The sequence below is a fragment of the Streptopelia decaocto genome (assembly GCF_964273445.1).
Source record: "Streptopelia decaocto genome assembly, chromosome: 3".
In the NCBI taxonomy this organism is placed as follows: Eukaryota; Metazoa; Chordata; class Aves; order Columbiformes; family Columbidae; genus Streptopelia; species Streptopelia decaocto.
The window spans coordinates 35,730,291-35,986,412 of record NC_138656.1 but is presented as its reverse complement, the minus strand read 5'-3'; the positions used below and the strand labels follow the sequence as shown (position 1 = coordinate 35,986,412).

Here is a 256,122-nt window from a genome sequence, read left to right as displayed (position 1 = left end):
AAAATGTCTCTGGATCAACTGTGGAAATTGTGGGTTCGTGTAGTGCCATTTGCAAACTAAACAAGGAAGAAAAGAAAAACCCAACAACATTAATGGCTAACTTCACTGCTATTTATGACTTTCTGGAATCTCACTGTCTGGGTGTGCTAAATTGTAGCTGTTTTGCAAAAGTATGCTTTTCCAGATGTGTTTCTTGGGACAGTTGCAAAGAGAGCCGCCTTCATTTCCCCTATTGCTTTATTTGTTTTGAGAACATCACCTGTGTTTGAAGTTAAAAACAAATAAACATTATAAGCGACATTGGGGAACCATGTTTTCTTTCATGGCCACAGATCTGAACTACAAGAGTATTCATTTTTGTGGAAAATTTTAAGATACTGGTGCTATTTCATTACCATAAATAATTAAAAACAAACAAGCAAACAGTTTGCTTCCAGATAGAAGTGCATACCATAACTGCAGAAATAGATTAAATCATTTAGGGCAAACTCCTGTCGCAGCTGGATGAAGCCTGGCTGGGTTTGCCAAAGCTGGCACGCAGTTTTGAAAGCTCCTACGTGTAGCCTGAAATCTGCCTTGGTATCCACACTGGACTGAGCCTTCTTGCTGCTGACAGTGCTCAGGTTTTCCTCCAAAGAGGATGACAGCCACACAGCTCCATCGGCTGCGGTTCTCAGAGGTACCTGCAGCCACATGTGTGCCAGACAGGTGTGCCAGACCTGCCCATAGATGCTCCAAGGCCATAGATGCCAGGCTAGGTTTCAGTCTCTATTTCCACTAATTTATGGATGACTGGGAAAATTCTTGCCCTGCTGCACTGTAGTTGATCTGCAAGATTCAGACTCAAGACAGAGAAAAATGTAAAAAAGGCAAAGGGGAAGATGGAGCAACAAGGCCATTTCCAAGAGCACCCACAAATTCCTGTACCGAGCGTGCCAGCTGAAATCTCTGCTAGTTCATATGCCATTGAGTCCATATGGTCAAGTTAGATTGGGGGAAGAGGAGGGAGTAGAAAAATGAATCAGAATAGGAGCAGAGGAAAAATATAAGAGGAGGAGAACGAGATAAGCAGGAAAGCAAGAGGCCAGGAGCCAAAGGATGCATACCTGCTGACAGACAACTGGAAACAGCCAATACAGCACAAGCCTTGGCTGGGCTGCGGCAGACCTCCTTCCTGCAGGGCCTACGGCTACTCTTCTTTGTGGAGATATAATAATATCATGGGACTGCATAACTGTAGACCAGAATATCTGGTTTTGCAGGTCACACAAGGGAAAAGAGGATGGATACCATTGCAGGCAGCAGCTTGTGCTCCAGGTATAGTAACAGCAAGAGCACATTTGTCACTGAAGCTATTCAAGCTAAAAAGCTTCTACCCCAAAAGCACCAGTGCCCTGTAGCTGCACCCGTGACAGCAGCAAGTGGCTGAAGGCAGAAGAAAAGGTCCAGAATCCATTACCACTCAAGTACAGGTAAGGAAATGTTCTTCAGAGTTTCAAGCATCTGAATCAACACAAATCAATTTGTAAAAAAGTTTGCCTACGTCCTGTGTTTCTTCCCTTGTCTCTGGTCCCACATGTGTCCAGACAAGACTGGTCACTGCTGCTGCCTCCACAGATGGGTTCCTCTGCCTGTCCAGCTCATGCTGCTGGTCAGGGAGGCACAAAGACCCCAGGGGCTTGAGACAGTCAGCAAGGCTAGACACAGTTTAAATATGCTGAAGGGACATGATGGGGTTTTACACTTTTTACTCAGCAAGAATGAAGTACAGTGCAACCAGCATAGGGAGTCCTGGAGTCAAATGACTCCTCCCCATAACCTCGCTGCTCCCCACAACATGGATTTTCTTTTACAATGGACCATCCCATCTGGGATGGTCTTACAAGGGAGCTCCCACTCACCTTGTTGAAGCAAAGGACTACCTGCTTCCAGTGCTTTCTCTTTAGAAACACTATAGTTTTACATTAATGCAAAAAGTCCATGGGTGTGCCAAAGGCAAGGCCAGATGTCACATCTCAACAAGAGAGGACATCCCATCCTAGTGCTGCTGCTTCACTTTGTGTGAAGGCACACGGTAACAGGCAGCGTGGGCTGGCATATAGGACCTGCTTCTTCTGCTACCTCTGCCAGAGGCCTTTTTCAGTGTGTTTTGTATTGGAGGGATTGGTGCCAGCCTGCACAAATGAGCTCTTCTGACTATTACTAGTATCCAAATGGTCTCCTGTCATGTGGGTGGAGCACAATATTCAGATCTTCCTTCCTTTGGTGTAGAAACTTCACCAGATAGGCTCCTTCTGTCTCTTCAGCTCAGCCCTGGACATGATTGTGAGATTTTTTAAGTGTTGGGGTTGGTTTCATGTATGGCACACTAAAACTAAGTAGCATCGTTTGGCAGAAGGCAGTAGGCCAAGCAATCCTACCATTTCCAAAGGATGCTCTCAGCATTTGCTGGCTTGTTACACCAGAATCTGAGACAGATTAGCTATGTTTCACTGCTAGATGCAAGAAACTTGGCCAAAAAATCCCTGCTAGCTGTTCATCATCCATTTTTGTACTTACAGCCCTGTTGACATCATTAAAGCACTCCAGCAAAAATAACATGCCTGAATATAATAAAATTCATTCAGCAAAATGGTTGAAGCCCTTAAGCCATGCTTTAAAATCTGCCTTTAACTACTCTACATATTAATTTCCAAATGTTAGCTAATTGTTTTGTTTAGCTATTGATTAGTACACTCAGCAGGTGAGTTCTTAATGGTTATGTAATTAGTGTACTTACATGTGTTTCAGAATCTCATCAGCTCTTACTTGATTTCTTCTTATTACAAATATTACTCATAATCATCAACAGGTCAGTATTATACCATAATCACTGCAGTTATTAATCATGAAGGGCACTCATTAATATTCATCTGTACAACTTGGCATTGCAGGTGGATTACCAACATCCCTGTCACTGACCAACCCTTTCACTTGGGCTACTTACTTGTGTTCAATTTCCACATTCCTCGTTTAGGGGAGAAAAAAAAAAAAAAAGTTACACTTATCATTTGTTCATTTATGCCAAGAAAAACTTTTGGGCCCACATTTCCTCTGCTGGATTTTTTGCCAAGCTGAAAATCCTTTAGGGTGTCAGCACATTGAAATGCACAGCAAAATTTCTTAATAGCTTTGACATTTCTAATGGTAACATGAATAACTGGAGTGTGTAGTTGGAGGGAGTGGGATAGCATACTGCAGTCCACTCCCTGTTCTCAGTGCTATTATGCCTTTTTATCTAATGACTCATGTAAAAGCATTTCTTGAAGCAGAGACCAGAAAACAGGAAATCCCCCTCTACCTCCCTTTAGACAGTGACTTTGTTACAATGTGAACTACTCAGACTTGCACCCCATTGCTGGTTGTCTCTCCACTCCTACAAATCCTTCATTCTTTGCTGCTCAGACTGAAAAGAGAGATCCATCCAAGCATGTTCTGCTGTTTGGCACTTTCCTTAGGAGCACAAGATGGAGACAAAGTTCTGTCAAGAGGGTATGGCTGGACAAGAACATCATTTTTCTTCAACCCTGGTGAATGTTCTCACCCCAGCCAATAATAAAAAAGGTGGGTAATACTGCCAGGTGTGTATCTTCAACTATCCTGGAGACAAGCCAGCCTGGCAAACCACGTTCTCTTGCAAGGCTATATGTGTCCCTCTGCCTACCTCTCAAATCACAAAAGGGTTGGAGTCTGAACCTTCTCAGTACATCAACTAATGCGAAGGATCTTTGCAGCACTCCAGGAACTCTACAGACCAAGGTGAGGATGCCTGCAGGGTCAAATGTGGTTGTGTCTAGTATGTAGTGTGAAGTGACTAATTCCTATCTGCAGCCAAGACTCCACAGTAGCTGGCCTAAATCCATTCCTGCATTGATGATTTAGGTATATGGAAAGCTCCAATACTGTGCAATTGTAAAAAAAAAAAAAAAATAACCTCAGAGGTCTTCATGGTCAGCATATGTTTCTACAATGGCAGTTATGTGATTTGAGATGAAGCAGGCTAAAAGCTGAAAATGAGATCTTCTTCAGAAGAATAAAGGTACTATTTGATATACATCTACACAGATCCTTCAAGATGCTTTGTGCCTGGAAGACTCTTATAAAACGTCATATATCCACATTCAGATTAAGAGAGGTAGCTAAGTGAACTGCAGTGACTGCAGGAGAGAACAGGAGCCTGTCACCTGGGCCTGTGTTTTCCTCTACAGTTTTGAGTGCACAAATACGTATTTAATACATAGTCCTGAGAGTTGGGGTTTGGATTTTTTTGGAGGATGTAATCTCTGTATAAAACAATAGCTCTTCATAAAAAGGAAGAAAGAATGCATCTTTTTTGATACACAGGAGAAGGACAAAAATACATTTAAGATTTAAGTAATAAATAGTAATACAATAAGAACGCAGAACAATAAGAAAATTACTTAATGGAAAGCAATAATCCCCTTATTAATACAAAAATCAGGGCCACACTAATGATAAAAACTAAAAAAATCCAAAAATAAATGTCTACCAGCTGTCTGTGCCAATAGTCATCATCTTCAATGCTCATTGAATGAGACAGAAGCCTTTTGGGAATAAGAAACACACAACATTTATTTACGTAATAGGATGTAACCACGTAAAAGGGGACTGGAAGGACTTACAGAAGTCACTTCAATAAACACCCTCCCTTGCTGATATCTGACACCCTCCAGTAGCTTTTGACACTGTATGCCAGCCAGCCTGGTGGCTGCAAGGAACCACCACGAGAACAAAGCTGGGCTGGTCCTGGAGGGTGCAGATGTGGCCAGAGGCACATCAGACAGGTCCAGCACAAGGTCAGTGCAAGCTGCTCGAGCAGGAGCTGCCTGTGTGTGTCACATCCACTGCAGTATTTGCAAAAGGAAATATGAAGTCAAGAATAACGTTTGGTAGCACAAATGGGAGCGTGAGTGTGTCTTAGTGATGTGACCTGGCAAAGCCTTACCATGCGCCCAAGATAAGTTTCAAATGGATTCATATCATATAACCTTCACACAGAGAAGTGGGAGAAGCTTAGCGAACTCAGAGCATGTTTTTCACCACTGGTAAACTGCTCTATGAAAAGAACAAAACTAATTTATCTGAGAACAAGCTAGCCAGTCCCTGGGATAACATGTGGCCTATATGTGGATTTAAAGGGAATGGAAAACAGGCTTTAGCTCATCCTTGATTGATACTGTGTGACCTGACAATCCAGTCCTCAGCTTCCTTTGCTGGAAGTTGGTCAAGTATAGCAGCGTTCTCATGTGTACCATACGAAAAAAAATCAGCCCAGGCAAATGACCAGTTCAAGAATTTGAGAGTTTAAGTCCCAGCTCCAGAGATGAGACCCACATCTCCCCACAATTTGAGGGAGCTATTACCAGACCATTCCCCATCCTTGGAGTCATGGCAAGGGAAAACATTCACTTTTGGAAAACTGATACACCTTATTCTTTGAAAGACACTATACATTCTTAAAAACACACATGCCTGGAAAGATAATGTACCTTAATTTGATAGCATGGACAGGGCATCCAAAGGAGGGAAGGTAGGACTCAGTGAAAGTCACTGATCACTGCCTGACTACCCAAGCTCAACAATACCTTGGCAAGTCAGGAAGACTCAGGTCAGCCATGCAACATATAAAAGGACAAAGAAAATGGGCTACCAGGACAGTAAAATTGCTATGCTTATCTCAAATTTCACTTTTCCCTGGGATGACATAATCCAGCTGAACCAGGCAAACACCTGCATGGACTGGAGGTGTAGCACAGTATATTTGCCCAGAAAATTGCTTTCATGGGCTGGGAGTGCAGATTAGACCCATGTCTGAGGAGCTGTTGCCTTTTTGGTGAGCTACAGTACTGCTTCAACCAGCTATCTTTTCTTTGAGAGACAAATATCACTGCTAGACCTTGGCTAAATTCACAAGAAGGTCTTGAACATTTCAGCTTCTGAAAGAAGTCAGAGCTTTTACAAGAGGTGGAGCATCTGGGATCAGAAAGTGTGGGAAAAGGTGACTCTCTCTTAGAGGAATGTGAGGAAAGACCAGGAGAGCTCTAGGATAACCAGTCAGATAAAGGAGCCTACAGATAAAGGAGCTGAAAACCTTGACAATCACAACTCACGCCTAAGAAGAGTAAGTCTCTGTCAACTTCTGGGCTGCAATGGTATTTAGCGAACTTGAGTCTTCCTCAAAATAGTTTAGACCCCCTCTTTGCTCATGCCCCACTCACTGGCTTTGTGTAATGGTTGCTGGTGCCCACCCACATCTCTGTTGATTTGCTATGACTCTGAGGAGAAACGGCACCCTAGTTTCACATTTTCAGTCTAACAGAAATCCCATGTTCCAAGCCCCATGTTTGCAGCTCATTTTATTGCCACATACCATATTATATCCAATATGCACTATTGGTAGGTACTTTGGCAACAGATAAGGAAGAGCACAGCCAACAACCAGGAAGTTAGCACAGGTGAATACAACACCAAAACACTTTCTACTAAGATTTCTTGCTGTGAAGCAGGCACAACTTTTTGCAATTGCTTTTCATCATTCAGCCTCCTATGAAAACAGAACATCACCATGGAATAGTGAAACATGAGGAGTTCCCACAATGTTAGCCCTTACCAGTTCTGTCCATAAGGAGCCCTTTAAACATTTACCATGCTAGCAGCAAAGAATAGGCCTAACATATTTATCAGAAAAACTCTATCAACAGTAACCTCCCTGAAGTCCTCTTGCAGAGACTACATGAATTTGAGGCCATTTCCCCTTTACAACCATATGCAACAGAAATGAAGTTAATAGTGTTAGTTATATTGCCACAATCTGCACCCAGAACAATACTTCTGGCTTCATTAAGTTATATTCTCCAAATAAGACCCACTCAGTGAATCTGCTCAATAACCTAAAGACTTTTCCCTAATGCCTCCATCTGCAAAATCTGGAGTTGTACTTCACCCAGCAAGTTCAGTTGCAGTTCAGTGGGCACAGTCAGGTCTAGAGAAGCTCAACATATGGTCTCTCAGCTGTAGATCCCAAAGGTTTTTAATGATGACATGCCTCAGCTGCCTCTAGTCCTGAAGAATCTGATTGCTTTCTGAATAGCAGAATGCACCCAAAGCACTTCTGCCATGAAAAAGTCAGGTTTATCTTATTTTTTAAATATTGGATCTTGCACGGTAAAGCAAACTAAAAACTAGCTGTAGTCTAGGCAGTCACACTCATTAACAGTGTTGAAATTATTTTCTCTACTTAATCGCAACAGCAGGTTTACCACTGTTGTTGGTCTCGTGGACTTACTGACTTACTTTCACTGACCTATCTAATCTTCAAAGACCAAAACTGTCCTGCCACCCTAACCTACAGCTGACCATAAGAATCCCCCATTTTGAACTGGGCATTTTCACTCCTTAGGATAAGGACAACACAGCAAAGCAAGCTTCTCCAGACCATGTAAGAAAACTAGCTTATCACCGTTGGTCTGTAAATCCCTGTATAAGCCCAGACTATAAGGCAGCAAGGGCTGCCATTCAAGCCCTTCCTTGACACCTGGATAAACCCAGCAAGGAGTAAGTTTGATCAGTAGGGCCAGAAAACTAGCCTGGTCTGTGTGGCTGATCTTCCCCTTCAGCACTGCTTTGACTTAGTCACAATTATTTCAGGCTTTGTTAACCAGATGTGGGTCGATTTGACTTGCTCAGCAACAAGCTTAAAAAACAAATAACCAAATTAATGAAAGAAGCAGAGTGTAAAAGTGTTTGGAAAGGGTTGGGAAAGCCAGGAGGAGTGGCTGACACATCCCTGGTGGGACATCTCCCCCCAAACACAGGCACACAGAGGCACCTCGTTAAGTTGGTGGGGACAACAACGTGGCTGCTCTTTGAACCCCACAGCCCTCGGGACTGTGACATTTCACTGGGACTCAGAAAACCAAGGAGGAAAGGGATAAAGCCCCATATACCGTGCAGACACCCAGGCTTGCAGTTAAATAAACTCCAGAGACAAACGCCAACATTTGCAACTGCTGCCCACTTCCAGTCCTACAACATCTCAGCAAGGACTTACATAAAACTTCCCTTTAGCCCATCAACCCAGCCTTCGTTAGGCAACAACAAAGAAATGTCAGAACTGATTTAAGAGTATATCTTTAGCCCTGAAATGAGTGTTTGTGCTTAGGCTGAGGGAGGAGAGTGGAGTGGGAAGGGGAAAATTGAGGAGCGTTCACAATTATTCACATTGCAGTCACAGAATATATGTGTAGGGCTATTCATTTGAAATGTTGTCATTGATTATGGCATTTAGCTGCAGAAATCCCTAAATATATTTAGAGAGAGACAACTCCTCTGCCTGCCTGGAGTGATGAAAATTCAGGGCTTTGGCTCAAATTCCTTGTGCCACTGCTACAGTCCTACCCCTCACTGTATAAAACACTGTGATTAAGAAGCAGTTTAACAGCACCAAACCCCACCATCAATGGTCTCCTTCACAAAGAGTCATGACACCTGCATCCTCCCTGCAGCTTCTCCCCACAGTGCTGAGGGGAGACAGAGGGCAGCAGAGGGAAAACATCTCTTCCTTCTCAGTCATGCCCACGCAATGTGTTTATCTGCTTCTTGGAGCAGGGGCAGAAAAGGTCATTCCTTTTTATGCTAGAGATAGGGGACAGAAATCCTATTCCCTTGAAACCAACAGCAAACCGATTAATTGTAACTCGCAAAGATTTCATCCACAGCATGTTAACATGAGGCCAAGTCACAGAACAAGTGAAATGTTTAGAGACAGGAGGACACCAAGACCAACTCCTTGTGCACTGCAAGATAGATTTAGTCCCTCTTGTCAAAATTATTGTGCCTAAAACTGTTGTCAGACTTTTTGAAGGTTTGTAGATTAGGAAAAATAGCCACGACAACAACAGTAAATTAAATACTAGCCAACAACCATTTATGGTGTGAAAACTCATGAAACCTGCACACATCACTTCTGCCATCCATTCATGGGGTCTCTAGGTCTGCTCTTTTCCAACCTGTTGATTTCCACTCTATATACTAGAGGACGTCAGAAGTGACGATGTTGCAAATCTCTTCTGCAATACCAGCCCAAGCACCAACGTCTAGTTCCTAGGAACTAGTTTTCATAGCAACTGACTCCATGGAGATTTGCTTGCACTATCACAGATTGCTACAGATGAAACAAAGACATCACAGAATGTCTTCAAAAGCTCTTCCCAGAAAAAGAAATATAAAGATAGAGGTAAATGAAATCTAACATTTGTACCAGTTTCCTCAGTTACAGGTGCTGCTAAGTTCTTAATCACCCATTTTCTGCACTCAGCCTGTTGATGCGTCATGGTGTGCATGCACAGCTCTTGTAGAAAAGCAGACGTGATGACAGAAAAAGCTGGTGTGCAGAGGGCCATACTCAGTTTTCTTTTGAGGTCCATTTATCCATTGTCTTTCATTTCTTTGATCTCTTATCAGACAGCAGCCTTATTTTATGCCCTGACTGTGACCTTCAGAAAGTCCAACCTTGGAAATGCAAACCAAACCAAATAGGGAGTTTATTCAAAACTTCCCATAACTAGGTAGAGTCGTTTGGCAAACTGCATCTCTCACAGTAACACCAAATTCTTTCCCCCCTGCATGTGAAAATAAATAAACAGAACAACAGACTAAAAGCAAACAATTACCCATCACAAATTAACCCAATTTATTACATGAAATCAGTACTTGTTTCAATTTTCTTACTCATTCCTGTAAACTGGTTTTCTACTAGATGATGAAAGGTATTCACTTATTGAAAGAAATTGCGAAAAAAAGCAAGCTGTAAAGCATTAATTTTGTGAAGACCAAAGAAATCCACTTCAGAGCCACAGAAGCTTTAAAATGTAATTAAAAAAAAAAAAAAAATCACTGTCTGCTTAGTTCGGCAAAAATAGCCGAAAGGAAACAGTTGTTGTTAGCAGGTTTCTTTACAGGCTTTCCCGTGCAGTGCCACAAAGGAGACAAAGTGAGCTCTTGACAGCATCCCATCAAGCACCCAAGCTCCTTTAAGTGTGGATGCAGAGTACACATACAAGCTATCCAGGTTCATGGCAAAGAGGGCTCAATGGCAGAAAGCCTGTGTGAGGAGGACACAGCCAGGGGGGAGCTCAGCAAACACAATGGGGGCTGAATGCTGAACCACAGCGCGAAGCACCAGGGCTGTCAGCAGCAACTCCACCACACCAGAGCAAACAGCCAAAGCAATCAGTGAGCTGTAACGCAAGGCAGTGTGTCATGTTTAACATTGCAGCTGACGCAGCCTGGTTACGTACTTTATTAGCTCACTTAGGAGGGGAGAGCACCACTTTACGTGGCTCTGCAGGCCTCACACCTTCTCTTATGCTGAATCAGGATGATCTTCTCTGTTCTCCCTGAAAGGACATTATGGAAGTACAACGTGCCAGCTGCCAGTGGAGATGCAGAAACTGAACCAGGATCTGGACATACCAAGGTATGGCTGTAGCTGTAACTCACCAAACTTAACACAACAAATGCCTTGCTCAGCCTTCCTCTGGCCCTAGTTATTCCCTGGCCTTCCCAGCCTCTTACCAGGATGCAATAGAAACCATTAGGATTTTGCAAATCAAAGTTGGAGCACTGACCTCAGCACATGGTGTGGTGTTGCAGGGCTGTGAGTGCAGCAGCAGGAAACATTTTCCTTTTGCCTGGTCCTGAGCAGCTCCTTCCCCAGCAAGCACATCACAGCATGCATCCACAAAGCTCTGGATGTCTCCGGAAGCTGTGAGGACTGTGTGCATCCCTCACAGGGCTGGGAAAACCAGAACCTGCCTGCAACATCTTTTTTGTTGTTGCTGGATTAAATAAAAGGCAATATCCTCATACATCTCTACCTCTTCTGACAGAAGCCACCAGTTTCAAAGCTACTTGTTGAGCTATTTGCAGAAGCGCTGCCTTATTACCATCAATCCAGAGGAAGCAGGCCAGGTTAGAGGACAGAGCTCTCCTACAGCAGCTCAGGTGTGGGAAGGCAAGGGCTGGCCAGGACAGCTGCAGGGTGGTCATTGGCAACTGGAGATGGCAGCAAGCAGCTGTGGGGAATTGCCACTTCTAGGATGCCTTTTGTGGAGCAAGCCCTAGGAGATAGGCTCCTGGTCCTCCTACAGATACACGTCCTCCTCTCTGTCTTCAGTAACCCAAGGTCCTTTTCAAACTTGCTTCTGTAAGCTCTGTGATACTCAGCTTTCTTTTCTGCAAAAGCTGCTTGCCTTTCTTTTCTTCTGATACTTTATAAGAACATGCATATAATTTAATTTTCTCTCTCCTGAAACATTTTTTCACTTTCTTTCATTGTTTGCTTTCTTCTGGAAAGAGCTTTGAGAACTTAAGGTGAAAAACGTCAATTATTAAAGTAGTTCAAAAGCCTTTATAGTATTTTGCATAATATAAAACACTCTAAGAAGTTAGCAAGCATAAAATGTAGAGGCTTTCCTCTTACAATTCTTATGGAGATTTAATGCCAGCAATTATAAGAATGCAAATGGTATTTCCAGTTTAACTGTGCTTGTGACTAAGCAATTTATTGCAAGTAATTTACTTAATTTGGGGATCAAAATGCAGAGCTCACCTTATAATATGTGGTTGTGGCACTGAAGGCAAGGAACAGAGGATAAGAGGATAGGACTCATTCAGAGAGATTTATTTTTCCTAATAAGATTTGAAGAGTTTTGGGTGGGCTTTTTTTTTTTTTTTTTCCTAATGTAACAAAAGAACGGCATTTCTTCCAAAGGCTTGATTTCAGAGAAGCATTTAAAAATGCACTGTATCTTTTGGTGGCCCTTAAAAGCATTATAGAAGAAAGATGGCTCTCACTTGCTATTCTATTACTACATTACTGAGTTTATAGTTAACTGAACTACTACAGCACGGAGTGATATTCATGCATACTGTCTGCTTTCTGCTTTTTTAAGTGGAAATGAATTGTGAGAAATTACCGGCTTACAAAAAGCATAGATACATGCTACTGCACTGCAGAAACTTGTGTCTACATCTTTTGTCCCTTAGGGTACACCTCACAGCTCTGTGTGCCTGAAAATGCCCCAAACAACTTGATGCTTGGATAAAATGATGGAAATTAGCAGTAAAAAGGTTCATAGCAGTTCTTCACAGCCTGCACTCCCCAGCCCTGACGCCTTTGCACACACATTCAACAAGAGCTTAGTCACAAATACCCTGAGCAGAAGGAAGGTGTGTGAGTGTCCTGCTTGCAGCCCTGCCCCGCAGCCCCCAAAGTGGCAGAGCTACTGTCCAGCCCAGCTACCCTAGGCAGACAACAGCATTTCCATTGTTGGGCTGGTTCACACATAGCAGAGTAATTTTTAAAACTTGTTTTAGTGACTGATAGCACTTGGGAGCTTCAATACCTTCACTGGTGGTGAGCAGTTAAACAACAGAATCACCATTACTCCCATCCCACTGGAGGTGAGAGCAGCAGAGAGATGGGGCAGGGATGGCGGGGAGGGCAAATGATGACATTCCTGCCAGTCCACTGGGGTCTGCATGCCCAGAGAGGTCCTTGCCATTGCTCTACACTCTCCTTGTATCCATACCACAGAGCACCCAGGTGCACTCCCCAGCACCTTCCCCCTGCCTCATCCTTCAAGTAGGACCACAGTTTTCCCCTCCCATTTCTCCATTGCCTTTCCCAACTCTGCCAGCCCTCAGCGCCAGGGCTCTCTACAACCTCTCTCCTTTCCTTCCCAACTAAATTTAACCTTGCTGAAACATGGGACTGTCTGTTTCTGCTGTGTGTACCGTCCCCCAAGGAAGGTGTTGACAGCACCTGGATCCACACAAACAGAGGTTTATGTGGGTGCAGCACTACACAGGAGTTGGGGGAACCCAGTGTATTCCCACCACATGCTGACATCCCCCATTCCTATACAGGTACATGGGCATGATCCCTCCTGGAAATTTTCCATCCCTAGAGGCAAATGGGCCTCTACAAGCACAGTGGGCAAGGAGACCCTGGAGAGGAGCCAAGCCATCACCATTCAACTGGGAGAGAGCGATGTAAGCCCTTACATGGTGAGTCTGTGCACAGGGGTGCATGCAGAGGGGCTTTTCATGAACTCTGGCAAATAACTGCTTCAAAAAACGCATACCAGTAAAGAAAATACCCTAATCCACCCATTAAACAGACTGGCAGCTCTGGCTCCACTGCATGTTTGGACACTTCTGCTTGCCAGAGCAGCACTCTGATTTCTGCATTTTGCCTCCAGAAACACTGCATTTTGTACAGTCCTCAGTGCTGAGAGCCAAAGCTGGAGAAGACAAGGATAAGGGCACCACAGAGGGGATGCATTAAGTTGCTGGGATACAGCCATGAGCTCTCTACTGTGAAGTGGCTTTTACTGGCATCACCTACTTGCTCTGACACCTGATGCCCTACAGAGCATAAACAGAAAACACATCAGGAAAATAGTCAGGAAGAACAGACTGAAGACTGTTACTGGGTTTACATTTTCCAGGCCCAATTTGTAGCGAATAATCAAGCTTTACTACCAAGGTAAGGGGCAGTGGAATCCAGAGTGAGATCTGGTATTCTGGGTAAACTGAATTGACAGTGACAGTGATAGCACATGGCTCACGCTGGAAGTAAACAGATAGGGAAAGCATGCTGAAAAAGCCATTTGTATTTTCTGAGAGCTGTAGTCCTCAACTGCAAACTTCAGCACTGAATCCAGCACTGCTGAAACTTTTGATTAACAAAGTGCACTCTCCTAAACAGACAACTTGATTTCTTATACAAGAAGCTTTATGCTGATGAATCAGGTTTTATATGAGGTAGTACAGCAATGAAATATATTCCACTTACTCTGGAAAGACTCAATCCCCACCCACACTGGATTGAAGATGAACAAAATCCATATGTTGCACTTCCTACAGACCTAGTTCTGTTCAGTCATAACTGCAAGTTTTGCCAAAAAACCGGTTCCTAAAATGTATTTCCATTGTGGTGCCACTTGGTTTCTGATAGTGGACCGGTGAGATACAAGCATCACAGTCCACCTCCATAATGTCGTCCAGCTTTTAAAGCTGGTTACACCCTTTCAGATCCAAAGGCCTGTGGTCACAATCAGGGCAAACTCCTCCCAAGCAGCCACCCTTGGCATTTCCTCATCCCAAATGTGACAGGAGCTGTTCCAGCCCCAGTATTTATGGTTCACTTTATTTATGTTTCAATACAGCATTTGTGGCAGCCTCTGCTCTAAATCTGGCATGGGGAATCTGTGGCATAGGAGGTATGGGTAGATTCAGCTACATGGTAAAAATACTAATTTTGATGGTCATGATAGTTAAAGTGCATCCTCCATCTGCTTTCTTTTTTCCTACAGAGCTATATCTTGAAATAATTAAAGAAAAGCAATAGCTGAACATCACTTCTTTCTGGTATGGTCAAAGCTCTATAGGCAAACCCAGATGACTAATTGGTCCTTTTATTGTCTACATACCCACAGCTACTGCACTACGCATTAAATTGCTATCCGAGTATACAAACACTCTTTACAAATAACAGTAACTTCTGAGTTTGCTCAAATGCCACATTAGATTCTCTTTTCAAGCCTGAGTCCACTTTTCTTGTCTTTTAATTATTTTAGAATCAGATTAGGTCAAATTTTCCAAAAGTAACTGTCCAGAACTTTTTTAAAAAAAGCAATTCAAATTCATGACAGTTAAAATTGTCAGTGTTCAATAGAAAAGACTCAAGTTCTCCACATATCAGTCATAGAAAAGGGTCTCTTTCCCATTTCCCACAATGAACCCTGATTTTTTGAGCCTGCCCAGCCAGGCCAGCAAACTCCCAGCCAAGCCCCATTCCCATGCCATACGCTGCAAGAGATCCAGGGTAAGGGGCTTGCCACCTCTCACTTGAACATTGCCTCCTGGTAAACCTGAAAAGGCTGATTTTTGTTGCCTTTTCTCCCTGCCTTCCCTGTGGAGCAAACAAATGAACCTGGGGCCTACTGACAGAGACCAGCTTCTCTACAGTCTCAGGAAACATGGCCATTGCCATCTTCACTGAGAAACACTCAGTGGGTCAAATTTACACAGTGTAAGTTTGGTATTCATCCATTTAAGCCAAGCATGCCAACATTATGCATTCATTTGGCCCATGAGGTCTCCTCATTCATTAAAAGAAAAAAACAGATGCCTGGCTACCCAGTTGCTCTAATTATTTAAAGACGTTTCTGATGCTGGCAACATCTACAGCATACATAATTCAGCCTCCATAACTTTCTCAAACACAAGACAAACACATCAGTGTATTTCAAATAAGCCTTCTAGGGCATTTGTTATTTTATTTACCTAAGGTCAATTTAGATGCAAGTGCGTTAAGAAGTTAAAGCCAAACAATGTTAACCCCCTACCTGCCTTGCCATCTCAATTATACTTGTAACTTTCTATTGTGTTCTTCCCATGCCTTGTTTTCTTGTATAAATGGTTTTCAGTCACAGATTACCTTAAGTGAAATAATGCATAAGTTAATATTCTATTTCACATAGCCTGAGAAATGCGGAAAAACTGCAGAATTTGAACTCCACTGCCACTTGTTAGGAGTTCAGCTCTAAAAAGCGTGGCTGCACTGTCTTTGAACAGAGCCAGCACTGCCAGGCTGTGCATGACATCTTGGGGTGTTACAGCTTGGAGAATACTCTGCTCTCTGATTCCTGTGGTAGTATGTGGTGGAAAAGACTTGAAGGTACTTGCTTGAGAGCAGGAAATTTATTCCTTTCTGTTGAAGCACTTGGATGGGATTAGATGTGACATAGCTATGCATGATCTTGCAGAAATCATTTAGTTTGTCTGTGCTTTCTGTCCTTATATGCAGTCAAGACTTTATAGTACTGGCTTACTAAGTTTGCAGTGGTCAGCTGAGAAGATACATTTAACAGTGGCTGTGTAATGATCACAAGCCAGTTATCTCAGTCCTGGTCACTTTAATTCCTTGTACATTTCCTACTCACAATCTGGAAAGCAAAGGATATAATGGTTTTAAAAGCGTGGCCCACAGCCCCATGCCAGAAGAGCAGCATGCACCTTGGGTCCCACAAGTGGGACAAAGACCCACCATGTAGGAGACTCTGCACTTCCCACTAAAAATTTCCCAAGGAAATTTCCTATTTCTCTAAATCTTTTGCAGGCATAGCTTGTTCTGTAACATAGATTATTATTTTCTTTGTGTACATCTACAATAGTAGATCCAGGAGACTCGTTTGAGTGCTGGGGAGATGAGCACAATGGGTTGTGCTGCAGCATGCACCTGCTTCACAAGATGTGTGTACCCATCGTCACCTTGTACAGACTTCTTGGAAACAACTTATGGCCTTTGAAGCCACCATCCTCTGCATTCAGAGGTAGACCTACTATGTGAGCCTGCTATATGGTAAAACCTTTCTTCAGTTCCCCTTTCTACAAAAGTTTGACCTGTTCATGTAAATCACTACAGAAAGGCCAACTGTGATCAAAAGATTATGGGCCAGGTGAGTAAGAAACTTGGTCTGAATCTGGACACCTGTGTCCAAAACTACACCTGTCCCTGATGGTGCCATAACAGTTATATACAGTCATGTTGTTGCCTGTCCTCACCTCAGGGGACTGTCCTGGTTTTGTTAGAAACAAGTTTCTCTTTTAGTGAATTCTCCTGTCAGCTAAAGTCTTCTTACTAACTGCACTTTCCTGAAAGTTAGATACATGTTTTGGTAGACATAGCGATGGTATGCAAGGTCATTGATAAGACTGGATGTACATCCCGCGAGACCAGTGAACTGAAACAGGTGACCAAAAACTGACCAACTAAGTATTCCATCCCATTCACGTGATACTTCATATAAAAGTGGGAGATCACGAGGATCTGGTCTCTTTTCCTTATGGCCGACATTAGGAGAGGACCTTGGCAGTAGCCCTGCGAACTGAGGCCTAGTAACAGACTGAAGCCAGTTCTGGTTGGCTGCAGAGTCCAGTCCAGGACTTCGGGTGCCGGCCCCCCATCTGCCAGAGCAGTTGCCAGGACTTTCAAGATTGGCTTTGTATATTTTGTGTTATTTTCTCTATTTTTATTAGTAGCACTAGTAAAAGATTTTTAATTTTTCCAACTCTCTTCTCTCTGTCCTTCTTTTCCTTCCGATTGCCTGTCCTTAGTGGGAAGGGGGAAGAGGGAGGGGCTAAAGAGGGAGAGTGGGGGAGAGGGGGTTAACAATACACCTGCCATGGTTTATTGTCACCCTGAAATCAAACCTTGACAGGGACATACCACTTGGTGAGTGTCAGACCCTGAACAAGTGAATTTATTTGTCATTTCCAAATAGGAGAGGCTTCCCCTACTTAATTTACTTGTGAATCACTGCACAAAGAGGAAGGGAGACATGAGCGATCTTACATTTTTGTGCTGACTGAAACATGTATGTCCACTAGTTAAATTATTAAAAAAAAACCTTCATTAAAAAGTGTTGAAGTTAGATTTGTAATGAGGATGAGATGAAGTCTAGTGAGCTTCCCTTTACTGAATTCAAATTGTCAGCTGCTGCACAACATAGCCTTTACCCAGCTGTTACACAAAGCAATATCTTTTAAACAAAAACTGTATACCTTAAAAATTCTGCATGAGAAATGATCTCAAAACTAAGATTTATTTAAGGGTCTGTGACTAAGAACCATCAGCAAGTGCCTGATCTTCTAGGCCTGCTGCTAAACCTGTTTGAAAACACCAAACCCCCTTAGCAAGTTTTTGCCAGATTCTCTCTTCTGTCTGCACTGACATTGCTTGTATGCATCTTATCATATCTCTTGCTTTCTGCTGTTGTGTCTCTCGGAGCACAGGTAATCTCTGTGTAGATCACAATTCAATGCAGCCACTACATTTTGCTCAAAAATGAAGAATCTTCTCAAACTCTCTTTGAAACCAAAGTATTTTGACTTACTGGTCTTGTTTGTTAGCTGCTTCATTAAGACTTTCAGGGGACAGGTTAGAGGTCTGCATTCATTTGCTTTCAGTCTTCATATTATAGTGGAAACAAAGCTACTCTGCATGTCAGTGCTACCCACTTAGAAATGAGTACTGCAGTAATTTTGGTGAAATATTTTAATGAAGAGAGTTACTGAGCTGCTGTTGCTGTGGTAGAGTGAGGCTGTAATATGCATCAGCCTTACTAGGTGTGTATGTGTATTTGTGCATATCTGTGTCACGAAGTAGTAAAGACTCTGCCACTTGAAATTTGTCACCTACTCTAAGTGTGCATTCATATATTCAATATTTTCAATGGATCCTACTAAATCCTTTTTTACTAACTAGCAAATGAAAATACAGCATAGTAAAACTTAAGTACTACCAGTTAGCAGAAAACTCAAGCAGAGGCCTCTGACTAGAAGTGATGGTAGAAGACATGAACATATGTAGATACAGAGCATTTGTCCAGCCCCTAGACAATAGTGTTCAATATCTATTGTCTTGAAATGAGTGGCTTCCTGACTGCATGGTCAGCTCTGCAAACAGATCTTGCCCTGTGGCAAGTCCCAGCACGGAAGTTGAGCCACGCAATGTGGTTCACCTCTTCTCCTGCACTTTGTGTTGCCAGATCTTGGGTGGCTGGAAATTGCTTCTGTCAGGAAAGAGCACAGGCAGCAGCACTCAGAAATGTTGTGATAAAAAGAGACAGCCAGTGCCCTCCTCGGTGTTTTGTTTTGATACTCTTCAGCTCCCCATTACACATGATAATGAGAGGCTGAATACCCTGGATAATGACAAACCTAGATAGTTTTTCTTTTTCTGCCCACTCAGTGTTTCTGCTCCACGGTTCCTGGGGTGCTTATTTCCAGGATGCCGGGCTAGCTCACAGGCAGTGATGCAGAAATGTGCCAGCCCACTGGCAGCATCCTTAACCCCAAGCCCTGAGTGGAGCCAGCCAGGCCAGGAGAGCTCAGGTGGGTGCAGCGTGGGCAGGGCTGCACCACGGCTGGGTTTCTGGAAGCAATAGAGCTGTGTTCACACACCGCTGCATTTGAGCTACGTCCTGCCAGGTCCACACTGGATCTTTGGCCTTGATAACAATTTACCCGCAAATTAGATAATCTGTCCATGGAAAACGAGAAATGGATCTATCAGCTGTTTCTTTTGTAAAACTACCACCCTGCAGCAGCAACAAGGAAGCACAACCTCGGTGTAGGCACTGTTGCTTTGACACCTTGCCGACCACGTTCTGCACACCAACAGCTACACCCCTCAATGAGCTGATGCAAGTACCAGAAGCTGAACTTCAGGAGGACTTCTTGCCTGTGCCGGTTATCCCGACTGTCTGCTGTATTCAACATGTCAGCTCCATCACTCCGCACTAGTCCAGCTGCTTCTGTGCATTCCTGTCGTGTCCACTACGGGCACATCCTGAGCCTTTGCTGTCCGACCACGTCTCGGTTTGCTAGAAGCTCGCTCTTCAGCACTCTCACTTTTGGTTTGAGATCAAGAGGCTTCTTCAATAACCCACTGACTTGAGTCTTTAAAGCCATACAAGCAAGTCAGCTTGTACAGAGATACCCGTGGATTTCTGAAAATAATCTACTGGAGTGGAAAATAAGTGGCTAAATACCAGTGAAAGTCTAGTGCACAAAAATTTTAGAGTATTTCTATCAGCATCTGTAGGTAAGTTGTTGTCATGGGGACTTCAGCCTTCTACAAGCACTGAGAAGTAACACATAGCCACTTAGCTGCAAAACCCCACTATTTAGATGTTTGGCTTCCAGTACCTGCGGACCTCTAAATTTCCAGTCCCAAAGCCTCAGTCCTTTTGCCCATGGTTATCTGAATAAATACATTTCAGCAAGCCTTTTGAAAAGAGTGATGATATGTTAACTTGAATTAATAAGCCTTTGGGGTTTTTTTGTTTGTTGGTTTTGGTTTTGTTTTGGGTTTTTAGTAGATCTTCTAGGTAGATCTGCTAACAGATTTGCTGCCTGGAGAGGCTTTCTGCCAGTCCACTGCATTCTGCCTCATAAGGAATTACCATGGCAAGTTTGAACTTCTGTATTGAGAGAATCAAATGAATTATGAATCATTATATCTTAGTAACACAGTTGGGACTTCTTGATAAACCTTTGTTGCTGTACTGTTTATTGATATGCTGAGCTGTAATACGGTTTCCATAAGAATTGGAATAAAGATTCACAAATAACAGGTAATCACTTTCCCTTAAAACAAATGTATTTACAAGATTGTTAGATCAGAAGTAGCCAGGAACTACCTGTCTTTTCAATGTGCCTTCTGGACTTTTTCTCCTGTATTTATCATATATTTTGATATGTAAACTTTCACTAACAATGATCTTAGATAAAACAATGTATATTCACTCATATGTGTTACCTACACACTTCTGAATCCCTAGGTGGAATTGCAGATTATAGTTTGCACTCCAGCATCCTGGAATATTACACCAGCCCTTTTTGTGATAATCTTGTAACTATTGTGATCTTGATTCTCTCAATAACGTTTTCTTACCAAAGAATTTTAGGAGATCCGTATACAGATATTACTTTAAAAAATTCGTCCTTTTTTTGTACCTCATTTGGCCATGTCACACTTAATGAGTGCCAGTTTAGAAGTCTTTGAGAGCATTTTATTAACTTCCCTAAGCCAACTTTGTTAGAAAGGAGTCCTTGCTAACCCTTATGTCATACTTGTACCTCTCTGTGCCCAGGCTCACATACTTGCTCTGTCACTAATCCTCCAGCTTCAGGGAAGCTGTTGAAGGAACACGATGTTATTCACATGAGTAAAGGCATCAAAGCCTGTCTCTTCAAAAGCTATTTTTTCCTCTTTAAATTTGACTTGTGCCTAAGTAATCTGGTATTTATCATTTTTAGAGCTGTATGCTTTACTCCTGGCTACTACTAGTGGTAGTCCTTTTACTACAGTGTGGAACTGCACAGGGAGGCTGAAAAAAAAAAAAAAAGAAAGAGAAAAAAACCCAAAACATCAGTCAAGTAAAGCTTTGCTTCCCAAAAAAGAAAAACTTGACAAATCTGACAGACTAGTGCAAAAAGGAGCATAGAAATCCCTACCAAAAACATGTGGGAGGGAACATATATTTAAAATAGGACCGCCTAATTCGGCTGCTAAATCAGTGTAAGGAGCTCTGTATGTCTATGTGTGCGGGAGGGAGAGACAGAGGGAGGGAGAGAGACACAGGGAGAGAGGAGCAGAGGGAGGGAGGGAGGCAGGGAGGGAGAGCAATGTGCCTTTCACAGAGCTGGGAGCTTGATGGGAATGTTTGATTAGCTCCTCTCTGAAAGAGAAAAGGTGTCCAGGCCTCCCTCTGCTGCCTGTCTCTCTTTCTGTAGAATAATGTTGACTGGAGTTTGGGGTACAGAAAAGCTTGGAAATAATAGCACTTTCATACTGTGTGGAGAAAAGGAATAAAAAGTTGCACACCTCAAGCAAGGTAATTCTGATGTAATTTCTCTGCTCTATTTATTTATGGGGGAGAGGGTGAGTTGCTTTTTTGCCTGTTGATAAGTTAAATACTTTCACTGCTAAGAAACTATAGGGATGTAATTTTTTGTTTAGCATTCCAGCTGTGTGCATAGGATCAAAGATCTAAGGAGATAAGGACATAGACAAAGAATGAAACTGTACTTTAAATTATATATAGTTCATTAAGTATTTATAAAAGCATTAAAGCCCTACTGTTAAAGTGGACACATATACTCACTGCCTGAACAGCAAGGGCTTAACTATTTGATAAAGAAAGGTGTATATTAATCACATACAAATAGACATCTCTATGTGCCCACTGTTCAAATAGTGTGTAACAGGTAATGCAACTTGTTCCCTAGGTTTAAAATTATTTTGCTTTCAAGACTTTGTCTCTTTGATCAATAAGTAGGTGTGTGTTGTATCATTAATTAGCACTACCTGACACTGGGAAACACTCATCTCCAAGATACAGAATGGAAAATTGTATTATTCCAGTGATACGTATTTATACGGTGTGAACTCCCTTGCTAGATGGATAGATACAGATGTATGAGCAGTACAGTAGCCTAGACGCTATGTATCCTTTTGTGCCGAGTGCTTGTTTTGCTGGTGAGGCTCCAAAAATGAATAGCATTGTCAAGCCTGCCACAGCCGTTCAGCTCTCTGTGGGGAGATTAGAGTCTCGATAAGTCTCTTCAAAATGTGATTTCTCTCAGACTAGTACGAACACGAACAAAATGCCCCAAGCAAACTTTCAACCCTAGTTAAGATTTTGTTCCTAGAGTTTATGGGAACGATGCCACATCCAGAGCAAAAAAGGAATTACAGATTACAGAGACAGATCCTTCTTGGACCACACTGCTTTTCCTCTAACCTCTCCAAAATTTAAACAAAACACCAAAACCAAGCAAGCACACACAGAGAAAAAGTAGTTTAGATGGTTTTTGATTGAGAACAGCAATGAAGTCCTATATGTTTATAGCTTGTATTTTACCACATACATCCTAAAGTTGAAAACACCTTGCATTTGACCACGCTCAAAGAATATCTATGCTTTTCTGTATCAGTGTTACTATGTTCTTCAGACTTTATTCAGTCCATCACTTGAATGACAGACGTGGCTGTAAGACTGGTCTCTTTCAAGATGCAAAGAGAGTTCAAGCAAAAATAACTGCATTACACACGCACATTAGTTTTGGAACATCAGATTAGTATTTTACTTTAAAGAGACTTACCTTTTTTGCTTATTTTATCTCAACCTTCAAGTTGCTGGGGTTGCTCTCACTTGGATGACAGAAAATATGTCTTGTCTTTCTGTTATTAAAGACATAAAAAATACTTTTTTAAAAAAAGAAACCTTCACTGTCCTGCCAGTATAATTGAATATTGCTTTGTGTTTCCACCTGTAGTAGGTATGTTATGTTCGTAACTTGCTCACTACTTTAAGTAAGACAGTTCTTTCCCCGGTAGTATTCTTACACATGACTTACCACTGGCTAGTTGAACCAAGTAGTTTTACTGGCTAACCCAGGTTTCCTCACACTTGGGATGCAAGAAAGCTACCCCATATCTATTCTCTGGTGTCTAATAAGAATGAGATCCTACCAAAGACTTTCCTTTAGTGGAGACATTAACAAGGTGTTCCCCCCTTCACCCAGCTATTTACTTTCACAGAAATAGTGGGAAAATAGTTTTTACACTTTCTTTTGTCAAAATTGATTAATTGGAATATTTCTTAAAGGGGATTGCCTGAGACATAGTGAAAACACAGTATTTACCTCATGTGAAACAACAGAACTATTTCTTATTTCTGGCCATTGCTTTTTAGAAAACATTGATTAAACTACACCTGAAATTTACATAACAGTGGCATCAAAGACTTGATTGTGCCTGATATGCCTGGAGTTTTTTTAACTTTTTCCTTTCCACTCCTGAGCCGCAAAAAAGCTCTAGGAAGAAAATACTGCCCAGCAGCTTAACATGCTAATCTAAGGTTCAGGACATGCATGTTCAAGTCTTTGTTTTATCTAAAGTCTCCTAATTGACGATAGATAAGTCATTTAGGGCACCTGGCTGAAATGAGCAATAAAAGTGATAGTTCAGTTTACCATCTGCAGCTGTGTTCTTTCTCAGATGTCTTGAGGCTAAACCATAGGAAAGAACACCGTGGCATTTAGAGACATTAATTACCCCTACAGAGGGAACTGAACGTGCAGTGCCAGACCAGTAAGGTTTGTGTTGGCCCATTGTATTGAGGTGGGGAGGCATCATCTTTTCTGGATGGGTAGTGAGCAGCAATAGTCCAGGATTTCCTGAGAGCCCTGGGGGATGTTTGGGCCCCCTGGAGCTCTGAGTCCACCAGGACTTCTCCAGCATTGGCTGAGTTTTACACCTCCCATTCAGGGCTCAGAAAGTGGACACTGAACAGATATGTCCTTCTTTCTGAAAGCCCATCCATCATACAGGTCTCATTGGTCTGTGTTTGAAAAGAGAAACACAGAACAAAAATGAATGAAAAACTAAGTGTTGGTTGGTTGGGGGGTTTTTTGGTTTTGGTTTGGTTTGTTTTTTTGTGGGTTTTTTGTTTTGTTTTTTTTAAGGAGAGAAAACTAATAGCTATGGTATGTGTTGTGCATAAATCCAGGGAGGATGCAGCTACACCAGCTACAGATCTGCCCTCCCCACCTTTCTCCTGTGCGTTACTTTTTAAGGCCAGAGTCAGAGAGAGGCAGATAGGTGCTTAACACCTACTTAGAGCACTTCAATTCCTCTTTTGAACTTGCCGGGGCACAAGGAGCCCCCTTGTCCCAGTGCTGGCCTGGGGTGCCGTGCAAGAGCTCAGCTGGGACCTGGGACAAAGCAGCCCCTGTTCTGCACCCGGCTGTCACACAGAGACTATAATTATCTCTCTTCTAATGACCAGCCAGGCAAGATAACAGTTTTTACACTATGTTTAGAAAACAATGTCTTACTACAAATTGACGGTTCAGTCGCCTGTAAAAGAGCCTCTCTAACAGTCCTGGAGCAGCTGCCATTCTTTTGCATCCCAGGTCCTTTATTTGCTGCACATTTCACACTTGGAAAACTTTAGTGAATGCTGTGCAGGCAGCACAGCCTCCCCCTGCCACAGCAGAGGCTCGGAGAGGTGCAGAAGTGCCCAGAAAATTTGTAGCCTTTTCGATTGTATCTGTATTAGCAAATTAAACTCTGACTGCGTGTCTCACACGCACTTGTGAACTCTTTTAGCCCCTGCCTCGAAGGGGCGCAGACACTGCTGCCAGTACTACGGAGGGGAGCTGCGAGACTGCCTTTTACTGACTCCTGATAATGCCCTGCGGAAAGCAAGCTGCTGCAGAAAGTGGGATGTGAAGGGACTTGCTGCAGATAAAAAAGGAGCCTGTATTACCGATGAGCTTTTCTTCCAGTGCTCTGGCCCACAGACAAGTTGGGGGACTACTGAAATTATGTAGGCTCCTAAGGCATCTATGGGGTAGCTGTACTCACCAGCTGAAATTGCAGCTTGTGTGGATATATCTGACCCTTGCAAATACTGGGAGTAATCAGACACGGGCAGTTGTGAGAGCATGGCACTCATGGATTAGCTACTTGAGTATTTGCTCTGGGCTCTGCAAACATTTTGCACCAAACTTGGTGCTGGGGCAGCTGTATATTTAGTGGTGTCTGAGGGCTGCTCCCACATCCTCTGCTGGTGGCCATGCCAATGGAGGAGCAGAGCCTGCTCCACCTTTCTGCAGCAGGATCACCCCACCTCTCTTGCCACGTTCTCTGCTGAACTGGCATCTCTGCTCTCCTCTGCAGCAGGATGTGGCTGGGTCACCTTGGGCTGCCTTTCCTATTCAGGCTCATTTTTCAGCAAATGAGTCCTCGGGGAAAAAAAAAAAAAAAAAAAAATACAGGAAAAAAACAAAACAAAACAAAACCAGAAAATGTTGATCAGAAAGAAAATTTCCCAGTGAGTTGGAACCAGCAACATTTCTCATGAAAATGTATTTTAATTATAAAAAAATAGCACCATCTGCAGCTTTTGCCTTCCATTTTAAAGCACAGCACCCGAATCTATAGCTCATATCCCAAACTGGAAACACATTTGCATTCAGAAGAGTATTTATAACCACCTCTTCTTCATTCAAGTCATCTAGGTTTAAGCAGTTCTTAACCTGACAAGTCTTACTGTCATGACTGAACTGGCTTTCTAGCACCCATCAAGTCTAACCTACCTTTGCTTTATCTCCAGAGCTTCAAAGTGCATTAAGAGGTCAGTGACACATTAAGAACATGATCTGTGTTAGTTATCCTTAATGTGTCTTATTCTACAGGACATCCCATAGACACAGATATGAAAAATACTTTAAAGATCAACTTGTATTTGCAACCTGTTTTTTCAGCCTGTCACCTTATAAAATAGCTTTAGAAATGTAACACATGTAACACAGCAGCCAACGGTGTCTCAGCTGGCAGCTGGTTTCATACCAAAAAAAGCGCATAATTGCCAAGTGACAGTTTTACTTGTGCCAAAATTTCTGGAAAAATTCTGGAAGATTTTGTTTAGCTTTATGCGGTCCTTTAATGTCCCCACCAGGATGAGTTGGGGATTTCCAGCTCCTCCAGGCTTGTACATAAAACTAAGGAAATTTTTACCTTTCCAAAATCACATGTTTACAGGAAAGTTTAGACGTAGCCGCCTCTGTGCTTCTCGATTTCCCTGCCAGGTTCCTTTAGAGATTCAGAAGGCTCCATTCTTTCTATTTTCCCCAAATACATAGTTTACCTTTGATTCTGTAGAACAAGGGTGAGACATTGAGGAAAGCTGGCAGCAGCACTGTGTATCCTGGCCCTGGTCACCTTCAGTGAGTCAGAGTGAGGAACAGGTAATGGCTCCATCACTCCAGGGGCTACTTTCACAGCTGCCAGCCAGCTGAGGACAATGGGAGCCCATCCTGCTCACCTTGGTGGGAGCCCCTCTTTCTCACCTCTCTTGCAATGCGTCTGCAGCACTACAGCATTTTGTTCTCTTGGGCTTGGTGGAAGGAGGTTTTGGACACAAAGAAAGAGAAGCTGTTTGGAAAGAAGGCTAAATGGGAAGGAAAAGAGTGTCCAGATGAGGGAGAGGACAGGTTAGAGAGTTGTAGAATAGTTGGTACAAATGAGATTGCTTGCAAGGTCAAATTCAGGCATCACACACCAGACAAGTCTTCTCTCACCCTGCTTTGGGACTGCATCTCAAAATATGTGATAATTTGTGATGTAAATTCTCAGGCTTCCATGGTCTGCATCTTCTGTTCTCAATGATGAAATCTGTGTGTAGAAAAAAATATATGTTATGCAATAATTACATTTGAAGTAGAAGCTCGTATAGTAATCTCCTAAAGCCAAAGTTCAGAACGAACTTCCTGAGCATGGAAGTGGATTATGCAATATTGAGTCTACAGGTTTAGTTTTGTTTTAAAAACAAAAGATCTGAAATTATGAGTTCCTGCTTCCAGACCATATGATAAGCCCAGTTCACCTTTTTGATCTTGGGGTCTCAGAAACAGAATCCTGTGATTCATCTCTATGCCAAAACATCAGGTTTTAAAAGCTTCTAGTATGCAAAATTAGTGAATCAGTGTCAGCCTGGTCCTGTGGCACATTTTTCAACGATTCCTTGCTGCGCCCACACTGTCACAGTATCTGGGACTGGGCTCTGGCTGCTTTCTCTGCCACCAAGTTTTCTAGCTTTTCAAGTGCCCTCCAGGGCATTTGGATATTAAGTGATGTAGTTTTAGAAGCATAATCATCCCTCATGTTGCCTGCATAACCCATATGCTCTCTAAGCCCACTCCTGCCAGTTGCCAAGGGCTGCCAATACACATGCTATAAGGCTGCACAGCTTGGCCCACACTATGTCAGGTCTCTCACCAGTATCTCCACCAACAGCATGTCTTCAGAAACCCAGTGCTACTATAATAGCCTCATTTATAATGCTGGCACCCATGCAAATCCATAACTCACTTTCCTCCCAAAAGCAGCATGGAGTGCCAAGATATGTCTTCTCTGGAGACATTCAAAACCCGCCTGGACACGTTCCTGTGCGACCTCACCTAGGCATTCCTGCTCCAGCAGGGGGATTGGACTAGATGATCTTTTGAGGTCCCTTCCAATCCCAAACATACTGTGATACTGTGATATCTTCTGTAGTCATTAAAAATGGAAACTGCATTCACAGGTCCACAGCTTTCAAATGAGTCCCCACAACAGCCATGTCTGGTGAGAGACCTAAGCTTCAACGTGCCTGTTGGGTTACAGGTGGGCTGCAGACTAGCACCAGGTGGGAGGGATACAACTGAAACAGCCTATAGCAAAGCCAAAGCAGCAATGGCCACTAGCTGGGGATGTCAGCCTGCTGCTACTGCATAAGGCTCCATCCTGCCTGCAGATTTGCACCATGAGTCCTTGAGGAGCAGGACTCAACTCCAACCCAGGAGGAGAGGGGACAGACTTCCAAACCCTGAGATCACTCTGGAGAAGACAGTAGAAAAGCATCCAGCTTATCCACAGAAGTAGTGGTGGACTCTGCCTAAACACTAGACTAGAGACTAGCCATTGATATTCTCTGTGAGGAGTAGGAGAAAGCAAAGATCTAGTGAGTGGCTTTAGGAGCCCCTCATGGCCTAGACATGCAGGACACGAATGCCACCTCCAGCGGGAGATCCACAGGTGTGCCTTTTGTGCCTGCCTACCAAAACTACTCATGTGTATCCTCTGAGCATCCAGGTGGCACCTCTGTACCCCATGCCCAAGGAAGGCAGGAGCCTGGGCTCCACTTTTAAGTAGTGCAAGGAGCATGAGAGTATCATTTTTATAGAGAACTATAACACAAAACTGAAACTGCTTTCTCAAATTTGTTCCACTGGCTTCCACCACAGAAGCAGCTTTCAGCTGAGCTTTCTAAAATGCTTTCTACAGCTTCCCCAGTGCTTCCTGATTTGCTGAAGATAATTTGTGTAAGCTGTTTCCTTGATCAAATTGTTATTGCTAGATATCAATAAACTTCACCACTTACTGACTTATTTCAGAATGCAACCATCCTAAAGTTTCTCTTAATTTCTGCTTCTAAGTTTCTACCAAAAAAAGAAAAAGGTGTCAAGTTTTGTTTGAACACGCTACAGAAATTCCAAAAAACATTCCCAGGGTGATGTGCAGTTTCTTTAATGCCTTTAACACAAATTCTTCACTGATAGACCAAATATGTACCTTCAGGGGAATTCTGACACACTACAATAATTCTTAGTTTGCAGGCAGCACAACAGCATGGTTAGTCAGCACTCTTTTCATTGTGCATCCAACCTGAGAAACAATATATTGCACTTTAAAATGTCACTTTTACTTGTTAAAACCAGTTGTTGGAAACAGAAACCAGTGCATTTTCTAAAAAGTGAAAGAAATGTGGCCATGAATCTCATATCCCAAATCCAACACAGCCCTCAGGCACTGCTGAATTGCAGGTACTCCCCTTCGACCTCAGTTTCCTGGGGAAATGGCAGTGCCAGGGATTGATGGTACCTGACTGATGTGAAGCAGAAGTAGTTAAATTAGAAAAGGGAAAGAGGTTCTCTGCAACAGCGAGCAGGCTCCAGCGTGCAGAGGGAGCATGGGCTGGAGCCTGGGAGCTGGCGGGGCAGATACAGGAGCAGACAAGAGCCGTGGTGGGGAGGAGGACGGAGAGAGGGAGTTGTCTGGACAGGGATTCACAGGTTTGAGCTACCGGTGATTCCCAATGAACCATAAAACCCGCTCATCAAAGTGAAAAAAAATTAATGCATACTATATTAACAGAAACTAGGAAAGTACAATGCAATGACCTACACAGAAATGGTTATTGGGATAGTCCAAATTATATTTTCTCTGTGAGTGGGTGACATATTCTAAATGTATCTCTTCCTCTGCTGGAAGGGGCAGGTCAGACCAGCATAATTGATGGTTATCTTGCTGAGACAGATGAAAAAGTATAATCACTGCAGTTTTATTTAGGCTCTGAGAAAGGTCTGGCAAGTTAAATCACACTGCAGTTTTAAATAAATTACCTTCTTCTGAGAAAGCTCTGTGAAAAGTAGAGAAATCATTCGTCACTGTTACTTCAAACTTATGTTGGTTTAATTTCAAGGCATTTCATGAACACAAAATGAATAGCACAGGGCTGCTTGGGTGTTTTTATTTAGCTCTAAATTGCTAGGTAGAGCATCTCTTCATTATACCTACCTGAATTGAGCTATTTTGGACTAAATTCTTCTTGCAAACCTTCATATAAACATTTCTTAAAGCAGCTCTGAAAAAAAGGACTTCTGTGCCCAAAGTAGAACTCAGAACTCTGAGTCCACCCAGACTTGAAAGTGATGTGAGAGGCACCCTGCAAGAGGTACTGGCTACCAGCAGTCCCCTCAGCCCTCTTCTGAGTCAGGGACCTTATGGAGCAGAGCAGGCACCACTTAGAACATGATGTGACAGTCACAATAATCAAAGCTTTCGTAATAAGAAGCAGTGGTAAGAACCCTTAATCAGGGATAACTGCATCATCTTTCTTATAGAGAAGGTGATGAAGTCTGTGGTATTTTTGAATTCCTGGATGAATACGTTCTATTTCATACCACTCAAAAAGTAAAGTCCAGCATCCCATGGAAACAAGCTCACCCTTGCAAAATAGCACCCTGGATCTTATCTTTTGGTACCCAGAGGCCTGGCCTGGGATACCTACAGGTCAGTCTAAGCCTCTGAAATAAATATATTTAACAACTTGGCTTTTCTGGCTCAGCAGAACTCATTACTCGGCTTTTTAAAATAAACAAACACTTGGATTTTTTTTTCATATATAGACTTTTGGATCAACACAGTGCAGTGAGTGTACATCATTCCTTCTCTCTGACAAGAAAGAGGATGAAACTAAATTGCGTGTGTTAGCCATATGACCTGGTGTGAAGCAAAATGAACAGCTATTATACTACTGTGCAAGGTGCAATACCTTGGGGACAGAATATGAGCATGAGACAAAGAAAAGGTTAAACATTTTTTTTAAAAGAGACAAAAGAAAAAAAAATCTGAAACATTTTATTCTAGAAGATGACAATCAGCTCTTATTCATTCAAACAAGTTTACTCACACCTACACTAAGCCCACTTGATTTTCCCATAAAGGGCACATATTTGACTCAACCCACAGTGCTTAGAGATCCTGCTGTTAGCTCCATGCTACTTGCTCAGAGAGCTTTCAAACAAAGTCCCCTTCTGGTTTTTTATGGTGCCAGTGCTGCTGCAATATTACAGCCCCTTGAGAAGGCGAACAATAACACACGATTGCGGTACAAAGAGAGTACACAAATTAATTTATGCAGCACAGGAGATTACAGGAAATAAACTGCTTACTCCTGCAGAGACAAAGCACGTGGCACCAGCAAAGAATTTCCATTTGCACGTGGAACAGACAGCAGTGCCTGACACCAAATATCAAGGACTTAAAACATACACCTCCATCAGAAAATGTTGTAGTTTGCCATACAGTAACAATTAATATGGATTTGACCATCTGTTTTTTTGTAGCATATAGCAGCTCTCAGATCTTTATAAAAGTCAAGCTGCTAATAAAAGGTCTGTGTAAAAATCTTACTTTATATGCAGAAAGAACAGTTGGCTAACTCTGTCTCTTCCTTAACATTCAAGATTTTTCAAGTATTTCTGGTCGGAAAAAAGTAATCAACATTCTTCCGAATAGAAATTTGATTTTAAAAAATAAAATAGGACCTGCACTGGAAGATACTGAAGGAGATGCTTCTTACTACATTTGTACTTGACTTAGCTGGAATTTAAGCCCAGGTTACTGTAATGTATATACTTAACTACTTTGCAGGTGTAAGCATAACTTCTGTTATGCAGTCTGAAGGATACCAATGAGAAAATGTACTCTGATAAACAAAGATCCAGAATACGTTTTAGAAGGTTTACTGAACAGTCACTAGTTACCGGTACTGACTGGGACTGCAAATACCATATTAATGGAAATCAGGTAAAGAAAAATCTCAGCAAAGCTCATACTCCAGACTAACCCAAGGTAGAAACTTTCAGGTTTGTTTTAATGGGATCCATTCATTTGTTAAAGGAACAATAGCTTTGTGTTTAATAGCAAAGTATCATTCCCGATCTACAGATAAAACGTCCCAAAACCTCCCATTGGATCTAAACGAACTAAAAAGTCTGTTGTATGTGTCAGTCTGTTTGCAGGATCAGAGTCCTGCTTTCCCTTGCCTTCCCAGAGAAACAAACGAACAAAAAGCCACTGTTTTATTCCATTTACTCCATTTACCATTTTGAAGTAACAGATGCCGCGCCTGTACACGGTATAGGAGATCTCATAAGACTTAAATCAGGTGACTCCCATGGCCCCAAATACAATGAACACACACACAGACTTCCCACAAGGGAGAGCTTGGAGCCTCTGAACCAGACACTAATGGTGTAAATCCTCCTGTGCCTTGCCCCGTGTGACAGCTCAAGGCATGAGGGCCAGGACCTCCATTCCTCCATTGAGAGTGTGGCCACCAGAGCTGTGTCACAGGATGTCTGTGCACTTTTCTTGGCATACCAGTGCCTAATGCAGAAATTAATATAGTGGCAAAAAATAAGTTTCTTCGCTATTATAGTTCATTTCCATCAGGATCCTAGCACACCAGCACTGCACCAGCAAAAGTACAGAGTCCACAACTGGATGCTTTCAAATGTAGCTATGACAACAAATCTGTAAAGTAAAACTAACAGACTTCTCTGAATGCTTCTGTTAGCCCCTCTATTGATAAAATACCTGTTATTACAAGGTAAGGGGTCTGCTGAACTCATTTGCCCCTGATTTGCTTTATTTATTAACTCCTTTTAGACTTGTTTGCCTCCTTCTGCAGGAAACTGTTTTAAGAAAAAAAGAAAAGGGGGGGGGAGGGGTGGCAAAACAAAACAAAAAACCCCAAACAAACAAAACACCAAACACTTTCTGTTACCTTTAAAAGCAATACCAGCAGACTAGGTAGAGATTGCATTTGCAGCCAGGAAGGACTGGAATGGCTACTGGGTCACCTGGCCTTGGCTTGGGGACAGCAGGGCTTGGAGATGGCAGAGCCTCCAGAAATCAATGAGAAGTCTTGTGCTGCACTGGTGGTACAAGTGATTTATACAGGCTGTTTCAAAAAGATGGACCAAATATGTTACAATTACACAAAAATTTACAAATGGTTTAATGAGTTACTAAGCTTTAGTAACCTTTTTATAAATGCTCTATGTTCCCTCCACCTGCTGTACAGATGATAGTTGATAGTTTGTGGTTGCAGAGACATAGTGATTTCAAATTGGCTCCACCTTTTTGAAACACCCTGTATATTGTGTAAGACAAGAAAAGTTAGGTAGAGTTGGACTGTCACCCCAAAGCACACAGCAACTCACCCATGAAGCTGACTTTTATATGGATCCTTTACCATCTCAGACCTTTTCTACTTTAGTTAAACTGCAGATGAAAAAACCTCAGCACCAAGAAACCAGTGTCACCACAGTGTCACAATTGCAAGATACTTTATGCAGCACCCTGCAGGAGTGAATGGACTTACAGTCTTTGTATCTTTATGAGATTACATGGTTCAGTTTGATGTGCAGACAATACAATTCTGTGAATATGCCCTAGAAGAGTAGTGAATGAACTTGAATAGCTATCAGAGCATGTCCACACCCATCATGCCATCTGCTGCCACTGGCTTCAGAAATAAGTTTGTAGAATGAAATATTGGTTTCTTGAGGCAAAAGGCAAATCTTGGACAGAAGTAAAAAATCAGTCTGTGAAACAGCCACAGCCCAGACACTATCTCCTCTGGGGACATCATCTACTCTACAAAGCATGAGAAGAAGATGCAACATGTGAGGACTGTGTAAGACTGAAAAAAAGTGCACAGTCCCTCTTCCCCTGCTGTTCCACTATCACCTGTAGTATCTCTGAATGCAGCCTGATGTATTCTTCTTTTCCTTTTCAGTGCTCCTTAGTGACAGATCCAGATTTTGCTTTACTCACCATGAAGGTCACAGTCATTGCAACCTTCTTTGGTAAGTACAGTTGATGTGTTGCAATCGGTTTGTAGGTTTGTGCTCTCCTGTCCTGTCTGACCAGTGGCTCCTGGCTTCTCCTCTTCCCTTTGGAACCCATGGCTGATGAATCTCTCAGCAGTGGGTGGAGTAAGCCTTGGCACAGCTTTTCAGAAACGGGCTACCCAAACTTCTTGACTTTGGCATAGTGACACTTATTTGCAGAGATCTCTAAGTACATGACCAGCTGTATGCAGTCCACATCAGATAGCACAACTGGGCCTGAAAAATGTCTGTAACATAAAGATTGACTCCAAACTAAAATCAGCTGTTTCTTATGTGGGAGCATCCCTTCTGAATTTTTCTCTGTGGTCTTAGTCTCTCCATGAACAAGAAGGTGCCAAAGGAAAAAGTGTATAAATGTGTCTCAATTGCTTTCTTCTGGCAGTCAGATAGGTTATTGCTTTTTGGGAACATGTAGAGACTCCAGAATTTGCAGTTCATCTTACATGAACAATCTGGTTGACCAAGCATGATTTCTTAGTATACTTTACTTATATGTCTCCCTTTGATGAAGATCCAGCCACCACGTAGCCCAACAGCACTGTATGACTTAAAATGTGATATTCTGAGGCAATGTTCCCTCTAGCTGGGATGCTCAAGTCTGGCAGAACATCAATTCTTAGTTCAACTTCACGGCTATTTATGTTGTTCTTTTGTCTTTACTAAGAGACCAAACTACTTTCTCCACATTAAATTATGCCCTAACATTGCATGTAGTTAGAACTTTGCACTTTATTTTCCTCTTGTTCTCTCCTTCTATTTTCTATCTATGGTTTTGCCTTGGTTACACAACTGCACTAGTGACAAAAGGCCCCAATACTGCATCTATATGCTGTCATTTCAGATATTGTGAGATTGATTTTTCTTTTGAGCAAGTTCATCTGTAAACTCTCTGCAACCAGTCAAGGGGGAGAAGAGTGTAAAAGAAAGTAATAAGACTGCTATTGCATATTCTAGCAATATTAACTTAACAAATGGTGAGAGGATCAGCCAACATATCATAGAGAATTTCAAATTCCCTCTGAAAGTTCAGGGAAGGGAAAGGTGAATAGCAAGGTCAAGTTATTTGCAATGAAGTTATTAATTACCCATAGTATAGAGCTTATAAAATAACACAGACAATGTCATGCACTTACCAAGTACACCTGACAGGGTAAGCGACATGCATATATTGTGATGTATGTTTTAACACAATAGAGTTTGTATCTTCTACCATTACACTTTTCAAATAGTATTTCTACTTACTAAAGAAAATCAGTGCCCTTGCTGGGACAGGATACCGGGACATGCCATGCTAGAACCTCATCCAGTCCTTCATGTTGCCCAGTATCCCATACCTGCTACCACCCGAGAGTAAAATGCCACAACTCGCAGGATAACCTCTCCATGGGGTTATTAAGAAGGATCTTTCTCTCCTAACTTCCATGTCACTTTAGGCACACTGCATATTGTTTCACTGACATCTCTGTCACACAAAGAGCTTCCACCACTTGTGGAAATACTGCGGCCTTTCGTGGTTTTCTGGACCACGTGGAATCAATGGCATCTTTTGATCCCAATGACATCTTTCCACAGATGAACACGTGAGCTGAATTCATCTTTAATCCCCTTCAAAAAACTACCCCACAGTAGATGCCATCTTGACTGCAAAGCTAACCAAGTAGAAACCTAGTTGTGGCTGAGAACATTCCAATTTCATTTTTTTTCCAACCTATTGATTCCAGTTTGGGAAATCTTATGCACAGGAGCTTGTGGTGGCTGATGTTGATAGTCCCACTTTTTCCTGATACTATGTTTTCTTTGTTTTAGGTGTGTTTCTTTTATGTACATATGCAGCTAAGGAAGCCACAAGGAAGACAAAAAAGGCTAAGCTATGTAAGTGGACCCTTTAGTATTCTTGGCTGCTTTACAGCAGACATGTCTGATGCATTAAAAAAAAAATGCCAAGTGAGCTTATATTCTGGTAACTCTTCACAACTGTCTGCACAGTCAATGGGATCATATGGTAACTCACATTACTCTATTGAAATCAAGTCACTAAGTACAGTGTGTGCTACTGAACGTGCATAAAGGGGAAATTGTATACTTCACTACTAAAATGTCTTCACAGGTCATTAGTTACCACACAAGGATCTAAGCAAGCACTAAGATTTTCACAGCAAGACATAAGTGTGTGAAATGGACTTACTGTAACACAAAGCATATGTAGCTGATTAGCATGAGACAAGTGGTGCATGTCCTATGCATTAGGATGTATAACTTTCACTATACTCCTGTAAGATTATTTTTGTCCACAAATTATTTTGCTCATTTAGTTGAAAAACAAGCCTCTCGAGGGCAAGATAATGTGATGTGGCTGCAGCCTGGCGTTATACCTGGCACAGAACCACATAAGCACAGATGGAGGCTTGGGAGACATCCTCGTGTGTGCAGAGTCTTTCCCCTAATCCCTCCTTCCCACATGTTAACCACAGTCTGGGTGACTACATTTCTTTCTCTCTCCAGCAAAGTGTCATAATGGATATTTCCTTCAGAGAAGCAAACACTGAAGGTCAGAAATATCCTCAGGCTTGTTTAATCCATCTTTAGTTACAGCCACATCCCGTAGTAAAGGGGTTATTATGTGTTATATTGCAGATGCAGAACACATAGATGTGTCTTGTATTCCAAAACCACTGATACAAAGACATAAGAAGAGGGCAACCCCGTCACTCAGTTACTCATTGTTTCATGACAAGATCACTCAGCTATAAAAACATTCGGTCTGACTTTACCAAGATTTTGTACTCACAGATGTACCCCAGATCGATTGCGATGTCAAGGCGGGGAAGATAATCAATCCAGAATTCATCGCAAAATGCCCTCCTGGATGTCAAGATGTAAAATATCGTGTTTATGGCACAGACATTTATGCTTCCTTTTCCAGTGTGTGCAATGCTGCAATTCACAGGTGAGTGAGTCTAAATGAGCAAGGCACTCAGGCAAAACCATCATTTCAGGGAAGGGAGCTCTTGGCTTTTCAGACCCTTTAAAGTTCCCACTGCCTTGTAGGTTTGGCTGCAGGCTGCTCTTCTAGTAGAAAAAACCTGCAAGAAAGACCATGTCTGATGCTATGGATCCAATCTTATAAAGTACTGTCAATCTAGTATTCCTCTTGAAATCAGTCATGTTTGAAAATGTTTCTCAACTTTAGGAAAAGTGTCTTGAGATTTGCAGATCTCTCATTCACACATAGCAAATTACTACTGTATTATTATTATCCAAGTGGAAGATCGCAATGGAGCTGCTGTTACTTATAAAGCTTGTAAAAAAGTAGGCATACTACCAGTGATGAACACATATAACTCTCACACTTCTGGGACTGGTTTTGGTTCTCCAGATTTGAATTTAACTGTCCTTGACATCAAAGGCTGAGTAATGTGCTTTCCTGCCACAGAAAATGACACTGGATGAGAAAAATGTATAATACAAATTTTATAGCACAAATTTTGCAGAGTTCTATTAGCCATGCAAAAATGTGCATAAAATTTTAATGGAGAATAACTTCACAAGCAAAACACACCATCATTGCAGACAGGATGCAGAGGCAACTGAAAATGCAGTAAGAACTTACACAGCCTGACTGACAGCTTGACTTTGTTCAGAGGTATTTGAGCTATGGCAGTGCTTCCAGTTCTGTAAAATAGCTGGGATCCTGGGTGAAGTTAAATGAATAGTTCAGGCTTTGGGACTTTGCACCTTCTCCCTACACAGTGCAGCGCACAGGCTGACGTGCCGCTGCGCGTAGGGCTGCCACCTCCTGGCTGCAGCTCCTGCCACTCAGCCCCTCGCTGGGGAGGTGACTGGCTTCAGATGACAAATTCTTCCTTCAGATGCTGTGCACAATGGAAATTGTGTGTCTCTGCACGCAGAGCTTAACCCAAAGGGAAGTTACAAAATACTGATGGCGATTGTGACTTCCCCCATAGTCCCAGTGCTGGCTGCTTGTATTGTTGCTGTGAGGGTTTCAGTTTCCTCATTTCCAGATGGGTTTGGCTTTGTTAGCTTACATGTTGCATTTCTGCAGACAGTGACCTTCCTTTCCCTACAGTTGTTTTACCAGCAGCTTCTTGCAATCATCAGAGAAAGCTACAGCTCTAATATATTCTTCACTGTTTGCTGCCCGTGACTTGTTTTCCTGCACAGTGTCATTCCTGCCAGTCCTACCACCCCTCTAGTTTCACAGGCAACTCATGTTTGCTGCTTTCCTAATGATGCCACAGCAGGTTGCATGCACTGAAGGTTTTCCGTTTGTCTTGAGATACATGTTACATCATGTGTCAAATACCATTGAATGTGCACAGCACATGGAGCCTGCCAGGTTTTCTACAGCTTCCAGCGATACTGTTTACCCCATGCAGAGGTCAGAATCAGGCTTAGGTTTTTGCAGATAACACATACTGGAACTCAAAGAAAACATTGTCATTAGAAAAGAAAAAGTCAAGAAAGTGGGAGGTTTGCCTCATATTTGTATTTCTGTCACATAGTTGGCCTGAAAACTCCTCTGAGTACCTCTCCTGTATCTTCAGTCGTTCAATCAAGCTTACAGGAATTTTAACGAAGGCGGTAGCTTGTTCTTGCGTACAACTAGGTCAGCCTTAAACACAGGACCAGTAGATCAGTGGGAAGAGCAAACAGATCCTGACAGCACTATGTAACAAATGGCTCTTCTCTATGTGGAAGAAGCACAAGTATTTCTGAGCAGCAGACATAGCAGTAGTGTTGCAGCTCCAATACAGCCCCTGCTTTGAAGGTAAAAGTGAACATTTCATACCTCTTGCACTGTTGAACAGTTTCTAAGGTTGGGGGCGGAATTTCCACCTTCAGACACCATGTTTTCCCCTTACAGTGGCATAATTGACAACACAGGTGGAAAGATCCTTGTCCAGAAAGTTGCTGGCCACTCCGGTTACCGCGGGAGCTTCTCCAACGGGGTCCGGTCGCTGTCGCTGCCGCGCTGGAGGGAATCCTTCCTCGTGTCAGGTACCGTGGGGCCGCCTGCACCCCCTGCTCGACCCCCACACAGCAGCTGGTGGAGGAGGAAGCAGCCTTCTCATTTTAAAGACCTATTCAGTCAGCGCAGGCCCACCCCACCTAGCTTTAGCATGAATAATGCCCTTCACACAGTTTTTATTCTGGGCATCCTACATGGCCTGCAAGGAGACATACACCCCACCAGCCCTGTGCTCAGTTCAGCCCAGCATGGGTCTGAGCCCACTGCAGGAGGTGACAGGTGCTCTGGGTTTATTCCCTGAGGGCACCTTAACTCCTGATACTGGTGCATAAAATTCAAGCCTCAGTACTGAAGGGGATGTCTTCCCATTGTACTTGCTCTCCACCCTGGTAAGAAGTGCTGCTGAGGGAACTAACGAGCCTTTTGGCCATTTGAAGCATCCTCAGCCTGCACCTGAGTTCACATCTGAAGTGACTTCTGGCTTCTGTCAACCCACCTCAAGCTACATATAGCCACACTGTATTTATGCAAACTCTCTATTAAGCAATCCTGCTGGTGCATCCCAAGCATGTTATGAATTCTTCCCACCTCTATTAGTCATACCGTTTTGATACCTACTCAGTGCAGGGAAATCCATCAATTTAATGCTCATTCCTTTTTTTCTCCCCATAGTATATACAGCAGCTCACTTGCATTCATTGACAAAATTCACAGAGGTTTTTGTGGTGTTTTTTTTTTTTTTTTTTTTTTTTTGTAAATTACATCCCCTTTACACCAGCTTCAGATTAGCTTAAACCTATTTGCATTCATTTTACCTGTGTGAAAGGAGGATCTAATTTACATTGCTTCACATACAATTTCTAAATCTAACTTCTTGTTGCATCCATACAGCAGGTAAGTTCTTGCTGGTCTGTACTTTCAGAAGTTTAGGATAGGTATGACCAGTTGATGTTAGTTAACTACATCATTCCTGGAAAAATCAACAGCTCAAGCAACTGAACAGCCACTAAAAATAAACGTTTTCTTCCTGTCAAATTTTGTGCACAGCAAAGGAGGTATGAGAAACTGACCAAAACAAACTGTCATCTGGTGCTTGCATTAATATATTTGGATGCACTTTTTACAGCATTCTGCCATGGGTACACCACATTAAGAGAAGGATTTATTTTCGATGAGTAGGAATTTCCTGGAGAAGCTGAATTGCTACTTGTACTTGTTGCTGTTTTTTTCCCCAACAAACACCACATTGTAATTCTAATACATAAATTGGAAATACACTGCTGCTCAGTTGTTATCTCATAAAAGTGTAGGATTTTTTGATTTATAGTAACAAATCCTTATTCTTAATTAATGAGACACTAAAAAACATCCAAGAAGAGGTCGTTATATAAGCACATGTACCAGGGGATAACGAGAAATCTGGGTATGTGTAAGCATGATGAGATTTGTCTCTCATGCACTTGATTTTATGCAAGCTGAGTGCTCTCACTCATGTGAGTGGAACTACTTAGTTTCTAGACTAGCTCAAGCATAAATCTCACAGCATATCATATCATATTTCATATATAAATAGGAAGAAACTCTCACAATACATACTGAAAATGTGGGAATTTTAGACTTTTAGAGAGTAACTTAGAAAACTAAAACCCCAGGAAGGGAGTGCTATTCATCTCAGCAGCCTGAGGCTGAATGCAGTTAGATCTCACTCTCAAAAAGAGATGAGTTGTTTGGATTTTTTTTTTTTTTTACAGTTATGAGTCATAGAAAGGCAGAGTTGCATAAAGCATTCCCCAATAAAAATATGAAGTCACCTAAGGCATTAATTTCAGGACAGCTTTAGATCTTGAACTTAGTCCCCTATTCTCCAGCTGAATTCCCTCTCAGCAGACAAGACACATACACGCTACGGTACACTGGAAATGCACCAACAGTTTATTCCAAGTTAGGATATTGTCACCAGGAGTTTGTGATGTTTAAATTGTGAATGAGCATCCGCACAAAAGAGCACAGAAGGGGGATCCTCGGGGGACCCAGGCGATGAAGTGGCATGATTTAGGGGCAGAGGGGGACAAGGTCTCTCCTCTGGGATGAGAGCAGCCAGCACACCAGGAGGTATGCAAATGTGCTGGTATTCACTTTCAAGCACTGAAATGCCTTGGCACTCAGTTGAATGACTCCATTCAGTTTAGTGGGAGTTTTGCAGCTAGTGGGTTAAGAAAATAGAGTCGTAAACCTCTGGGTTTGCTCATCACAAATAAGCGTGAGAGAAGGAGCAGGCACCACCCCATGGCTTGTACTTCAACGGCCAGAAGTTGAGGTTTTCAGCCCACATGTAAACCCATTTTGAAGTCTGTTAAGCAAACTCCAACCTAGATGCAGCTTTTTCCAGACAGTGGAAAATACTTATAACCATTGCTCCAGAGAGCAAGGCCACATTCAGGTCAGACCTCAGACCTACCTCTTGATCACATATGGGACGCAAGTTGCTGTTGATCAAAAACTCCAGCATTCAGGAGCAGCCGGCCTCCTCACGCCAGCTAGTTTTTTTGCACAATAGTGGACTTCAGACTTGCATTAAAAATCAGATTAGCACAGAAAGATTCTAAATTAAGATCAGATTATTACACTCTTGCTATGTCTGTGTACCAACCACTCACACCTGGCAACTCTGCCTCTGTGTGGAATAAAGAAATGCATTTAGAAATCATCTGCAATCCTATAACTTTTCTGTCTTTCTATAAAATTGGCAGAAGAGTTCCCTAGTACTGCTTGGCTCCTTATCCTGGTTTTAATTTGGGGAGAAATGGAAGGGAAGACCTGTTTGGCTTCACCTAGGTCAGCCTCTGTGAGAGACCCAAGGACAAGGAGGAAGTTCTTTCCAGCTTGTCTTTGCATGCTAACTTGACAGATCTGGTCTTTGCCAGATCTGTGTTGACTTCAGTGGAGCTGCTCTCAGTTTATACCACTGTAAATGAGAAATGGAATAGCTCTTTACATTGTTGCCCTGTTAGCAAGTCAAACTAACTTCTTCATTGAGGGTTTTTAATGACATCTGAAATTTCAAAAAGCAGCAAAACAAAGGAACTAGAGACATGAAAAGGGAAAAAGGACAATGCCTCTCCAGCTCTATGGCCATCCCTGCACATAGAGGACAGGTGAAACAGCCCCCAGTTCCCAGGAGTGGCTCAGACTGTAGAAGCTAATTCTGTTCAATGCTCTGTTGGTCTCTGGATTAGTCACCCAGGATGATAACTGACATGCTCACAGTGCCATATACACCTTCTGAAAGAATCCACCAAGGCGATAAAGTAAAGCAAACCTAGCATCACCATCATGACTTAGGTTTTGCAAGAGGTGGAGGTAGGTCTCACCTGAGATGGTCTAGATGCATGACATAGCACAGCATCTTGTAGAGACAGCCAGCAGGTCTGGAAGTCCTACATCCACCAACTCCTAGAGACCTGTCTTCCCTACACTGGGCTTCTCTGCAACACTTTTCATTCAGTGATATAGACATACGTTGGGAATATAAAAATTGCTGCAAGAGATGGAATTGCATGGCCACATGTACCAGTAGAGATGGCATCTGCTGCAGTAGTAACAAGACTTGTGGTTTAAAGCTTAACTGGGAAATATACCTCATTGTTTTAAGTCAGGACCCTCATTTTAGATCTAAATGTAGGTACCATATGTTCCCACACACAAGCACAGCCTTCTCTCACTGTTATTACTGCAAAAGACTGTTGCCAGAAATGGCATGTTGCAAAAGTGAGGTCAGAAAAGAATGCTGTGTGTGACGAAATGAATCCCACATCAAACATGCTTTCTAACTCATCTGCATAGTTGGACACTGGAAAAGGCTGCCTAGGGAGGCTGTGGGTTTAAGTATAGGTTATACAGATGTCCATCAGAAAAGGTTCCCTTATGCTTGACACCATTTGAAAACAAAGGAATGAACTACCTGACCTCTTCAAATCCTTCCCATGACTATGTTTTCATGCTTTCTAATTTTGTTTATCTGTTTGTTTACGATGGTGTATTTAGGCATTGGTATTTTTAGTGGCATGGTTTTGAGATTCTACCATCAGATGAAAGAAATCTTCAAGAAAGTTAGTTGGGCAATAAAGAAGCAGGGCCTGATTCCGAATGCATAGATTAGATGGGAGTTTTGTTGCTAGAAAGCTTAGAATATTTTGTGATGGTGTCTAATGATTTTTTCTTTTTTTTTTTTTTTTGTAGAGGGCAAGCCAAGAAAAGGTGTGACATATCCATCAACTCTTGAATATTCTTCTTCAAAAAGCACAATTGTGAAATCAGGCAAGTAATTTTGACTGACTTTCACTTACTTCCATTCACAACTATCTGTTGCAGTTTCTCAGTTATAGTTTGTAACCTTTATAAGAAAGATATAATTATTCAAAGTGAGAAGTCCATGCATCCCTTAGTATCTAATTCAAATCTCTCGTGGCATTTTTTATGTTAAGCATATGGAAATCATTCCAGACAATTTCTATTTTCTGGTCATACCATGTTTCACAGAATTCTGTTTCCAAGTGGTTTCCCACTTGCTTCGTATCTGTTAGTGAATATGATGCTGTACTAATTATACGAAAGCATTTGAGGTTTGACATGTTAACTTTCTTCTAATGTTATTCACGTTATTTTGGGGATATTCAGTGTTGAGAATATAATAATAAATAATAATAGTAATTACAAAGATGGTAATGCACTGCAGCTTTAGCTAAGGATGATATGATAAAGACCTATTCTGTATAACCATTTCAGTTGGCACCCTACTCTGTTAGACTCAAACCAGTTTAAATTATTAACTGTTTTCAGAGTTCCTTAATCAAGTTTCACACAAGGTGGTAGTTGATATTTCAGTGAACATGAAGTACCTCCGTCACTGAAATGACACTTATTTGTGCTCCTTGTATCAACTGCGTAATGTTGAGACTCTTCCTTGGGGATGTGAATGAAAACAAAATTAATGTCTCATACTACTACATGCTTACCTAACATGGCCATTTTGCTGTTTGCTGAGCCTGAGCTTATCCACTGTGAGATGGAGTATAACAAAATATGCGGTATCCTCTCCATGAACTCACATGCCTGTCGGTGGATGCATCCATCCAAGGCTACACAGAGGTTGCTTGAAGTCCTGCTCTTCTCCTGTGCATTATTGTTTGGTCTGTGGAAGCAAAGTACAGAGCTCTTTCCTCATCTTTAGACTTTTACTTGCACAAAGGCAAATTTAAATCTCAAAGTTGTAGTTGTTCAGACTGAATATGCGTCACTCAAACCATGCCTCTAGTTTGTTATTCCTTTGCATTTACAATCAAATCTGTACAGATTCATACGTATCTTGACTGGGTATGCAGGAATTAGAATCATAGAATAGTTTGGGTTGGAAGGGACCTTCAAAGGTCATCTACTCCAACCGCCCTGCCATGAGCAGGGACAACTTCTACTAGATCAGGTTGCTCAGAGCCCCATCCAGCCTGGACTTGAATGTCTCCAGGGATGGGGCATCTACCACCTCTCTGGGCAACCTGGGACAGTGTTTTACCACCCTCTTTGTAAAAAAATTCTTCCTCACGTCTAGCCTGAACCTCCCTTCTTCTAGTTCGCAACAATTACCCCTTGTCCTATCACAACAGACCCTGCTAAAAAGTCTGTGCCTATCCTTCTTATAGGCCCTTTTTAATTATGGTAAAGCTGCAATAAGGTCTCCCTTCTCCAGGATGAATTACTGACTGAAATATTATGGACTACTGGAAGGGAGGGAATACCTTACAAATCTTCGCTTTTTCTAAGAAATATTTACTAAAACCACATCTCATCATTCCCAAATGTACCCACGCTTCAAGTATCAGCCCAAACATCTCACACCAGACCAGGGACAATCACAGCCAGGGTTGAGCTCAGCAGGTTGCAAAAAACTATTTCTTTCACAAGAGCTAAAATCCACATTATGTAAGGATCAGTACAGAAATGGGAAGTGTCATCAAGTCATGTTTCAGTCATGCAAACAAAATACGATGAGCCTGTTCCTGCAGCAAACCAAAGATGCAAGTGGCTTCCGTCACTTTGTTCTTGAATCGAACAGCGTGAATGAAAATGTTAGGATCCTAGCAACAAAGACAGTGCATGCACACAAAGAAAACCCACAATGATCAAAGGAGCCAATAATAACTGTTACATCAAACCCAGTGCTTGAGGACGCCACTACCTTGCTTTGCCCAGCCCTGTCCCACAGGTAGCACAGATCTGATAGTCACTGTCCACTGTCCCCAAGATCCCCTTGGCCCCTTCAACCCTCTTTAGCCCTGCCACCTCGGCCCAGACATCTCAGCTATAATGTACTAGAAACTACTTGTTCTTAAGGTGAAAAATCTCTGTAATATTGTGCTGGGCCATCTTGAGATAGAGGATTTCCTACCTCTTTCTGAATTTTAAAAAAGTTACCTTTTTTCATCTGATTTAAATTATGGAGACCTCATTGCACACTTGGATACTTCAACCCATTATCTGTAAGAGATCAAGGCAGTCCTTTGAGGATTACACTCACTTGCTGCCAGATTAGCCAAAAAAAATCCTGCTTCACACCTGATCATCTGTCAGAGATGCAATTTTGGTTCTCATCCCAGTGGCAGTGGAGATTCATGGTGCCTGTCATTTCACTAAATGTTGCTGGTGATTACAGTGCTTCCCAAATGCAGGCCATAAAAAAACCTTCTCAAAATTGTAACTACTCACAGCTGATAAAAGCAATTAAAAGATGTTGTTCTAAAAAATAATATCATTTTTTTGGAAACCATTAACCCTGAAGTAATTTCTCAAATAGGTCAATGCTACCAAAATAGCTAGAGAAAAAAAAAAATAAAATAGGAGATCAAAATCCTCAGACATAACAGCAGAGGTAGATTCTTTTTCAGGGTAGCAGCAAATAAACTGTAATAAATGTTCCAAGTACTTTGATGACTTTGTGTCTTAGAAGAAAAAAAAAAAAAAGGTCTAAAAAAAATCCCCCTTTTCCTTCTAAGCCAGTTCATGGCATCCAAGATGATCTGACAATGTCAGGCAAGAAAGAACTACATCTGAATGTGAATTAGTGACTGAAATAGCTAGTATTAGCTAGTATTCCCCAAACACCCTGCATACACTGTGACCCTAATTCTCAGGACATGCTGCTACTCAGAGGAAAAATCAACACCATGATGCATTAATCTTACGAATATTTATTGCTCACTTCAGAAACTCTATTGATGCTGGCAGGAGCTTTTGGGCAGTGAAAATGCCTAAATTGAGCACCAAAAATACGAAGTGACTACTCTCTAGAGGCACCCAGTCATCACATTTTCTCACTAGGTGAGAAAGCTCTTATTAGATTGATTGACCTTCCTAATGCCAGGTGATGGGATTTTTTCCTTTGGGGCCTGAGAATCTCTACATAGGAGAACTAAAATTATTTTCTTCCAGAGCTGCATTTCCTAATATGCTTAATTTTTCTTCAGAGCCTAAAAAGCCAGAGCAAGACCTAAAAGCTATGAAGAGTGCAGATACCGCTAACGCATCAGAAAAAACATCGGAACAAGGTATGGGTTGGGGATCTCGGTGCTCTTTTACAGCATTTATCCCAGTCTAAGCTGCCTGCAGATGTGTATAGGAAGCAGACACTGGCAACATATACAGCTTCAGCTCTCTCATCCAACCTCCTCTCTACAGCCTCGTTCCCACCAAACCAGCCCCATTACGTGACCATCTATAACAATGCCTGAAGGGCATGTGCCAATTCAGAGAAGAGAGGGCACCCTCTCGGTTTAATTTCTGCCTGTGCTTTGGGTGAGTTCAGGTGCCATGAACTTCAAAAGCCTGCGTCACAGCTCTTGGCAGTTTCTTATGCAAGGCATGTGCCCTGCAAACCCTTTGATGATGCTGTGAGGGAGATGGGCACTCTGCCCATGGGAGCATTGGGAACGGCTAGTCCTTGAGAGCCCTGCTGTTGTGTGAAAGGCTCCACCAGAAACCCAGCCAACACGCACCAAGGCAACATCTTTGCTCTTGCTATGCTGCTTCCTTGGGTTTTCTGCTAACACTGTTAGCTCTCAGCTCCCTTGCTCCTCACAGCCTGGGGTATAAAGCTGGCTGATGTGCCTGCTCCCCGCTCCTGCAGCACCAGATCGCAGGGGAAGAATCACTGTGCCCTCTGTCTTCTTTCTTTTAGTGCAGCGGCGTGGAGCAGGGCACCGTTCAGCCCAAAGAGAGCCATTCATACTGATTTTTTTCAGCTGAGTTGCTTTGTTTTTCTTTTGAACTCTCTTTCAGCATTATCCCATTAAAACTGTCTGAGATCTGAGTTTTTCACTGGCTAGCATTAGGTGGTAATTAATCCACCAGACAGTTTCATGGCGATGCTTTCCAAAAGGAGAACATCCAGCTATAAAATACAAGCTTGTGCTGTGCAGCATTGAATAGGCTGCACACCGTTGCCTTTCAGTGTACACAGCATGTCAGGCCATCCCTGGGGATATGGGCAGGGAGGAGAGGAACAAGACTGAGGTGAACATGGAATATGTTTTAGGGCAGTGTTTTTGTAGATAGGTGGAGAAAATAACCATGAAGGCTGTTTTTCAAGATGATGACTTGAAATAGCTGTAAGCATGTTAACAGTTTCATATAAGGATATTTAAGATGCAAATTTTGCAACTAGAATTGTCTCTGTTCTCACAACAGATGATACATTTTAAAAGTAGTAGGAACTGTGAGATGAGTCAAAGATGAAATCAGCACCTCCCAAGTGGTACTCTCCCCTGCTTCCCTCAGCTAAAGCCCTATCGTTCCCTGCTCTAGCTCTGACCTGCTCCCCGAATCACCTTTGGATAAAATTTGTCTTTCTGCCAAAAGCATTTCAGTGCTGTGGTGGGCAACGCGTATTTTATTCTGGTCTCAGACTCCGAATCATCACCTTTTATGTCAGTTGATTTCCATTTATGTAGACTTTATTCATTTATATTTATCCATTCATATGGACTTTCTATCTGCTTAATTACACTGAAAAAAGATGATGGCAAAATTGAAATGCAACTGCAACTGGCTGGTCAAATAATTTCATAGGTCTGAAACATCTGTCAGGTTGAAAGATGTTCCTGGCCAAAGAGAAAGTGTAGGGGCAAGACTAAGGCTATTACAGGCTGTGTCAGCACCCTCTGCAGAGCGATGTAATTCTGTGTCACACAGGCACCTGGGCCACACATCCTCACAGCAACAAAGGCTCTAATGGCTGCACAGGTGAGGATGCTAGTAGACATCCTGAGGAGAACACCAGTGCCTGAGTTGCCTTAAGTAGTGAGTGCTATTAATGATGCTTCCATGTGTGTCACACATCCAGCTGCAGTGATCGTAGAATCATTTTGGTTCAAAGAGATCCTTAAGATCATCAAGTCCAACCATAACATAAATCTAGCATTAAACCATGTCCCTAAGAGCCTCATCTATGTGTCTTTTAAACACCTCCAGGGATGGTGACTCTGCCACTTCCCTGAGCAGCCTGTTCCAGTGCTTCACAACCCTTTCTGTGAAGAAGTGTTTCCTAATATCCAATCTGAACTCTCCCTGGCGCAACTTGAGGCCATTTCCACTTGTCCTATCACTTGTTACTTGGGAGAAGAGCCCAACACCCTCCATGTTACAACCTCCTTTCAGGTAGTTGTAGACAGCGATAAGGTCTACCCTCAGCCTCCTTTTCTCCAGGCTAAAGAGCCCCAGTTCCCTCAGCTGCTGCTCATCAGACTTGTGCTCCAGGCCCCTCACCAGCCTTGTCGCCATCCTCTGCATTCTCTCATCCAGCTGCAGTGATCGTGTCAATGTTATTACAGGGGACACAATCCACAAAGAGCATCAGACACCTCCAGTGCCGACAACAGCTACACAAATGGCCACCACAACCCCAACACCAACAACCACAACAACGGACCCTTCCACCACAATGCCAAAGCCAACAACAACAGCTGCAACAACCAGAACCACAACACTTGCAGCTGCAGCCAAGACTCGACCTGGACTGCATAGGTTCAGAAATATAGGTCAGTGGCATGGATGTCTGCATTGCTTTCCTCCTGACTTACAGCTTTTCTAAAATTTAAGGAGCAGGACATGCTGCTGAATATACCATGATTTAGTGGCTCATGAATTCAGTAGTTCAATGCAGAAATATTCGGCATGGATAAAGAAATTAATTCCGGCAGATGGGCTATGGTTAGAGTTGTGCCTTAGACATAAATACAAAATTAGTGTGTCTTACATAAACACAAAGGCATATAGATTCTCTGAGATCAGAACTCATCTGCAGTAAAATTGTGCTTAGTCTCTATCTTTATATATAGTATACTGGCACATAAACTGATTCATATGAGAGTAAGCTCTCCATCCCCAAATGCTGTCATGATTTTCAGGTGTAGGAGTCAACAAATACTTATTTGATTCACTGAGAGTTCAAAAAATAGGTCAAGACTCATTTCAGAATTAATTTTGTGATAACTTTCAATAAATGAAAGTTGTAGTAGGCATTTTTTGTAACAGCTTTTGATTCTTAAAGATTTAAACACTGTGAGGGAATTCTCATATGATTTTTGCACACCAGTTTTTCCTTAATCTCTCCTCGATTTATTCCTGTTCATTAACACTGGTGGTTTTTGTTCAATAGGTGAAAATTAAAATCTCTTATTTTTAGGTTCTAGCAATGTCCACCCAGCATACTCATCTGTGGTAGCTGCAGCATCAAGTAAGTATGGTAAAGAAGTATGTGCCACGAGGCATGCAGTACAGTGTATTTTAAGGCAGCAATGATTCAATAACCTTTCAAGCCTCAGCAAACTCAATGACTGAATCCAAGTCTGGATTTAAACTGAAAAACAGACACTTGGCCTGAATGTCAGAGGTGCTGCTCACCCACAGCTCTGGGGAAGCCTTTCTAGTGAATATCTGCTCATTTCAGCCTTGACAAATGCTGGGTTTTAGAACACTTGAGACAAAGCTTGTGCTGTTTGAATTGTGTTTTCCTATTGCTTCTTTCTGTCTTACTCTCTCAAAGGGAGACTTGATTTAGTTGTAAGATACATGATGCAGAGGGCTGCATAGCTATCTAAACTTCAGGCTGAGAGCTCTGAAATGCCGACTTGTGTTCAACCAATGCTCTTTGGAAAACCTTGGGCTGTGGTTCTGAGCCTGGTATAAATGTGATGTTATTCCTGGCGTGCCACTTGTATTATTGGCAGCAGAGCGGCGGCTGCTCAGAGCTCTGCATCTCGATCCAGAAGCCTGCTCCCATTGCAGCCCACAGCCTCCAATACAAGTATTTAGAGGTGTTTTCCCATACAATGTGTAACTACTCAGCTGTGCAGTCAAGTAAAGAAGAATATTTTCAACTGTGTGCAAGTTGCTGAGCATGGGGATATGATTGCTTTTGAGTGAAAAGCAAGCTGGGCCATCATTAGGTTTTATGCTCTATTGCTGTTTCTGAGTGCCTTGAGCTCAGCTTTGCTCTCACCTATGTAACTGCAGCTATCCTTGCTGCTGAGTAATTCAGAGCCAAGCACATAGCAGGTATCTTCTGGGCAATTCAGGGCCTGAGGACAGGCATCATTAAGTCAAATTTAACTGTGAGCCCAGAATAAAAGCAGGGGCTGGAGGGGTTAATCTTACAGAGTCAAACATGGAGGTATGTGTATAGCAAAATTTACAGAAGTGCCAACACAATTCAAGAGGATTTAAAGTCACTGGGAATCTGCATAATTTGGTACTTAACGTTCCTGTAAACCTGGTTCTGCTCTCTTTTCTATTTCCTATTCCTGCAGGCTGAGCACTGAAGAGGCCATTATTGTCTTTACAAGCAATTAGAAACACTGTTTGAAGTTCCTCAGTCAGTGAGAGATGCATGTTGAGAGTGAAGTTCTGGCAACACTGAAATCAGTGGGAAGGTTGCATTTGTCTTTAAGAAGACCAAACTTTTGGTCAAAAAACAAACAAACAAACAAAAAGCAACACTCACCTTTTCAAGTCTTTCAATGGTCACTTCATTGCAATTTGGATATATCTCTCTACACAATTTTCTTTACTGAAGTTCTAAGCATAAATTAACTCCCAAAATATTAAATTGATCAGTCTTAGGGACAGGTTATTGTGGGCTGGAAGAGTGGTGAAGACATACTTCTGATTTCACAGACATATAATTTCCAGGACCATGTCTAGCATGTCTGTTCTCAGTATCGGGCTTCCTGAATTCTCCTGGTCTCTTATTGATTCTAAAAGAGAAGAACTGGCTAAAAAAAAAAAAAAAAAAAAAAACAGAAAGTACACATACAGTTTTGAAGCTATGACACAAAGCAGTTTATCAGTTTTCTCTGAGAAGCCTTCAGGACTCACTCCTGTTATTCAGGCTAGAGCTTCTGATGATGCCCTTGGCCTTAACCAGAGTTTGGCTTGACCAGACAAAATGAAATGTTCTGTCTATCTTGGCTCAGAGGGACTCACAGATTGACCTCTCACAGGGCTTTGGTAGTTTGCCTGCAAAAGACACCTCAAAAGTAAATAGCCTTGAAATAGACCACAGGCTGTGGCTGCTGTTGGCTCCAGCATTTCCAGTTCCAGCCACTGGTACTGGCAAAAGTTCACAGGGGCAAGAGAAAAGCAGGACTTTCCACTTAGAGCATTAGAGCAGGGACAGAGCTCTTCTGTTCTAGCTCTTGTTAGTCTTTCCCCTTTATCTTCTGCTTATCAAAGATATAGAAATGGGAAAAGTATCTGAGACTCTGCTTCATTGCAGGACCCTTGCTTTAAGGCTTGATATGGCAAAACTGCTAAATGAAAAACCACTGATGTGACTAGGATGACATCTGACAGCTCGTTCCTACCTGCCCTACCAATGAGTGCAGCACTTCACCAGTGCAGTAGGTAGTCAGGGATGATCCTGGGGGAAAGCAGAAATGGCAGTGAGCTTTGAAAGTAGATGCAAACTCTCTCCTGCTCAGGGCACAACTTTAATTTCAGCCACACTCTGGTACAATGACGACTTCTCCTTCTTTCCAACGGCAGTTAACCAAGCATGCTCCCAATGGCCACCAACCCACTTGCCCCCTCCTATCCCAGCTCTTCAAGCAATCCTTTCTTGCACAGCTGCTTGGACCCTAGATGAGGACTGGGAATAAATCCAGTGCTCGTGTGAACACTGCAATCATCAACCATGCCATGATCCTCAGTGCCACACAGAGGCCAGACTGAGTGGGCACGTGGGGCACAGCAGGAGTGAACAGTCCCAAGGCCAAGCGCAGACAAAAGGAGCATAGATAGAAAGCCAGGTTGCGGAGGGTAGGGTAGACATGGAATTAAAAATGCGGCATAAAATACTGCTGATACTGAGCTAATCTCTACCCCATTGTAATCTGTTTCTACTGACCTTGTAACTGGTGCTATATACACTTTCGGGCTTGGTTGTGGGAAACCCAAAACAAGGAGATCTCTTAGGCTCAGAGTTAATTTTCTTCCACCTCACTGGCATATAGCAATCTCCCGCAAGGAAAGTGTGCCCTGCAAAAACCCACACAACGCTGCTGCACAGACAGACTTTTCCCTGCACAGCCTAAGAAGTCAGACTGGGCCAGCCATGGTTCACCTGGAGCCAGAGGCACAAGTTTACGGAGTTTAAAAGCCTTGCCGGTTTTGGCAGATGAGCCTGTTATTTTCTTAAACAGGATCTCTTTGGCTTCTGGAGTTCACCAGGTCTCCCAGGACAACTCCTAGAAATCTCATCAAAGGGCTTCCAGTGGCCTGTGAAGGGTCAAGTTTGGGTCAAACCCAAGCTATTTGCTGTCATGTAATTTTGCAATATCAAGTTCCCAAGGAGCAGCAATTCCTGTTTTCTGAGGCAACCATGCAAAATGGTCTCATTTATGATATCTTATTGATAAAAATGTCTCATGGGCCCCGTCCAGTGTTCACAGGAGTCAGATAGAACATTCCCACTGATTTCAGCAGGCTTGGAATTAATCTTTCTGGGAAAATGAACGAATAACAGCTTGTTAAAGGATAAGTTTGTTAACAAGCTTCTTGAGAATAATTAATGAAAGGCATGATTAAAGATGTGGTTTTCATCTGCAAATGCTTTGAGTCTTTAGTATTTTTGAACAATGGGAATTTAATAACCCAATCACCTTAAAAAAAGCCTTTTGTGTAGATGGTGGTGAAGACTTTTCAGACACATGAATTCTCCCACATTATTTTTGTCATTGGCTCATTACTTACAGTCTGCCTGCTTGCTTGTGTTCACTCACTCTCTGCAGAAAGGGTAGAATCTGGTCTGGGGCATTGTTTTGGGTTGTATTTTTTTGTTAAGCTTCCTCACACAACTAGGACAATTGGATGGTACTGAAATAGAAGTAAACATAGATAACCAGTGGGAGTGAGAGAAAGAAAATTAGAAGGGAAAGCAAATCACAGCAGTAACTACAAACCTTTTAAATGCAGACCAGAGACCTGTACAAGTAATATTCATAACTGAATGGGATGTTAACTAGGCTGATCTATACGACAGAATGAGCAAAGCCATCCTTTCTTAAGTCAGGTCAAAATGTATGGAGTTAATATCAGAGAAAGTATATTAATAAAAGCTTTCTCTATACGAGCCATTAACTCTGACAGCTATAAAATGAGAGTCAGTGAAAAAAAAAGGTAGCAGTAGTCCTGAACCAAACATGGTATAAATTGCACTTTTCCATCTTAATGTCTACTTAGGACAGGTTCAGACTGCACAAGGAAGAGGACAGAATATAGGTATGTCTTAAATTAATAATCATTAGTAATTTATATTGCTAGAATACTAGGAAATCTTGTATTTGAGATCCGTGTACTAACCAATGTAATATTTTGAAAGCATTCAGGGGAACTTCCACCTCTGCAAGTAACAGAAATATTTTACAACCCAATACAGGTAAAGACATTACAATCCCTTCTCTTGTTCCTACCTGTAGCTAGTTCTGCCACTCACCTCTCTTGACTCATACAGTAATGCTGTTTTCCACTCCTTACCACGTTCATAGCAGGGTGCCGTGGGAGCAGGTAACACACTGGTTATTGCTTTCAGGAGAAACAGACAAACAAACAAAAAAACCCCGTGGAATAATTAAAATTAGAATTGTCCTCAAAATAATATTCTAAAACAATTTATAAAGGTTTTTACAGCATCTGCTGTTGCAATATGAAAGGGGGACTTTGCAGTTGCGTACGTTTGGAGGATGAAGGCCTGACCCTTAGAGGAGACACTTGCTTTCAGTTTCCAGGCCCTGAGCATGATCAGCGTCTTAGGACACACTACTAGTTGGTCTTGTGCACAGGTGTATAGCTACACTGCATAGCACCTACTAACATTTAAACTCTTCACTTCTGCCAGCCTCTTTCAGCTTTTTCTTTTCTCTTTTAATCCATAGTTTCCATTTTCCTTTTCCATTCAGTTTGAAAATATGTGCAGAAAGGCAGTTCAGGGCCACCACGTCCCTTGTGATCATGCTTCTTTCTCCTTGGCTGCTGTCGTCTAACCTCTCACCCCTTTGTTGGCTCATGCAGGTCTTCAGCGCCAGGAGCCTGTCGCTGCCTTCCGGAGGGCTGCCGCCTCTCCAGCCCACCTGGGTGAGCAAGATTACTAACAGCAGATTCTTATGCTCTCTTTCATAGTTTTAGCAACCTAGAATTAGCTCTCAAGCAGTACCGTACATAATTTTCGTGTGTCCTGGAGGAGGACCAGGGCAAGCCTCAGGCACTGCATGCCAACTAGCAGCTTCCTGAGTATGGAAGGCAAACGACAGCTCAGTCACTGGAAAGCTGTTGTTTCAGGCCGTGGGAATCAGCATCCACTGCAATGTTTGCCCTTTTACTTATTTGTTAGTCAAAATGAGGAACAAAAAACCAGATCTGTGCAGCCTATATGGTCTGCAATCAAGTTGAATCTTCTATTCCTGTTGTTGCCAGGAGCCTCCAGGCTGATTGTGGCTGTAGAGTTTGCATTTAATAGTGAGGGTAGAAACATCACCAGTACTTTCCTTCTTCCTTGGCTGCGCAATTCACCATCATTGCCAGAAAGCAGGGCCATCAAGTGGGCATGCAGCAAGGCCACCAACTTCCTGGGCCAACAGACTGCTTGGTGCATGTACAAACACTAACTCTCCCTTAACAACAAAATTTCTCAGAGATGTTTTTTGTCTGGGAGCAGCCAGAGCAGGGCGAGGAATGGGAGCCAGGGTGGGATCAAGGCAGGCAGGGATGTACCTTGCTGACAAGTGCTGCAGACCCAGAAAGCCCCAAGAGGAAGAGCAGAGCAGGCCCACTGGTGGTACCTGGGGCCAGCTGACAGCTCAGGCTGCCAGGCAAGTCCCCAGCAATGAGGCAGGTCTGACCAACTGAGGCAGGATGCCAGACCAGCAAGGCAAGGTCAGATCAGGCTCAGGATAGCAAGGTACAAGACTCAGCACAGATGCAAGGAGCAAAGGCAAGGGTATGTGTTTACATGATGTCCCTGAGCAGCACAGATGGAAGACCCACAGATGCTTCCCACAGCCCTTGCCAACTGTTGCACTCAAGCCTAGTCCAGAGCAACAGAGCTGTGCTGCAGAGGAGCTGACCTTGAACAAAATCCCAGATCCCTGGCGAGGGAGAGGTTGCAGTGCTGGAGGGTGTCCCAGGGCCCTGAGGGCTTTGGTGAGAGCTGGGAAGCACTGGAGGAAGCAACAGGAGAGAGCAAAGTAATCTTTGATGCTGAGGTTAGAGGACATTATTATACAGTAGGGCTTTCTAGATAATACAGGCCAAGTAAGTTTACCCAGCAATCTCCCCATCAAAATGTCAAAATGACAGTTTGTAGCTGACCTAGTTGCAGCATACTTAAAGTGGGTATACTCCTCTTCCTGAGATTTACTCTGTTCCCTCACTTTTATACCTCTCTTCCTTATTTCTGTCTCCCTTCTCTTCCCTCTGGTTTCCATCTGTGTGTCATACCCTTTTGGCCATACCAGCATCACAGCCATTTCTTTTTTTTTTTTTTTTTTCCTCATCTCATGGTTTTTGTGGTCCCCCAACTCTCTTTGCTCTTATCAAAACCAATGCTCACCTTTAGACGGGAGACAGCAGGTCAATATTTGCCTCTGCAGAACAGCAGAGCAAATATGTTGCCTGCAAGCATGCCAGTCATGGCACTGATTATGTGAAACCATGTATAGGGCAGCTATAGCCTGTGGTGAGAGGCCTGCCTTCCTGGCAGGGCTGGAATGGGAAGAGCCCTAACATCTGGACCAAAGGGTGTGCTGGTTAATCCTCAGGCTAGCCAAATCTTTGCCAGAGAAGCAGGGTGATCACAGTGCTGAGTCTTGTTTAAATCAAAGTCAGAATTTGACACCACCTAATTGCTTAAGGCATCTTAAGGTCCTGCCAAAGGTTAATATGAAGCACAAATTTTCCATCATGAATGATTCTGTTTTCTCCATCACAGAACAAGAAGGTAAAAACCCACAAACACATACTTGCTATACTCCCAATGAGTCTTGATATTTTTTTCAGCCCAGGTTTTGGCAGCTCAGATGTGCTGTTTCCAAGCGGCCAATTTTTCAAATGATCAAAGGGAAATTCCTGAACAACTCCTTGCTTTCTTGGAAAGAATAGTTGTTTTTCTTGATCCTACCAATCGTGCACATGCTGCTCTGCAAACAACAGTGATCAGTTCTGCAGGTTTGGCCGGGCTGTCGAGGAACTTCTCATCGGCGCAGGTTAGCAAGAGGGTGTGCTGGGAAAACACCCATCCCAACACACTGGTTGCCTGCAGAGCTTCTGGCTGCACATTCTTCAGAAGGTCTCAACTTTTCCAAGCTCTTAACAATGCACATTAACACTCTTGAAATTCCATACTCACTTAGCCCAGAGCTTTTTTTTCAAGACAATTATACTGAAGAGTTGTGGTGGTGGTGGTGTATTTTTCTTTTTAAATGCCAGTCTTGTAGTATTTTAAAAACCAAATCTTCATTTTTATGGGCATCATCAAGTGAAAAAAAGAAAAAGCCCTAGTGGCTTATAAGAATAGTAATTTCCTTTTCAGATATGCATTTCTTCAAGAGCTTGCTTTGTTATGTGCTTAGGACTACATGCAAGAAGGTGCTTTTGCCTGGATTTACAGGTCACTCAGGAAGCTGTATATTCCACGTGTTTGCAGCCAGCTACCCAAAACCCTTAGCACTTTTCCAGTGCTTTTCTTCATTAAGAAGAAAAAAACAAGGGCTTTCTCACCACAGCAAGTTTTAAAAGGTTGTAAGACATGAGAAGAGTGCTCAGAGAACCAATAGACAGCTTTTACCTGTAGAGGTTTGGACAGACTAGAGCACCTGCGGTCATTAAGTTGAAGTAGTTCTTGAGAAGAGTGAATCTCAAAAAATTTCAGTGTTGCTCCTACTGACAAAAAACATTTTTTCCTGAAGTTACCAAAAAGCACCTGCATGTTTTTTGAGCTTAAACAGTCAGAGAAGTGAGAGGAGCCTGTGCTGCAGTCCCTGGCAATGCGCCACCAGCAGATGCAGACCTGTGACAAGTGGGACAGGCACGTACCCTTGCTCATGTCCTTCAGCTCACATCCCTGCTTACAAAGAAGAGCTGGCAGATCTTTGCACGGCTCCCTGGCTTGTTTCATATGCAGTACAGTTCCTACTGTTTTAAGCACCTTTTCCCCCTTCACAGAGCAATGTATTTGCACAAAACACTCAAGAACTGAGGGGTCTTCTTCACTGTTTGTTCCATGGCTGTTTTTTTTTCAGCTGGTCAGGCTGAAGAGTAGCTTCATATGAAACTTTTCATGTAGCAGTCACTGGACGCTTGTCTTCCCAGCAAGGGTGAAGCATACCTTTGAGCTGGTTTGACTGAAGTCTGGTGTTCTTCATGGTGACATCGTTCAGGAGACACATTGTCCACTCTGATAACAAACGAACACCAGCTCTTCTGTATGGATAGGGTCATACTGCTCTGCAACCAGCACCTCTAGCTCCAGTCGCTGCTATATCCTCATGACTCTGCTGAGTGATGTACAAAATTCTGGAAAAAGCCCCTTCCCAGGTGGATTATAAATTAGAAATATTCCTCCTGTCTTTCCTGCTGTTTCCTTCCCCATTACCCAGGCCTGCCCTTTCTTCACCCTACTTCTTCTCCTAAGCTAAATCACAGCAAAACTTCTGTGTATATCATGACTGACTTCTCAGCCCTTCGCTTTCCCCAGTTTTTAGATTCTTCATAGGGTGTCTAAGCAGTGCTAAACATAAGAAGGGAAAGGGGTATGGAAAAGTCACCATAGGAATGAAATGTGACAGCATTCCTCTTGCCCTAAGGGAAACCACACATCTTATTCAGCCATCCATCTCGTGCAACAAGTCTCCTTCCCAAAGAGAAGCTGATAGCTCCTCCCTGGGATGGCAGCCTAAGGGCAAAGTCAGTAGACTGGAGGACACTGGCAAGCTCACAACTTTTTCCAAACCTACATTGTGCTTCAGCCATTTGCTCTAGTCAAGAGCACACCAGCTGCTGGTCTGGGCAGGGACACTCGGGCATGGGAGGCAGTATGGATTCAACAGGCCTGACATGTCTTTGTAAAACCCTCTGAACAAACCTGGAGATGGACTGTCAGGGGCCAAGGATCTCACCAGTGCTCCTTGGTACCGTTCTTGTCCTAGTCGGCTGCAAGGGCTTTCATGGGGCTGTAGCCCAGAGCAAAACATCACTTTTGGGGAAAGCTCTTAAGCAGGTTCCAAAAAAAGACACTTTGGGGTTTATTTATGAAAGCAGCGGTTTTGGTAAAGTTTTCCATGCCTGATAGGCTGCAAGCAAAATTTAGAAAAATTCTTTGTTTTGGATGGGTTGAGAAGATAGAAAAACCACAGGTGAGAGGTACTTGCAGATTTTCAATGAAAACCAACCTAAGCCAAGAAAAAGTATACTGAAGTCAGTATACTTGCCTCAGTATCGATGCAATTTAGAGGAGCAAAACAAAAACAGATCTGAAGAGGTGTATTTAAAATAATAAAACATATTAATGCTCTTGAGGCAGTTATATGAGGCTCCTAAATATGGCTTGAAATGTGCACATAACGGTTTCTAGGTTTACTGATTTCCTTAGGTCCTAGTTGTTCACTGTATGATTGTTCACTATCTAGACTGAGTCAGAGCTTTGTAATCTCTACTAATTTCATTATTTTCAGTAATAATTTTTCTTCTCTTTCATGTGCAAAAGCAGTGGAAACAGACTTGTGGAAACCTGGATTGAGCCTTTTTGATACAGGTAAATATTTAAAGCATCCAGTAACTAGTTTGGGAATAACTGGTTTCCACAGCACATGGGGAAAGCTAACCCTATTCATCAGGCCCATGACATTGCTGATAACAATCTGATTTTAAGGAGTAATTGCAGTATTTAAAATTATAAATGAGGCATATAGTTTACATCTTAGTAGTTAAAATTATTCTACGCTTAAATACATCTTGAGTTCCTGCCTAAAGTATGAGCAGAACAGATGAGCTCTAGAAAGAGTTGGCAGGTACACTGCAGGAAATGGGCTCAAACCACTGAAATCCATCTGTAAACAAGGTATTTTGGGAATGCCACAGTTGGATTAGCAGTCTAGAGTTGCAATCTGTGAAGGAGGTGACAGATTATTCTGATGTCAATGTACTTAGGAAACACATTCAGATAACTAAGGGAGATGAGCATAAAGAATGAATATCATTGAAAATTTCTGACATTTTAGCCTTTAAAATTGATGTGGTTAAACGTGGCAGACAGCTAAACACCACACAGCCATTCGCACTCAGCCCCACCTTCACAGTGGAATGGGGGAGAGAACTGGGGGGAAAAGAACAGTAAATCTCTGGTGTTAGGATAAAGACAGCTTAATAGGACAGAAAAGGAAAGCAATAATAACAATGATAAAATAATACACAAAACAAGCGTTGCTCAATGCAATTGCTCATCATTCACTTGCTGATGCCCATCCCATTCCTGAGCAGCAATCACCTTCCCCAGCCACCTCCCCCAAGCTGATATGCTGAGCATGACATCATATTGTATGGATGGATTGGATTCCTTTGGCCAGTTTGGGTCAGCTGTCCTGCCTGGCTGTGACCCCTCCCAGCTTCTGGTGCACCTCTCACCTTCTCGCTGGCTGGCCAGTATGAGAAGCTGAAAAGTCCTTGACTACTTAGCAATAACTGAAACATCAGTGTGTTATCAACATTATTCTCATTCTTAACTCCATAACACAGCACTCTACCAGCTACTAAAAAAAAATTAACTCTATCCCAGCTGAAACCAGGACAAGTGACAATATGGAGCTGACAACATTTTTATAATTACTGATGAGTGAAGGGAAAAAAAATAACCTACATTTGTAGCAGGCTCAAGTAGCAGCAAGACCCAGACTTGCACAACTCTTAATCAGGAACACTTACCAACTGCAAATTCTATGTGTTCAATATTTAAGAGATCCCTTTCCCCAGGAGCACTTAAAGCAGGCTGCATGAACTACAGGCCAGTTCATTACAGGGTACTCTCTCTCTTACGAGTGGCTGGACCATCCAACATAAGATATCTTTTCCATCTCTGGTTTTGTTGCTGGAGAGGGAGGTACTGATGGCCCTTGTAAAGACCATTCCCTTGAACACACTGCTTACTTCAAAGCTGAGGCATTGCACCAGCTGTGACAAGCAGCACAGCCCGCGTGCATTAGCTTGCAAATCTAGTGTCAGCAGCTGCCATCAAAATTTGCGTTGTCCCAAACACAAACAGGTCTCCCTTCTCCAGCAGCGGCAGTCTGAGCCAAAGAGAGGAAGTGTTTCTATTTGCTGTAGCCTTCAGTGTGCTTATTTAGAAAAAAGCTACAGCACTAGCACCAGAGGTGCAGAGGGGTACTTTGAGGCACAAAGTGATAGATTGCATTAAATGCAATGAGAGGTTGAGCGTGGGGGAAGGGATGTTGTATTAACAGTTTCTCAGCAACTGAAGTGCCTGCGTAAACTAGTGTGATAAAGTCTGATGAATTCAGATTGTCACTTCAAAGGAATGGTTTCTGGCGTGGATGTAGTCACTGCTGTCTTACTTAAATGAATGGGAAGTTTAATCAGGATGGACAGCTGTGACAATCAGTGAAGGGAACTTTAATTAGCATGGAGTAGACTGCCCATGCAGCAAGCTGAAATTCCCATGGCAATAACAACATTAAATTGGACTGGCAGAACAGGGAGGCCCATAGAAACTGACCACCTCCCCAATTAGTTGGGGAAGATTATTTGGTGGGTGACCTTGTTGTTATACTAAGCACAAATCAGCTAGCTGACCTACAACCTTCAAGAACTGATAATTGCATTGGCAAATAGAAATGAAAAGTGCTGCATCACCTACACTTGGGTTTTCCATACCAACAAAGCTAATGTCAGTTGTATTCCCGGCTAAGAAATATGGATTTTTATTGGATGCAGATAAATGCACGAGGCAGATAACTATGAATTATCTACCCTATACAATTTAACTGCTAAAATGAATGGCACATGTTAATATCTAATTTCACTACAGTGTTAAATCCACCTACTTTCTGTTCTGCAAATAAGGCGAGTGTGGGGAACTGCACATTTGGGATAGCAAGCTGGCACATGTGAGGTATGTGGTGCACAGGCTGTGGGACAAAGCATGTCTTTGGTCTATTACTAAGGAACTGTTATGGGCCCATGGAATTAAAGCCTGTACTGGAACATACAAAGTCAGGAGGACAAGCCACCAACTGTTTCAGGTTTTAAAGAAAAAAAACCCACAATCATTCTCATCCATGTGCCTGACAGAGAGGCTACATAGAAGTCCAAGCTATTGCTTCCTTTCTCTTTCTCTCCCTCATGTCACCAATAACTTCTGCATCAGATAAAACCACCATAAGCCAGCACTGCCAGCAGAAAGAGCCGTTGTGCCTCCAGCCACCCTCTGCCCAGGCACCTGCGTGGCCAGGGCTAAGCTCTGTCAGTGGGCTGGTGCAGCCCACCATTAGCCTTGTGCTTTCTTCAGAGTTTTAACTGCGTTCTTTCCCCTTTCTCATTGCATCTCATCGAGACCAGGCAGGCACAGGGGCTGGTGGTGGGGCAGGAGCAGGTGGGAGGGTGCCTGGCCAGAACAGGGCAGTGAGGCTGGTTTGAGCAGTGAGGCTGGTTTGCACCACCTGAAAGTGTCTGTGGGACTGTGCCTGCAGGCATTTATACACAGGCAAAGCAAGGGCAAAGTGGGGGCATTGCCAAATCATACTGATGAGATTTTCCTCTCCTGGGTTTGGGAGGCCATGGCTGCTGGTGGAGCATCAGGGTCACCAGACGCAAGTACACAGCCCAGCCTCAGCCTGCAAGAAACATTTGGTCCTGTGGCCTCTTCATTCAAAGTGCCCTCCTGTAGTGCCCACTGCCTTTGCCTGGCTGCTGAACTGCCTTCCTCTGCATTTATCCAAGGAGGAGCCATCAACACACACCAGCCTAAGCCCGAAGTTTAGCCTCTGCCTCTAAGGCTGTCCTGTTTCCCCTCCCTGCACTGCTGATGCTTCCACCTCACGGTGACAGTGCCTCCCCAGGTCACACTCATGTCTTTCCACATCTGCAGCTGATGGGTTTGCTCTCATCAAGTATTTTCAGTTAAAATACTCCTCAGTCACCCACATCCCACAGTGCCTAACACAGCAGAGGGTTTAGCTCTCAGGAGCACCTGTACAGGATTTGCTTTGTGTCCTTCCTCAGGCAGATTTCATCCCTGGCAGCAAGACTTTTGGGTCTGAGACAGAAGTGTTTGCTACAGCCGATGTCACTGGACAGAGCTGCTTTGCATCTGTTCCAAAACCATCACTTTTCCTCAGTCGAGAGCCAGTGCCCAGCCTCAGACAGCACTGCCCAGCATCACCTGGCTGCCTCCCCCCACTGATGTTCCCCCCATCCAAATAGGTCTCCTGTAGGCAAGCACATACCCCCAGGAGCCCTGTCCCCTGCTACTTGCTTGGGAGCTTGTCCCAGGTGTGCAGAAGAAGGGCAAGACGAGGCACAAACCAAAAACATGCTCGACAATAGCTCCAGGTGGGAAGGATGAAGCCAGCTGGAGCCTGGCTCCCCAGCCCACCTTCCAACAGGGCCAGCCTGCTCTGGCAGGAGGGGGCTGGCTCTTCTAACTGGGGGGAGTGAGGCTTTTCTGGCACAAGAGCCCATGTTGGGATGGGTGGAGAGCCCCATCCCCTGACCAAAAAGTATCTGCTCCAAAGCCTGGGTAGGAGCGCAGGGAGATGTGCCAGGGCTGTGGGCATCGCAGGGCGCCAAGTGTGTGGTGACAAAAAGTAACACCAGCCAGAGAAATTCTCAAACAAAACACACAAAGAAATCACTAGCTCTTGCCATAAACAAAGTAGAGCTAATCTTTGTGTCCTTTACCTATTTCGTTCATTCACAACCACATGGGCTCCTGCACAAAGTCAAGCCCAGCACTCCAGCTAGCTTACTGTCCCTTGCCTAGACAGGCAACAGCAGATGCCTGGGGACAAGCAAAGCAGAGGGAAACCACATAGTGCTGCTGTTAATGGGTCTGTTTAGTCCCTGCAGTAGAAACTTTCTTCACTGGCAGCTGAATTAAAAACAAACAAACAAAAAAACAACATGAGAAGCCAAAGCAACATTTCTATCCTGTAAGGATGTTGTAGTGTGCTATAGCCACCCAGCGTGGGACCAGGCATCAGGCCAGCTTTGCATTAGGCACTGCATACTCAGACTTAATACAAACTTGGCCATGACCCAAAACTATGTGTAGCTTTCAGCATGCGGGTGTAAGGACTCAAGGTAGTTGTATTTGCCCCTTATGAGGGGTGGATCATTAGACATAAATGGAATAGAAATAGGAGTAGTGATGGAGGGAGATAGAGCTGGTATTTCCCCCCATTTTCTTGGCTGTTTTCTGCATTATTATGGCATGATCATTAATATCTTCAGAAGCAAGCCGAGGTGGTACATGGTCTCAGAACTGTTACACCTCCCATCATATTTAGGTGGTGACCTTCACTGATGTCCTTTTGCCGCCTGCGTTCTTTACATACACTGATGCCCTCATGCTTCGCTTGCTGGTGGCTGGCTGGCTGCTGTGGAGAGACAAGCTCTGTGGCACCTAGTAATTTCTCATCTTTTTTCTATATTAAGCTCATGCTTTCTAAAGTTACCTTTTTACTGTCTCTCTGAAGTGTGCAGTCTTTCTTTGACTTATTTGGTGATGAAGATTTAAGGAAGCCTTCCTCCTCCTTTTTTTTTGTAAAAGTTAATATGCATTTACAAACATAAGCCATTCTGCTATTATTTTCAACAACTGCTTCATTAGTGAGTATTGGTTTGGGGCTTGCCTGATCACTGCGGTCTCTTCTGAGGATTATCCCAGCTAAATTCCCTTAATCTTGCCTTCCTGTAGTGAAAAGAAACAGCTCCTTGCCCTTTCTTGGGAGGGAGATCCTATACTGTGGGAGACTCTCACCAGACATTCAAGTCATGAGTAAGTTTAGCATTTTCAAACCTTCTGATGCCAGCCTGATGATGCCCTGTAAGTCAATGCATCTCATAACAAGATATTCATGTTGCCAGGGCTACTACCATCCAAATACCTCAGTTGGGACTTCAGCTAAAACTTACCAGTGATCCATGAGACTGTTTCCCATGACTGGACTGTAGCTTCATGCCACCATTTACCCTGTTTCTTTTGTGCTTTCCAAAACAACCCAGCCCTTTCGGAGCACCTGAAGATCTGTGGCTTGCATTACATTGCAGCCCCAGCTGTAACATGGTGGGGGTGAGTCGCTGCCGGTGCCTTCCTCTCCAGACAGAAATGTGCTAAATCTGTCACTTATCTGCTTCAGATGTGCAACCCATTGTAAAGCACAGGTGAAGCATGATGAGCAAGCAGTGGAGCAGTGCTGGTTCTCTCAGAGGCAAAGTGCTGGGAGGTTACCACCCCACACCATGGCCACCAGCCTCTGCACCTGAGGAACCCTCTACTTGTGCATGCTGCTCTCAAGCCCTTGCAGTGAAGGGATTGACTCACAAAGAGGAGTCAAAGTTGGTGCTTGGAGAGATTTTGGTGGCACTTCTAGAAATGCCTCCACTCTTGTTTTATACTAGAAGTGACACAGGTAAAAAAGGTAAGCTCCAAGGATGTGCTCCCCATCCTTGTTTTCCCTCCCAAGTCAATCCTCAGGCCAGGGGGAACTCTGTAGCCACCCCATTGCCTGCTTCCTTCCAGAGCAAGGGCAGCCACCAAGCACACACCGACAGAGCCTTTCCTTCCTCTCTCTAGGCTTCAGTTCAAAGGAAAAATTGAATCCGAAGCCGCTGGAGTCCACCTCCCAGGGGAACCCAAGTACGTACTTCAGAATTAATTTTATAATTAAGCAATATCATTTTATTAATTACACATTGCTAGAATGCATTCAAATTAAATAGCAAAATGTAAGTTTTCAAGAAAGCCAGAGAAACTCAAGGAACACGTTTTTCCCTTGCAGAGGAACAGTGATCGCTCCCCACTGGCCCCTCTCATACACATAACTGGTTTCTGCTTCTACAGGGGAGGAAATAACAGCCAAGATTTCTCTTACCTGGGTGGGGAGATGGTGGCTCCTCACCGCTGCCTCTTCCCAGATGGTATCAGCTCCACGTTCCTGGGGTGCAGAGCTTCGCTCAGGGACTTCAATGGTGGAGGACAGCAAACCAATGTGTTGCGGCCAGGGTTAGACGAGCGAGCCCCGCTGACCAAAGCAGGCTCCTGTAGCTGTGCTGAGTGTGGGCACCCTTCCCACCGCAGTGGGTGGGAAGGAAAGAAACCACCTGAGAAAGGGACCCAGCGCCTGCCACAGCAAAGAGAGAGGGGAGCATGGAGGATCCCTCCGTCCGGGGGTGGAGGTGTAGGGTCCCTGCTTGGAAATCTTCTACAGCCCTTTATAATTAAGTCAGATTTTCCCATTAACTCATCTTTAGATGGGGCCCAGAGTAGAAGGTGAAAGAGAGAGCAAGCTCTGAGTGGAGAGATGGGGTCGTCTGACGCCTCCTCATGGGAAGCTGACCTGGAGAGGGGGCTTCGCCCTCCCACCAGTGCCTGGGTCCTCTCTTGCCCATCCTCCAGCAGCTGAATGCCGTCTCTCACAGAATTGGCATTTCAAGGACTCTTTACATTAACTACTGAACTGAATGTCTGCACATTCCCAGGCACTGCTCCTAATACTTAAAAGTATTTATTCCCCCTATCAAAGATGTCAAATACACCTAAAACTGATACAGAAGTAAGGGAAAGAAGAAGAAAATTGGGAGCATTTGCCCTACAGACCCCATTGCACTGGAGGAAAGCAGAGTTCAGTGTAACAGAGACGGAGGCAAGCACAGCTGTGTTTCCAGCAGCTAAACTGAGATAAAGCACACCAGAATCAAAACTCTCATCCTGCTGATACCTCTAGGACCATAAAAGCTATAATTCAGATCTTGCCTCCTTGCAAATCAGAAAGCACTCAGCTCCCTCCAGAGCACCTTTCGGCTGTGCCCTTGCAGAGTTCCACTGATGTCCCAGCACCAAAATACTCCTGCTGTCTGAATCCTCCCCAGAAATTAAGTCTGTGTGTAAGAGTATGTAAATCTTTGCATGCCCAGACCCTGCTGTCTAACAAACTCCCATTTTCCACATATAGACTGCATGGTGTAGCTCCCTTTAAAGGACAGGAAATTCAGGAAAACTTGGCCGTTAATTGAGGTATTATTTGTTGTGGGTTCCTGGCCTTGCCTCATGATATGCTGTGAACGAACACGGTTCTCAGTCACGCTTCTATAATTCAGCATTATTAAAATTAGAAAAACAGACAGCTACGGGGGAAAAAATTGAAGGTAATGAGATGGGAGACAGTTGCATAAGCCAGTAAGAACAATCAGCGCTTTGTAGCCTTCGGGCTACCTAATGATTAAAACACACTATTTTGGACAGTCTGATTGATAGGAGACATCATCGGGGGGAAATCAAGAGATGAGGATGACCCGGACACCAGAGGGGGAAAATGTTAATTAGCGCTCTAGTTAAGCCACGTTTTGATCCGCTCCTGGTCACAGTCCAACCAATGAATGTTTTACCACTAACTTGCAGAGAAGTAAAAGCAGGCCAGCAGTGATGAAGACAACATTCACAGAAGGACAAAGGTTAGGTTCATCTGTTTAATTAGAAGGAAGAGAGTGTCTGGGTGCAGGCATAGATTTTCTAGAATATTGCTTTCATCCCAGAGAGCCAACACACAACAGCACACTGCTGCTGCTGTGCACACAGGTAGATGCCTACAGCCACATGTGAAAAGAGCCCCCACTCAGTCCAAATGCACCAAACAAAATCATCATCCCTGATCTTAGCTCCAGACCAGAATGCAACTGCTGAACACTTCTCATTCAGAAGCACAGTGTTGCCAGGACTGCTGTCAGCAGTTCCTCAGAGACCCCACAATGTCCTTTGCCCCAGGGTGCATCCTGGGCATCAGGGAACTGAGCCTTCCCTCCCTTCTGAACAGCACTAACATCACATGTGAAGACCTGTTCCTGTTATGTCTATCATACTAATTAAGCCCATAAAACTGTAACCAAGGAAATCCCTGCAGCCTGTGCTCTGCAGGCAGACAGAATTCAAAATCCAAGGGTCTCGGCTGTCTTTACAAACTTTCTCCACCCCTGGGCTGAGAATAAAGTGGGCTGAGCCCAATCCGCATCTCCGAGGACACAGGACATAAGCCAGCTCACTCCTGCACAGCCAACCTCTCCTCCACAGCCCCCAAACACAGTGCTCCCAGACCGAAACCTGGGGGCAGCTTCTTGCACTCTTGTCACCTAGCTAGGCTTGGATGTTGTGTGGGAGAAAGTCACATGAAGGACCATATGTACCAATAAGCAGGACAGACTTGAGCCCCCAGCTGTAACCTGGCTTTGTCAAAGGCTTTTTGTAGAGCTTGCTCAGCAGGACAAGTCACTGGATGCAGACTTTTTTAGGCCTTTGCTCCTCATGGGAAGCACAGCTATCAGAAAGGACCAAAAATATTTTCCATGGTTCTGTGTCTCTCCTCAGATTGCAAGGTTGATTTGTCCTTCTTGATGGATGGGAGCTGGAGCATCGGTAAACGTCGCTTTCAGCTCCAGAAGCAGTTCCTTGGTAACGTGGCTCAAGCCCTTGGCATCAGCAGTGCTGGTCCTCTGATGGGCATCATTCAGTATGGGTAAGAGCTTCTTGTGCAGCTGCTCCCATTGCCGTGGGGCACAACTGCACACTCTGGCAGCTGTAGGTCTGCAGCTGACCTGTGCTCAAGGTCTCACTCCAACTCACACCCAGGAAGCACAAACAGGTCCTACAGTGTTTGTATTTTTGCATGTGAAGTGAAAAACTGACAATGGCTTTCATTTCTCCTTTTAGTGATGACCCTTCCACCGAATTTAACTTAAAAACATATGTCAACTCCAAGGATGTAAGAAATGCCATTGAGAAAATCGCACAGAAAGGTGGACTTTCCAATGTTGGTAGGTGATGGGCTGTTTGCACGTCCTCAGCTCAGGGACAGCTCCAGAGCTTGGGCTGTGGTGATCCCACACCTCCTCGCTGGGTACAGGGGCTGTGACTGAATGGTGCTCAGCGCTAGGGCAGGGCTGCGGGGGGAACTGTTCCCACCGTGACCTGTCTGCGTTAGTCCAGGGTGCTGTGAGTCCACCACAAGTGGACAGGACTTACCTTTCTCCTCACAGGGAGGTCCCACCAACATGTTGGGGACCCTTGCTAACCCAGCTTGTCACCGACAGCCCGTCTGGGGCATGGTGAGGGGGTGGATATGGTTTGGCACACCTGTGCAGGAGGGCCCAGGAGGAACTGGCACCAACAGCAGTGACCTCCCCTCCTGCTCACAGTCGCAGAAACAGCTTTCCCCAGCTCTCAGCAGGGCTCCAGCACTTGAGTCAACCCTCTGCCTCTGTGAGATACTATCAGGCAGAGTGCTTCAAGGCCTGTAACTCATCCTCAACTCCTCTTTTATTCCAGGGAAGGCACTTTCTTTTGTCAACAAAAACTTCTTTTTGGATGCTAATGGTAACCGAGGTGGAGCACCCAACGTGGTTGTGGTGATGGTGGACGGGTGGCCAACAGACAGAGTGGAGGAGGCCTCCAGGCTGGCCAGAGAATCAGGGATCAACATTTTCTTTGTCACTATTGAAGCAGCTGCTGAAAGTGAGAAGCAGAATGTTATCGAACCAAATTTTGTGGACAAGGTACTTACTGGGCTGGGCTCTGACTCTACATCTTCCAAGCTATTTCATTAAGGCTTTTCCCGTTCCTTCTTACCACTCATGGTTATTTCTTGTCCTGCTCATACTGTCTTGAGGTCTCCCATATGAAGAGCCAGGCAGAAATGCTGAAGTCAGAAATGGGATGAAGTCAGTAAAGTTATGGTTTGAGGTGCAACATGGAGCAAGTGGCATTTTACTGACTAAACATTGGCACAAACCTGCAGTTGTATTGAGACGGGACATTTTCTAAATATGCAGTACCGTTGCAAAGCACAATTGTGGCCTGAGCTTTCCACAAGCCTCCTGCTGCACATCTCCCACTTTGCAAAGGCTGAGGAGCCCTGTCAACCTAATGTCAGTGTTGCCTTTACAGGCAGGTCCCATACACGCAAATGTTGGGATATCCCAAGGCAGGCACATTGCAGTTGTTCAGCTATACTGGATAACTCAAACATTTTGTTTCCACTGTTGGTCTGACCTGAGTTATTTTTCTGTTGTTTGTTTCTGCTGCTATGGACTTCACGGTATCTCTCAGAAAAAGAGTAAATCCCTGCCATCTGCAGGGAACAAAAAAAAAAAAGTAGTGCAAGCCTTGAATGGTTTGTATCTGGCATTAACAGTAGCTGCCTGTTCAACAGTGCTTCAGGGCAAGCTGGCACCCAGTTAGGGCAGGAGGGATCTACCAAGTGCCAGACCAGGCTGGGCTCCGGAAGCAGACTTGAGTTATCGGTTACTTTCAGAAAACAGATTGCCATCTGAACCACATCACTCTGCCATTAAATAATCTCCCGTGAGTTTCAGAGCTGCTCCAGAGAGCTGCTTCGTCTCCGGTCAGCATTTAATTGGATTGTAGTCTCATTTGCATTTAAGGTTTTTAAAAGGGCAAAGCTACACTGAGTCTCTGCAAACTTGCCAGGGACACAGCAGAAAGGCGAGTGGGGTCAGAATAGGAAGGGGAAAAGGGAACGGTGACTTGATACTGCTGCATCGTAACGCTAAAATAGCAGCAAGACAGTAAGAGCAAATGAGAGCAGGACATGGCAAGAAGCCCAGGCTGGTGGGAACCATAACTCCCTTGGAGCTGTTGGGCTTTATGGAAGTCAAGACCAGGCACCAAGAAAACAGTGCCTCAGTCTTTTAAAACACACAGAGACACACCAAAGTTGACAGATAAAGGCTGGCTTAACAAAATATTCTTACCCAGAGATCCGAGGCATTAGCATTTAAAAGGCACTAAAGCCAAGGACAACTTGATCCAGCCTGTCCCCACCATCCTGCTGACTTCTCCCACTCCCTCTTCTATGCCACCCCTTCTCCTGACCCACACTCACTCGACTCCCAACTAATCCTATAGAAGCCTCCCACACATCCACTCCCTACAAATATTCAGTTATAAAAGTTAATGATTTTTCTTTTTACTGTTTGGCAGAACCAGCACAATGGGAAATCCTGTGGGCTTTTTGCATTTTCACTAAAATTGCCTGGGTTCTTTTCTCCTTAGAAGGGTATAAGCCAAGGATAAGCCAACTTCAGTCCAAGGTTTTAAGTTCAAGATAGTAGGGTTTGTCAGCCGGCAAAACTTTCCTTGTTGCCCTAAATGTCAGGAGCTGAAGTTGCCACCTGGCAAACACACAGGCTCCCATAATGCCCACTGGAGCCACACTAACAGCAGCTCTGTGATTTGGGTGCTTTTTCTGCAAACAATCTAACTCATCTAAAAAAGCTTGACAGGTGGCAAACTTGCTTATTACATTTCTTTCACTACTATAATATCAGCTCCAACCCACAGCTTAAAAAAATGGGGGGGGCGGGGGCGGGCAGGAAAACTGTCTTGTTAGACAAGTGTCTGTGATGTTACACTGACGTCATTTCCCAGGGAATCAGCATTGCTATTTCCAGGAGTCTATATTTACAATTTAGATACACAGCCCAGCTGAAACAGGCGGGCTGAATTTCTGTTGCATTCATCCTTGTGTTGCGTTGCAGGCCGTGTGCAGGACAAATGGTTTCTACTCCATCAATGTGCCCAGTTGGTTCAGCCTCCACAAGGTGGTCCAGCCCTTGGTGAAGCGGGTCTGCGACACCGATCGGCTGGTTTGCAGCAAGACGTGCCTCAATTCGGCCGACATCGGCTTTGTCATCGACGGCTCCAGCAGCGTCGGCACCAGCAACTTCCGCACCGTTCTCCAGTTTGTAGCCAATATCAGCAAGGAGTTTGAGATTTCGGACACCGACACCCGCATCGGAGCAGTTCAGTACACCTACGAGCAACGGCTGGAGTTCAGCTTTGACAAGTACAGCACGAAGCAGGATGTGCTGAGCGCTATCAAGAGGATCAGTTACTGGAGCGGCGGGACCAGCACGGGAGCAGCCATCAGCTACGCCTCCGAGCAGCTGTTCAGCAAATCCAAACCCAACAAGAGAAAGATCATGATTCTCATTACAGATGGCAGGTCTTACGACGATGTCAGAGTGCCGGCCATGGCAGCTCACCAAAATGGTAAGCCCTTCTATTGCTGCCTGCTCTCCCTACATGCCTCGTTATTTATCCAGGTCAGAGAAATGCAGTTTGCTACGATTTGAAGGCACTGGATGAAGCTTTATAAAGGAAGAGTTGTGCCTCACTCTGGGCTCTCATTGAGCTATAACAAGACCAGCATCTGCTTAATAGCTGAATGAGGAACTTAAACAAACAACAACAAAAACCCCATAAATCTGGCAAAATGCAGCTATGTCTAGGAGATCTCAGGGGATTTCTACTGTCTTAGCAACACATGAAGCCTCCTTTGGCTTTCCAGTCAGGACAGTCACACATCTTCCAACATAATTATAAGACATTTGCATTGGAACAATAACCTGTTGTTCAGTTGCCTCTTGTTCAGATACGGAGCAGAAGCTTTACTATTTTTTAAACCTTTTTGCTCTTGGCAAAAGGTACTTGCAAGGCACAATCTAGGCCCTTTCTGCAAATTTGAAAATACCATTTTTATTCAGAGACAGAGCACTGCAACTCACTGCCCACATTTTTCTGGCCTGGCAACTACCTTTGCAATATTGGTCTTAAATCAAATTTAATGCAATGACAACTTTTATGCTCATTGTAAACTCTGGGTTTCTTTCCAGGAGTTATAGCTTACTCCGTTGGAGTTGCTTGGGCAGCCCAAGATGAACTGGAAGCCATTGCGACAGACCCCGACAAGGAACATGCCTTCTTCGTGGATGAATTTGACAACCTCTACCGCTTTGTTAATCAGCTCATCCAAAACATTTGCACAGAATTTAATTCCCAGCCACGGAACTGATGGACTCAGCAAGGCAGGACCCTCGAGCACTGCACACACCAAGTGCCACAGGCAAAACGTCGGCCCTCAGTTCAAGAAATAGTGGAGGTGTTTTTCTCTGGTTCTTTCCGCTCAACAAGGTTGATCGCAGCTCTGTCCCTATGCATGATAATGCTCTGTGTAGACTGTTGTTTTTTTGGTTTTTGTTTTTTATCCCCTCTCTGCATTCAGGCTGCAATAACTCTGATTTGGATGGATAGCAAAAGAGGCAGAAAACATGGAGGAAATAACTGGAGCTATTTGAAAAGCTGCTTCTGTCATAGAGCCCCGGCTTGTCTAATTCCCACCTTTGGGCACAGGCACACACAAGTTCCTTAAAACATACCACCTGCTTCCTGAAGTGGCCAGGTCCCTCCAGGGAGCAGCCACGCTGCTCAGCCACTGTGGCAGAAGCCCCTCTGCGTGGCATTGCCCACCAGATGACACTCACGTCAGGGCTGAAATACCAGTCACTTTTTTGGGGGAAACAGGATTCAGATTTGAGTACGTTCTCAAAAGCAGGCACTCTCTCCATACAGCTGTTTTGCCAGCAAGATAAGCTTCAGCTAGTGTAAATTAAAGCATTGAGATTTATCCAAACCCAGAGACTGGAAAGCAAGTGAGAGGAGCAAGTCAAGCTGTGGGACTCTACAACCATTTGACAACCCCAGTAAAGCCCCAAATCCACAAAGCGGCCAACAGGCAACTGGAATCTAGTGTCCTACAGTACTACATCATCATTTGATTTTGGTAAGTGTCTCATCCCCTTAGCTCTCTTGCTCTGTTCTCATGTGGCTCAAGGCCTGCAGGAGAGTTGCCAGGACAGAGGTGACTCTTTGAGAAAAATGGCGGGTTTAAACTGCTCACAATTGCAAAAGCATTTGAGACCTGCTGCTCTACCGTTAAACCACAGCTCAGAAGCGTTTACAGCAGTCTCTAGTGTGAGGAGAGCTATTCAAGAGCCATTAACAAGATTTAATTTAAGGGCAAATTATCTGAACTTCTGCTCTACACTGGGAAAAGCAGCATTTTGAGAATTTACAGATGCCCTCTCCCAAATCTGGGACTGACTGCCATTTTATGGATTTATTTCAAAATGAACCTACTACAGCTCTGAATTATTCAAACAACACAGTTGTTCCTTAAGTGAAGAGATAGCCATATCACTGGTCAGTAGGGGAAGAGTGACATGTTATTATAAGAAAGTCAAAAGAATTGCACTTTATTTAGGAAGCAACAGTTGTTGGCTATGTTTCCATCCAGTACAATTTAAGAAAACATGTTCATTAAGCAAAGTTATCAAAGGAAAGGAATAGAGTTGCAGAGCCAATAAAAATGTGTGTGTTCATGCACCTTACGGCAAACAAAGCCACACCACGTCATGTTTGTGGAACTAACAGGAAATGGAAAGCAATTAAAACTCAAATTTCACATCTTGCACACAAACCAGGCTTCTAATGGCATTTATAGTTTCAATGACCATGACCCAGGATGTCTATTGTCCACATAAAAATGTTAATTGAAGTAAATCGCCATAAGGAAGAGTCCTTTCTGTCAGTGAAAGCCCAATCTTTTAAATTGTTATGTTTAGAAATACGACACAAGTAGATAAAAAATTACCAATTATGTAACCATAATGTAAATTAATGAGAATGGCAGTTTCTGCATGATCTCCCTGGTATGGTAACACAAGCCAGGCTGGGGTCCTCTCAAGAGCTGTCCTGGATGAAAACAGTGGTTCTACACAGGGAAGGTTCAGATCTTCCTCCCAGAAGAAACAGTTCCAGCTTTAATAATGCTATCCAGAGAGAAGACACCGGACACTGCCAGCTTCCAAAAAAAGCAAAACAAAGACGTAAAATATACATGTACACAGAGCTTTTAGCATTCATCTGTGCCACTGCGCTTCCACAGCAGTATCATCTTGGCTTGAAAAAAGTAAAGATTAAGCATAGAGAGTGAGGTAGAAGCAGTGCAACCCCTGACGCCCCCATCTCCTGACCCACCTCCCTCACTACTGTTCTGCAGAAAGCATCTTTCTCTGTCGACAAGGCACATTACACAGGCTGGACAAAATTAAAATGAATAAACTGAATTTACTATGGACTTCATTTCAGACACCAGATTTATTGTCTGGAAAACCTGTTTTCTTGAGGTTTAATTTGGGGGTCTCTGAGAAGAAGGCCTAAGTCTTACTTTTTAGCAACTCTTAATATCGTGGTTTAATTTTTGATGCAACAGCTTACCATCACATACTGTTTTCCATGCCATACTTTCGCAAAAAGGGAAGACTGCAGAGACTCACCATTTTACTCGTGCTCTGCTGAAACCACAGCAAAACAGTAGAGACATTACGAGCAGTTAGAGCTACACGGGTTCTTTAGGATATGCATTTTAATTTCTTCCAAAATCTTAAACTTCCAGCAATAACAGTAAGCTTTCAAATGCTCTTTTACAGGCAAGTTGCACAGCTATCTTCTGTGTCGAGCATTTATAAAGGGCACTTCAAGGTTTGTTGCTGGTTAAATGGTTTATCTTACATTTATAGAACTATAGCCCTCAGCTGACAATGTGCTTTTTTATTAACTTCTCAGGATGACTTTGAAATTGTTGGATCTCAAAGGGCAAGTGGTTTAATGTCTATCTGATTCTCATCTCAACTTAGATGTCCTACTCATAAACACTGTAAACTTGAGCATAAGCCTCAAAACTTTTAAGAAAATACCCTTCCATTAACAAGCGTGGAACAGCACAGAACACAGTCCTCGTAACCATTACCTTTCATAACAATCAAACTACTTGCCATCTAATAAGGTCTCTAAATATTGTTTTTTGAAAAAAACCAAGATAACTTCCATCTAAGTCTTCATAAATGTTTGAGGGGGTATATTTGTTTGAAGAAAGCAGCAGAACTCCTTCTGTAACATATACAAGCTATTTTGAGCTTATCAATACAAGTTGCTGTATCTTTTGCAATAAAATTGTCCCAAAGGCATATGTAATAAATGTCTCATTTGTAGTTAAAAAATAAAGACCAAATATGGTCCATGCCATTTTAGTTTCTGAGATGCCACTGAGGTTCTTACTAGATTACAGAAGATCTAGCAAGGTTGGTAAAGCCCCAGGTGTTTCAATGTCATCCTTTTACATGCTCAGCTGAAAAAAAGGCCTAGGAGTGAGCTAGCAGGGGAAGGATCACCAAGTTACCTATCAGAGGAATCAGCCGTTGAAGCAGAGCCTAATGGCCAAAAGGCATGAAAATCATATCTACTTTTCCAAGTCTGCAAGATCACGTATTTGGAACCAGACTTCTTTTGGAAGCTGGAAAAAAAAAATAACAGTGTTTACACACTTTCTAAATGCAGGGCTGAATCAGAGAGGATCTAGATGTCCAGATGCTTCATGCTGGGCCACTTAGTTTCCGATGCCTGACCAGCGCAGTAGAACCTGTGTCTGGCTGAGGCATCCAAAATCAATACAGGCATTCACACTCTGGAAGACTTGGGGGAGCTCTATGGCAGTATCTCTTGCCTTTAACTCCAGCATTAGCTACTTACGTTCTGGGTGAACAACCAAAGATCAAAGTTCAGCCATCACGTCAGAGAGATGTAACTCCAAGCCCTGTTTCCCAGCAGTATCTTACCTTGCTGGCCCAGAGGCAAGATACTCAGCACCTCTGTTGTCACTGTGCCACTCTGCGGTGTTTGCCCTCTTGCTCCTCAGGTGTTGCTGCTTTCGTGGGTTTCCCCATGGCAGCTGCTGAATTTTGCTTTTCTCATCGGCAGGCAGATGATCTTCCCCTTCCTCCTTGTGTTCCTTCCCCCAGGGCTCTCCAGCACACAAGGGGAACTGTTCCAGGACCAGTGCAATTTAAGTGTCCTTAATGGTTTTAACACCCTATCTGTAAACCCCATAGAAAATTATCCACGTTATCTACTTGGCAAATCAAAGCAAGCTGCAAATATAAATATTACCCAGACACCAAACACTAAGTCAGTCTTCTGTGGTATACACACCTTAAATTACTTCATGGTTGAACAAAGTCACTCTCTATCATTCTTCCAGTTATTTTTCTCTGCTCATCAGCAACATTACAGAAAAAACTTGATCCCTTTTCTTTCCCATTCCCATCTCAGTTTGAGAAGTCTTAGATTTCTCAAAGGCCATCTACATTTGCTAAATCACCTACATATTGAAAACATTGCAAGTGTACATCTATATAGCTGAGTGCCTCAAATTCCTGAAAAGCAGTCTTTTTTTTCCTTGTTAAAAACTTACACTGGGGGGGTATCACAGGTTTTAGCACTGCATCAGCTACTTCACCTGTAATCAGCTGCCAGTCACACTGAATGGCAAGAGACACAAGGGCTATTTTCCTTAACACCAGTTTAACCCTTTCTCCGATTTCTAATAAAAACTCTGACAATGAAGTTCAAGAACTCCAGTACTCACTCATGGAAATTATCTAAGCACAAATGATAGCTAAAAGTTTCACCATACAGAGAGAAATATGCTCACTTTTCTCACACTCAAACCATCATGTGGCCATGTCTTGTTCATAGGCGAAGCCATAAGGCTGCTAAGAAAGGCCTCCCACGTGGGAAGGTCACCCCTACATTGTGAAATCTTCCTTCTCTCTGCCTCAGGAATCTTCTGCTGACCCTCTCTGGAGGCAGAACAGCAGGGTGAGAATGCAATTATATTCTCATTTCATAAAGTAATTCCTTCTTTCCTGTAAGAAGCGAAGATGGGTAGGACTAAATCAGGAGGGTTATTTTACCTACCATGGAGAGGAGATGAGAACTTCACTTATCCCACCCTACAAGCATAGAAAAAACAGGTTGGACTTGCTAACAAGTTGTTCTGCTCAGTTCTGTGTAGGTTCCTGTACCACCCCCTCACCAGTGCCATTCTGAGCCTCTTCCCGTAGCAACACGACTGCCATCTGTGGTGTGTGGTTTGCTCTCCCTCATCCCCTCCCCAGGGGCAGAACCATGTGCTTATTTTTATGTTAAATGAATGTTCTCCCTGGGAAGTGCACCATGTCTCACCGGGATCAAGGCACCGCTGAGAGATCAGCTCCTGCACAACAGCACCGTGCCCACCCTGCACATCTGCTCCCCTCATGAAGACACAGGGGACTTGGTGCATGAAAGACATAGGATGCCAGCAGTGACAAGACCACAGAGCTGTACAAAACCAAGACATATGGAGAAATGAAAAAAATGAGACGCTACTGAGAACGGTAACACTTTGCACAGCTCGAGAGGAAGTTCACGTGAAGTTTCCTCACGTCCCTCCAAATGCACGTCTGCTTCTCCTAGTCTGAGCGCACATCCCCCTCCCAGTGCACGCTCCAAGACCACGCATCTTGTGATAAAACACAGAATTATGAACACAACACAAAATGTTGAAAAATAGTATTTATTAGCACCCAATTTACATAAGTATATGGTACAAATGACACTTACTTGCTGCCGTAACATTAAATAAAGCTGCTCTGAAAAACCATTGCTTTTTTCTGGAAGTCCATGTGATTTTGCTCAGCACAGACGGCGGGTACAGCACACAGCTACCCCACTGCACTACTGTCATACCAACACTAACACCTGCAAGGTTACCTCAACATCGGCTCATTTGAAACTGCACACTAACATAAGCAGATCTATATAAATTTAATGACAAAATATTGACTTGATGTATCCAGGCAAGTGAATGCAGCTTTAAATATAACCTATCCAAGAAGTTTCACAAAATAGGAATTGCAGTGAAAAGGAGAAAATTCAGGGCTGCAATTGAAAAGCTCAAAAATATACTGGCGTATTTCAAAATAATCTCCCTCTGAATCTTCTGGTTTTGCCATTTTAAATGCTTATCCAGGATTTTAAAATATTGAATTTTAGTAAGAAGTTTAATATTGTTTGAAGAATCATTTTCATTTAAAGCAAAAATGTATATTTTTTACAATAAATGCTTATCAAATCTTTGGAGAACTAATCACTTTTTCACTTTTCTCATGTCACATGATTAAGAAGCCTTTCTAAAATCATGAAATACATGACATTTATGGATCCTGACTCCCAAGAAAACAATTTCCTTTCACAAGTTAGAAAACAGACTTTCTCACTGAAATTGACATTCACTTTTGTACGACAGTAGCACATAAACAAGGTAATTCGGTGGTACTGAAATTCTGACACAGCTTCATACTGAGCCATACACAAACTGACAAGCAGCCTATTCCTCAACTAGTGGGTCTTTCTCATTTGGATCTACCATTTTGCAAGACACTTGAAGCCCAACATTGTTTCAAAGTAGTCATTCAAAACTGGCGTGCAAAATCATAACTTCAGCGTAATTCTGAAGGAGAGTCTTAATTTCCTTTAGGTGTTTACACATCAGTCACAGTAGCCTTTTTGTATCAACTATCTGTCATGGAAGTGACCCAAAAAAGAAGAGGAGCAACTGTAATTACTAACATTTAAGTGGTTATCACCTGTGGTATTTTCTCCAAAAGAGAACTGTCAGGTAAATCTAAGTTCAATAGTTATTCTTGAAGAGACAGAAAAATAAAAGTATATTAACAGTAAAAAAAAAAATAAAAAAAAAATCACACTATGCTGCATAAAGCAAATAAATTTGTCTGGATGTTTTTTTTTTTTAACCTGACAGCTTCTTTTCAAAGAAATCAATTGAAGATAGTTACACAAAATATGATGCAGGTAGTTGATATGCTGACAAATGTCAACAGAAATCTTACAGCAACAATGGTCTTCTTATCACAGACCTTCTCCTACAAGTTGTTTCAGATGCATGATTCACGGAAAATATAGCACAGGACTGCTTCTCAGTCTGTTTGGGCTATACAGATACAAGAAATTATTATCTAATGTGCTCAGTTTGCATTTCCAGAAAAAGTGCTACCACATATGACACAGTGTTCAAAACCTATGTATGTTTGTAAATGGCTGACTGCAAGGAAACACTTCTAGGAGTCATACATCTGAAAACAAGCTACATTCAAAAAGCACTACCTCGATGACAGGAAGAATAAAAAAATAAATTCTTAATGGAAAAATATTAGCTTGAACTCCATCGTTCATCCCTTATACAATGTTTTTGGCTGCTTTTAGTAAGAACTCCAAAAATAATGAAAATATTTGGTTTGGCAACAAGTTATCCCTTCCCTTTTGGAATAGTACAAATCCAGCTGCGTAAATCTTTTCTCAGTGTCCCAGTTTAATACACTGGTGTGAGGATCAAGGGCATCTTGGAATAGCAAGGAAGTAATTTTGGGAGCCTGCAATTCAAACAGAGGGAATGCAAGTAGACTGGGCTTGAGGACCGTGTCCACACAAAGCTCTGAGCAGCTTAAAAACCACATGTGCAGGGATGGTTTACACATGGGTGTGATCTTCCAGGATCACAACATGGCTTGTCAACATGAGCGGGGCGAAACTAGTTTAACACACAACACCAAACCCCAGACCTAATCTGGAAGATAGCTGGGCTAAAAAGCACTTCTATTAAATGCCTTTCTAGTTCAGCCATAGTTTGGATTTTGTCATCCAGCAATAAATCTCTTCTGACAATGAACCAGCCGAGATCAACAAACTGTAGTACTGAACTGGATTTACACTTTCTGTAGTGGAATTCAGATTCTCAAAAACATCTTATACAGCACTTCCTAAGTTTCCACAACAGACAACAAAGCAGCAAAATGAAGTCAGCAGGCAGAGTAACTCAGTAGAGTTAAATGAACTGGAAATAAAGAGGTACAAATCAGCCTTTTGATGGTGGGAGGGGCAGGGCTGAAGCGGAAACCCCACCACTGTTCAAAAAACACCCAAAGAGAAAAATCAATAGCCCTTTATGAAATTGACCCTGCAATGACAGTACACTGCAGATGCAATTTTCAAATCCTTGGAAAATATAGCCTGAAGGAGGATTTAAGTGGGAAGATAAAAATCAGATATCAAAAAGACAGATAACCTGCACAACAGGTACGTTCATTAGCACAGGCAGAGACATAATTTTAAAGGTGTTACGTCCCACCATCCCCCCTCCTGGGATGAGTCCCACCAGCCGAACAAGAGCACTTGCCCGGGCAAGGACGATTTACAGAGAGGTCACCCTCGTCGTCCCCGCTACCCCCCGCCTCCCCAGGTGTTTGTTCCTTTGCTCTCTTGTATGTGACACTATCTGTTACAATATGGGTTATTTCTTGTAAAACACTCCCTATATAACTGGATGGATTAAGACTGTGGTTTTCATCAGGTTCTCTGCTGCTCAGTAGAAACATTGCAGAGGTTTCGAACACAAGTTATGGCCCATGCATTTCAGTCATGGTGTTTGTCTCTAAGCTTGAAGACACCAATGATGAAAGATTTAAAACTAGTCACCTATTGTAACCCTCTTCAACCAAATACATTATCAGATTTAGATAAAATATTCTCAAAGCTTTCATGTCCTTATGGAAAAAGAGAGCTCCCTGCAACATTTGAGTAGTTTTTTCAGGGAAAACTTTGCTTCCCCTCTGTGAGTCAATACTAAGAGCTATGCTGTGCAACCCTACAATGCCCACCAACAGCAGATGCACAAGAAAACTCAATTTACCATGTCAAAGATTGCAACATCTTATACAAACCAATTCATCATATATAAGTGGTTTACTATCATATTCTGATTTCTTAATTCTTAACAGTGTATCCAAAACAATTTCCACTAAGCAGCCACAAATTTCAGAATCTTTTAAAATTCTAGATTATAAGCAGCATCATGTCTTCTCAGTTGTTTCCATCAATCTTATCAGCTCACCCATTGACAAGCTGAAAGACATATATGCTAAGTGACTCACAAATTACCTGGAAGCGGGGGGAGGGGGGGAGGTGGGAGATAGAAACAAGCCTAAAATTCTACTCTGCTTCCAAAATGTTGTGGTTTTGGTAAAATTCTAACAGACATCATGAGACAAAGTCTTAGTCCTGCAATCCTGTTTTTAAAGAAATGTTTATCTGGAAGCAAAGGAGTAGTCCCACTACGGTGTCTGAGGAACTTAGCTTCACATAACTGTGTCCCCAACATGAAGACTATCTATGTCAGCAGAAGAGTAAGCTCTCTTCTTAGACTTAAGTAATCAGCTATTACAAATCTCTTGCCGTGTCCTCATCTAAAGTGACATAGTTTTGCAATCTGAACCATCTCCACCTTGTGCTTTGACATAAAAGTGCATAATTTGGAATCTGGATATATACTAGATTTTATCCTTCATACGACCTGCAACCAACGGACAAATTAATAAATCTAAGGAATCACTATGGAAAAGGCTCCCTAAACTTGCTACGCTAACCTTTTAATGTCTTCCTCTGTGATACCATTGGGCTTAACTCCACACTGCTCCCCAGCCCAGTTCTCCAGAGATGACACCAGTCACATGGAGGACACATCGGTTCCATCCATCCCCTAGAGAGTTCAGCACATGGTCTCCCTGCTTCCCTTGCTGTGCAGCACACAATCCAAATGACCACTGCCCACAGCTCTGCAAAGTAAAAATACAAATAATCTAATATGCAGATACTCTCACACTGCAGAAATTACTCAGACTGCAAACCTGATGCTTCAGCAAAGACGACTCCAAGGACAAGACTGCTGTAGTCTCTTGCACAGGCATAACCACAATGGCTGCATTTTCTTCCTTAACTAAACCTATATTACTAGGTTTTATGAGGTGTACTAGGTATTTCACACAGGGGTCAAGCAGGCTCCTTAGGACAGTCTGCAAAGACACTGCCAAAGCACAGCCTGCAAATGCTTCCACATACACATCTTGAAATGCATTAAAAAAACTTGAAAACTTGCTTATCTGATAGTTATACCCGCTTTTTAACTTTTTGTTTCCTTTAGGATGGAACAACACTTCTGCCAATCAAACATTGCTCAAACGACACATCAGTTTATGGAAATTGCTGCTCCCCAAAATTACATTGTTAAAACATAAGGAAGGGGGTGAGGAAAGGGGGCACATCTGTGATCAAACACGTGTATGGAAAAAGGTGGTGTAACTATGTCCTTTATCTCTTACACATTTATTCAAAAGGACAAGTTTCTGGTTACTTTAAGTTCACAACTGCAAAATGGTGTCGCATGACCTAATCACAAAGCTGTGTGGTGAACATCACACACTTAATCAAATACATTACATATGGGACTGCTTTAACATAACATTATTTGAAAACATATGGCCTAAAAAATAACCCACAGTACGTGGCATATAGTTCTACAGGCTTCTTGATAATAACATATTTTATCAAAATAAAGATGAGTAAGATCCCAAAAATATTCATCAAGTGACTTTCTTACAGGTAATAAAATCTTTTACAGGGTATGTCAAAAGTTTTCGCTTTGAGGCATAAAAATAAATGCAGACACTAGGATTTTATAAGAGTGAAGAAAATGTTTTCCACAATAGAATTATATCTAGAGCTTCTCCCAGGCTACTCCAAATCATTTTGTGCAAGCATTTAGTTAACTGAATCAAACATGTGAAAGCAAACAGCACAGTGAAGTAAATTAGAAATAAAAATGAGAGTACTTAAACCTAGCAGACCAATTTTCAACATATGGAAAGACTGAAAATTCTTCCATTAAATTAGTTAGTAAAACCAAAATCAGCAGCACAGGCTAACATGCACACAAAATTAAATGAGTTAGCCATTAAAAAAAATGTACCATGTAAATTATATATGGGAAAAATAGTAATGGTAAAATGCCATATACCGATGTTGCACAAAAATGCTTTTTTGCAAGAACAAGCCTTAGGTCCAGTTTTGTTTCCATCTTCAACAGATGTGTGCATCACATTCATGAAAGCTACCAATTACATTGAACCCAGAAGAACTGCACATAAAAGGGAAAAAATAATTTACTGCCCTCAGAGATCCGAAGTTCAAAGCTTATAAAACCAAGGATCATAATGCAATGGGAATTAAGCATCTAGCTGCAAAAGAATCATAACAACATACTGAAAGAAGAAACTTCAGAAGCAACAATGCTCAAAGTTATTTCAAACAGTTGTCAGAAATAAAGAAATATTATTTGGGTTTGTGAGACACCAGCCGGAAGACCAAACATTTGGTCTTCCCATACAAAAGCATCACATTAGGGAGGAACAAACTAACCAAACAAAAACTACACTTAACAGATGACCTTCGGACTAGGTCAAACAAATCATGGACATGGAATGGAGGTGTGGGCACCAAGATATAAAGAAATGAGCTAAAAACCTGCAAACAAAGTTGTGTAAAAAAAGCAGACTAAAAAACAACTTGAAGAAAGTGGAAGTGACTGGAAATACAGAGCTAGAACCAGTACATGCAGCTTCCAAATTACAAAGATGATGAGGAATATGCAAAATGGCACAAAACATGGCTTGGGATACTGGCATGAAGTTATAAAAAAGAACTACTAAATATCATGTCAAATCCTCCTGTCAGTGAGACATAATCATTGAAATAATCTTCGAAAGGAAGCCAAATTGTTTAGAACATATATAAAACCTCACTGGCCAAGACAACATTAAAATGTACAAGTCTACAACCTTGCTTTAGCAAGCAGATGGACTAGATAACCTAAATAATTTTTTCATCCCTAACTCCTATGATGATGTTCAGAAGATCTGACAGGCTCATGCACAATACCCTGCAGTCCTACAAATATGTGAGCAAGTACAGTAAAAAGACATTGACATCAATTATGAAGACCAGCACAAAAATATATATACTCCACAACCTCTTTGTAAGGCTACATTTGTTTTGTTTTGTTTTTTAAAGGCACCTCATCCTCTAGCTATTGCCAGCTTTTTAAAAAAATCACTTTTCAGTTTGAGCAAGAGCTCACTAGTGAGAAGGAAACATCTTTCAATTCACATTTGAACGGCCACTTCTTACATTCCAATTGTAATCAGAATGACAGTCTTTAAAAACAAGCATGCTGGCCTATTAGCTTTATGTACAGCAATTTAAACAACTGTAACTACATATTGTATTGTGTAAGCAAAAGCACAACATTCATTTCATACTCACACCATTATCCTTTGTATACACAAACTCAACAGAACTCTTAATACTAAAACATTAAAATGCACCCATGAAGTCTTCCCTTACTAGACACATTTAATACATGTTTACAATATATATACACATATATAATATACATAACTTTTAGAATTTTTCAAATAAATCTTTGTAATTTCCTCTTCAAAAAGCAATAAAATGACACTGAAAGAATGAGTCAAGTACACAGAACTCTCACAAAGTTGAATGCTCAGTTTTGCAGCCAAGTTTCCCCCTTTCCGTCATAAACAAAACACTTTATAAAAACTAAATAATCTGAATTACTATTGTAGTCATCTGTTTCATGGTAAAAGTTCTAATCTTATCTATGGAAATATATTGCATATCAATATCATGAAGTGACATATCTGAATATTCTGAGCAATTAAAGTATTCCAGGATATTTTAGCAGTAAATATAATGTGTTTCAGGCTCAAACAGCACAGATCAACCTTTTATTCTAAATAATATAGTTGATTTAAACTCTGAGATCAGCTTCAAATGTGGTCCCATCCCCAAACACCACTCTAAAAACAACACAGTCAAACCCTTTCCTGATATCTTTCAATGATTCCTTTTTAAAAAGTGTCAGTTTAAATAAAGATAAAGATTTATTTATCGTTTTCCAGTCTTAACCTCAGCCTGATATGTGGAAGAGCTGCACTGCATTCTTTACTACTCACATCAGCATCAGAAATCATCTCCTGCAGAAATTCTGCCTTCCATTCCCATTAGAGGAAAACACCAGCTTCAGGCTTATGAGCAGAAATAACTCTGATGATGACACATAATAGAAAAGAATCCACTCCCCTTCCCTTAAGAAGGGATAAAAAGACTAAAAGATCAGATTAAAAGTTATTTGTCATTCAAATCAACAGAGAAGCCCTGAATAGATAAACAAAGCACATCTGTTGAGTAATTACAAGAAGCACTCATTCTTCAGGTAACCTAATCAATGGCACGATACACCCAGTAAAGTGGACAAGTTTCAAGTTCCACAAATGGTGAAGCTGGGAAATACCTCTAGAAGTAGCAGAATGTCTCAAACTGATGGAACTTCGTATAGTCACCACATATTGCAGTAGTAGGACTCATACAAAGCATTTGGTATAGGTTGAATTGTCAAAAGAAGCATGTCACTTTTATCTTTAATGCCCAGAATGATACCCTTTTTAGCAGGAATAGAAAAAGGAGGTGAATGTTTGATAGTTAAATTGTAGGAGAGCTTATGTGGAAATCTTTCTGATATTTTCCGGTGCCAGATCTCCAAGAATAAACAGCATTATAAATCTGAATAAGTTAAATCTGCTACTACAGTATATACAGACTGCTTCAGCCTGTCGTTAATTGGGACTAGACTAAAGGCTCAGCTTCTAGCCACACGCTAATACAGTTTTTAAAAAAATTATATAATTTTTTTTTTGCAAACTAAATATTTGCTGTATAACACAGAAGATGTAACAAAAAACTTTACTGCATTTTAATTTATGTTAGTAATTTGCTTTCCTTTAATTGCATTTATCTTAGGCTAGCAGCCAGGTGGCTGAGATTAACTATCCGCTACTGCTCTCTGAACAAGATCTACATTATTAATACCAAAGGGATGACAAAGTGCCTCCCACATGACACAGTAATGAGCATGTGAACTGTCACTTTTTCCAGGTGATTTAAGTACATTAAGATTCCTCAACGAGAAGCATCCTAGAAGTTTCCCTCTTGTCCTAGTCCCTGATGCAATTAGACCCCTTCTTTCCAGTACTCCATTTTATTAACAGAGAATACATAGACCTAGTTTCACCCAAGGCCTGCCTGGACGAAAATTCACACCCTCTGAAATAAAAGCATTTCTTTTGTTTTTTAACTACCAGAAACTGAGAGTTTCCAAGCTCTCAGCACCAGCTGAGCTCACAGAAATCAGAACAAATGTCAATTTAGAAAACAGCACCCTGCAAAACTAAACACTTACAAACATTCTCTGAATTACACGGCAGGATAAGAAGACACATGCCCTCCTCTTCTCTTTTGTGCAGCTGGTTAAATATATACAAAGCTAGAGTTGAAAGGGAAGCACTCTGTCATACGAACACTTTAGCCAGGGCATCTGCTCCTGCACTGGCAATATAACATTTGGAGGGGTGGAATGCCACATCATGAATGGACTCATCAAATTTTTTGCGATGAGCAGTAAATTCTTGGATGCAGGTCTTGCTTTCAAGATTCCACAAGCGAATCGAACAGTCATGACCTAAAGAAAGGGGAAACAGTTGTCTTTATAATTCTCCTGTCTGCCACCATTATGAGAAAAAGAAAATGAAATTTGAATGTACTTACTGCCAGACATCAAATACAAGCCATTAGGATCAACAGCTAAACTTGTAACTGCATCTAAGTGAGCTACCATGGAGTGGATCAGTTTTCCTTTGAAAAAAAAGATTTATTTACGTTATTTTCTGCAATTCAGTTTGTTATCTGTGTTCACTGATTAAGCCCTACCACAGCTCACATTATAAATACAATGTCTTGTCCTGTGACTGAATTACACAAATGAATTATGAAAATTATGGAAGAAGTCATTCTTTTAATATTTACAGTTTCAGAAGAGCCACAGTGCCAATATCACCAGCTTTGCTAGACCTTTGTTTTATATCTGCAAAACCCCCACGAAGCTGCAATCACTGTGTATGTTAAATATCTGCTCCTTAAGTCAATTAAGCAAGTTCAGGAGTAAGATCTTGACTGGGAAGGATGACAGGGGCTGAGTATACTAATAAGCAATGAATATAAACTACATAAGAATATGGGATAATTTAGTTAACCCAGAGAGAATTAGTGTTCTATTACAGCTTATTATAATTACACTAATGATTTCATTTTAAAAATAAGAAAACATGGGTCAAATGTACTTTTTTTTTGGTTGCAGAAGATAATAAAACAAAAAAAAAGAGCTTCTGTTTCCTCTGCTGTTCACTACAGAATTATATCATAAAACAAATGAGCTACTTTCGGCTTTTTTTCTCAGCTTCCTTTGGGTCCTTTCACCTCTTCTTATTTAACATATATCTGGGAGTACTAAACTTAAAATCAACAAGAATACTGACAGATCTCAATTTAACTTTTTAGACAGTGCAACCTGGAAGCAGTCACCAACTGAAGATTATCAAGGCTCACAGTCAGAATACTGATTAATATATACTACCATTCCTATCAAAAAGTCTTTTAAAACCCAAGAGATTTATAATAACACATCTTAGTGAGACTCTCAATACCAATCAGAAACAAGTATTATAAGCTCTAGATATTTCTGCAGAAGGGAGAGATTTGGAGAAACACAGTGGCTCAAATTGAGAATGATGCCCACAAGGGGACTTCTACTTCCAAGCTGTCAGGCAGAGGTCTTACAAGCTCTAATGGAGCTTCCTGCTCTCAGATCAAAATAACATAGACAACACCAACAGAAGCAGCATGAACATAAGCACATAAACATTTTGAAAAAGCTTCCTTTTATGTTAAATATTTATAATCCCCATGCATAAGGCTTTTTAAAACAATGGACAGAGAATGATGCAGGTTCCTAATCACTTTGCCAATAAAGTTGTAAGTGGTCTGGCAAACTTTGATGATGAGAGATTTCTGTGTCAGAGAATATCCAGTTCTTGACAACACTCATCATTGATGTGAATAATATTAATCATAATGAAATTCTGCTTATGTATTATGTTATACAACTGCTGTGACCAGGACCTGCTGAAAAGATGCATACCTGTATTGTTGTCGTAGAACTTGATGTGTCTGTCTTCATGAGCTGTGATACTAATTGGAAGAGTTGGATGGCTGATGACTCTGTTTATCTGACAGGAGGAGCTGACTGCTAAGAAAAAACCCACACGTGAATACATGGAAAATGCTAACTTCTTTGAAAGATTGCTACTAAGAAATAAATACATATTCAATCTTGTTTGCAAAAGAATTCCTACCTTTATTAATGGAAACTCTCAGCTAGCAGCTTATGTAATGTGGTTTACTCTAAAATACTTTCCAAATTACACACACACAGAAGCATACGTAAGCTATATGTATGAGTGTAAATACAAACATATATGGTTCAATTTTTGGCCATGGTTTTAGATGGCTGCATCAGGCAAGAATGTGAAGCCAAAAACTGAGGGAAAATACCTTTTTTTCCACTTCCCTACCTCCACATTACTTCTCCCATCAAGCCAAACTTTCTTCATAACATATAGACAGTACAGGAAAATTAGTACTGCAGGCAGTTATGTTTCCAAGCAAACAAGATCCTATGCCCTCACAGAGCAAAACCCACCTACTATTATTTGATGGATTAAATTTCTTCTTGAAGAAAGGATGGTAGACTATTCATAGGACAGTCATTTTCCTAGCCTTCAAGAATCTTGAAATATCATATGCCTATATATATGTATATATATGTACACACACACACATACACACACAAACACACACACAAAAGAAGAATAGGAGTTTTTTAATTAGAAATCTAGGCATTGCTGTGATGCACAGACTAGTGCATGTGTGGTCTTAAAAGGCATAGATTAACACAAAAACACAAATAGCCATGTCACAGAGCATCAAAATACAGTTATCTTGCTTCATGTGGGAGCTGACTGGTTTTGTTAAGCTGATGCCAAAGAACACTCACATCATCTAATCAAAATTCTTACTAAAATAAGCAAAATACACTACTATAGGATCACCTGCTACTAAGGTGGTAAAGACTTCACTTTACATCTTTCTATAAAAATTTGAACTCTCAAGTAGTGTCAGCATTCACAGGACACTTACAAATTACGGAACGGTAAATTAAGGAAAAAGCACATTCATATTAATAAACCCCCCCCCAAATTACTAAAAGTACGTGAGACTGTACCTCAGTCAGCTATTCTTCATTTTAAAACGCCAAGCAGAGCAAGGCTTATAGCAAACAGCAGTGTCCCTAAATGGTGGTGGCAGGGCATTTCAGGTGACTCATTTTTCTCTTGCCTAGTTCTTGTAGAGATAATTTTTTATATATATAAATATATATCTTTTTTTTTTAAATACATACAAGCTTTATAGCACTATTACATAACTAAAAATACTAAACAGGGACTGCTGCTTGCTATACCATGGTCTCATTTCCTTAAAGGAATATTACTGTATTACAGTAAGGAGGAGGTGGTGAAAAAAATAGAAGGAAAAACAAACAAAAATCCCCAAAATAAAATAAAATCCCCAAAATAAGAAGAAAGGTAACTTCTACTGAATAGACATAACTGACTTAGCAGTGCTTTCTCAGACAGGAACAAAGATGGGAGTTAAAAAAATAAATCCTGCACAGTAAGGAATAATATAAAGAAGGGAGATGGCACTTCCCATTCCTTCTTATAAAACAACAGTCATTTAGCTGTTTTAAAGCAAATCCAACAAGAATGGCTTATCCCCTTTTAAAAATATAATTAAATGGTAGAATTCAGCAACATAAAACTTCTAGGGGAAAAAATTTTTGAAACTTTCAAAGGCAGAATGTTTACATTGTTTTCAGGTCACAATTTGGGCCTGAATATGAAATCTAATGCTTCAGCTCATTCTGGTCTCTTTCCTAATGTCAGGGCAAAATAATTCACTGATAGCAGGCTCCTTAGTTTCCTCTAAAACTTCTGATACTGGCCGCTGCCACAATCCAAAGCATTATATGGGACCTTGTGAATACTCTTCCACTGGAGCTTTGTTTTTTTCCTACAGTGAAAATTTCAAATAAAGTCCAACTGCAAATGAGTCAAGAGTGCATATAAAACTTAGAAAAGGGATACCTCTGAGGAAAAATAAAAAGTATCCACACATATGCCCTCCCAAATTTTTCATAAATTCACCTTTAGATTTTCCTGATATTACCTCTATCTTGCAATTTTGGACTGCTGAGAGAATGAAAATCTTGAAGCTTCAAAGATCACTGGGCTTTAATAAAGAAACCTGTGCTGTTCCTCGAAAAGGAATCCATATAGTCTGCGCTTGCTTCTACTACTGTCTTCCAAAAGTATATGCACTCTTTTGCTATTGAAATAGCCACAAGGTCTGTTGTAGTAGTAATAACTTACCATTACATCTCAAACACAGGCTGTAACATAATTCACGTTATAATTTAGCATGACACTGCCTAATTGTTTGGAAACACTGAAAAGACCATCAACAGTGGCGAACTTAAACAAGATTTTTTGGTTTTTTTTGTTTTGTTTTTCTGATACATACTAGTGTCTGCACTGGACTCCAGGATAAGAACTCGTTGTCGTGTCTCCATGTTAAAAATGCTAGTGTGTCCACTGTTAAATGATGCTACCATGAGGCTTGGGTCACTGCTCACAAGATCTACTGATGAGGGGATTCCCATTTCTAGAAAGCAACACAGTGAAAATTTTTGTAAGATTTAGTTTGTGCAAAGAAAACAAAACAAACAAACAAAAAAACCCAACAACAACAAAATTTTAAAAAATTCCAACCAGTAAAGCACTTTAATATCAAAAGGGCCATGATTACGAAATGTTACATTTAAAAATCTACATTATGCCAATCTAAACAGATTTCCCTGTATGATCACTATTTGAATCCTATTTTTCTGATATGTGTATTAACAACATTCTTTACCAAGATGCTGTATCTGCAACTGTGTCTGGACAGAAATCTGCTTTGAATTCAAGAAAGTAAGAACTCCCTGACCCCTTTTCCTTCCTTTAACAGTAAGAGCAATTCTTAAACAAACCTCCATTGCATCAAGTAAAAGGACATGAAATTGAAGCGGTAAAATAATTTATACGATAGATGATTCATGTTGTTATTAATCTGGGCAAATTCAGAGCTTAAAAAACCCCAAAGCTTTCTAGGTGCAAATTTTATATGCTGGCACTGTCAGCATGGGAAGTTACATCAATACATACTCGTATTACCAAACCTTCATCCTCCTGCCTATTATGGTATACATCTGATACCTTTACACAGTAGCTATCTGAACACTACAGGACAGGCAGCAACATCAGCAGACCTTGGGTACAAGAAATATCCCTTCAAATTTTTGTCCTTAAATGTCCCTTCACCACTCAACTATGCGAAAGAACACCACCGGTTGGAACAGAACCAGGAGGGGGAGGAAAAGGTAGACAATGAGACACCAAGTGTCCATGGATCCAACCAACACAGTAGTATCATCACCTCTCTCTAAACCCAAGATACATAGGAGAAGCATCTTTCTTGGACACACAACCTCAGGAATGTTGCTCGGGAATGGTGGTACTTATCTACTGCTACTCCAAAAAAGCCAAAAAGGAGTGGTGTGAGTACACACGTGTATTATTTCTGAAGTGACTTTCTACCACTGCCCTGCCTGCTTATCTGCAGCCTACAATGGTTCATCTAATGGACTTAAATGATGACTGCTAGATATTGTAGAGAGCCTGCTCAAAGTTCTTAATAAGCCATAGGAAAAGTCTTTGAATTTCACAACTGGGTTTCAATCCAGTTTGCAATATTAAAAATCCAAAGATTGTCTCTGTGAGGCAAGACTACTCACCTCTCCCACTTAATTTAATAATTAAAAACAAAACAAACAAAGAAGCCCAACCCAACAAACAAAAAAGCTACCACACTGTACCAGGAAGTTTTCCAAGTAGCCAGGTAGGCAGGCTGGCAGCAAACCACTCATGTTTTTCACAGAACCCTGCAGACCTTTGGAAACACAGTTCTGCAAGAACTAAAGTACATGAAACATTTCTGTTTTGCTCAGTCTATTTTAACTAATGAGTAATGGCAGATATGACCAGCTTTACACCACACATCCACAAGTTTGTTCAGTTACGTTGAAGTTTATGTTGCCTCAAAGGTGCTCTGAAGAGCCAAGGAACTATCTCAGTTTGTGGGTTGCCTTTACGACCATCAGCTCCAGGAGAGCTAGGCAATGTCAATGGGCTTATTCTAGAGCACTTACTCAAACAGCACCTTCAAGAAATTACGCTCTAAACAGTAGGACTTTGATTCATTCATGACATTTCAGTAACTAAATCCAAATGAGAATTTTTTCAACTAGCAGCGTAGGATGACATGGTTATTGCTATTTAGTTAATACAAACTCAGGAATTCAACTGGAACCTCTGTATTAGAGGCACAAGGAACGTAATCTGGAAAGTACAATGACACCAGCCTGAGACAAAGCACTGGTTACTCCAGAACTCTACTGGGCCAAAAAAAAAGGGCTTTTTATTCTGGACAAACCAAAAGCAAGAGCCTAATGGAAACTCAGTTTGAATCTGAACTATGGAGTTGATATATTACACTCCACGGTTCTAGTAACATCAGCAGATAATCCACGGCAGTCGGCTTTTAGATGTATGTGACCGTCCTCCCCACATCTAGGTATCTATTTAGCTGGTGTCAAAGGAGAAAAGACCCAAAATTTATTCTTACCAAAAACATTCATTAACAGACAAAATCCAGCAAAACAAACAAGAAGGATTTCTATTCAGCAGCCAAAAGGATGGCAGCCTGAACAGTGATGCTGATGAACTTTAAGGTAGGACAATTTTCTGTACCTTGATTATCATTAAATATACTGAGAGCTGGAGCAATTTCTGTAGCTTTCCATAGACGTATAGTGCCGTCTGCTGAACAGGACAGCAAACGCTGGTGAACTCCACTATAAACCAGACCCCACACTGCATCTGTATGGCCTACAAAAGCACCTCTTAGAACAGAAGGATCTGTGAACAAAACACAACAAAACACATTTTAGAACAAAATCTGAATAAAGTCAATACTTGTATCTTGGTCTGTGTTTATGGACCAACGTTAAGAAGCTAGTCCATAAAAAAAAAAAGAAGACCAATCAGGTCATATCAATATAGAAGTCTCAATTCTTGTATGAAGATGCTTGAATTCCATCAGCATATGTGGCATTCAGTTCTCCACTTTACAACTAAAGGAACAAAGCAATGTTTCTGCAGAAGGGACAGTATCAAAATTGGTGAAACACACTTTGATTTTAAAATTCACTTTCAAACAACCACTAATGGCACCTCAGTCTCCTTTTTTCCGAAATCCAGCTTTGACGTCAACCACATCTGTATCTGTGAGAAATGAAAAATGTTTTAAAACACAGCCACAAGGCTGACATCCAGTCAGGTCTGGTAATCCTACTGAACTGAGTGTTTTTAGCCATTTGCAGATGCTAACAGCTTTGGTCTCAGACTATACTCAGACTATCTTCTTATCTCAACTGCACAGAGATTGTCAAAGAAAAGAACATTACATACATTTGCTGTACTTGCCAAGTATCAGGTGTAGTCCTGTACTTTCTCAACCCAGCTATTTCTCAAAATTGTGATGAGATCAAGGCCTTTTTTAAGAAAATGACATTTTTTCTTCTTGTCAACTAGCATCAGTATTAAAACAAAAATTTAAAGTAATTGGAGCCAACATTCCATTCTCTCTTTTAAGTTTTAAGGAAGCATCTACAAATTATACTATTTTAGCCACATAACATTAATGTCACTCGACATATAATTTCAGTGGTGTGTGAGAGCAACGTACCGTAAGAGTCATAGGGGTCGATGTTTGGGTTGGTTATACTCCAGCCATGGATGAGACCATCCGTTCCCCCACTGTAACACTGTTCACCATTGCTGCTCATCACCACACACAGCACCGGGCCACTGGAAGAACCACCCCCCGAAAGAAACGTTGGCTATTATTAAACATTTTCATTATGTGAAAAATGACGTCAACAGAATCTTCAAATTTCCCTGTTAGATACAATTCAATTGCTGCACAGACTGCAACAAAAATTTTGCATAGTCAGATCATATCGTACAACACTTCCCACAAAAAAGCCTCCACAATATTTGGTAACATAACTAAAATCAGGAAAATGTAATCATTATGCACATGAAATAAGAAAAGTGTCACACTTTTAAACTATAGGCTTTGTTATTTTGCATAAACAGCTTTTCTTCCTTTTTTAAAGATCTAAGGCTCTTCTGTGAAATCAATTCAGTCCATTTAAATTAACTGCAAACAGCTTCATTGTACAGATGCACATATCTGACAAAAAGGTAAGAGCTGCAGTGATGACCAGAACACCTAATCAAATTTAAACTGTAAAATTTGTAGGTTTTTCTTCTCAAAACTGTGACGTACCTAGCTCCAGACATAAATAATTAAGCAGAAAGGAGATGAACATAAGCAGATATTTTAAGTAACATGGGAACTTAGAGCATGACATGAAACCACCAGTTGACAAGATGGAAATTACTTTTTTTAAAAGTTCTGTGTCTGTTAAAAAGACACATATTTCTCAAAATATGACAATGTTTCTCAGGAAATACTCACTTATGTGCTCTGAAGGTATATATTGGCTCTACATCCAGAGAAGCACTCCTAAATGAAGTACAAGAAAATGTTAACATGCATATGATCTTACATAATGCTTTACAAAAATGTGCCATAATTGCTAAATTCTTAAAATCACTGCTGCCTCTTTTCAAGTGTTTCTCCCACAACTTGCTCTCCCAATATGATTTTTCATATGTCTGGAAATTCTTTACATTCTTTCAATATACAATAGGATTTGCTTGTTTGGTGGCATTTCTTTGTTTTGTTTTGGTTTTGTTTATTTGTTTTTGTTTAAAGACCTTCAACCTTCAAAGACCTTAGAGAGTCACCAAACTCTCACACACCAGTCAAACCAGTAGGTAGTAGGTAGGTAGGGAAGGAGTAGGGGGCCATCACATGGAATATATCATTAAGTGTTTCCAATCCCTGCCACAGCAGAGGAGCTTACAACACCATGTTTTTACAGCAACAGTGCAGCACAGTTACAAACCACTTCAAGAACTGCTGCTCTGGACTCTGGTGCTTGTCACAGGCAGTGGGGAAGCCCACGTGCTTTGGCCAGTCCTCCTAAAAGGTGTGATGCACTCCCTTACTGTACTCGCCCTGCTCAGAATTTGCTCTTCTTTCCGCAAATCCCCAGCAACATGCAAGAGACAGTGAACAAAGGAACCTTGCAACATCTCAGTCAAAGTTTAAAGCTTTACACATGTATATGCATACATATGTATACATACATATGCACATATACATAAAAATGCATTTTTTTACATTTACATACACGTGCAAACACACTACCAGGCCACATCCAAATATTTTCACTAGTAAATTAATTTGCCATGTTATTGATATGGAGAATATTAAGAAGTGAATGGTTTTCCTTTCCACAAACAAAACACGTTCATAAACATGCATAGATTTCTTCTGCCACTCTTTAAAAATCTCCATCCTTCTCTAAGAGCTTGTTTTCCTACTCTCAAATTCAAGGAACAATTTCCATTAACTCAAAGGGCCATCCAGTGAATGGACATCTACATTTTTTTTCTTCATAAATGAATTTTTTTTATACAAAGCAAAATAATAAAATCTTACTTTTTTGCTGGGGCTGTTTTTTGTAAATTCCACATTTTTAATGTATGGTCCTCTGAAGCTGTTATTAAGACTGGTTCAACCGGATGAAAAGCGAGACCTCTTATTCCATCAAAGTGACTTCTTAATGTGAATTTGGGATTCCAAGTCTTTCTCAATGCATCCTTATTGTTTGCTATCTAATAAAAAAAAATGCCAAACTTGTAATTAATCTGGAAGGCACAAGGAAAGGAAGAAATCAGAAATTTAATTTGGCATTTTCAGAGGATCGCAAATTACCTCACCCACTTTTCACAAGAACCTGCTCTTGAGCAACAGTCTGTTTAACACTAAACAGACAATTCAAAAGGAGAACAAAGGTAGATGTATTCCGCAAAGGCAACAAGTAATGTCATCTCCATAGTCATACATTCTGTGCAGGTCTTAAATACTCCACATGTCTGTTAAGTTACACATTCTAAAAGCTGAAAAGTATTTTTCTGACTGACAGTGCTGTGAACTCAGTTTGGTATTTGAAATTTGATCTATACCTACTGGCTCATTCATGAACATCGGGCCTGACTCAATCAAGCTGTGGTCCCTGAATATCCAAAGTACCACTGACATGGCATCTCTAAAAGTAAAGATCTAAGAGAAACAGAGAGGAGTCTACCAGCACAGAAAGGAACACAACCTAACTCACTTAAGGCAACACAAGCCCTGTAATAATGCACAAGTAAAGACTGCCAGGAGAAAGAAAAAAAGGCAAAAAGGACTCGGCTACACACTAAGAATACAACTGGCAAGCAATAAGCTATCGTATAAACAGATGCAATTATTTCACAATAAATGCATTTTTAGCAGAAGCAAAAAGAAAGCTTAAAAACAAGTTACTTCAACATTGCTCCACTGAACAAATGTTGACATAAAATGCTGAACAGACTCTTATTGCTCTGTCAGTCAACAGTCATAGTTAAATTTACCTTCCCACAACCGCTGCTAATGGTGGTTATGGAAAACCAGGAAAACAAACAATGGCAACTCAAATATTGATGATTTCGTATGTTGAAATCTACAGATATTCCCAAATAATTTAGTATCATTAACTGCAAAGAGACAATTGATTTGGACCACTTCAAGAATCTACATTTTATTCTGGAATGTGAGGCCTGGGGGAGGCAGGAGGTTTAAGAACAAAAGTGGGGTTTTTTTTAAGTTTCGTTGCTTCTGGATTTAAAAACAAAAATATGCTTCAATTAACAGTTTCTATAGATTTTAAACAATGAGAAAGTAGCCCTGACAAACAGCAGGTTTAGTCTCATCATATTTCTTAATAATGATGTTGCTTATGGAGACAAGCCAGTTTGTCAGTTTACTGAGCTGCGTTGGCTCAAGGAGGGAACAGCCAAATGCTCGACCTGGTGCAAGGATGGGGCAGGACTGCAAAGTCAACAGCTCTGGCAGATTGGCTGGAGAATGGCCAAGAAAGTTTCAGAAAAAAGGGTACAAGACATACAGAGTATTCACGGATATCCAGGAAGGAATTTGGTTGCCTTGATGCCGGCAGCAAATGCCGACTAGGTGATGGAGGGAACCACGCCTGCCAGACCTGCAGCACAGGTCCCATGTCACATCTGCGAAAGCCACAAAGAGACCTCAGACAGCCTAACAGTGCAGGCCAGTTCTGTCAGGAAAATGTTCTCCACTTGCTTCTCATACATTCAAAGATGTTCTTCCAAAGGAGCCTGAGATGATCAGCTTATAAATTGGGAAGCAGATGGAGGGCAGTCCCAGCCAGCGGACCAGCAGCAGAGGTGGGAACAGATGCCAGCGCCTACCTGGCTGCACTGTCACCCCTCTGCACCCACCCGCCTCTCCCAGCCTGCCGGGGCCACTGCCACGGTCACTGCCAGGGTCACTGCCAGCCCTCTCTTCTCTCTCCCCACTAAAATAAAACACTGAGGTAATCTGAGTCTTGAAAAGCAGTTGGTGGGCTGGAGGGAAGGGGAAGATGATGTTCAATTAATACCTGGTCTAGATTTGCCACTAATAGCAATATTTGTGTCTACACAGACAATTTGAAAACTCCAGAACCAGCAAGTAGGATTATGGACACTTTTCATGTTCAAAGTTGCAGGAAATCAAGCAAGAGCCAACTGCAAAGTCCAAAACCTCCAGATCAGTACACAATATTAAATGTAATGACTTTGTAGTTCAGATACTCTTATGTACAGCAATCAGGGTATTCTAATTTTATGAAGCTTCTTAATCTACCCAGGAGACTAGGGAAAAAAACAGAACCAACCAAAGTGAACAACTGTTACAAAAATCATTTGTAAAGGAAAAGAAAAAAACAACAACAAAGATAAACTTAAGAGAGTTTTGGCTAGCAATCTGGGATATTTAATCTCATTAAATATTTTCAAAACTTACCCAAAAGGGAAAGTTTTCTGTTTAGGTAATAAATTCATAACCTCCATTATCAAGTCAAAACCATTACTTAATTTACAGACAGCGAAAGCAATATGTAAAAAGCTTAAATCATAAAATGAGGTGGGCTAATGCTGCCATGTTGTAGAACAATACAGTAAAAATGTCAGTGGGAAGAAAGAGATTTAAACGAGGAAAGTGCCTGCAATTCTTGAAAGCAAAAACATTTAACTACCAACTGACATTAATCTTCTAACTTCATTCTGCCTGATTCAAAATTGACACTTAAAAAAAACCAAAAAATGAAATTTCCACTGATTCTGCCTGATTCACATTTGGCTGTTGGAAGAATGTATGAAGCAGTCCAACATAAAAACAGATAATATTATTTGTAAGCTAAACTTCCAGTGAAATTTGAAATAGAAAAACTATCCTTTCATTTTGCTTCAATAAAGAGTACAGTGACAAGAGCAAGGAGCTCTATCAATTTTATTTTTTTTTTAATTGTCAGCACTAGAAAAAGGTAAGAGTTGAGCTGAACAAGACTACGAATTCCTGGTAAAAGTATTCCATAAAGCCATTTAACAGGGAATAAATGGAAGTTAATGTTCTCAGCTACACAGAATAGGATAAGGGTGGATAAAGAAAATAACATTTCATAAATGAAAGCTGTTAGTTCAGGATATAGACACATGGACAAACACAATAGCTGTTATGGACACTTAAACAATGAAGTCACGCACTGAAACCATTAAGAACTTGTACACATGGTTTAGGTTTGTCATCTCCTCTGAATTTACAAATTCAGCATCTAAATTTTAGGTGTAACTGTAAAATAAATTAAATTTGTACACCATCTTAACCCTCTTTGGAGACAAAATTAGGGAAGATAAGCAAAAAAATTAAGAGCTGAGCCCAAATTAGGAGATAATGCTGAAGTCTGAATGTTAGTAGAGACGCTCTGTATCACTGCAATCCTGATGGTTAACAACATATCATATGCTCAGAAACTTGCTTTAGTAGTAGAGCACATCTCTGCAATGTCACACTCAAAATGTGTGTAACCTTTTATTAACTATATAATTTATTGCTTTACAAGTATATAAAAGTGTAGAACTTCCAAGTAAGGACCTGCAGGTTATTTCTGAAGTCTCAGATTTGATTTGTGATAGCAAAATCCCAGATAGTGATTACTTAAGAGTCAGATTTACTGAAGGGTAGGATTCATCCCCAGTACAGAACATTAAAAAAACATCTCTGACACCCCTCAACCTTGACAGAGCTAGGCAATGCAATAGCAAGATTAATCTGCAGTTCACAGAGCATAAAGGAGCAGATGATTAAAGTAATACCTGAAGTATTTTAAGAAATCAGAAATGCAGACAAAAAATGTGTATGACTGCAAAGAGGCAATTTTAAGAAAGATTTTTCACAAAAAATTGTCAGAAAAAGAAGCTGTAGGCTACAGACATAGTCACAGAAGTGTTGGCTACAAGAGTCTCCTAAAAAGTCTCTGGTCCAGCTTCCCATTTGAAATGAGACAATTGCCCACACCAGGTAATATAAGCCACAGCTCTCTCCCAGTGGAGTCTTAAACACATCCCAGGAGAGGGATTCCACAGTTCCACTGGGGCACTTGCTTCAGTACCACCTCCTGCATAACACTTTTTTCCCCTAAAGACCAAACTGAACCTCCCAAGCCATAATTTGCTACTGTTTCCTTCTGTTTTAACATGTAGCACTATGGAGAAGCTTGGCTCTGTCATCCTTATAAGCACCTTTCCAATACCTGCACACTGCTATTTGAGCTCCCCTTACCCTCCTAACAACTGAAAATGACTAGTTCTCTTAACATCTCCTCTTCAGTCACATGCTACTGGACTCCCCCCGGTTTCTCTACAATGCTCTTGAAGGGGAGGGGCCCAAAACTGCAGACAGGTGTGGCCTCACGAGCTCCATGCAGACGGGCCATTAACTGCCCTCAATCTGCTGGCCATGCTACTCCCAGTTTTGCTCAGCGTCACTGAGGTTACAAGCACCCAGCTGTATCCCTGTCACTAATTAAATTTACTTTCAACTTTCAACTATTTGAATGACACAGCAGGCAAATGAGAGAAGGAGAGGGTCTTGCAGAAAGCTTGAAGGCTGCTGTGGATGGGAAGAACAGATATGTCAAGTAAAAATTTGTGACATCCTTTGGCAGCATAATTTCAACAGGAAAAGGTTTTCTGCTGAGTCTACACACATGTAACTTGCATCTGCCTTCAGCAAGTAGACAGCAGATCTTGAGTTACCACTAATAACCACTTACATCGTAAGTCAGTGAATCTGCCTCATTGGCTACTGTAAGGCCTGCCAGTTCTCCAAGACCCAGTTCATTTTCAAGGGCTTCATCTGTTCCCATAATGAAAGATTTCCCTGAAGAAGGAGGGAATGTTAAAGCTTCCACTGCAAGAAAACAAAACAAAAAAATCCTGAAACATGGGTTTATATAACATTGATTAATAAAAGCATATTTTCCACTTCCAATATACTAAACATCTCTCAAGTAGCTGAGGGCACAAAGATATAAAAAGATGCATTAAAAAGAGCCATTCTAAAGAGAATCACTGCACTTGCCAATAAACAATATCCTCTGAACAAAATACTTACACGTGAGTTGTGCATGACTCAAAAGACTAAGTGTAATTAGTCACAGGAAGGAAGAGTACACTACCATTCGCCCATATATAATACAAAACTAACAAAGAAAAGCTCAGGCCCTTCTCCAACTCCACTATAAAATATGCTGATAGGCTCTGGAGAAGCGGAAAAACGTTGAGAAGACCTGATGGGAGTAGCTGGACTCTTCCTTCCTAACACCATATCCACATGCATCCAAAAGCACGTCTACAGTGAGGCTGTTTACAGGCACTCTGAGCTAGCAATACGGCAGGAAGCCAACAATTCATTGCTGCTTGTAAAATCAGTTTAACTACTAGACAGGTTAGTCAGCACTGAATTCCGGGTTTTTACTAGCAGTTTCTAAACTGACTAGTTTACAGCTGCTGTAGCATGCTTATAGGAGATCCAGTCACTAACATAAACACATCCATAGGCAGAGTCACTAGAAAGAGGAGGGTCGAAGGCTAAGAGGAGTCCAGTTCACACACTTGTACCACATAAGGTTCTGCACCAAGTGGTACAACTCAAAAGTCGTGCCTTTACCATCTTCCCTGTACAATAGCTCCCCACATCTATACATCACAAAAGGGGGACTGAACAGATGAAAATGTGTTATCTTCTGGACACAAGAGACTTCACTCAATTTTATACATCTTTTGTCTCAAATTATAAGGGTTTTTCAATAAATTATATTTTTTTCCCCTGTTAGCTCCACTGTAAATGCAAGCCTTAGAGAACACTGTTGCTATCAGGGAAAGAAAAGGAAACACCACCTTATTCACCATCTTATTTAGTCTAACAGCACCAACTCTAAGTTAAAACCAAGCAAACAATGATTTACAGTGATGAGCCTCATGTGGTCAGGGTGCTTCTCTCTTGTCCCGAAGGCATCAGGTTCAGATGCTACTCTATTTCCCTCCAGTACACCCAGCACAAAGTAAGCTAATCTTTCCGTGGTCTTTCTGTTCCACCCTCACACCTCTATCGAGTGTCCTGTTCACTTCCTATTACTTTTTAAAACCAAATAAAAGCCCGTCAAGCTCTGACGTTTGATTAGGTCTTGTAGTTATTACCTTTTAATCACAAGCATCTCTTACCTTCTTCACCTTGAAGTCTAAACTACCCTTTTCTTTTTCTCTCTTTGGAGCTTATGATGTGATTATCCACTCAACACACAATACACACAGGACATCAAATTTGAAAGGTTACTAGAATTAAAAAATTGTATGCCAAAAAATCATAGTCTCACATTTATAGAGGCATACACAGCTTTGTAATGCTGAACTCAGACTGATAACAACTAGCTGTCCTCTTCTGTTTTTGTGAGAGTCCATCTGAATCTCTGAATTTAAAAACACATTCTTGAAAGGACATGAAAATAGAGGTCTGCTAATATGGCTCTCAGTACATGTGAGAAAAGTTGGAAGGAAAACATCCAACAAGAAATTCCTCCACTTCTCAAAGTGTTGCTAAGTTACCCCCTTCTTTCATAAAGAAAATCACTGAGTATGTAGGAAACAGAACTACTGAGATCTTTGGTAACTACACCACACGCCAGGGCTTTTTATGCGTCTTAATTATAACTTGGCTGACCTACTTTTTCACATTCACTGAAAAAGTGTTAAGTGAAACCTGTGTTTTGCCCATTTTTCAAAAGACATATTTGCTATTTAAATAAAGAGCAGATATGATCTTCTACAAATTAATATAGCCTCATATGTTTATTTTATTATGCTGTATATTATAGAATTTCAAATGCTGAATTACATAGATGATTTAGTGATTTTCAGAGATAATTTTAATAATGGTAACCACAAGCCTCATTGCAAAGATGCATGGCTTTCCATACTGCGACTAGCCACTGAGAATATTTTTTAATTTTTGGAACACATTATGGAAATTAACACACTGGCAAGAGGCAAACTGTTCTGTATTATTCACTACACAATCACCACATACATTTAAAAGCTATAACTAGACACCTGCATTTACCTGCAGAGCCTTTATCTTTGCACTTACAAAAAAGAACACATACATATATGTGTATATGTGTAAATAAATATATACACTTAAAATTATGTTCATGGGGAGAAAAAGCAGATACTTTTATGTCCTGAGAGGTTATATTCCACACTTGGCTGCCAGGCTTGAGCACAAACAAAAGCAAGTGCCTTAGAACTTCATATTACAAAGCTGCCAAGTAAGTTTTTGCCATCATGTTCAAAGGTATTCAGCCAAGACTTCACCTAGGTAGGTGTTTTGACCTTACTAATAGTGACTGGAGGGGAGGAATGGGAATGCCGTTTATCACATGCAGAACTCATAATCCTGAAATCAGTATTTGTGCAGTGCTTGCAAAGTGTTAGAGAATAATCTTTAAGCAGAAGTAACCATAAATATCTACCCTTTACAACAGGTGTATGCACATTTTTAATACTTACCTTCATCCGTCCTGTTTATTTCGTGTTCAATGAGCCTTGAGCTACTGGGCCTAGAAGAAGGTGCAACAGATGGTTGTAATGAAGGGAGATCATCAACATCTCTCAAGTTTGCAAGCATATCTTGCAGCTTTGACCTGTTGGGCCCTAACCAGAAAAAAAAATTAAATGGTTTATGCGTAGTTCATAACAGCATTACTTACACCAGATAAGCTACCGCAGCACATGCAACAATGGATCCTACCTTGCATTATAACATTACCACAGAAAAACTAATGAGCACCTATTTTCAGCAGTAACTAATCATCCAGCATGAAATGAATTTCTTGAAAAGAAAGTGACAGAAGCAACTGAGAATTGTGAACACACTCTTTTCCCCACATTTATGAACTCATACTGCTACTTGCATGGGATGCCGAAGAATGCCTCCGAGTCACACTGATTATTGGAATATTTACTTTCCAAAACAATAGCTGACATTTGTGAATATTTTAAAATTTGTGCATTGGGTACTTTGTGCAGCATATTCTTATGAAAACATGATTATTTTAAATTTAGTTGTGCAGTCACGAACTACATAATCCAAAAGGTTTTATTCATATTAAAATATAAATGCAACTGGATTCACTGGCCTACGTCCTGAAGCTACATATGGTGAAGACCCATGCCCTTCTTGCCACTTACCTGTGCTTTGCTCCATCATTTTCCCACATCCCTGTTTTGACTGTTTTATATAGGATTGAGGCTGAAACATATCTTCGGTAGTTTTTCCTGTTGTAAGTTTAATTAAGAATGGGAAAATGTCTTACCCATAGTCCATTATGTTTTCTCCTAGACCAGTAAATAATACAGCTATTTTTAAGCAGCTTTAACACAGAAGTGTACTCTAACATATGTATTCTCTCATAAAACCATTCTATGATTCTATTTTCTTATTACTTCACAGGAGTGTTTACTACAGCCTTGCAAAATCATAAGTTCACTAATGCAGTTGCAAACTACTTTGTCCACCCTAATCATAATGACAGATAATGAACTAAACTGTATTTAACTTGTCTGTCACAAAAATTTTACTTGATTCAGAAAAACAGCCCATAGGATTTTGCAAGATTGTTTTACTATAATATCTGATTTATGAAAACAATATTTTACTTAGTAGCAGTTCAGTGTCTAAGCACCATTTATGATGAGATTAAAGTAATAGAAACAAACTTCATACAATTTAATGTCAAGATATTCAGTCCCTACTTTTTCCCTGGGCTTCCTTCCTCACATTCTTCATCACTACATGCACTATTATGAATAGCTGAAAACAGGTTGTGATTCTTCCTGATTTTTGCACATTGATGCCTTTCCAACGATGGTTTGTCCATGGAAAGATGCTTAATTTCTGTACTGCAATAAACCATTTGGTCTCCCAAGGTCAAACCAATCAAATCATTCTGAAAGGTACTATAAACGTACTGCGCAGCAGTTATTTTCATGAAGGAGCACTGCATGTCCAAGTGCTGCCTTACATCAGGAATTTTTCTCATGAATATATAAAACATGTTCCAATAATATGTCTATATTAACTATTAAATATTATTTTTATTATCAAAAATAAAAAAGCGCTCAACAGCTGTTCAAGAATTGCAACAGTTTGATTAAATAATTTCTGCTAACTTAACCCTACAACTATTTACCCTGAACTACATACCGTGTCTGCGTATTTTTAAAATGACAGACAAGTTACAAAAATCAATTTCACTGAAATCACATATTGGTATGGCCTCTCTATCTTAACTATAAAGAAATTAAGAATCAATTTTGTGAAACATGAACACTTTATTTGGCCAGCTCAGCTCCTTGTCAGACCTGTAATTCCCAGTAACTTACAGGTTTCCAAAGATGGCAAAAATATCACTTGAGAAATTTAAAGTAGGGTAATTACTTATTTTTTTACATTTTAAAAAAGAAAAAAAAAACAAAAAACAGAGGTTCAGTTTGTGTATCTGATAGCATAATTTCAGCAACATAACCAACTGCTGAGCAGCAGGTTATCACAGTATCAATACAAAAACTAACAAGTCAGCCTCAATGATGTGAGGATCTGACACCTTTTGCATCGTTATTCATGTCCCTTTGGAAGTGAGAATTTCCTTGGTATTCATAAGCATCTTCCCACAAAGGGAGAAACATCCCTCAAATTTCTTACTGGGCTACATGCAATATTATTAATTTACATCATTCACATATGAATTCTCAATATGGCTAGATGTTTGAAACAGCTGTGAATACAGTGTTTCATTTTAAACTCTTCATCTGAGTTCAAAAAGCTTTAAGGCTTACTTATCAAAAAACATTGATTTTACAAAACAGATCTGCATTTCAAGAAATGTAACAAAAAATATAATACAGGGCTAGAAACTGTATTTCAGACACTGATCACAGGTTTGGTTTTACTTTTGGATAAAAATACCCAACATTTTTAAAAGCTAGTCCCACAGGTATGAAAGTCAATAAATAAAATACTGTGATTTACGAATAAACTGATGGTCAAAGTTGCCTTCCTATTTCGAGCCCTGCATAACATATTATGAGGACAGCATGACTTTCATGTTGTGAATGTTAAGTATAAACAGGGGTAGAAATTAACCTGTTTTTGCCCTCTGTCATCTAATGGGATACTCAAGACAGTTTCTGTTTTCTTTTTTATTTACATACCAGACTTTAACTTGTCCTGTGAAACTGGCATGTTTCCAGCTAAGAAAAAGTTCTGAAGTCTTCTATATTAAAGTATGAACTGTTAAACCAATGCCTTTTACAATTTCAGTTTCTGAATAACAAAGTATAGTGCATGCTGAAAGCAAGAATTTTTAATTAATCCAGCACCTGGTTGGAAGAAGTTGTATCTAATCCAACTATTTACCAGGTAACTTGATTGACTGTCATTAATTTCAACCCCTGAGAACTGGTGAACAGGAAAGCAGTCAGGAGCAGCAAAGTAAAAGAGTAAGTAATTTTAGGAAAACATTGAAAGAGAGATAGAATTAAGGGTGTGAAAGATGTGGGATTTATGATTTTAAGGTGCAATGTTTTCCACTTACTCTTCACCCCCTTTTTCCCCTTGCGCTCCTTTTTGTATTGTTCCTTGAGTTTGGTTATTACTCCCTGGTCGACATTCCAAGCTTCAGGCATGAGACACTGGTCTTCCTTTTCTAAACAAAGTGAAACAAATGAAACATCCTTTTTCAATAATGTCACCAAGTGATCTCCACTGAAGGAGGTAACAGCTGCTGTCAATGGCATTTGTCTTATTTTAAACAGACAGAAATAGCACCAAGCTTGTGAAAGCTGTAAAACTGCTACTCACATTCCACTTCTACTTGCTCAGAATTTTCTCAACATAAAATTGAGACGAAATTTCACATGCCCAAATTCTATGACCGAGCACATAGCTGTTCATAAATGTAAGCAACATTTGCTTTATAATAAATCAGGAGATATTTTGCAGCTTTTTCTTTCCTCCAGGGAAAGAATTACTACTGGTCAATATAACAACTCGGATGAAGCGTCACTGCATTTCAAATTCTCATTTCATTGTCTTTGTGCTACACTGTCATTTACACAAAGCAGCAACACCTTTAAATCTTTTTGGAACATAGTACATGCCACCAAGGTTTGAATAAAATCTTAAAACGCTAAAGCTATGCAATTTCACAAAAAGGGAAAGGCTTGAGTTACTGAGTTACTAATCTTTGAAAAAATACACAAAACATTTCAGCATACCTGTGACAAAAATATCTCCTTTTTTTTTTTGTAACATCTCTCTTAAATTGTTTCCCCTGTGACATGATACAGAGAAGAAGTATTCCTCCAACAGTACGGTATTTGGAGATTTTGGACAGAACATGTTACACGAGTTCAAATCTCTAAGTCCTTTTTTCCATATATGGAAAGAATGTACTGAGGCAGCTTAGAAAAATAATTTGTGAGAGAAGGGAGGTAGTGCAGCTTTTCCTGATATATATTTATTTTCATGACCATCACACCTACAATTTTTTTTATTTACATTATATTTTTGCTTTGTTTTCCTCATTAAAATCTCAACCTTATTATTTAAAAATCAATTCCTTTCAGATCAAGTTTTCTTTCTACATCAATAAACTGTTCTAAACTTTTTAAAATACAAACAATACTACACTTATCCTCAGACTAATATGCAGAAAGGGCATTAAATATCTGTAGAGGAAGCACAACACTATCAATCACAACCTGAAGTTGTTATTATGATTGGATACAAAAACTAACATGGGCTGTTATTGGGACTGACTTGTTAGAAATTATCTATGCTGAAAAAGACCTAAGGATCCTATCAACACCAAACTGACCAGGAGTCAGCCGTATCCTCTTGCAGTAAAGGCAATCAACCATCCCCTGGGCTGTATAAACAAGAACGTAGCCTGAGGGAAGTGACTGTTCCCCTCTGACCACACCTTGAGTACGGTATCCAGTATAATATTTCTTATACTGGGAAACATTGTAAGTATAATGTCAAGGACCCAGTATTGACCCAGTATTGACCCAGTAGAGCAAGTCCAGAGGATCCGCCAGGATGGTTAAGGCAGCTGGAGCAGAAGAGCTACAAGGAGCAGCTGAGACCACTGTGAGCACTCAGTGATGGTGAAAGCAACATCTTAGTGCTGCTTACAACTACCTACTGGGAAGATGTAGAGAACACAGACTCTGCTGGGCCTTGCAGCACAGGACAAAATACTTATTAGCACAGGAACACCAAATACCAGAATACTGCCCATGAGAGTTTCTGGGAGCTCCTTTCTTGGAAGATATTAAAAACTTGACCAGAAGGCAGCCAAAGTAACCTGCTGGAAATGGACCTGAGCAGGAGGTTGGACTAGCTGATCTCTCAGTCCTGTGAAGCCTCCAGTCCTGATCCTACACTCATAAGTGACAGATCAAGTCAAGACCCAAATTCTTGAGGCATTAGTGTTTTTGCAGCAGCTATGAAAACAAAGAGGTATTAATAAGCTGAAAAGAGACTCTAAAAAGTCTGTGGGCTAAGTCATGTCCTCTTAATACTTATGCCCAATTAAGTACTACTGATGATCAAAAATTGCACGAAGAACTCAAAAAAGGAAAGAGAAAACCATGTTTGAGAGAAACAAGTATATATTTTTTCTGGGACCACATTATAAGTTTTATTTGTGCTTTTTCGCCCTCGCTAGACAGGATCTTTTGCTCTCCTCCAGCGAAAAGTTTAGATACATTTGGATAAGATTCTACTGGTTCTAGGGTAACACTTAATACACTAATTTTCTACACACTGTCCCAGATGCTTCCTGCATGTCCCACAGGTTCTGTTCAACTTCAAAAGTGGATCCTGAACTACTAGTGTGTGCAAGTGCTTTATAGCTTAAAAATTACCTGAACACTTCTGAGGACCTTTTCAGCCAAATGGATTCAACAGATTACTGTAACTGATGACTAAAGCCTGGGACACAAAATGAAGTAAAGACTTCCTCTGTTTGCTTCTATCCTCACTACACAACATCACTCTTCTACGCTACATATAACAGTTTCACTTAAATTAACGGAAGTCATTCGTAATGGCAGTTCCTTGAAGAAGCTTGTTCTCATAGTCACCATAAAAGATACAGGTTGTGAAACAAGTATTTGAAAAACATGAATGTCTGTACCTCAAAAAAACCCTTAATATTTCTAGAAATGAAACTACTACTTTCCATGACAATTTATTTTTAATGTTAGACTTTTGCTCATTTGTATTCAGCTGTCATCAATGAAAGTAAAAATAAACCAGAAGTGTGAACTTGAGAACAAAAAAGCTCCTGTTGGCATACTAACTTTTTGGTGACACAAGCAACAGCTACACTTATCAAGCATAAATGGATAAAATTTTAATATTAAATAGAAGCATCAGAACAACCTAATATATTTCACAGAAAAGAGTAAAATTCCTAAATTTGTTAGGTGAGCAGAACACTGACTGCTGTATCTAACAACACTGAGATACATCCTCTTAAGAAGAGAGACTACACCGCAGTGAACAATAATTTGGAGTCCAACCAGGAGCTGGACAGGGCTTCAGTGAAATGCAGAATCTCTGAGCTGTTGGCTGACATGAGAGCCACAACTACCATGGCTTATTTGTCTGTCAAGGTTTCAGTTCCATTATAAAGCTCAATTATTTCCCATTCACCTTCCGTAGCTCCCTCTGTGTCCAGAGCAGCTTAAGGAGGTAAAAACTCCCCATAAAGATAATTAACCAGTCTCTTCCTTCTTCTCTTACATACACAGTGGGTTTATGCAGAATAATTACATCAAGGTAAGTGCATGCTGGCGTTCTCGGTTGCAGTACATGAACCTCAGAGGACAGACAACAGTTTGTGAAATGTCTCTCTACAGCTAGGGGGCTAAAAGATATATTCTTCTGCTAAATTATTAAAGAAAACTTGAGCAAGTGAATAGTTCATATTGCCCAAATTGCTAACACACAATAAAAGTACAACTAATTCAGTCTTTATGACTCACATTATTCTGTGTATCAAAGTGAGAAAAAGCAAAGATTAAATAACTCTAATGTCATAATTGTGAAATACACCTTTACCAGAGCCCTTCATTAGTAAGGGTCATTGGAAAAACCTATTGAAATTCCACTTATAAAATTCAAATTCTCTGTGCCTTAATATTAAAGGAAAAAGACAAAGACCAGAAGCATAAACCTTGAAGAATCCTTACATTAAAGCAGCATACAGAAAAATGAGAATATTTTGTCCAGAGAACTTCAGTGTGCCAATTATTTACTGCAGGAATACTCAATATGTGCCGTGATTGTGACAAAAATCTTCATCAACCACTCACAATATATTCTTAGCACATTTTTTTTTCTCCTGGTACAATCCATTAGATTTTCTTACCCCAGTCTGTTCCATCTCCCGAACTTCTTGAATCCCCATCACCTTCATCTGAGGTAATCAAAAAGTCGAACTCCTTCAAAGCTTCTTCTGTATCTCTGTCTTCACTGCTGTCAGACAGCACTCTTTTCCTTACAATCTAAAAGGTCAGGAAGGAGAGAAAAAAGCTGAGTTAAGTTACACACATATCTTTTTACTGAGCAGTACTGTCTTGTCTTCTACGCAAAATCCTAATGGGAAGGTGAAGAAGAAACAGAAAAGTGTATACTCATAAGCTATCCAGAATAAGCATACAGACTTTGTTCAAATTTCTAAGTCAAGATGAAATTTACTATGGAACTTTCTTCCTGTGACAACCAACAATCAATCATTTGATAATGAATCTACACTGACCTAGGAAACACAACTCATTGAATAAATATTAATTTTGAAAAGAAGAGAGGATAAAATGGATTACTGACTGTATGTATCTATTTTATGTGATCATATGACAAAATCATAGAGCAAAGTATAGATCGTGAGGGAATTTCAGGTATTTGACTGAATAAAAAAAACCAATTATTAATCACATGTTAGAGTTTCTTCCAGTTATACTTTTTCTTCCTTCCACAAGATATTTAAAGAGAAATGTGGTATTTCAGTTCAGTATGTCACATGGATAATTTTTTACAGGTAATTTTAAATATCAACACATGTATATAAATATTCAATAAACAATGTAGTTTTGACATGAAACATTACAAACAATACCTTCGAACTGAGCTGAAAATTGTAAAAAAAGACGTCTGCTACCTTAAAAAAAGCATCCAATATATTATATATCAAAAGTACTAGGCAATGTGAAATAGCAGAAAAACAATCAAAAAATTTTTAATCTGTCACTGCAAATTTAAAGCAATAAAGAAGGCAAAGCTTAACTTGTACCTACAAACTCAGAAATCCATATATAATTCCTCTTACGCACACATGCTTGGACAGACCATCATAAAGATGCATTAATGATTTGCACGTGTACATACAGAGTCATATACTTTGCATATAGGCATCTCATTAACCTCACTTTTTCTGTTCTTCGTAACTTTTTCAATTATTTTTTCCACTCACTGTTGCGCTATCAATGATTGTTTTCTCTCTTCCTTCAAGATCTTCTTCATCTTCTTCATCGCTAAAGTCCGCAGCTGCATTTTCAAGAAACTTGAAGGTCTCTAGCAGAGAGGCAGAGTCAGTCAATTCAGGTTTCCTAAACAACAACGACAACCATCATCATGAGTAAAAAGAAATCATAAAAAAGTCACTTTTGCAATTACCAGTCTGTTCTGTATCAATATTCAGCAATACATGAGACTCAAAGAAGCCTATAGGTAAAAACAGACCATTACAGGTAAAAATGCCTGTGGGTTAAAAAACTAAATGTTATCCATAAACTATCTCTTTAGAACCAACAATTATTCTTCATCCAGCTGCAATTACCAGGACAGACACTTCAAATTTTAATTTGAAAAGCATTTTAAAGCAACGCTCATCTGAGCACCCAAAAGCAACATCAATACCAATACATCATTACTGAAAGCCTCAGCAACAGGGACATGAGTTACAGCTAATAAGCTGCTCTCCCACATGTACATCAGGGTACAGGAAAACTTTGCTCCTGCCCTCTGATGTTCCGCACCTTGCTGGGAAACATGAAACTCTAGGTCTATCATTCATTAACTTTTGAGACATGGTAAATTTACCACTATAAAACAATATAATAGGAAAATACCACTGATGATGAAATGTTTATGTAGACGTTAACAATAAACAATAAGGAAACAGATAAAGGAAGACTGGGTAAAATTATGACTGCACTGGCACAAATTCAGGCAGTGCCTCAGAACATGAAGCATAAGGGTGGTCATACTGAACAGGAAGAAACCAAGAAGGTCCCACCATAATTAAAACTCTGATGAAAGTACAATTAAAGGTCTCCTAAAATTAACAACAGGTACCATGTTTTCTATGCAAAGGATGCACTTCTCTACAAATCACTCAAAGTGGTGAAAAAAAAATTCTTCCATTTGAATTATAATGATTAACTCCAGTAAAACCTTGTACATTCTTTATATGGCTTCACAGCAGTGAAGACAATCTTTATGGTTTTCTTACCTTTAATCAGTAGTCTGTTTTTCATAGTTCATCACTAAATGCACGCCATCTTGATTTTCACAACCACTGAAACCATAGAAGTCTTTCTCTATCATTTCGGAATTGTAGCTCTACAGTGTCTTGCACAGTCACCCATGCTACCAGCAAGTGCCTCACTAATGCTGTATTTTGCTTCTGCTGTGACCCATTTTAAAACATTCAATCAACCAAAAAGTCTATATAGTACAGCCTTTTAAACTCTCCGCAGTGTGAACACCTGATTATCCATCCTTTACCAACTTATTCCAGTGTTCCCTTATAACACTCTTCAAAGGTTTATTACAGGAAACATCCAAGAGCAAAAGCTCTGATGTGTAATAAGGCATGACAAGCAACACACTTCCTTCCCTACACAGTCTCTGCCCAAGCAGTTCTATGCTTACATGACAACAATTAGCAGGAGTGGCTATTTCATAGCCCCAATATGTCTGCATCTCATTAAGACAATTTGCTATGCTACACTTTCTGCATTCACTTATTTCTACATCCCAAAAATACCAATAAAGATTTCCATTGCCACCTGAAATTCCATATATACAGTAGCATAATATACCATGATGTACAGTATGTTTTCATGGTCACTGGTTTTACTGAGAATATTCCTTCCAGTTTCCCATATCTTGGATAAGAACAATCTCAAACATGCTTCCAATTTGTCTTGCTTCCTGCAGTATTTTGTTTCTATGGCAAACCTGAAAGGACTCTGTAATATTTTTCTTTTTCCTTAAGTAATCACTACTTTTGCAGATTATAATACCTCATGAATCTGTAGTAATAATGTGTATTTTCATAGAAATCCTATGGTACTGTTATTTCGCTGTTTCCAACATACAGATCTTGATAAGACAAAACTTGCGATGTGCTTCACTTCACTAAGTTCTTGATTTTCAGCAAATTTTCTGTGTCCTGGTCAACTTTTAGTGGACTAAATCATCTGACAACAATTGTATTTGCTTCTTCCTCTGTATTTTGCTGTGTAAAAATCTGCCATGTAAAAACATTATGGTTGCTGATCAACATTAGCAACTATGCGGCATGCTATGCTAAACAGCAACATATGAACTAATACCAAACACAGAATATAAAATTTTAATCTACTAAAGAGACATATCGCTCTACAGGTACATGTATTTGCAGTAATTCATACCCAGAGTTGGTTCTGTACTCATTTGATCTTAAATCAGGCTCTCTCACACTGAAGTTCAAAGTGACCACCAAAAGAGAAAGTTTTACCTTTTTAAAGTAACTGGTCTGAATTCAACAATCATACTAATTGTTATGTATTTTAGTGCAAAAGATATATACATAATTGTATATCTCCATTTAAATGGGAGTTACCCATATCTCATGCATTGGAAAACACAGTCATTTATCATGTATTTAAAAAGTGCATAGTACAAACATATACGAAGTCAGCATAGTGCCACTGAAGATTATCTGTGCTAAGGCACAACTTCCAAAGAATTCATAAGAAAAAAAACAAAACCAAAACCACAACACCAAAAACAAACAACCCCACAAAACAAACAAACAAAAACCAGACAGAATTTACAGAATATTTAAATCACTTAAAGGTTCTACAGGGAAAAGAAGCTTCAAGTTAACAGACAGGTTGATTTGCTGTATTGTACCCCAATGCGCTTTAGCAGTCAAGTCAAAATTAACTCAATAATTTAGCTATTTTTCACCCTTTAGCAGCACATACACATAATGTATTTTAGATATTACTGTCAGTATGAACACTTAGCAATACTATGAAATATATTCAAGAAAATGCCAAGCCTTAGCTAATTTATATTATGTAATTTGATCCAATTTGAAGTTTGCTTGTTTCATTATCATCCGTTTGTTTATTTCTCTTATGGGGTCAGTCACGAAGCAACAAAAAAAGTAGAAGTGACAAAAATATATTCAGAGATAGGGTAGTATGATTACTTTAAACTCCATTTTAGAAAAAGAAGCACAACTCAACCTTTCCAGGTGTTTTGTAGTCTAGAATACATTTTTTAAAAAATAGTGGGTGAAAAAATAGAGCAGAGCTCCACAGGCAGGGGCTGATGCATGAACTGTAGGTACTACAGGCATGAGCGAGGCAAGACTATGACCATGTTCAGAACCTGTTGCAAATAAAGGGAGACCAAAAGAACCAAAAAGGTCTCAAAAAGGACAGTTCCTCTTTACTGGACTATCCTGGATCAACACATATGCAAGGGAGAACATAATTTTCAAAGTGCAAGATCTTAGGTGTTGCTTTTTCCTTCTTCCCCAGCCATACTGTCTAAAGAAAAACTGCTGGGGAGGAACAAGCCAGAAACTCCAGACAGCAGGAGCAGCTACAGAGGCTGCCAAAGCAGAGATCACAGAGCAAACTGATTTTGTCAGGACTTCCCCAACCCTGTGCTCCCCAGCTGCTAGTTCTCACTCTTTCCCACTGCCCCTTCCTCAGTTGTGCTCCGCAACAGCACCCTTGCATGGTTTTCTCCCAAGCACCTAACCTGGCCCTCTTTCCTTGAGGGTTTCATCCCAGTTGACTTACTACTTCCAAACAAGCAAACAAACAAATATATATATATATATATATATAAAAAACTTTACCAATATAACATTTTCTATTAGGTACCATTAACTGTGCATTACGTTCTCCTCTCCAGTAGCTTTATCCAATTAGACAGGAAAGTCTCTGGGGCAGAGAGACTACCTGCTATTCATGACTGCACATGATTAGATGCAATAGGACAAACCGATGTCACAAACATAACAAGAACAATAAGTAGTGCCAGAACATAAAGTATAGCTACATTAATGCTGCTGGGTTTCCCATATTACTACTAACAGATGGGCAGTGTGCAGATTTTGTGAATATTACTCTTGACATAAGGAACTTCTGATCCCTAAAGATAAGAAACTTTTTCCTGTTTAAAACACAAAATTCCTGTTACAAGTGGGTTGGTAACTGAAGTACCTCCCTTAAAGCAATATAAACCTGAAACCACATTAATATTTTTCTCCTCAGGAAACAATGCCAGAATTTTCTGCAGCTGTGACTGCCTCTAAAAATCTCATCCCAATTTGTATTTTACAGGTTGTTTAATCATCCAGATTTCTCTTAACCCCCTGGCCCCTTCAAGACTAAAAATAATAATAATCTCTTTCCATGAAATCTAACAAATATGATTTGTGGATGTTCCACATGCACTAGTTAAAGTAAGCATGGCTCTCGCTTGGTCTCAGCAGGCCATACAGCCAAGTCTCCATCTCCTGCCCTATAGTCACACAGCTCACAAGGCAAGTATTTTGTGTAAAAATCCAGTTGGCCCTGACACTGAAATATTAGCAGCTTTACAAAAAGTATAGTGTTCAGTTGGCTCTCGACATTCAATATTCAGGATCTTAACAAAAATCCTATTTCTTACTGAGTGACACGTAGAAACCATAACCTATAGGAAAGGAGAAGTTGTTACAGGGAAACCAAAACAGCACATTGATGACACCTTTCCCACTCCCAACATGATACAGTACATTTCATATTGCAAAGTGAAGTTTAGCTTATACTAAAGCTACATTACAGACGTATTTTTTTCTAACCAACACATTCAATATTTCTACCATTATCTTCTCCTTTGTTGAGAATAACTCTTGGGAGCCGTGGTCATGTCCAGGGAGACCCTTATAAACTTCTCCCACGAACTGCCCAACCACAAGGCCATTGACTGCCTTGGTCCTACTCACTTCCCCCAAGCGAAAAAAGGAAGCAGGGGGGTGTTTTATCCAAGACATACACAAGTTATCTTACACAAAACCAGATTTTATTGGTAAATTCAGAAGCAGGAAGAAACACCATAATAAAGTTAAATAAACACAAGTTCAGGTTAGGCTGAGAAACGTTTCTGGGGGCCCCTACAGGAAAAATCCTGTTGTGACCCAGCATTCAAAGAGCTATTCCAACATACTGTCTCTTCAGCCTTTTTTGTGGGCTCAGTTTCCTCCTACTATCAAAATGAGCTACTGCAAGATCATGAGTTTTATTAATTCCCCACAGAATTTAGTTATTTCATGTTTTCACACAGTCTTTTCACCATGGCTAGTTTAGCTCTTTCAAACTGGACGCAGTAAATAAACACATGCAAATTCAAACGTATTCCTTTCTGTGACAACTGTCTTTAAGGAACAGTTCATGAAATCTTCAATACTGTGCAAAATCTTTCATAATGAAGCACGGAAAGCATCAAACTAAAATTAAACTATGGAACACTTACAGTCATCAAAATTTACACACAAGGAACATGGGGCAGGCTAGACAGCCTGTCACAACCTTTGAAACCTTGTATAAATTCACACCACACAGTGCAAGAACCAGTGCAACACATACTACAACTAGTAAGCAACACTTACAAAATGGTTTGGATATAAATTGGAATCATGAAGGAATGCCATTTAAAAAGGAAAGGCCACTTCTCTTGCCAAATCTAGTCAGATAACTATAATATGTCAAATAAACAAGTGTTTTAAAGATCAAAAATATAAAATAAAATCCATGTTTGAAGAACCAAAGTAACTTTCCTGAGTTATTTCTCCATCCACCTCCCCTCGCTTTGCTTCTCTCCCACTGCACAACTTCTCCATGTATTTCTCCCCAACCCTTCTGTACCATGAGTCTTACATGACATTTCCAAGAAGCATCCCTCAATCCCTTAAGCCCTAGGTCTGTACCAATGAAATGAAAATAGTGGTCCACTGGTACTACTTTCCTCACACAAAACTTGAATCTACCTATTTTTTCTCTGCTTCAATGCATCTGTTGCAAGTGTCCAGGTCTGGCCTACACCAGGTGCCTTTGAAACACTTGTTAGGTCACTGCAAGATGGAGTCAGGGACAAATGGGAAAAGGGTGAAAAAAACATCAGTAAAGTGAATAATACAAATAGATTTTGGATTTTTTTCTTTTTGTAATTCAGTATTTTAGTGTCACATAACATTTTGGAAATCGTTTTCATGGCAGATATTACCTCAGGTTGTTAAATTCAGAGGTATTTTCCCCAAATAAACCATTTTATAAGCAAGTCAACACACAACATTCATCAGCCAGTATGCAGCAGTTTCATTACATGGGTCAGTGTTAATAGGATTTAGAGATGCAAAAGAGTTACTCAAGGCCTTCTGGTATAGAAAGACATTAATTCACTGAAGTGTAAATTGGAATGATTTGTTGTACATCAGAAAGATAAGGTCTTCAAAATGTTTAATTTTTGAGAAGGTCTTTAGATTTGCTCTCAATGTTTTAGGTGTGATGCTTTTTTGTTCATGTAAAGTACAGACAGTGGAAGCCATATTCAGTCCAATAAAAACAAAGGACAATAGATCAGTTTCAGACAGAGACGAATATATCATTCAGGACCATGCTTCTTTAAAAGTTTCTACTTAAATATAGTTCTAATGATCAAGCCCTTAACAAGAACTCAGATAATTTATCTATATTGTTTTTATGTATACACACATCCATATATATGTGTATATACATACAAATGCTTGGTATACCCTCGTTCCTTTCCAGTTCTATTCCTTTATTATATTTGCTTTCACTCATATCAATTGGTAGTCAAATACACACCTTCAAGAAGGTAAACTAATTTGACTGTTTAGGTCAATAAGATAAAGCTATTAAAAATGAGGTAATAACTGCAAAAAAGATACTTGAATACTCTCATGTTCTAAAGGCTACAAGTGACATTTGCAGGCAGCTTTCATCTCTGTTTCAGTTTGTTGGGGAAAAGCACCCATTCCTCTCACTGCAGATGTTAAGAATTTCAACCATTACTACAAAGTTATTATTTTAGTATCTATTTTTGAGTCCAGTCATGCCAAGTGGTACTTATCTTTTTTAATGCAAGTGAGCTGATCTGAAGAAACTGAAAACAGATTCCCTTTTAAATTCCATGAAAAAAGTGGAAACAGGACTATATTATCTCATGTTATCATATTAACATTTCATTTATGGAATCAAAATCTTCCGGGGTGTATTCAAAATCCACATGATGTCTTGAGTGCTAAAGTTTTCAAGAGGATCTGTACATTAGCAAATAAATAGGCAATGTAAGAAGACAAGTTTGGCCACAGATGTAGCATCTAGTAACACAAAGACGGAGGCTACTTCAGTTAAAAGTAAGGAAATAAACTGATTTGGCTTTTCAAGGCTTTCAGACAACAGTAGTTTGTTCATCACTGTACCAAAATAAAAAAAACAAAACCAAATAGGTGGGGGAAGTCTTCTGATGTAACTGCAACCCTTTAAGATACACAATATTAAGCTGAGGGGTATGAGGGACCAAATGACAATTTTCTAAAGCAACTGGAGCTTAGCAGAATTCAAGTTACATATTGTCTGCTGCAAACAAATATTATTGTCTTTAGTATTTGCACTGTGGTAACTACTGTATGCTTCTACACACAGCACCAACATCACAATAATCACCCCAAACATTCTAATAGCATTTCCCACAAAAACACTCAACTTCCTGTCAATATCACAACACTGAGTGTCCAAACTCTGCCTGTTGAGGTAGGTATAGCTGGTATAACAGACAAGCTCTGATATAACAGACAACTCATTAAAATTTGTAAAAGGTGTAGTGAGTTGAGCAGAAGAGAAATATCCTCCCTACCCACCACAAAGTATACACTTCACACATCCCTCGTGTCAGAGCAAAAATGCTTATCCTTACAACAACAAAAGATATTCAGAAAAAAAAAAAAAAAAAGGACAGAAGTGTGGGTGTCTGCTGTTGTCAGAAATACAGTCAAGTAGATCAGAGGTATTACTGAAGCAGGCTGAGTAGCAGCAATAATCACTATACACACATTAACGGGCTTACACAAAAAATGTGTTAAAATCAGACTGTGCTGAGAAGTATGTCAGCTCTTCTATTATTTTACTGATACCAATTTGTATTGTTCTCCACCTCTTTCATTTCACTGAGAAAGTATTGATTGATTACTAATAAACAATAGTCAAAAGATAAAGGAAGTTTTGTTTCCCATTTGATACCCTTCTCTCCTCCTAAAGAGGCAACCATATGGCAGCATAAAAGCATCAAATACCATTTTTTGCTTTCTTTGGGATTCATCACATGAGTGTTCAGTTGTACAGAAGGCAGTTTAGCCAATCTGTTCTTTCTGCAATTTACATTGCTACATGGAGAAATCTTTAAGGAAATTTAAAGCTCACGCGCCTTCTATTTTCCTGTTCCTGAAACACATCATTGTGTCCATTTTCCTTCTGTTTTTCACTGTGCCATTTTCCTCTCTATTGTACATTATCTTCATCACATTCACTCACATTCTTTCCAAACTTCTGCTGATTTGTGTCCATTGTTCCTCACCCACAAACTTTCTCTTTCTTCAATCCCCATACTCCACTTCTCACATTCTTCCCAGACTTAAAATCTGCACTCTCAGCTGGGTCCACAATCTCATGCAGTTCTTCCAAGATCAAACAAACCGATGTTCTACGGACGGCGTTTCCTCACTTTAACTGAGGTCAGATTAGATTAGTTTCCGTGTATTACATTTTGTCCAGTACTCTGCTCTTTAAATGTAACTAAACACCTTCAGGCTGACCACCAGCCTGAGACTTACTAGCAGACATTTGACATCAACGTTCATTAAATGTTTTGAACCACAAAGTTTGCCAAACTGCATTGGCTTGAGCAGTCCACAGCTTTTTGTGGTGATAGCAGGGATTTCTCCAACAAAGAGGTTCACTGTATCCAAAAAGCCAGAGAGCATCTTCCGTCTGCATTTTGGTTTGCAGCTGTCCCAATGTCTGGTGGTCCTGGCAAACACACACACATGTCCTTAAACTTCCTCGAATTGCAGTAAGGCTTTGCTTGGTTCCTTGTTCTTCCAATCTGTCACCGTAACTTTTCTATCACTACCAAACTGCAGACAGTTCTTCATCACGTTCCTTCTAAATGCACAACCTTTCTGTGGCCCCAATCCTCTTCTCACTTTACATCCACTCTTGGAATAGCAAGAGGCTGCTTAAAGAACTACCAATCTTTTTGCCCTCCTGGTAAGTGGCCTAGCACTGGTGAGGTTGCTTCAAAGAGTGCCCCTGCCTTGACTGTGGGCCAGAATTTAGTTGAGCTACCTCAATTTTTCCCAGTTCTGACAATCAGGTAGAAAAAGCAACAAAATAAGTAATGCTGACAGCAGATGAGGCAGGGAACAGGTAAGTATGAGCTGAGTACAGTATCTCATCTCATTTCTGATTTCCCATCTGCCATAAATCTCAAGAGGCAAACGATGATGCAGTTGGGAGGAGAAGAACAGTGCCACATGCCACAGAAACAACCAAGTGTAACATTTCACGGTATCTAGTAGCACAAGATGAAATAGTTGTTAAATAACAGGCAGTCGCTACCAGGAAGAAAGCCACAGAATGCTTCCTGCATGAAAAATTGAAAGAAATGGTCTGAAAGCGTATTTGAAATGGCCAGAAGAATCACAGCATTGAAAGTTAGCCATGTATCCAGACTGACCAAGGAATTTTTGTAAAAAAACAACATTTTCCTCTCAGTGAAGGAGAGCTCAGCTGACATCCACAAACTCAAAATCACCCAGGAAGTTTGACGTGACTACGCTGAACAAGATCCCTGGAAAATTCCCTGAAAAACCCTGGAGTCACTTCTTGCCCATCACGTATCTCATACTGACGGCCCCCTTCTGCACTACAAGCCAGACGAAAACCCTCTGTCAAAGCCTGAAGCCTGACCAGCCTTGCAGGTGACAAATTTGCAGAGCCACAATGGAAGTGAAGTCACTTTTCTCCAGCAGTGAATATCCTCAGCCATAGGACAGATGACAAAGTGTTAAACCTAATGTCAGACCTACCCAGAAAGCAACTAGATAGGAAAGAAATGCAAATGCATCCAAAAATGCTATATCGAAACCACTGTCCAACCATCTCATCCATCAAATAACTACCTTACAAATGTATCCATTTGCTTCAAAACCAAAGTAAACATATTTAAATAAATTTTAAAGTGTAATAATTGGAGCTTTATTTACGTACTTCCCCCAAAAAGCGACCCCTTCACCATAAATCAAACTAAAATTGTTACTGTAATCTATCAAGCTTTCCTTGTTCTTCAAAAAAAAAGCTGCTGTACATAAAGGACATGGTTTGTCATCTATGTAGCAGCACAATATATTTTAGTAGCTCGTGAGTTTTCTCATAAATTCAAATTTTCCACCTCGCAGCATTAGACTTAATTACATAGCAATGAACTTCCACCCTAACGTAACTTGTTGGCCTGAAGTTGCTATCTGCTGGATATAATTAAATTTTACAAATGCTTTTTAAAAGACAGAATGTGTCATATAAGAGTATTAGACCTTAGGAAAACAAGGCCTTGCATTTTGCCTCATCAGTATAGAAAATGAAAAAAGAGGGAGAATCTTTGAGGAAAGCTGTGCTCCATAGTGTAGCACAAACCACTGGGAACAGTTACCTCATGTATTGTTCAGACAAACAATTCTGTACCATTTTCATTACTTTTCAAGTTTTACAACTACAGTATCTTAAGCAAAACCAAGCAGATTTTTTTACTGAAGCCTCTACTGTTACATTTCAGATATAACTTACTCTTAAAAAACAAAACAAAACAAAACAAACCCCACACAAACCTCTGCATGGAAAAGAGAAGAAAATGGAAAAAAAAAAAAAAAAAGACTCTTGTGTTTTCAACATTATTTAAAAGTAAAATTAATCACAACAAGCTTTTACATTTCTTGACTGACTTTTCACAGTATTATAAATATTGAAAGACACAAATTAATACCTTACATTTCAGCCACATTTACATGTTTATCTATTAGTGGAAAATGAAAAACCTAAGAGGAATAGGAATGTAACAAGTTTCCCTGATCCAGTCAAAAAAATCCTATATCTCATATAGATTATCATGTCATAGCCAGCACACATCAGAAGAGCAAAGCCTATAATCGATACAGTAACATGTTCCAGCAATACAAATAAACAGTTAACTTGAAACAACACTGACCTCTAGCCACTTCGGAATTGTTTCTCAAAGAGGCTTGATTTACTTTGTGCTGCCCTTCAACTGAAAAAAAACTTATGGTGCTTTTCAGCTGTAAATCTTAAGAGTTACTTCCATACCTATTGCTTAATGCAATAAAATTAGTTAAAATTGCTCTAATCTCCAGCTAGAGGAAAATTCTTGAAATCATCTCAGTAAACAAAAATTTGTTCTACACCATTAAGTGCATTTATGCAGAAAGATAACATTGTCATCCTGATGCTTACCCCATCATCGCGTTTTCTTTAATCTGCCCCTCTGTGCCATTTACCATTGGCTCTTGATTTCTGTTCTCCTTCTCTGAAGCATCACTTGAGAGGCCCAATAAAGCTCGTACTCGTTTTGACTTCACATCCAATATCGTGTCGGTGTAGCCCACTTCTTGTAGATACCTGTAGGAACACAACTCATGCTAATCTTCCATGCACATCATCTCAACTATTCAAAACAGTAAATGAAAACTTCTCCCCCAACTCATCTTCAGCCCCTTAGCTTAGCAAAGTAGGGTGCTGTGCTAATGAAACATGCTTATAAATGACCCTGTACCAGCTGCCGAGGGATCGCCTCTTGCAGTACCAGCCTCTACAGTCACTGAGGGGAAAAAAAAATAGCCTAGCAGTCAGAGGTTACACAATACGTTATTCATTCATTTACTAAAATGGATGGAAAAGAACTTTAAATTAAAATATTTACAACTGCCTTACAAAAATCACCACAGTTGCATGTATAACATGGCCATTTTGTTCTTCAACACACAGAAACTACACATGAAGCCTTACAAGAAGTGTCAGATATGTTCCTTATGTAAGCATTTTTAGAAGCCTAGAAAACAGCGAATAAAAACAAATTCTGTAGCTGTAGCTACTAGCAAAAGTTGCTATTTATAATGCACTAGGTTTGATAAAAATCTTTGCCTCGTTTTTTTCTTATTCTGTAATGGATCTGCAAAACATTTATTTGCCTTGCATATAAAGGCTGGGCAGCAAGAATCCTGGTCTAGCTTGTATGAAAACCTCAAGGTCTAAAGTTGGCTCTTTCATCAATATACCATATTGCCTTTGGAGGTAAAGGGCAGAGGGAAAACAATTATTTTTTAAAAAGTAGAAATCGGTCTCTGTCCTTTCCTCTAGCATATGGAGTTCACAGCTCTGTCTTCTCAAGAGCACTGCATTGATTAAATGATCAATATTCTAGAGAACTCTAAAGAGGGGAAATGCTATTTTATAGTAACAGTTGTTACAAAGAACATGCATTTTTTCTGCAAGAAGATTCTCCTCCAACTATTTAACAATATCCTCTACAAAACCACATAAGGAGATAAATATTGATAGTTGGCTATACAAAAATCAAACAAGTCAATTACACAAATCAGAGTCCATCAGCAATACACACTCTGTATTCAGCACTGCGTCACTTCTTTATTAATTACACTGAGAAGGAATGACTTGTCTTCAAAATCACTGATCCAAGTCAAGACCACTTTATATTTATTCAACGTACATGTAAAGATTTGAACTCTTGAAAAAGAAAAGCATGTACAAGCCATCTAGCAGACAGATTTAACTTTTGTATGATTTCTTGGAAAAAAGTCCTTTACTATAAGCTCCAGACTGTCCTTACTGTCTCCCTTCCTGCTCATTTAATCCTATGTAATACATCAAAAATAAATTAGAAATTAGTTTTGCTAGCTGATTAGAAGACCCTAGAATCTAACTACCAGCATAAAGGACCAAGCAAATGAATGAAAAAAAACAGATAGAGACATTCTGATGAGAAGTCTTTAAGTGACCTCTTCAATTTAAACAATGGGCTGTAACCAAGGCAAAAAACCCCAAAAAAATGTGACCAAATACCTTGGAAATTAATTAACTCATTATGACCACAATTCAAAACTTAGATTAACAGACATTTGCTTTATTGAGATGAACTGAGAACTAGAAAACTTCTAGTCTAACCTTCTGGATAGTAGTCTTTTTTGCACCTAGAGCAGGCCAAAGTAAAAGTTATCCCACTCAAACACCAGTTATTTTTATTTTACATAGCTCTTAACAGAATTACTTGTGTGTGTTGTTTTCTAATAGCAAAAAGAATTGCAAAGTGCCATGACCCAGTGTTTTCCTAAGCATATTGTCATATTATACTCAGTGAAAGAAAAGCAAAGGAGATTAGGTGCTTGTGATTTGACTTGACTTCTCATCTGAACTTCTGAAATATTAAAATTTTTCAAAAACCTAGGAAAAGTAGGGCAGAAACGAAATGAAATTCATTACACACACTAATGTTTCTTGAAAGAAAAACTAACAGAAAAAAATCAAATACCACCCTCATCACATTTCACTACCAGATTCTTTCTCTTGCATTCATTATTCAAGTATTTTTTTTCAACACTTACTGTCTTAGCAGCTGTCGTCCTTGTTTCCATATTAGCTGACTGTTCTGTTGTGGCTGAATCTCTGTCTCATTCCCTTCATCTAGAAAAGATTATTTAATTACAAACATTTTTTTCCTTGTCTGACTTTTTAAATAGATGCTCATCCACTTGAAAAGACAAATGTGTTTTTTTTAATGTTATTAGGAATGGTTTAATAACAGAATAAAAGATTCAAGAGAGAAAAAAATGCACATAGCACGTAACTGTAGTACTACATACACATGAAGATTGTCAGGTACATCGTGCTGTGTGACAGGAAGTTCCACTGTTCATCAGTGCCTTCCCTTCTGTCTCACATCCAAAAGCCCCATCTTTCTCCTTTTCCTTTAAGGGAACGTAATGACATAGACAATCTGCAGTTCCGTTTTTGCATTAACCTGCCAATATATTTGCTGCTTATAATTTAAGTTTGAATAAAAACATCTTTAAATGCTAACACTATCAAATGCAACTGCAGCATGGTATCTATTTACAACTTACTGTTCAACCAATTTCCTTAATATTTGACTGTATACCACAAAACCAACAGACCTACACACATCAACCATATATGTATTAGTTTTCTGGAATGAAAAAAATATATATACAATAGGAGTTGTTTATTTTTTTAACCTGAAAAGCTGTTGAAAAATTTTAACCACATTTTCGACAACTATAAATTTATATCGAAACAGTACTACTCCAGGAAAATCCACAAAAAAAATTTTGTGGCTGTTCTGATAAGAAACCTACCTAAATGCTAGCAACCAACTGCTCCACATTTATTCCATATATAGGTTCATGCTACATGATGGTGAGGGTTTTTCCCCTCCTCCAGGAGATACATAAGCATTTGCTTCCCAAGATAAAATATCTTGGTTTATTATCTACAAAAGCCTCTACAAAACTGGAAATCCTTGCGGTCTAAACACCAAAGGATGAACAATCTTCTTGTGTAAACAAAAATTAAGAACCAGAAAAACCTGTTGTATGAGTAACTCAATATGTGACGTGGAAAAGCTACTGTCCTTACCGGGAAGTCATTGACCTTTAAACAACTGAATTAACACCACACAGAAAAAAACCCACCACCTATCCAAAGAAGCTATCAAAGACTAATCAGAATCCACATGCAAGGAGAGTCATATGAATTTTATCCACCTCAAATTCACAAATCCATTTAACAGCAACCATGGGAAATAATCAATGCACAATCATTTTTTGATTACAAGTGAACACAGTTGGACCCCGTACACAACTACCAAATCTCACTTCATAAGAATTAAAACATGACTGAAACAAATCTGTCTGAAAACTCCTTTTGAAAGCAAAACTCCTTCTTCCAAGGGCACTTAAGTACCTCTACAGGCAAGAATTCTGTTTTGCTTAGTCTCCTCGAAACTGATGACCACTGTAACAGCACTTTGCAGATCAGAATTAAGGGACTTGCATTATGAGCAAGTAATAGCAGAAGATATCACAAGCAGTTAAAAAAAAAAAAAGCAACCCTTCATCAGGAGATTGACCTCTTTCTTCTAAACTGTATCACTGGCTCCCCATAGAGAGAAAACAACCAACAAGGGCCCATTTGGAAGAACTATTAGAGACATTTCCATGTTTTTTCCTGAATGGGCAGAAAAAACAGGGGCAGGGGAGTGAAGACACAGGCACACAAGTAAATATTTATCAAAGACAACTCCAAAGGAGCATGATAACAAAGTTTCTGTTTTAAGTGTGTATCTTCAATTAATCCAGGTTTGATACAGAACAAAAGTGCACATTTCTGACAGCTACATATATAGAATGCAATGGGATAAATCAGGATAATGGACTTTTAACAAAGGAAATTCCACTGCTGTTCACTTTGCAGAAGTAATGCACTGGCTACAGCTCTGCTGGGCAAGCCAGGCCTTGCACTACATTCCTCAGCTGGAAACTGGAGCAACATGCTCTATCTGCATCCTGAGAAATTACAAAAAACAAGGATATCTAGCATTTTGGTATGATCAGGACAAAGTTTTCTAGTGGTCCAGATACAGATTGGGGTCTTCTACTTAGCAACTCCAAATTAAGCTTCAGTTAAGGAAATAACCTTGACAATAACGTGAAATAAAACGTCTCAAAAATTCATTATATCTTCGAAAAGAAACACCTAGTGTAAAGTTTCATCAGTTGGTGCAGGGTTGGATTTTTTGTTTGTTCAGGTTTTTTTAACGACCTTCTGAATCCAATGAGATAAGAATTAACCATGATAGTAAATCAGACCATCCCTTCCACCAACCAAGTGACAGAGCTGAGGTATGCAGACTTTCTATATCCTTTATGTACAGGTGGTTCTAGTTTTGTGGCTGTAGTAGGAGTATCAGGGGACTGAGATAGAAAAATCATCACCTCTTACTTCTCCTTTCAAGGGTTTGACCTATAACCAGATCTCTGTACCCCTTGAAAGGATAGGCAGATAGAGAGATGAAAGGAAATAATTTAAGTTCTTCATTCCTCAACTTCAGTGCTTAAAACTATTTGTGTTAAGTCAGAGGTGCACCTTCTAGAAAAACAAATTAGCTTTCCAGAGACCGCAGAGACCAACAAACTGTCCTCTCACAGCACAGCACTGAAGTGAGTTGTATGCTTTTCCAACGATCACTGCAATTTTGTAAATAAATTCCCCACTCTCAAACTCTCACTTTTGTCTAACATGCACTTTCATTATTTTTCTCCCGGAATACCATTGAGGTAATTGCACAAGAAATTATGTACTATACATTTCAAGTCCTTTGTGATTAACTTCTTATTCAGAAGAATTATATAAAGATAAAAAGATTCTATAGCTATAAATCTAGTATGGCCCTGTTCCAAAACATCCATACACATTACTCACGAAGAGAAAAATTATTCTATCCAGAAGCAGATTGTTGGTTTGGGTTTTTTTTAAATCAAATTTAATTTGTTTTATTAATAGAATCTTTCAGAGCATTAGCATTCATTTTTAATTTTAGAAGAGTTAAATACAGAGTTCATTAATTATCTCTATTCCCATTGCTTCCATTAAGTGGCTTATTTTATCAACACTATCCTTTCAGCATTTGCACAAACCACAGTTAAACTTTTATGCCAGTAACAAACATGTTCATAGGAAATTCTTACCAGAATCATAGTTGGGTGGCTTCATATCTCCCTGATTCAATTCTGTGCCATATTTCAATTTGTGATATTTAGCCCTGAAAGAAAAAAAAAAATTACTAGCACATTTAAAGGCTCTCTCTAAACACGTAAGTGTCACCTGTCATCACCTGAAAAGCCACTCCTTTCTTCTAGGTTAGGAACAAAACAATTTCAGCAAGACTTCAGATATGTAATTTTGTTTAATTATTTTTTCCAAGGTTGACACATAATTGCAAAGTGATACTGATGAAACACAGGATCAGCAGACTGCAGATCTTACAAAATGATCTTGCTACAAGAAAGGTTCCTTGCCTGCAGATATGGGCTACTCTTTGTTTCCCTCCTCATTTCCCCCTTTCTTTTTTATCTGTCACTATGAAAAATTTTTACTATCTATGTCAGTTCAGTTCCATCTACTTCATATTTCATATTGCCACCTCCATTAAGCAAACTTCGTCATTTTATTCCTCAAAATGCCGTGCTTTCCAACAGCGGTAGGCCCTCAGACCTGTTCTAAATGAGATTTAGCACTAACAGCAGCCGATCTACACCGATTTCTCATAAAGCTGATAGATCTGCCACTTGACCAAGTTCAAAAATGGAGACTTCTCTTCCAAAAATATTTAGCCTACAGGAAGCCTATTGTAATAAACCCCACAGAGCATGCTATTCAATGACAATAAGAGTAGCAAGAAGAAGAAGAAGGGAAATGTTTTCTAGTTTGAAACGCTTCAGTGTCTTTTAAACACACAAAATAATGCCACAGCAGTACACCACATATAAGTTATTAAAGATTCATTCGAGTAGTCTTATAACACAGTAAGAACGAAACTGAGGCAAAGAGAGCCTTAGCTAGTTTTGCTATCTGTTCCCCTCTTCCATCATACTCACTGTAACTTCTTTCTGTGATTGTTTTCTGCCAAACACGAAAATTTAGATGACTCAACCCTGGTTCCCTATGCAGTTTTGTAGACAATTAAAACTGAGTAGAAAAGCAGCACTCATACATACTAGTTTCTACGCTGAACGAAAGGTAGAGAAGAATTCTGGCAATGTTGGGCACACAGCCTGGCAGGATGGGAACGAGCAACCGGCACACGCACATATACAGAGTTCCAGTGCAAATATACAGAGCTGGGTGGAAGGCAGCAAGATACGACCTACACACACAAAAAACCACCACCAAACTACCTCAAGTACACCAACATGACAATGGGCTTCATTAGCTTCACTACTCACACTCTTCCACTTAACATTTGTTTTAAAAAAAAAGTAATGGGTGTGACAGGTCATAATTGCATGAGGAAAGTCTCACTAAGCTCAAATGACTGTATTAAGAATGGCTGTACATAATGTTTTCAAGTTACCTGTACCTCTTGACTGCTTCTCAGACATCCTCATTACATTACTGTTTCATTTTGCCTTTTCCCATGTCATCAAAAAAACTCATTACTTCTAACAAAATGGTGCTGAGGGAAGCAATGCTTGGTAGTTCCTATGCTGTCAACAGTACTAGTTTCCTATTAATTCAGCTTCAGTTTAATTCTGGATAAGAAGGGTAAGTGCAGAGTGAAGAAATGCTTCTTAGGCATTGCAACAAAGACAGATGAAGGCACTGATCCCCTCCTCAAGAGCTAGAGCACTAAGCTCTAACTCAGCTGAGCAGCAATCAGCAAGGAAAGGAGAAAGGATGAACGTGAAATGTCTTAACAGCAATAAGTGAAGGATAAACATTTTGGTTGGTACAGAAAAGAATAACCAAGAATAGAACAAAATTAAAGCTGGATGCTCAATCAAAATATTTAATTTTCTTTCCCCAGCTATCTGTTTCCTACATCTCACCAGCAGAGATGTTACCCTGGTAAAACATTTGCATTTCATTATTTTTAATACAGATGCTATGTATACATGTTCATCCCATCACTAATAAAAAGTAATGATTAATCAAGATATAAGAAATCATCTACTGTCACTAACCTACCTCACCAACTTTAAACACTACACTTTGTCAAAAACTTCAAGGTTTTATGCAGTCAGCAATTCAAGTGACCCTAGTGTTTAATCTATTTTGATTTGACTTATCAAAAGAGAGCAAATATTAATACTTCATTTTAATCTGGATTAGTGACCTATACTGTGCTCTACTAAATTCCTGCAAATAATTTCAGAGAGCAGTTAGTTTTGTGGCATGAGGCATTTGCTTTTAGCTCATGAGTCTTATATAAGTTCCATTATCCTTCACGCATTCACTAATTTTCTTATTAAAGTTTTGTTAATAATTTTCACTCTGAGAACCAAAGTAGAATGTGTACTAGGTTAACTGAAAGGATTGTTCCTTATGCTTTTTTTGTTCCTCAGATCTCTCACCTGTTTTGCAAAATCCATTTTTCAAAAATTCAATGTGCATTTTAAAAAATTTCTTAGTATAGTTATTCCAATCCTTTACATCTGCGTATGGTCATTTTGTAAATTTATTTCCCTCTTAAAACAACTGAAATATTCTTCTTGCTTCTTATTGAAATTTTCCACCCCTATTAAAGTCATTATAAAAATCAGTTCAGCAAAGTGAGATTATTCATTCTATCCACATTAGTAGCACATATTAGTAGGAGGTTTTTTAACTGGTTCCTCCTCACAATGCAACAGTTTTTAAAGCCTTTGTTATTCTTCCTGACTTCAAGAGGATAACCAAGATTACATAGTCTTGTACACCACTGGCCCTTAAATCTATTTTAAGGCCAAGCTGGACTAAGATCTCATCTTTCAGAAGATTTAACTTTGTATATCACAGTCAGAGACCAGCAGAAATGCAGAAACGGCAGAAGAATCATGTCCTAAAAAAGACAGGCAATTGAAGAGATAGAAATCCCAAAGAGCAATCCTTATTTTTAATATTGCTGGGAAAGAAAAACAAAAAGCCACAGACCTTAGCCTGAACAAAATGACAAAAAAAAACCCAATGCCAAGCTCAAACCTGAATTAATTAGAATCAATGAGTACAAATTCAGGTATTTGAGCAAGACACCAGTTAGATGTGAAACAGAAGTATGAATACCGTGTCTGAGTGCTTGACTCAGTGAACCCACCTTCAGCTATGGTCAGCTTCTAAAGTTCAGAGGAATATTTTTTTAAAAAATCAATATAGATAAAGTTAACAGTCTACCAAGGAAAATATTTTCTAAACTTCTTCATGCAGTAAGTATGAGATTTATTATTAAAAACTTTCCTATGGTACAGGTGAAAATGTCTCAGGTATGAAAGACAAACAAACTTATTTCTAAAGCATATTAAGGAAAGGGCTGAACACAATGATTCAGACTCCAAGACTAGAAGGGAGATTCTTGACCATTCGGTTACACATATTGCAGTCAAAGGTGACGAAACTTTGCATAAAAGAAACTTTAATTCTTTTCTATACAAATTTTGAATATAGCTTATTCTATTAGCATGTTTATATTTAATCTACTTCTACAATAGCAGAATATCTCCTGCCCACCTGTCATGCTTAATTTCTCTGCTTTTTCAGAAATCATATAGTCCATTTATTAACAGCTTTAAACTGGCCCCTGCAGTTTATATTGAACTCTAGTTCACACCTCACAGCAGTGAGATACTACTATCACAAAAAAGAGCAAATGTATTTTTTCTGTAAATAAGTATAAAGAAAAACCAAAGTTTCTCCAACCTTTGTATAATCTAGTCAAAAAACAAAGACAGTGGTTTTGGGGGAGAAGGAGGGAAACAAATCACAAAGATGTGCCTTTATTATCTGAAACTTGATTGACTTGGATGATATTCCTTCAACTTCCAAAAATTACATCTGAATTATTAACAATATGCAGAGAATGAAAAATTACTTGAAAATAACCAGCTGAAGGATACAACTTTACAAAAGGTATTTTCCATCCAAAAACTAGCCCTCAAGTCGTTTGGAACACAGCTATTTTGGGGCTATGAAACTATGTTACAGGGTAGATGCCCTTACTCGGATAAAAATGAATATTACCACTGCTCTGGCTTCTGCACTTCATTATGCAATTCTCCTTTTTTGATCAGCAGTATTTTCTTTAAACTGTGCATCTTCTACACAAATGGTGCTTGGAGACATCCAACATGGCTACCATAACACTTCAAGAGTTGCTTAGGAAAATGCTAAAAGCTTTCATCCTTTTAAATTTCCTAAGAGAAACTTTTCTGAATGCTTCATACAGAAACAAGTTTGCTCCCAGTCAAAAAAGACCATTATTTCTTGGAAATATCTGTCGCCAGACCTGAAGCATCTGATCCAGCTGTGCTGCGGGAGCCTGCCAAAACATCTGTAGAAGATCTGGGAGCCGCCGCCAAACCAAGAGACATAAACAAGAACGACTGCCAGAAACAGCACGGCAATATTCTGCCCAGGGGAAAAGGCGCCAGCCTTACGCTGATCAGACACATCAGTGCAGAAAACAACATAAAATTAAATCAAGTGTTTCTAGAGACATGGCTCAGGAGTCCAGTTCTTTGGTTAAAATATGTTAAGGCAGGAAATGAGCTAGACTAGATAAAACGGGACATGTACTTGAGAGAATCAGTGCTACATTTCAGCTGGCTCCTGAAAATCCAGAGGAAACAATGCAATTTACTGGTGGTGGAGCAAGTATTGATAAAGTAACAAACATTAACCCTCAACTGTGAACAGCCTCAGACTGCAATCTACTGGATGTTGGCAAAACTACACCAAAACTGCTGTCAAACAAATGATAGTGCTTAACTATTAATTACCTCCTTCTAAGCTCTTTGCTATTTAGTGTATTATGATTCTTCAGGAGAAATAACTGGGCTTCCTATACGTGCAACAAAAAGGTCATCTTACAATTACTAACAAAAAGACCAAACATTAAACTAGATTTGTCAGAAAAGCATGATAATCAGTAAGCAAACTCATTTTCTACCTTGCCCACTATAAAATTACGTAAGTGCCATGAAATAGAGCACAATGACAATGCTTCCAAAGTTATTTACTTATAGTAAACTTTGAAAACATCTGGTTGACAAAAGAATGCTGAACACCCACTGTACAGAACAGCAGCTCATAAAAATCATGTGTCTGAGAAAACCAATGTCACTCATTTCTTGCAAACATAGACTACTCTGGGTCACAATTTCATGTTCTGTGCCGCTAGTCATAACTTATTTCATCAAGCTAAGAAAGATTTGGCGTGTGCGAGGCCACGGCAGAAATGAAGGAAGGCAGGAATGGTTCCCTGCTGCCTCTCACCCGCACCACCCTTCCCCTAACTTGACCAGAAATGTTCTCCTCCTAACTTGTAGGATCCCATTTCCCAGCTCTGAGGTCCCAGTGGACACAGCCAGCATCCCAGGTGACTAATGCCTGACCTGGCCAAGGCTGATTAAGGAAAATGCTGGGAAAGACAGCAATGCTTCCAAGCTCAGCTTGTTGCCATTCTTTTTAAGTATCAACCAAGAATACTTGCTGAGAGACATTTCCAGCAGAAATACAGGACAGTTTCTTCAGAAACTGGTAAATAATGCTGCTGTTTAAAACTACAAGCTCTTATAAATACCTGTCTCCAGTACACACCATTCACAAGCATCACATTTCTTTTAAAAACCATTGCACACCCATACTGAAATTGTCAAACTGGATCAGATCAGCTGACTGTAGCCTACTGACCTGAGTAACGGAGCCTCATACCATATACTGCAGAAAAAAAATACAAGAAAAGATAAAAGATGCTTATGTAAACACTTCTAGTAAGAAACCACCAGGTGTTTTTTCCTAATGCTGACAGTGACTGCTGCATTAGGATTTAAATGTCTTAATTTAGGTGGATTTCACTGAATGCAACTGAGGGACATTTTCGCTACCCATATGGAAGTTTGACTTTTGATTTTTTTTTTAATCTTACAAAGCTTCTCCGATTGTACATAGAAATGTATTTACATAGTCTGATACTTTTAGATAAATTGCTATTTTGTATGGGTTATAACCATGAAGTATTAGAGATATCCCTGAGTAATAAGGAATAGCTCCCTTGATTTTTAAATACAAGAAATCTTATTGAATTTATATACCTTAGAGCATATATTTAACTATACAAGAATGTGCTCCATTGCCTCCGTCTTCCTTTAAAGTTACTCTCATCTTTAGAATAATGCCTTAAGTGTAAGCCTTTCCACAGCTATAAACCGCAATCTCCATTATGCATTCAATTTTATATTTTTCTGTGCTACTTGATATAAGATCAGTGCCGTGACAAAGCCTGAGCAAAAAGGGTATCTACCTCAAACATTCCTCCCCAAAGTAGAAGCAAGAACGCTGGAGCCCTGAGGCTGCTGCTGGCCAGGGAACTGGCTGCAGCTCCATCGGTTGCTACTGTAAAGAGCCAAACTGGATGCTGCGAGACTTGTCCCACGTGCTACAGCAGCCCATATAAGATAAGCAAATCTAAATGCAGTACAGTGATGTACAACTATTAGCGTCCTTTTTAAATTACCTAGCTGCTACATCCTATTCCTCATTTGCATATGTGTATATTTCTAATCTCATTTCTACTAATACAAATCATTTAAAACAGGCTTATTTTATTACTAGTTTATAAAAGAGAAGTAGGAATTATCTGTCAGGAAAATGGTATGTAAGTAATGATTGCTTTGCAGTAGTACCATAAATTACTCTTTGGTCAAGAATTTTAAGAGACATTTTACCAATAAAAACAATTTTAAAGCTAACTTGGGCCCAAAATAAATCAGTTGAACAAAAAGACTTGTGGAAACATGATTAAAAAAAAAATTGTTTGCCTCAAAGATTAGAGGAACAGAAAAGTATATGTAAGAAAATAATGGTAGACTAGGGATTTCTGTTGAAATCCCTGTGAACAAAGAAACAGACATTTGATTAACTGCTAAACATTAACATTTTTCATTCCTCACACAATTAGCCTCCAGAAGATATTCTTGTAGAGTCTATCATACTGAAAAGACTAAAAATTTAGCATGATTAAAACCTAGTAATTACTAGACTGAAGACAGTTATTCAAGATTTCAGTTGTCAGAGATTATTAAACAAAGCTAGTGGTTTGAACAAAAAGAGAATACACTATAAGCCTGGGGTATAATTTGTACAGTTAGGTGGAATCCTACCGAGGAAAAAGTTTTTGTCATGGATCAATCATGTGTTTTATTTGCATGTTTTGGAGCCACACACTGTTAGCTATTGTTTTTACCATAATGCAGACATTTAGACTACTAGGCTTATTTAGTATACTAATACTTGTCGATTTGAACTCTGGACATACTCAGAAGAAATATTTCTTGGTTTTATCAAACACAAGGACAAAAGAAAGTATCTGTTTTCAGAATTCCTACATCATGTACTCATCACAAAAGCAGCATACCTTTCCTGTTTAAGTGCGTATTCCAGCATTTTGATTCTTCGCACCAGATCCTTCTTCAGATTTTCTTGTCCTTTCCTTTCACCTTGAAGAAAGGCGATCTGGGCCTGCAAAAGGCCAAGATCAATTAGTTCAACTAATCTTAACTAGTTCAATTTAGATCTGCTTCCTCAAAACCATTCGGCATAGCTCTTAAGTGTTTCTCCCCCAAGTTATTTTAAAATTGATTTGTACAATTCAAAAAAATTGGTTTACCGTGTTTCATAAACATTAAATGCTTAGACAAAACACTGCATAGATAAGCCTTTTAAACCACATGTTCATTACAGATTAAAAAAAAAAAGAAAGAAATAAAGCAATTTTCATTTGTTTGACAGAGTTTATTTCCTCTTCTAGCTGAACATTCAATAAAGGATAAGGAATAGATAAAAAGTCTTCAGCAGATAAAAGCATTTACCAACAATAAACAGGAGAAGATGAGAAAGTATTTCTGCTCACTAGCTGAAGTAGTATATATTTAGTGTACTGTTCTATAGATACATGCTAGATACATGATACTAGTCGAACTGAAGTACAGCATGTTCAGCTAAAAGAAAAATAAAACCCTGTTTGTAATACAGTGCTAAGTGTTAATTATAATACTTACTAAAATAGGTTAAACAAAACTCTCTAGAAACACTATAATTAAGATAGAGAAAAATCGGAAAACAGGGAAAGGTATTTTGGTGAGTGAGGAGAAAAATGGTGTAGAAGAAAAGTGAAGTGGAAACCAGACACCTAATCTTCACCAACTTCCAGCAGAGAATAAGTATTTAGTTGCCCATGAAAAATCTCCTTTAAATAGAAAATTATTATACATACAAGATAGTAATTCCTAATCATAAAGGCAGAACTACTTACTTTTGTCCCTCCTGCTCAAATCAAGTCCCTTATAAGAGGCAGGTTCCTGTTCTCCCTCAACTCATGAATACACTTGCAGACAAAAATGCCTTCGGGCAGTCACCACTTCAGGCCTCCACCTCACCTGCATTGCAAGACACCTGCCAGTTCAGGATCAGAAGCTTTCTGCCACCTTTGCAGCTCAGTTTCCAAGTATCTCATCTGTCTCTTGAGAAGCGCAAACAGGATAAAAGGCAACTGGTCTAGACCATCAGCTGCTGAACATGAAGACCAGTAAGCCTTTCATTTATATAAATATCCATTGCAGTTCTATAAGCAGTGTTTTCTGTAGGTGCTGTAGTCTGCACCAATCTCTAGGTAAACCTCGGGAGCAATGAACAGGAGCATCCTCTCTTCACCTGCCACAACCTTGCAAGCAGTACCCAGATACTTTAGTTAATGGAAACAGACACTTCTGAAGAAAAACTTATTTGACTTCAGATTTTTAACCCAAGGTGAGAAAAACAGTGTTTGTAAATATCATTTTCTCTCCACCAGCTATGATGAGAATGCACACAACAAACTCGGTTGAATTCTGGAGAAAAGGCAAGATGAGTCTTACTCCAAAACACCATTTGCTGGTGGCCAACTAGAGCAGCTGCTTTAAAATAAGACACCAGTTGACATAATTTCATTGCTCAAGTACAGCCAGTAAACAGCTTGACAGACACCTGAAGAAACCTTAACCACAGTCACCAACTCAAGCAGCCAGTTTAAGATGAGTAAAAAACACTGGTTGCTCTCCAGTGAAGTCAGTCTTCACCTTCAATAGGGGAAATGCATTTGATTGCCAAAAAAAACCCCTCAGCTGAATCAAAAGAAAGGCCTCAGTTACTCTGGCATCAAGCTTCTCCTCACTCAACACTCAAACTGTGATGAACAAAAAACTACAATTGAATTCTAATGTGAATTTGACACTCAGGTTTAGGGAAAGGCACAGAACAAAGAAATGCAGGCTGTGGAGGCAGCATTTTCCATCCAGATGAATGGAAGAGTGCAAGCAGCATGTCAACTCAACACGGTCACCATCCCTCTCAGTACCAAGAGGAGCACCCCAAGCACAAAGAACCTGGTTTGCAGTAACTGGGATTAGACTAGATGATCTTTTGAGGTCCCTTCCAATCCCTAACCTTCTCTGATTCTGTGAACTGTGCAGACACCCAGATTATCATGCATATCACTGCGTTAGCGATCCCTCTTTCCCTGCCTCCAAACAGGCCCAGTGAAAATAAACAAATGCCCTTCTAGCCAAAAAGTGAGAGAATATCAAATCACACTATAAAAAACAGTGGAACATGATATAAATATGGATTTGGCTGGAATGAAAAAGATCATCCAGTGCCATAAGGACACACGCTGAAGTGATCTATGATGGCACCTGCTGTCTGCAAGCAATTTCTTGCTAAGAATGAACTGAGTGACCAGGCTGGAATGAAGCACGTTTAGCCAGCAGGTTGGCAAATGGCAGCCAGTAATGAGCTGGCTCATGTGCTGCTCTACCACAAGGGTCAAACCTGCATTACCATGCTCACAATTGAGGTTAAGGTAATCCTCCACTGGTAGCAGCTTAAACAAAGAAAAAAACCCCACAACTTCTCAGTAGTTTTGACAGCTTACTTTTGTAAGAAAGAGAGACATAAATGGATTTGATTAAGAAATATCACACAACGCCTCCTTCATGTGAAAATGAGCAGAGTCACGCTTCCAATAGAGGGCAGGCCTGGCTCCGTGACTTGCCTACTAACTATTTGAGAAACAAGATTCAAAACTGTTACCAGAAGCTTCATAAGCATGTAAAAGAATGTAAATGTTCCTAACTCTGCCTCTGGAGCTAAAGCATCTATGTCTTATGATTCAAGATGAAGGAAAAGGATTGTGCTTTACCTCCTTGGGGCCACTGGCAGGCTGTATGTATTCTACATATATTGCACAGGAAGAAAGAGCACTGGAAGAAATATAGATTCTTTGGACATCTTTTATTGTCAGTAGTATGCCAATGCTCTTACTGATGTCTTACAACTTCTATTTTTCCTGGACTTCCAAGAAATCCTTGTGTTTATTACTCAAAAAACATGCAGCAAAAGAGAGTGGAATTCATGGTCCAAGAGCTGTCTCTCCAGCCACCCCTACACAAGCTTATTTGCCAGGATCTTTCAAGGTTACTATATACTTCACAGACCAGTAGTTTTATTCACAAATCAAGAAACAGAGAGGTGCACCAGAGGGCTTGAGAATAATGCTTGGAGGCTGCATGAATTTCTAGCAAAATTTGTTCCTGCTTTTTTTCTGAGTAGCATTCGTATGTCCAATACTCATTATTTTTGAGAAATTCTGGTGCTAAAATTTAGAATGATTATATTTTATCATTTGCATAATGTATTAAAAGTAAGGATAATATTCTCCACCTTTCCCACAGGATGTTGGCAACCCTTATCCCTCATTTATATAATTACTGGATAAGTACAATTAAGTCAGCCTCAGTGGACAACAAAACATCAGTTAAATATGACAGCTCAAACTTTATTTAAGAAATTCTTAAATATAATATTCAGGTTTATTTGTAATGCACATAAAGACAGCATTAAAATAATAACTGAAATTTTAGACTAACAATAATACTGTAACAGTCCATATGTCCTAACTAAATTTCATTCTTTACAATGTTTGGCAATTAACTGAAAATAAGCCAAGGAACCTAAATTTTCATACCATAAATGAAACAATTTGTAGTATGAATGAAAACTGAATAAATGAAGACACCAAGTTTAAAGATCTAAAACGACAAATGATGAGATCTAGCAGGTTTTTCTCAGTCTCTAGAACAAACCAGTGATAACTCCAGGTTCACCATTTCCGATCAAAATATTTAGCCAACACCTGTCTAAATGTTTGTACAAATATTTAAAGTGTAAAAGGTCTACAGTTTTCTTATGATTCGGATCTAAATGACAGAATTTTATCAGTAGACTGAGACTGCACAGGCCATTTCCCACAGTTGCAGCTTTAGCGCAAGTCAAATCTGAAGGCTGTGCTACCTGAGGGAGAAGGAGCACAAAGGAAGATGCTCCTGCTCTGAGTGATCCACAACACTGATCCACGCTTCTGCTACTCCTGGGAAGGTTTGCCAAAAAATTTCAAGAACTCACAAATATGCCCAACAAACAGGTTTTGCGACAGCTGACCTTCTAGCTAATAAGGTTAAAATGCATCAAGTTGTAATCTAGCCATCACAAACCTCTAAAATGCCTACAGGGGTCACACAAAACCTCATCTTGTTCCTCGCCTTATGGGTGGGGCCCATCATCTCTACAACGCACTCAGCCCCACTGGCTCCACAGTGAGGAACCAAGGCAGTGCCTGCCCCAAGTTTATTCTAGGCCAAGTGCTACAAGCCACTGTACCACAGCGCAACTGCGAAATTAAAATCAAGAGAGAAAAGAAAACAACAACAAAAAACCAACACCAAACAGAATATTGGGAAGAGAGATGCTTGGAACAGTCTATTTCAGCTACAACTGTCCAGTTCAGTTTGGGTTTTTTCCACTTTATCTCACTGAAGTTTTTAGTCTTACCAACTGCAAAAAACTTAGAAGTTTCCTGTGCATCTGGTCTAAATTAATAGCACTGTAGCTATCTTAACTATTCCACTTCTTTACCAAGAGATTTTAAAAATAACATTCATCCTTGTGTTAAAAAAAAAAAAAAAAAAACCTCAAGCAACAACACTGTCGTTTTAACAAATTCCCCAAAAAGACTCTAAGGTCACATTACTGTGAAGCAGACAAAAGGGTGAGGCGATGTTTTAGGTAGCACTGGGTTAGAAACAACATTTTTAAAAATGTCGTCAACTTCTTAATACAGGTTTAGCAGCTGTAACAACATAATCAAATAATTAAACTGCACCTTAACAAATCTGGATTTTACCAGTGTTGAAAAAAGTAAAAAGAAATTTACGCTTCCTGGAATCAGCGACCATGACAACAAGGATGTTAAAAAGCATATTCATAGAATCATAGAATACCAGGTTGGAAGGGACCACAAGAATCACCTGGTCCAGCCTTTCTTGGCAAGAACACGGTCTAGACAAGATGGCCCAGAACCCCGTACAGCTGAATCTTAAAAGTGTCCAATGCTGGGGAAACCTATAATCTTCTGATGTTATATCTGCACAGCTTTTTAAGCTGACACCTTCACATTACGCAAAAGCGAGAGATTAAAAAATATTTTCCTTTAGCAGAAAATATTTAAAAATAAACAGTACTATGGCTGCTAAACAAATGATGCATCTTTAGTATCACCTTCCATCAGTTCCTGAACTTTACAACTATTTCAGATTTAAAGGTAATTTTTTTTTAATCCTTAAGACTCAAGAACTATAAAAAGCTTTTCTGTTCTTTTCTTTAAAATCTTCATCTTACTATTTTAAAGTAAACCTCACTTAAAATTTATGGGCACCTGAAGGTCAACAGACATCATTTGACAAAGTAAGAGCTAGTAAGACATGCGGTCCTGTGTAGGCTGCTTCCATAATTCAACAACAAGGTCTTCATAGGTGGAGAGAAATGGAACAAGGGAGTGGAAAAAATGCAAGAAAAATATTGCACAAAATATGTAGATAGCTAAAATAATGAAATACATATACAGATGAATCAGCCGCAAACAGTCTTTCTAACCAGTCTACCGAGATCTGCCAGAAGCTTTCTGCAGGCTGTCGGGGTGCTCAGTATTTTAGATCATAGTTGGCTCACTGAAGCGCTACATATTTAAGTATATTTGTAAATAAGTGTAGGTATGCCCGGGGGGAAGTCAGAGGAGAAGAGATAAAAAACAGGTACAGGGGAAGGGGGAAGGGAAATACCAGTGGTCTAGTACAACCAGCAAACAATTCTTCAGGCACCATACTTAACATTGCAACACACACCCACCAGCACTCTGTGGTAGAAGAACCAAGGAAGCGTCTGTAGCCACTTACAATCACAAAACTGAAGCAGGGCCACAGGCTGAAACGAGTGGCAGGCACAGGGATGTATTTAGCTTCACCCTCCCCAGACACACTTCATCCTGTTTATCACCAGCATGTTGGGCGATACGGTCCCATGGGACTAACACACAGCACGATCTGCTACTGCCAAATTATTTTTGCTGGATTTCTCAGAGATGCCCTAACACTGGCATCACAGCTAAGCCCTGAAAAAATTGAACCATCCAAAAGAGATTAAAGATTTAGCTTACAGTAAAAAAAGATGGTTGAAAAAGCCATTTACTTACATTCTTCATCTCTTTCAAAAGACTGCTTGAAAAACAATTTCTTATCGGTGGATTCAAAACTCCTAACAGATCACCCAGAATCAAAAATAATTCAGTAATTTATTCCTGGCAATAATTTGATTACTAATTTAAGCATCTCAACCAACAGGAAGACTTTTCTTTCTGCAGTTTGAAGTGTTTTGCCAGGCAGATCTCTGTTCAGATAACCAGTCTTTTATCCACTCTGCAGTGCTTGCTGCCTTTCCCTGTTCTAATAACTGCAAACATCAAAATACTTGTTGAGTTAGCCAAGCAATGTATATTTAGTTTATTTAATCGTAAAAATCGTAAAAATTTTCTCTAATCCTCCAGTCATTTTTGTAATGCACTTACTTAAGTGGCGAGCATTAACTTTTTATTTTCTTTTTGAATCTCAGCACTATGCTCCACATAGACTGATATAAGGACAAAAAGAGAGCAAGTTTTAAACGTGGTGTAATTTTATAGGCAACACTGCAATGACATGTCACAAAACAATCGCATAGTATGAGCTGGAATCCAAATTGCAAATGCTCAAATGTAATTCCGTTCCACCTACTGTACAATAAAGGCAGAAATGCAACAGCAATCAGCACCAGGACTGATAAACAGACTTATGGCCCACATTTTAACCAAGACAATAGAAGTTCACAGGCTGAATGAATCACTTGCTATGGCAAGACAAAGGAGAACAAATCTGGAGGAGATTTGTAGATTTGGATTCGGTAACAAAACAAGGAGTGAACCAGACTTGACCACACAAGCACTTGCAAGAAACAACTGGCTCGCTCCTGGTTCTCACCCCTGCAGCCAGGAGCAGCTACTCCATGTATTCAGTCATGTACCACCACCCTGAACTGACTAGAGCACCAAGTGAAACAGATACAAAAATAACTGATTTTGTTCTCACCTCCTGTTTACAAGCTTGGATATATATATATAACGCATGCCATTTTTGTTCCGATGCTTCTCCAATCCTGCCCTATGTGACTGCCCTAAAGAGAAACATATTCCTGGCTAAGCACAGAAAAAAGGCAGTATTTCCACACTTTGGTCGTTAATTTATTTGTCACTGGATTATTTTCAAAATATTCAGTACTAGTTAGCATATATCAAATTCCTTTCCAATAGGAAAATAACATCATCTAGATGTATCCACCTACAAGCCCATACAGAACAGGTCACTATGATAAAGTGAACCTTTGTTTTCATATTTCAGAGTATTTTTATTTCTAGTGTATTGTATGCAAAGCTTGGATCCTGGGCACTCTGAAGTGATTCAGAAGAGCTGTTTCAAGTATCTACACATTTCTCGGCATTTAAGAACAAAACATAACAATCCTTCATCTATTTCTAAGTCAGTTCTTGCCACTTTTTAGCTAAGGAACTTAGAAAGGAGGACTTGACAAGATCTTGCAGCCTTGTGAAGCCAAATATATGAGTAGGTTGCTGACCAATACCTATTTTCTCAGAAAACCGTGTATGGATATCAATTTTAGTTGAACCTTGGCATTTGTACAGCCTTACTTCTTTTAGCATTAAACTAAGATGAACCAAAAGTCTCTGGGGATGCATCTTACTTGGGGAATTTTACACAACTTGTTCTAGAATTAGTAAATAAAGGTTCAGTGTCTACTGAAACGCTCATAAAGGCCAAGTTATATTTGCAACTTGCTGTTCAAACAGTGCAAAGTTACTTAGCCCTGATGCAATAAAACTGACATCAGCCAAGGTCTTCAACAGAAAAAGGAGGATTACAATTTGAGTAGGACACAGAGATACTGACTTAAATTATAAACGTGCACTAGTAAGGACATATACGATGTTTCACCATATGCTAATCTGACATAGAAAACCAAAGTTTTCCCACCTAGAACTTAACAATTTATTTCATTTCTGCTTAATTCAACAACTCTGTAGCAAATAACGAAAATCAGAAAATCTTTTTTAAAGTACAACTTCATGTGAAAGTGTTTGTAAGCTTTAAAGACCACTTGGAGACAATGTAACATCGCAAAACTGACTGTTCATGCCACCTTGATATTTAAAGCAGCATTTTCCTAAAAAAGCTAGGCCTATTTAAGAAACACATTTTCATTACACTTAAACTAAATTACAGGTTTAAGAGATTTGAGAAGAATGGAAAAATCTGATGCTGGGTTAGGTTAGGTTATGTTGGACTCGATGATCCTGAGGGTCTCTTCCAAATGAAATGATTCTATGAAATACTCAGATCATTTATGCAATTAAAAAAAATTTAAAAAAATCAAGCTACTATAAAAACCAGAAACAGACCTGCTAAGAACCAGTCTCATCAGTTTCTTCTCACATTCTACTTCTCAACAAGAGCTACAGATTTCTATAATGTAGCTCTTTGATCACTGAACATTTACTCCCACTAGTCCTCCTGGCTTAAATAAAAAAAAGCCGTGACAGCTTATCAATGAGTATATTGGGATTAGCTGGCAAACACATATATAAGCAAACAGGAAAGAGGAGGACAGAAGCTTCTCTCCTTTGTTTCACATGAATTGGGCAACTAGAAAGTTTGCTAAAAAAAACCTTAGCAAATGAAAGGACATCTGGCAGTCACCAAGACACATTTAGCAACATCTTTCCAACTGAACATGCCTCAATATTGTGACCAGGGCTTATTTTCTGCCGATTTTCTTTTGCTTTAGCTGACGTATTTAAAAGAATAAAGCTGAAAATATTGTCCTTCTGGGGTGGAGAGGAATTTAACATTAATCTTTGTTTTCTTTGTAATATCTGCCTTATAAGAAAAAACATTTTATTGAAGACTTCTACAGACTTCTGCCAAGTCATATTTCACAGAAAATCTCAGAGATTCAACCCACATCATCATATTTGAAAATCTTACACAAAACTTCTTCAAACTGTATTACTTGATCTTCCATTTTATTGGCCAAACCAAATCTTGAGGAGTTTTCCATTAACTAAATAACTGATTTCATCAACTTACTGCTCATTACTTTTTCTCAGACCAATATTTGCAGATTATCCAACTATCAGAAGGATTTTCAACTTAATCCAATAAGAGGACCGCTATCTAAAAGCCAACAAACTGTAAATATCAACTATTTCTGAATCAAGTAACGAATGTCCTAAACCACACTATAAATAGCCACAGCCATCTGTCTGATTTGCCCCTTCTCCTCATTACTTTAACTTGTTTGTCTCCAAGGACACAATCTTACCACGGAGCGCCTGGTTTCACCACCAGCCTCTGGCCTCGGAAAAGCAGCAGCAAGGGCGAAGATCACAAGCCCTGAGCCTCCCCAGAGAGCTTACACCTCCAAATCTGACCTCCACGACCCACCTCAAGTGCTTATCTAGTACTTCCATCACATTCCTTCTATTACAATTGTTTGCTACCATTTAAGCACATTTTATTTCATGTCATTAACTCCTTCCCTAACATTTAGGGGGTTTTTTGTTTGTGTTGTTGGGGTTTTTTTTTGTTCGTTTGTTTTTGGGGATTTGGTTTTGTCTTGTTGTCTTTTGGCACTGTCTCACAAGGAGTATTTTTAACAAAGTTCTGGAAAGACAAGCATATTGTATCCACCCATTCTCTGTAATTTCCTTGCAAACCTTTTCAAAGGAAAGTTTATCCAAGAAAAACAATTTTAATGTAACCCTATCAGGTCCTACTACTCCAAACCTGTCTACTACTCTTAAGAAACATTTATCAGTTAGACGAGTTGAAAACTTTAGCAGTGAGGAGGACAAGACCTAGAAAATTCCTTAGCAGGATATGAGGTGTCTATACACACAGTTACATAGAGAATAGCAGTTTGTTGCAATTTAGAACATTTGTGAAATGCGGAGAAATGCCAAAGTCTGCAAATCAGCATTTTTGCCAGAAAAATGTTTGTCAGAAGCAAAACTTTCCACAGCAACATATGCATTGCTTGCAAAGACAGAATTTCTAGTCAAAACAAAAGCCATACGCATACAAGCCTTCCAAGCTCACCCAGCCCAGAACAGCGGAGCTCAGCAGCTTTGTCGCTTGTGAGGATGCGCATCAGCAGCGCTGGGCTCTGCAGGGTCCCAGCCCCCGGCGCAGAGTTCCCATTGCTCTCTCTCCCAGGGGCGGAAGATGGATAATTAAAAGGCAAATAACATCCGCAGCAGAGGATCTCCCCCAACCACTCAGAATACATACAGTTAAGGCAAGACACCAATATGAAAGGCATTTTCAACCCTGCTAGCTGCAAGCGAAGATATGAATTTTGGTGCCCTGCATATGTATTTGAACAAACTCTTGGCTCCTTTGGGATAGGCTTGTCCAATACATAATGACAACTCTGAAATGCCTCAGACACACAGTTCAGAAAAACGCAGAATGAAAAAAACCTGAAGTTTAAAACTTTTGCAGAGGAGGAAACGCTTTGTTGTCAACTATCCCAAGCAGCTGCTAGAAGAAGCTAGGAAAAGGAAAATTACTGATTTCTGAAAATATATGAAAATACATGATAATGCTATAAAACACAGTTTCTGAACACTAAACTTAGGATTAATAACATTAGTATTTCTTCTAGTGAATTACTTCACAGAGCATCATGAAGTTTATTCTTAGGATAATTTTGCAATCTGCAGATGTCAAAGTACTGTAAACAGAAAGCAAGCACTAAAAGTGAAATATGTAATTAGCAGATAAGCATCTAGGGGAAGTCTGTAGGAATCTGTTTTCATTCTGATTTGAAATACACAGCTTATTAATGATACTTGCATAGACATAAATATTGAAGTCCCCTTTCACTGTGAAAGAGGAAGATTATATAATAGAGGAAACAATAATTTTAAAAGATTTAAAAAAAAAAAAAAAGAAAAACAGAGTAAACATGGATATTTGCCAGGGAAAGCAAAATAAAAGCACTTGATAGGAAGAAAAACCTTGGAAAGGCAGTAGCATACCTGTAACTAAGAACAGAGAATGAGCTGCCCTGCCTGCCAGTTCATGTATGTTATAAACTCAGGTGTGTGTCACCTGAATAAGTATCACGTAATGCAACAGAAAGGTGCTCTACCTGAATATCGCATTTAGTTCCACACAATTAATTACAAGGAAAATAAGAAAATAAAAACAAGCCCAAATGGGAAGAAAAGGACAATAGGTAATCACAGTGGGACTGACTGACAACCTCATCTGGGTGTTCCTGCTCCGGTGGGGGGATTGGACTAGATGATCTTTTGAGGTCCCTTCCAATCCCTAACATTCTGTGATTCTGTGACAAGGTGTTTTTTGGAGAAAGAGTGTGCCTTAGCTAACCAGCAACTACTGAGCAGAAGCCAAGCATGTGGCATAAAGCATCTGAACTATTTAAATATCATGGCAGGTGACAAATTGGGTATTAAAACAAAACAAAAAACTCTAAGGAACAAGATGAATTGCAGATAAAATTTATGGAATACTAAGAAGACCACACAAAATCCATCCTCTGTCACACAGCCTCCCAAGAGAAGAGATAATCTAACATTTACATTGGATTCAAGGCTGGTGAAGTACAATGAGGAGCACTGAATCTTTATCTCAAGAGAGAGTAACTGCTCGACCTCAAATTTCCATTATTCTGTTAAACACTTCCAAAGATATAGGCCAACAAAAGGCTTCAGAACTGTTTTTTAATTAACACTTGTTATCCTTCAACTATACATGTACAATTTCTACATCCTGTAGTTGCTGAACCCCTAACACAAACCTCCCACATGGATCAAAGAACATTCAACTGCAAATGGTCACAGCAGATGTAACGTCTGATGCCTGTAGAGACAGCCAAGAATTTTGCACCTTTCTGAACATGACTCTGCAGCAGATAAATGCTGTTACAGCTCGTGGCAACGCCAGCCACAGCTAATTATAACTTTATTGAGATGTTTTGGCAAGAGCCAAAGGCGTTCAAGCAAACAACTTATAATAGGGTTATATTCCCAGTTCTGCCACTGATAATACATTACTCTTCTTCTTTCCTCCTGTCTCATCCATAACACCCAAGCTTTTGAGAGATACTTAGGGGAGGAGGGCGAAGAGGAATAGCATGTTAGACTCTGTCAAGGGGCATTATAAATCCACAAAGTGTTAACACACTGGCAGAATTTCCTGGGTCCTGTAAAATGGATTTTCTGCAAATCAATTTTTGAGATCTATATCGACTATAAAAAAAGTCAAGATATTTACAAGACTCCACTGGGCATGTGACACATGATGTTCTTATACACAGCCAAGCTTTCTACATAGTATATAATACTTTCTGCATAGTATTTACTAGATGTATGGAGTAGAAACATGATTCAGTTACTAATGAATTTTTCATTGAATCATTGAAGCTAAAATTAAAATTACTCTTTTGTCCTCACGACCACTTCCTTTAAATTCCTACAAAGGAAACCTCAATGAAGAATGTCACATCGGCCACCCTTCTCAGAGCGGTTGTTTGATGTTACCATAGGAAGTACAATTAAAAAGATGACTTCCCTACTAATTTAAAAAAAATAGTCAGAGAAGTGGTTCACGTTGCTAAACAGGCTCAGGACTCCCTTGATAAATACAGCAGTTTCAAGCAATGATATAGAAAGAAAAGAGATGGACAGGAAGCAAGAGACAAAGAAAGGAGGCCTAAAAAGGAAGCCCAAGTCGACACTTTTCAGTCTCAAGCATGGCCAACTGAGAATCAAACAGTGAACGGCTGGTAACGTGGACAGTGTTAAGGTTTACAAAAGAGATTTTCTTGTAAACAAAGCCAAAGAGGAACAACGAAGGTTGCATTATCGGCCGGTATTAATGTAACGCGCCCGTCAGTGAAGTATCTGACAGCGACGGCTCCAAGCCAGCAGTTCACAAGTTCTTTAACCACAAGATCACTATCAGTCCTTCAATACATTAATAAGCGCATCAACCCCACCGCTTTTCAACTTAAAACACTACATAACGCGTCCCATAACAGCGAAGGAGTGGCAGCCGGTGTCCCGGGCCAGGCCAGGGGCCGGCGGGCCCGCGGAGCGGGGGGAGCCGCCCGCCGCGGACGGGCAGCGGCACCAGTGGTGCGGGCAGCTCGCCGGGAGCGACTGGGAACAGCGGGTTATGAAACTGGTGACAAGTTGAAGCAGCCGGGCCTGGAGGGGCACGCGGAAAACTCCGGGGAGGCGGCGGGAGCCGCTCCCCCCAGCGCCGCCGCCATGTCACGCCCCTCCGCCCAGCGACGGGGGGCGGCCACGCTCCGAGGGGAGGGAAATGGCCCGCGGCAGAGCCGGGTGACCGCTCCCTCATGGGGAAAGGGACAAGGGGAAAGCCAGGGCAGAGGGTAGGGCGGCCGCTCCCCTCCGGCTGCGCAGGGCCGGGGTACCCCGGCCCTGCGCAGCCGGAGGGGAGCGGCCGCCAGAGCAGAGACGGGGAGAAAGAAGGAGGTCGCGGCTGTTACCTGCAGCTCCGCCCGCTCCGCCTCCCACTCGGCGCGCTCCGCCTCGAAGCGGCCCCACTCGTGCTGCAGGAAATGCAGGATGCCCGGCACGCTGTACTGAGCCCGGGACGCCGACACCGGTGCGGCGGCTCCGGAGGCTGAGACCCCCCCGCCGCCGCCTCCTCCTGCTGCCGCCGCGGCGGCCGCTGCTGCCGCCGCCTCGCCCGGCTCCAGCCCCGGCCCGCCCGCCGGCGGCGGCAGAAGCAAGGCGTTATTGTTGTTGTTGTTGCTGAAGAAAACACCGGGCCCCGCTTGCTCGTCCATGGCCGGGCCGGGTCTGCCGTGCTCCCCGCCGACCGCCCCCTCCTCCGCGAGCCGCCGCCCGCACCCAGCCGCGTCCCGGCCGCAGCAACAACCTGGGCGCGTCCCGCCCGCCGTCACCGCCTGACAGCCGCCCCCGCCGGCTGCTACGGCAACGCGGAGGGGACAATGCCAGAGCGCGATTCGCCCCGGCCCCTCCCGCGGCATTCTGGGAAGTGTGGTTCCGCTGGGTGGCGGGGCGGAGGTGGGAAGATTGTCCCCGCCGCCTTCGTCGCCTCCGCGCTGCCCTTAATGTCGAGGAGTGACGTTACAGGGAGCGTTCCTCACCCCCGTGACGTGGCGCCCTGGGGCAGAGACGGGCAAGCCGCGGCGGGGGGCAGCTGGCAGTGTGCCTCTGCCCCGGGGCGGGGGGGAGAGCAGAGCGAGCCGCCCCGCAAAGCCGCGGCAGGAGGGGCAGGGCACGCTGAGCAGCAGCGGAGCAGGGATTAATCATAATCTCCACCTCGGAGCTGGATTTAAATGGCTTTGGCACACTCGCAGCCCACCCTGGGGACAGAAGAAGGGCAGGTGTCTCGCAGCAGTTCCACAAACACGGGTGAAGCCCTGACCTCTCATCCCAGGCTTCTCCATTTCAGCCTTGTTAGGGGCAGCATTTGGCATCAAAGCACCAAATAGTATAATCCCATCCCTGGCTGGGATGAAATGGAGAGCAAAACTGCATTTTTTGGGAGTTACCACTCTGCCTCTTCAGCAAGGAAAGGGAAAACAAGATCATTTGAGGCTGATGGCAAAGCCCTGGGCTGAGGGCAGCAGCTGTCAGCAGCACTTCTCTCTCCTCTGTCTCCCAAAGACAGGGTCAGGTTTGCCTTCCATGCTGGTGAGGCTTGGTGAGGACAGACCTATGGCTACCAACAGGCCTTATAGCTGGGGCTGAGCAGCAGCAGCACGGGAAAGATGGCCCTGCCGCCCCTCAGAGCACCCCGGGCGCAGCCAGAGCGCCCGCTGCTTACTCAAGCAACACTTCCTGTTTCCTTCAGGCTGTTCCGAAATTGTACTCGCCCTCTTCATAACGCAGCCCTCGGAGATTAAAAGCATAAAGAGATCGTCCACCAGCCACAGTTCTAAAGGGGGAAAGACAACGAGGGAAGCTTATAGAGAGCGTCGCAGAGCAGGAGAGGAAGAGGAGCAAAAGCACAAAAGAGGGAGCGTGGTCTGGGGGAGCTCGGCAGGGAACCAGGGTAGAACAACACGGCTCACCCAGAAAGGAAGGAAACAGTAGAGAGGAAAGACATGAAAGGGAAACTGAGCAAACAAGCTTTTTGAAAAAGCACATTAAAAAGGCCATCAACAAAGACAAATATCAAAAGGAGGGTGACAATGGACAATAAGAACTATGGGTATTTCAAGTTATTTTGGGTTTTTTAATAAAATGACATTTCATGCCAAAATATTATGTAAAACCACAAGGCTCTACCTTTAGTACCAGGAACAAGCAAAGAAGGAAACAAGGACTAGAAACTGTGAAGGATGTATACAAATGAAAACTGAGCATGCTGTACACAGTCACACAGTATACAAAGAAAAACCTCTCCTCTATCCCTCTACATCTGTCTAGTGCCATTTTGACTTCTGCTAACATTTTTCTATTTTTCTACACACTTCTTAGTTATGCTTGATTGCTACACTTCCCCCCCCCCCCGCCATGAGTTTTCAGATATATTGTAAACTAGAATCTAACTAAAACATAGAAATGCTGAGATAAAAAATAAATAAAACCTTATTATAGACAAAAAGTTTCCAACAAACATCAAAGTCATTAATTACTAGTGTATCTGCAGGGGAGGGAATCCAAAACTTATTTTCTTAGTTTTACTTTCAAAATTGTTGTGTTCAATTTTTTACTGAGTTTCCTTAATACTTTCTCTCAATTGTTAAACAGGTTCAGAACTTCTTTCTGAGCAAAAGAACTTTGTAATGCTGGAAATCCTTATTAGAAAGTGATATACGTTAATCAATTTAATTCCCGCTACATATACAAAACTAAAAAAAGAGAAATTACTTTCCTCCTCCTGTACGGCATATTGTTTTCACTTCTGTGTGCATCTTTACTCCTGTAGGACAATGGAATAAGACTTGGATGTTAGCATCTTTATATAAAAAAAAAAACATTTGAAAGATTAGAGCATACACCCCTTGTTGCGTCCTCACCTCAGTACTAAAATATTCACTGTGAAATAAAAGCTCTTCTGATTTTATGTTAAACATTTGGCACACACCAAACACAACAGGGCAAAAGAGCATTGTCTTGTCCTCCATTTTGCATAGGTACTCAAAGCGTTATATCAGATATTATGGGAAACGAGAAAGTAGGCAAGTGATTATTCAAAAATAATGATGTACAAATATTTCAACCAGCTATTAATCACAATCAGTACTATTCACTATTCCTTTCAGTTTTTAACAAGTATCCAGAAAAACATCAGAGACGAAACTCCACAGGCCTAGCTAAAGTTTCTAGTTATGTGGCTTCTCTCTAGAAAGCAAAATGTATAGAAAGGTCTGCATATAAACCTATAAATTCAACAGCAGTGTTAAAAAACTCATGTCAGTCTTGTATACACAAGAAAATACATGGTTCTACACTTGTGCCAATCGGAGGGGTGAGGTCTGGCAGCAGACAGACATGGGGAATCACTGGCTCCGTGCTCCAAGGTTCGCACAGCACTTGAGCCCTGAACTCCAAAACCTGTAGATCAGACTCTCAGATGTGAGGGGACCCACGTGCTTTTCAAAAAAGAAAAGCCTGGCAGGGGAAGGAAAAACTGGAGGAGCTTGGTTCTCACCAGTGTTCTGCCTCCTTAGTACAGGTGCAAAGTGCTCAAAGAATTTGGCTCTGCAAAATTTATCAAAGACTCCAGATAAGATATATCCAATGAGACTAAAAATCTTGCAAGAAGGTTAAATAAATACCTAGGAGACTGGACAAAGAGCAGAGCACTGAATCATCATATTCAACTGGTGTCTGGTAGAGTAGGAAGGCTGCCAACACACAGCACCTTACGAGGGCCAAAATCTACACCTACAAAAATGCAGATAGCAGGCAGTTCTCTTTATGAACTCAATTCCACAAGCATTCTTTAAAAATTATCTTTGAAGAGATAGGGGATCAGATTCTTTGCATTCTTTATTAATTTTCAAGCATGAAAATGGACCTGAATGAAAAATACACCACAGAAAGAAAGACAACAGCATGCTTGATCATCCACCTTGAGAAAGGCTGAAAAATTGCTTTTTTTTTTTTCATGCAAGCTGAAATGATCTACAAGGTCTGAGAATTCCCTTCCCTTCTTTGTTTTTAGAAGGAGAAAGTGCATACTTCTACACCATGGTACATGGTAAGTGCGGCGTAACAGTTTCCCCTCTTCCTCTGTCCCCACTGTGTTAGTGTGCACAATGGTAGGATAACAATCATCAGATTTCAAAAAACACTGAAAGGTTTGGGGTAGCTTTCAAAAATAAATAAAACTATTTAGCCAGATAGAGAATAGGGGTTTTTTTTGTGGATAATTTATAACACAAATTCATAAATATGATCACATTCAACTTCCTAAAAATCTATACAAGTAAAACCACTTCCCTTGTAATGCATGGATTTCAAGTAATTACACAAAGCTCTATTAGACAGCCTTTCACATACAAATTACACAAAATTACAGACATATATGCAGTAACACATCAGGGATAATGTAATGCTTCTGACTACTTAATGGTCCAAAAATAATAAAAAGTAATTCAAAAAAAACTAGTTTTCAGTTTAATTGTTGGGGTGGAATGTACTGTGGGTGGTGGTTGCCTAGCAGCTGCTTTTGCTTTGCTGGCCTGACTTGCTCGGACTGCAGTTTCTAGACGTGTTTTTAATTCAGGAGCAGCTCCCATTACTGTCTTGAAAGCATGTGGGTAAAGTGGACCAATGTGCATTAGATTCTGAAGTGCAAATTCATGAAGATCCTTAGATGCTGTAGATGCAGAGGCAAATGCATTTTCATTCAGTAAATAGGAGATGAGAGTGGGAACCAGAAGGGCAAGCAACTGGACTCCTGAAAGTAAAAGAAAAAAAAAAAATGTAATATTATGTAATGATATGTAATATCAGAGAAGAAAAAAGAAGAAAACTAATTTTATCAGTTACTAGACTGATAAGGGCAATTTTGTTTACAGGATTGACAATAAACACACTAATTAAAGATGATCAAATAAAAACTGAAATGTAGATGGTTTCCTGTCCGTTGGTCACCGAAATCTTATTACCAGGATTGTGTTTCAGATTTCTCTTGTTGTTCACCACAGTTATTTTGTTCCTGACACTCTTTAAAGATGCCTTTGCACCATCAGATTGCAGATCATTGACAAGAGATCATAAGATGTAAAGTGCCTATGACATTAAAGGATTTCAGAACACTTTTCAGGCACACAGAAATATTGTTCAATTGAATCTGAATATCAGCCTCCTCACTGAGTGTAACAGAACTGCCATTAGTACGCAAGTGTTCATGAAAAAGTCAGGACCAATTATCTGCTATATTAGCCCATCCTGGAAGATTCCAATCCAAAAACCAGCACCACAGCTATACTTGGGCTAGCATGACCTAATGAGGCCACAGCCTAACATGGCACAGGGATCAAAAGGGTTTATCTTGGGAACAAAAAAGCAGCTGAACCTAATTAATAGGGCTAATTTTTGTGTCTAGCGAAATGTGTAACATGTTAATTGTAAATTTTAAGCTCAAAGAACTTAAACATTAATGGTAACTCATTTATCTGATAGCCTACAAAAATATAGATAATTAATGATTTTCTCCTAAAGGTTTTGATTACATTCATACTCATGGGGTGATTGTCTCCAGCCAGCATTAACAAAAATCATGTTTTGCTTACTCTCTCATTTTAAATGTGTCTTAAACAACTGTGCCAGAAGCAGACTGGGGCTCAAGCAAACATACATTTAGTGTTTTATCAACAACGAAGAGAAATACCAACAGGGAGTATGTTGGGAAAACTAAACAAAACACACCACAAAAACAACAGTAATATTTTTACAAGGAAATTTATCAGCATTCAAAGCCAAAGACTTCTTTAGAAACGGCATTGTTTCAATTAGAGAATACCTGAACTTAAACTGTAAACACTGTATTCTATCTACTCAAGCAAACAGGAGGCTCCATCTACAATAAAGGTATTCTGACCAGTACAATTTCTTGAGCTTTTTAGATAAACTTTGAGCCTGTAGAAGCAACATGATAAAAGTGATGAGTCTCCTAAAATAAATAAAAGTTAACAATGAGAAAAAAAGTAAATTGAAATGGCATGAACAGCTCATTTACAAACAGAAGAAAACATCACTCACTATTGCAGTTCGCATTTAGTTTTTTTTTTTTTCTGCAATCACCAGAAACACAAAGGCTAATAGCATAGCATACTGTATGTGCTATACGAGGCCACACATAGAAAAGTTCTAGTACTGGAATTACAAAACCATGTTGAACAGATGTGGTCTATTTGTGACTATGCCATCAAGTTCCTAACTGCAAGGTTTCTAATGCTCATTATCCTATTTTTAGCATTACACATTTCTCTAGAAAAACAAAATACTTACTATTCTGCTCCTCACCAAGGGCAACCAACGTTTCAAGGACTTTAATTCCTTCCTGGACAGCTAACAGTTCCAGGTTGTTGTTCGGGCGGCTCCTTTCCACAGCTTTCAACTTCTCAACCATGATAGGGGCCAATGAATGAATATATGGAGTTGACAGGGCACGATTGGTGTGTTGGAACACAGAAAGCAGAAGCTGGTAACACTTGGCTTGAACCTGATCAAATCAAGATAAATACATTGTCCTTGAAAGTTATTTGTTAACTCAGGGAATTCTAATAAACTCTGTTATCTATGTATGTGAAGTACACGTGATATCAAAAAAGAAGAGGAAAGCATAGGGAGACATGCTGCATAAGAGGAAAGCAGCAACGTAGCCCATCTGCTAAAATAATATTAGCCCAGTTTTCAATCAAAGGAAGGCAAGTTACAAAGAGCCTGCAAGCACTAAATAGTAGTAACCATATGAACTCAGAGAAAAAAAAAAGGAATAGTTAATGTCATACAAGGCAGTCACAGAGGTCCCAGAGAACTACATCTTCAAGTCTCAGAACTACCAGTACTAAAAGTAAATCTATCTGCAAAATCATAAAATGCTATTCCCATCTCAGAATGGTAAAATAGGCCATAAAATGACTCAAATCAAAGCGATCTTATTGCTCTAACATGAGCCATGGCTGTAAACAGAAGTGGCCGACCTGTCCTCCCTTCCTTCTCATTCTTGATCTTATGCTGGCAGTAGTACAGGAGTACACATGGGGCAATACAGTGAGCTGGACTGCAGAACCCTCTCCTCATCTTCCTTCCATTTTCTCCACCCCGCTCCCCTCATTTTCTCTGCAAAGCAGTCAATATTTGTGAAAATTACTCACTGATGATCTTGTTTAGATGAACTTACAAATACATTTGATTTGGGTATACAAAAGTCTTCCTCCAAAATCCCATACAAATAACCCAGAATTTCGGAAGAGGTAAAAAGCCTCACAAATACAAGGATAAAACATTGCATGTGCTTTCAAATTGCACTCAAGTCTGAACAGTATGAGGTACTGAGCACAATGTGAACAGAAACATTCTAGAGAAGCTATTATTGAACACAGTGATCTGTGAGGAGATCTGGGGATGACTGGAAACACAGATGTATAAATAAAATCATTAAATATAAGTCATAGATATTAAAAAATAATAGTAACAAAATACAAGTGCAGCTCAGGTCACTGTTAGTTCACTGCATATGGCTGCAGTTTTTTATACAATTGATTTTTTCAGGCCTGAAGTTATTAACACTTCTTCTAATACCATTTCTACGCTTTTTAAGAGAGCTGTCCAGAACATCATCTTCTAATGCCTTACTCAGCATCATCTTTGACCTGTTTCAACAAATTACTCCTCTATCTCTCTATACCACTCCAAATAATTCCCTTCCCTTTCTGTCTACATTCTTTAAACTTTACTCATGATTAGCTGTTAAGATTATTAACCTTCAAAATAAGGAGTAAAAGTGTCTTTTCTTACATGCATGCACAATTCAAATAAGAGTTTTACAACTGCATCTGACAGCACAATTTCATCACAGTTTATTTTATTCCACCTATATAAATCTTTTGACTATTCTGCATTCACAGAAGTCTACAAACATTCCTGAAATGTAAAATCAGGGCTTCTTTGAAGCATGTAAGGCACTCTTTCACCCAACACTTACCCATTAGCATCAAGAGAAAAGTATGTCTTAACATAGTTTCCTTGTTGGAGCAAAACGAAATTTTGTTCACCAGCCTTCTGGTTATTACTATACATGATACCAAACCTTTCAGACTTTTGCAGGTGGTAATAGTTGCAAAAACGCTCCTTTATTTCTTATGAGGCAGTGGTATTTCCTCAGAAGTTTTTTCCAAAATTGGTTCAATGCTTGTAGTACAATCAGTATAATGCTTTTATTACAAAAAAGTGTCTACTTACTGACCCCAATAATTAATGTTTTGTATTAAAAGGGACCTGGGGGTCCTGGTGGACAACAGGATGACCATGAGCCAGCACTGTGCCCTTGTGGCCAGGAAGGCCAATGGCATCCTGGGGTGTATTAGAAGCGGGGTGGTTAGTAGATCAAGAGAGGTCCTCCTTCCCCTCTACTCTGCCCTGGTGAGGCCACATCTGGAATATTGTGTCCAGTTCTGGGCCCCTCAGTTCAAGAAGGACAGGGAACTGCCAGAGAGGGTCCAGCGTAGGGCAACGAAGATGATTAAGGGAGTGGAGCACCTCCCTTATGAAGAAAGGCTGAGGGAGCTGGGTCTCTTTAGTTTGGAGAAGAGGAGACTAAGGGGGGACCTTATTAATGTTTATAAATATATAAAGGGTGAGTGCCATGAGGATGGAGCCAGGCTCTTCTCAGTGGCAAACAATGATAGGACAAGGGGTAATGGGATCAAGCTGGAACAAAAGAGGTTCCACTTAAATTTGAGAAAAAACTTCTTCTCAGTAAAGGTGACAGAGCACTGGAACAGGCTGCCCAGGGAGGTTGTGGAGTCTCCTTCTCTGGAGACATTCAAAACCCGCCTGGACATGTTCCTGTGCGACCTCACCTAGGCATTCCTGCTCCAGCAGGGGGATTGGACTAGATGATCTTTTGAGGTCCCTTCCAATCCCAAACATACTGTGATACTGTGATAAAAAACTAAGACAAACACACAAGTATTACAGATTATATGTTCAGCACATCAACAGGGAGAGTGGACACAATCTGGCTGCTGTCAAAGCATTTGCTGTGAATTACAAAAATAGTGGTAAGTTCCAGCTCACTGACAGCTTTCCAGCAGGGTGGTGGGCAAAGATGTGCTACTCTCACTATTCATGTGCTATAAAGAGCTGAGAGTATGACATAAAAGTTTCTGCTTAATACAACTGACACTTCCGTTCACACACTAAAATTTTAAGTAGCTCTCCACCCAAAGTCAGGCTTCAAAACCAACTGAATTTTATGTTTATGCTGGAAAACACCAGCTCTGCTGCAGAGAAGAATTATCAGTCTAAACAGGATTTTAAATACCTCATTGTGACCCTAAACATATCAGCATTTTTTGCATGTTTTTCTTCTTGGGAATCTTTGCAGTGCTTACTTGTGGAAACACTATAGATTTTTCTCTTCAGCTCCCACCTGCAGATTTCTACACACACTCAAACAAACTGACGTATACATGGCTGGAAAAGTTAAGCTTAACTATACAGTGCATTTGCCTGCTTGAAAGAAGTAAGTCTACAACTTTTTACTTTCCCTCTCTAGTGAGAAAATAATTTAGAAGATAATTCAATAAAGACAAACCAAAGGGCAGAAGTGAAATCAGGAGACAGATGATTCACAATCTTTAGATGTTCTGATGGTGACCACAAAATTACATTTTGCACTCAAACTGAGTTTTGTATGAACACGTAAAATAAGCACAGGTTTTTACACAAACAAAATTCATGAGAAATGGGGGCTGTAATTTTATCTACAGAAAAAAAGCGGTCTAATTCATATTATAAGAGATCAACATTAATGTAGGAATGTCACCACTCTCTGGTAACTAACCTTTTCATTTGCTAAAATTTCACATATCAAAGATTATTTTCCTTTTAAAAAGCCGCAAGTCAAGAACCTGGCACAAGGCCATGAATGCACATTATCCAGCAGCACTTAGTTTGGGTTGTTTTGCTCACTAAAGAATTTCTATAATGCACTGTTGAAAGTTATCTTGACAAGCAGTATCTGTCTCTGAAGTAAAGGCATCACAAAGCATTCAAGAAATACGGTATATACATCACACTTAGTTTTTCTCAGCTATATATCATTCACATTCCTATAACATGGTCTTACCCAAGGATCACAGGAATTTAATGCACTTTTAAATCTGTTCATGCATCCATTTTGTAAACACTGCACTCCAATTATTTCTGTGCTTGCTGACCAAAGGAAGAGAGCAATAGCTGTAAGTATGCTTACTTCATCAAGAATAGGTTTAGAGGCTTCTGAAAAACAAAAACAAAGATGCTGTTAGCTTACTCCAAAAAGGGTTTAGAATTTATTCAATAAAAGCCAGTGAACACAGATAATTTCAAATACATTTATTTCCTCGAGTTTACTTGCAAGTGCATACAAATATGCATCTGCTTGTTAAAAAAAAAAAAAATCACTTTATCATTATTAAATGTGACAGAAAAAGTTGAGCAACTCTATTCTAATAGCTGTTTTAATAAAGTAAATCAAACTTTCAGAAACTTAAACATCAAGGAGAAAACATCACAAATGCTTTCTCTAACCAAGTCATATTTTTTCTTTTCAATGTGCAAAAGAGAGAACTGTGTTTTTTTAGATTTTTTCCCCCATTAAAAAATATACTTAGCTTTTTTTTTTTTTTTTTAATCTCTTCAGCTGATACAGCAGAGCAAGAAACTGATAACCAGCGTGGCAACAGCTTTTATTGATCATGAGGTTTCACAGACTAGCTGATCTGACAGCTACCTGTCACTAATAATAATGGTCCTACTTTAACCTTTCCTGGTTTTCAGATAGTCTGTACTTGCCACATATAATTATTATAATATACATATAAAGTACTGTTCTGCTGGTTTTGTTGGCCACATTGTTTCTGGTCTCCCTTAAGAGGCACAAAGAAACAGCAGATACATAGTCAGCAAAAAGATAAACAGCATGACTGCCCTTTACAGATGTCAGCTAGTCACTCAATTGGCCTAACCATAATGTGAAACCTCACTTTGAAAAACTACTCCAAGCAATTTAATTAATAAATTTAGTTTTTTTTAAATGTGTTTGAATTTTATTGAATTCTGAGACTTGAAACCACATGCAGTAGACCTTGCTTAGATTCTTGTGTGTGTGATGTATCCCACTCCACAGAAGTTTGGAAAGGAAAACATACACTCTTGCAGGGACCTGAGGAAGATTTCTGAAGTCTGCCAAAAAGCCTAAAGCCAGTAATGTTTCTGGAAAGCAGGACTGGGAAATCTTTACAGCAACAAAAGGCTGGAAGACAGGAGCTGATGTGACAAATCAAATTAGAAGTTTGACATGATTAACACAAATCTACTGATCCTTCCCCTTCAGACATTTTCAGGATCGTTTGCAATTACCTACTCACTACTCGTCTCTCACATGAGTAACTCCATTCAAGCCACTCTTCAGTCTCTATAAATGGCTCCTTGGGGATGTAACAGGATGTTTTTTGGCTGAAATACCATTATGCAAATGACAAATCTTTGTCTCTCTGTTTTACTAACTACACAGCTGAGACTGTACATCTTTTTTGCTTTTCAAAGAGCAAGGCAAAGTATTAATGTGAACCAAGAGCAGAAGCCTGCAATTCTCTAAAGAGATGCAGTAGACAAACTGCTGCTGGGTAACAGATTTTTTTTCTTTTTGGCAGAGGTAGAATTTTTGCTCACCACTGAAAGCTTGTTACACTATTGTGAATATCCTACTCCAGTATGAGCCTTGACACAATTATCCCTTGCTGTCTTCACACTCATTCACCTTTAACACTCGTGGTCGTTAAAAGCATATGAATCGTGTCAGCAAACACTTAAAAGATACACTGACTGTCATTTTTACTGAGGTCTAATTCAAGGTGTCACATCTATGTATGATATTGAACAATTACAAATTCAGTAAGAGATGGATTCCTCTACAAACACTTTTGGCAACTAAAATCTCCTTTCCTTTAAACAAGCAGGTATTCTGCGGAAAGAAGAAAGGAGGGTTGGAAATGACAGTTTGCTGAGGCCTTGCCAACATGTCTAGAGTTGCTGGTAGTCACAGAAATTGAGGCATGGTCCAGGAAGTGAAGTGAATTCAGCTTAGAACTCCTTTAGGTTTTATTTGTGAGACATTCAGCAGATCTCAGATCAACTAATATCAGAAGGCAGATTTCCAAGTTCCAAATACAAGTCACTAGCTGAAACAATGAAGACTGGGAAGATCAAGCTGAGGAAAATCTAAAGCATTAAATAATTACATCATAATGGGATTCCAAATGGAAAAGGAAAGTCTGAACTAGTACAGAAAAAGACCCTACAGAAAGGACCCGAGGTGAGGCGGTGCTGCAAGATGAGTTGCAAAAGGCAAAATTTCTAACAGGAAGTTATGATCAATATTGTCACATAAAACAAGCCAACGAGGACAAATCCGGCATGAGAACTCGTGAAATGCAACTCCATTTTCTTAAAGTAAATGCTGTGCTTGTCTTCAACAGAACATCTTAAGCAACTCTGAGTAGTTACACTGTGTGCACTCAGGTCTTTCTCCCATTTCAATTCTACAAGCAATTCACCACCACTTTTAATCCCCAGCTCTGACATGAAGCCTATTAAATTACAGGCAGATACAATACTTGCCTTTTCATTACAGCAAAACCTAGTTCTCTTAATTTTAACCCTCCTACACCAGGAAATCACTTACCAGGTTGAGAGTATTCCAAGATAGATGCCAGAGTGCTGCGGATAAGACCTGTCCATTGTTTCTGAGTTTCATCAGTCTTGACTGTTGGAAGAGTAACAATAGTTTTTATTCCTTGAAGGGCTGCACTGACTGGAGGTGGGACCTGATTATCTGCTGATTTTACTGCTGTTTCTTTCAATACTCTTGTAATCAGAAATAGGATAGTGGGTAAGATTGTCATACACCCTAAAAAAAAAAAAAAAAAAAAAAAAAAAAAAGAATTTCTGAAGTTAATTCCTACAAATGTGGTAGATAACCTCTTAGCTTTCCCAATGTGGATATATACAGCTAGACACCAAGATAAACTGCAATTCAGGTAACAAGTGATATGTGCCATTCGATATCTTATCACCAAACTCATTTTTCAGTACTAGTGAAGTGTATCATAGCACAAATCACGCAAGCCAACACTTAAAATGTTGCTGTCAATTCAGGAATGATGACTCAGCTAATTAAGTCCTGCCCTATATGGCATGTGATACATGGCATGTGTCATACTGAATACATACAGATTTTTAAATATCTTCAAACAGGATTTGCATATTGCTAGGGTCCTATTAAATAAACAACAAGAGGTCTGGAAATGGGTATCTAAACCAAGTTATTGCAGACATTTGGCACTTTCCAAGGAAGCTGGTGTGAGGTACAAGCCTCAGAAACAAAGTAAGGAAGTCATCTGGGTATCTGACATCCTGGGCAAAAGTTGGAGCCATCTGACCACTCTACAAAGGAGACAGTTAGAAGGAGTTTCAATAATACACATAGATGTTAAGCCCATGTAGGACTGAAAGAAGGGTGCTATTTGGTTTAGGAGTGTAGCATCAATCTGTAGCTCACTTCAGACAGTCAAGTCTCTTTCCATATCTTTTTAAGCATCATTTTACCACAACCGTGGAAACTCGAATCCTGCCATTTTCCTACTTCTTGGAATGTTGTGAGGATAAATACACTAAGAATAATTATGACTGGAAGGGACTGGCTGGAGATCATCTAGTCCAACCTCCTCTTTTTCAAAGCAACAGTGTCTAGGTCAGATTGCCCAGGATCTTGTCCAATGGAGACTGCAAGATGCTCATGTTTTAAAGGAAGAGAAAGAAATATAAAACCCCCCACTCAGTCACACAAAGTGATGAATTATCTTTGTTCAGTTTCCCTTACATCCAAAGGCTCAATTAACATAAATGTCTGTGCATATACTATCGCCCTTCCCTACAGCTATCAGCTGACTACATTATCTAGATGAGACATAAAAAAAACAACTAGCAGTCTGTAGACTAACCATAGTTTCTGAGCTACTTTCACTGGCCACTTGTCAAACGCTGGGAAACATGTCTTCAGTCAATACAGAAGTAATACTGTTACTCTTTCTGCACATCCCACCCTCTGGGGGCAGGGGGTGGGGGAAGAACGAAAAGAAAAAGAACCACAAATCAAATAAAACCAGATCAGCTCAAAAGCTCAAAATCTACTATTTCTGAAAGAACTGTAGGACTCAAATTGTCCATCTGATGACAGTCTGTCTTGTGTTCTGAGTATGACTTTGTCCAAACATGTTATCTACCATGCATCTCATTAAGGGACCAACCTCTAAAATGTCTTATCTACATCAGTGTATGAACCTTCCCAGAGATCCACGAGACAACTCTTAAGCAATTTGTTGTCTGAAAAGCAAAACTCGAAGGGCACAGCTTCCCATGCAATTGTGTCCTTTACCCCTGAACTCCACTCAGTGCAATTACCCTAGATTACACATATTCTTTGTGACAGTCTCCCTGGGCAGAAGAAAGCTCCATTTAGTTTAGAGTCACATTTGGGATGACTGACAGCCAACGGCTGCAAAACCAAGTGCACCACAGCTGAATTGTGCTGTTTTTTCCTCAGTAGGATTCTCTTTTCATCCAGCTGCTTTTTTTCATGAACTTCTCAGGAATTTAATTATCTCTGAGATGTCTATGTTCTTTTACAACATGATTAAAATTGGCCAAAAGGTTTCAAACTCCTGAAAAAAGGAAGGGGAAAAAAAAAACACCAATAAAATCATAGTTATATAGATCCCATTTCCTCAGCAAACCTGCAGCATACATGCAAACTTAAAATCCAATAATTTGCTTTATGTTGCTCACTGGAAAAGCCTAAATTCTTAATTAATTTTAGAACCTAACGGTAATTTTCAACAGATGACCTTTAAAGTATCCCATGAAAATACAATTAGTTTGCTTTTAGCATCATATGCTTACTACGCTTCCCCTACAGTAACCACTCATATGTATTTTGTTACAATACCTTACCTGCTGGAGAACACAGAGAAGGCAGATCAGATAGTATAGTCACTGTGGCGGCCACAAGACGAGCACTTTCCTCAGAAAGGTGGGATTTGGCAGCAACGTGACTTGGAGAATCTGACACTTTTGAACTCAGATGGGGCATGTGCCGTACTAGAATAAACATAAGCAATTCCATGGCTGCAAAGACTAGAGATTTGCCAGGCACAAGACCACCACTCTCACCACCCTCTCCTAAAGCAAGAGGATTTTCTTTTTCCTCAATATCTTCTTCATCTGAAAAAAAAAAAGGAAATAAATGTCTGAGGAGACAGTTAAAGATCTATAAGAAAGATTAAACACTTTTTAAAAATGTTAAAAATCAAGATTAAAAAGTTGCTTGACAGTAAGATATCACAAACATGGCTCATGTCAAACTGTTTTAGTTAGAATGACTTAAAGGGATTTAAAATACTTTAGAAGTATTGCAATTGAAGCACTACTTAAAAAATCCATCCAGAACTAGGAAAAATAAAAGTAAGTAGTCATACTTACACAAAATAAAAATGCAGGAATTATTCTGTTTCTTTTAAAACTGATCGTAAAATTAACAGAAATTACTGCCAAATAAATAGGCATGACAATATTTTTTTAATTTAATGGCTACTAATTAAATGTTCTGCCCTGACAAAATTTTACTTCAGCCTAAATTGATTATGAAATAAGAGAACAGAAAAGCATTGTAGGAGTCTGAGTTCATGACTTCAGTGCATTCAGTTCAAAAAGTCTCTCTTTTGAATGGCAGCTTGGCCAGCTGCAGTCTTTCCTTCTTCCATTAAACAGCAACAGAGATTCAGTAAGTCAAAGCTGGCCTGAACTACCCCTATGGAGCTCCTATGAATTTAAATGATTGCTAGTGTTATCACATTCACCAATTTGAAAAATGCAACTTACTGGGCCTACAGTAAACAATTCCATTAATTCATATGAGGGAACAGAGCTTGCATTTTTAGCTGTGCCGGTTCCTCAAGTTTCAGCAAAATCCTCTCTCTGTTTTTGTGTGGAAAACGGGTAAAAGCTAACAGGTTGGTTGTTTTTTCTTAACAGTATATTGTGCCAGACTAAGATGGTAGTTTTCCTTAGTAAGAAATATTCTTTGGGTTTTATTTTACTTCTTTCAGGTAAAAGAAAACATGGCAGACCTAACCTAACCAGATATCAATGAACTATTTGCCAGGTAGCCACTTGGAAATTAATTTACCTGGCAACAATGGAACCAGTACACCCAGTGTGACATTTTTAAAAATAAATAGTAAAGGGATGATTGAACAGGGAGATGCTCTGTTAAAAGGAAAAGGTTTCTAAAAGTACCTCAGAAAGTAGATTTTGGACTGATGCTAATACCCTTATCAAGGATATTCTTACATAAAGTAGAAACAAACTAACAAAATATGCTGATGAAAAGCCTAAGCAGAACATCAGAAGCTGAAGCATCATACCAGAAGAAGCAAGGACAAAAGAAAAAAGAATTAATTTCACTAAAGCTCAATAAAAGTAGAGGAAGAGGATTTAGGTATATCAACACCTCAGAGAATCTCAGAAAAATTTAAGTTGAAAGGGACCTCCGTAAATCCTCCAAGTCCAACCTCCTGTTCAAAACAGGGGCAGCTTGAAAGCTAGAGCTGGTTGCTCAGGGCTGATTCAGTTTTGAATACCTCTGAGCATGGAGATGCCACAACATCCCTGGGCATCTGTTCTACTGTTTCACCATTCCCATGGTGACAAATTTTTTCCTTGTATCCCATCTGGATTTCCATTGCTGCAACTTGTGTCCATTGCCTCTTTTCTAAAAGTCATATGGTGGGTAGATCAGTCTGGATTGGTCTTCTCTTTAAATCCCCTTTAACAAGGAGGATTGCTATTCTATCCCATTTTAATCGTCTCTACTGCGGACTAAACAATTTCAGCTCTCACAGCCTCTCCTCATGTGTCATAAACATCATCTCCCTTAAGCAGCTTAGTGGACCTCCACTGGACTTCATGGAGTTTGCCAACATCTCTCTTATTCAGGATGAGGGGGGAAAGGCAACAAAAGGTAGAAACTGCTCCAGATGCATCTTCAAAAGCTCAAGTTGGTCATGCTTTTCTAACACAGCTCAGTAACAGTCTTCAGCATTGCACAGGCACACCCAGGTTTCACATTCGTCGCGTTATCCAGTGTGTCTGCTATCCAGTCAATCAGCCCTCCAGCCTATACCAATGTACAGGGTTATTTCATCCCAAATGCAGGATTTTGTATTTGTCTTCACCAAACTTCAGCAGGTTCTCAGTTCTGCAGCTCAAGATTCCCCTGAAAGCCAGCACTGCGCTCAAGTGTATCCACCACTTTCACTATTTGCTGCCATCCATAAATCGGATGAGTGTACATTCTGTCCTACCATCCAGACTGAACTCTAAGAAACGCCAGTTACAACCAGCCAGTTAGACTTGAATCAACAAATTCCATTCAAGTCCAGGAGTTCATCTAGTTATTCTCCCACTTCTCAGTCCACATCTCTCCAATTTGACAATGATACTATGTGGTACTGGGTCAAAAACCTTGCGAAATTCAAGGTAAACAATATCGACCACTCCCCCTTCACCCAAAGCCAGTTACTTAATCACAGAGGGTGATCAGGCATTATTTGCCCTTGCTAAGTGTGTGCTCACTATTTCAAATCACATTCTACTTCATGTACTCAGAAGTGGTTTCCACGGTGATCTACTGCAAAATCTTTCAGCACACACAGTAGGCCTACTGGCACGTAGTATCCCAGAACCCCCTTCGTGCCTTTACTTATTGAAAATTAGGCATAGCCTCCACTTTTTGCCATTCATCGGAAAGCTTTCTTGAGGACCACAGTTTTACAAAGATGATTGCACGAGCCCTAGCACATTATCAGCCAGCTCCCTCAGATGCATCTCATCTGGTCCCAGGTATGTCCAACTTTCACCTAGGTGGTCTCTAACCTGATGCTCATCTACTGTAGGCAGCAATTATCTCCCTTAAACTTGCTCACTAGACACAGAAACACAGGAGGACTAAGCAAAGAACGTAACAGTGCCTCAGTTTTTCCCCTGATGTGTTTTGTCCCTAGATCCAGTCCATTCAGCAGTGGGTCCAAACTTCCTTGGTCTTTTTGCTGGCAACATATGTATAAAAGCCCTTCTTGTCACACTTGACATCCATCACCAGTCTCAGCTCCAGCCAAATTGTGGCTTTCTTAATTCCACTCCTCCATACGTAAGCAGACATCTTCAGAAGAATCCCTGGGCAGTTTGCTCCCACTTCCACCATCCACACACTTTCTAGTCACATTTGAGCTCAGGCAGAAGTAACCATTCAGCCAAGTCAGCCTCCTGCCACAACTGTCTGACATCCTGCACTTTTGAATGACCTATTTTCTGTCACTAAAGGTGAACCAACTCTTTCCTTTGCCCTTCTAGGAAGCTTACTGCAAATTCTCATCTGCAAGCTCCCTGCACAAGCCCGAGTCTGCCAAGTCAGGACAAAGCTTTTGCTCTGCTACTTGCTTTCTTCATTTCCCTCAGGAACATGAACTCCACTATCTCATGGCTGCTACAGTGACAGCTACTATTAACCTTCATAACCATTTCTTCTGTATTAGTCAGGCGCAAATCCACTGGGCACCTCCCTTATTTGGACTGTCCAGCATTCACACGGAAAAAACCTGTGCCTCATACACTTCTGAAATCTTCAGATTGTTAGCAACCTGCAGTACTGCCCTTCCAACATATGTCTGGATTGTAAAAGTCTTTCATGACACTCCCATGGCTTGTGATTGCAAAGCTTCTTCCAGTTGGTTTAATATGGCTTCGCCCATCCCCTCTTCTTGATTGGGCAGTCAGACAAGATGGGACTTCCTGACTGGTATCACCCTTCACTTCCTCTTAGTGGTACCAGTTCTGACCTGCCAGAGAGGCACGGCTGGCCCAGATACCTACCCTGACAGCTTGTTCTTCTCTTGCCAGATCCCTATAGTGTTCTCCTACTGGATGTCTGGAGATAGAGCCTTTTGTTCCTGGAAGTCACAACCTTGCAGCGTCCACCTTTGTGGGAGTCCCATCCTCCAGGGCTGTATCAAAACACAGCTGTCCCTCCTTCTGTGACACATGTGGCTTGGGCTCTGGTGCCTGCATGATCTCTATGAAGAACTTCATTCTTCCATTTGCCTTTCCTGAAACTATACAATCTGTTCACCTTCACATGCATTTCCTTCACATCTCACAGGAGAGACCAATGTCACCTCCAGCCCTGGCTGCACAGACAAGCACCTGGGGGACAGTCGCATCAGGACTTTCATCCCAATTTCAAGCCAGGTCATTAGACCTCTGATGTGCCAGAGGTGATCACTGCTCAGCCAGCAGACCATGTCTTGCTGTATGTCACTGTCATCATTATGCTGACTCAAGCAGTCTTGAGCAGCACTTTTGGGCTGCATGAGCATGCCTTTCCATGCCAACTGCCTTGCTCCTGCTTGCACACCCTGTTCCCAGAGCTCCTGGTTGCTGACACACCCTGAATGTCAGTGAAGTAACTCAGATGCAAGTCTGCTCAGCTTCCTGGCAAGATCTCCCGGGCAGGCAACTTTTCACATTGGCTCCAGTAGCAGTTCAGTGGACTCACAAATGCCAGTTGTGCCAGGGACCCACCACGAGACCCTGCATTGGGGTCTGAACCATTAAACTTCAGAAAAAAGGTAAATGAAGTGCTATGAGGCCATCAACAGAGAAACATTAAGGAAACTGAGCAAAGTATTAGTAAAACTTGAAGTTGTGTGCTGGGTATAATTTTCATCACTCATATTCAAGAAAAATGAATGAAAACCATGTGATGAAAAGAATAATTGCCAGAATGATCAGAATAAGAAAAACTACATCCTGCAAGAGTTAAACAATCAGCAGGTAAGATTATGAATACATTTAAAGTATCTGTGGAATATACAGCATTTTCCTTCTCTCTTTAACCATACTCCAATCTATTTAAGTTCTTTTCCAAATACAAGAACCTGTTGCCTATTTGCTCTGTAAAGCAAGCAGTGTTTTCAAATTCTTACTTAGGGTGTTCCTTTTTTCCTGCAAATAATCTTGAGCTGCTCTTACTATCTGCTGGACAACTCCAGTAACCAGTAGCTGGACTGAAGGAGGATCCCAGGTCAGGAGGAGGCGGTGAAGTACACTCAAGAGTTCAACACCAAGGAGCTACAGTAAAACAAAATACATATTAAAAAAAGTAATTAGGACTTAACAATTCCCAATTGTTAAGTCACTTGCTTATGATGAGCAAATACTGTTTTCATGCAAAAATAATTACAGTGAAAGACCAAGACCTAGAAAAAAGCTGATTGTTGCAACACTCATACAGTACCTGATCCTCTGCAATATGGATCCTGGCACAAGGGGAATCCAACAAAGTATGAAGTGCCTGTAAACAAGATGTAACATGCTCAACAGGCTCTTCAGGTCGTGGGGAACACAGAAACTGTATACTAACACCTGAAAAGAGTAATAATTAAAAAGAATGTTCACATCATCATAAAATCAAGTTTTCTTTTAAAAATTTCTTTACAAGTATAGCAGGTTCTTAACAACTTCAGAAAGATACATGTTTTTCTCAATTCTTCCTTTAAATGAGTTTATGTGTTAGAAATAGCAGAACTGTATTTGCTTTCTCTTCTGCATCAAGTCTTCCCCAAAATTTGGCAGGAAAAATACTAAACAGTGACAGCAAGCAACTTAAGATTAGAAGAAAGTGTGGATTTCCATTCAGTAAAGATCTGTAAGTCAGACTTCTGAAGCTTTCAGTCGTAAATTGAGTTTTATTGAACTCTTTTAAAGATAACTGAGATGAAATTAAGCCTAAAAAATATGCAATATCAATATTATACATACAGCACTTAACTCTGGTATTCAATATCTGTATATCTCAGCAAACTGTTGGCATCCCTCAGAGTAAATGATCATATCCACCTTTTAAAGTTGTTAGACAATTACGAAGAGAAACAGTGAGTGCTACTCACAGACTAAAAACTGATGCAGAAGGTACTGCATGTGACTTGTCAAATATTGGTCTCTCCTGAATCATGTTTTTATGAGGGTGTGTGCTTTAATTAAACTTACAACTTTTGTGGTTTTGAAGCATAACGTTTTGTATCATCTGAATTATATTACAGCATAGAACAGTTCCTACCCATTTTATTCAATTACATTAAAAAACTAGATATATGACTCTTCTATAAAAATCACAATAATCACACTGACAAATACTCTGTCAAAGCTATATAGAAGACAGGAGGCAGAGAAATAGAGAGAGAAGGAGACAGAGATGTTTCAAAACATTACCATCCAGACATGTGATGCATTTTGAACTTCCCACTTTTCAAGCAAATATATTTTCTTACCCCCATAACATTTTGTAGCATAATGTGCTGAGTTCTAAACTTGTAACTCTTACCCAATATTAAGTGCATTCGATCTTTGTTTATCTCTGGCAAAGATTTAGTGGTAGGTGGAGTTCCAGGTGTCTGGTTTAACATAATTGCTGTAGCACGTTTCTGTGAATTGGGCATTGCTGCAGCAGTCTCTTCTGTTGACTCTGAAGCATTAAATCCTGTACTGTTTAGCCAAAGTGCCACTGCATGTAGTATGGGAGCCCAGGAGTTTCGGTAATGCAGTCTAGCTGTATCAATTGTTTCTGGAGTGTAAAATGCTCCCCCTGTTAAATTAGCAAAGCAAAGGTAAATTCTGAAATTCTCTGCAAATAACTGATAAAAAGCATGTACTCTGAATTTATTAGCTTATTTACTCTGGGTGTATTTGATCACATATATGTTTAGATGTAATCCTTGTTAGTGACAGTGCATCCCAATTCTCTTTGTGAAGGAGCAACATTAGTACCTCTCATAAGAAAGTGCAACGGCCACGATGAAGGGGTAAGAGAGCAAGAAAGACAAACTCATCAGATTCTGTAGCATTTTTCCATACAGAACACTCGTTCTTAAATCAGTAAAACATTATAACTCAGTTTCTGCTCTAATCTCAAGGTCTATGTTTTTCTTAGAGTAAACATCTTTTTGCATTTGATATAAAAGTATTAGAGGCGTAGAAGTATTCTTAATTCTAAAAAGACACGGTTTTAATGATCTCTGTGATTCAGATCTCTGTGATTTCTTCAGTCATTGCAGACTGAAGAAAAAAGAGAACACTCAAACTTCAAACATAAATTCTTATTACACATAGGCAGAAATTTATCACTTGCATAAAAAATGTGCCTGCCAAATAATTTATAGAATAATTCTGAAGTTTCAACTAAGGGTTTCTTTCTGGTTTTCATGACAACACAAAAATAAATTCCAGTGCTTACCATCTGGTGGAAGTTGAGTAGCAAATTCAGCTGGTAAAGTTAAAAGCGCATAATCTTTCAGTGCAGCTAACCAGAGACGACTAAGTGCAGGCAGCTCAGGTTGTACAAGCGTTATCAAACTGTCTGGTGGCAACTCGTCTATAGTACCAAAATCATCCTCATCCTCCTCTGTGCTCTTTAAAACACGCTTTGGTTTGGTCTCTGCTTCTTTCTTAATTTTCATGGCAACAACATACACCTAGAAGAAAAATAGATATGAAAATACATGCTGTGAGATCCTAAAAAGAAAAAAAAAACAGCAGGCTTTCAAATGTGAAAGTAACAGATCTAATACACAAATGGCTGACTGGAAAATGACTGGGAAAAAGAGACTTAGAGTTACCTTTTATTTCAATATTTTTTCTTTTATTTCTACCAGTATATAACGGTGATATAAATGGCACTTTCCTAAAACAATCTGGCTACACACTTTTTTCCTTAAAAAGTGTCAATTACTGCTGCTCTACACAGACATTGATTTAAACACCTGATTTCATTAAATCATTGCATCCTTATTGCAAAGTTTTCTTTCACCTACATTAAGAGCTACTAGATAAATTAGAGCAATTGTCACTTACAGTTGAGCAGATTAGGTATCATAGAGACAGGAAAATGGCTTACCATTTGCATAATTATATGTACAGCTCTACAGCATGCGAGAACATTTCGGGAAGCAAGGCAATATAAATAGTGCTAACTCTGTCCTTTGTACATAGTTGAAGATTTCTGGTATTCCAGCCATTCCCCAACAATATCTACTTTAAGTCTGCCACTTATTATTAACACTTTTACAAACTTCTACTTAATTAGCTGTGATAATTTACCAGAATAAAATTTAATGTTGTTTGGTCTTGGGGTGGGGGGAGGGTGGGGGGGCTGTTTTGGTTGGTTGGTTTCTTTGTTTTTGGTTTGTTTTTCAGTTTAAGATCAATAAGATGGGAAGAAAATCAAAATCTGATAGGGTATGAGTGTATACACAGAGAAGTACAGTAAAACAAAGAACAACCAAGCATCACTGTAAATATGGATCAACAGAATGGAAGAAAAAGGAACAGAGAAATACATAGAGATGAAAACACCCCAGGACTGGAATTGTAACAGATAACGAGAAGGGCAGGTGCAAAGTTCACTGGCTGAACAGCCAGTGAGGTGCAAGGCTGCTATTACGCTGCAAAGTATTTTCAAACTTTTAAAGATGTAATGGTCAGCATTTACCTCAGCCCATGCTTTCAGAACTGCAAGTTTTTCCATCGTAGTTGCACTCTCTCGATAAAGCTGGCTAGAAGATCCCTTTCCTGCTTGCACTTTATCCAGGGAAGAGACAAGAAGGTTGTGAACTCGGCGGAGGTCATTCAGGTCACTTACAACCCCACTTCCTATCCAAGTGCTACACACCTAGACAACAAAGTTCAGAATCATTCTAAACTAGCACAAAACCCAACAACCTTATAAATACAAAAAAAAAAAAAAAAAAAATCTGTAAGAAAACAAAAACCAAAGCAACCACCACAAAAAAATATTAGAAGCCCTCCTCCCTCAATATAAAACAAGTCAAGGTTTTCCTTTTTCTTCCCCCTGCCATGCCCCATGATACCAGAATTGCTCTTACAAAGGTTATATTTGCAAAGCATATTACAATGGAACTTAAAAGAGACATATAAAATACTTTAAATAGTTTTTTAGTACTCCATAAATAGGTAATAACAATTTTTGTATTCTGTTCCCAAGTGTGTGTTCAAATCATTCAAGTAATGGGTCATTGCATTCACTGTGAACACTATCTTGGAGATCAATCAATAAAAGTACATCTTTAAAAACCCACACCTCTTAAATTATATACTAAGTCTCCATACTAACGAGAAGCTTTTAAGATCATTGATGTCAAGAAGATAAAAATCATTAAACAACTGGGCTCTGATCTGGAACCAACAGTACCGCATTCCAGAAGAATCAACACCAGACATGGTGGACAGACAGTTGGGTGTCCCCTCACTTTTCTTTCAAATTAAATAGACACAAACAGGTACCTAAAATCTAAATATCGTACAGATCAGCTGCTTCTGTCTAGTGCTACACATTGGCATTTATCCTCTGAAACACATTCATGCCCAGACATAACACATGCAATAGAAGAATGCTGGTGCAGCTGCTTTTCTACTAAAAGGGACAAAGTCTTCCAGAAGAGTTGCTTTGGATTCTGGTGGTGATTTTACAAGGATGAGGAACAGAAGCAAAAAAACAAACAAACAAACAAACAAACAAAAAAAAAAACAAACAAAAAAACCCCCCACAGAATGCAAGTGGTTCAGGTTTTACAAACCCTTTTTCCATGGCATTTTTGTCCTATTTCCAGTGTATTTATTTTGCTTTTATAGATCCAGTTCCACTAAAGCCTTTGGGAAAGGGCCTCTCACAATTGGGAATGACGAACATATTCAAGGTAAACACAAATAATGTCCCAAAGGTGCACAGGACAAGGCTGCTGTCACAAATCCGTAATTCATTTACAGTAGGACTAAGACCAGCTTTCACTCCTGCTGCTTGGCAAGTCAACGGTGTCTCATTAATGACAAAACTAACAACATCAAACTCATACAGTGTAGCTCATCTCTGTCCACGTAACTTCTACAGAATGAGTTAAATATCCCAACCATTTGATCCTGTAAGTGCACACATGCACTCGAAACTGGTTGAATAGGGAAGATTTTAACAAGTTACAAAGAAAGTTACATGTTTTCACACAAACTGCCTCTTCATCTAGTTAATAGCTTTAAATACACAGAAATTTTCCATAAGGTAACATGAGCATATTCTTTCGCATGTATAGATACCAAATTATGCCATATTTGATCTATCCTTACAAGCTTTGCTGTAAATTAAGACTGTAAAATAACAACATAAAATCATAATCCTGCCACACCAAGATCTACTAAACAAAAGTCACACACATAAAATTATCATATTAAAACTGATGTTGGCATAACTAAACAAACTGGTGTTTTAAACTACAATAGTAATTTAGCTGTGTAAACCACACGCCAGATACTATTACAGCTACAGTACTGATAGCTGATTTAAACTACAGTAGCACAAGACAATACATAATAAAAAACACATAAAAAATACTCTTCAACTGAATTTTCACTGAGAGGTTGTTACTATGCTTGTAATGAGAATGATCACTGCTTTTAAAAATGTAAAAGAGTGTATTAATGTCAATAAAACTTTTGAGCTTAAAGGTAAATTATCAGCAATCCGAATAAATGATCAGACTGAAAGGCATCTCAATAAATACATCACTATTGGTCCCGTTAAGCAAGGTTGTGGATTTTCACATTTGTTTGTTTTTGTTGTTTCACGTTTTTTGGTCTTTTTTTGTTTGTGTGTATGTTTTGTTGGTGGTGGGTTGGTAGGGTCTTTTTGGTTGGTTGGATTTTTGTTATTGTTGTTTTTGTTTTGTTTTTCTTTTAGCAACAAATGCAGAATTGACATGGAGACATAACTAGTTTCAGGAAGACTACATATTCTCTCACGTAGCTCCTAAAAAGGACTTCTGCACTTCTGAGGAACAAAATATATTACTAAGAGACTCAAAAAATGTTGCAAAAACATCACGGCTTTGGTTTTGCAAATTCTTCCAGCCATTTGCTACTACTTCTCTTCTGCAACCTTCTTCCAAAGAGAAGGAAAATCAGTTTGGCTTATACTATCTAAACATTTTCCTCCATACCTGGCAGGCCTTTGCAGTTATATCAGATGGTGTATCTTGGGAAAAAGCTGGCCTCAGAGCAGCTCCAACCTGTTGAGAGGAAAAAGTTAAAAATCCAACTACTTAAAAAATACTGACGCAACATTCTTGAGCTCACCCTCTTTAAGACTCAAATACACATACAGAACAAACAAGACAAGATTTTGGCATTACAGTTACATCCCAAACTTATCCTTATCAGACATTTGCAATAGTATTCTTTAACCAACAGAATCCTAAACCAGATATTTTCTTCTTGCCCACTGCCTTTTTAAGCTTCAACTACCTTTGTCAAATATGTGATATTATCTTTCTTCTGTTAATGAGTATCTTTTTAATCATGAAAGTATCACAGGTGCAGTTTATGCTAAGGCTCAAGAAGCCGATGACCTTTTGATGTCCAAAGGAATCATGATATGAAATCAAACATTTATGGTTGGATGAGAAACTCTGACCAAAAAAAGCCTTTTAGGCAGTTGTTATAAGGCAGCATTTTTCAGAAACAAAAGGAACCAAGTCAAAGACACAGAAGCAACTGTTACAACACTACAGCAGGAAGACGAAAAAGGCAAGAAGTGAAAAGGATGTAAGCCTTACTTTAAAAGGCATTTGCAAAGATCTTGAAGACACAGTGAGGACAAAAGAGGTGAAAGAGTTAACCTATGCAACAACATAAAGCAATAGTGCCCCAAAATAAATTTTCAGCTGTCCACCTCCCATTCCTATATTTTGTATTTTTTATTTAAACAGAAGTATATTCATTAATTCCCAAGAAAATACATTTAAGAGACTCAGTCTGGAACTGAATCAGCATTATTTCCCAATTCTTAACTCCACAAATGAAATGCCACTCTTTCGAAAAATTAAATGTAACTTGTAATTTGGCTTTCAAGAATCAATAGGTACTGCATTTTTAAATTTCATAAGCTACTAAATTATAATAACTAGGAAGAGATAGAAAAATAAATTTTGAAGAGGTAAATAAAAGTCTCTTTAGTACATTTTCACACACACACAAATCTCTTTTGAAGTTACAAAATGTTCTCAAAGCTAATACTGGCATATTGGCATAAATATACAGTTTCCTGAACTTATAAAGGAGGTCTCACATTAGCCTGATATTGCTCCAGTATCACATGGCCTGGAAATTCTGGCTCAGGAACTGATGCAAATTTCTTGATAATGTCTTCAAGAGCCTGAAGACCCGCCATTCGTAACTGGTTGCTGTGATCAGTCGCAGCCATGAATGCCATTCGAATAAGGTCAGAAAGATGGAGTACTAAGAAGTCATCTTAGAATGAAACAGAAAGAACTATTTAGTAACTTAAAAGATAGCTACCGTAACAGATATTTGTAACATTTTCCTCACTGACATGTACAAATTTTGCCTATTTTAGCTTTTTTAAAGGTCCATATTTAGAGTACACAAGAAGGTAGGAAATAATCTATTTTTTTCTTCTCCTTAAAGTGACATAAGGACTTTTGTTCCTAAGACAACCTTAAAATTTAAGCCCAAATTTGAAACAAAATTAAATATATGATATACAGAAATTGCTTTGAGTATGTATATACGGCTGAGTACCTTAGAAGAGATTAGAACGTTTAGTAAAGCTAATTTTAGTGAGGGCCCCAAACCTACAGAAAATCTCCAAGGCAACTCCTGTTTGAGTCCTATGCTTATAGTGACCCCTGCTGACAAAGGAAAACCTCGTCAGGTTTAAACACCTAAAAACTTCCACATCCAAGGCTGCAAGTAAGTGGCAGACAACATGCAGAAAAGAACAATGCATAACTAAGTAACATTTCTGGAAGGATTATTCTCCTCTATTTTTATTAATTTCATTTCTTTCCTTACTCTCAATTTGAAATTGCCAGATGTTGCACAACCAATATGAAACCAAATTATTTAAAAGTATAATGTCAAGGGTGACTAATAAAAAAAACAAGTTATAACAGCTCTACATATTTCAAGTCAAAAGGTAAAAAAAGTTTATTTTGTAGCTGAAACTTTTCAGAGGCATGTCAGTAAAAAAAGACTGGAAATCAATTAGAAATTACAAAGTGATAAAGTCTGTGTTTACTTTTGCAGACCATCACAGATGTTAGTAAAATTTAAGCATTTTGGAAGTTTTTACAATGGTACCAAACACATCAAGTGCACTTTAAATAAAGAGACATAAATTCTCAAGATTATTATATGTAGTCATCTGCAGGATCCTATTAGCAGCAGTAATTTTATTACTTTCTCTGTAATACAACCCTATCTCAAAACAAACTTTCCCAAAACTTTTCCCTCTTAGTCTTCAAACAGGAATCTCAGCCTGAAATCAAATCAGAAATGAGATTCTTGCAAAACCAATGAACAATGCTGGAACTAGGCTGCAACAAAGCAACATAAGCAAAGACCTAAATCAATCTCCATACCATACCAGACACTCTCAACAACACAGACACTAAAACCCATTAATCCCATGCATTCTAGGATGCTCACAATATTCATCCTACCTACCACAAAGTCCTGATGAGTGCCACATGGGGAAAGCAAACAATCACTATGCACCAGAACCAATATACATGGACGACTCAAGGACAGAAACTTCCCACCATCTGTTAAAAAATGTTTCTTCACAAGACAACTATGTCATCTGACCTCTCAATTTTAATCCTCTAACTCATAAGAGTATCTTCAAAACATGAGCTTTAAAACTAATATTCATCACTGTCATGTATACCAAAAGAATGATCTTTATAAAGCGGCTGTCCTTCTGTAACTCTCACATCACTTACTCCGCAATCAATGCCACAGCAATAATTAACTAGCCTTATCTCTTTTCTTCCCTAGCATCCCTTCAGTCTGGAGATGCAAATATAACCTCTGAAGTCTAAGTCATTGCAATCATTACATTAAACTTAGAGAAACTGTTACCAGCTCACCATTATCTAGAAGTTCTCTGTTTCAGACTAGAGAAAAGGTTTCCAAATCTAAAGGGTTTTTTTCCAAGCAGATCAGTCTGCCAGAATTTATATCCTCCAGCAAACCCCATTCTTTGTGTTCATGGTACAGTACCTACAATGGTTACAGTTAAACTACAGTTTTATTGCCTTTTGCTAGTCATTTCCTTTGTTTCTAATCATTTGAATGCAAGGATAGCTGCTTATACTTTTTTTCTTTGTTATGTAATCTTAAGCTGTAAAAAGGTGTCAAAAAATACTAAAAAAGCTATGCGTGTCCTATAATTACTTTTTGGGTTTTTGAGTCTGGCTGAACGAGCCAGTGCCAGATCAAAGTGCGCCTTGTTCGCGTTCTCACACAGCATGATAACACGGCACAGACAGTCTGCTGCAAACACACGAGTTGCCCAGCGAGGTGCTACAGAAGGCTTGGATTTATCCTCTTCACCCAAGGTGGTAAACATTGTATCGTCATCCATCTCATCCTTCTTCTCTGCTTCCTCATCCTTCCCTCCTCCCAAGGGAGCAGCTGTGCTCATGTCTACAACAGAGAACAATTAAAAAAAAAAAATCCCACAGTTACAATCTACAGAAGGACATATTCGAGCCTTCCCGTAACACCCAGATTCAAAACACACCAATTATTCTGTTGAAACAACAATATTTAAAAAAAATGTAAAAAGACATAGGAACATCAGTAAAATGAATGTTTCTCACTTCTAATCTGGGCTGTATTGCCCTTTATTTGGTTGAAATGAAATGAAAAACAATCCTGTAATGTTAATGCTCCACAGATACCAAGCGTAGCTGAATCCCATATGTAAACTTCTCAGCTTTGAAAATTAACCTGTTAAATTGCCAGTACACAGGGTAAGGAGATTAGAAGGCTCAGAATCAAGGAATCAGCTTGTCTTTGAACTGTTCAGCTCCTGTTTCAAGTAAAAGCTAGAATGCACGTTAAACTGAAACAAAACTACAAAGTTCCATACCACAGGACAGATACGCAGCCAAGTAGGCAGTTTATGGCATCCACAAATGGGCTTAACATTCAAAAAAATATTTTCTCTAAGTATGATTGTGAGACTCCATTTCAGAAAAAAAAAAAATTACTCCAGCAATCACAAAAAAATCCCCCAAAAATCCAAGCAAGGACAAAAAGCAACTTGCCAAGCATGCATATAGACTTCTGCTATTCAGAAAAGAGACCATAATGTCTTAATGACAAGCTCTATATTAGCAAAATGCCAAGATACTGACTAAAATTACTCTGGCAATAATAAGAGGAGAATAAGAAGAAATTATTGTAAGAGTAACCCATTCCAACTAAGGCATGCACCTTAAAGTCTAAATTTAAGCAGCTGAATAGCCAAGCCATTCACTAAAGAGAGAAAGCGGATACAGCAAATCAAACACGGATGAAGCCAATTCATAGCAAGAGTGTTTTGAGAAGGCATCCAGAAACTTATCTGGCAGATCTGTAAATCTCTGCTTAAAAAGCAAAACAGATTTTGTTCACATGCCAGTTAGTTGGATCAAAGGAGTTCAAAATGAAGCTGCTGGCTTATTACAGTACAGCTGAGAGAAATTTATTTAAATAAAATTCTCTCAGAGATTATTTCACCTACTAATAAATAAGAGATTGGACAATCATGTTAAAACTTTAAAAGCCAGCCCACATGAAATAAGAAAAGGACATGTCAACGTCAAACAGGGGAAACAAGGTGTTTCTCTCTGGGTATATGGTAACTACACAGTAACCAGTATATATGGTAACTACATTGCATAAAGAAATCGCTGGTAGCATTACTCATCAGTAAACATAAAACTGGTAACATTCAGAAAGACCTTCAGGATGAACTCACAGAATGCCAATAAACAAGTATAAATGCAAGGGAAATGAGCAGAATCTGCGTCACAACTATGCTACAAGCTGAAAAACAGGAATAAGGTCTCAGAGAACAAGATCTGTGCAAACAAGTCTGCTAAGCTGAACAAGCAGCAAAAGTTTCATCACCATGGTAACCCAACATCACATCAGCAACTCGCAAAACCTCATAAAAGAAAGCTCAGTGTGTACAGCACTCTTCCTTCTCTACAGTCCTGATGTACAAAGGCTAAAAAGAATATGTCTGCTTTCATTAAGATATTGAAATATCAGAGTAACAATCACACTGTTTCTCCACTGGAAATCCTACTTTAAGGCACCTAACTTTTTAACTCTTAAAAGCAATAGTCTAAAACTTAACTTTGATGATTTCTTCTTTCTAATGAAGTTTTAATGCATTATAACCAAAGTTGTATATACAATGTAAGCTATGTATTAACTAGGATAAAAGACAAACTCCAAACAAATATTGCCAGAAGATGCTAATACTAAGGACATCCTGTCTTTTACGTGAACACTATACAACACTTACCACTAGAAGCTGCAAGGACATCCTTACAAAGCATTAGCCAGTGAGAAAGGTTTTCTACTGCCAGTGATGAAAGCATATGTCCCAGAGTATCATGGATATCTGAGCACAACTTCCGATCAGTCTCCCGATCCAACATTCCAAAAAGGACACCTTCGAGGCCTGTCTCTGTTATATTAACCCCCTGATGCCGGGAATGAGCATCTCGCCGAGAACCAGGTCCTGGTGCAAAAGGATTAATATCTGCAAAATGATAATAAGAAATGTTTTCTGAAAGCAGTAACTCAGTTTTAAAATTTGGAATAACAGGACATTCTGTATTTGTGTGCCTATAATTCAAGCAACAATACACCAAGATGTTACTGAATTTCTTCCAAATTAGCACTAGAAGGATTTTAACAGAGGAATTAATTTAATTGCTCCTCCTAGTTTTACTTCAAGAAAAAAGTCTCTCTCTCTTCAAGATATCTACCCCACGAATTTGTAAAAACCCCTATTAGTACTGAACTCTAAAGAATCTTTCCAAAGAGAGACAAATTTAACTGGTGTGATTTAATACAAGTAAGTTCATGATTCTACATTTGTAGGAGACTCTTCTGGTATAACTGTTGAGCCTCCTATTTTCAGAATAAAATTACAAGTCAGAATTGAACCAACTAGCAAAGTCCACAAGCTTTGCAGATGTGCTGCTAACAAAATATACCACAACCAGATATCTCCGTCAAACAGCATACAATTAAGTCAATTTTCAAAAGAGCAAGACCTAAAATAACAGAAAAACTATGAAATGTTTCCATTGTATATACACTGAGTTACCTATTTGATTGCCACTTTTAATGTAGCAGAGAAACTTAAGTCTGAACTTTACAACAAATTAAACTAGAAGTGAAGTTCAGGAGGTAAGCAAGAGTGTGGCCAGAAGTTATTGGAGCTGAAAAGGATGGTTTGAATTTTGTGCTCTGTTGCTGGGGGGAAGGGGCGGGGAGGACAGTTTCCCACCCCTCTCTGAAGGCAAACCACACAAACACTCACATATGTGCACTCAACTGTTGCAAAAAGGCCACATGAGAGAAATACTTACTGATGCCACTGTTTTCTTTGTCTCCAGCATTTTTTGCTAAGCTCATGGCGTATTCACATACTTCTGCTGCTTCCCTCTGAGCAAGCTGTCGTAAACATGCCACTGCAGCTCGGCGAAGCAGCAAGTGGGAGCTGCACAAATGAACCTAAAAATCAGAACCATTATAGGTGAGTGAACGGCTGCACCCCCATATCAATACATCAGTGCTAGAGGACTAACAGCATTCTACTTTTCAATCACATGCCCATGTGTGAGCTGCTGGGTACCAAGCTCTTTACAAGATCTTGAAAGTCCAGAAATAAGCACTTTTTATAATGTAAAAATACGAAAATAAATCTGACATATACAGAGCTGACAGCTGTTATCTGGTTGAAGAGATAAGAGCTCAAATATTGGAACTACTGTAGCAGTGTGATTTAGATTAATTACACTTTCCAATCTGTTAGACTCTTCTGTACCACTCAATCTCACATCCTGCTATACCTGTAGATCACATTCTTTTAAACAAAAAGACATCATCAGGTGCCCCACGCATGACACCTATCATAAAAACTTTTATTTCAAACTTGTACTGGAATTTATAGCATACATTTTTATAAGTGCTTCTCAATAAGACGGCTTCAGATTTCTTTGCTAACCAACACTGGCTTCTAATTCCTTTTGAATCACCTCAAGTACAAGCAAATATTTTTCTTAGAGAAGAATTGTGCATGGTGCCTATTTTCCTGAAAGGAAGTAACTGCACAGAGAACTGTATGTTTTTCACAGTGGAAGAGATGAAGTGTGATCTTTAAGAAACTCCGATTCTTTAGTTACCCTGGGGAATTTGTTTTTAATAAACTGAATACACATGTGCCTTCTCAGTTTTAGGTTATTATGTGGATAGAAATTGCTTTCCTAAATGAAACGGCTGTATAGCTTATAAAGCATTTTAACAGTAGATCTTTATTCCACATATGAATATACAAGATTCTAGTCCTGAAAAAAACAAGCAGACTTTAAAGAACCTCTAAATATCACACTGAGGTTGTTTTAAGGGAACTAAGACACACAACATTTGAGGGACTTTATTAATGGAAAGAGTATTCCCTGGTTTAAGTTACAAAACAACTAGTAGTTGTGAAGCCAATGCAGGAAGAAGAAACTAAGCTAGACTGTGGAACTGTGTGGCTTAATTTTGACACCTAGCATTAACTCCATTCAAAATGAGTTTGAAGGCAATGAGGGGTTTGTTAATGGGGCAGGTAAAGTAGGCCTTGCCAACACACCTATGCAGGATACTATGCACTATAAAGAAATGCCCAAAACAATTCAGAGGAAAACTTATCAAAATAAGTATGACTTGGAAGTAAGGACTACGAGAAAAAAAGAAGGAAAACAGCTTTTGTTCAGTGAAGGACCATAAAAGAACAGGAAAGAGACAGCAGAAAATCCTGGAAAAAGTTTTCAAAACAGCACTAGTCATTGCTGCGTGAACCTCATTGTCCACAATATTACCCTCCGGTACTTGCGGAGTAAATGGCTATAGGGATTGTTTCACATGTTGCACACAGTATTCTTACAAAAGGGTCAACCTACTTTTGGGTACATGGCACCTATTTCAGGCAAAATTTTGTGAAAGGACCAATGACAGGTTCTGGGAACACACTGCACTCCTAGGAGCACCCCAAAGTGTAGGGTGGAAGCAACAGTAAGCATGAAAAGGGAAGCATGTGACAATGAGAGGCTGCCCTAGGCAAAGTCTGGAGAGCAGGCTAAGAACTTCCAATATTGACTAGGTAGGATTACATTCCTCCAGGTAACACACAACTACCATTTCCACAATTAATGAACAAAGCACTTTGCTAAACATCCAACAGACATCAGGAAGAAACTTCTCAAATTTCTCTTTATTGGACTGCTGGACCCTCTAAAAATATTTTTTTAAATAGTAATAACAACTAAAAAAAACTACACCAAAACACACACACACACACCCCCCACCTTTCCTCCCACAGTCATATTTGGCATGTTTAGGGTTCCAGCCTCACTTCCAGGCTTAGGCCTGGACTTGCTGACAGAACACTAAAGGAGGGAGAAAGCAATGCTAACAACAGCAGCACAAGAATTTAAATGTCAGCATCTACTACGCTGACAGTGGTAAAATAAATCCAAAATCTCCCGCCTTTCCCCAACTCTCTCACTGCCCTCTGTGCATGCAATCGGAGGAAACAGAGTGTTTCAGCATCTTTTTACTCAGTCATATTATATACTTACTCTTGCTATCTTGTGCTCTCTAGGGTGAAAGAGAATCAGACCCTATGACTTCAATTTGGGTAGCATTCTGGAAAGATCTAAAATGGCTTGGGGAGAGACATCTTTTTATTGCACTTCAGTGTTTTTGCAGATGTGGCTTGCTTATACTCATGTGTATCCCTGACATCTTGCTAAGTGCTTCTCCTGTCCTCCACTAAGCACATACATAAAATTTTGAGGAACAAAAGGGATGCATTCTGTACTCACACAGAGACTGGGAACCAGACTGGATAGGTTGACATGCCGTGGCGCAAACATATGAAGCTGCTGAAGGCAGGATATGGCAGCTGCCTGAACAAGCGAGTCCGAATGGTCTTGTGTGATTGCACATCCCACCAAACAGGAAGAACGGATTGTTGAAATTGTAGCTCCATTACCTAATGATTTTATAGGATATCCTTAACACAGCAAAATCTTTGTACAACAGTAGACTTTAAACCCTTGAGAAACAAGAATTTTTAATGCTTTTAAATTCACAGATTAACATGCAACTTTTCTGAATTCCTACCACAAATCACTTTATATACAACTTCAAAGAAACACTACAGAGTGTTTCAATATCTCTTTTTTTAACTCAAACAATGTCCTGTTCAAATGAAATGTTGGATCTATAACCTTCAGTCAGAAATACTTCGAGAATACCTTCCCAGGACATGAAACCAGTAAAATTATCCAAATTTCGATTTTGAAAGTCTCTTTCATTCTATACATATGGGCAACATTTCATGCACTGAACCATTTCCTAATATGCCAGGTATAGTGTTTGGCATGAAAAGATCTTATTCTCTACAGCAAGGTACAGTGATTTAAGAACTTTAAGAATGAGTGGAAACGTGCTATAGTTCACATCATTGACAATGACATCAAACTTAAGCTCTTGCCATAAATTAAAAATAAAATGAACACTTGTTAAACAGCAGAGGAAAAAAAAAAAAAATCTTTCTTCTTGCCCCTTTACACACAAAAATGTACGTGGAAATATATGCAGCAAGGGTGTTTTTCATCTAACTTGCCATTAGCCAGAATGCCATACATCACTGCAACTTCTTTATACAAATCTCAAGCTGCAGTCAAAAAAGCCCCAAGCAGTCATAAGTAGAATCAGAAGTGAGGTTGCTTGCATGACTGTAACTGAATTTGCCACCACCCACCCCCCAACCTGCAACTGCAACAAAAATTTATTTTCTTCCACTTAAGATTGCGATATAGTATCTTTACGCAAGTTACTTTTTTTTTTGCTTTCTCTTCAAATTACAGAATCACAGAATCACAGAATCGACTGGGTTGGAAAAGTCCTCAGAGATCATCGAGTCCAACCCTTGGTCCAACTCTAGTCCGTTTATTAAATCATGGCACTAAGTGCCATGTCCAATCTCAGTTTAAAAACGTCTAGGGATGGCGAGTCCACCACCTCCCTGGGCAGGCCATTCCAATGCCTGACCACTCTCTCTGTAAAGAATTTCTTTCTAATATCCAGCCTAAATTTCCCCTGGCAGAGTTTAAGCCCATGCCCCCTTGTCCTATTGCTAACTGCCTGGGAGAAGAGACCAATCCCCACCTGGCTATAACTTCCCTTCAGGTAGTTATAGAGAGTGATGAGGTCACCTCTAAGCCTCCTCTTCTCTAGACTAAACAACCCCAGCTCCCTCAGCCTCTCCCCATAGGTCTTATGCTCAAGTCCCTTCACCAGTCTTGTTGCTCTTCTCTGGACTCGCTCCAGCACTTCAATGTCTTTCCTGAACTGAGGGGCCCAGAACTGAACACAATACTCCAGGTGTGGCCTCACCAATGCAGAGTACAGGGGAAGGATCACTTCCCTTGTCCTGCTGACCATGCTATTTTTGATACAGGACAGGATACCATTGGCCTTCTTGGCCACCTGGGCACACTGATGGCTCATGTTGAGCTTCCTGTCAATTAGTACCCCCAGGTCCCTTTCTGTCTGACTGCTCTCCAGCCACTCTGCGCCCAGCCTGTAGCGCTGCAGGGGGTTGTTGTGACCAAAGTGCAGCACCTGGCACTTGGCCTTATTGAACTTCATCCCATTGGAATCAGCCCATTTTTCCAGTCTATCCAGATCCCTCTGCAGAGCCCTCCTGCCTTCCAGCAGGTCGACACTCCCTCCCAACTTGGTGTCATCAGCAAATTCCCACTAACCTTGCAGCTCAGGCCCAACAGTAGTTATTATAGCTCCAAGACATCGACCTAAGCATTGATGTACTTCTGTATGTGACGGTGGAACAGTTAAGAGCAGAGTAAGAACTAGAGAAAGCGTTGGCTCCACATATCCACGGTACATTGGTCCACTAGAATCTACTATCAGGGCGAGTGAATGGAGAGACCAGGTCTATCAAAAAACAAAGGAATATTTTTCAGTAAAACATTTAGGAAGTTTAAACAATTCCGTATGCAAACTAAGCATAGATCTTGTATGTCCTTGCTTAAACGTATCCAGTTAGCTACTCTTGGCTCCAGAAGTGTTCTAAAGGTCTCAGAATCTCAAGCAATCACCTGAGTGTTTAAATATCTCTAGCATACTCTTTGGCTATCAGTTTTGGGATAACAGAGATGAAGGTGACAAAGAATTTGAACAAAAAATGGTTATGTACTTTGAGGAAGGAAAATACAAACAACACATCCACTGAAACAAAAAAGGAAAAAGGAAGAGTGACTCTTAAGGCAGGAGAGAGAATTGTTCTGCTGTAAAACTAGATGTAGAGTCTGAAATGGAGAGCTGCCAAAGTCTTTAGTGGGGAGTGCCTTTGAAATTGCAGTAGAAATTTATTTCCATGACAAGTTGAAAGTTTCACACATATTTTCCAATTAATTTTCTTATTAGAGGATGCAAGAGAAGGAGTGCTGTGCACAGTCAGCATACTACAGGACGAGGAAGAAAAAAAGGTGAAAGATCAACCTATTTCAGTCACAAGATAAGTAAATAATAAGCAAGCAAAACCATTTACTACAATTGCAAAAGCAAGAAGGGGGCAAGAAGACAGTCTTTTCGGTCACTGACATTTCATAGGAAATAAATTCCCCTGACAGACCTGAATGCATTATATATCTCTCCATAATATCCTACTAAATGATCATATTTCAGATTTTTCCTCCATTAAATATGTGATGCAATTGCACTGAAAGGACTAAGTTAAAAGAGTATTAGTTACAAAGTTAGACTCTTATGAGTGAGCTGGAAAACCTGCCTTTAAAACTGATCCTTTTTAATCCTCCCCGACGCAATCCACAAACCCTTAGCACTAGCAATCATGTAACTACTTTCACAGTCCTAAGCACACATTACAGCTTACCCTTTCACTCCTGCAAATTTCTATTACTTGTGTTCTCATACTGTTCCTGTGTATCGACCCCGATCTAGTAAGGGATGAGGTTTAAAAGCTTAGCTTTTCACAGGGGCCTGGTGGTGTACTCTCAACAGAAAACAAGGCAGGTAGGCAAGTTCCATCTGGGCTCCCGCCCCTTTATACTTCACTTTTTTTTCATAAAGCAGCAATTCTTTCCATTTTGTTATTCAAATACATGGTACACAATTATATGCCTCAAAATTATTATTACTTATTCATTATAATACTTAACTCATACATGAAGTTACATATACAAACTGAACTTTGTCTCACCTTAAAGAAACTAATGAAACTGAAAAGAGATTTTAAATTTATAGTTTACTATTTTTAAAACATTATCTCCAAACAAAACTAGGTTTGTTTTCCCAAGTAACAAGGCTTGATTATTTTGATTTCTTTTTTATTTCCCTGAGAAAAAGAAATAGGAAGGTATACTATTACATGTTCTATCAAGTTAATAATTTAAACCCAGGTGGAAGTATGATTCTGTATAACTACTTGGGCTTTCATCTTCTCAGTCTGTGGGTATAAAGTGCCCACAGTTTCCTGCTGCTAAAGCATAATAGTCACTATTTCAGGTAATCATTTCCTTGCAGTAACTTGTGAAAAGAATGACAAAGATTACCTGTTACATCATGCAATTAACACCATAATCTTTGAAGAACAATTACAAACAAGACACTTGATTTTACTCAAAAAACTACTTTCTACTTCCACCCCCCGCTCCCCCTCTTCTGTAGTGAATCTTTTATTCTAATGGTTTAACAGATTTCATTGCTGGAGAGGAAAAAAAAAAAAAAAAAAAAAATCAGCACATTTCCCTCCAATATTCAACTTCTTAATGTAAAGACAGATGTCCAGATGTCCATCCAGCCCTCTCTTCTTTTTACAGCAGCAGCCACAAACAGATGCTTAAGGGAGAGTAAAGACAGACCTAGACAATGACCCCTCAGGTTTCTCCTGGGAGAGTAAAGACAGTGTATTCTTCCGTTTTCAAGAATTTTCAACTTAGGAAACTTCCTGAACTGCACAGTGTTTACACATTCAGGAACTCCAGAGGCACTGCTCTTTCAGCAGCACATCTAATCTCCTTTTTACTTTAACAGCAACTTTTAGCAGTCAAGTTGTGCTCTTCTGAGATGTTCCACACATCTATAGTCCATAGTGGACAGAAACCCCTTCCTGCCTTTGCTTTGTCTTGGACCTGACTCTTGCTAGTTCCCCTTCTGTTTCCTAACTGCAGTTTAGCTTGCAACAGATTTTTGTTGTTATAATATAATCCCTTAAAGATGAAGTACTGTCATGCTGTGTTCACAGTATCACATATAAGGAAATTACTTGCCCAAGAAAACTACTGCTCATCACCCAAGAATCCAATAACTGATCACATGTTAATGATTAGCCAGTTATTAAAATCTTTAGTTAAGGCAGCTAAGGTACAACTAACATGTTTTACTCTACAATTAGAGTCAGTTAGGAATATGCCCACAGTGATACTCTGGCTCAGCTCACAAGCAGATACTTGTCAGTCTGAAGTAACATGACCACTTGCAACTGCCTCCCTAACAGTAAGGTTACATTTTAATTGTAGTACACATTTAGGATTCTGTACTGCAAGAGTTTATAGAGCAAGTTCCACTTTCTTCATGCTCCCTGGTACATACTACACCCATATGATTTGGCTTGCATGTGACAATCTCTGTTAAAGAACATCTGAACAGGTAATTTGATTTTTAATTTTAATCCTGAACATTTTTAAAGTAGTTTTGTGGCAATTGTGTTTTTTACCTGGACTTCAGGAGAGGTTCCATCTTGTGCCAAAGCCAAGAGAATACTGACGCTAGTCTTCAGATGTTGTCCAGAACCTATTCCACCCACATACCGATGGAGACAGCCCAGAGCCAAAGAATGGCCTGTTCTTGATACGACATCTCGAGCAGATTTTAACCTATCAATGTTTAAATAAAAGGAAATCATGTAATTCACTAAGTTTGTTACAAAGAACCCTTCAAGTACCGTAACAGTGCAAATGACTAACAGAATTTTGCAGGCCACCTTACAAGACCTTGAGAAGCCTTAACAAGAAAAGCAAAACCAACGTACTTAACCTATATAGCTATTAAAACAGATTACATATAAGAGAAACGGAAAAAAAAATATATTTTCATAGTTATTTTATTTTCTCCTGATCAGATCTTGACATTTTAGATGAAGAAGAGTTTTGGAAGTGAAAGAATACAAGAAAAGCATCTGGTGTTTTCCAGTGTTTCACAGCAGGCTAATTAGATAATCAGAAAAGCCACAGCTAGACCACCATAGTGAAAAGGAAGAAAGAATGGGAAAATGACAGCACATATCAAGAAATTACAAAGAAATCCACAGCTACATCTTCCACTGCAAAGTCAACTGAATAACTTTTTAATACAGCTGTTTTCCTCTACAACTGAATTCCATGACTTTTCCAAAAAAGATTTTTTTTTTTTTAAATAGTGTTTTATTAATGAAGCTAAACCAGAGTGAAAAGCATTCTGAATGACCTAGTTGTATGAAGTGGTGACTTGTTTAGTATTTTCTGCAATACCTCTGCTTCTGAATGCATGTCACATACAAAACTTTTTAACTAGAACTTTTCTGTGAAGAGGGGAAGAGAAAGAAAAGAAGGATATCCCAATTAGAAAAAAAGACAGTTAATTTTTTTTTCTGATTTTCTGTGTATGAGGGGTGAGCATGCTCTTCACCAACAGTGAACAAAAAAGCAAATGAAAATCTCAAATATAAACAAAAAAATACTTGACAGTGTCAACAGACCGGCAACCATAAACAACTTGAATCCCAGATAAGAATCCCAGTAATAGAAAATGAAGGAAAGACAGTAAAGATTATGCACTTTATTACAAGGTGAAATGATGGGAAAATGTGAATTATCCAGAGGTAGGAGAGCTGAACTGAGGCCATGTGCATGCAGCCTGGCTGGCTAAAAACATGGGCTGCCACCCTGAGACAGGTGCATTCTGATTCACAGATACGCTCATGTCTTAAATTTAAGCCCAAAACTGGGAAACGTGTTTATTTTTTATATCTACTAGACATCTTTCTAAAGAGCTAAGATTAACAACAACAACAAAAAAAATTATGGGCCAGTAGATAAATCAATATGTAAAGAGGATGTTTGGTTGAAACAGAAACACTATGGCACAATTCATATTACAGACATACTTAGTGTAACCTGCGTTTACCTATCTGAAGCAGTTTAGTCACCTTAAGTAACTCATCAAAATGTACTCATTGGTATCATTTCACATTCCAAGTAGTTTAACAAGTCAGCTTTTATTGCAGGAAGAATCACATGAAAGAAATCAAAAAAAGAAGAGCGTCTGAACGTATGTTAGATCTACTTAGTCATAGTAATCAAGCATGAAGAAAAGAGAATCATCTTCCAAACTACATTAAATTATATTTTTATCTCATTTTCTGAGTCAAAACCAACTTACTTATCGAAACTGTATTGAGCCATTCTAGCGATGAAAGAGGCTTCTCCAACCACTTGAGCCATTCTGCCAAGAGCTTCACCTGCTGCACATCTCAAAATAGGGTTAGGATTATCAAGGGCACCCATTACGAGAGTCAGAGCAGATTTGCGGACTTCTTCTGGTCCTAATGTGCTTTTATTCTCGGCTAAACCCTACATGAAAAAACATACCAAATCAGGGGAGAAAAGGAAGGCATAAAAGTAATTTCACTATATTCAAGATCTTCAGTTAAAAATTATACACTTAACTTTTGACTTTATGTCTTTGGCCATTTATCCTAAAATATACTGTCTGAAAATATTAAAAACACACACAAAAAAAAAAAAAAATCAACAAGATACTGAGTCTTATGTTTGCCAACTCTCTACCTATGGCACATACAGGAAGACCGGTTGCACCATTCTTTTTTATCAAATGCATTATAGCACTAGACGCACCCTAACACTACTGAATTTGATCTAGCTTACACAGAATACCCCAGAAGGAAAAAAAAAAGCACTTTAAAATCTAACTGCAACATCTCTTTCTGTCAGACAGGAAAACCACAGCTCAGTTATATTTCTGCAAGAAAAACTCAAATCGAAGATATTCTAGGCACATTATTTTTTTTTCTTAACAATCACATATTTGCAAACACTTATACAGCCTCTTAAATGAACACTCTACAGAACAATAACACTAAACTCTGCTTCTGCAGCTTCTTTATTTCCCATATTTCATTAATAACACATCACCTTTCACTACATCATCTTTTACTTTAGGAAAAATTATTAAACACATGTGAAGTATAAACACTGCATGTATTAGAGAGAAAGAAGTTGATGGCTCTACCAGAGATACTCATTCTCTGTTCTGAGATTCTTGTTTCAGCTCTTACAATTTTGACAATTCTTTGGCCATTTGGCATGGGAAATGCTAGGCATCTGTCTCAGAATTTACTTTTCAACTTCTAGCCACATGGTTCTTATTTCTAAGAACAAAGTAAGGAAGAGAGGTGCTGTTTTGACAATGTATTTTACCCATTAAACAAGGACTTGGAGTCCTGGTAACAATTAGTTTAAATTAGGCAGTAATTTTTATATGGCAGAAGTCAGATGAAGAGACTCATCCAATCTTTAACTGCAGGCTGGCACTTCTATGATGGTAGCTTCCTCAGTGCACAGACCTTAATTGCTTTGAAGATCAACAAGGATGACAATGACAGATGTTGTCCAACAGACTGATGAATTGGAAATTATATAAAACAGCATCAGGAAAACAATAGAAAAGCCTTAAGAAACTTGACTAGTGGAAAGAAAATCCTACACTCTGAGACACTGTTCCACAAAGCCATAAGGCAATGCAAGTCACTGAAACCACCTATTTTCTCAGGAATATTATTTGTGACTTGCTGGTTCACTTTCTGATTTGATGACATGAGTCTGCATTTCCAAGCGTAGATAGAGAACACAGAGCTGTAACTGAAGTCAGTGGGATTAGACAGAAGCATCTAGAATTCCATGCAATATCCAACCCAAACCATGCTTTGATTCTACAATTAGGGAGTATTAAGAACAACAACAAAAACATAATACATACAAAATGGAAACCCAAATCTGTTTTTATTTCCACAAGCCTCATTTGCACAATATTCTATGACAAGGGTTTTTTGAATATATATGAAAAAGTATTTAAATCCGTGAGTACAGTGTAAAGAAGACTACAGGATTGAAAAAGAGAAAAAAAAAAAAGCCTGAATACTAAGAGTGCTGACTACATAAGCCTCCTCTATTCATGCAGACAAGAGCTCACATTAAGAATACCTGGAAAAAACCTTCAATTTTGGTATTGTCAAAATTTGGAATGTTTAAGTGGTAACTGTAGTAACGTTCTTCTAACAGCCTTTTGTACCAAATACAAATCAATTAATCAAACTGCTGAACTCTGGCATCCATTACAAATTTACAAGTTTTACCTTCAAGGCACTAAGAACAGCAGTGAAGATATTAAGCTGCACAGCTTGCTGGCGAACACCTTTAGCCTGCTTGACACATTCAGCAAAGTGATCCAACATCTGTAATCTGAAACAAAAGAAAGAACATAATTTAAGTGATGCTCTTTCAAAATACAAACTGAAACACAGCTGGTAAAAACAAACAAACAAACACACACAACAAAAAGGTCCTTTTAAGTTCAGTCACAGAATTTATGCTTCAAGGGCTGAAGGTATTAACTTTAGACAGAAAGTGTACTGTTATTCTGAAATCACTTTGCTGGTTCTTTTAGTTCATCCACAAATTTTTACTATTCCTTTTGAAGAAAACACGACCAAGAGGAAGTGAGTCTTCAGATACATTTGGTTATATAACTAGAAAGCTATGAGGACAAGAGTGGAAAATGCTGCCTCTCCACCACCATTCAAATACAGCGTTACCCACCATATTCCTGTTCCTATTGTTTTCTCCATTTAACCTCAATTTCCCCCCATGTAACCATGCCAGAAAGTATTACTGGGAAGATGAGTACTCCTTACAAGATACCAAGAACAGGAGTATAATGGATAATCTCCATTCTTAACTACTCAGCAGTTCCCCAGACAAATCTTTCCATAGCTAACAACAGATATAGATCAAGTTGAATTATTGCAAGCTCGCCTCAAGTGTGTCGTGCACTTTCTGCAAAATTAGATTGACTGCTAAGAAAAAACTGTTCCCATCAGGATTGTTCTGAAGAATAATTTTACTTTAAAATGCACCATAGAGCTGTTTTCACTCTGTGCTCACTGACAAATTAGCTAAACTGAATGACAAAAGTAGTCCTGACAACTCATAACTCTGAAAAGATAATGTGGAACACAAAGGAAACAAAGTTGAATTCCATTCTCTCTTTTTCATCATGCATAAAATCATTTGCTGAGTATAAAACAAATGATCTTACTCATGGAAGCCAAATGAAATTCAATAGATGCCACTTCTACATTTTCAAGGCTGATTTGCAGTTAACTGCAACGGACATTTTTGCAGGAAATTTTGGTTGCAGAGACATTACTACTGTTAGATGCAGTAAGAGAAGAATCCTACACCTCTGAACCCTCATCTTCAGAACTGATAAAACAGAGGAAATTGCCTTATTTCTAAACTGAGTGGACATATTCTAGTATCCTGAGACACAATGAACACCAAATACTGAACTGTGAACTTAACAATAGTTTGTATCAAAGCAGATTATTATTTCAAGGAAAAAGACCAAAACATAGTACTATCCACACAACATTACATTCTGAAATTGAACACTGATGTAAACTAACCTATGTTTGTAAGAGACATGAGGAAAAACCACACCAAAGAGAGCCACAGATGCATCAATGACAGATACTCCTAAAGGAAGGGGACCAGGTACAGCTTCACCAGCAGGGATGCGCAAATAAATAGAAGATGGATCATGTTCCAAGGCACCACTTCCAGATGCACTGTTTGGCTGAAGCTGCAAAACACCACATAATACCTCTGAATATATTTTTGCACGTAAAATTTGGAACTAGAGATAACAAAAACAAGTATGCAGTAGCTTAGAACAATAAAATAGGTTGAACACCTGAATGCAACTGTAGTGTCCCCCTGCATATACACTCTAATGTTTACAAGGCCAGCTAAATCCCGGAGGGTCAAAGCAGTTAACAGCTGGATAAACGCATAAACTATCACTCCTGGTAGTTAAGAGATGGAAATTAGAGAAAAACTAATTAATTCTGATACTAACAGTAGTTTCTGAATCACTGACTACAAAGTGGTATTTCAGAAAAAAAGGTTATTCATTCAGCATTGAGTTACAATACAGTATATTAAATGCTCAGTTTGGGCTGTACTGATTCCCTACACAGAAAGATTCAGAAACAGTACTGAAATCATTAACATTGCTATCAACATGAAAATACTTCCTAACAATCTTTATTTCAGGAAACACAATTAAACAATCACCCATTTTCTCTGAAAAAAAACTTATTTTCATAAGAATCTAAGTATCTCAGTATTCTTCTAGTATCTCTGTGTTCTTCTCAGAAAGTCAGGAAAGAGAGCAAACATTTATTGAGACCCCCATGTCAGTAAAATATGACTGAGCACGAGAGAATCCTATGAGGCACTACAGGTTCAAGGCCAAGGTGGGGGGGGAGGGGGGTGGGGAAGGAGTGGCCCAGAAAGCTCTGTGAATTGAAGACGGCCCTGGAAGTCTACTATGTCCACCACAACAAACAAGGCAAGTTTATAAAACCTTTTTTCACTTTGACATGCTGATCTCTTCTCAGAAACAGCTTCCCCTTGGGTCCTCACACTTCGTATCAATCTTGGCTTTTGCATCTGCTCAATCAAAACAGCTGCCCTTTGAAAAACCTTGCCATTATGTGGCAGAAGAGACATTTTCAGCTCCCCCTTCTTATACCAAGAAACTTCTGAGAAGTCAAGTTGCAAAGTTTATGAAGGCACAGTTCAGCAAATGCTCAGAACAGTTACTTGCCTAGGGAATACAGTTCACTGAAAAATCAAAAATCAGAGCAGAATTATGAAGACAGAGTTGACAGAATTATAAAGAGAGTTGGTGGGTATACCCAGAAGGACAAATATTTTTTTCTCCATGTCATTCAGTCCTGAAATATAGGAAGGTAAAAGGCCAGCCTCTTCCTAGTCATCACAAATTAGGAAAGCAAAGAGAAGGCTATTACCAGATAATGTCCTAAGCCATTTAACAAATTGTTTCCTATGCTACATTACTTCCCAAGGGCCATATGAAAAATGATAACCCAATAAACATCACTAGTTGACATGAAAAATTTTATTAAGAGAGATCCCACAGCAATGCTTTCTTCCTTTTTTTAAAACTTTTAATTCCTATGTTTCAAAGACTCTCTTTTTTTAGAAGTGCAGGAAACTCCTTATAATGCCAAAAAAAATGTGTCAATATTTTATACTACACCTATAAAACCAGTTAAATCTTGTGTGTTACAATACCGTTTGCAATACTGATATTTTGACAGCAGTTTCATTATAAAACATATTAGGTGGAACTTATATTTCTCCTGTTCCAAAAAATTATATAAGAGAATAACTGCTAGACTAGGAAGATCAGGAGAGATGTTTTGTTTTAAAGAAATTGGTTCACTAACCACAACCCTACATATTGCATAACACTACTCATATCTCAGCTGTAGACAGTTCTTGGTCAAAATAGTACACTGCAGATGGAAGGACTTACACCTAAAAAACCTCAGAAATAAGACTAAAGACAAGGTGTGAAGCTTCAGTTTTAGAAGGCTTCCCATACACACACATCACACAGAGTACAGATAATTCATTATTGTTCCGGGTTATTACCTGGTCTTCAATTGACTTATGATCCGTTTCCTGCAGCCAAGAGCCAAGAAGAACACTATCATCATAATGACAGAGAGACCTTAGAAGTGATGTGGTTGTATTAGCAGAGTTGTCCGTCAACGTGAATTCTGCTACCAGCTCTCGAAGAAGCGCATTAAATGATCCTAAAAGGATGGACATTAAGAAGAATCATTGCTCCTTCTTATCCAAGACATTTCAGCTAGACATCAGAAGCTACAAATCAAAGCAGTATCATTACTCGATTTTACAGGTAGCAAATAGATAAAGTAAACCTAACAAGACTTGAGCTGAGAGCAAAGCTTCAAACAGAACCCTGGGCTCCCAGTTCCCAAATCAACATACTAAACATACTAAAAACAGATTAGGCCATCCTTTCCAGGATGACAATCCAGATTTTGCAAAAATTTGCTCATCCACATGATCATGTAAATTTAGTGAATTAACAAAAGACAAATGAAACCCCAAAAAGCAAATGTGTCAGATCATGTGACAATGCCTGGCAATTTAATAACTACAGCATAAATCTGTCTAATAGATCAAATCAGGTTTTAAAACAAACAAACAAAAAACCCAAAACAAACAAAACAAAAAACCAAACACACACCAAACTGGAAACCAAATCTAAATCTTCATGCTCCCATCTGCCCTTCGAATATACTAAGAAACAATGTTCACTACCTTTCTACCTTTTAAGTAACAATGACATAGAAAACCTAAATTGGATTTCAGAACATGATCTCCACACGTCTCAATCCTATAAACAAGACTGTAACTTTTGAACTCTTAAGTGTTACTCTAACATTTTGCAATATTCACACTCTTCATTTATACTGTCAAGATGATAGAGAAAAATAGGGTACATAGTACAAAACTCTTGAAGATCGCTAGTTTTCTATTTTGCATCTCTTATCTGCTTCAAAGGCAAGCACCAAAGACTTATCAAAAGGAGTAAGTAGAATTTTTACTTCAATAAAAACTGTTAAAAATGTACATACCTTCATATGTCTTTGGAGGTAATAAAGCCAATATATCATAAAGTCTTAAACGGACCATAGCTGCACTAGCTTTGAGGTGAGCTCCATGGGCTTTAATTACTGATGGAATGCTATAGAAGCAAAAGATAAAAACAGACAGTCAGAAACATTGCAGTTACCAGAAAGAGTATTTTCAGATTTATTTTCACAAGATATGTCTCTAGCCAAGACAAGAAAACAGGGTTCAGATAATTCCTCTGAGCAGCATTACACCTAGGTATCAATGCATTTTCAGAGGTAGTTCTACTGAGCAAACTATTTTATCACACACTGCTGTAAATTGGAGACATATGCTTTCTTGGAAAAAACTTCTACCTTTAATCGGGGGACGTGGAGGGGATGAAAAAAAACAAACCACAAAAGTTAACCCAAAACTGTGTTTTATCTTTTATTCTTAAAATGTTTAAAGTCTTTTCATTATTACATTTCCTACAAGAATAATTTCTTGATTAACATCTAGTATCCAGTACCTTAGGTTTCTCACTTCTTGCACAATAATAGCGAACCATTAATTCAAAAGCTCACTGAATTGGAAATCCACAATACAGTTAACAAAAGTTACTACAGTAGGCCCTTCATCACAGGTTATGCAATATATGCTTTTTACAAAGCTAACAACCATAAACACTATGCTCATTAAAAGTTTTTTTCAACATGGAAAAGCAGCAACAGCACAGTACTGGCTCAGAATATGAATTAAAACAAATTTGTTCTAGTATTTTAGCTGTGGGAAAAGACAAAAAGTGAATAAAGCGCAAGAACCGCCTACTTACTGCGACATCATTGTCATGGCACATTCTATGGGTGTCATCAATTTCCTGATCACATCCTCAGTAAGGAGCTCAGGACAGTGAGCAACAAAACTTCTCATAGCTAGTAACAAAGTAGTTTAAATTAAAATTTTATTGACAGTAACGAATATAAAGCATAAGCAAGATACAGACCCTAAGAGAATATTAAAAAAACGAATTAAAAGTATTTATTCAAAGACTGTGTGAGATGTTATACGCCAAAACCAGATGGCGTTGATGAAAATTTGACAAATTTTATTATTTTTCAAAGAAAGCAGGGAAGTTACAAGAGTCCTATCTATACTTGGGATCACGTTTTGGTTTACTGCACACTTGTAATCTCAAAGTTTGAAATTCTTACCACACAGAGCTCCAGCCCGACCTTCCAGTGTTACTTGCCAGGTAAAAGAATCCCCTCTCGCCTTCTCTGCTTCTAGCTCCTTCAGAGAACGTGGAAACACATTTCGCCATAGCAGTAACATCTTCGGCAGATGATACCGAACAACAGAAGGACCTATGCAAAAAAATAATTGACGGTATTATAAAAACTTGTATTTAACTAAATGTGAAAAATACACCATTAAGGCTTTCGCTCTTTAAGCTATTTTTCATCTTACTTCAACTTTTCTTCCTTTTCTCCCTACTTGAATAACGAAAACAAAGGAAGTTAGTTCTCATTTCTAGGTTGAAAGTGTGGCAAATAAATAGTATAGATAAGTCTGTTTGTTGGTATCAGTACTAAAAATACAAAGTAGGCAATTCTATACATTGTCAGGTAATATGTAACCACGGCCAACTGTCTTTTTATTATCGTTTTATTCTGACTTCTGGGTTTTTTTATATTACTGCTTTGAAGACAAACTCTTTAGCCTATCCCAACTTGTTCATAAAACTACTAGAAAGATAACTGACAGTTATTGATTACGTAACTAGCTTAACAGCCAAATTTAAAAACTTCAGAAAAAGCTCCAGAAGATCCAGTGCAAGTGCATTAAAAATATATTGGAGAAGGTCAATCAAAATAGTGCTACATTGTTGGAAAAACATGACAATAAGCTGGCAAAAAAGGGACAATTTAGAGAAGCAAAACAAAATACAAGATTTTATTTTCTGAGATCAAAATACTGCAGAATACATCAGAACCTTATCATATTTTCCGGTATAAAAAACCCCAAACACATCAGACATTACTGCTGCAATATTCAAGAGTATACTTATCACCTCTCAAAATACAGCTTCTTATATTTCTGTGATGGCAGATACAAACATGAGGCTGGCTTTTTTAAAAGACAACTGAATGGCTTTTAAACTGATAACATTTCTCATCAGTACTGCTGCCTACCCAGAGGCACACATGCAACTTGCTTGAATGCTCATTATATTTTATTTACAGCCCAGTTCTTCTACACCATAGTATTAAGGCAGGCAGGCTATGGGCAATTTTGCCTTTTTCATAGAATGACTAAAGGGTGAGTTTTTAAAAACAGAGCAGTTTTTTTTTTTTACACCACCTTCTACTATTGTTCAGCTTAAATAAAAACAAATATTTCACTTCTCCCCAGCACAAACAACACTGCTAAAATAAATGCACTAACACTCCGTTTCCCTTGGTATAAATACTCTTGTGCTAGATACTGGACTCATTACATGTAGAGACCATTTGCCACAGTGAATAATCAGAAATGTTGGACAAGCACTAAAACAAAAGTAGCTGTTTTTACAAACCTAAAGTCATAAGTGCTCCAAGTAGAAGCCATCCAGCTTGAGTTCGTTGCAAGGAGAGTCTGCTATTTTGCGCAGCAGTTCGTAACAGATCCTCAGCAATACTCACCACCATCTGCACCAATGACAAAAAACAGTGGATTCAAAAAATATAAATTAAGCCACCGCAAGCTACTGCTACACAGCCACCCTTACAGACTATAGGTAAAGATGTTTTCAAATCATTTAAATTGACCTACTATAAATAACGAATGCAGATTACCTTTAATGCAGATGATTAGTGTTGTGCATACGACAACACAGACAGTAACATTCTCTTCAGTAATTATTAAATAATGTGCCAAAAAAGAGTGAAAATTTGAAGGACAGGCTGAAAAAGCTGGTAAGTATTGCAACTGAAATACTACAAACACACTCGCTGGCCATTGCTTTGTTATTACGCACAAGTTCAATTTCAATAATGCTTTAACTCATTAGCCACGACACACGTTTTGCAAAGCTATTACTTCTAGATAAAAAGGTATCTTTTTAGTACACTTACAGAAGAAACACTCATTATCTCACCTTTCCTTTGGCGTGAGGAATACCTAAAGGACACTGATGCACACCACCCAACAAAGCAGCCATTGCAAAACTGTAGCCACTAACAGCTTCAGGGGAGGTCTTCAGATTGTTGAGTCTTTCTGCACATCTGTCTAAAAATGGAGTCAACTGAAAAGGCAATGCCACAGCTACACACCGCAGGCACCATGCAGCAGCAAGTCGAGCAGCCATGCTGGGATGAAGAAGAACCGAAGTTACTGTCTCCAACAGACCTACAGAAAAGAGAATTTACAGTCTTAAAGTTATGATGTGCCTTTATATATATATATATATATATATATACATATAGACAACCAAACTGAACCAATATTAGACAGGCAACATAAAAGTGAAGAAAGTCAGAACTAAAGTACCTGAATATTATGACTTTGACTTTCTCTTTAAGGAAAGACAGAAGTATTAACGTTAGGTTGCCCCACAGCAGGTTTTACCAGCAAAGCTGGAGCTGCCAGAGCTATAGCACTGACTTCCACTACTTCAACAACTGGAAAGAGGCAGTAACCCTATATAAGGGAACAGGCACTGGATGAGATTATTCCTATAATCTGCCCATCTTTTACATAGACCGCCAATAATACAGCAAGACTGATTTTTGGTTTTGTCTCACATTGTAGACAAGCACATACTATAGATGTCACTGACTGCTGTCCTCCACTTTTGACACAATGCTGTCTCCTCTGCACCAAGTTATCATCCTTCTACCCTTTCCAAACCTTCATGCCCAGCTAATCCCACTTCCTAACTGTGAGCTCTTCAGTCCAATCTGTCTCCACACCAACACCTTCCTTTGTCCAGACCTCTTAACTTTGCAAACTCCTACTTCAAAGCTCCCACTGCTGCCTTATCTCTTGCTTTCTCTGTAGCTAGTGAACAACTTTCATCTGTTTATTCCATAGCAGCTAGGAGAAATAACACTGAGATACAGTCCCCCCTGTTCTTATAGGGCATAGCAGCCATAAGGAATAAATATTAGTACAGTCTTCCCCACTACATAGTTGGGCAAAAGTCAGTATGAGAAGAATGTCATATGCATCAAGACAACAATCTACATAATGAAATGTTTAAAGAAGTTTGCCTTTCCACTGGAAAAAACACAGGCATCCACAAACTGGAAAAAAAAAAAACAAACCTGCAGCTGGATTCATGTGTTAAGAAGAAAATCACACATAAACCCAAGTCACCTTAAGCCAAACAACAAGCTTTTTAAAATGGGACTATCCACAGCTTCATCTTGACCAAACCCCCCTAACCTCCCCACAAAAATTTGGCATCTGAAGGCAATACAGCTTTCCAGGAACAAATATTTTAGAGCTCATATAGCAAAACAATGTATTTCCTATAAAACCATAATCAGAAGCAAATCAAGGCTAAAAATCAAAACTTTACAATTTTATTCACCCCAAAAAAAGAGCTTCAGGCAGACTTTGATCGAAACAGTTGCTTAATATTTTGTCATGTGTGAACTAAAGCTAGGGTACTAAACACAATGAGCTGAACAAACTTAATTACCTGGAATACTTCAGGGAGTGCCAGCTTCACCAATTTATTTCTTACATATTAATTTATTATTTAACTAGATTTAATTATATTTCATATTAATTGCTCAAATATCTCATTTAATCTATTTAAATTTATTTGCATACCAATAGAGGGTTCTTGAATAAGAGGAGATGCAGTGGCATTCAGACTCTGAACCAGACTACCCAGTTCCTGCAGGGCACACACCATTACATGCTGGCTTGCAGATACATCAGCCGTTCCTGATTTGTTTTCACTGTTAGCATCATTCACTACTGCTTCTGCAGAAAACAAAAGTATCTTGCTTAACTACCACTTGAATCACACCTAAATATATGCAAGACAGAAAGGGACAGTTTTGACATCAACTCTATATTAAAACAAAACAAGTTTGGTCATAGTGACCAAACACTCAATTCTGAAGAAAAATAGTTTTACAACTATCAAACAAACACAATCATCCAAAGACCATCAAAAACAGAATCCCAGCAGTTACTGTGGATGGCAGCACACTAAGAGGTAGGATTAATAGTACAATAAAGCAGAAGTAAGTCTACACAAATGCAGCCTGTGTGTATTGTATCTATGTATACACAGTAAATAAAAATACAAACTTTAGATATCTGGCTTCTGCATATAAATTTGCATGCATATATATTTGGAATACAATTGTAAAAGAAAAAAAAACAAAAAACAAAAAACAGAACTTCAGTAAATAATTAACCACAACCTTTAATCATCTTAAAGTCATGCAATTAAGTTCATAGATGCCATTGTATGTTCCTTCTCCTATCCAATATCCCAGAAGCTGCAACTATGACTTCAAATAAAAGAGATTTTGGTATCAGCTTGATGTTTCTATGTCTACTACAGTACAAATTTAGAAAACAACCCCCCCTATATGAAGTAAAGCAACCATTACTAAATTAAAACCCTTCCAATTTACCATCAAATTCATCAGAAATGCTCAAAAAAATGAAACAAGTTCTTTCCATCATCCAAATATGTAATGGTATTTCCTGAACCTTCTTCAAGGTGTGGCAGGAAGAATTTCTACAACTGTTTCACCTCAGAAGTAGCATTTCCAATATATGCGCTTTCCTGAAGTAATACTTATTGTGATCAGAACCCTTTTAAGGTTCCATGCATACCCTATCAAAACATACCTACACTATCAAAAAACAGTTATGAGAAGAATCTGCAAAAATTTCAAAATCAATTCCGTTTCTATATGTTAAATATTATTTTAAACTCAAATTAGAAGGCAGCAGAAAAGGAGAAGAAACAGATGTTTGGTAAATACATTGTTGTGCAATTCCAATTTACTTTCTCAATCTCTAGCTTGAATTAATTCATAAGAAACAAATGCCAGAGTTGTGTCCGTCCTCATAGCGATGACATATTCTGCAAGGTTCTGCAAAGGGGCCATGTTTATCTTCTCCAGTTCCAGTCTTCAGACTAAATCTTTATTTGTCACCTATAAAATCTAACTGGATATCAGTATGGATATTAGTGGGGGATACACAAGGATGTACAAGATCCTGACCTACAGGATCTTTAACACTGGCAGTAAAGAACTCCACATGACTTTCAGTAGAACCTATCCCAAGACAGATTGCAGATGCACATTTGTTTCCCCACTTCCATTCTAAGCAAATGCAATGTCAAAAGCCATCACAGGATAACAAGACAGTATTACAAAAATCACTTTTCAAGTAGAACTTACATTTTGGATATCATACTTCAAGCAGAAAGCAGGTGAATTATATTTTATCATAACAACAAAATTACTCCTTGCAGTAGAAGAAAGCTAAAAAACAATTAGCCCAGTAAAACGACAGTAACTTTAAATCAGTCTCAAATAAAGAAAAATGGTTCTCACCCACTGCCTTCATTTGTTTACCAATGGCTTGACATACATCTTTGGCAGCTGCAATCTGTGCTTTCTCCCCGAGTAAGCTGCCCACAGTTGCTCTTAGGATAAAGGACACGCATCTTCGAGAGTAAACTGCTTCCACATGGGTCTGAGTTGCACGAGGATGGGAGACCAGATCAAGCACATGCGACAAAAACGTAGCAAAATTGCGTTCCAACCACTGACCTCCTAATGTTGTAACAAAGACAACGTAGGCCTGCAAATTCAGAAGTTACCGACAGACCCAATTAAAACAGAAACAAAATACTACATTCAGTCACAGAAGACTAAAGGCTACAGTTATGCATAATACAGTACAGTAGCAATACCAATTAGTAATAAGCAACCCTAATGAGGGTAAGCAGGATGAATCAATCCATTAGCCAGGTCTTTGTTGTTGACGCAAAACTGTTTCCAGTGCCAAGAGTAGCTCCCATACTGCTACGTTTACTGTGAAGCACAAAATACTCTTTGGATGACTGCAAGAACACTCCGTTTATTGCTCTATATTTGTCTGTTTTTAAGAATTTTAAGAACATAATGTCAGTAACAGCAACAACATGAGTGTGTTCTAATTCACAACTAAGAACAGGCATTTTTGCCAAGTTCAGCTGACAGGTTGAAAAAAAAAAAAAAAGGGTTTCACAAAATACCCTATGATCAAAAAATACAGATTCTGACAAGTTACTGCAGCATATTGAAGTATCTGTCAGAGTGAGAATGCCTGCATTTGAAGAGATGATGTCACCTTTCTCTATCAGACAAGCGGAGCTTCCACATTCAGATACTACTCAAGACAGACATATGTAGAGAAGGAATAGTTTAACAAATCTGGGCTGCAAAAGGAGAAAAGTGTATCCTCTAAAAAGAAATAAAAATTAAATAGGGAGCTAAAGTCTTATATATATAAAAGATTTTGATATTTTTGTGAGCTAATCCCACTGATCAATAAGCTTTTCTTAGCACCTAAACTATTGTTACTGCACATCAATAATAAAAGAAAGTAGCTTATGTGAATAACATCACATATATATCTCACAAAATGAGTAAAACCAGATTTGTAAGTTAACTTATAAACAAATTAAGAACATAGGCGTGTATATTTTCTACTAAAAGAGTTACAGTTATGTATAAACAGTGTGTTATTTAAAAAAAAAGACAGCTTATCACAAACCTGGGTAACACCGACTCGCACTTCCCTGTTGACAGATCCTCCTACTTTCAGCATCTCTCCACCACTCTTTAGGAAACCAGATCCTCCTCGTAGAAAGCCAGTGGCCATGAGCTCCAAGACCTCCTCAAGTGTGGCTCTCTTCACATTCTGTCGCATCACTTTTGCAAAAAGAAAAAAATAATCATTTAATCCAAATTCCAACCAATACAAGAAATGATCCTGAAACCAGACATATTAATTTAAAGTTGTCTTGCAAAAATCTACCTAACATTTCAGATAACAGCTTGTTTTCATGACTAAGGCAATTTTGATAGTTTGTTCTCTATTTCTTTGCATGACTATGACAGGGAATCTGTACTCTTCACTCTTTTCAGGTTACAGTTTATATAACCAAACAATCCAACTACAAGCTTCCATCTACTGGAATAACAATGTATCGCGCAGATTGTCCATCTGGAAATGGAATCCAGAAGGACTGTACCTGTTGCTTGTTTTGGTATCAGTGCTGTAGCCATAACCGTCCCCAAAAGCTTTGACACTGCAACTCGCACACCATAGTTTGAGTTTTCCAGAGCTTTAAAGCATAGCGTTGCAACATTCTCTAGTTCAGCTGTCCACATAAACACTGCTTCATTCTGTAATTCCAGCAGACACTGTAGGAAAATAAAGACTTGCTGAGCACCAGTAGAGACCTTCCTACCTTTTATCTAAGTATCAGCGTAGTTGCCAGGTTTATTCATCAAATATTTTAATATAAATATTTTAAGAGTTATTTCCCCCCGCCCCATTTACCCAATAACTTACCCAAGTAAACAATCTGAAGAATCATGAAATAAGTTAACACATAAATACAAATTAAAAGAGGAAAGCACAACACAAGAACTATGTTACCAAAAACCTCTCCCACTGATGCTAACAGGTAATATATTCTATCTCATATTTGTTTACAAAGCGGGGAAGACAACATTTCAGTGCCTCCTTTTACAAGAAATAAGACACAAGTGTGAGCTTTGAGTGTGAACTACTAAGGACTTACCTTGCTCAAGTAATCATCAAATTTCCCATCATAAACAACTGGTCACAGTTCAACTGCAGGTACTTCACAGTCACAGCAGAAGAATTTCTAGAAATGCTAAGAAACACACCCACCTTAGCCACTGCACATCGTACAGCCATAGATCTGTCCGTCAAAAGAGATCGGGCATTCTTGTAAATGTCACGGTGACAAGAAGCTGCTGCTCCTCCAAGACCATTTAGGACTTTCTGTAAACTCATCAGAATTTCACTGCGGCCCTGAGACTGCACACACAAAAAAAAACATTCATGCAAAAATGTGGACACAGTAGTCATATCAAGAACCAGGTGCATAATTCTGGATTTTCCTGTTTGTGTGTAGGAATGTTTCTGGAAACATAATATAGTTCACTAAAGTCATATACAACCAATATCTAGCTGGTTTTAAATAGCAGTAGGCACTATAAACAGCTTTACTAAAACTGCCTCGGTTGTCATATAAATTAAGATGAGCCCAGGCAACCCAACAATTTGCCCTAGACAAGATGCTTCTGTCCTGCCCCACCATTTATGTGCTGCAGCCTCAGGAAAAAAGAAAAAAATACTTGATATGAGAGAACGGGAAGCCCAGGTAGTCAACAGCTTCCTATGATACCTGCACACAGGCAGGAACTTAGAACTGGAGGGCACAAAAAAACAGACAAAAAAACCAAACAAACACCACCAAACACAACCAGACATACAAAAAACCACACAGGTACAACAGCTGAAGAAAAACAAACAAAATCCCAACAGAACCATTTGCACCAGACCCACTGACGGCCCAGGACACATTCTCTTTATTCTCTCAATATTATGATGCACACCCTCTCTTCAAGGCACAATGCATCCTGCTCACATGCAGAGTAACATCTTTGTGGCAAAACTTTCCTATTTGTTATTTTTAAACAACTGAATTCACGGTACACATCCTAACCACAGTAGTTAGAAATGGTACATACAACCATTTTACAATTTTAATTATTGATACCACTATGAAGCAACTACTATAATATTCATATGACAAAATTCTAAACTCTGCAGTAATAATACATGCACATGTTTAACTTGATAATAATTACGGAAGTGATTTGAATTTTTCTACTTAGAAAGCAAACAATCCAGGCATTTTGGCAAGCACTTTTGGAGGAAGCAGGTTTCAGTTTAAACGGAATCAAGATCACTTACATAAAATAATCTGAAACTTACCTCTGCACTTTTCAGTGACTTTAAAAGATTATTCACTGTTTCTGGAAAAGAACTACCCAGCATTCTGCCCATTTTTTCATAAAAGGCTCCAACACATGCCACAGCAGCCCTATGGAAAAGGCAATAATCAGTGTACTCTTTTTCTGTATCATATAAATGAAGACAAATACTTAAACAGAAATGTTTTAAAAATCACTGATGAATAAAATTCTATTTATTATCCACTCTTTATACTGGCTGTTTAACACTGTGCATTTAAATCATGTTTTTTGTTCACAAAAAAAGTTAATAGCTTCTAAGAACACAAAATGTATTTGCATGAGTACTATTACAGGATCCATGCAAAGAGTGAGAAATTCTGGAGAAATCTGTGCTGAAATCTCAACACGATTAGGGCATTGTGTGTTTCAATTAACTCTCTTTTCCACACACCTGCAAAGCTGTAAAGAAAATAACACCTACCTTTTAATATGCCCTGATACATTTTTTGTAGATACTGAATAGTATTTTTTGTTTTGAAGCCTAAGAACTTAAGATGTATAAATTATTGCATAACCCAAGAAAAGTTATGAACACTGTAAAAAAATCACTGCATCCATAAACAGTTGTATACATGTTTTCCTTTCCTTGCCATTTGAGATTAGGAACGTTTTACGTAACACCGTACTACAGCTATATACACAAATTTCTATAGGACCATCAGACCATCACAGAAGCAACTCCTAACAACATGTACTTTCTCATCACAAAGGAACAAGGCTTTTTTTAAAAACTTCAAATTCTTGGGTAAACAACTTTTTAGCAAAGCTATTTGTTACAAATTCATTAGAACCTACCCATTAATGGGCATGTATTTTAAACTTGAAATCATCTAGTAAAAACCCTTCTGAAGTTCCAAAGCATGTTATAGTACAAACCCCCTCCCATACACATTCCTCATAAAGTTGCACAACTTCAAATAAAAGGAGGACAGTATCTGCCCAAACTGCGACTATTCCTGATTTTGTTAAATCCTATTGTTATGAAAATGTCTGAAGGCAAGCCCAAATTTGGCTTCACTAGACACTGTGAACATATCAAACAGCACATGTGGGAAAGTACTAAAACCAGTTTCCGTGGAAGCTGTTTGTAGCATTAACGAAATGCCCACCAGTGAGACTGCTCCTACACGTAAAGACAAAATGGATCACACATACATGTACACACACATCCACATATACAGACTCTGTTTGAGATTCTTGTGCAGTATATATCACGGTAGGGGAATACAAACAGGCAATGTTTGATGGGGAAAAAAACTTGAATATTTGGTTACAATTCTCTGGGCATAGATAATGCTCATTTGGCAATCTGCAGGTTCCATCTTAAATGGGGCACCTGAGCGCAATGAGCAATAATACCACTGGTAGAATTTCTTCATCAACTGTTACCCTCTCCATGACACAAGCATGTGAAAAAACATAAGACAGTCCCTTGACCAGAGTAAAGCATCTCACATTCAGGTAGCCATGTATCTGTTGCCTTTGAGTCCTGCCCTCCACAATCTCACTCCTGCTCTTTCCTCTGCTGTATCAAGTATTTGTGAGCTCCAAATAAGCATGCAAACTACAAGTAAACATAAGGGGCACATGTACAGGCAGATTCTCCTGTAATATCTAGGACCACTTTGCTCAAAAATCATTCCCCTTTCCTCAAGAACATTAAACATACAGTTTTGTGGGCAGGTAGGCTGCAGTATCATCTTTGCTCTTGATGATGTCATTACACTTGTCAAGTGTCTGAAAAACAGTAAATGTGTCTCCAATGCTGTAGAGAGCAGCAAGATTTTTTGCTAGTAGTTTTCGCGTAGGTGGCCCAGGGGAACTGCTGATGAGTCCTGTTAGCTGTTCTACAAGCTTCTTCTGTTTTTCTTTGACATCTGTCTGTTAATGGACCAAAAATAAAAAAGTCATTTAATCCCCTGCCTTGCCTCCAACACCCAGAAAAAACTACAAGAGCTTTAAGTAAATCTTATACCACTCCCACTTGTAAGTAATTCAGCAAATGGCTTGTCTCAAAGAGATTTGAGATACATTCAATAATAGCAGAGACAGATGCTAGATGCTCAGAATTAGCTGTTGCCCTACTTAATTTTATTTTTTCTTAAATGCTTACTAGAAATACAGTAATACCTGTCTTGAACATCTTTTAAGCCACTTTACCATCAAGAACCCTGACTCTAGGATGGAAAGTTTTGCCTTCCAAATATTTAAGACAATTAAGATCTCCAACGAAACTGTTACATGATAGTCTCATACTGACTGTTTACAATAAAACACTAAAAAGCTACAAACTAATACAGAAGCTCTTCAGGCTGAATGTGAAATTACACAGTTATTAACTGGCCATTACCTGTGATGTTTCTCCAGCATGAAATGAACACAAGTGTTTTAGAAATAAGGGGAAAAAATATTACCTTGTTAGCAGCTACCAGCACTTTATCCAAAAATCTCAACCATTCAAATATAAAGACTGGTCTCTTTGCTTCTGTGATTTGAGCTAATGCTTCCTCGTTCAGTAACAAACTATGAGCCAGCTCCATACCGGTTAAATTTCAGTTTTATTGTAAATTTCTGTAGCAACTCTGAAACAAAAATGTAAATATTAGTATAAAGTACAACAGTAGGAAGCTTTGAAAATCAAATGAAAATATGAAATCTACAGATTGCAGTATCAGCTAAGCAGTCCCATATGAAAACTATTCACATATTTACAATTGAGTTACATTCTATTAGTATTTCAGGAAACAGAGTTGTTAATGTTAAAAAGAGCTTAGCCAAGAAAAATATACTGGAGTCCCTGTTTAAAGAGGAAAATAAAACCACACACAAGAGAGATAAAAGAGTCATCTCACTGTCTCTTTTTACATAAAACAGAATAAGGGTTGTCCCTAATCAAAACTCTTGATCACACTCTCGAATCTTGAGTGTGAACCTGCCCACCTTCTCAAAATCTTCAACAGCCGCTGACTTAAGACCTCCCAGATCCCACCAGCCTTCCTTTAAGGCCTGTGCAACCCAGCAAGCCTTAGGTGCGACAGCCTGGAACACAAGCAGCAGCCAAACAACTGCAAGTCTCCCCAAGAGGCAAAATGTTACAGATCAAACACCCAAGATCCTGCTCAAACAGTGAATGCTAGGCAGCAGAGCACTACCAAAAGCATGCTATCATTGTAAGCAAACATTCCATAGACAAGTTAACCTTAGCAAACCACATTTCAACAAAGTGTAGCTGTTTAAAGCAGAGCAGCTAGAAAAAAAAAAAAAAAACAAAAAACTAAAACTTATCTAAAAATCAAGAGGAAAAAAAACAAACCACCATCCCAAAACTTTAATGTAGTGATGCTAAAACTAGGATCTTGGGCAAAACAGAAAAGGCAAAGCTGCTAAAGAGTATTATGCAAGACATCATCTTTTGAGAGCTGCACTGTTCCACCTGTGCTCTCCCATGTTCACAGCTGCTTCCTCATTCATGGTCAAACCCAAAAAATTCTTTAAGTCAAATGAAGCAATTTAAATTAAATATTTTTTTGTAAACAGTCCTGATTAGACAGCAGTAAAGGGTGATGTACTAATGCTACAACTGTATTATGGTTCTAAATTAACTTTAATGATTTGGTGCTGATGAAACTAAAGCACCACAAGGTCTGTAACACTAAACTTGTTCCCTATTCTTTGGTAACTTGAATTATAATATTTTTCACTGCACACATCTCTAGCAATAAATCAGCAAAAGTGGAAGAGCCACATATGGAAGCACATACAGTCCTGCCCCCAACACCTGGAAAGACGACTTCTGGCTTTTTCTTCTTTTTTAAAAGTCATTGAGAATTGAGGAACTATCGCCCGTTGGTAATGCACAGACATATTGTCTCAAAACACCTTCGCATGAAAGCAGAAAGAAACACAACAAATGAGAGCACTGTGATTCTTTGGGTATCATCCCGGAGATCTACAGCTCTCATCACAGCCACACAGCACACACGTACCGTATGACAGCACAGCTCATGACTCCTTTTCCTCCCCAAATAAAAGTTTTCATTTTCCCCTGGCCTTTAGAGCCATAAACCCCTTATACACCTTCCAAACACTCCCTTATCTCTTCATCTAAAATTAGGAAATGCAAGCTCTGAGTTACCAAATCCGCATATACATTCAGCCGTTCCGCCAAAGCACAAGGGATCAGATACAATAACAATTACATGAATGTTCAGCTAATCGGAGACTTGGAGTCAAAACACACAGCTATGCAGGCAGTCCAAAGCTCATCTATGCTGGCCAAAGGTTTGCTCCAAATTTCAGCAAACAATGCCTATCAAGTCCTATGGATTCTAGTGAGGGCTGGGTCATACTGAGTGTGTTACAAGTAACAAATACAACATTATCTCCCACGGGATGCAGAGCAAAAGCCTACCAAAGCCAATTAGCATTCGGTAAGTTATGTGGTGTCTAATTATAGTGATTATAAAACATTCAGATATGCTAGAGTTTCCCTTCTATTTTCCAGCTGCTTTTTCTGTAGGCTAAATCAACCATTCAGATCTCCACCGTGCATGCACTTCAGCAGACTGACAAAGCTGAAAAACAGGCAAGTATAGAAGTGACATCCTGAGGAACTGCAGCAGGTGAAAAGGTTTTTGTGCGTGTCTCCTTTCACACATATCAGCTACTTTAATAAAGCCATAGCACCTCTCCCGATGCATCGTGGCTGCTTCAAAATCCCCTCAGGAATTAACCCTTCCAGACCGTGTTACAAAGCCAGCTGAACACAGCTACACACCAGCACCTCGGCACAGGAATGACCCCAACAACCAGCCAGCAGCGTGCTGCCTCCACACCGCGCCGCCCCGGGTATGTACACACGCACGCCAGCACCGGCTCCTCTGCAGGCGGGGCAGCCGCGGGCGGCAGGCAGCGGCGCCGAGCCGCGGAGGGCAAGTGCGGACGCACCGGCCCGCTCCGCCGCAGAGCCCTGCCCGCCGCACACCGCCTCCCTGCCGCCCTTAACGGTCACGGCGCGCGTCTTACGCTCTAACCGCGCGGCGGCCGCGTCCGGCCAGCTCCGGGCTGCGCGAGGCGTGACAAGGCGGCCGCGGCCCCCGGGGGGCGGGACACGGTCACGGACACGCTCGGCCGCACGCGCCCCCTCACCCACGCCGCCCCAGCTCCGCGCAGCGAGGCGCCCCCTCCGAGGGGCCGTCAACCAGCGGCCTTGGCTGCTGCAGCCCCCGCCGTGCCCTGCCCGGCTGGCAGGGAGGGAACCGGCGGGGCGGGGGGAATACTGGGGGCTTTGCCCCCAGTCCCGGCGCCGGCCCCGACGCACCTCAGCACCGCGCAGGTACCTGCAGACCCGCAGCAGGAAGTGCGAGGCGCGCAGGCGCCGGCGGGCGGGGGCCGGCCGCGCGCAAGCGCCGCGAGCGGGCCGGGCCGAGCTGGGTGAGTGCGGGGCTGCTCGGGCCGCCCCCGCTGCTCCGCGCCGGCCTGGCGGCCGCTTTGGCAACGGGCAGAGGCTTTCGGGGGTTGCGAGGCCTCCTGGCCGCCGGCGCGGTTGCCCCGAGGGAGGGGAGGGGGTTCCCGTGTTTCTCCGGGTTCCCGTGTTTTCATCCATCAGGGCCGTACCCCTTCCGCCCCCGGCTGCGTACGGAGCGCGGCAGACCTAAGCGGCAAGTTTTCCTTGCAGGTTCTGCATTTCAGGTGACCTGCGGAGAAATAAAATGCGTGGTAAGGCGTAGTGACAGTGTTTATAGGAAAGGGATCGGAGCGGGGCGTGTGTGCTAAACATGGAGGAAGATGAAGAGGAAGACTACATGTCTGATTCATTTATTAAGTAGGTGGCTCTCTTTTACTTCTTAAGTGATTGTAAACTATGTGAAAAAAATAAAACTGATATTTGCTGGGATTACTAACTTTTAGGCAGGACGTAAGGCCAGGCTTGCCCATGGTGAGGCGGATGAAGCAAGCTATTCAGAAAGAAGAAAAGCAAAAAGAAGCCAATGAGAAGAACAGACAAAAGAGTATAAAAGAAGAAGAAAAAGAGAGGCGTGACTTGGTATTGAAAAGTGCATTGGGCAGTGAGAACAAAGGCTTTGCTTTGCTCCAGAAGATGGGCTACAAGAGTGGCCAGGCCCTTGGCAAAAGCGGTAAGCTTGTCACTGTCAGGTAGTGCCTGTATTCAGATGTACCTGGATATTTTACAGACTGCAGCTGCCACTTCATTTATAGACAGGGTCAATAGCTGCCTCTCAGAGAACCCTAACGTTACTAAACTGTCAATGTATAGCGGCAGAAGAAAACGTGAGAGCAGATCTCTAAAAGCTGAAATTAATGCAGTACTACTATTGAGAGATGGAAAGGAAGCAGCAGGACTTACCACTCAGTAAATGCACTTCCAGATGTGCATGCCTACAGGAATTGCATTAAGGATGCTTTGGTGGTCTTGCAAAGCTAATAGATTCTAGAATGAAAAATGCTGCAGAAGGCTGTAAGAAAGTAGTTTTCATCACAGGTATGTTACAATTGCCGAATGAACACCATTTTCTTTTGGTTAGGTAGTGTCCTCAAAAAAGTATATGGCAATCCAGCAAACAAGCCAAAAAAGAGAGGGAATTCCTCTTCAGCTGGGTCATTTTCAATGCACTAAATGTACATTGAGTTGGGATTTTTCAACTGCCAACAAAATCCTCTAGGTGAACCTGCCTGAGCAGATGGGTTGGACTAGATGAGCTCCAGAGGTCTCTTCCAACCCTAAACGTTCTGTGATTCGGTTATGCTGTGAGGATAATGTATGTATTTAATGGCAAAAGCAGCTTGCCTGCTTGAATATACTGTACAAATCATAGTTTGAGAAAGACCTTAAATTGGCCTATTTTTTCCCTCACAGGCGAAGGCATTGTTGAACCTATTCCTCTGAACATTAAAACAGGTTTGTGATACCTCCTAATTTACTTAGTGGGACATGAGAGTTTCTCAACTGCTTACATTCAGCTTTTTAACTTACATAGGTAGAAGTGGGCTTGGTCATGAGGAATTAAAAAAGCGAAAAGCTGAAGAAAAACTGGAAAACTATAGACAAAAACTCCATATGAAAATACAAGCAAACGAGCAAGCTGCGGATCAGTTCAGGTAAAATGATGTAACTGGTATTCCAAGCCATGTCTAAATAGCCATTCTTTTCCTGCTTTAAGTTTGGTTATTCGTTTAATGTGTTACTATTTTTGAATGTTGTTTGAATGAGAGTTAAGAGTTGAACTGCAGATTGGCTGTTTCTCAGTTCTAAAGAAGAGGCAGATGAACACTGTAATGCCAAAAGTATGTGCTGCATCATTTATTTTTGTAAATGTTAATAACGCAAACAATGTACATACTAACTTTTCTCAAGTCATTTGCAACTTTTTTAATCAGAAAACCTTGTCATCTTTTTTAATATAACCACAGCGAATCTTGCAGTGTTGCTACAATGGTTTTAAAAATCAGCGTAATTTTTTAAATGTTTTATTATTTTTATTTTCTCCTGATTGCTTGTTATATGTGGAGAAGGAAAACCTAATGAAGGCTGTATCTCTTGCAGATGTTTAGTGAACTGCTTTTTTCATGTCTTATGAAAACCTGCTGGAGAAACAGTCAGTGTAGTGTGATTACAAAAGCTCTGTCTTGACGGTATAATTCCCAAGAAATACATGTGTGCTCCCACAGAAACAATGTCAGAAGGACTTCTTCAGCGTTGTCCTGGTCTGAGATGATTGGTAGGGCTAAAATCTTAGATTTTCTATGTAATCAAAGCTATCGACTGTAATGCATCTCACTGTTTGTCTATCTACTTTTTCTTTACAGAATACGATTCAAAAACAAACAAGAAGAACGTAAGATGGAAGGGGACCTTAGAAAAAGCCAGAGGGCCTGCCAGCAACTAGATGCGCAAAAAGTGAGACCTGAATTTTGGGGGGTTGGAAGGAATGTTTGTAAGTTAGAGATATAGGCTACAAACAAAGTAGAGATTCAGTTCTTGGAAGTTCTCTAAAATTGTGGGATAACTAGCCTGAAGTCTCAGTGTTCAGCAACACTTCGGTCCTGTCAAAATATTTTGAAGAGTATGTGTGCATCATTAAGATACTTGAAGTTGTAAACTAACCTCATGGTACCTTATGTGAGGACCCGTGTTAATTTGCATCATCAGAGCTCACCTCTTTTTCAATCTGCATTCTTGTGCTGGAGCTGGTTGCGTATCTTTCAGTAGCCAATGTCAGTTTGTTCCTAAATGATGGTGCTGTTTGCCTCAAGTGAGGGAACAATGTCATCACAGAACGGTTGAGGCTGGAAGGGACTCAGCAGATCATCTTGTCCAACAGGGGCACCTAAAGCAGGTTGTCTAGGACTGTGTCCAGACAGCTCTTTAGTATCTCCAAGGATGGGGTTCATGGAGGGAATCAGCAGATTCACCAAAGAAGTATTTAAATAAAAACAAACCCAAAACAGTGTATCTTCCACCTGCAAGGAATAACATGGGCGATAGCAGTGAACTACCATGATTTTTTTGGCACGTGATTTCAAGGATTTTTCTTTTCACTATTAACCCATTAGAAGTTAATACCACCCCATGAGTTTTTCTGAAATTGCGTGACACTCTTCAGCCTGCTTCAGACAAAGTCTGTTGAATTAGCTTAGATCGTCTTTGTTGACTCTTCTTTTAACTTTACCTGAGGTGGATGAGGAAGAACTGTGTGATCTCTTGACAAAAATAACTTGGGGCAGCATGTCTTCAATGGATAAAAACAGAGTGTCTGGTCACAGCCTTTGTGTGAGATTTTGTTGCTGGGTAGCCTTACACATACTGAATATAGATGGAATAGAACTTAATGTTATCATGCATTTACTTGTTTTTTTTAAAAAAAAAAAAAGTGGATCATCCTTATTGTGGATTACTGTACTTTGTTTCCCACTACAGCTTTAGTAATTCTTGGCTATACTATACAGGAGAGTTTTAAAACCTAACATCCCACCTATTAAAAATTGGTTTTATCCAGCATCTTACAAGAAAACCTACAAAGGCAGATAATTTTCATTTAAATTCTTCATTATTTAAGGCTATTGATGTTCCCAAGGAGACTTGGTATTGGCTAGAACCAGAAGAGGAAGACAAAAAGGATGAGGAAGACAAGGAAGATGAATGCACAAGCTCAGAATTAAGTGTAAGCTCTGCAACTAAATTAGTGGCTTGATTCAGAATGAAATTTAATATTCCTTTAAAAATGGTAGGTATATGTACATACGTGTATAAAGGATATATGTATACATGTCATACTCCAAGCTGTAGTGAATGACCTCTTTGCAATTTTAGAGCAGTGATTTTTATAGCAGTTACATGATCAGATATAAAACATTAAACTACTGATTTATGGCTTATCTGTTTTGAAGCTAATTTTTGGAAAAAGTAGCCTAGAAATTAGGTTATAAACATTTTTGTGTCTTAGTCAAGCTGTGCAAAATCACATAATTTATCAAAGTTACTTGCTTTTGTGTTTTGGATGCCTCATGTCTTAGGCTGAATTTTAGAATCACTAAGTAATTTGTGAAAATGCTTCACAGACTATCTGAAGATGGGCACTGGAAATTCATGTATTTTCGAGAACTAGATTACACAGCTGTTGTTAGCCTTATGTGTTTGATTGGCAGAGATAAGGTGTGAAAAATTCCACCAAAAATATCATATACTTGAAATAGGGTAGCCAGGTAATATTTTCACCTCTCTCTTTAGTGCAGGTTTCTTAGTTGGGAAGAAGAACAACAGCCACTTTCCAGAGATCATTAATTCCTGTAGCCTATGCTACAAATTTGGGAAACTTCATGCTTTACTGAGCTACAGTATTGTGTAGCTTTTCCATAGCAAAAGGTTAAACAATCTATTTCAGTGAAGCTAGTAGCTCAAACTGTTTTATGTCACATGAGTCCCAGATTGTTGCATATCTGTATGTATCTCTAGGTATCAGAAAAACTACACATCCTGACTGCCTATTTGAGAGAAGAACACTTCTATTGCATTTGGTGTGGAACAACCTATGAAGGTGAGAGTAAACATGTCTTCAAGTGTTTTACTTTTCTTATGCAGCTAGACTCAAATACTACATTATATCCTGTATGTCTCTCTTACTGCAGTCTTTTAAATCTGGATAGCAAATTCTCCTTCCAGGCTGCTGGTTTTTGCACAAAGCTTTGTACATTATGATTATAAGGCAATTTTTGGTGTTTACATGCACAAAATTAAAAAAAAAAAAAGCCACACCAACAAAACACACCATAGTGGCACTTATTTGAATTGGTATATTAATTTTGTTTTGAGAAAACAAAATTCAGGTATTAAAACCAGAATCATAAAAATTGGCAAAAGCTTGCAGGTGTTTCTGAAGTAGTTAGAACACTATCCAGTTTTACTGTACCAAAGAAGGTGCAATTTGTGTTCACTGTTTTAAAACAAAGTTTGGAATTAATAACTTGCAGACGTTCTTGAATTCTATTTAATTTGCTTTATGGGGATTCTTCAAATAATTGTAGCAACTCACTTTTTCCTCTGCTTATCCTGTAGACTCTGAAGATTTATCTTCAAACTGCCCTGGAGACAGTGCTGCAGATCACGACTAAAGCCTTTTTTGAAGGAAGGATTCCTAGATAAGTATGTATAGTACATAACATCTTTTAGAAGGTTTGGATCTGTGCTGTATTGAAAAATTCACACCAAAGTATGCAGAAGGTTAAAAAAAATCACATTTTTAAGGATCTTATGGATTTTCTACTTGATGCACAGTTTAATAAGAATTAAAACTTTGAATTTATAATTGAACTACCATAATTGAGAGGCAGGTTAGGCCTTCCACAGTCTCTGGTTATGCTCTGCACAACTGAACCATCAGCTGATTCAGGTTTGAGGAAGGGAATAAATATTGGTTAATTACTATGTTGTATAATGTGTTAAATAGTGTTGGTTGGTTGTTTTTTTTCAGTTTTATAGACATGACTAAACATAAGACTTTTTTCCCTTCCTTAGACCTGGTGAGGAAAAAAAGCTTGTGAAACATTACAGTGATGTTATTTGAACCAGTATTCTCTTGTATGTAAAGGTGCATATTTTTCATAATTAAATAGTAACAGACCATGTTGTTGTGTGGTTTTTGGGTTTTTTTCAATATATAATGAGTACATTTTAATAGACCTTTTATTTTAAGGGAATGGCAGTTGCTACTATAAACAGTCCCTAATAGAAAGGTACTGCTGAAGTATACAAATACATTTAAAAAAAAAAAAAAAAAGAAAATTCAAAAATTACAAGCTCAATATTACTTAACAGTAAGAAGGTAATGGCATCATGGGTGCTCTGTGCAAGAACTGTCAAGGATATTCAGCAGAAGTTTGTCACATATCAATTTTCATATTATAAGAGTAGTTTTATGGGTGAAAGGGAAGAGGGAGTGGAACTAGTGGTATTTTGTCTGTGTCAGGATATAATTTCTCCCAGATCTTGACCACTGTAAAGAAACACTAATTAGTCCAGAATTGTGAAATGCTCTATGTATTTGTAATTCATTATAAGGATAAAAAAACAACTTCAGGCCTTACAAAAGTATGTAAAATCAGATTTCTTATTTAGCAACAAATACTTGCAGCAGATCAACAATAATTTCTATAAGAATATAAAAAATCACTATGCATTCATAGTGTTCCTTTTAACCAAGCATCCACTTTTAACACATTTAAAATTTCAGAAAAATCATACTGTACTTTACTACACATAGTACCTATTTTATCTCTGCTCATTTGCCTTTATGGAGTTCTGTGGGCTCCACAGCAATGAATAGTTTCACAAGATACAACTCAAAGACAAGCATCTGAAGACTAATGTGCCCATCTTTTCCCCCTGCTCTCCACCGTCACACACACAATTCTTCCAGTCCAGTCAGGTTGGAACTCTTTGAAGTATATAACTAAAGAGTAACAGGCAAACTGCTGTTACCTTTTTTGAGGATGATAGTAAGGTCATCAGAGGTATTCACTACACTTGTTACAGTGAACGCATGCCTCAATATTACAATAAGGGATCAAAAAATGGCAGCATGGGAGAGAATCTTTAAGGTGCTCACTCAGCACAGGATTTCAAGTCGTTATTACTGAGGAAACTGGAGAATTTTGCTATATTAAGGAACTTGCGTGTTCCTTTCAGGAAAAACGAAAAAACAAAATCCTACAGTTTTCAAAATGCCCTTTTAAAAGGGTGTTTAATAACTATGAGTTTTAAGTAAATTGTCTTTATCAACAGACTCAAAAAATTCAAGTATTTGAGATACAGAGTATCTTCCTTTAGGGTGTCCTGAAAGCATCTTTTTGATTATGGGTGCCTGCAAAAGAGAAATTAAATATCAATACATTCTTTTTTATGAGTAAATAAACAAACTGAAATAATGTATTAAAATCCCATACTTCAGTTGGAAATTCCTTGGTGAAGCGCTCTGGAAGTTTACCTTCTTTGATATTAGGCCATACCTGAAATTCATAAAAGGTAACAGTTTCAGTGTGTTTTCATAGATTATATCTTGCTTTGCCCTTATGACCCATACAATTTACTGAAGTAATTATGAAAATACAAATCTACAAAAAAGGTAAGGCTTCAAAAAGAAACTGTGAACAGTCTGGAAGGGTTTTTTTCCATTTAGTTGTACTTCGTGTTGTTTTTATGGTCTTCACCAGCTGTTGTCCCTTCCTAAGCTTAAAAGCATTAGACTCTACAATGATGTGTTTGTTTCAGCAATCCTCTCTGTTTCAGAATTTTGTTTTCATTTTGGAAAACTGCAAGTGTTTTGGCTTGATAGAAACTTTATTCTTGCTCCACTGTCCAGCGAAGACAAAAGTGTGGCAGAGACAAAACTTGCCTGTTCATAATTTTTATTTTGTAAAATTAGAAAAATATTACCTTCAAATACTCTGATCAAACAAAAAGATTTATCAGAAACTTGAAATCTTTTTTGCTAGACATTCTTTAGCATGGTGAGACTTTAATATGTATGTCAGTAGGACATACATGAAATAAAAGCAGTAACATTTCTTCAGTTATTACATTTCAACAGAGGTGTGAGGACTTACAGGCCTTACATAAATGAATCAAGGGGAAATGTAACGAGATAGTACGCCAGATATACGGATTCCTTCTGGCATGCAATCAGCACGGGATACCAGCAGCAAGGCAAAACAATGACGAGACTTTTTTTTATTTTTTAATTTAAAGATTACATACCTTTGCTTTCTCATGACCGCTGATTCCCGAAAGAATTTCAAACCCAATTAATCCCAGTGCATAAATATCTACTTCCTTTCCATATGTGTCCCCAAACTACAAAGATTAGAACAAGAACAATATAGGTGTCAAATCCAACTGGACAGCACTTCTTAAAGTAAAATTTGAAGTCATTAGATATTTCCACCCCAAGGCTACAGGACTGGCCCTACTTGATCTTCTTACTAGTTGTTAACTCTTTCTGCTACAAACCTATTAAACAGTGACTCTTATGTCACATTAAACACACACTGAAATTAAGACTCCTGCAGACCTATACAGATAAGGCACACTAATATCTCTGTCACAAATAATGAAACAAATAGAAGGACTCAAATGCCAGTTAACAGAGGTCCTAAACGGAAACTGAAATAAATGGCTGGCAGCTTGGTTTGACGAGAGCTTTCCTTACAGCACACAGTGTCAGACTCTGTAGGTTAGCACAGCAAAATAATATCAGCACACTTGCCAACAGCTTTCTCCAGAATATAGTTATCCTTGCATACAGTCATACCAGGGAACTTTAGGCAACTTGGTTTAGTACTGAGTTTAGAATCCACTGCTGAGTTTCTAATGCAAATCTAGTTAGAGAGACACTGATATAGCAGGATAATTACCTGTTCTGGTGCCATGTATGATTTTGTTCCCCTGTTCTCAGTCAGAGTTTCAGACGCCTGAGAAGTCACAAGACCGAAGTCACCTATTTTTATTTTATCTTCATGCGATATGAATATATTCTGAGGCTATATATATATATATATATATAAAAAAAAAAAAAAAATCACTGTATGACCAAGGTTTACCATCAAGCATAATCAGCCACAGAAGTGCTCCCCATAAAATTTGGTGATTAATTTTTAAAAACAGAAACTAAATTTTAATGTAGGGCATGGCATAGTAACAGCAACTTTTTTTTTTTTCACTAGCTCAATCATAGCCATATCATGATTTAATGCTCTTCAAATACCTTGTGTATATAACATTTCAAATCCAAAAGTCCTTTTTAGGCTTCAATCCTAGCCCTGGGATTTGATACACTTGGGCAAAGCAGGTAAATGCACATGGAATTCCACTGAAATCAGTTTCTCCTAGGCACAGCAGGATTATCTGTACTAAGTCAGTTGCAGAGTTAGGGCTTACTACAGGCATCTCAGTATCACTTTTAAGTTTTCATGGAACTTCCCATTTTTAAATTCAACAAAGTCATGAACAACTAAAAATAGAATTGTAGATGCTTGGATGAAGTTTCCCAAAGAAAATAAAGAAACTACATTTCTGAATGTTATTAAAACAAAACCAAATAGCCTGATGCCATCTTCTACTCAAAGAATCTCCAGTGCCTTGTAAGGCCAGGAAAGACTTCATATTTAACAGGAAGAGATGTTTGTGTCAAGAATGCCCAATGCAGTTCTTTTGTTCAACTTTGGCCACTTCCACACACATTTAATACAGTACCTATACCTGGTTACACTATTTGAAGACTCTTTTCATACAAAGCACAAATGGGATTCGGCTCAGCTTGAACCTATCCTGCAGCTTTGATTTTGGGACATGGAGATCTCAGATGGCCAAGCATCTAAGTTGACAGCAGATCAAAGTGGGGAGAAAAGTTCCTAAATTCAAATGCAGACAGACAAGTTAGCAATAGGATTTGGAAGCAGGTTACAACCAGATGCCATGGAAAAGGGACTGGCGCAGCAGATTCATAGGAATAGGGAAAAGTAAGAGATTGATCTGAGATGAAAATAAAGTAGAACTGAAGGAGTAAGAAAATATAAAGCACAGAGAGGGAAGAGCTAAAAATTAATGGGTGAGCAGAGGAGGCACTTATAAGGCCTCTTTTTCCCAGGCATCTAAGGAAAATAATAAATGTATATTTGTGGCTCATTACAGTATTGTAGCAATATGCCTGATAGAAAAGGTCTAGAAGATATGAACATGTCTGTCCATGAGACAAGATTCTACGAGTGAGCAGTGAACATGATCTGGAACTACAACATGAATGCAAAATTGCTCAAGAAGTCCATAAACTTTTTCACAAAGTGAGTGACATTATAGCTGGCGTATGAAGCCCTGAAAACTTCCAAGTTTGTCCTTTATAATCCCTATATTGAAATAATTTTTTTCCATGATTGTGCACTTGTAGAGACTGAAATTCCGTCCAACAAAGTAGCATTCAAATATTCGTATGCATACATGGCACAAGAGCAACTAGCACGTGTTGTTACAAAACACAGCATGTATTAGCATAGATAAGCTACCCCTTTATGATATGGCAAGAACAAACTTCCCAGGCTCAACTTGTCACTTACATTCTTTTAATTAATTTATCAAGTACATTATTTTTCCAATAGGCAGTCTTGTGACCCAGTAACACAGACTGAAAATGCCTGTTAACTGACGACTACTCATTTTTTTAACTACTTCATTCTGAGATTCTCCAGTTCACCTCCTGATTTTAGGATGAAGTCCAGCCAATTGCTGAGAAAAAAATCAATCACTAACCATGTCAGAAGAGGCACATTACCAGGCTACATAATAATAGACTAAACAAAGACTAGAAAAATTTAACATTTTCTGACATTCCAAAAAGTACTATTTTTATCTAATTTTTATTTAAATTACCTATCCTGCTTACCTTGAGGTCTCTATGAATTAACCCTTCAGAATGGATATAGTTCACTCCTTTCAGTATTTGTAAAAATTTGTTTTTTGCCATCTTGTGATACTCCTTGTCTTGTCTATGCTTTGTAATCCAGTTTTCCAATGGTCCTTTTTCACAAAAGTCCATTTGGATGAAAAGACAGGGAATTTCTTTGTCTGACTTCTGCCTACAAAAGAAAATTGTATACCATCTTGAAACTGGCAAGATGCAATTCCTCACAAGTCATCAATGATTCTCAGGTTCCTCTTCTTTAAAAAAAACCTTTTTGTTAATTATTATTATTTTTTGAGTTCCCCAAAACAAAGTCTGCAAGTCCCTTGACTTTAAAAATGTTTTGCTTGCTTCCTTGTTCACACTGAAATTTTTTGAGTGCCCAAATTCTGCTCCCATCATACCTAGAGTCATGTCCTATACAGGAAAAAATAGCACTGTCCTTGGCTCCCATCTTGTCCTCTAGGAGCTGCTGCAAGTTCCTGGCAGGTATTCTCTATTCTGCTCAAACAACACAGCACTAGCCTTCCTTTCCTATCCAGAATGATCACATGTTTTCAGACTTGGTCCCTTCAAGAAGGTAGTGCGGTGACCATCTCTAACATCAGTCTGTGAGTTAGAGAAACCCTTCCGAGAGCTGGAAATCTAGATGGAATGTATTCACCAACCTGACAGGCTCATACTTTCCAGAAGAGTTCCAGCCCAGCAGCCCACAGGACAGGCTGAGGCTGGAGATGGTGAGGGGAAGGCCAATATGAAGAGGAGGTGACACCGCTTTTTCCTACATGCACTGCGTGATCTGCGTGCCCTGGAATAAAGTCGCCTGAGGCACTGAAAGAACAGCCATTAAGTGACTTGCAGCTCTTTGTAGCCTTGAGGTCATGACACTAAGTGGAATTCCAGGCTGCAGCCTCAGCTTTGAGCAGCTTTTTTACTGTTCTTTACCCTATAACCATTCAATCCAAAATGCATAGTTGATATTGAGACTCCAACATATTAACGGTTGGATTTTGACACATAGACTTTTTTTTTCCGCATTTTTTTGCTTGTTCACTGAGCACACTGGACAGATACCATGCTAACCGTAACTTTGAATCCATTAATATTTTATGGCTCTAAGTAAGTGAGGCAACCTATCCAAAGGGTATGAATTTACAGCAAGCGAAAAAAACCACAGAAGCTTCGAAAAGTTAATAATCTAACTTATTAGTAAAACTTTCACCACTGTCTTCCCAGAAGTCTTTGTGTTGAAAGACTACCTCTAAATGAAAAAGCATTTAATTTTGTGCATCTGTTCTCAACATCCAAAACTGTTTCAGGCATCATGGTTAAAATACTAGCATAGAGAAATAATTAAATCTATGAGAGCTACTTGCTGACCAGTACTTATTAAAAAAAGGAAAGTCTCAATCAGGAATTTGGCAGCTATCTGCCAGGCAATTTTTTAGTTTCTGTTGTTAATTCTAGCCCCAAATTTTGAGTTCTGCATTCTTAACACTCCTCTCTAGATTCAGCAAGTTCTATATATTAAGAGAGGGAAGAAAGCTAAAATTATGTAACAAATCTTATTCATCAAGAAGATATAAATATACATCATTATATATTACCTGCTGCTGAAAAGTACTGTGCCTTTTTTTCCTAACAGTAAGTATGTATGTGTATGCATTTATATTTATATAATGATTTATAATCAATCATCAGCCTTTCTTTTTACAACACAAAATCCACTATGGTAAACATGTTTGTGAGTGCAAACTACCATCTTGTAGTTACCTGGAGTCTGCCCAAATTACAGAGTCATATCCAGAGCCTGGCAAAGTTACACGGTCGTATCCTTTCCAACAAGAATGATACCGCACTACATTTTCATGCTCAAGTCTTGCAAGTTCTTTTACTTCACGCCTCACATCTCTGTTTGGAAGAGGTAAAAGAAAAGAAAATAAAAGCTTGAATGGCATTTCCCCATAAAAATGTCATACTAACTCTAAGACATCATATTAAGTAGCAGATAGTTTTACATTAATTTAGTAAAATAACATAATATTCTACTTCATACGAGTTCAAAATTGCAGTTACAAATTCTGTGGGTTTTCTTTCATCTGCTCAGTTATTCAAAGTGCAAGAACATTTTAACCATATTAGAAATGAAAGCCCCACTCAAAAAAGCCAAAAAGAGCAGACATTTGCAATGCATAATTACATTATGTGGCCAAAAACAATGTAGCAAACACTCATGTTTTCTTTTTACCTCTATAAAGTTTGTTTACATATACGGAAGTCAGTGTAAATACTCATGAAGAACTGTTACTAAATTTGGCCTGCGCTTCTTTGTCTTTATATGAAGAATGAAAAGAAATGTTTTTTAGTATAGTTCTCAGGATTTCAATATAAACGAAAATAACACACATTTGTGAAAAAAACCACAAGAATTTGAAGGCCAGTTACACAATAATCTCCAAAAACTTGAAACTTTTCAAATAGATCACCTAAAAGAAATTCAAGGTTTTTAGCAGCTAATAAAAATTCTCCACTAGGTACTGGTTGCAGAAAATTACTTAAAAAAAAAAAAAAGATCATCATTCTCTGTTGAGATTTATAAAGGACAAGTAACACTGTGAGAATAATGGCTACATGACTCACATACAAAGCATTTGCCAATTAAAAAACGCAAAATACATAACTTTCATTTTTCTCTATTTTCCCTAATTATAGTCATTATGCATTACTGATATGTAATTTTTCCATGTAACCTGTCAAAAGCAACAGTGGTGCTTTCAATGTTTTGTCAATCAGCAAGTTTTCTTCAAATACATTTTGCAGTATTAATAACCAGAGCACTAGTGTATTCAGGAAAAGTAGAACTTAACAAATCTCCTTTTTTACAGCTGCATCTAAAATTATTGCAGTACATGCAAAAATTAACAAAGTTGCCTGCCATCTTCAGCTTTACTTTGAAATAAAGAAAACAGTTTACCAGAAAGAGTGGACAATTAATAATGAAAATTGCTTAAATGCTCCCAGGATTATTAAAGAGACAAAAATGTACTTAAATCTTGATTAAGGTTGCCCTAAAATAAAAAACAGAAGTAAACATTCAGTACATACCTTGTGAAGCGAACGCGTTTGACTGCATAGGTTTTCTCATCAAGTTTTGATGTGGCTTTGAAAACATTCCCAAAACCACCTTCACCAACAGGTTCTATATTTTCAAAATCCTCAAGAAATCTTAATTAAAAAAAAAAAAAGAAGAGATAACTAAAGTATACTCAACATTAAATGTACAAGATATAAAAATGATCCTGACAGATCTAATACATCTGCTGAAATATCTACAGGGATCACTCATCACCTCTACAGGTCTAAATCATAATCTTGTAGATTAAAAACCAAGGGAAACTGACCCTTGAAAGCATGTAGGGTAATTACCGTCTCATCTTCACACAAATGACTTTTGGTTGTAAGCATTAAATATCATTGCATGTCTGTTACTATACTGTATTTGAAATTTTCAGAAAATAATAAAAAAAAAAACCAACAAACTCAAAAACCAATTTTCTTTTAAAGTTATTTTTACAGCAGTATTTCCTATTATAAATAAGCACAACTAGACTACTACCTGCTGTAATGGCCATACAGGTCTTATTAAAACAAAAAAATCCTTCTTACCTTTTATTCACAGTATATGGACTTTGGTTCTCACTGGTATTTGTATCCAAATCTTCCGAGCTGTCATTTGAATCTGACATCCTTTTTGCCTCTTCTTTGTTTCTTGCACTATCAAAATTAGGTGCCAATTTTCTTTAACAAGGATAAAAGCAAAACATAGGATGAGCCATTTATCTAATATGAAAGAGGAGAGAACAGAGCGGAGCGGTACCTCCCAATAGTGGCATTTCTTTGCTAGATATGGAAGCACTAAAACGATTTGCAATATAGTTTATGGGAGGTAGCAACCTAGAAATAAACACATACCTTTTGGGTTTCACGGCATTTGGGTTTCTCTATATGAAAAAGAGAAAAAAAAAAAAAACACCAAAACTGAGATATCTTGAATATTTTCACTATACTTAGTTTAAAATGTGTCTGAGAATGTATCTAGGAATTGTCTGTAAATGTGTTCATACCTAATATAAACAATGTAATAAGAATGAAGCCGTATCTTAGCTTAAAATTTTTCACATGTGCTATTTATTACATCATCATTCTTCCCACAGGAAAATATGATCTCAGTTTGATCCCCTTTCTTGTGAGTACTGCCCACTCAGTCAACAGTGCATAAATTGGGTCCACAGCCCAGAAGTAAATGAATAATGGTTAACGGTAGGAATTATTGAATGGTCTTAGGAAAAATGCACATGTGTTTTCTAGTGATTAGTGGATAAATAACAAACTGATGCTACACTCTGACAAGAAGCTTGCTCTGTTCAGGGTCTGAAGTGTAATTATGAGGAAGACTGTTTTCATACTATACCTGAGAAGGTGAAGGCTTTTCATGTACTGCCATGACTTCCATTTTTGCTACTAATTTTGGAGTTGAGTCTTCAAAGCAAATACTGCTGTTATTGAAAAATAATAGGCTAGTTTTAGGTGAAAGTAACATAATAATTAAAAAAAAAAAAAAAAGAAACATAAAAAAGCAAAACCTGAAGAAACATTAACAGTCATGACTGGTTTAAACTATGAAGCTTTATTCTGGAAAGCTAATAAAACAATAACCTTTTGTAATATACTCCTCTATTTCTATGATCTGACATCATTATATCTAGATATCTATGTAATATATGTTCTACTATATGCTTTAATTAAATAGGTTAAATCCTGAGGTTCATCTCAAGGCATTGCAGCCATCTCTAGCATTATTGCTTTACAATCATACAAAGAACATAAAAGAAGTGGTAGGGGCACTACAGTCAATTTAAGCATTTTCGTTTTCCTTCACAAAGCAAATTTTCCCTTTGGTGGAAATGAGGATTTATGGAGAATGAAAAAGGGAGGGCAGGGGAAGAGAGAAGAAAGAAGAAAGCAGAATGTGGAGTACAGAAAAGTACCAAAATGGAATTATACTGAGTTCACAAGAGTGGCACAATAGAAAAACGAGTGTTTAAAATGGCATGAAAAATAATGCTGCTGAATGAGATAGATTATTCCATTTACATCACAGTAAAAATGTTTCTGAAAGAACTACTCATGGCAAAATATAAATATATCAGAAAACTCTAAAATTATTATAAGCTAACACATAAGGACTCAAAATTGCACAAGTACAACAAATTTTGCTGTGAAGTCTAAGAAATACAAGCTCAAATTAAATGGCTTTATACTGCAATAAAGGAATTATGACAGATTTTATTTACAACTAGATGACATGACCCTCTAAGATTAGTAAGTACATGTTTTATCACATTATCAGTGAACCAAACTTACTCTGAGTCAGACTGAGTTGCAACTTGAGAGGAATTACTATGTTTGCTAAATGTAGAATTGCTGTCAGATTTTTCACTTCTAAACTGAAAACCAAAACAAAACAAAAAACTCAAACAAGAATAGTTAACAAAATCACATTAAAAAACCCATGGTGCAAAAGATGCCATTCAGAAAGGTGGAAAGGAAAATTACAAGGTCGTAAGTGGAAGCACTGAACATTCAAAGCCCTGCGGAATAAAAGTATCTGCCTGGCTTCCACCCGGAAGAATGAAACACAGGGCCCTGTCACAGTGAGCATTTTCCTAGTCATATTGAGACTATACAGACACATTTGCAAAAGTAGACTCTGGGAACTATTAAAAAAATCAGGATAAGAGTAACAGTTATTAAAAGCAAATGTTTTCATTGTTTACTGCATATGGAATTGTCTGTGGAAAACAAGATATATGTAGGCTTTGGTATATGTAATAAGCAGAATTGAAAATCTGAGTCTGTACAAAAAGACATTCAATGTCTTCAGCATGAAAAACCTGCAAAACCCAGATTACTAAACCGGGGTTGACTAAAAAAAAATTAATCCTGAATACTTAGTATAGGTTCTTTCTTTTATTTTTTGGCTTCACATCATAAGAGCGTAAATGCAACATTAAATGACAGCGTATCAGATCATACTCTGAAATATGCAGAGATCTCAACCATGGTATTTTACATAGATTTTACCAACAGAATCATGTAGCCCAAACAACCCACCACAATATGGATTGTTTCCCTTGTAAGTGGAATCCATGGAATATGCTTTTAAATACAATGAGGAAATCTGTACAAAAATTAAGGATAGAAGAATTAAGCTTCTGTCTTAAGGCTATAATTTAACACATACTGTTAGAGCGTCTTCCTCTTGTAGCTTCTCATATGCTTGTTTTGCAGCAGCTTGTTTTGCAGCACCTACAGAAGCTCCAGTGCCAATTCCATACACAAACCCACTAATTGTACAGCTATAAGAAAACCTGTAAAATACAACAGTTTTATATCCCATATATCCCATATGATGAGCCTTAATTTAATTATTTTAAACACTATAGTCAATTGACATTATAGAATGAAAATCTGAAATATACATCTTCAGGACAATCTTTCCAATATACATTTAATCTAATTAATAACAGCAGATAACTAATTTGATATGCCTTCAAGACAACCAGTTTTCAGAGAGCAAATATTTAGCACCTTTTAAAGTTGAACTCCTAAAAGCATCATATCATATGCACCCACAATCACAAATGATCTGCAGTTTAGGTTTTAAAATGGCTGATACTGCAGGGAAGCCATTATGAGTTTTCAAGCAGATATTGTCAAGAGTTAAAATATGCAGATATTCCTTGTCATCCTTCAGCTCTCATTAACTTGAACATTTCTACAACTCACTGACAGCAACACATTTGGTAGGGGACACAAACAGGCTCTCCTTGGCATTTGCTTCCTCAGAGTCTCCAAAATACATTCTGAGAGGTCCACAAAGGTGGAGAGCTACAACCAAGATAACTGACAATTTGTCAACACTGACTACCATTTTATCATCATGAAATCTCCTCCCAGCTAAACAAACTCAGTCCTCTTAGTCTCTCTGCCTATGTCCTATCCTCCAACTCCTTAACCACCTTAATGGCCCTCCACTGGATTCTCTCCAGAATACCTCCACATTTTTATTGTATTGCTAAAGATTCATTTAAAACTACTCAGGATAACCAATGGTAGTGCTAGTAAAGACAAAGAAGTATTAAAAGCAAGTACAAAAACAAAGTACATCTTACATGGGAGCATGGGCATCTCCAGTATGGTTTATTTTACGATAATCAACTATTTGTGATGTCCTTTGTGAATAGGTATTCAGTAGGCTGACAAAGTCATTGGTTTGTACAGCTGATACGGTCACTGGACTTGTTAATTTTGCAGTTTGCATATTTGAAGGACTCTCTGGCTATAAAACAAGCAAAATAGGTAACTTAAAAACTTAAGCTTAATGAATAAACAGTACACAAGATCTAATGTAGCTGCAAGGTTTGTAAGCATTTCAAAACATTTTTAAGAAATCCCAGGTTTGCATTCACAGAGTCTCTTGTGGCGAAGGACAGCCAGCCCAACCCAGAATTACTACACTTTGAATTCCCAAATAAATGTAAATCCAGTTTCTCAAGTATTGCACCAATATCTTCAACAACCTATCACCATGCCTCCTCCCACCTCTTTTAAGAAAATACAGGGAACAAGCTATGAAATGTCTCATTTTAAAAAAGCAAATGCTGCTTTCTGAATTTTCTCACAGCCTGACCAGAGGCAAGAAAACTGATGGCAGCGAAGTGCTGCTGATGCTGCCATTAGCAAGAGCTGCAAAAGCTCCAATGCACATACAAGAGCAGAAAGCAGAACTTCTCAGCAGTGTCATGATTAGGCAGCATTAATAATACATTAATGCACATGCAGCAATTTCATAAAGTAATGATGGTGACACAGTAAGAAGCATATGGAAACATGGAAGGAAAGATTTCACTTAAAAGGTGCTAAAAAGCATTCAGAATCAAAAAGAAAAAGAATAGCTACGAAAAAACACATAGCAGAAAATGGAAGAGCAAAATTCAAACCTAGACTAAATCAAGGAGGATAAAGAGTATAAAAACAGCTATACTGCAAAGAGTATTTTGACAATGAAACAAAGAATAATCGGATCAAGTGAAAGTAAGCAATTTTATGAGCAGAGTGGCAACAGGCACACTGAACAATGCCTTTACAAATGTTTCAAAGACCTCAAATTACTGAACAGTTGTGAAGATGGAAAAGGAACATTGTCCACTCTGCATATACCAGGGCAGCTTATACAAAGGCAAACACATTTCCTCATCATCCCATAACAGCAGGGGACAAAACTCTCTCAATATTACACACCAACCCTGCAGTAGAACCATAACGAAAATTGTTCAGTGGTAAAAAGTAGAAAAGTACTCAATGAGACAGAACAAAGACAACTTAAATAATTAGAAATTCTTTCAAATTAAAGAAAACAATGGTATTTTACTGTCTACTTTTAGAGATTCAACTCCAAACTTTATTAGAAAAAAAATAAAAAATCCTACAGTTTACTCACCTGTCTCTCAATCATTTCCCAGGTTACTTTTGCTGCTATTGCTTTTGCTTCCTTCTTGTTTTTACCAGTGCCAGTACCATAATTTTCACCATTTATTTTAACCACAACTGTGAACCTGCAATGAAGGAACCTTTTCTAAAACACTGTCACATTTTGTCTCATATATACTCAATAACCTTCTCAGATTCAACGGCCTTTTTATTATCTACAAAGCACTATAAGTTAGCTGTGGATGTATTTAAGTATTCATGTGTTTTTATTACATCTAACTCCTGATTATCATAAATCTTTAGTAAAAATATTTATAAGTGTTTCCTCCTCAGTCACAAATGCATGTACTTTGTTAGTTCTAACAGTATTTATAAACGTCTAACTTTTTTAAACGCAAAATTATTTAAATTTTTTAAAGCAAAAGAATGCATAAGGTCGGAATTGTTATAGACAAAGTCGGGAAGCCCTAACACCAGGACATATCTCAGCACTGCAAAACTGTATGTAAAGATTAGCTAATCTTGATTTCATGAATCCAGATGTGACATTACACTCACCTTTGCTACACTGCTACATGCGCTATTTAGTAAGTGCAAAAAGGTGTCTGGTGCTTCCTAAGACATGAATTTAAAGTCAGTCACAAACACACACCCTGTACAGTTCTGCCCTTCCCCACTCAACCACTGATCCCTTCCCCCTCCGTTGCACAACTGTACACACACCGCTTCTCATACAGCAATGCCATGAGTCAGAAGAGGGAATTGATGCAGCTCAGGACTGTGTGTATTGGGTGTGACTGGGATGGAATCAGCCTTCTTCATGGCAGCTGGTATGGTGCTGTGTTGTGGATTTGGGAGTAAAGCAGTGTCGGTAAAACGACAATGTTTTACCTATAGCTGACCAGTGTTTGCACAGCATCAAAGCCTTTTCTTTTTCCCCTACTCTGGCTCCCCAGCAAGAAAGCTGCAGTTGTGAGAAGCTGGGAAGCAACACAGCAGAGCAGCTGGCCAGAGGGATGCTCCATGCCATATGGCATTGCAGTCAGAAGTAAAAACTGGGGGAAGAAAGAGGAAGAGGGGACATCCAGGGTTATAATTTTGTCTTCCCAAGTAACCATTACACACGATTCAGCCCCACTTTCCTAGAAATGGTCAAACATCTGCCTGCTCCTGGAAGTAGTGAGTGAATTCCTTATTTTGCTTTGGTTGCACGTACTGCTTTGCTTCACCTATTAAACTGTCTTTAGCTCAATCCACAAGTTTTTCTCCCTTTTCTCCCTTTCACCCTTCCAATTATTTTCCCAGTCCCACTGTAGGTAAGTGAGCAAGTGGCTGGCTGGGGGTTGAGCTGCCACCTAGGGTCAACCCACCACAGTGACCCAAAACCAAATGGTTGGTTTTCAGCCAAAATCAGTTCTTACCCAGATCAAACTGGTCCTGCAGCTGCAAAATCCCTAATGTTTCTGCTACTGCCTTTGCACAAAAAGCAACAGAGGGGAAAACAACTAGATTTCTGCTTTTCAGAGCACCACAGACTTGCATCAAGTTGAAGTGACCATTATTATAACCTCGCAGTATGTCTGTACTTCAGATTGCAGCAGAGCAAGTTCATAGTAAACAAGATAGAGTCACACAAAGAAACAGTCTAGGGATAGCACCATGAGTTTCTCTGTGGGACAATTTGACTTGAACAGTGGAATGACTTCAGGAATTTACTTTTTTTTCCATTATTCCAACTTCCTTCTCCACTTCCCTTTAATGAAACATTTGGGTGGAAAACAATGCAGATGCAGAATAGTGCTTGCATAAGCAAGCCTTAATCTTAAGGAGGTCAACAGTAGGACCAGGCACACCCCAGTGTGCCACATGCTCAACACAAAAGCATATCAAGAAAAAGCATGAAAGATTGTTCTTTAGGAAAGGGTTTGTTACCCAACCCATATCTAAGTGCTGAATACTACACACATTCAGCTAGGACTCTGCATCCAAAATCTACCATTTTATTTAAGCATCCTGGGGAAACCTGCAGTCTGAGTCTCAGTGACCCATGAAGTTAATTATTCAAGCTGAGGATTATCTGAATGAGTGTTACATGACTTGGTCTTACATGTACAGTCATTCTTATCCACTACAGACCCCAAGTGATTAAGCACTGCCCAGACTGGACAGTTTTAAGCACAGCTGATCTGTTTGTTCCCACACACTGTGTTCCCAGCCTGAGCCAGCCTGGGCTCTCTGAACCTTCTCACATTGCATTCAGCACTGACCCTGACAGACACTGCAGAGGAAGGAGCTACAACACCAAAATCAGGATAGGATAGGAGGAGATGACAGGAAGTGCCTCTGCATCATGCCGCAGACAAGTAGGGAAGGACTTATGAAGTGGAACACAGCACAGCAGAGTTAGGGAGCACACTCAGGACCAGCAGTGACCAATGCATCCCACTGGCAGGCAGAGCACTGGGAAAGAGCACCAGAAGGGCACCAAAAGAGGTTTACCACACTCATCACTGTAGCCAGACACTCTACATTGTACTCCTTGGAACAGCCCAAGTTATCCAGGATTTTTTTAGATACCACTGTCACACCTCACATCACTTACAGATACAAGGGAATGGGTTGAATTATATTTGTGAATGTAGCAGAGCACAGAGAAAAAAAAATAAAGAGGCCACTAAATGAGTAAATTTGAAATGTATGTAAATTCTGGTAGTCCCATGCCATCACTTTTGAAGCATGAAGATGTAGCTGTGTGACCACAGCTCTGGTCATGACTTCAATAAGCTTTACTTTTTTGAATTACATGAGCTGCATGATGAAAAAGAATTATGATAACTGACATACATTTGAGACTCAGATAATATTTATTCATACTGGGACTATGGTCAGGTCTAATAATAAGTCAGCACAGATGGTGCTGGCTGGTAACATGGAAGACATCAAAAGAAACATACTAATTATTAGCATAAGGCTTGTCTTCATGCAAACTAGCAAAAATTAAAAAAAAAAAAGTCACAAGGAAACATCATAGATCTTGAGTATTTATGATTTCTGTCAAGGGAAAAAAAAAATCTGTGAAACACCATATTTGTGTTAAAAAAATGAAACATATTCCATCACCTGTAATTGTCTCTAAAAGTAAAAGCAAAACAGCTTAAGCAAAAGACCCTTCTCTTGCAATAGATGTTCAAAAAATAACTACACATAAAACATGTTGGTACCAAATCATTTATACCCAAGCTTCATGCTTAGAAATTAATCACAATAATAAATCACAATAATAAATCACAAATAATTTCCATGCTTTGTAAAACTAAATAAAAATCAAAGCACTTACGTTAGCATAAATCATAAACTGAAATTATGCTGCAACCCACCCCACCTCCTGAGAGGTTTTGTGGCAGATGCAGAACATACATACAATATGGTTACCAGTAATACATGCATTGCTTTTGCTTTCCAAAAGAGGGCCATCGACTCTGAAATCAGTTTCTTCCCAAACAATATGACATGACATCCTCCCCACCCACCTGTGGTTTCAGCCAGCTCTCCAGCCACATACACACCTTCAGCAAATTAACTTTCGTGATTGCAAGCTTTAGTCAGTTCCTTCATTGCAGGAAGGGTCCTCATGTTTATTGACATACATAGTGAACTTACTCAGGACAATGACTTGGGCCGGTCATGCAGACATCAACATAATGCAGTATAAGTCCCTTCTTTTGACAGTAATTGTTTATCTTCTCCATATACTCACGTTCCATTTTGACAAAATCTCCAAAAGGTTCTGCAAAGCAAAATTCAAATATATGTCTGTGCCTCCAGGCATAGTATAGTGACAACCTCTAATCCTGGCAGAGCTCTGCTGTGATTTAAAATAGAAAACCAGTACCAGTCAGACAAAGTTAACAGAAAACTGACTCTAATTTCTAATTCAAGTGGTTGATCTGCAACTGGTTTTGAAGAGTCATTGCTTGGAATAACAGATTTAGAAAGCAACAGCAGAGAATTTTGCGATTAGAGATTATTTCTTAGCAGATTTTTTTGGTGGGAAAAGGCTGAATCATTCACCGAATCCTGGGGGGTGTAGGGGCGCGGGTCCACAACGTTTCTTCGGATGGATTCCTTCAGAGGAGAACCAAGAGGCATTTTAACATACCCTTTCAAACCGCGATGACTGTCAGGCTCGGTCACACGCACCGAAAACGAATCCCGGCTCTCGTTGGCGGCGCGGTCCGTGAGGGCCGGAGTGCGGGCAGCCTGCCTCGGCGGGACCGGGCGGGTTACCTCCGAGCCGCGGCAGGCGCCCCGGGGCCCCCAAGAGCTTCAGCAGCCGGAGCAGCAAGGCGGCACATGGGCGGGGCGGATCGCAGGCGGACCTCCCCGTTTCGCTTCCCGCATTACCGCCCGTCTCGGCTGGAAGCGAAACCGAAAGGGCGAGCGGCAGTGCCGGAGACCCGGATGCGGCACGGTGGGGACGGCCACCGCCGAGCTGCGGTTCTGCCGCCTGGGCTGACAGAGCCGAGCCCCCGGTCCCGAGGCTGCGGGGACCCCCGCTCTGCCCACCGTCTGCTGTCCCGGCCCGGCCAGCCCGGCTTTCTCCTGAAGTGAGGGCTGCAGGGCAAGGAAATCGCCTCCCAAAGACGTTCCACACGCCTGCAGTGTCACCCCAGCGGTACTTCCGCCCCGAGTACTTGCTACCTTTTCCTGTTACAAATTATACAAGGAAGCTACAGTAACCACATACTATAGCTCATCTATATGGACAACAAAGAGTAGTGGCGCGCCCAGCTTTTCCCACTTACATCCAAATATACATACGTACATATATATATATTTAGTAGCCCTTTTCTCTCTCTAACTAGCCAGTCACCACTCACATCCCTTACAAAGTATGACAGAAATAACTGGAGCTCCACATGTTCTTAGTGGTCACATCGGTATCTCACAACTCTGCAACACTGCAATGGTCTCAACGTCAGCAGCTTCCCAAATAAATTTATTCCAAACCATAGTTACGGCACATAACAAAAAAATATATTTTCTTTTATACATTTTGAATTTTCAACTCAGTTGCTAACCTTTTGGCTGGATATTATTTTATTGCATCTTACTACTTTATTGAATCCCATTTTACTGCAATCTCTCGAAATTTTTCCTCAGCCCTTAAATGTCTTTTCTACCCTACTAATTCTACATCTGTGGGAATTTTTTAATTATGTGATCAGTAAGCACAAATAATTCCAAATGAAGCTGTATCACTCATTTTAATTAAGGGGGAGGCGGGGGGGGGAATCAACATACTTTTTTACATGCCACTTCATTGCATTCCTCTTGTATTGGTAAGAGTTGATTTCACAAAGGTGGTCTTCCACTTTTTAGAGATGATGAAAAAAATGCACATACTGTATTTAGAAAAGTGGGGGGAAAAAAAGGCATAATTTAAGTGTTTTTCCTTCCAGCCTGCATTGTCTGTATTTATCAGTACTGAGTGGTGTTAGCCAATCCACTCAGCCTGCTCAGATATTTTTAAATTCCTCACAGTCTTGCTTTAGTCTCAGCCAACAAATAGCCACCTAAATTGTGAGAGCTATTTCTCATCTCTCATTGTTTAGCCCTTCTTTAAACTTAAAATATGTTATGGGTATCACTGAACATTAAGGCACTTCATAGTAAATCTCTTACGGAGATAAAGAAAAATCATCCACCAAATTAATAATATCTTCTGGATTTTAAAAAAGGGAAAGAAAAAAAAAAATAGGAGATCTCCAACAGTAGTTTCCAGAAGCTATATCTAAAGTATGGAGCAGATGTATCTCACTGTGGCACTCTACATCTATTCTTGACCATCCAGATACACAACCTTTTGGGCTCTGCTTTGATTCCCTTCAACACCCCCTGCAAGATCTCTCTCCAGGAGAAACCAGACAGCTGTAGAGGAGAGAAGGAAAAGTGCAGTAAGCTTCAGGTGTCATCTTTGGTATGAGGAAATGACTTAGGCACCCACCAGCACCCAGGAAGCACACCTGCTCTCCTACAGCACTGACATAACCAACAAGGAACCCATTCAGCCACCGGTGGGGATACAGAGGAAAACATCAGTGAGTTCAAAACACTAAATTTCTAAGGACAATAACCTTGTGAGGTTTTTATAAGAAGTCAACTAGAGTAATTTTATTAAAACTCCACCTGTTTCCTTAACTACAGGATCTTTAGCCATGTCTGTTTCTTCTCAGAGACCTTCCCTCTCCTTAAATACTACCTTCTGTAGTTTCACTGGCCTTATGCCAAGCCCTTTGGCACGATTTTTTTTTTTCCTTATGGGTCACCCAATGTATTTTATCTGACAAGGAAGTTGCTGTCAAAGGTGCAGTTTTCAGAACTGAAAGTGGCGTAGTGTGAACTTTCAGTTTCTCTGGTAAGATATAAAAAGTTTCCTGTAGGTTTGTGAATTGCATTTAAATATTAATGTCTAATCGACATTAGCAGTAATAACAGCAAGTAAATCAACAAAAACTGCTTGTTGGTTGATTAAAAAAAAAGACACCGTGTGTTATCAAAACATGTTGTAAAAGAACAATAGGAATATTACTTGAGCAATCAAGCCTGCTGTTTAACTTCACCCTGGTGAAAATGATCTGGTTTGAAACAGCATGTGGTACAGACTAATGTAAAACCATTTCTGTCATGCCTGTCGGATTCATTTGCTCTAGAAAATATTTACCTTCGGAATTTCAAACATTCTAATATCATATCAGTTCCCCCAATACCGAAGTATTTATAGCGGAGTCACTGTCTTTGAGTTCATCACGAACAAATCACGCAGGTGCTGTGGAACGGATCGCACTTTGCTTCGCCCCCAGGTGACTCTGCAGGAGGACACGGTCCAGAAGGTGACAGCGGAGCCGGGGAAGGGGCAGTGCCTGCCCGCCCACATGAACCGCCCCTCTCTCGTGTGTGTCCTCCTCCCGCTCACCAACGCCTCTTCAAGGAATGCTCCGCAGTACAAAACCTACGGACTTTGGCATCTTCGGGCGCCACGCAGCGACACCGTGACGAGAGCATTTCGCAGGGGTGATAAGAGGCTTCACCAGTGGCAGGAGCCGTGCACGGCGGCACGAAGGCAGCGAGCCCCGGGCCGGTGCAGGGAGAGGAGCTGCCGGGAGAACGGTGGGGGCTGCCGCGCAACCATTCCCAGGTGGAAACGGTGTGTGTGGAGGAAATCCTCTCATGGTAAAGCTGTCCCCTGGCAGCATTTCAACAGGTGTTTTCCAAATCGGGTGCCAGCTCTAGGTTGCCTCATAATGAAAGCAAGCCTTAATAGAGAAAGGACAAAAAACAAACCACAAAACCAAGGAGCGGATACGCCCGTATCGCCGCTTTCCACAGGCCCCACTACCGCTCACCCCTCACTCCCCGGACAGGTGCCTCCTCCTCCTCCCCGCCTCAGCAGCCGCCGCCACCGCCGCGGCTCCCCTCCCTCTCGCGTACCGCACCGTGCATGGCCGGAGACGCGCGGGGCACTGCGGCTCCCACTGGCACCGGGGCTCGGGAGCTACCCCCGCGGCGGCTCCCGCTCTTCCCCGCCCCAGCCCTCCACAAGCCCCAGCGGTCTGCGCAGGGTCTCCTCACAGCCCCACGCCAGGGCCCTGCGTAATCCCAGCCCTCTTCTCGGGGCGGAGCTGAGCTCCACCCGCACGGGCAAATGCCTTTTTTACAGCAGAATGACGGGGCGGCTGCCCCCCGCCGCTACCTCCCTCACGGGCGTGACGCAGCGCCCCATGGCCGGGCCGACGCTCCGCCCGGCACCAGCGAGAGGCGGGGCCGGGACAGGGCCGGCTGCCCCCGCCTCGCTGTGCCCCGGCACGGGCGGCTGTGGCGGCGGTCGGGGCGCTCCCCTCCGCCCTGGCGGCTCGGCCGTTCGAGAGGGGCGGCTCTCGCGAGAGGCGGCGCCATGGGGGTGCACGGCGTCAAGGCGGTGTTCTTCGACTTGGACAACACGCTGATCGACACGGCGGCGGCGGGGCGGCGCGCTATCGAGGAGGTACTGCCTCTGTCCCCCACGGCCCTCCGGCGCGGGGCCTGCGGCCACGGGCTCCCCCCGGCCCGGCGGCGCCGCGCTCCCCCGGCACCGACACGCAGCCGGAGGCCCCTTGGGGGCCGTTAACGGGCCGGCACCGACAGGCAGCCGGGGGTCTTCTTAGGGGCCGTTAACGGTCGCGGCGCTGGGAGTGGGGGGGCGCGGTGCCAGGCACTGCGTGCAGCGCGCTGATGGGGGGCCCTTGTCCGTTCAGGTGATAAACGCGCTGCAGTCCAAGCACCACTACGGTGAGGGCGAAGCCCGCCTCATTTGCGACAAGGTGCAGGCCAAGCTCCTCAAGGAGTGTCACGATCCCGCCAAGATGTGCATCACCGACCTGCGCATCTCGCACTGGGAGGAGGCGATCCAAGAGACGATGGGCGGCGAGGCCAACCGCGACCTGGCCGCCGAGTGCTACTTCCTGTGGAAAACCACCCGGCTGCAGCACCTCACGCTGGCCGAGGACACGCGGGACATGCTGACCGAGCTGCGGAAAGGGCTCCGCCTGCTGCTCCTCACCAACGGCGACAAGCAGACGCAGCGGGAGAAGATCGAGGCGTGCGCCTGCCAGCCCTACTTCGATGCCATCGTTGTGGGAGGAGAGCAGAAAGAAGAGAAGCCGGCGCCATCCATATTTCGTTACTGTTGCGATCTCCTGGGGGTGCAGCCCGCGGAGTGTGTTATGGTCGGGGACTCTCTAGATACAGATATTCAAGGAGGCCTGAATGCTGGTTTGAAAGCAACTGTCTGGTTAAACAAAGCAATGACAACCCCGGTAGATACCTCCCCAGTACCTCATTATATTATTTCTTCTGTTCTGGATCTTCCAGCAGTTTTACAGAAGATGGAGCACAAAATTAATGCTAAGTTAGGAACTGACCATACAGCTGGTAGTAATGAAGCACACTGACAGTTCCAGCATATGATCGGGGATGTGCTGAGCTGTTAGGTGACTCACGCTCTTGTTAAAAATTTGACCCTAGGATTTTGAACTAATGTGTGGTATGTTTTGTTTTTTTTTTTAATAGCAGGTGAATGAATTTTCACAGATGTCAGTGAAGACAGGATAAAACCAAGGAGTTAGCAGATGCATGTGCAGTTAATTTAAAACAACTGCCTCTGGGAATTATTTTGACAGACCGTGGCTAAAGTCTATCTGTCTCTGACTTAAGTTGCCAGTCTCTTGTTTAAATAGTGGAAAAGAAAATGTGAATGTTTTGATCTTTCACATGCTTTGCTGACTTGTAAGTTTAGCAGAAGCTTCAGACCTTGTTTGCAGTGTGTAAAAAAAGGTGAGAAAGAGCGTGGTACAATCTAGTAAATATTCACAGTTGGTCTGCGGTTCCGCTCAGGAACTGGAGTGAATTTTGCTATTTCTAAAACCAGAATTTATTAACAGAATTTATTACGTATCAGACCACTAGAAAATGCTCTACCTTTGATATTTTTTCAAGTTTTAGAATTTTTTTTCAGACTTTGCAGTGACTTTTCTTTTGTGGAATCTGTACCTCTTTCCAAAAGTACTTAAATGTACATTAAAAAATTGAATTTGTATAGGGGACCATTTATCAAAGAGACTTGATGGATAAGTTTTTATATTATCTTGGTGCTTATACAGATATGTGTGATATTTTCAATGGTCTTCTTACTGTACTGTGAAACTCTTTAAAAGCTAATATTATTGTTCTGTCTGATTTTATTTGTGAAGTTTGATCAGACCTTTTGTAAAAACTCTTATTGGTCTTGCTCAGGTGTATGACTACTCAGATTCAACTGCAGGATCAGTGCTTTTTTGACTGTTTTAGTGGCACTGCTATACAATCCCTCCTTACTCCAGTTTCTACATGTATGTCATGTCGTTTGCTCTGGAGAAAATAAGAGCTAGTTGTTTGTAAGTGGCTTTCATGACTCTCTTCCAGGAAACTGGAAAATAATGTCATATGTATTACAGTACTGTGTACAACTTTGTAATGTCTATGTGCTATTTCCACTAGATTGAGGAGATGACTCTATAAACACTAAGATTTCTCTTTCACAGATCATGATCTTAATTTATTTTTTTCTGTACTTCATATTCTTACTATATGATGAGAATGTATTCACATATTAAATGGAAATGTAAACACTTGTTGGAAAATCTGCATTTGTCAAAACCTGTTTGCTCTATATACACTTCGGGCTGAATATCTCACCATATATGAGCAATCACATTTTGTATTTTAGAATATATCCATGACAAATCTTTTGAGAACAGGGATACTGAGTTGCTGGCGGAAGAGTATCTGCCATGTGCGCAGCAATAAAAGATCAGCAAAAAGAACAGAAACCTACCAGGAAATGGGTATGTAGAAGCAATCCTTTATACAAGAAATGTTCATTTGTTTAATTTGATGTGAATTTAAGTTAATGTAGTTAAGTCTTGCATAGGATGACAGGTTCAGTTTAGAGGAGGCTACTATTGATCTGGGTTAAATTATCTGGCAGAGTTTAGGTTGCATCAAAACATGTCACCCCTACATTAAGGAAAAAAAAAATAAATACTCTTTAAAGTTTGAACCCCTTTTATCTACTTGTCCCTTAAAAAAGGTAAAGCAGTCCAAGTTCTTCATGTTACCTAGTCAAGACCTTCGAGACATTAGGATGAATGCAGAGAAGAGAGGCAGGCCTCACCTATACCTTTGAGGAAATGGGCATGTGCCAAAAATGATCCAATTACAGTTTACTAAGTTGCCATATGTAACATGAGCCATTGGGACTGACTTGACATACCTTTGTTACTGAAATAAGAGGCCTAAATTAAGATTTTATTTTGTGTTTAGAAGAGCATTTTGTGTTGAGAAGAGCAGTCACTCTGGTTCAGCAGATGAGCGAAGTGTTGTTAATAACGTTCCTTACAACCAAGGATTGAGAGAAAAATAATAAAGATCATTAAGCATACAAGGAATATTGTGTAAAAATAAAAAGATATGCAAAAGGTTAGATGGATCCCTGAAAATATAATGAAGTAATCTGTTTTAACTGTACTGTCCGATACAAAAGCAATAACTTTGCTTACAATAGCATCCCAAAGGAGCTGCAGTGTAACTGTGCTGTTTGCGCAGCATCAGGTAACAGAACTTAGGTCAGAATGAGGTTTCTGATACAGCTGAAGTTTAAAATAACAGATATAGTAATAATTTGCAATTCTCTCTTTAGGCTTGAAGGACCTTTGTACACCAGGTTATAATTTTCTAATATAAATTGAGGCTCGCATTCTCTTGCCCCTGCATCATGCTGGAGAGGGATTATAAGCCTGCTTATTGTACAAAGGGTCTCTTGTTTTAGAAGAGACTGCTCTCTGTTTTGCACATGGCCAGTGGTTTTCTTAAATCTATGAAAAAACCACTAACTGAACACTCAGGTGATGGTGTGGTCTGTAGAGGCCACATCCAAGTATATATATTTTTATTTTTTTTTTTTTTTTTTTTCTGTTGCTGAGTTCTGTACCAGGCTGGAGGTGACTACCAGTGCCCAGAGAGGGCAATAGCGTTACGACACTTCTATAAAGCAAGAAGAAACAAAGGAAGGATTTCTCTATCCAGGGGTCTTTTTAGAAGCGGTTACCCAATAAGCTGGATTAGATATCTGGAGTATCACTAAATACTCCAGTTGTTTTTCTTGGATGGAGCTCTTACAGAAAGTCTAATGAAAAATATTTAAGGAAATGGAAAAATACATGTAGTGATGGGATCATTTTCACATCAAAAGCAGGAACAGATCAATAAAACAGTCTATATTCAGTTCTAGTTCTGGTTTTGCTTAATGTTATGCTCTATTAGCTGTTTAGTTTAAATTATGTTGCCAAAATACATCAAACAAAAAGAGAAAAATAAGTTCATCTATATTTTTAAAAGACTTTTTTACAGATAAATATTACCTCCTGAGATTAATCTACAGTAACTTTGACTTTAGTGAAATGATCTGAAACAATAGTTTAATACCAACTGTATTTTAATTCTTGATTTAAAATAACCTGTTTACTAGTCTAATAAAAGTGTTTTTTTTATAAAACATTTATTTTAATGCTCTGTATTACTGTGGATAGCAACGTTTGTGATCAGGTTTACAACAAAGGGCAAGAGTTGTTTGTTTTTTAAAGCAGCACAGAGTTAAGTTTCAAAATCTGTGACCTCATGTCTAGATGTGGTGACTGAGTGTAGTTTCCATAATTTCAAACAGAGGTTGGAACTTAATTATGTATTTATGAAGCTTCTTGGCGAGACTGTGTAAACCCTATTGAATTCCTAACTGCAGTTCATTGCTGGTTGAACCTGACTTGCCTAGCTGAATGCCAGCTCAGATATGCCTACATGTCCTGACGTCATGGCATAAGAACAGACTGCAAAGCAGATGAATAAATACAGTAAGCCCAAGTGCAGGGACCCATTTCAGCAGGTTATGGGTGCAGAAAGCCATTTCTGAGCTATTGCTACACTCACCTCTGTGTGACTTGGGAGAGGGGAAAGCAGGAGGTTGCTCACCTCATGGCTCTCTTACCTAATGAAAAGCAAACTGTCCCTGATAGCTTTCCATTAGGTAATGGAATCAACTGCCCGTCTTCCGGACCTGTGGAGGTAGATGGAGAGAGGTGGAAAGTTACTTAAAGACACTCAGGGACTCAGCTTCCAACGCGGGCACTCAGCTGTGCCAGCTAGCTGTCTGCAGTGTCACAGACCTGCACTACTCAGCATCTCGCTTCTCGTTGAGGAAGCTTTGTGCGTGTGTAGGGCACTAAGCTGGACACTGAGAGCCTCAGAAATGAGGACATGTTCTCAAACACTTGAAAAACTTTAACACAAAGTTAGAGTTTTTAGAAGGTGACCAGAATGTTTAATGCAGGAGATAAGTATGTTCCATTAGAATACTAAATTAATTCAAAGAGATAGGGGGTAATGGGGTAACAGCTAAAGGGTTTTGTATTTCCTGAAATACAGACAACATCCTGTGCCCCTGCTAACCTCAACCAGTTCTATTTGTCTTTCCCTCTGAAGCTTCTGTTACTTTACAACACCATCAATAGGTTTTGAACTAAATTGAAGTAGTCCGATCCATCAGAGCAATTTCTCCTGTTCATGTGTAGTGATTCTTTTTCCAACTTCTGCACTAAAATGTGGGTATTTTTTACCCCGAGGTTATCTTGAGACCTTTAAATGAAATTTAAAATCCTATTTTAATTGTATACTAACAAAACTCATCATCTGGAAATCATTTGAACACACTGAGAATTACAACAAATAGAAATGCAATGTATCTCTGCTGTATATAGTGGTATACTGTTCTTTTGTGCACAGCTTTTACTATCAGCCTTGCAGTGGGATTGTCTCCATTATAACTCGCTTTCTAGATCACGCTGTGCACATACAAGAGACATAACAATGCAGAGATGATGTCAGCTGTGTCTAACGCAAAAACTGCAACTTTTTGCCTATGTTGCAAGGGACCTAGACACAGAGAATCACATTGCCTGCTCCATATAGCATATTTTGACCTTGTACTCCACCTACTAAAAACAAGATTGCATGAAAGCCTTCTACTGGACAGTCCTCAAATGCCAGAAAAAAAGATGCATTTTTAAAAATACGAAATGAAATTATGGTGCTAATACATGAAATTTCAGTCCTTCAGAATTGCAAGCCATGTTTGTCAAGCCAGCACCTAACCAAAGGCCAGATGATGACTTTGCATAGGGTCTAATTTAACATAGGAAAAGGTTGCCATTTACGTCAGTGGAACTTCACAAGTTTATGTAAGATTTGTATGGTCATTTCTGCAAGATCACCTGCAAGAATCTGCAAGTGGCTTCTGCCTTTCACTTCTCCCTCAGCTAATTGACCTCTGCCATAAATTGACTAAATACATCGATGCATTTCCCTATCTTTCTGAATCACAACAGTATCTAGCATTTGGGACAAAGTTTGCAGATGATCACAATAAAAAGTAATGGAAGAGAGCCAGCTTTTGTAGCAAGATCATGGTAGTACATACACTTAGTACTAGCTCCTTGGCAGCCGCATGCTGCAAGTATGTGTTTGGGCTGTGCTTGTTTTAAACAGTCTTTCCTCTAAACAAACTTCCATTCATATCACACAGACTAGGCAAATTTGTCAATTTGTAAACAAAACAAAACAAAACAAACCAAAAAGTAAAAATGTGGGAGGAAAAAAGTGCCTCCAAACAGAATCCACTGTTAGTCACCTATAGACATGGAGGTTTATAAGGCAAGTTTAAAATACCAAACCTGAGATACTTTTCTTTAAGTTTCAACATAAATGTTGATGGTTAGTTGACTTAAGAAGTGAATGTTGCGAGGGAAACAAAACACTACGTATCATTTCAGCAGCTTCTCAGTGTCTGTTCAGTCTGTTATCATTTTTCCATCAACTATATTCAAGAACAACTTTGTCACACTGAGAAAATCCAACCTCTTTATATTTTGGGAATAACATATTACTAGGCAACATGGAAGAAACTATGTATGTAGCTTCACCTGTTTTAACATATATCTTGTTTAAAGTATTTAATGTATTAATGCACTTTTTTGTTCTGTTCTTTTTTGTATTTTGCCCTGGAAATGTTTATTTTGCTACACTATCAATATTGCAAAATGCAATAAAACACAGGGCCAGGAAGGTACAGAGATGTATCAGTGTATACAGCTGTGATCATCTAAGAGGTATGCTGTAGATCAAGAATCTAGGATTTTTTTTTTTTCACTTCTTAGTGATTCTGGGAAGTGACTTAAAATAGTTACGACTCAGTTTCCCCAGAAGTGAAGACGGGAAGAATGAAGATGAATTGGAAATTATTTCAACTTATCTTGCTTTTCAGTCAAAATCCAGGCTGGCGAGCACCAGATGAGCACATTGTTATTTACTGGTGGTGTTGCTGAGTCTGCTCAGTGGTATGGCGTTCAGGTGACTTGGGAAGGCCATTTTCCCAAGCCAGTAACCAACGTAACAGAAAGGTACAACTAGAAGTGAAATCATTATGTGTCAAAATTTATCAGCTACTGAAATATATGTATTATCAGTTCTTTTGCTATGTGAGTACTAACAATCTCAGTGTATTCTTGTCCTTCATTCTTTTTGTGAATTAGGCCAACAAGCGTCCTCAAAGTCACTGTGCGGTTTTCATCAGAGCACTAATGATTTGTCATTCTGTTTGATGAAGTCAGGCTTAACCGTTTCCATTTGCGCTGCTGGTTGGGTGGTCTCTGCTGTTAGCGCTGTGGCCTGTTGAATCTCACTGGGGTTAGGATTTGTCAGGAAGTCTGCAGTGGGTGGACTGACAGCTTTTGTTTTCCAGACTGTTGATGCCTTTCATTGTATTTGGTTTCAGACATTTCAATTAGAAGGGTCCTGAATGTTCTAAGTCCTTTTTTTTTCTTTCAGGAAGAAAATGCATAAACCACACAAACAGCTTGTTTATTTTTCTTTCAGTAAATGTAACTGGTTAAAAATAGTTTTTTGCTCCCATTCCTCTCATTTGAAAGTATTTTAAAAGGTAATAATAACTTGATATCTAAACCACTTCAATATACTTGTTATCTTTATCCTGTTACTTTGCGAAATGTTATATGTCTGTTTTAAAAACTGCTAATGCGGCAGCCAGAGGGACATCTTAATATTATATTATTATTATAGTTTCACACTGTATTTCTATGCTGTTTCTTGAAATGAAAACAAGCCCCTACCTCAGAGATATTTTACTTTGAGATAAATCTTACTTAGTTAACAATTTATTTTTGTTTTATTTTGGATACTGTGCCCCCTGTTTAATGATGTTCTGTCCACCCAAACCACTTCCCATCTGTTTTTCTCTTTTCTGTAGAGCAGCAGTGTTTGTGTGTATTTGCAGGGTGAGCAGCACACAATGGATGTATGCAAAATGCAGAGAAAAAAAAACCTTTGGCTTCTGATATCCCCTGTGTTGGGTTTTGCATTCCCAGCATTTTACAGGACTTGCCGGTTTTTAGGTTGATCTAATAGCCTCTTCTGTAGCTTAAGTTCTGTCACCAGTGAATGATGAGCAAAGAAGATGCTTTTGAGTGCTGTGTAATAATCTTATAATACACTTCCAGGAGGAATTGTAATTGGCCTAGATTCTCCATTTTAGTGCCCCAGTACAACTGTTCCAGTGTCAGCAGGTTCATGCTGTCATAAAGCATCTTAAGGATATTAAAAATTAGGCCTCACTGTTTTTCTATTTCTATTTCCTGTTACCAAGGACCAGTGCTTTATTTAGGGTTGTAAGCGTTTGCTCTGTAATGGGGTTTGATTAAGAAAATGTCTTTTTGTTGTTTTTTTTTTCTGTATTGCTGAGTGTTAAAGTGATGGCCTTAAGGAGTCACAGTGCTGTTAATATGCTATCCTTTCCACATCAAAAAATGTGAATATATTTTAGGATAATTTTGGGGTGTCTGATTTAGGAGTTAAGAAAGACAAAATTAAAGTTGAATAATAGGACTATTTCTTGATTACAAGGAGTTAGTGTCTGGACTAGTGTTGAAAAGGAACTCCTATCATTTGGGTATTTAAAAATATACCTGGTTTATTATGCTCACAGTTGCTCATCAAAGCTTCTTAAAATCTTTTCAGAATTTTCATATAATACACATTTTAAAAGAAATCAATAACAAGAAAAATGCAATTAGTAGTCTGCTGGAGACTTAACTCTCATTTTCAGTGTTTCCTCAGCAGGTGGCATTAGAGGTTTGTTAGATGTACATACCCGCATCATTTTTGTGGTGATTTTTTTTTTCTATTCTCCTTATTGTTTTTCTCCATCACTGTTTTAAAAATAAAAAAAATACCTGGTACCTATAAATGAGGTCAGAGAAGTTTTCATTTCACATTACCCTGTAGACATCATAAATGATGAGATCCTATTTTACTGGGTATTATACACACACAGGGCAAAATAGCCCTGCCTAGAAGAGGTTTTGATTAGGTAGATAAGTATTATATTTAAGTATGAGGATCTGTGGCAAAATGCACAACAGACGGTTGAAAAAGAGCATGACTGAGAGGATCAGCAACAAGTTGGTCACACCATCATGGTGCCAAACCAAATCCAGCCTTCTAAAGTACAAGTGCACTCTGCTTGAGCTGACTTTGATTTCTATCATGTAGGTATTGGATTTAAGAAAAATGTTTTTTTTCCTACAGCTGATCTTTAAGATTTCAAAATTCTCCTGATGGTCTCCTCCTTCTATAATTAGGCAACAGGCTAGCACTTTATTTCTATGACATAGAAATGACCTGCTACTGCATCGTATTTTCCTCAGTCTATGGTGTTCTTGGCTGCATCCCCAGACCAGTAGTTCAGGCCACGGCTGTAAAGTCAGTGGCCCCATTCCTATTCCGGCACCTGAAATGGTGAGCTAATTTTCATTCACAAGCCCAGTGACATTGTGTTTAGCATCTCCTCCTGGCTACTGCCATGAATTTTGGTGCTCAGTGACTGACAGCTTCATGTCCCATCATGAGGAAGCCTTGAACACAGGCAGGAATTTCTGCTGCATTTTTTTCTCGATGCTCAGCAGGTGGCAGCTCAGGATCAGTTTGGAGCACAACCAGCCCACAGGTCACAACATCTCGGCAGTAGCCCACAAGGGTTATCTCCACCACAGGAACCCCATTGACCCTAAGAGCGCAGACAAACAGATCAACACCTGCAGTGGGCTTCTTCCTTTCAGAAACTTGTTCCACAACGTATAGGGTTTGCCCAGTGCATCTTACACAGTGTATACTTGGCACTCATCAGGTGTAGGGTGTGCAGGCAGGACAACTGCCCAACATGCCTGCCATGGGCCTCTGTGTGTGCTGCTGTTGAGCCATCTGGAGCTCCAGGGTTGCCAGATCACCAGCAGCACATGTCCAGAGAGATAAAGGGTGCTCCCACTGTGCAGTACAGAAATATTGCTGTCTCCATCTTCACAGAGATGGAGTGAGGCTCAGAAAACCAGAGTGACTGGCCCATAGTCACACAGCAAGCCTGGGATGGACACACAGCTCACAACCAGCTGTGTCTGGCCTTGAAAGGTGGCCTTGGCCATTGAACATGAGGCAAGACCTCTTCTGAAGCTCTCCCAGGCCAAGGACAACAACATGGTGGCAGTGCCTGCCCATATAATAAGAGTAAACAGAGCATCATTTGAGTGGTTCAAAATGTTCACTTGCACTCAGCAACTCTTCTCACCTGAGAGCATGGCTGTGCAGGAGATGTATTGCTACAGCGAAGCACCTCTGAGAAGGAATTGTGAACTAGGCTACACACTCAGAAAAATCCATTTCTGCACTGACTGCCTGTCTTCTTCTGAAAGTGCCTGGAAAATTTTGTGACTTTCTCAAGAGGCCTAGTGTTAAAGGAGGTCTTTCTCCATGTTAAGTAATGTTATCAGATGTACACAGAGAAAATGCTCTTAGACAGTCCCCAAGATCTTTCCTTGTTACCTAGAATGGAGGTTGCTGCATTGCCCAAATGTCTGCCTGTTTGACGCACACACCCCAAATGTGGGAAAATGCAATGATTTTGAAGAATCTTTGTGCCCTACTCAGGCTAGAATGATGCAAAATACTAACATTTTGATGCCAAAAGTCTGGAAGAGTCAGTGTAAATGGTCAATGCAGCTTTGGCCTCTGATATTGTAAAAGGCTATATCACAAGACTGACTAGGAATTATATGTCTCATGCTATATTTGCTACCCTCCTTTTCCTTTTTCTGCCCATCCAGCTCCTCTCATTTCATCCACTTTTCAGGATGTACTTGTTAAGCTGCCTTGGGCAAGCAGTCTTACTAAAAATTTCTACAGTGGCTAGCATAAAATAAGCCTATGAGGTTGGTCAATGCATCATGCCCAAAGTAAGCACGGTTAATAGTTGTTTTGTTTTAATGAACAATATTTCTTCATTATGCAATGAAAAGCAGACCTCCCAAAGCTTCAGTGCTTTTCCATGCACTGAGAACAGCAAATTTAGAAAGTAAAAAGGCCAAAATCCAACATGCCTGCAGATTTCCACAGGTCATGTCAGAGAAAAAACTGTTATTTGTCCTGTTCTTGCTGCTCTCTGGCTCAGACTCTAGCTGTGCTTTCGCTGGGGTGGATAGAGGTGCCTATGACTAAGGTAAGCAGTGGAAAAGTCTGGCCTGCTGCTTGTGAAGTAACTGCTGTCACATGTCCTTGACAAAGATTTTAGCTAATGTCTGTTACCTCACTGTAGTGAAGCAAACCCGGAATGATGTCCTCTCCTACAGATCAAAGTCAGTGGGAATTCCCTTTGAGCAAAACTAGCAGCTGCTACCTGCGAGAGGCTGAGGGATCAGGTTTACCTGGAATTTCCCAAGACAAAACCCATAGTTGCTGGCAGGTATTTGTCAGCATGAGGCAGTCTGGCGTGCAGAAAACGAACACGGTATGTAGAGTAGTGAGCACTTTAACTTGAACGCTGCTGGGAGGAAAATAGAGAAATGCTGGGCAGTGATGCCCTGTGATCTCTGCAGATGAGCACAAGGCAAGTGGGAATTGAATTAATATCAGGAAACAGGTATACACAAATAACTCAGGTGCTTTCTCAGGACACCATATGTGTTAAATACAGAATTAATTCCTATAGGATGTTGTGACTGCCAAAGTATAAACGGCTTCAAAAACATTAAATCAATTTGTGGAGAATGCATCTAAAATAGCATGCTAAACAGAATGGTCTGGATCCAGCTTATGCCTCTGGAAGTCTCTGCCTCATCTACAGCCAGCAGCTAGAAGTGCTTACCAGAGAAAGGAGCAGCCCAGAAAATGCCTCACTTCCCATCCTCCTCCTCAGTCATTTCCCACTTTCCACTCGTGCAGACAGCACACTGGACTGAGTCTGAGCTGCTGAGTTGTCCCAGACAGATGTACAATATTTTCCCTCCAAAAGTATCCCCATAATTAAGATAAATTTATATAATTTGCATATAGCTTGTACTTCTTATTTAGCAAATATTATGATATGAGGCTTCTTACACCTTGTAGACAAATACCTCAGAATACCAAACAAAAAGTTCAGGTATTTCAGACACAATCACTGTTCCAGCTGGCACCTTTTAAAAATATTGCTTTAAAAGAATATATTTCAATAAGTGGATGCTAAAATTTTGCCTCTCTAAATGTGACATTATTGAACTTTACAGATTTTAATGTGAAATTTGCCCTGGGAAGAAGTTCTGCAGAAGTTTCAGTCTGAAACTGGCTCTCACAAAGCAAGGGCAGCCCCTGCGAGCCTACAAAGATTTCAACATGTGTAAGTGCCATCAGCCTGCTCTCAGGTTTAAAGATAGGTTTTCACCTTAGTACCCTGTTTAAGCAGAGCCTCATGGACTTGCATATGTGATAAGCACAAGCACGTGCAACTGCAGATGGCCCCCTGGCCCTGTTCATTGATACAGCTCTGGTCATCTCCATATATATATTTTAAACACTCGCATCAACCTTTTTCCCCCTTCCATTCTCCTCCAGTGCCTACAAATATTCTTCCACTGAGGTTTTCCAACAGCTTTTTCCTAGACAGGCTAACCAGCTTTCCTGGGTTGTGTATTTCTTAGGGCTGAATTGTATCAGAAGTTTTCTGTATCGATTCTTTAGCAAAAAATGTAGAAACTGACAAAAAATGGCACTTATGAATTAGTACTGTCATAATAATACCAGCTGATCATACAGTAAGCAATTCTTCTTCTTAACAAACAGCACTAGATAAATTACTCCAAAATATATTAAGCATAAACCACAAGTAGATAATATCATTTTGATGAATAGCTGTTATTTCTAGCATCAAGTATCGGCAGGTGTGTTTGTCAGTCTCTGGTGTGAGACTATATGCCAGAAGTTCTCTGGAAATATTTACACTTTCACATTTATTCTATTTTTCATTATTTGGTCACTGTAATCATCTGAAAATTGGTTTTCACAGACCCCTGTCAAAGCTTTCTAGTCCAATTTTGTGTTACTTGGGACACAGTGATTCAGCAGTAACAGCTTAAAAAGCTTTTTCTGCACACACAAAAATCAGTTCCTTGCCACCGCCAGGCTAAACAAACTGTGGCTTCTTTCCAGAAAATAAGAAAGGAATTCCTTATATGAACCTAAGATGTTGTTGTAAGTTTATCTTAATGAGATGGTTACAGTCTCCAGCACTCATTTTTTAATTATTTGGAGGAATCCGCTCAGACAGAGGGAATAGGCATGGTAGGATATTAATCTGGGCTAGAAAAATCCAATTACCAGAAACAAGCAGGCAGCTTTTCTAAACAGCATCCATTACATTCTGCAGGATCCCAGTTTTAATTAAAACAAACAAAGCTCTGATGTTCTGTGCACAAAGAAGGACCCCAAACTTTCCAGTCCGGTTCAGGCTCAGCTGCCAGTTCTGTTTTCCCTTGGCTTTATCTATATTCAAAGTCATACCAATTTACCTCCCAAGTAGTTTTTATTCACAATTAATGAAATAGATGCTAACCGCTGCAGAAATGCACTTAATTTGATTTAAATACGGTTTATATCAGCCTAGTTAATTGAGTTTATCGCCACCTTCAAGTGGTATATATAACATTTAAATCTGAATAAAGCGTGTCTTCAGGTTATATGACAAAATGTATATTGTAAAGCCAACCAGCATAATTTCAAAGGTGAATGTTACCTATGTTAGGGAAACCCAGTTTTGGGAGAGGGCTTTGGCAGCCACAATCCCCATGGAAAGGCCCGAAGGAGAACTCCACAAATCACCAGGTTAGAGCTGGGGAACACTGAGGCCTCAGTTTGCACTGAGAGCTACTCCCTGTGTTGGAAACCACGGTTGGACAGGAATTTAATGTGCTATTAATTTAATGAGGGTGGCATATCAGTGAATGACAAATAAATGATCTGCATTCTGTATTAAAAGAACTGGATAAAATATTATATGGAACTGCTGTGCCATGATAGCATAGCTGCAAAGACAGTTGCTTTCAAAAGCTGACAGGCATTTCTGTTTCATATACCAGAAATGAAAATGAAAATATGTACACATTCAATTATACATGGCCCTGAGAAGATATGGTCGCTACACAAAGGAGCAGGAGTTCTAAATAAACAAAAAGGCAAAATTCTGTGATTGATAAAGGAGCAGTGATGAACCGACCCTACTGGTGACAGTGTACCTTATTCTGATGGGTATCTTCTACTGCTAAGAAAGCAAAATAACTTCCCTATTCTGGATGTAAGTAAATCTCATATATTGAGATCTTAAACTAAATGGCTTGTTCTCTCACAACATGTTGATAATGTACCATCCAACTCAGCCAAACAGATCCAGCCACAAGCAAAGACAGATCTTTTTAATAAGGATGTCTATTTAAAAAGAACTTTAATGCTGTGGGTCATGAAAACCTAACCTGTTCGTTGAGAAAATTATGAACTTATTATGATATTATTAACAAGCTTTTTGCCCTGGCCTGTTCAACACAAAGCATTCCCAAATGTTTTTGCCTGTGTTTGGAATTTCCCCTTTATCAGCAACTCCCCACATTCATTTAAATAACCCACTGTCATTGTAGCCAAGAATATATTTATTATTTTAAGGATCCAGAAGGTAGGACAGAAATACTACTGGAATATATTGAAACAGCAGATAATTTTGGTGAAAGAAGCTGCACAAATGAACAGCAGAGGAGTTTAATTTAGTGGATTTAGTGTGTTCAGAGACTAGCAGCTAGTGGTACTGCCTCTCCATATCTCAGGTCACAGATGAAGCAGCTCCTATTTTGGAGCTCTGATCACGTATTAGTCACATTGCATAGGCTTTGTTTGCTGCTGGGCTTCAGACTAGGGCAAAACAGCTAGTTCCATTGGTGACAAAGTCCAAATGCTTTTAACTGGAGACTAGCAACAGTGCATATTAATTAGCTAATTAGTTAGCTAGCTAACTATATTAATTAGTAGCTGCTAACAGACATCATTCAGATTCAGGTCTCACCAGGCTGAAAAGAACACACGGCTTCCTATGTCTCTCACTCATGTCAAAAGGAGGGCGGCCCAAGCTCTGCGTCCCAAGATGAGGCACAGGTTTACAGGACTCCTGATTCCTCTGCAGTAAATGGAAGTTGCATTTACCATTCCTCTTTCTTGGCAGTAGTAAACTTTGGCTTGCTTGGGAAGTGTAAATGTCATGGGTGAGATCCCAGCTGCTGCCAGCTGGAATAGCCCCACTGAAAACAGGGAAGCTCTGCTGGTGTATGTCAGCTGAGCATTTGACCCAGCTTCCATGGTAGGGATGTCTCTTCAGGTTCATAGTATTCCCAGCTGGAGAGAAACCCTTCCTTCCTTCCTTCCTTCCTTCCTTCCTTCCTTCCTTCCTTCCTTCCTTCCTTCCTTCCTTCCTTCCTTCCTTCCTTCCTTCCTTCCTTCCTTCCTTCCTTCCTTCCTTCCTTCCTTCCTTCCTTCCTTCCTTCCTTCCTTCCTTCCTTCCTTCCTTCCTTCCTTCCTTCCTTCCTTCCTTCCTTCCTCCCTTCCTCCCTTCCTCCCTTCCTCCCTTCCTCCCTTCCTCCCTTCCTCCCTTCCTCCCTTCCTCCCTTCCTCCCTTCCTTCCTCCCTTCCTCCCTTCCTCCCTTCCTTCCTCCCTTCCTTCCTTCCTCCCTTCCTTCCTCCCTTCCTTCCTCCCTTCCTTCCTCCCTTCCTTCCTCCCTTCCTTCCTCCCTTCCTTCCTCCCTTCCTTCCTCCCTTCCTCCCTTCCTCCCTTCCTTCCTCCCTTCCTCCCTTCCTTCCTCCCTTCCTCCCTTCCTCCCTTCCTCCCTTCCTCCCTTCCTCCCTTCCTCCCTTCCTCCCTTCCTCCCTTCCTCCCTTCCTCCCTTCCTCCCTTCCTCCCTCCTCCCTTCCTCCCTTCCTCCCTTCCTCCCTTCCTCCCTTCCTCCCTTCCTCCCTCCCTTCCTCCCTCCCTTCCTCCCTCCCTTCCTCCCTCCCTTCCTCCCTTCCTCCCTTCCTCCCTTCCTCCCTTCTTCCCTTCCTCCCTTCCTCCCTTCCTCCCTTCCTCCCTTCCTCCCTCCCTCCCTCCCTTCCTCCCTCCCTCCCTTCCTCCCTTCCTCCCTTCCTCCCTTCCTCCCTCCTCCCTCCCTTCCTCCCTTCCTCCCTT

At 39.9% G+C, this 256,122-nt stretch overlaps 6 protein-coding genes across 21 annotated transcripts; 3 read left to right on the top strand and 3 right to left on the bottom strand.

Annotated features, from left to right (window-relative positions):
* Positions 1-21,313: 21,313 nt before the first annotated feature.
* Positions 21,314-75,441, top strand: VIT (vitrin). 6 transcript variants are annotated; one of them, XM_082049979.1, is made up of 19 exons: positions 21,314-21,533; positions 33,621-33,690; positions 35,542-35,607; positions 36,526-36,682; positions 38,621-38,754; positions 42,965-43,042; positions 46,243-46,323; positions 48,604-48,810; positions 49,458-49,508; positions 53,513-53,551; positions 53,652-53,708; positions 54,341-54,403; positions 59,031-59,075; positions 65,130-65,192; positions 67,914-68,061; positions 68,256-68,359; positions 68,871-69,097; positions 71,102-71,615; positions 72,239-75,441. In XM_082049979.1, the coding sequence occupies exons 2-19, from the start codon at positions 33,660-33,662 to the stop codon at positions 72,415-72,417; spliced, it is 2,244 nt and encodes a 747-aa protein (XP_081906105.1). In that variant the 5' UTR covers positions 21,314-21,533; positions 33,621-33,659; the 3' UTR covers positions 72,418-75,441. The 6 variants fall into 6 exon arrangements, with proteins under 6 accessions (XP_081906105.1, XP_081906104.1, XP_081906106.1 ...); XM_082049978.1 differs by having other exon boundaries at positions 59,028-59,075; XM_082049980.1 differs by lacking the exon at positions 54,341-54,403 and having other exon boundaries at positions 59,028-59,075.
* Positions 75,442-77,843: 2,402 nt separating this feature from the next.
* Positions 77,844-149,752, bottom strand: STRN (striatin). Of its 4 annotated transcripts, none has more exons than XM_082049559.1 (19): positions 149,378-149,752; positions 135,717-135,820; positions 128,299-128,372; positions 125,137-125,215; positions 122,972-123,136; positions 111,568-111,703; positions 110,467-110,602; positions 106,618-106,728; positions 104,213-104,299; positions 103,532-103,675; positions 100,738-100,874; positions 96,021-96,196; positions 94,929-94,976; positions 94,131-94,252; positions 93,134-93,301; positions 90,807-90,947; positions 88,306-88,413; positions 86,877-86,963; positions 77,844-86,790 (listed from the first exon to the last, which is right to left on the bottom strand). In XM_082049559.1, exons 1-19 carry the CDS (start codon positions 149,678-149,680, stop codon positions 86,621-86,623), a joined length of 2,496 nt encoding a protein of 831 aa, XP_081905685.1. In that variant the 5' UTR covers positions 149,681-149,752; the 3' UTR covers positions 77,844-86,620. The 4 variants fall into 4 exon arrangements, with proteins under 4 accessions (XP_081905685.1, XP_081905686.1, XP_081905687.1 ...); XM_082049560.1 differs by having other exon boundaries at positions 88,306-88,410; XM_082049561.1 differs by lacking the exon at positions 104,213-104,299.
* Positions 149,753-150,910: 1,158 nt separating this feature from the next.
* HEATR5B (HEAT repeat containing 5B) lies at positions 150,911-212,697 on the bottom strand. 2 transcript variants are annotated; one of them, XM_082049540.1, is made up of 36 exons: positions 212,666-212,697; positions 209,760-209,927; positions 209,015-209,226; positions 207,305-207,413; positions 206,192-206,341; positions 205,524-205,695; positions 205,043-205,200; positions 203,836-204,085; positions 202,079-202,234; positions 200,397-200,647; positions 199,836-199,947; positions 198,472-198,624; positions 198,093-198,192; positions 197,281-197,390; positions 196,265-196,428; positions 194,206-194,381; positions 192,874-192,979; positions 190,881-191,071; positions 189,178-189,337; positions 186,185-186,374; positions 184,235-184,404; positions 181,733-181,877; positions 180,655-180,894; positions 178,527-178,778; positions 176,395-176,576; positions 175,268-175,336; positions 172,753-172,932; positions 171,499-171,736; positions 170,590-170,850; positions 169,504-169,631; positions 169,193-169,337; positions 164,103-164,372; positions 161,776-162,000; positions 159,178-159,329; positions 155,331-155,544; positions 150,911-153,774 (listed from the first exon to the last, which is right to left on the bottom strand). In XM_082049540.1, the coding sequence occupies exons 2-36, from the start codon at positions 209,883-209,885 to the stop codon at positions 153,470-153,472; spliced, it is 6,222 nt and encodes a 2,073-aa protein (XP_081905666.1). In that variant the 5' UTR covers positions 209,886-209,927; positions 212,666-212,697; the 3' UTR covers positions 150,911-153,469. The 2 variants fall into 2 exon arrangements, with proteins under 2 accessions (XP_081905666.1, XP_081905667.1); XM_082049541.1 differs by lacking the exons at positions 206,192-206,341; positions 209,015-209,226; positions 209,760-209,927; positions 212,666-212,697 and adding an exon at positions 206,079-206,174 and having other exon boundaries at positions 150,913-153,774; positions 207,305-207,345.
* GPATCH11 (G-patch domain containing 11) lies at positions 212,680-218,485 on the top strand. 3 transcript variants are annotated; one of them, XM_082049548.1, is made up of 9 exons: positions 212,680-212,778; positions 213,023-213,169; positions 213,256-213,482; positions 214,223-214,264; positions 214,344-214,464; positions 215,173-215,263; positions 216,423-216,527; positions 217,319-217,400; positions 217,919-218,485. In XM_082049548.1, the coding sequence occupies exons 2-9, from the start codon at positions 213,123-213,125 to the stop codon at positions 217,972-217,974; spliced, it is 771 nt and encodes a 256-aa protein (XP_081905674.1). In that variant the 5' UTR covers positions 212,680-212,778; positions 213,023-213,122; the 3' UTR covers positions 217,975-218,485. The 3 variants fall into 3 exon arrangements, with proteins under 3 accessions (XP_081905674.1, XP_081905676.1, XP_081905675.1); XM_082049550.1 differs by having other exon boundaries at positions 212,733-212,778; positions 213,023-213,063; positions 213,260-213,482; XM_082049549.1 differs by having other exon boundaries at positions 212,737-213,063; positions 213,260-213,482.
* Positions 218,486-218,506: 21 nt separating this feature from the next.
* On the bottom strand, positions 218,507-236,217 carry EIF2AK2 (eukaryotic translation initiation factor 2 alpha kinase 2). Of its 5 annotated transcripts, none has more exons than XM_082049545.1 (16): positions 236,023-236,217; positions 235,524-235,650; positions 231,874-231,988; positions 230,546-230,712; positions 229,615-229,741; positions 228,735-228,817; positions 227,782-227,866; positions 227,283-227,311; positions 226,977-227,108; positions 226,416-226,535; positions 225,084-225,221; positions 223,293-223,485; positions 221,272-221,328; positions 220,616-220,711; positions 219,805-219,867; positions 218,507-219,722 (listed from the first exon to the last, which is right to left on the bottom strand). In XM_082049545.1, the coding sequence occupies exons 2-16, from the start codon at positions 235,625-235,627 to the stop codon at positions 219,603-219,605; spliced, it is 1,629 nt and encodes a 542-aa protein (XP_081905671.1). In that variant the 5' UTR covers positions 235,628-235,650; positions 236,023-236,217; the 3' UTR covers positions 218,507-219,602. The 5 variants fall into 5 exon arrangements, with proteins under 5 accessions (XP_081905671.1, XP_081905670.1, XP_081905668.1 ...); XM_082049544.1 differs by having other exon boundaries at positions 221,272-221,397; positions 227,782-227,863; positions 236,023-236,214; XM_082049542.1 differs by having other exon boundaries at positions 221,272-221,397; positions 236,023-236,211.
* A 3,332-nt stretch (positions 236,218-239,549) lies between these two features.
* NANP (N-acetylneuraminic acid phosphatase) lies at positions 239,550-242,080 on the top strand. Its single transcript, XM_082049547.1, has 2 exons — positions 239,550-239,907; positions 240,158-242,080. The coding sequence occupies exons 1-2, from the start codon at positions 239,569-239,571 to the stop codon at positions 240,851-240,853; spliced, it is 1,035 nt and encodes a 344-aa protein (XP_081905673.1). The 5' UTR covers positions 239,550-239,568; the 3' UTR covers positions 240,854-242,080.
* The last annotated feature ends 14,042 nt before the right edge of the window (positions 242,081-256,122 follow it).

Bases quoted from the DNA above. Each gene is read 5' to 3' on its own strand.
- VIT (XM_082049978.1), top strand. From the start codon at position 33,660: ATGAAGGTCACAGTCATTGCAACCTTCTTTG. The intron at 59,076-65,129 runs GTAAATATTTAA...TCCTCTCTCTAG, and splicing joins ATTGAGCCTTTTTGATACAG to GCTTCAGTTCAAAGGAAAAA. The intron at 71,616-72,238 runs GTAAGCCCTTCT...GTTTCTTTCCAG, and splicing joins CATGGCAGCTCACCAAAATG to GAGTTATAGCTTACTCCGTT.
- STRN (XM_082049559.1), bottom strand. From the start codon at position 149,680: ATGGACGAGCAAGCGGGGCCCGGTGTTTTCTTCAGCAACAACAACAAC. The intron at 103,676-104,212 runs GTAAGTGGCAAG...TTTTCTGGTTAG, and splicing joins AATGATGGAGCAAAGCACAG to GGCCCAACAGGTCAAAGCTG. The intron at 100,875-103,531 runs GTAAGTATTAAA...GTTTTCTTGCAG, and splicing joins AATAAACAGGACGGATGAAG to TGGAAGCTTTAACATTCCCT.
- HEATR5B (XM_082049540.1), bottom strand. From the start codon at position 209,885: ATGGAGCTGGCTCATAGTTTGTTACTGAACGAGGAAGCATTAGCTCAA. The intron at 198,625-199,835 runs GTTTGTAAAAAC...TTTTTTGCATAG, and splicing joins TGGAGCACTTATGACTTTAG to GTCCTTCTGTTGTTCGGTAT. The intron at 170,851-171,498 runs GTAAGCACTGGA...CTAATTTAACAG, and splicing joins TACTCAACTTCCACCAGATG to GGGGAGCATTTTACACTCCA.
- GPATCH11 (XM_082049548.1), top strand. From the start codon at position 213,123: ATGGAGGAAGATGAAGAGGAAGACTACATGTCTGATTCATTTATTAA. The intron at 214,265-214,343 runs GTTTGTGATACC...TAACTTACATAG, and splicing joins TCCTCTGAACATTAAAACAG to GTAGAAGTGGGCTTGGTCAT. The intron at 215,264-216,422 runs GTGAGACCTGAA...TCATTATTTAAG, and splicing joins AGCAACTAGATGCGCAAAAA to GCTATTGATGTTCCCAAGGA.
- EIF2AK2 (XM_082049542.1), bottom strand. From the start codon at position 235,627: ATGGAACGTGAGTATATGGAGAAGATAAACAATTACTGTCAAAAGAAG. The intron at 227,312-227,781 runs GTATAGTATGAA...TTTTTCATATAG, and splicing joins AAAAGCCTTCACCTTCTCAG to AGAAACCCAAATGCCGTGAA. The intron at 227,109-227,282 runs GTATGTGTTTAT...TCCTTGTTAAAG, and splicing joins AATGCCGTGAAACCCAAAAG to AAAATTGGCACCTAATTTTG.
- NANP (XM_082049547.1), top strand. From the start codon at position 239,569: ATGCCTTTTTTACAGCAGAATGACGGGGCGGCTGCCCCCCGCCGCTAC. The intron at 239,908-240,157 runs GTACTGCCTCTG...TTGTCCGTTCAG, and splicing joins GGCGGCGCGCTATCGAGGAG to GTGATAAACGCGCTGCAGTC.